This window comes from Centropristis striata, chromosome 18 (assembly GCF_030273125.1).
Source record: "Centropristis striata isolate RG_2023a ecotype Rhode Island chromosome 18, C.striata_1.0, whole genome shotgun sequence".
Taxonomy (NCBI): domain Eukaryota; kingdom Metazoa; phylum Chordata; class Actinopteri; order Perciformes; family Serranidae; genus Centropristis; species Centropristis striata.
The window spans coordinates 29,403,739-29,692,096 of NC_081534.1; the positions used below are offsets into that span (position 1 = coordinate 29,403,739).

Below are 288,358 nucleotides of genomic sequence, written 5' to 3' on the forward strand. Positions count from 1 at the left end.
TGGCACATCATCTGTGGATATATTTAGATGATTTATACTGATATATTATTTTATTGGTGCACGACTCCCGCCACTGAGAAATGTAAAAAAATAAATAAAAATAGATCAAATAAAGTGAAAATATATGCTAAAGCAACTGTTACGATTTTATTTGTCTTGATTAAAGCATGTCTTATTAAAATCTTATTATTTTTCAGATAAATAAAAAAAATGTTTTGTTATTGGCCTGGAAATAAAATAAAATAAAATAAAAAAAATAAAAAAAGAAAGAAAGAATAAAATAACATTAAGAAATGTTAAAAACCCAGATGAATATTACTTTTAGTAAATTAAGAAAATAACTATAAAAAATAAATTCAAAAATAAATTAAGGAAAAATAACCAAATATTTCAAGGGAAATGGAAAAATGTAGTAATTTTAAATCATTTAAATATAATTTTTAATAATTATTTAATCATGAAAACATTTTTATAAATGCCAATTGTGATTATTATTATTATTATTATTATTATTATTATTATTATTATTATTATTATTATATAAACTGAAGTACAACATGCTCCTCTTTGGTGTAAGAAAGTATTTTGCATCCTTGGGATTTAAAACGCTGTCTAGAATTTAAACAACAATATGAATGTAAATCTCCAAATGACTCTATTTGTCTTCATGCATGAAACATTGTAATTTTACAGGTTTTCCTGCAACAGCAGACTAACCATTAAATATTCTTTGCTTCAGGTTTGATCTTTTGAAGTCAAACGCTCTGCAGAGTTCTGCAGATTATCAGAGTTCAGAGTGATGATGACACACACGTTTGTTGTTGCTTTGCATCTACAAACTGATACGTAATGGCATTTGTAAAGCGCATAGAGGCAGATGAAACAACACGTGCACACACACACACACAGACACACACATGCACACGCACACACGGCAGAAGAATCACCAACACACCCACAGTTTGGTCTGAGTCAGAGGAACAAGAAGCCCGTTTTGACTTCTGTCTTCTCTCTTTCTATCTGTTCAACAACTTGGAAATTAAAGGGCTACTTTGATATTTCTCAACCCACTTTTTCCTTTTTTTTTGGTGTTTAAGTGACTCATGGGAACAACATTTTACATGATATTGGTCCAATAATGAGCAAGAACTGCAGCCATGAAACACACTGCAGTGTAATCCTTTAGTTTGATTGTGCAGCATCAATATAACTCCACTAAAAGTGCTTGTTTTTACACTGACAGGCTACGATTGTTAAAATTGTCTAGTTCTGTCTGCTTTGTCACCACAACTCTGCCCAAACTTGAAAACCTGCTTGATCGACCGATGAGAACCTGGTCTCACAGGAATCCGTGAAATAGCCACAGATTTGCTTAACTCAAAATCCGTGGAATAGCCACGGAATCAGTCAAATTTCCGTGAAACTGACACGGATTTCGCTACAATGCAAGTTAATGACAGTCATATCCCGTGGCTATTCCATGGATATTTTTTCCTATTGGTTTGTTCCAAGTCACGTGACTTTCAAGGTCCCGGCGGTCAGAACAAAAAACATGGTGGACAGTTCTCTCATTTTTAGTGAAAGAATCAATATTTTGACTTAGTTTCTGCATAAAAATGGATTTTGATCACATTTCTAGTGAGAAATATATGTTTTATTTTCTAAATCTTCACTCAGTGAATGTACATAATCACTTTGTATGTTGGAATAGCCACGGGATATGACTGTCATTAACTTGCATTGTAGCGAAATCCGTGTCAGTTTCACGGAAATTTGAGTGATTCCGTGGCTATTCCACGGATTTTGAGTTAAGCAAATCCGTGGCTATTCCACGGATTTTGAGTTAAGCGAATCCTTGGCTATTCCACGGATTCCTGTGAGACCATGTTGACCGATGAAGGATGCAAAGGAAAACTCGATTCCTCTTATTCTTTGATTTTTATTTTCTTGAAGATGGTTTTGGGTTTGAGGGTTTAAACAGAACTATGGAATTGAATGGGATGGAAAAGGTTGATAACCTTCAAGATGAACAGAAAAGACAGACATTAGTCTTGAAAAATCCCAATAAACATTTAACCAAACAGTTTTCCTAAAGAATAAATGTTACCGTTACTTTCAAACAAACAAAGTAATTCAAATTAACCTACACTGCAAAAAAAGGAAAAGTTGGGTGAACTCAAAATTTCAAGGCAACAAACTTCGATAAAATTTCAAGTTGGACAATTAAACTAAATATTTTAAGATTTGTTTTTGAGTTTGCTCAACTCTGAATTCAGATATTTGAACTTATAATTTAACATTGTAATAACTTTTAATCCTTACTTCTGCTAACTTCTGCAATGTGCTGAATTGGCACGATTGTAACACCGCTATGAAATGTCAGCTAATGTTGTGACCACAATTTTGAGTTAGCGTTGATACGCTAATGGCTACTCTTGTAGCTGTAACGAGCAGCGCCGCTAGCATCAGTTAGCCGATAGCATCAGTTAGCCGCTAGCATCAGTTAGCCGCTAGCTTTCGCTAATGACCGAATTTCACCGTTTTCCCGCATTTCACAACAAAGAAATAAGAGTTATCAGAACTATTGTCCCTTGTTGTGAACCCCAACTTAAAGATATAAGTAACAACAAGTCACAAACTTGTTTTTGAGCAGACAACTGGCTTCCTTTGTTGTCCAAGTTTTACCAACTTAAGTCACTGTTTTAGGCCAAAAAAATACAAGTCGGCTTTTTTTGCAGTGCAGGTGCCAGGTGAATATGGTCCCTCTAGGAGCACTTCCTGAGAGTTTGGGTTCCACCCAGCTCTTTTGTGTGGTTGCCCTCTGCAGGTCTGGAGTGCATCTTGTGAATGTGTTCTTGTGAATTAATTGGGATTTGACACAACAATAATAGTCTGACAACATCATGGAAATAACCCCACAGAGAATTACAATGTATTTCTTTATTTTTCACTTGATACAGTCTGTCTGTTTGTTTGTCTCATGAAGTCTCGATCAGTAAGAAGTCTTGTTCTGAGGAGCGCCAAGAAGAGATTCAGACAGACTTTCGACGTCAGATGGAACATCTAGCCGATTTCAATGATATAAAAGAATGAGACTTCTTCTTGAGCGAGACTTCACACTGTTAACCCTCTGGAGTCCATGAAACCACCTGCACATTACTTCTTCATGACGTGAAGACATAAAAATGAAGCAACATTGAGTCTTGCCATCAGCTTCTCTCTAAAGTTCTGGCTTGAAACTCCATGCCAGATTTTATTTGATGATATTCGGCCAAGTAAAACCGGAGATAATGTCAAATATATTTAGTATAAAATATAGAACTAGATATTATCCTCATTTTACCTGTTATATGTTAGATATATTTGCAACCTCTATTCATATTTGCAATATTTAAAATTCTGTGTTTTGAAACATAAATTTCAAGATCAGATTTTATGTTTTCCTTTGTTTCTTTTGGGTTCAAAATTTTGATCAAGTAAGTCAAAGTTAAAAATGTATTATCAGGACTTATAGGTGAGGTAACGCTGAAAAAACTGATACCAACATGGCATGGTATAGATTTTTAACAGATTTTTTAACTGACATAAGAGCCGAAGATTTCAGAGGGTTAACAAACGGCCCGGATCAAGCAGAAAAGGAAAGAAAAACTTTATTTCTCTGTAGGATCCTTCAGACACTTATATTAACAATCGTAGCCTGTCAGTGCTAAAATAACTCTAGTGAGCTGCAGCCCCCAGTAGCCATTTAGACACAAATACATGGGAAAATAGGTTTGATTTTCTTGAAATTAACTCATAATTTGCTAAACATTTGGAAGGAAACCTGCCTTCTGTCTGCACACTATCTAATAAATTAAGAAAATTAAAAAAAAATTGTGAAAGAACATATGAAAAGGGTTCATCTCCTTTGGACACACATGCAAAAACATGAATTCTTTGAGGAGCTTTAATCTGTGCAGTCAATGTTAAATTATTTTGATACATTGGGAATATTTTTGCCTGATGGTGGCACAAAAGAAGATGCAAAAAATATCAAGCTTCAAGTCAGGTTTTATGAAAATAAATAAAAAAATGTAATTCATTTTTGAGATATTTTGTCATGAACCAAAGCGTGAATCAAGAAGAAATTTCCGTTCAATGTTTGAACTGGTCCTTCATTATTACAACTTATCCTCTGGAAGATATGGATATCCAAAATTAAATAATAAACCTGCAAATTGGACAAAAAAATCTGTGAATTTTCTAGTATTTTCATTTTCAGTTTTGTCTCATTACTCATGTAAAAACATTGGATGACACTTAAATCAGTCACAGAAAGTTGTATTTTATAACCCAGAACACACATTTATAATCAGCACAATAACAGAACCAATAGATTTTTTTTTTTTACTTCAAACTTTTTTATTACAAAATATAAATGGCAAAAAAAGCTTTTTCTTCTTTTTTCTAAAACAATGTGATCAGAGTCAGACATGAGAGTTTATGGTAAAATAAAGCTTTTTTTCCTTCTTTTTTTTTTTTTTTTAGGTTAGCATGCTACAGGTGATACAGTACAGGTGATAGTGCTCCCGCTCAAAGTAAAAGGACAGAAAAGAGGATGAAAGGAAGGCGAGAGCTGAAAACTGATCAACATAAGAGTGTGATTTGCCTTTTCTTCTCTCAGATACAAATAAATCACAAAGTTTGATCGATCAGAGTGGATTTAAAACAACAAGGAGACAGAGGAGAGTTTGGTATTTATGGAAAGGGGGTTGAATTTTTCCACCAGAATAACTACTCAAAGGTTAATTATTGGCTTGAGATTTCACTTTAACTGGTTGGATGCCACCTTAATTTAGCCAGAACTTGTATATTAATACTGGAAAATAGCTTTAAACCATTTTTGGTGCCATCAAAAAACCCATTATGACACTTTTATCCAGCACAATACCTTGGTGCATGAATTACCCATTTAATATTTTGGTTTACATTAACAAATCAAAGAAAATAAATGGTAAAAAAAACAAAGAAATAATAGCCTACTGTCTTTGTAGTCTACCTGTATAATCATTAGATTATTTAATTTTCATTTAATGATTGTCCTAAAGTAAGAAGAAAAAGAAAAAACTTTTATTTTGGTGTTTTGTCACCATATTGTAATCAGAAACCAAAGATTAGGGGTTTTATTTTCCACAAAATCAGGTGGGAAAATGTGGAGAAATGTCACACAAACAGTATCGGCTGAAGATTTACTTATTATAGGAGAGTTTAAAACATGTTTCTATATTTAAAAGTCTTTTCAACACAGCACCAATTCAGTTGTGTAAAGCCAAACAGCCACAATACAATTTATATTGGACTTATTTATCTGCAGGGACTAACAAGTATCCTTTAAATTAAGATGATCTATACATTAACACTGAGTATTTGTAGATATTTAGGTCAACTCTATACTGCAGAAATATCTTCATTTCAAGCATCAAAACCTTTGATCATAAACACAAATGACAAAGAACACATCTCTGGCTCAAATGTGTCCAAATGTTAAATTATAGCAGACAGGTTCCCTTTATAAAGTCCAGTGTGGAGAGGAGTGTGTGTGTATGTGTGTGTCTGTGTGTGTGTGTGTGTGTGAGGAGGGTGGGGGTGCACCCATGAGGAGGTGGGGGGGGGGGGGGGGGGGGGGGGGGGGGGGGGGGTCTGAGAGGTCCGTTTCCACCTTTTCCAACAGAGTCTTTAAATAAACGCTTGAGAATTTACATGTTACTCGCGGATGCTGCGATGCGTAAAATGGCACCATCTGTGCGTAAAATGACGCGGAGAGGAAGGCAGGCGCACAAACAACAACTAATGTCAGAGGTCTTGAATACTTGGGACAGCTCTCTGGCTGTTTTAATGAGGCATTTAAAAAAAATAGAGCTTTACTTCCCGACCTCGTCGAGGACTTTGCGGTTGAGCTGAGCCTGCTCCCTCTGGCTCTCCATCTTGGCCATCTGGATCATATTCCTCAGCAGGTGGAAGGTGAGGTCGATGGACAGCGGCGGCTCTTCGCTGCGTTTCAACAGCTGCACCGCCGTCCTCACCGCCTGCTCCTCCTCCTCCTCCGCGTGCCGCTGCTCCTCGCTCTCCCCTGCAGGTGAGAGCAGGTGCAGAGGGTCCGGGTTCCTCTTCTGCAGGAACCTCAGGAGGTGGTCGCCCAGCAGGTCCGAGGCGCTGCTGTCCCCGGCGGCCGCCGCTCTGAGGAGCACTTCGTCCAGTTGCTGCGTCTGGAGGCGGCCGCTGCCATCCAGCCAGCCGGGGAGGATGCGCGGTCTGCCGGCGGCGGGGCGGAGGTGCGACGAGAGGAGGACCGAGGAGAGGAGCAGGAGTAGGGGGACCGGCTTCATGTCCTGCAGGCAGAGGAGGTTATACATGATATACAACATCAGGAAAGTGGAGCAGATGATCAAACTCACTGGTTTTGTTGCGCACTTTTGCAGCTTTTTAAACATTTTTTTGCAAATGCAGTTTTTTATTATGCTTAAATAGCCAGATTCATGCTAAAAAACAAGATGCATTGCAAAATAATTGCAATTATTTAGAACTTTAATCACTCTGAGGTTGATTTTTATCACTTAAGTCCGTGCAAAATCTGGTTAATTTATAACAAAGGCCCTGGAAAACAATAACCTATCAATTAATTAAACTACATGAATGTTATTTTAACATTTAATGTCAATCAGAAAGGCACTTTCTGCAAGAAAAAAGAAGCAAATAAGATCTTTTCTAGTATTTGGAAGAGAAAACTTGACCGAATAGCACAAAAACACACAAAAAAGTAAAATTTTCACAATATTAAAAACAGTTAATATACATAAGTACGAGATAATAAAACAGGATATCTAAAAAGGTCCCAAGATGATGGTTATCTAGCTGCATTGATTTTTTTGTCCTCACTTGCACAAATACGTCCATTTCAGCAAAAGTTGAAATAAAGAGCGTCTGAAAGCTGCCGTACTCACTTTATTGTCTCCAGATGCTGCAGCTGAACTTTGTGGTGGGCCGGTGGGGTCTCTGCAGGTCTGGGGAGTCCCTGTGTGAGCGGCGACTGGAGAGGACGCAGGGTTTTATACATCCAGCCTGACGTCAATGCAAGCACACAGACCGCTTTGGAAACTGGACAACTATCGAGACGACAAGGCAATATAGTCCCGAGGGACAGCTGGGAGGCTGTGATCGACAGGAAATGAAGGAGACATTGTTTTTTTTTACAGGTTTATTTCCTTTTTATCTGTGAGGAGCTCCCAGGGGGGCAGGAGGAGGAGGCAGGGGTCCTTGGAGGGGCTCCAGGGGGCCTGGAGGAGGGGCTGGGGCTCATTGAGAAACTTTTAAAGGTTCTTTAGGTTGGATGGCTGTCAATAAAATGCTTTTACTTTAAGTGGCTTCTTATATTTTCCTCATATTTTTAATATTAGATTGTTTATATAAATGTTTGTTTGATTTTTGTTTGCAAATTTACATCAAATTGCTCCTCTAATGACTAATTAGTAGTATTTTAATTAAAGTATTTTAAGTAAGAATTGAACCTCCTTTTGCACAATTATGAATTTTTTAGCTTTTCCAAGTGAAACAGGTAAAGTGAGATATGTTTGTTTGCTGTAATTTATGTACTAAAGTGTATGTTTTTGAGATATATAGCTTGAATTTGGGTCAAGGTATGTGATTCATTTGCTTTTTTTTTAAACTAAGGCTAAAGTTTGTACTCTCTCTCTCTAAGAGTCAGCAAAAGTCTTTTTTATAAACTGCAATTAGTCGTGATTTAAGTAGGAAATTAAGGATTAAAGGATACATCTTTTAAGGTATCTTAAAGCCAAAGAGATGAAACAAGAGGAAAAACACAAAGATTCAGCATTCACACTTTATTTTCCTACACTGCAAGTAATTTTGCAACTTTATCACCTAATTTTCACTTTAACCTTTCTTTATTGTGCGTTTTGTCCCTTTTTTGGCTAATTAATTACACTCAAATTAGTAGGGAGGTGGAGAGAGTCTGTAACCATAACAAAGTACAAGAGTAAAAGAACAGTAGATGGATCATGAAAAGGCAACCAAACATATTTAAGAACATTATCTTGTAAAACTTGTGCGTCACTGTAAAAAAAGATTAGTTGACTCAACTTAACTAAGTCAAGTCATCTTGTTGCTTTGACTGAGTTAATTTGAGTCAATTTATAGTGTCAAGTTTATTACACTACAAAATATGAGTTGATGCAACGTGTAGTCTGTTGACTGAACTTCCTGTATCAAGTTAGTTGGACTACAAAATATGATTTGAGCTAACTTTAAGAGATGTTGGTTGAATGTATTTTATCAAGTTCCTACAAATGTGAATCAAGTTGGCTCAACATGAAATACATAATTGATACAACAAGCAGTTTGTTGACTCTACTTTCTTTATCAAGTTATGTGGACTTGAAAACATTACTTAAGATAACTTAAAAAAGATGTTGGTTGAACTTATGTAACGACGAATGTTCTATTTAATGACACAAAGATGAACTTTGTTAAAACTCACAGTTTGCGAGATTAAAAATGTGGTTATCATGAGTGCATTATTAACAAGAAATCAATATTTTAGTTATCAGAAAAATACATTTATATAGTGATACTGCAGAGCTAGAGGTTATTATTTCTGAAACAACCAGATAACTTTAAAACCCTCCTGAGAACATGAAGAGGAAGAATCCCTTAAACTCAGAGTGAAGGAGTGTTGGAGCTCTCCGTGGTGCTGAACTCACCGTCTCAACTCTGAAACTTCACTTGTTAGACATGTAACACACATGATGGTAAGGTTTATATTATATGTTGATCACAGCAGAGTTTCTTTAAGTGTTCACATACATTTTGGACCCCAAATAATAAAAAAAAATAGAAGACTAACCTGCCAGGAAACACATGCATAGACTGTAGTTGTAGATTTAGAGAACGAGATAATAGTAATATGATGCCTTAGTCTGCCCCAGGGACAGAATATCCTCAAGTACTCAGAAAATACACAGATACACTAATATATGAACTAGCTAATAATTAAATGCTGAGTAAACCTGTTTTCTAAAGCAGCTTCTCATTATGAACCATGAAGTCCGACACGGTTGCAACTTTTTCTGCCAAATTTGGAGCCTTTTTGGTCATTTCACGTGTTTAGTTTCTAGTTTTGAAGTTGTTTATTTTCCAGGACAATGTCTTCACTCAATCAAATCACACCCACTGATACTTGTTCTTGTTCTTCACACCCATATCTACATTTTTTTGTGGTGGCGCCCTCCAGTGGCCGTAGTTAATATGACAGCTATAAAGGAGGAAGTAAGGTGACGTAGTATAAAGAGTGACAAAGTGCACTAAGACAACCCACTTAGCACACTTTTGTTTGCCGATTTTTTGGCATGTGATGAGTTTAATTAAGTGATAATAGATATTAATAATGTTTTCTTTTTACCCCCAAAATTAAACTGTTGCATATCTATTTAGAAACGTTAACTTTTAAAGAAAAATACTTAATATTCAAATTCTTTGAAGAAGAAACATATTGTCCTTTACATTCAAATAATGAAGACCAGATGCAGTCAGTGATAATTATTATTATCTAAAATTAAAATACACAATAAAATACACAATATTGTGTCCATTAAAGGCCTCAATACTGTTTTCTTTGACATTTTTATCCTGAAAATTTCAAGATTTCCTTTTTTTTGTACGTTTCTGCAGATTTTTGACGTGCAAATAAAAAGACTGTCACAAAACATACTATTTCTACATCTATTTCAACATTTTGTTTTTGTTTTTGCCTCTTTTTAATGTCATTTTATTTCATATTCCTTTGTCATAATTCGTCTTTAAACCATTTTTTTGTAATTATTTGGCCCCATATGTCTTCCTATACTTGTCCTGTAATCGATTCCTACATCATAACAAATATCTGTCTGATGGTATTTTCTTAGTAAACATATTCATGTCATTACTTGTGAACCCTCAGTCTCCTGCTGTCAGCCGTACATCTAATTAGCTTGGTTAAATTTTGTTATTATGCTTAAATGACCAGATGTATGCTAAAAAATAAGATGCATGTAAAAAGAAGCAATTATTTAGAATTTTATTTATACTAAGGCTGATTTTTTACCACCGAAGTCCATGCAAAATTTGGTTAATATAAGGCTGTGCGTAATAATAACCTGTAAACTTCTTAAACTGACATATGTATAAAATAACATCATGTAATCAAAAAGGCACTTTCTGCAAGAAAAAAGGAAAGAAATAGGATATTTACTTAAGTTTTTGGATGAGAAAACTTGACTGAACAGCACAAAAAAATACAAGAAAAAGTAAAACTTGCACAAAAATTGCACAAATTGTCTCCATATGTCTTCTTATTCTTGTCCTGTAATCAGTTCCTCCATCATAACAGATATCTGTCTGATGGTGTTTTCTTAGTGAACATATTCTTGAACACTGAGTCTCCTGCTGTCAGCCGTACAGGTGAGAGTGCCAACAACACTATCTGCTGCATCTTCATTTAATTAGCTCGGTTTAAATTTAAAAACACAGCGAGCCTTTGGTGCCGAATCAAAAACGGATTCCAGCTTTCTGGGGAGAGGGCTCGTTGTGTCCCTCGGGGGGAGAGAGAGAGAGAGATGAGGCTATTTGGCAGATTTTCAATGGATTCGTCAGACGTTTTCCGCTCCCTGATTTAGCCCAAGTGTGTTTGTGTGTGTGGCGAAAAAAATGTGTGCAGTTAATTTGGTTGACAGCCAGCTAGCTCAGCAGCCTCCAAACAAACCCCACCCAGCCAGAAGTTAGAGAGGTCAAACACGCCATTGTGTAAAAACTTTATTAGCCTGTATCAAACTATCATTATACATGAGCACATTATGACTATAAAGCATCCATGAACATTGAATAATGAGGGAAAAATGTACAATTCAACAGTGATTGTCAATGCACAAAGTGGATTCTTGGATGATTTTCTAGCAACTACTGTACAACAGTTTGACTGAAAATGGTTCAATGACATTTTTTTTACATCGTTAGAACATTTTTTTGGACGGTTAGGACATCTTAGATTGATGCCACTCTTAAGTCTGTTCTCATTAATGCTTCCTATGAAGAGTAATGCGTTGGATTTTGTAGGTATGCCAGAAAATGTAGTTAGTTTATGATGCACACAGACAGCGGTGCATTAAAATCTGGATGGTAGGAAAAGTTAGATGGCATAAAAATAAAAAGTTCTTTGGCCAGGAGACTAGAATTTATGATCCTTTAGAACTTTTTTAATGTTTAATGTTTCGTGTTTTACGTAAGAGATGAAAGAGTGTGAAGAAGTTCAGTGATTTTAAGACTAATCACTGTATTTTTTTCACTTCATTGATCAGATTTAAGTCGTTCTGTATCAGCAACCACTGCAAAACATCCATTCATTCACCCTGAAACGCTTCAGGTAAGTATTTCTTCAGGTTTCTTAAAGGGTTTAAATTGTGTGCATGTGAACAGAAAACACAGAAAAAGCAGATATTTGACTAAAACAGTGGTGGTAGAAGTACCCAGATCGACAAAAGTAGCAACATTAGTGTTTTGTTTTGGAGTCTAAAGTACAAAAAGTAAAAGAAGTCATAATGCACAATATACAGTCATGGAAAAAATATAGACTTTTTCCATGGTTTTCTTGATAACGATTTTGGTTATGATCAAGAAAACCATGGAAATGTCTAGATATCAGCTCTTAAATTAAACTCTTATGAGTTATTTTTGTTGTTATCATTATATTTGTCCAAACAAATGTAGATTTAGTTGTACCAGACATTAAAATGAACAAGAAACTGAAGAAAAAGGGTCTAATAATTTTTTCCCTGACTGTATATGTCTTATTCAGAGTGGCAGGTAAGATCCTTTTCTTTTATTTGCATATCCAGATTATATCCATATTGTTTTTTAGATTATTGCAATTCGTCTCTTAACCATATTTAGAGTTTTTTTTTTTCTTTTTACATAAAACTCACTAATTAAACTGATTACATTTAAACTAAACTGTTTGTTTAATCCATGCATTAAGAGGGGTGTAGTTCTTGTGGCTTGTCAAGAAGTTAGTCCAGCACATAACAGGCTTTAAAACAGATAAAACAAACTATTATAAACTATTATTTAATGAGCTTAAAAAGGTCCACCTGTTTCCAGTCTTTGTGCAAAGCTAATAGCCTGCAGCTTTATATTTATTCTACAGAGATGAGAGCGGCGTCATACAAATAAACTGAAGCACATTACAAAAAAGTCTAATTATTCCATAAACAGCAGGTATGTTGTCACTCCTTCAGCAACAATTGACCAGAATGCATTGCTACTTTTGCAGATATAACCCACTTTCTGCATTTATAACAAATCTAAGAACAGCTTGCTTGCCCTTACCTGAGGGTTGATAGATAAACAGTCACTAAAGTATGAATACAGCATGGAAATGACATTATTACAAACTGAAAATCAACAAAAAAAGACTAAGTTTCACATTAAGAAGAGCATCTGAGTGGAAGATTTCCTCCATAATGAGACAAAACATAATGTTATTATCCTGCAACAATTCTTTCAAGTAATTAAGAATATTATTAACAATGCTTTATAGTAATAACAATAGTCATTATTATTATTATTATTATAATAAATCAAAGGAATTAGAAAAGTTTCCTTTGCAACCAGTGTTAATGTCTGAGTGTGTGTGTGTGTGTGTGCGTACGTGTTGCTGCACCGCTGCCAAATCCAATTTCCATAAATAACAAACTTTCACAGACATTTATGCAAATGCAAGTTTGACTTTCAAGTGTGAATTTGTCATTCAGAGTAGACGAGCTCTTCCTCCGACCTTTACCAGTGAGTCAGTCACAGTTTTACACATTGGAAATACCACAAGAAGTAACTTAGACCAGAACGGCCCATGTCACTCACACACACACACACACACACACACACTATAAATGAGTGTAAATCATCATCATCATCATCATCGACAACAACAACAAGACAGGAAGGACCTGTGATCGTTGTTCACATCTTATTGGCCTTCCAGGTCAGATAGGAGTTCCAGACAACAGCAACAATCTGGACCACAGCCAGCCTGCAAGGAAGGAGACATTAAAGGCTTTCAGAGACTATTATAATGCTACTTTTATCATTTCTACAATTAACACAAGAAGAAAGACAGTGTTGAGCTACTTTCAGATATGCACCAAGAAAACACAACATTTTAAGTCCTCTTGAACAGAAATTTAGTTGTATCTTTTTTTTTCAGTCATATTTAAAGCCCCCTTAAGATTTGGGCCAGTAGTTATGACGTTGCAACAATTTTTTCTGCACATCTATAGGATTTGCATGAGAAAAGCTTGATGGAAACACCAACATTCAGTAAAACTTGCCCATATTATTTAAAAAGTATTTATTTTTATATTATCATATTGTTACTATTGTTAGTATTACATATTATATATTATATACTGTACTATTATTATTATTATATACTGTCTAGTCACTATAGCATTGTTGCCATCATATCACCAGTATAATTACCATCATCTTGCCACTGTACCTTCATTGCATGCAACAAAATATCTTATTGCATAAAGATAACAAAGTATTTTTGTTGCATAAAGATAACCAAGTAATGCGGAAGACAACCGGCTCCATTCTCCACTTGTAAAAATATGTCGTCTTTTTATAGAATGAAGACATTTTTTAACAGTTTGGTCAGCTAAAATGTGTGTCACAGTCAGGCCCTTTGCATTTATTTTTTTAAAATTTCCTGATTATATGTTAATAAAGCTATAAAGTCTTACCTGTGGTGAAGTGGAACGAAGTAGAAATTGGCGATCTGGACTGGAGGCCACAGCTGAAACACCAGATAACAGAAAACATTAAACAGACAATTTGACGCAAAATATGAATGAATCAATAAAATGTGGAAACATACAGGAAATACCTACGTAGTAATTGGAGATCAGGGCGTCTGGGTAGTCCTGTGAACAAAGATATTTACAAAACAGTTATTATATCAGCATCATAATGAGTCACTTTTAACCACATAATACCACATACAAATGTTTACTATACTCATGTTTGGAATCCATTTTCCCAGCACAACTTCACCATTATCTGACTTTTTTTCACTTTAAACCACTTTATTAACATATTGAGCCCAAAAATACACAAAAAATCATGAAATCTGAAATAAAATTATACTATTTATTACAATAAAAACAAACACAAATATGCTCAATGAACTGTTTCGGACCTGTAAATGTAAACGTAGGTTGCAAATATGAACATATAAAGATGAAATTCAAATATAATACAACTATATGCAATAAGTTCCCATAAAAACATGTTTATTTATAGGAACAGTGTTAGCTGATTCAACCACTTTTTCCATTTTGTAAACTTTTTCCTACTTTTACGCTTGAATAAATATTTTTGCACTATCAGATTTAAACTATCATATCTTTGGTTTTACATGACCGAGGAGCATCAAACAAAAAATTGATGAAAGTTCCAAGTCTGTAATTTGGAGTGAAGTTGACAACAGCGCTCCACGTGACCTCGTTTTTTTTTTGTTTTTTTTTTACAGTGCTTTGAAAACGTCGCATGATCTGATCACGCCGGTGCGATCACAGATCCCAGAGGGTTAAATCAGGGGCCTTATTCTTAAGAAAATCCCAAGACATAACATCTGAAAAATATACATTTAACCGATTTAAGGCGGGAAAGCATTATCACATTTCTACCATTAAAACATGGGGCGCTGTTGCGTTATTCTACCATTAAAGCCGGGAAAGCGGATACGTCGTTTTGTAGTATTTGTAGTTTTTTCCACCTATTTTCAGTCTCTTGGCCAATGAAATGCACCAGAATACATGTGGGAGTGTCGCAATGCAACATGGGACTTTATCAGAACTTTGAAATCATGGCCATCTGGAGATAATAACAATAATAATACTAATTGATTGTGATGATGATATAAGAAACCATGACTGTTTACGTCTTTTATTACTTTATGCGTCGTTGAGTACCCTGAAAAGTGCAATATAGATAAAATGTATTATTATTATTATTATTATTATTATTATTATTATTATGATTATGTTTTATTACAGTAGGGTAATGAGCATGTATTAGTATTATGCATAGGATTTTTATTCAGTCAAATGTAACATTTGCTGAGTTTGTTGATTTAAAAAAAAACTTTATTGAAGGTTTGGACAAATAGACTCAACTTCTCATGAAAGCCACGGGTATAAGCTCTCAAATACTTTTTGAATTTCATTTCTATCTGCTACAGAGGCTGAAAAATCTTCTGTTGAGTTTCCAGAAAAACTTCAGGTTTTAGGGGGTTCTTTCAAAATCTCCCAGAGGTTTTACAGGCATTTTTTCCAGGCATTTCAGGCCTAAATGGGTTAAGTTGAAAGAAATCCCTCTTTGTTGCACATTTCTGGTCGGAAGTTGCTGATAGTTTTAGTTCTGTCTTCATAATAAACATCTGTAACTGAGTATCTGTAAAACTTGGGGCCTCCTACTCAGGTAGCAGACTCTGCAACACTTCCTGTCCCTGATGGGTTGGAGCTGGCAGTGAGGGGCGAAGTGAGAAATGGTGATGTGTTGGAGCTCCAGTTGGTGGGGGAGTTTCATTCCAAAACAATGCAGGAAGGAACGTTTTAAAGCCAAAAAAGATCAGCAGACGGCCAAGTTATTGTTGAGTAACTGGTGATGATGGAGATGTCGATCAGCCCCCTGCAGACTCTGTCGAGTCCAGTCACTCTCTAGTGCTGCTAGTTGTTTTTTGTGCCAAGAATGGATTGGATTTAAAATAAGAATAAAAAGAAACACAGCTTCAGAACAGTGCATCTTATATGATGGAGGAAAGAAACATCGTAATAACCAGAACAAACATTTGAAGAAGTTTTTCTGCTTAAAAAATCGTGGAGCACGTGTTTTAAATAGTAGATTTTTGGAGTCTCCAAAAGCTCCAAATAATCCAGACTTGTTTTCTGACTAGAAAACAAAGCAGCGTGGAGCCCTACTGTAAATTTACCTCTAAAGTTCTGGCTGTAAACTCCATGACGCCAGTTTCAGTTTGATGATGATATACCAAGTAAAACTGGAGACAAGCTCAAATATATTTAGTATAAAATGATAGAACTGGATGGAACCCTCTTATATGTTAGATTTGACATCTTTGTTCACATTTGCAACATTTAAAATTCTTTATTGAGCATGATAGTGTTTTTAAAGTTAAAAAAAAGATTCAAAATCACATTTTATGTTGGAGTAAAGGACTAAAAAAGACACAAAATGACCGAAAAAAGACACAAAATGACTAAAAAGACAAAATGACTAAAGACACAAAATGACTAAAAAAGACACAAAATGACCAGAAAAAAAGACACAAAATGAACAAAAGAGACACAAAATGACTAAAAAAAGACACAAAATGAGAAGACAAAACGACCAAAAAAAACACAGAACACACAAAATGACTAAAAGACACAAAAAGACACAAAATTACTAAAAAAAAGACACAAAATTACTAAAAAAGACACAAAATGAATCAAAACTATACATAAATATAGTAGTAGTAGTACATAAATAAACATTTAAATAAACAAAAATGTCCTGAAAGAAAGTAAAAATGTGTGTAACCTACTTAAAGTTCCAATAATTTAGAAATGTTATTTTCAGATGAAACAAAGGCTGTAGAAGCAGACTGTGTGTGTGTGTGTGTGTGTGTGTGTGTGTGTGTGTGTGTGTGTGTCTCACGGTGGTCCCTAATCCTGATGTTATGGACTTAAAGGTCAGCTCAACATGTCTCGACATATAAAAACAACGAGCCAATGTTCCAGCTACAATATTTTTCCTGCTTGGTGTTTTTTCTGTGGAAGTGAAACTGATTTCTAATTAATGTTAAACGAGCCGCTCCGCCACCTGAGGTGACATTACCTCCGCTGATCGCCGAGACAGGAAACGTCAAAGTCTTTCCCCTGGAAACACTCTGGAGGAGACGGGACCTTTCTCAACTCTGATGCTGGTTTGATGGCTTCATTAAAACCAGTAAAAAAGGGAAATGTGAACGTTTTAAGTTAAAATTAAGTGTTTCTCTGACGCTGTTGGTGGACAGAGGACGTCCTGGACTTTAGTGCAATTTTGTGATTAATTCCATTTTATGTTACTTTATACTTTTATTACTCTACAATCCAGAGGTAAATATTCTATATAGAATCATTAGATTAATCTGTAGTTATGAGTTTAAGATTTTAAGATGATGAAAAATATTATGCATTCTAATAAATTACACATAACAGCAAATTAAGTAGCTGACAAAAAAAAATTGCTGATATAAATGAAAAAAAAAAATATAAAAAAAAATAAATATATACATAAAAATATATACATAAATGAAAAAATGAATGCATAACTAAACAATAAAAATTAATCTATAGGTAAAAAAATAGAAGATAATTGTATTAAAAAAATAACTAAATGTATAAATAAAAATACAAAATAAAAAAGTATATATAAAAATATACAAAAATAAATGTAAATATATAAAAATAAAATATTATTTATAAATAAAGAAAATACAAAATAATTGTATTAAGAAAAAATAACAATGTATAAATAAACAATAAAAATAAATGTACAGACAAAAATGATAAAAAAATAAATGTATAAATAAATAAATATAATAAATAAAAATAAATGTAAAAAAAAAAATACAAAATAAAAATGTATACATACAAATAGACAAAAATAAATGTATAAATACCCATCATTTTTTCGGTCGCTAAATAAAAATAAGTGTGCAAATAAAAATAAATGTAAAAATAAAAATAATGAAAATGAATGTATAAATAAAAATAATACAAAATAAATGTATAAATAAAAAAATATTTAAAATAGATTGACTATATGGATACAGTAAATTTTGATGCCAACAATATGATTTTGAATGGAATTTTACTTGCAATAGAGAAATATTACACTGTTATATTTCAACTTTTATTTGAATAAAATATCCCAGTTCTTCTTCCACTACTGCTATACTAGTTAAACTACTAAAACTATACTAGAATTATTATAAAGCATATTTAAAAGTACAAGTATCACCTAGTGCAGGTTAAAAACAGAAGGTAAATGATGTTAAAGAAGAAAGTTTTGATTAAAGTTGGACTTTGACATCAGAGCGGCTCCATTAATTTTCTCCTCACATTTCCTGTGTGCCGGGCGGCCTCGTTGTAATGAGCAACATTTGTCATTTATTTTCTGTCCTTTCTGACATTTACCAGCTCGGCCTTTCAGCTCCAACGCGCCTCCTTTAGTAAATAATTGATGGTGACCAGCAGCACGTTGGGTAAGCACGGCAACGAACCCACGTTTGAGCAGCTGGCACCAAAGTGACAGTCAGATCTGACCTGGCATACAAATACACACACACACACACACACACACACACACACACACACATTCATGTACTTCTATAGTTGTGAGGACCCTCATTGGAACAGTGAATTCCCTTGCAAGGTTATAATAGTTTTGGATTTTTTATTAGTTTTAGTTTTAATTTTGTTGTGAATTTTTGTTTTCAAATCCAGTTAGTTTTAATGAGTTTTTAGAGTGAGTTTGCTAGTTTTAGTTTAGTATTTATTTTCTTGAAATGCTTTAGTTTTAGTTTAGTTTTTATTAGTTGTAGTTTTTTGTAATGGGGTATTTGTTGGGTGGGAGATTAAAAGAGGTCACAGTAAATTTAGCCTTTATTTCCTTTGTCTTATCCATCTTCGAAAACGAAAACAAAGACATTTTCACTATAATTTTAGTTAGTTTTGTAACCACACAATACAGTTTCAGTTAATTATCATTATCATGTAACCTTTAACCCTTAAAACAAAGTCAGAAATCTCAAAAAAGCCTTTAAAGAAGTGAGGACCGGCCGAAATGTCCTCACTTTGCAAAAATGTCCTCACTCTGCTGGTTAAAAACATGTTCTGGTCCCCACTATGTACGAAGGACAAGAACATACACACACACGTATATATAAAGGTATGAGTCACTGCAGCTATTTCCCCTCCTCTCTCTCTCTCTCTCGTCTCTCTCTCCACCACAGGAAATAGTTTCTAATAATAATAATGAGAGGTGAGTGTTGGAGGTCAGAGACTGAACCCACAGTGGAACCAAACCTCCTCTCTGTGTACCTTCATTTACCTGGGACCTGTTCATACAGCGGGGACGCTGATCTGAGGCCAGTTTGTGTCAAGTCTGACGTATAAATACACAGAATACAAAGAGAGTGACATCAGAACTAAAGGAAGCTGCACATAGTCACAACTCTCAACACCCACACAGGATAAATTAATAAAAAGGTGTGTAGAACCTGATAATGTAATAACCCCGATAATGTTATAAAAATCTGCAATTGAGTCCATTGAAAATGTAATAAAACCTGATAATGTAATAACTTCCTGATAATGTAATAAAGTGCATTTCCCAATAATGTAATACACTTTTTTTTACCAATAATGTAATAAAGTATAACACCAAGCACCTTTAGATTTAGACTTTAAATTACTACAATATTGGGGAATTATTACATTATCAGGACTTGTGAAATGAAGGCTAACCTGATAATGTAATAACCTCCAATTAATGTTATACTTTATTACATTATTGGTAAAAAAAAAAAGAAAGAAAAGAGTATTACATTATTCGGAAATGCGCTTATTACATTATCAGGAAGTTATTACATTATCAGGAAGTTATTAAATTATCAGGTTTTATTACATTTTCAATGGACTCAAGTGCAGATTTTTATTACATTATCGGGTATATTACATTATCGGGAATTTATTACATTATCAGGTTCTACAGGGCCAATAAAACAGATATGTGCAATATAATTGATATGTGCAAAACATTCAATCTACCTCATCATAAATTATAGCATTTTCAGTAGCCATTTATTTATTTTTAGACTTATTTATTACATCACATGTCCTTGTTTTTGTCCTTGTTTAGCTCGGTATTTTTAAATGTTTTTACTCATGTTGTTTTGTATTATGATTGTCATAACTATGCACCTTATGCAGTGGCACTTTCAATTCAATTGTATAGTGAACTATATAATGACAATAAAGACTATTTGATTTGATTTACAAAGTTCGTACACTTTTTGAGTGGTCAAATTCAAGCATTTTTTAAGGACTTTCAAGGTCCATTTTAAAGCTTTTCCAGTATCTTTCAACGGTTGTAAGTTGCATGTTTTAGATGAGTACTTACATGCTAAAAGTGGGAATTTCACTCAACCATACCGGCAGCGATGGTTTTACACATCGACAGGTCATAAAACCAGTTTATCATCTTGTTTCTGTGGATCTGACATGACACTTCTCTCTCTCTTGTGTCTGCTCTCCAAAACTTTGCTCCACAATAGTAGTGTTCGTTATGGATATGATTTGAAATGTGTTATTAAATTCAAGTTGACACATTTTGAGGACTACAGGTGCATCTCAATGAATTAGAATATCATAAAAAAGTTTATTTATGTCAGTAATTCAATCCAAAAAGTGGAAATAACACATTATATAGATCCATTACACACAGAATGAAACATGTCGTGTCTTAATTTATTTAATTTCTTCTAATTATAATGATTATGGCTTACATTTAATGAAGACCTAAAATTCAGTGTCTCAAAAAATGTAATATTACAAAAATACCAATTTTTTAAAGTATGTTTAATATGTAAATGTTGCCTCTGAAAAGTATGTCCATCTATATGACTCAATACTTGGTTGGGGCTATTTGACTTGAACTACTGGAAATGGACTTTTACATCATATTCTAATGTATTGAGATGCACCTGTAGTTAATAAATAAAGTAATATATAATATATATTAATAAAGTGAGCTCACCCTCTTCAGCTTGGTGACGTTCTGCTCCACCGTCAGACCGTTCAGAGTCCCGGAGATCCCGAGGAACGCCGCCAGGAAACACGGAGCGAAACACAGCTGCAGCACAGAAACAAGACAAGAAATATCACTTCAGAGAGTAAAGTGAAGAACTAAGTTGCTGATTGAAACCAGTAAAGCAGTTTCATGTTAACCCTCTGGAGTCCATCTATTTATTGAAAATACACGTTTTATTTACAGTAATAACTTTATTTATATATGATATGTAGACAAGCTGAGAAAGCCAGTTAAAGTTCAATCATAGGAGCTTTACAGTGTGACATTTATGTTTCTAGACCATTTTTAAAATGTGAATTTTCTTTCTACAATGAAAACTATTACTATTTTTAATTTGCATGCAAATAGACTGTTTTGTAGTTTTAGTTTTTTTTCCTGCTGTTTTTGTGTGTATAAATGGTTAAAAAATGGTACATTTCCATAGACACCTGTGTCTTTTGTTTGTATTTTTGGTTCCTGGCAGCTTTATACTTTGTTAATTAAAATAAAATGAAAAATCAGACTGATAGCCAAGTTTGTGTTGAGAAAAAGGATCCATGCATGTGATGTAAGGACAGACTGAAAGATGCTGAACAGAGACAGAAAAAATGCATAAGAAGTTGACAAATTTGAACCAAAATCTCCTGGACTTCAGAGGTTTAAGAACCAGTGATGCTGTTCAACATGTGGGCAGAGAAGCTGCAGGTCAAACTGCTGCTGACGTTTGTTTGGTTGTTAATTTAAGATCTGAACGATCAGAAGGTTTTTATTCGGAGCAGAATTATCTGCAGAGGACTCTTCTTCTCCAAACTAATGGACATAATGATTAAAATTGGCAAAAACATTTAATACAGTTTTGAATTCAAGTTTTATGTTAAAAATCAGTTTTTCTCGAATGTCATTTGGTGGACACATGACTTCTCAGAGGGGCTGCTGGTTTAAAAATGATATTTTTAATTTCATTTATATGATTTATAGCTTACTTGATTAATATTACAGATTTCCCTGGGTTTGAAAATAGAAAACTGAATATTGTTGAAAATTATTACATACGTCCCTTTTTTGGAGTTTGTTTTTATTGCATTTACTTATCAAACAACAATTAACAGTTTTACAAATAAGAAAAAAAAAGTATCAATCATCAGAAAATAATCATCACTGTTGGGGTTTATACATAATGAGCTATTAATAGTCTTGTTTACATTTGCAGTATTACCTCTAATTTTTTGTCATTTTTATGTGGAAAAGTTACAAATTATACCTTTAAGAAAAACATAACTCAGTTTTTAATAAGTGAGGTACACTTTTGTACATAAAGTAAGTGCAGGTTAAGTTAATTTAGTTTTGAAAAATGCTTGGGAAGAGAAATTTACCTGATCCGATTTGTTTTAACCCCTCCTAAACTGAGAAATAAATCTGTGATTTTATGAATTAAAATGCAACAAAAAATGTCTTTTGTGAGTCACGTTAGATCTTTGGCTGCACCCTCAGTATCTGAAGGCTCTAGTAGAGGATAAAGAAACTTCTCAATGCATGAACTGAAGCAGAATCAATATTTACTGATGAGTGAATTACTCTATTTTACTTATTTAGATCAGAATCACTTGTAGAGACTCTGCTCTGTGCTCAGTTGTTCTCATTGGAGCTGCAGTGACGCGAAGCTGCTCCTTCATATAAAAACATCGGTTATTATTCAGTCTGACGCAGAAACACGCAGCAGCTGCATCACCGGAAATCTTTCAGCTGCACTTCAGCGTACGGCGAGAACACGGGAGCACTGAGGCGGAGGAGTGGACACTCTGCTCCGGTTAATATTTCAGGAGAGGAGAGATGTTGGAACGCTCTGAAGTCTGTTCTGAGCTGGTTCTACTTTGAATCTAACAGCAGAGGGCAGAGTGAGGAAGGAGGGGAACTCTGCAGATCTGACAGCTGGATAAAGAGCCTGATGGGAGGAAAACTGTATCTCTGTGGTTCCAAATTTCAACCCTAGAGAATATTGGAGGATATTACATACAGCCAGAATGTGTAAAAAAAACATACGGACCCGGGGGAGGGGGGTCATATTTTGAGAAAAAAGTTTACAAGATTAAAACGGGAAATCTACGAGAAAAAAATGTGCAGATTTATGAGATTTAAAGTGGTGAATCCGGAAGAAAAAAGTTACTTTTTTCTCGTAAATCTGCGACTTTTTTCGCACTGATTTGCCATTTAAATCTCTTAAATGTGCAACTTTTTTTCTTGTAGATTTTCCACTTGATTCTAGTAAATTTGCAACTTTTTTCTCGAAATAATTTATTTCTTCTTAAAAGTGCCTTATATATATTTATATATTTGAATTTTTTTTTTATTCTGGATTTTAATTAAGGATTTTAACAAGAGAATTTAACTTTTTGCGTGTTTGTTGTATTACGCTTATGGGATTATTGCATTAAAAGCCGCAGATTTTAATTAGTTTACTAGTTTATTTGTGTTTAGCCAACAGCAGCAGCAGCAGGTAGAAGCAGAGAGGAGCATTTTCTCACCTGGTCAACCAGCATTTTCTTCATGGCGGCACTTTTAGTTCCTCCGACCACCAGACGGTCCAGAACTTTGTACCAGCTGCCGATAACAGGTCCCTGTGATACAAAACAAACGCACACAAATATGGTTTATGAGGCTTCTTCTCCTCAAATATTATTTACTTTCAACTCTATGGAGTCTTAGAGGGCTATTTTGTCCATTTCTGAATCCTTTTCATGTCCTCTTGTGTCTTTTTTTGTCATTTTGTGTCTTCTGTAGGTATTTTTTGTCATTCTGTCTTCTCGTTTTAATATATAATAAAATAACTAAAAAAGACACAACAACAGACACAAAATGACCAAAAAAGAAACAAAATAACTAAAAAAAGACACAAATGACAGAAAAAAAACTAAAATACTTTAAAAAGTCACAAAATGACCACAAAAAGATACAAAATTACAAAAAAAGACACAAAAATTACAAAAAAAAGTAATTAAAGGGACCTTCCACACACAACACGGTAAAGTGCCATTCATATAAAACTCACATTAAACTTTCATATCAAGGTGGGGGCCACAAAATATCATCACGAGGGCCACAATTGGCCCGCAGGCCGCGAGTTTGAGACCCATGATGTAAACGGTTTATTTTTTGGTGAATTTTTTAAATGAGATGAGTTGATTAAAGTGATTTTTTTCTCCTGACAGACGCATGATTTGTCCTTGATTGTCAGAAATCTGAAACACCAAAAATAATTTCTGTTTTTACAGTTTTAACTATGATAATTGTTGTAATTTCAGAGAAAATAAAGCCTTCAAATCTGCAGGTAGGTTGTGGGGTTCAGAGGTTTAAATGCATTGTTGTCACTAAACAAACTCTGCAACACATTTGATCTGCATGCAGACCTGCAGACTAATTGAATCCACTCCATAATGTATTAATAATGTGAGGAGGAATGGTGCATGATGCATGAGACAGTTGTAATTTCCAGATGAGCGAGCCGACATGTCGGAGTGGAACGTGACTCCTGACTGAGATTGAAGACTCGTTTAGAGACAAACGTCCGTCCCTCGTCTCTCTAGAATCTAAATCAACGAGGCAGCCGAGAGTAAGACGATTATGGAAATATAAATAAACTTTGCCTACGTGGTGGTGATGTCAAAATGAATTGTGCAGCTGTCAAAAGGACGTGAGACGAGTCGATTCAGACACACAAAAGGCGTGAAGAACACTATGGAACATGGATCAGCAGGGAACCACGTCATGCAGACACTCACATCATTAATGGGGTTTAATTCATGCTGTTGAATGCAACTTTTACCATTTTATATATATTTTTTATATATTATTTATATGTTGACTTTTTCTATTCTTCACATTTTCTATTTATGCTGCTGTTTTTTGATCTGAAGTACTTGTTTCCTTAAGATATATTTATATTTAGTATTTTTGCACCAATACACCACAGTAAAATCTTTGTATTCTGAATAACTTCATGGTGCTAGACATTTCTTATTCCATACAAACAATCTTAGACACACCATAAAAGCATATTTTATGTATATAAAAATCCAGATTATATTTTATCTGTTGCATCCTGTCATTTCAGTTCAGTCAGACAATTAAAATCAACAAATTAAGACTGGGAGCTTAATTTGGATGACCAATAAATCAGTCAATGATTAAAGTAAAGTACATTTTTTGATACGACCCAAACCCACAAATAACAATATTTGCCTCAGGTTTATATACAATTCCTGATCTACAGTATTCCTCAACAATAGACCATATTTCATCGTGTTAAACTGATGCAAAAATTAAAAAACTGTAATCCCTGTTGTCTCTCAACAGAGCTCCAACTTCTAAATCTTTTTCAAAAACGGTAAAACATTTTTCGCCTCTTAAACTCCTAACATTATTCTAAAACTTGAGCAAAAAGGGGCTGCATGTTTATGTCTAAGTCATTTACTGTTACTTGGTGATTCAATTTGGTGTAAGTTCAGATCATATATCACAGATTTTTTTGTCATATGACCGTTGATCTCAGCAGAATCAATCATAGCTCCACAGTTGCTCTAAGAAGAGCAGAATTAAATGTTTTTAACAGGATCTGATTCTTGTTAGCGATTTATTTTTGGCAGATTTTTAAACAAGATTGTTGATTAAAGTGATTTTTTTATTTTTCCTTTATTGTTTCTTTAATATGTATGTATGTTGGATATAAAAAAAAATTGCTTTGTTTTTTTGCACCTTTGAGACCATATGTAGCCCATAATCAGCTCCTCATCCGGTGCTTCCTGAGACTACTTCGTGACGTGTAGGAGTTTTTAAATATGCATTCATCTAACCCGTTATGGGAGCCAATCCACAACAGTTTGTGTTAATAAACCACCAAACTGAGCTGCAAACTGACACTTTTATGCATTATAGTAGAGCACGATTATCAAAATTGATGTTGGGCTCAATGGTCAGTGACTGTCATCCTGAGATTTAATGTCATTTTCAGTGGTTCTGCAACTATTTTGAATCCAGTTTAAAGATTTGAAATGTTTAATTTCTTGTTGAGTGAATATTTGGACAGCTGTGTTCCATTTATGTCCATAATGACAGAAAACCGTCTCTTCTAACAACAGGACGCTCACCACGAAGAAGAACCCGATGCTCATCATCTTGGCGGTCCGCTGCACGTTGTGATGAGCCAATCCTCGTCTCTCGATCAGCTGCTGGGAGACGACGTCACCCACGCCCACCAGAGACCCTGCAGGACACACAGCAGCACAGAGGGAGACTCTTATTGTCTCTTACAGAGAAGCTTTTGTTCTGTATTTAGGTCAAATCGTGTTCCAACCAACTGTGCAGAGGTTTGGGGTAATACTTATAAATGTACAATACAATCTATCAATACTGCAGAAACCAGCCATGAGAATAATTCATAATACGGGTTATAGAGACCACACAAATTCACTATTCTTAAAATCAAAAACTTTAAAATTCACTGACCTGGTTCATTTCCAAACAGCACAAATCATGTACAAAGCAATAAACAATCTACTTCCTGGGAATATTCAAAAATAGTTGGTTTTTTTTACAGGGTTGGGGGTTATAATCTGAGGGGTTAGGGAAACTGACACGGATTTCGCTACAATTCAAGTTAATATTTTTTTTTCTATTGGTTTTCTATTGGCGGTAAGAACAAAAAACATGGCGGACAGTTGTCTCATTTTTAGTGAAAAAAAATCTATATTTTGACTTAGTTTCTGCATAAAAATGGATTTTGATCACATTTCTAGCGAGAAATATATGTTTTATTTTCTAAATATTCACTCAGTGAATGTACATAATCACTTTGTATGTTGGAATAGCCACGGGATATGACTGTCATTAACTTGCATTGTAGCGAAATCCGTGTCAGTTTCACGGAAATTTGAGTTATTCCGTGGTTATTCCACAGATTTTGAGCTAAGTGAATCCGTGGCTATTTCACAGGTTCCTGTGAGACCATGTTGGTTACTCACACATGTCAGTGAATGTAACATCTCCTTCCAGGCTGATGTTCACGTCCAGTTTCTGACTGGTGCACCACCTGTTGAGCAGGTGGAAGAAGCTGCTCTAAACTCCACTAACTGCAGCCCTCAGTGTAATAACAGCTGAACCAGAGCTAACCTTTCCTTAAAATGTCACGGGAGAACTAATAAAGGTAGTTAGGGCCGCACGGTGGACTCACTCAGCGGGAAATGTCAATTGTGTCTCTTGAGAGCAATAAATAGTTTGTCAGTGCGACGGACAGTAAAGCTCTCAGGAGCTTCAGTCTGTCACTCAGCACCATCAGAAGTTCACTTTTTAATGACAGAGAAGAAATATTTCTATTAAAACCTCTCAAGCACAGACACACATCAGCAGGTTATGTCTTCTTAAAGGTTCATTGTAATGATTTTCATATTTTCTTACACTGATTTACAGCACTGAGATTTGTTCTTGTGGTTATGGGAAGTGATGGAGGAAAGACTCGGGGGTTGAAACTCAAAACTGAAGTCTGGAAAATAATAATTATAGCATAGAGTTTAATGGTTTTAAATGAAATTTAGAGCAACATACTGGTTGAATATTTAGTTATTGTAAGTGCATCTATTGTACCCTCGCTTGTGATTAATAAAAAAGATAAAAGATATATTTTCACTAATTTTAAAGTTGTTGGTTCATTATTATGTATGCATAATGTATATGTTTATATTAATATTATATCCGATATTTGTAAGTATGCATATAGATTTTTTTCTTCGAAAAAATTAAATCAATGTTGTTGACAATGGCCTGATGCTACTTAAGTGCATTAGTATTGAATTTCAGCAAAATGTACAATATTTGAAAGTAAAAATACTTATGTCCAAGCCCGATTCCAAAAAAGTCGGGACACTGTAAAATAAAAAAGCAAACCAAAACAGGACGCAATGATTTGCAAATCAACTTATATCTTTATTATATAATATTATACTTTATCACTTAAAAATGCACACAGGAGCATTAAAATGTTGTAGTTTGAAAATGTGAAGCCAAATTTAAATGCTCTGAATATTACTGGACAGATCAGTTTAAAAAAATGTAAATAGTATCTTGGAGTCAAATAAATGTAGTTAAAAGTACAATATTTCCCTCTGATGTGTAGTGGAGAATAAGTATAAAGTAGCAGAAAATTAAAATACTCAAGAATTGTACAGGTATGTCAAAATTACTTTCAAGCGGCACTTGAATAAATGTACTTAGTTACTTTCTTCCACTGCTGATAACAGAACTGATGTGCATCAGACAACTCGGAGCGTTGCCTCCATCTAGTGGTGGTTAAAGTGAACTACACTGCAAAACTAGTGCAGTTACACAAACATTGAACAGCAGATATTTGGACATAAATAATGATGTTATTCTGCAGTAAAAGCTTGTTCACATGTAGTCAGACTCATTTCTGCACTGCTGAGGAATTTCAACAGGAAGTAACTTCAGGAATTTCTGTGCATTTTGGGGGAAAATAAAGGTCAGATGTCAAAGGATCCTGTTTCAAGTGTTCCTCACAGGCTGTTTGGGACGTTTCAGGGTTTTCGCTTCCATTATAAAGGCGTTAAATCAATGTGAAGAGCATCAAAACTAAATAAGTGACTTTTTCCATGTTTAATGGTTGTAGTTTGTCACTAGTGAGCTTCTTAAGCAAGTTTTGTCTGCAAGCTTTTTGGGTGTTTGTTTATTATCTACTCTAGCTATTTCTAAATTATTTAGTTATTTTGGAAGACCATAAACTCTCCACCAAATGTGTGCACCCAAGTCTTCCATAAACCAAAAACATTAGAAAACTGACTGAACCATAGGGTTTCTTTGTCAAGTTTTTACAAGCTATTATTGCAGTTTCTACTCTTAGTATGAATAAATCTATTTATAATTCATTATATTCATTAACTGATTAATAATTTACTCTTAAAGTGTAATAAGGTACAGTTAGAGGACTTTTTCACAGCACATTTTCCAGTCATTCTGGTTGCATAAATATGCCAACTAGGCATCTTATTAGTGCTTATTTTGTCTAACGACCAGTCTAAATATCCAAATATATTTTCTTCAATAGGATAAATTGAATAAACTGCAATCAGCATTTTGAACAACTCTCATTTTGTAAAAGCCACTTTACATTCATATGGATTATGTTTGTCTGTTAAACACTAAGTGCTTAGTCTACATCAGTATAAAATCTGACATAGTGGGAACAGAAACAACAAAAAAGTCTTTGGGTTCAAAGGTTTTTCTTCTTTGTTGATTTTGAGGTGCAAAGTAAACCAGAGGAAAGGTCGATGAACCCAAAAAGTCAGCCAGTTTAACCCTGAAAAAGAATATTTCTGCATTTCTTAATTGCCTGATCATCTAATAACTTGAAAACGAAATGTGTCTGCCTGATTTGAGGATGAAAGTTGCATCCTCAGTGGAGGCTGCAGTTGTTTTTTATGCATGCATGTGTGTGTGTGTGTGTGTGAGAGGCAGTTTTTCCTACCAGCAGTCACTATCTGAACTGTCCAGGGGTATCTGGTCATCAACACTTGGTAAGATCTCCACAGGGCAGCCATCCTCTCTCCTAGGAAGAAGAAAAAGAAAAATCACACAAAAGGAAACTGCAAAAACGTGATTTTTCCACCAACTAACCCCGCCCCCCGACAGGCAGTCAGGCAATGTGATTCAAATCAAGCGAGCCTGCTAATAAGCGACGTTATATTGACAATTAGTCGGTAAGTTAGTTTGCTTAATTAAGGACGCTATTATACCTATGTTTACATTTTACACATAGTTTATGTTCGGCAATAAATATCTGATCATTAAGCAACACTTAAGGTAAATAATGTAACATTTAACCACTGTTAGCTACAATCCCCAATACTTGAAATAGCGAAACTATAATATAAAGTACATTTTTAACTACACTGCGTCCTTTTTTGCAAATTATATTAACGCCGAATTGAAGAATGGGTTCAAATAATTTAGTTAAATATATAAATATGGTTCTGACGCACAAGTTGATGTACAAACAATCAAGGAAACTTTAAATTATGACATTTCTTAATGCGGTTCGGCGTGACGTTCAGTGTCTTTCCGGCTTAGCGAGCGTTACAAGTAAATCTTGGCAGCAAATGTATTAATGCGTCTTAATCAGCATTAACAGCGTTAAAATAAGACGTTTATAGCCAACTAGCTGGTCTGTAACAACCACTGAAAGTCTATAATAACAAGTTGCGATGCAATAAAACTTTTAATGCTATAATTTAGAGTGTTTCTTTAAATGTCCCAAGAGTATGACCAACTCTGCAGCTACATAATCACAAACAAAACATTATCGCACGTAAGTTAACTTGAATATCTGTTATTATTTAGTTTTACTAAAGTAAATAAATGTGTACATGCCTGTCTGTGAGCCCGGCTCCACTGAGTGAGATGCTGCTGATGCCTTCACGTCTCTGTGTCAGCTAGGAATTTTGAGCTCTACGATTAAAAGGGCTCAGGGTTCATCCATGCACTTTCTTGTAAATTACAACAAGGAAGCTATACAAAATATAATAGAGATACTATTTTATGAAATATAGCAGGAATTATTCAGGTAAAAAAACAGAACATTTGGGCATCTAAAATGTTTTGTTTAAGACAAAAGTATAAATCACTTAAATGCAATCTTGCATCAAAAAGTTTATCCAAGTAAGTTTTATCCAATAATTCAACAATCCATACATGTTGCATTAATTGTAAACATCTTGTGTCACGTAATGAACTGAACATATTGAATTTAGTTTTAAAAAAAGTTATTGAGTAGTGCAAGGTTAACAAGGTAAATCTGTAGATATTTTAGCAGTCTTTTATGTGTCTAATTTCTGTTATGTTAAGAGACTTTGAGTACCTTTAAAAGCGCTATAAAACTTGAATGTATTATTTTTATACATATTTGTAAAAACAGAGATTTTTTTTTTAGATGGGGGGATCAATAATGTACAGACATTTTTACTTATAAATAAATGAATGAATAAATAAATATTAATAATAATAAAATATGTATCCCAAATTGGGTCAAATGCAGACATCTTTACATATAAATAAATAATATTAATAAAAAAACAGACATCTATATAAATAAATAATATTCATTAAAAATAAAAGAATATCGCAAATTGGTATCAAAGAACAGACATCTATATGAATAAATAAATATTAATAAAAAAAGAATATTTCAAATTGGAATCAACAAAGTAGACTTCTATACATGCAAATAAACAATATTCATTAAAAGATTAAAAAAAGAATAGAAAAACAATGATTTTAGGGATAGGCTGCATTTAATGAGAATTAAGTGACAATAAAACTACTGTTATTTAAGAATTAAATTACTTAGTTTACATGCAAGAAGCTACACTACATGCAGTCCTTTTTCTTGTATGTAATTAAACATGTGCTCTTACCTTGTCCTTTAAAAATTCCTACAGTCCTGGAAGGCAGCATGAGGACTGCAGTGTACGTCACTTCCGCTGTAAACAAACTATTCTGCCCTCGTGCGGGAAACTCCAGAACAAAACAAAACTACAACTTATTTTAAGTTAATGTTTTTTATTATTCTGTACAATTGAAGTGGATGAAAACAAAAAACAGCAAATTATTCTCACAAACTTCATCAGAAGCATCAACATTGCATTTTTATTAAGCAAAGCAGTTTCATGTAAATCTCTTAATGTGAGGTGACCAACTTCCACATTAAAAACAACAACACAATAATACATTGTTGTCTCATACAGTACAGATAAAAAGTTATTGTAGTTGTAATGTGCTGTCAGTGACAGCTGGACGTAAACAGAATTAATGCACAAATATCACTGTAGAATTTTCTCATGTCACTTAATGAAAGAGATGTAACTTATAATATTTATAACAGTATTTATTTTAATACTGAGCTTCAGTAGAATTTGGAGGTATTTCTTCTTTATTTGAATATCTTCATTCAAAGCAAATATTGTAGTTTTTTTCTTCATTATATTAATCTGACCACTTTATCTGCTATGGCAGGTTCTGATTTATAATACAAAATAGAAATCAATGAATAAATTGTGATGCAATATTATTGACATAACTACCATGCAGTTTATAAGATAATTAGCTCAAACTTTACGAGCTGCAACATTAAAGTGATGGACACACGAATGCATCACAAACTATAATCTATTACAAGAGTTTCTACACATTTTACTTGACAAAATTTCAAAACTTTTCAAAGACTTTTCAAGGCCCCATAATACAATTTAAAAGTGGTCGCAAGTCTGGAAAACAATGCGGCAAAATCAGTTTGTCGACTTAAACAAGAAAATACAAAAATTCTGTCAGTATCAGAGAAATTGTAAACTCAAAAATGGGGGAGACAGAACACCAGAACAAAGATTAATAAATGTATGTGATAGTTAATGTAAAACTTAAACACAATGCAAGTTACATCAACAGCAACCAAAAATTAATTTGCCCTTATTTTATATTAATTGGGAGGTTATCTGTGGGAGATTTCTGCAAAAATTATTTCATTACACACAAAAAAAATGTCATGACTTTTCCAAAATGTTCAAGTTTAGATAATTCCATGACTTTTCCAGGTCTGGACAATGAGGTTCAGAAACTGGATAATTTTTTTTTTTTGAGGTTTTCCATGACTGTGGGAACCCTGTGATAATATAATTAGAGCTGCTATGATTACTCCACTAAACGTTTTGAGATTTTAAAAGATAATTTTAGAAAAACAATCAAAACCTTAATTATCATTCGATTGTTTCAAGCAATTTTGCTAATTTTGCTTTGCATGCAAAACTTGCAGGTTATGCGTGTAATTAGTCTCAAATTTGCAGATTTCTGCTTTCCTCCTTTTTATATCACATTAAAATTTATATTTTTGGGCTTTGGACTGAAAAATTAAGTCATTTAAAGGCATCATCTTGGATTCTATGAATTCAGGATGGACATTTTTCAAAATTTGCTGACATTGTATTATTATTATTAATGTTATTTAATCAAAGTAAGTGCCAGATTAATTGATAGTAAAAAAAAAATTAGTTTGCAGTTGCACATTTGTCATTCTGCATACTGAGAGTTTAGATGCAGGACATTCACTTGTAACAGAGTATTTGTTACACTGCGATATTGCTACTTTTACTTAAGTACTTAATGCTTCGGAGCACCTGGAATGGATGCAGATATTATTATTAATGCAAGTTAAATGAGTCAAAATAAACCTGTTACACTGATATAATCTGCACAGTGAACATTTCTGCAGAACATCAGCGTAATAAACACTAAAACAATAACATACTGCTTATGTAACTTGAATAAATGGATCTGATGCAATGCAAAACAAATGTGTGAAGCTGTAGAATCCCTGCAAAACACATAATAAATAAATTAAAACATAAAAAAGCAGCTGCTTAAACAAGGTCACCACAACGAGGAGGGTCCGTTTCTGCATATTATATCCAGTAAAATATGTCAGTCTCCAAATATGACACAAGTGCTGTAGTTTTGTAGTTTTAAATGAGACATTAATAAAGTTTGGTGTCATTCAGTCTCCTGGAATATAAAAAGTGATCATTGTAACGTTAAGTGTATCAAGCAATGCAGTACAGCGCTATAACTTGACTTAATTAGCAGCTAAAGCTAAGCTAAATATGGTTTTGTAATGTAGTGATGACGCTCAATGTTTTTAACCCTTGTGCCTCATTTTGGCTTTAATGCATTTAGCAAGAATTACTTTATCTCATGTTTTCATACTTAATATTGCAGATTCTGTTATAACTCTGTAATAAACCATGCAGCCAAAATACAGTCAGTCAGAGCCGTAAACTGACACTGAACCAACAATTAAAATGCATCCAAATCTATGTTTTTGCAATTATTGACACATCACAGACTAGAATAAAAAATCCTCTAGCATTTAATATGCAGAAGATAATTCAAATTATGTCATTACACTTAGAAATATTGTGAACAAACTGGTATTTAAAGGTTTAAAATTCTGAAAATTTAAGGAATATTTTATGTAGTTATGGTCAAGACTGGTGTTGGTTAAAAATCAGTGAGTACAAAATAATATGAATATGAATATATAGTATTTTTATAGAAGTTTTAAGAAGAGGACAAGTGGGATTTTTTAGTTTGTTTTAAATCTTGTGATGCACAAAAATTTTAATGGATTAAAATCACTTTTGTTGCTAAAAATGGACAAATCCCATACTGTAAAAAAATCCCCCTATTATTTAGTGCACTGAAAATATTTATATTTTTTCAGGTTTTTTGGAAGCAACTGTGGCAATATCCCCCCAAAAATAATTATTTGGCAGTATTTGACATCAGGACTTAAGTTAATTTAAAGATTTTACTCAGTGAAAGTAGAAAATAATAATAATATAGATTTTTTTCTTCTTGGAGCAACTTTGAGGCACAAGAGTTAAAAAAACTACAACTATTTCTTCTGAGCGTGCTGGAAACATGTAAGTTTAACAAATAAAATGGATAAAACGACTGTAATTGTGTTGGAAACAACTGAGATAAAAACAAAATTAAACAAATTAAACAGATAAAACAAAATAAAAAACAACATTTGATTGCTTCCCCTTAATCATCAGTCAGTCTTATATGTTCAAGTATGAATCCTTGTTGTTCCTTTCAGTGAAAGTTGCCTGAGATACCATGAAACAGTACAGACAGCTGGATCAAAGCTGTAATACACTAAGAATTATTAACTAGAATCACAGTACGCTGCTGGATATGATATATAACTTTGGAAATCCTCCTGAAACCTCCAATACTTGAGACAGAGACTCGTCTGTAAAGATGAGGCGTTATTTTCTGTTTGTGTGCAAAATAAATGATAATCACTGATTCTACGTGTATTGACCGAACACTATAAAGTACATATTTTTATCTTATCTCGCCTGATCTCCCCAGCTTAATTTTAATTATTTAATTATCTGCAATATCTGAAGGCAAAGAGACTCACTGTGCAAAATCCTGAAAGAAACTCCAAGATTTTTAAGGCTCTTCCTGTAAAAACTGACTGAATTCAAACTTCACAGCCTGCAGCTTCAGGCACAATAAACACACATTACTGGCAACATTATTTACATTAAATTCAAGCATTTTTCTCAATATGTAGCTCAAGTTGCAGCTTTTTTTTTTTTTTTTTAAACTGCAGTGGAATAATTACGAGTGGATGAGTCGAAGGCGACAGACGTCCTGCAGGACGTGGAACACTTTGAGACTTTCTGTAAACTCTGAAACGGGAATGGCACCAATGAGAAATCTCCACTTAGCTCTCAGAGCCGACAGGAAGCAGTTTGATTAGAGCGTCACCAGGTCGGAGCGCTGAGGGATGAAGGAGTCTCCACTGTCTTCATCTCACTAAGTGCTTCTTTAAGAACGCTCCTCATCCTCACAGCTCCTCTCTCTCTCTCTCTCTCTCTCTCTCTCTCTCTTTCAGAAGTCCATCCCTTCATCACTCTCACACCAGTCGGACGGAGCGTCGGTGCCGAAGTAACGGTCTCCAAAATTACCTTCGGAAACAGACAGAAAAAAGGAGGGAAAAGAAACAGATAAAGTGAGAAAACAGCAGTTTTTTTATGTGTTCTTTCCTTTAGGCTGCTTCAGATAATTGAACAAGATCCAGGCCTCGACTGAATCGGGAAAAAACTAAAACAAACCTTGGTTGAGAGGTTTCGGGACATAATGGAGTTTGCTCCATACCTGAACCCTTAAAATGGAGATTAAAACTATGCTTTTTTAAAAATCTAAAACATTGCTGTTTTAGTTTGAAGACTTCAATAGTGTGTTTTAGGGTTTAAAAACTATTCCATGGACACTATGTTGCTTTCTGATTGAGTACAGGGAGGCTAAAAAGAGGAAAAGTCAAGGAGAACAATGTGGCAACCTCTGGGCCTGCACCGTGAAGCCAAAGTGCCCAGTGTGTTTTTCTGTCAAAGTTATCTGTAACATATTGGTTGCTTAAAAGTTTCTTGCTCAGCGATTGGCTGGACTAAAAGACACCCCAAGAAGTTGACTGTTCTGTCAGACGAACAATAATAACCTCTTTGTTAGCAAGGTAGCTAGCTTGGTTAGATGTAATTCAATTTAATTTCAAGCAATTTTTGACAACTCCAGCTGCATTATTGCCCCGGCATCATATTGAAACTGGCACACGTGTACGCCCAGTGTGAGAGTGAGAAAAGTTATTTAACAGTCAATGTTTTAATACGAACATAGAACTGAATTTTCCATTAAGGAAAACTTGTGTATGAGAAAATAAGAATCAGCCAAAAACAAAAGCAAATTTTTGGCAAGTTAGACTTTTAAAGATTGGAATTGACCAAGAAAATTACAGCCGTTGCATCTCTACATGCTTCAGATGCAGAAGAAGGAACAGTTTTTTTCTTTTTTTTAGTAATTTAGTTTTTTTCTGTCATTTTGAGTTTTTTTCTGTCATTTTGTGTCTTTTTTTAGTCATTTTGTGTCTGCTCACCGATGCCCGGTATGATGTGGAACTGGTCGTTGACCTCCTTGTCTACGGCCGTGGTGATGATGCGGACTTTAGGGAAGGCGTAGGCCACCGAGTGGACGCCCATCTCCGCCATGAGCAGAGACAGCAGGAAGATCTTATCCTCCGCCACATCGTGGTCCTTCAGGGACACACAACACAGGGTTTGTACAGGTTTGATGAGCATGTAGAAATACATTGGTAGGTGTTTTTAAACAGCTGTAGACTCACCAGCAGCACTCTGACCGCCATGAGGGCAGCAGCTCCAGTAGACACGGTGCTGTCCATCAGGATCACGTAGTCCTCGCTGATGTCTTTGGGCAGACGGAGATAGTGGAGCTGAAGGAAGAGACAAGACAGCCTTAAAAAGACATAACATTAAAAAGGTCCAGTTATTCTGATATTCACTACCTCTATCCAGCTGTTACAAAATCATTAAATCCTTGTAATAAAAATCCAAAGTTAAAATAAGATTCAAATCATTATTATCCATATTCGACAAATGAATCTCAATAGTATTTAAACAGTTAGATTTTATCAGTTATTGTCGAGGTATTTTATGCTAAAGGTGAAAAAACAAAACGACAAAATGCCAGGGTTTAATTCGTATTGGAAGTCTCAACACCAAAATCTAGAAAAAACACAATAAAGGATCATGTACGATTTAAAGCAAGAAAATCCTGCTCCAGAAGTGTGTGTACAATGAATTGAAGTATTACATGAACTTTAGACTGCTCTATGACATGTTCTTGAGAAACAACAAATATAAGCAGATAACTGAAAGAAAACCACAGATGTCATGGACAGAGTGGAGTGACAGACCTCTGGTTCTCCAGTGTCGTGGTTGGTCTGGATCAGGATCTTTCCCAGTCTGATGTCTTTACACACGGCCATCAGAGCCTGCTCCATGGTCTCTCCGGCCCTCAGGATAGAAACACCTGTGATCTATCATTACAAAAACACACAAGGAATTTATGACTGTTTATTGTTATTTTCAATTTAAAATTGTTTTAAATCTTGTTATGCACAATATGTTGTTTTTCTCATTTCTATTTATAAAAAAAGAAAAATTTACTTTTACTAGCTGTGTACAAACATGTAATGTTGCTACTTTCCATCTAAAACTTATTTTATTTGTATTCACACTTTAGTTTTCTTAATAGTTCTTGATCTGCCTCTGTCAAATTGAACATAGAGTTGAGCTTGGTGATTAAAAAGAAAAGTTCTTGTTACTTTAATAACAACCAGGTGAACAGAAACACAGAAGCAGACTCACTCGTTGCCCGCTCAGCCTCTTGCCGTTGTAGACGCCACCCTGAGGCGTCTCCACAGACACCGGCTGGACAGAGGAGAAAAAGACAAAGGGGAAAGAAAAAGGGGAATTAAAACCACCATAAGTCACTAAATCCTCCTGTCACTTTAACAAATATAGCAGTGGACCTGTAGGTTACAAAAACACACAAGAGAAGCAACTCAAAGCCGTTTTTAGGGTTGTCACGATACTAAAATGTTCAACTCGATACCGATACTCAGGAAAATATTCAATACTCGATACCATTTTCGATGGAACAAGGAAAAAAACAAAGACCCCAAAATCTAACAGAAATATTTTTATTAACAAGAAAAATGAAACATGTAAAAATGAACAGAACTATTTACGTTGTTTATAATCATTAATGTGACGTCAGCCTTTAATTGCTAGCTAACACGATACTTTTGAAAATGAGTATCGTATCCGGATACAATGTTTTAGTATCGATACTTTTGACAACCCTAGCCGTTTTAACACTAGAGAATAGATACGGCACTTTATTTATATTCCAACAAGATTCAACCTTAAAAAGGAAGCAGCGGGTCGGTTAATAATCTGCAAACACAAACACAAAAAAACTCACCTTGAGAGGCAGGAAGGAGAGGGCGTGCTCTATCAGGAGCCTCATTAATCTCTTGGAGTAGAAGATAAACTCATCTCTGTTCGTCTCCTTGTTCCTACACACACACAGAGGTCAGGAGCAAAGAGGATGAAAAACACGGGAAAGAAGATGATAAGAGTCCTCTCCTCTGTGTTAGAGGGAGAGTCAGGACTCCTCCACCTCTGCTGCTTCCTCCCAACAGGACAAATGTTCACGTATCCTCTATGTAGACGTTAGTTGTGAGGTGTGAGTGTGTGTTCTCTGACCTGATGATGGTGTGCATGCCGCGGACCTGTGGCGTGCTCTCCATCACGCTGAGGGTTTTGGGTAGCGGCTGGCCCTGGTGAGCCGAGGCCAGAGCAGATCTGTCAACACCAGACAGGAACAGTGTGACTGACGGACAGGGACCATGAGGAATTATAGGAACATACTGTAGCAGCAGACTGGACTCATCTCCAGCTTAACATCTTCTCAATCACATATCATCCAGTGGAAAGGTTTTTAATTTAGAAATAAACTAATAAGAGTTATTGAAGGCCAGTATTGATGTTACATTTTTTTTTTCGATCTGAAGCTGAAAGTTGGCATTGTGGCCAGTTGATATTAAGTATCTTCAAGTCATTGTTTTTTTGCTGTCAAAAAAACTGAAATTAGAAATATATTTGCCAGAATGGAACAGATGCTAAAAAAGCATTTAGACAATCACAAGACACTGAAACCACTAATAAGAAAAATGTGTTGGGTTTTAAGGTGTCACCCTCTGACCCTTGACAAGACATTTTCTCCAAATTTGCACAATATATAATAGAGGGAAACTATAAAAAAGACAAATTGTCATAAGATTTTAAAATATCCGACAGTCCTAAAAAAAAATATGCGAGAAATGAAAAAAAAGAAAAGAAAAAAGTGGCATTTGATTTAAAAAAAAAAAAAGTATTCTACATGACTTATTTTAAAAATCCCCTAAAAATAAAATCGCATGCACAAACCAGATCCCGTCAAAAACATTAAATTCTGGGCTCCTCAGAGCAACTGTGAAGCCATGAATGACTTGTCTGAGACCAACAGTCACATAACAAAAATTCAGCAAAACTTCAACTGAACTGCAGGCTGCTGACACAGAACTGTCTAATACTGCACAAAAGACATATTTGACATATTTGGTCTAGTTCTAGTTGTGATTGTGCTGTTTCCACAGGACTGCAGTGAAAAGCCACAATAAGTCAATTGTGACAAAACAACTGCTTGGGGTTCAGAGGGTTCAATATACAGAAGAGGATGTTTGTGACTTGTCCCACTTTTGGGGACCTGCACTGGAAAACATCCAGTATCTATGAGACAGTAAATATTGCTACTCCAAAAAACAAAACAAAAAAGAGATACAAAATTGTAGATTGAGAAGAAAACAGCTGATTTGTTAACTAGCCAACAGGCTAATTTGTCAAATTAACAGCAAATGTTTGAATTACTCCAACCCACTACATACAGTATGTTGTTTCTAATACACATGCTGACGACTGCTTTCCATAAAAGCAGATGTTTACAATATGATGCTGAACTGCGCAGAGGCCGGTTTCACAAAGATAAAAGTTTTGACTCTGGCCAAAGTTATTCACCATCTTAAGCAGGACTAAAACTACAACTTGTTCCTTAAATAATTGTTATGAAACTATGAATTGAGTTGTGTTTTCTTGTGTTTGGTGTCACTGTTAAAATCAAGCCGAAGATGTTATTTTTAAGACAACAATTAAATCAGTTTTTATTTCTGAGTAGGATCAGATCAAAAGTAAGACGGTTGGTATGGATCGTATCTTTGTGCAACTGGCCCCAGATCATAGTTTGTCATAAAACAAACAATCAGGTAATCCAGTCAAGAACCTCCAACACAAGCAACCCAATGTGTTGGTACTTCACCTGCAAGGTTTCTAAATTAAACAATTTCATTTAACCCTTTGATGCACAACATGGGTCTAAAGTGACCCGACAGAGTTTTTATGTTCTATATCTTTGCAATAAATTATTTTCATCATTCAGTATTCCAGGTTTTCCTCAATTAGTTTGTTTTTGATCAGCATACATCCTAATCTTGTGTTTTCCTTTATTCATTTTTGAATAAAATCCCTTTTTGTGTCACTACTCACAACATGGGTCAAAAATGACCCATATCCATTTTTTAGCTAAGTAGCTTGCTAAACTAACTATTTAGCTAACTTCTTGGCTAAGTATTTAGCTATGTAGCTTGCTTAGCTAACCATTAGCTAACTTCTTGGCTGAGTAGCTTGCTAAGCTAACTACTTAGCTAACTTCTTGTCTAAGTATTTAGCTAAGTAGCTTGCTAAGCTAAATATTTAGCTAACTTCTTGGCTAAGTAGTTAGCTTAGCAAGCTACTTAGCGAAGTAGTTAGCTATGTAATAACACAAAAACTTATTTTCTTCATTAAGTATGAGAGGAAATAGTTATCTGCTGTTATCAAAAACAAGATATTTAAAGAATACTTGGAATATTCAATCATAAAATAAGTTGATATCAGAAGATAGAGCACAGAAACACACAACAAGCATTAAATAACATGAAGGAAATGAATGCTGGTATTTTTTGACCCATGTTGTGCATTAGAGGGGGTGTTTATATGTTGTGCATCAAAGGGTTAAGTAATGTTATCTCTGAGATAATCTATTATTTCTTCATGAAAAGCAGAAAATGTGTGCCATCACCATAAGCCGACAAGATGCAAAACAAGAAATTCTATTCCGAAAATTAGCAAATGTGGCAAATACAATTTAAAAACACATGCTTACAATGTTTAGGAGCGTTAGGAGCTGGAAATAGGATTTCTGCAGCCGTTTCACACCTGAAATGTGTTTGCTTCATGCTCTGTTCCTACACTATCATACATAGAGCATGCTTCTGCTTTAATGTTTAATCCTTTCCTGCCAAAACGACTTTAGCATGTCATGAAATGCATCAGTACAAACAAGCATGTTGGCTTTTCTGTGGTAAATGCATTCCTTCTGGTTCAATATGCACAGCTTATTTTAACAAGCTGAAATTTAAGAGTGCACCAAAACTGCAAAACTCTATGACAGTAATAGAGGATGCACAAGGTGAGCCTCACATATCCCAGCGCAGCTTCCTCTGAAGAAGGTGACAGATATTCATTTGGTGACATTTACAGATGAAACGTGGAAGAAAGAAAGAAACAGAAAAATATACAAAAAGGACAGGAAGAGACAAAGATATAAAGGAGAAAAGAAGAGAAGAACAGCATTAGAGCAGTGAAACAGCTCCGCTACATCTCTGCTCTGCAACACTGAGCAAATAGTTTTTAGTTCAGGGCTGAGGAGCAGCAATTCAATCTGTATTATAAGTGGGTTCATTTCAGGTGACTCCATTCATTCACACTCTGAGCAGCATACTGGAGAAGGTGAAAATATAGATCAGTCGCCCTTTGCTGCCCGGGTAGGACGACTAACAGAGCACAGAGAGCAGCAGACTGATCTCTCTGTGAGGCTTTCTTCTTTTAAATGTTACTTTGTGCACTTGGCATCTTTTTCAGAGCACAAGTGGCTTTTTCAACTGGTCCCATATTGCACATTTCACCCAGAAATGTCAGCACCTGTGAGCATTCTATTCAGCTGTTTAAATGCTTTTCTGCCCAGTAGACTGCAGTAAAGCACTGTTTGATATGTGAGCTGCAGTGGTGTGTTCATGTGAACTTGGTCTGCAGAACATTAAAGTAGATTGATCCAAGGTTGAAGAAGTATTAGCTGATTGTTTTGGTCACTTGGGGGCAGCAAAAGAAGAAGCTGTAAACAAATTGAGAGTTTTTGTTTTCCCTTTCGAGTCACCACCAGACAAAGGTTTAGTTTAGACTTATTCCTAAGCTAAATTGACCTGACTTTAGCGCTTAAATGGAGGATTAAACTGCAGTCTTGCAGACTACATGATACGCCTGTTTTATTACACAACTTGCACCCTGAAATAACTTTCAGTTTAATGTACTTATTTCAATCCAAACCACCATTTGTTTCTGAAATCTAACCACATATTCTTTGTGCAGAAACTGAACGTAATAGTCTTTTTTGACTCAACCTAACTAGGTAGTTTTGTTGCTTATACCTAACCAAACTACGACTGTTTAGAGGGTGTGTCCTGGAATACTGTGCACCTGCAGTTAGATCCAACTTGGCTAAATATATTCACTGATTTTTGTCAAATTCAGAAATGAGAGTGCACATTTAAAAAACTAAAGTTAATCAGTTTGACCGACAACCTTTTAAAGCACACCTGCCTGAGCAAATTTAGGGATAAGGGTTAGGAATAACAAAATCATCTTCTAGTTTTGTAGTGGTGCTTTTTTAGCATGTAGCTAAAACACCAAAGATGCTACACAAAGGTAAACCCTCCTGTTATGTTGCAGGTCAAATTGACCTATTTCAAAGTTTAAAAATCTAAAAAAAAAATCGTTAAAAGTATTTAAAAAAATAAATAAAAAAAATAAAAAAAATTAAAATTAAAAAGAAATCAATGTCATGTAAAACCATTGTGTTTTATATGTAGGTCTTTCCAATGTACATAAAAAAAGTTTTAACATGCATTTTTTTTTAAATAAAAAAAACGAGTGAATTATCCTCATTGAACTATAATATGTGAGAGGTAAATAACATCATTGCACTAAATATTGATTGAAATAATTATTAATGGAGTAATTAATAAATATAAACAATGATTATTGGGATTTTTTAGTTTCTGACACTTTTGGATAATTATAATGCCCCAGGTCAAACTGATCCACGGACATTATTGCTGTTACTGAGAAATAAACAACAGAAGAGTTAAATACATGTGTCTTTGTATAGGCTCCAACTAAATATGTCACGCAGGATTAGCAAAATCATTGTTGTAGATTTATATGTTGTTTGATGATACATATTTTTCTCAAGGAATGAATGGCCTGAGGTTTGTTTTCACAGTGAGATTCAGTCTTTCCACTGTAATGCACCAATCACAGAGAGAGAAATCCATTGTGTTAGAGACAGAGCTGATCAATATCTGCAGAATGAAAGACTTTCTCTGCACAAACAAACAACATTCTTGCAGAAGTAAACCAGACTGGCTGGTTTGCTCATTTATAAAAAAGAAAGAACACACAAATCAACAACAAAAAACAAGACAAATATTCATTTAGTCTTTGTTTTGAAATGGTTGAAAGTAGAGTGACAGCAGGAAAGGGAAAAGGAATAAGGGGAGGGGGAATATGTAAAAAATATAGCAACAGTCATACCTCACAGTGATCTCACGCTGGAATGGTTACACAGCATTCAGCCAGGCAAGAGGAGTCGTGCACGCACAAGGTGTGTGTGTGCAAACAGCGAGACACAAGAAGAAAAAAAAATAAAATCATGAGATAAGCTTATCTGTAACATAAAACCCCCCAAACATTTGAGGCAAAATCAATGTTTGTTTGTTAAAAATCAGTAGGAATGACACTCCCTCCAAAGGGCTGAAATATTACAAACATACAGTCATGGAAAAATGATAAGACCACCTTGTTTTCTTCAATTTCTTGTACATTTTAATGCCTGGTACAACTAAAGGTGCATTTGTTTGGACAAATATAATAACAACAACAAAAATAGATGATAAGAGTTTAATTTAAGAGCTGATATCTAGACATTTTCCATGGTTTTATTGATAATAACCAAAATCATTATCAAGAAAACCATGGAAAATGGTTAGATATCTGCTGTTTTACCAGGCATTAAAATGAACAAGAAATTGAAGAAAACAAGGGTGGTCTAATATTTTTTTCCATGACTGTATACAGGTGCATCTCAATAAATTAGAACATCATAGAAAAGTTTATTTATGTCAGTAATTCAATTCAAAAAGTGGAAATAACACATTATACAGATCCATTACACACAGAATGAAACATTTCATGTCTTCATTTATTTAATTTCTTCTCATTATAATGATTATGGCTTACATCTAATGAAGACCTAAAATTCAGTGTTTCAAAAATGTTTTAATATTACAAAAGACCAATTTTAAAAAGTATGTTTAATATGTAAATGTTGAACTACTGGAAATTGACTTTTCCATTATATTCTAATGTAGTGAGATGCACTTGTACATATATGGATCTTTAGTGGGACTATATGCAATAACCATGTCTTGTTTATGGTTTTTGCAAAGTTTTGTTAATTATTTATTGATTGCTAATCAGCCCATTAACAATAACAACAGCTGAAGCTGGTGGGAATGTCATTAGTTCTGCTGTTAATAAACTAAACTTCTCCTGAGAGGAACATGAATGTCTGAAAAATATCATACCAATCCATGAAGCAGATGTTGAGATATTTCACAGAGTATTTGAAAAGAAATCATCCCTTTGTGTGTCGTGGTGATACATCAAAAACAAAGACAGCATCATGTGAACATACTGGCGGTGTGGTGAGTGTGAAGGATGTTTTATGTGCTCTTCTAGTGGCCGTGAATGAATATGTGGAAGGTAAAACAGATCATAGTTTGGTACAGATCATAAAGCTGGCTGACGGTACGGTGAGGTGAGGAAAGATGGAGGACGTGTCATTAATCTCAGCTACCTGCAGCTGGATCTGTCTCACAGGTTCACTCAGGCACAGAGGGGGGAAATAAGGACAACAAGACCAGGAAGTCTTGATGTGGATCTGATTGAGTTAGTTAGTTTGGTGTAATCTTATCATTCTGAAGGATGACCACTGCTCACTGTGCTTGGTTTTCTCCTGAACTGAGAGTCCAATAAGACAGGGAGTTCAGCAGATAGTGGAAGCTAAAGATTTTAATCTGGATTTTCACCTGCAGAGAAATAGAGGAAAGCCTGACCATCATTTAGACCATGGGTCTCAAACTCGTGGCCCACGGGCCAATTGCGGCCCTCGTGACGATATTTTGTGGCCCCCACCTTGATATGAAAGTTTAATGCGAGTATGAATTGCACTTTACCATGTTGTGTGTTGAAGGTCCCTTTAATCACTTTTTTCTATCATTTTGTGTCTTTTTAAAATAAATTTGTGTCTTTTTTGGTAACTTTGTGTACTTTTAGTTTTTGTGTATTTTTTTTTATGAATTTTGTGTCTTTTTGGTCATTTTTCTGTCTGTTTTGGTCATTTTGTGTCGGCCCCCAGGTAATTTGAGTTTGAGACCCCTGATTTAGCCGGTTCAACCAGCAGGGGGGGCAGAACACTGAGAGCTGAGCAGAGGCTGCATTCATGCTGCTCATAGGGGAATATTAGCTATCTGAAAATGAAAAAGTATCATCTTGAGCTACTCTATATGCAAACTTATGTCATGATTTGGTGCTATATGAATAAATCTAAGGTAGATTTAATTTGTATCTTGTGTATACTATGAGAAATATCTGTCAATTAAGCTTTAAAAAGGCAAAACAACCTTTTTTTATACTCTTTGGCTGAACCTTCTCTTTCCACCAGCTCTACAGGTCAGGCAGGGGTGATAGGATTATTGTTAATAAGCACCAGGTAGATATTTAGACTTGTGAATAAGTCTGGCATCGCTATATTAGTCTGGAACCTTTCAGTGTGTTTTTGATTGATCTTTTCCAAGGGGCATTATCCTAAGGTGTTAGGGCTGGGCGATATGGCCAAAATATTCTATCCCAATATAAGTAATTTTACATATCAATAACGATATATATCATGATAAAGCATGTTTTCTTGTTAGTCGGTTAATAAATAGTCTACATGAAATCACTAAAGCCTACTTTTGTCTTTTTTCTAAATGACAAACCTTTGCTCCTACAGCCATCAGGCTGTCTAATTCTTCAGTCATTTACAGAAGAGCTAACAGACTGAACTGACTTTCCACTCGGGGATGAATAAAGTAATTTTGATTTAATTGATTTGATTCACTTCTTATTGGAACTATATAATAATAGATACCAATGAGCTGCTTGCTATTTAGTTGATTTACTGTCACATTTAGAGATTTGTCGCACTTCTAGCGGTATGTAATGTATTTGTCCTATAATTATGAAACACTGAAAGCTTTTTTAAAGGATGCTGCAGCCAGGTCTTGTGTGTTAATGTTTAATATTTCTGTCTGGTTTGCATGCACTATAGAGGCAACACATGCAAACCAGACAGACTGACCTTGAATGCACCACAGGCCATGTTCACACTATCTCACACACACAGTGCTCTCAGGCAGGACAGAGGGCTTTCTAAACTCTAGAAAACATTTTAGAAGCACCTGATCAATGAACTCCAAGAAGCTCCAGGTTGTCGTGGTGCAGTCAAATGAATAGCAGCGATTATGACTATTTATAAGCCCACTAGCTGTGTTATTGAGGTTACGGTTGCGTTTAAATACTCTTCCCCCACAGCAGCCGCAAGTGCAGATTATAGAGAATAAACAGTGTTATCCTTATCAGTGCAACATGCAGTCGAGGCAGCACTTTTTCTACAAAAAAGAAGCCCTCATGGACCGAACAAAGACTTACAATCTATAAGGGTAGAAAGATAAACCGAGCTGAATCAGTAAAATCAAACAAAACAGAAAAGTTTAGGGCTCTTTACCTTCTCCAGCTGACTGTGAACGTGCTGAACAATCAAATCCAGTGCTACAAAGTTTTCTCCACCTGTGAGGAAGTTTAGGATACAAAAGGAGAAGAATTTACTGCAGCTTTTCAAACGGAGCCTGCAGAATAAAGTTATTTAACCCGTTTAAGCCGGGAAAGCAGATATGTCGTTTTGTAGTATTTGTAGTTTTTTCCACCTTTTTTCGGTCTCTTGGCCAATGAAATGCATCAGAATACATGTGGGAGTGTCACAATGCAACATGGGACTTTTCCAGTTTTTTCCACTTTGAAATTATCACCAAAAAAAGACACAAAATGACCAAAAAGGACACAGAATTACCCAAAAAAGTCAGAAATTATTAAAAAAAGAAAGAATTACCAAAAAAAAACACAAAAATTATTTAAAAAAGACACAGAATTACCCAAAAAAGACACAAAATTATTAAAAAAGACACAAAATTACCAAAAAAGACACAAAATTATCAAAAAAGACACAGAATTACCAAAAATGACATAAAATTACTAAAAAAACCCACAAAATTACCAAAAAAACCCACAAAATTACCAAAAAAACCCACAAAATTACCAAAAAAACCCCCACAAAATAACCAAAAAACCCCCCACAAAATTACCAAAAAAAGACACAGAATTACCAAAAAAGACACAAAATTACCAAAAAAAGACACAAAATTACCAAAAAAAACCCCACAAAATTACCAAAAAAGACACAGAATTACCAAAAAAGACATGAAATTACTAAAAGAACCCTTCAGGTTTTAAGGGGTTAAAGAACACTGACCTCTGGGCACCACGATGTCAGCCGACTGCACCGTGGGCTCGATGTACTGCTCGAACGCCGGCTTCACAAACTTATTGTACTGTTTGATGATGCCGCTGATGTCCCGACCGCGGTGGGAAATGTCCCTCTTCAGCCTCCGTATGAGGCGGATGTCAGAGTCTGTGTCCACAAACACCTTCATGTCCAGCAGCTGGCAGAGGAGAAGGACAGAGAGAAACCAGACTGGTTAATCTGTGATTTATGCCTTTACTGCAGTTTTATGCCTTGAAAAATAAACTGCATGAATGTGTCGGCACGAACACCTTCAGCTTTATAGTTACTCAGCAATAAATGCTACATTTTTATGTTTTTAGTGCAGTTATTCATGCTCAGTCAGTTCTCGGTAAGCTAACTGAAAAAAAACAAAAAAAAACAAGGTAACGTGTATTAGTTTATACTATTTTCTGGCTTTCAAACTACAGAAAAAAATCCAATGAGATCTGGATATTTAACTTTAAAAAAATACATTATTTTCTAAAAAAAAAAAAATACTAGCTTCAACTTAGAGCAGTTGCATGAAATTATTTAATTATAATTTATTTGAATTATTTTCTTGATTGTTTAGCCAATAAAATGTCCTTATTTACTTACTAATAATAATAAATGCACACAAAACAGTGATAAAAAAATTACTTGTTTTGTCCAACCAGCCATCTGCATGAAATTATTTCATTATTATTATTTTTTATTATAAATTAATCTAATTATTTTCTTGATGAATTGTTTAGTCAATACAATGTCCATATTTACTCATATTTGCTCTATTTATTAAAATATAATAATAATAATACTTTTTTATTGTAATGTCTCCAAAAAATGCCACATCAAAATGACTTGTTTTGTACAAACCGAACCATCCAGATAATTAAAGATATTCAGTTTGTGATCACAGAAAACAAAGAAAACACATTTTCAGGTGTAAGAAGCGGAATCAGATAATTTATTAATTTTAACAATTTGAAAGTGATTAATTCATTGAGCTCTGAACCCTAGTATATCAGGTAGTTATACGAATAGATGGAGGGAATCATAACAGACAAACAACAACAAAAGAAAAAAAACTGCAGCGACTTCATCTTTTATTTGTCAGAATGTGACTGTGACGGTGCTGCTTTGCTGCCCACTGAAAGCCAAAAGTGAAAATACTATTTTCCGTCGCTCCCCTTATGTGACATTTTTACAGCTAGAATGTGACGTTGGGGTCAGAACGTGTCGACGCAGTCAGAAGCTTAAAAACAGAGCAGACATCAGTTATCGTCGTCACTTTTAAGAGAAAGTCGGCTCCATTAAACCGAACCTCGACTCAGCAAAAACTGGAAAAAAATCAATGAGCCAGCATCACAACAGACGAGGTGACATCGTCAAAAGAACTATTGATGAAAATAAAAGAGAACTTTTTGAGTGATTTAGATGAGGAAGACAGTGGGAGGGGGGAGGAATAACTCAGTTGCACAACAAGCCAGTGGACGGTGTCTGCTGTAAATCTGACGAAGCGACCAACCAGAAGACGGCGTGCTGCTGGATAAGCACGGCTGTCAGCCTATAGGAGGAGGTGAGTGAGGAGCAGATTGTTCCCAGAGGTCAGGGAGCGAGGCCGCGGCTGTAGATCATTTTCTAACCTGCTGCAATAGGAAGGCACTTCGTTTTAACTCAAACAGGGAAAAAATAGACTTCATCGACCCACAAAGCCCAACATCAGGATTTAAAAACACACTGCTGATTCTTAAAGTGCTTTAAAAGTAACAATTAGACTTATTTTTAATGGAGCACTGACTGACTTTTGACTGACTTTTACTGACTTTTGAGAACGTACTATTTTTCCAGGCCGAATGACTAAAAACTAATGAGATAACAGACATCTTTTTCGTCCCGGTGGCCCACCTGGTAGAGCGCATACACTGCAAAAAAAGCCAACTTGTGATTTAAGTTGGTAAAACTTGGAAATATAAATTATTGACATTTAGGGCAATAATGTAAATTAGCACAACAAAGGAAGCCAGTTATCTGCTCGAAAACAAGTTGGTGAGTTGTTGTTACTTGTATCTTTAAGTTGGGGTTCAAAACAAGGGACAATAGTTCTGATAACTCTTATTTCTTTGTTGTGAAATGCGGGAAAGCGTTGAAATTCGGTCATTAGCGAAAGCTAGCGGCTAACTGAAGCTAGCGGCTAACTGATGCTAGCGGCTAACTGATGCTAGCGGCGCTGCTTGTTACAGCTCCAAGAGTAGCCATTAGCGTATCGATGCTAACTCTTTGTTTAGCATCGTTAATTGTGGTCGCAACATTAGCTGACATTTCATAGCGGCGTTACAGTTACAAGTTCAAAAATCTGAATTCAGAGTTGAGCAAACTCAAAAACAAAACTTAAAATATTTAGTTTAATTGTCCAACTTAAAATTTTATCCAAGTTTGTTGCCTTGAAATTTTGAGTTCACCCAACTTTTCTTTTTTTGCAGTGTACCATAAGCTGTGTTTCGACTTCGCGGCTGGTTAAGAAGAGTAAGGAGTCGCTGTATTTGTCTCCAGTCACTTTCTTGGAAAAATAGTTGCTAAGGGGGTCTGAAAAGTTGCTAAATTTAGCAACAAAGTTGCTAAGTTGGGAACACTACTTTGCCGGCTTTTACAAATGGCGTGTGTTGTTGTCGGGTAGAGTACTACGTCACATCCCACTTAGCGATTTATCCAATCAGTAACCAGGCTTTTTCTGGGGAGAAAAACGGCCCTGCTCTTCTACAGGGACGAAAAAAGTCCCGACAAAAGCCGGAGGGGCGTTTCGGCGAGTGAGACACGCCTCATTCCGGGTATTGTCCGGGTATGGCCCAGTAGTGGAAACAGCCCTATAGAGGTCTTGTCCTCATACGCGGGCGGCCCGGGTTTGAATCCGACTCGGAGCCCTTCCCCGCATGTCTTCCCCTCTGTCTCCCCCCTTCACTCTGCCTCTCTCACTCTCAATAAAGCCTTGAAAATGGCCAAAGAATATCTTTAAAAAGAGAGACTTAAGTTTATGCATTTGTTTAAAATAAAAGTAACGTTAATACATTTTTAAGACCTTTCAAAATCGTATTTAAGACATTTTATGGGATTTTTACAGATCATTTTAGACAATTTAAGGCCTTAGATTCAAATGATTGGATTTTAGACATTTAAGAATTTTTAAGACCCCACGGATACCCTGAGTAAGAGGCTCACAGGTTCTCTCTGGGTCTTCCGGCTTCCTCCCACAGGCCCGCAGGAGTGAATGAGAGCATGAATGGTTGTCTGTCTCTAAGTGTAAGCCCTGTGGCCTGTCCATGGTGAACCCCGCCTCTCGGCCAATGTCAGCTGGGATCGGCTCCAGCCCCCTGTGACCTGAGACCTGATTCCAGGCTCTGTCCCAAGCTTTTTGATCCATATATTTCCACTGCATATATATATATATATATATATATGGTCATATCACACAGTCCGAGCAGTGTGCGAGTCTGCCCGTTTCTCACACCACACCTCTCCATTACCATATCAGATCTGCAGCTATAATTGACTTCAATTACAAGAATGGACACAAAAGGCGATTAATCACAGCGAACAGCGGCTGTTGTTAACTGAATCAGAAGGTAATCAACTACAGCCGGGTCCCAGGGGACGCTGGTGCCTTATCACCACGCTCCAGCTCACACACCTACACACACACAATTCATTTTCTCCTCATATACCAGGTCCCCTCTTCACATGCACACACACACATACACACAAATACCACCTGAATATTTGGTGGTGGGAATTTTTTAACCATTTTAACCATTAACCATACACCATGTACAGTTTTAACACTTTTTATGTCCAATAATGTAAAAGAGAGAAAGAAAATATATATAATTATCAAGTGGTTCCCCCCAAAATGTAATTACACTTAAACCTATAAAATGTAATCACCCATTTAATACTAGAGGGCACTCCAGGCAATAAATAGGAACTTCTTTTTACAACAACATTAAATCATAATTAATAGAGAAAAGATAATCAAATACAACCCCAAGTCAACTTATTTACATCTCCAAAATGATGATCAGAGAGGAGGACTGACTAGCTGATATTTGATATTTAATATTTTAATATTATAATTTAAAAAAAGCCCATCATCAGCCTCCCTGCCTCCCACTTGTGTACATATGAAATATTTCATCACACAGATAAATGAGTTGATTTAACGTCCCCAGTCAGAATCAGATGATTTGGTTCACTATTAATCAGCCTGCTGGTCGTTTCTGAGCGACACATCCATTAATCAGGTCTGGCACCGAGAACAGGATGAAGAAAGCTAAAAGAGAAATCTAATTCTAAGATGTTTTGGCTGCATCTGAATAATCAAACGCCTGATTTGAGAAGTCTACTTGTGTCGTGCAGTAAAGGATTGACCAGCTGATAGTCAGTTGTTATAAATGGGACACGGAGTTAAAAACAAGACGACAGGACAAACAGAGAGGAAACTTGACTCGTATTAAGAGAGAAGTCGTTCTTACCTTCAGCAGCTCCTTGTTGGCGAACGCCAGGATGCCTTCAAAGATGACAACGTTGGCTCCGTACACCGTTTTCTGTCAAGAAGAACAAATGAAGAGACGGGTCACATTTATTAAAGTCTGCCTCAAAAACAATACTCATGTAGCAGTGAGATGTTGTTACACTAGATTATACACTTTTATTTTGAAGGAGCAAACTGGGCAAGTTGGTTGTTGCATTTGTGAGCATCCTCATTCTTGGAAAATTTCATATACACAAATCCAAGTATATGAAAGTGAAACCTTCTTTTAATATACATTTCACCATTCATTTATTTTTTGTCAAAGCCCTTAAAGTGATGAAAAAAAGTAATTCAGTGAAATTTTTCTAAATTATTGAAGAATATGAATTACAAAAACAAAGCCCTAGCTCTATTTTCATTCGAGTTTTGATGTGTGTATGTTTTTGTTTTGTTATGTTATTATAATTTTGCACCTTTGTAAGCACCTGACCTTTCATATTATTGTGAAAAATGTTTAAGCTACTGTTTGTATATGGATTTTGTTAATAATAAAAAAAATGTTTGCATTTGTGAAGGTTAACTTCCTGTTTTTTTATTTATTCAATTTTAACGTGGGACATTATTTGCTGCAAAATTATTTTCTGTATTTTTTTGATGAAGTAGTGGTTATAAAATAATTAAAACATTTTTGCATTTGTAAAACTTGAAGGGAAGTTGGGAAAGATTCTTCGATGCCTAGATTCTCTCTTTTAAAGAGTACGGTCTCGATGCAGAAATGTCACTAACTGGACATTAAAAACCCAATTTTTCGCCATTAAAACGTAACCTCCTTGGCAGAGGTAATAAAAACTGGGAAAAGACCCTAAATCATAAATTTCCTTGATGAAGAAAGTACATTTATACCTAACTAAATTAGACTATAATTGCTTTAATACGAATAAGGCTTGAGTAGGCATTTCACGATAATTACAATATGGACGTAACCAGGATAATTCTGCCTGACCTCGAGATCTCCTGATGTGCTTCCATGCAGGTTTGTTTACTTAATAATGTCAGAAACACTTTAGCCAACATGATGTTTGACAAACAGCAGATTTTATGGACTATTATAAGACCTGGGAGCTTTTTACAGCGCATAAGCCCACTAATTTAGGATATTTTAATGTTTTTTTTACATTCACGTGTGAAGAAAAGTTAATTGCTCTTTGAAAGAGTGTATTGGCATTATAATCCAATTATATTATCATTATATCAGTGGCATAAACAGGTTTTAAGATTACGATAATGTCATTTATTGCAATAATTTCTGGGACAATTTATCGTCCAACAACAGGCCGAAGCTTGAGTCGAGCTTTTATAAAGCAGCAAACAGATAAATCAGTTTAACATCAGAGCTTCAGCTGCTGAGACACACAAACACAAGCTCAACACATGTTCACCGCCTTCACTGTTATCTGATAAACCTCATCATGAACCTGCTTTACTACCCAGGAGAACAAGTCTGTGTGTGTGTGTGTGTGTGTGTGTGTGTGTGTGTGTGTGTGTGTGTGTGTGTGTGTGTGAGAGATTAATCACTGTCTCAATCAAAGACAAAATGGTGCTGAGTATGTCACAATCCTATTACCTTCCCCTGACCAGCTTCATGCTAAAGTCAATGGACTGGACACTTCGCTATTGATTTCTTCAGAAAGAGAGAGAGAGAGTGTGAAGAAACAAACAGAGATAGAGAGAGAGAGAGAGAGAGAGAGAGAGAGAGAGAGAGAGAGAGAGAGAGAGAGAGGCAGAGAGCATCGTGTGTGAAAAGCAGAAAGTGAATTCTAAAGAAACAGATGAGTGTTTATCGATTTGTTCATTTCCCTGTTCTTTGCTAAGAGATGATTTAGTGGGTCTTTAACATGTTAAAGTGTGGGTTCCTAGAAAAGAGAGAGAGAGAGAGAGAGAGACAGAACGAGAGAGACAGTGTGAGAGAGAGAAAGAGAGAGAGAGACAGTGTGAGAGAAAGAGAGAGAGAGAGAGAGAGAGAGACAGAACGAGAGAGACAGTGTGAGAGAGAGAAAGAGAGAGAGAGACAGTGTGAGAGAAAGAGAGAGAGAGAGAGAGAGACAGAACGAGAGAGACAGTGTGAGAGAGAGAAAGAGAGAGAGAGACAGTGTGAGAGAAAGAGAGAGAAACCGAACGAGAGACAGTGTGAGAGAAAGAGAGAGAGATAGTGTTAGAGAGAGAGAGAGAGAGAGAGACAGAGACAGAGAGGGAAAAAGAGAAAGAGAGAGACAGAAGGAGAGAGACATAGAGACAAAGACAGAGAGAGAGAGAGAGAGACAGAACGAGAGAGACAGTGTGAGAGAGAGAAAGAGAGAGACAGAGAGAGAGAAAAAGAGAGAGAGAAACCGAGCGAGAGACAGTGTGAGAGAGAGAGAGAAACCGAGCGAGAGACAGTGTGAGAGAAAGAGAGAGACCGAGAGAGAGATAGTGTTAGAGAGAGAGAGAGAGACAGAGAGAGACAGAGAGAGAGAGGAGAGAGAGAGAGAGAGAGAGAGAGAGAGAGAGAGAGAGAGAGAGAGAGAGAGAGAGAGACAGTAGGAGAGAGAGAGGTGACCTCCAGTTTTACCAGAGAAGAAGAAGTATATAAACGCCTCTGTGTCCTCTCCTTTCTCCATAAAAGTGATGAAAAACACACCATGTATTTATATAGAGAGAGCCTGAAGGCAGCGGGCCCCTGCAGGCGTCAGCCCCCTCGGGGCCCTCAGGCTTAATTACATTCACCCCAGTGCAAAAGGTACATAAAATGATTTCAGGCGATTTCCCGTGTGGTGTTGTGTCTTTCAGCCATGAAATTACATTGCAAAGAAATAGAGAGGAGATGTCAGAGTGCTACACTGCCAGATTGATTTTCCACAATGCTTTGGGGAGGGGATTTGTGCTCTTTGCTTGGGTTAATGTGCTGTACACTAAATCCTTAATAATTAGCTAATTAGCAGGGAACTCAATTGGCATCAGCTCAAACGACTCATACATCCCCCGGGGTGTTCAGGGATTTGTTGCTGTGATGGGGATTTTATCCTGGGAATTACCCCCAAAAAGAAAGAAAAAATAAGAGTATAATGCTTTTATTTTGGCGGGGGACAGATTACACGCTACAAACTGAAGTAATGTGGAGGGTTCCAGAAATATTTTAGATTTGATTATCAATTTTGATCCAAATTAATAAAGAATCTATGACAATATTATGACTTTTTACATTATAATACCTTCAAGACACGTTTTAAGACCAGAAAAAGTATGTTTTGCAACTAGTTTCATTTCATCCACTCATTCTCTTGTTATTTGAACATGAAAATAATTGTTTAATTCTAAGCTTTTTGCCTAAGTTGCAAATTGGAGCATGATTGGCTTAAAAAGGTTGTAGTAATGTCACAAATCATGCTACTAAGTGATTTAGTCCAGTCTTAACGGCTATTGTAGTGTCAAATTTTACACATCCAAGAATACATTTTTGAGTGGAGGGAGGACTTTCATTTGTCCTTCTAATGATGTTAAATTTAAATTTTAAAATTTAGATATATTAGAACTAGCACTATAGTTTGTTTTAGCGTTAAACATGTAAAAACAAAGTAAAAAGAAAAAAATCAGACCACACTACAAGCAGAGTTTGGCATCCTACAAAAATGATCATGTGTGACCAAATCAGAACAGAAAAATCCATCAATAACCGAGTTGCTCATGCTGCAGTTTTTAGAGGAAACAAAAAAGGGAAACACACATAATATCGACTTTGGAAAGAGTTGGAGGTCAATGAAGAATATCCGCCTGCCACTGTTGGTCATATTGTCATAATTTCAGTCCTAAAAATCCAAATGTTTACAATTGTCTTCGTAAAAAATGACTAAAAGCGACTTATCAGGATTGCAAACAAGACATTAACCCATTTAAGCTGGGAAAGCATTACCGCATTTCTACCATTAAAACCGGGGGCGCTGTTGCGTTATTCTACCATTAATTCCAGGAAATTGGATACGTCGTTTTGTAGTATTTGTAGTTTTTTCCACCTATTTTCGGTCTCTTGGCCAATGAAATGCATCAGAATACATGTGGGAGTGTTGCAATGCAACATGGGACTTTTCCAGAACTTTGAAATCATCACCAAAAAAAAGACACAAAATGACCAAAAAAAGACACAAAATGACCAAAAATAGACACAAAATGACCAAAAATAGACACAAAAAAACACAAAATGAGAATACATGTGGGAGTGTTGCAATGCATCATGGGACTTTTCCAGAACTGAAATCATGGCGGAAGACGACTATAGCGGAGGGAGCTCAGATATAACAGCTATAAGCTTTCAAATACTTTTTGAATTTCATTTCCATCTGCTACAGAGGCTGAAAAATCGATTATTTAGTAGCTGTTGACTCTTCTGTTGAATTTCCAGAAAAACTTCAGGTTTTAGGGGCTTATTTTAAAATTGCCCAGAGGTTTTACAGGCATTTTTTCCTTAACTTAACTCAATCCATTTTCTAAATGGGTTAAGTTATACTTGTGTGCTATTCATCTCCCAAATGTCATTTAGTCAGCTATATCCATAGATTGATGGTCTAAAACGTGGGAATATTGCTGTTAAGTTACAGAGACCAACAGTTTCTTACCCATTCTTTGCGTCTGCAGTGAGAAGTGAAGTCGTACACGGGGACTTTGATGCTCTTCCCTTTCTTCAGCTTCCTGAGGACGGTGACCAGCAGCTCGAAGTCAAAGGCATCAGGGTGGTCAAAGTTATACTCGTTTTTGGCTGCAAGCTCCTGCTCTTCTTTATTCAACACCTCAAATAAACACACACACAGAAAAAACAAGGTTCAACAACCATAACAAGCACATATGATGTTAATCTTTTCATTTAATCCAATCAGGAATGGACATAATCCAATGCTGTGAAGCATCAGAGTGGAGTTTTCTTTTAAGAATCAACCCTCCCCACTAATATTACTCACTAGTGTTCAACAGACTACAACAGCCCGGTCCGATCTATAGAGACATGTGGACATAATGGGCTCTGAAGGAATCTGTGAGTAAGCAAAGTGAAAACCCAATCGACCTTTCAGAGGAGCGAGGGGGAATAATTGATATGAACTATTGTGTTCGATTGGATCCGAAGCTTTTACTTAATGTGCTGGAATCAGCACTAATGACCGACACGGGAAGAGAGAGGCTGTTTGATTTGACATGAGTTTATTATTCAATATACACTGACGGGGTATTGTTTTAAAATCAAAGCTAATCATTGCATTAACAAACATGCTGAGCCGTTAATCTGAAATATTACTGAACTGATCTAATAAACTACTGTTAAATCCTTTTTATTTATTTTTAAATGACACGTTACATTGAGTGCAGTGAACTGGATGTTGTACCTTGTAGAAAGAGTCCATGGAGAGCAGAACCACCCAGGGGACGTCCAGCGCTTCAATGATCTTATTGGCCACCGTGGTTTTACCAGAAGCACTTCCTCCACACAGACCTTCAGCAGCAACACACAAAGATTTAGATTTGTAGATTTAAGAGGCAAACATTACTGACAGGTACATATTTTTTAATATTATCTCTACATATCTGTCTAACCCTGTAGAGCAGAGATAGAGTAGAGATCTCCACCCTCCAAAAATATTGAGTTTTATTAAAAAATAATGTAAGCAAAACTGCGAAAATTGAGCATGTTTTAGCTTCTCAGCTGTGCCAGCAACCTGCTGCACCAGGGCTGGCTTCACATGTAAAGTCGCTTTTTCAGTACATTTACTCTCTACAGCATGGGTCTCAAACTCGCGGCCCACGGGCCAATTTTTTTCTGTCATTTTGTGTCTTTTTTGGTTATTTTGTGTCTTTTTTTAAGTAATTTTGTGTCTTTTTTAAGTAAATTTGTGTCTTTTTTAGGTCATTTTGTGTCTTTTAAGTAATTATGTTTTTTTCTGTCATTTTGTGTCTTTTTTTGGTCATTTTGATACTGCCTCCAGCAGCCCCAGGTAATTTGAGTTTGAGACCCCTGCTCTACAGCGATAATTAAATATATCTAATACAATATGTACAAAATTCTGCATTGAAATTGATCAAACACATCCTACTATGTGTGTGTGTGTGTGTGTGTGTCTGTGTTGGTGAATTATTCCCCACGCTGCCAGCATTCACACACATTTGGTTGGCCAGTCCAGATTAGAAAGCTGCAGGCTGATAGTGTCACACAGTCAGTGTAGTACTCAGATACCTCCAGTCCCCACTGACTGCTCTCATAGCAGGGACCATATACCTGCAGCTGTCAGTCTCCTCATTTCTGCTGCAGCGCTGCAGAAATGAAGTCACCTCAGTCCTGCCACCGTAAAGGACACACACACTCACACAAATCCTTGTATTTCTACCTTTGTGAGGCCTTTTCAGTGAAGGAATGCATAACCTACCCTTAACTGAACTGTAAAGTTAACCTTAAAACCAATCTTAACTCTAAAAAGAAACAGGCCTTTGAAGAAGTGAAAAATGTCCTCACTCTGTAAAAAAAGTGTTCCATTCCTCACTTTGTAGTAAAACAAACACACACAGCTGTGGACTGTGTACAGGCTGAATGATTCTTAATTCCTCTCTTCTTAATTTCCACATCATCTCACCAATGGTCGACTAACTGCTGCAGCTCTACGGTATATAGCAGCTTTCAGAAACAAGCCAATTAAAAGTGCTTCATATAAGACAGAAAGGCATTTAGAAAAGCAATACAAAAAGAAAAACACACAGCGGTATAGAAAGACACACAGCTGGGATTTGATTAAATAAACAGCAAGGGAAAAAACGTTATTTGTATGTGTTGTGGCTGAATAGCAAGGAAAAACTGGTAGTGTAAATCTTTCTTGGTGCTTAAACACTGACATCAGTTCCAGAAAATGTGCAAAAAAAAAAAAGTTAGCTTTTCCTTTTTCCTCACTCGACCTCCTGGGTTAAACACCACAACAGCCATCCTTCAGGACAACTATCCTGGGAACTGGGCCAAAACTACATGCTGGCTGGCAAAGAGGTGAAAAACGGTGTTTGTTGGTGCGTGTATGTGTGTGTGTGTGTGTGTGTGTGTGCAGGAACAGAAATAGCCTACGGAGCTACTTCTGAGGTATAAACAACTCTCAGTGAAGTATTGGAAAAGGTTTTTTTTTGTTCAGATAAGACCCATCAAGGTCAAAACTGCTGACTGGGACACTGGAGGAAAAATCCCTGCAGTGGCTCCTAATTTCTTAATAGAAATACTGGTTCTGACTTGCAAAATGATGTATTAAAAAAGGGGGGAAAAATCCTATTTGCTATATTCCTATAGATTCGGCATAAGTGACACATTTTGTCAGCCAGCAGCGGAGCCCTGGCCTGTTATAGCAGATAAAACTGCATTTTCTATTAGCAATAAAACCAGAGTGAGGAGATAGAAAACAACCTCTGGTATCTATCAGTGTTTTTCTTTCCTCGCCTCCCGATTCTGTCCCTCCTCTTTCTGTTCATTCATCCTCTCAGCATCTTATACCCCCCCTCGGGCTTCTCTTTTACATTCCTCTGTGTTTTCCCTCCTCTACTTTCCTTTTTCTCTCTTTCAATGACCTTTAAAACGCTCTGTCAAGTTCCCCGCAGTTACACAGTCCGCTCCTTTTAACCGGAGCCACATCGACTCCAGTACAGCAGAGTGTGAAATTGTAACAAGGAACTGTGGCCCATTGACAACAACAGATTGCATACTAAAGACAACGTCCACCTCTCCCTCCACGTATTCCCACTCATGCCGATCTGATGTGTTTAATCACGGCGCATGGACTCAGTTAATGCCAAACACACACATGCATCAGCACACGTACACACACACAGTCCTCATCACGGTTCATTTTACTGCTGCTGGGATTCATCCTGAGGCAGATATTCTACTGTGCTGATCAGCAAGATGGTGGCCTGAAACGCCCACAGTGAAGCCAGAGCATCATGGACACACAACTGTTACTCAAGCTGTCCTGGTGCCGTTTTATCAAGGGTGACTGAGGAAATAAATCAACAATTTTGCTTATAAATTTAATCAATTAAGTTATTTTGAATGAAGTTATTATTACTATTATTATTATTATTATTATTATATATATGTCATAACACTTATACTATACTGTGTATATATCTGCATATATTTAAATATATTTATTCACTGATGTTCATACTACTACATGCAACAACCTATTTATCCAATTTAACATGGTAAAATATTTTTCTCTCAAATTTGCAATATCTGTAAAATGCAAAGTAATTTCAGGAAAACAACATAAAATAATATATTAATAATAAATGCCAAATAGCAGAAATGTATATAATGTGTATAGAATGTATGTATATGTTTTATTGTTTATATTCATCATCCCAACTGTTTTGGAATCAGGAGTTATATATCAACAAAAATGCAAAAACATTGAACGTTTCAGATTTATTTTTAGGTCACTATAAACTGAATATCTTTGGCTTTGGATTGCAATTAAAAGACACTACAGCTGGCTATAGAAGAATGTAATAGACATGATGATAATTGTCACAAGCTGTCAGTTTGAATCTTTAAATAGAGTAGGAAAAAACTTGATTGAACATTAAAAAAAAATAAAGAAAATAATTGTCGTTTGCAACGGTGTATATAAACACCAGCTGACTATAAAACATTAGATCTTGAATTATTTATGCACGCCTTGCAAAGACCAAAGAAAAGCATGAATCATGTACATGCATGCATCCACACATACATGCATCCACACACATGCATGCATCCACGCACACATGCATCTACATATTCATGCATCCTCACAATCATTTGTACACTGCTTGCAAACACCTAAGACTGTAACAAGCATGAATCATCTACATGCATGCATCCACACGTTCATGCAACCACAGGTACATGTAACCACACATTCATGCAACCACACATACATGCAACCACGTATTTATGCAACCACACACACATGCAACCACACATTCATGCATCCACACATTCATGCAACCACACATACATGCAACCACGTATTTATGCAACCACACATTCATGCAACCACACATTCATGCATCCACACATTCATGCAACCACACATTCATGCAACCACACATTCATGCATCCACACATTCATGCATCCACATATTCATGCATCCACATATTCATGCAACCACACATTCATGCATCCACACATTCATGCATCCACATATTCATGCAACCACACATTCATGCAACCACACATACATACATCCACACATTCATCCATCCACACATTCATGCAACCACACATTCACACTTTCATACATCCACACATTCATGCAACCACACATTCATGCAACCACACATTTACACATTCATACATCCACACATTCATGCAACCACACATTCATGCAACCACACATTCATGCAACCACACATTCATGCATCTACACATACATGTAACCACACATTCATGCAACCACACATTCATGCATCCACATATTCATGCAACCACACATACATGCAACCACACATTCATGCAACCACACATTCATGCAACCACACATTCGTGCAACCACACATTCATGCAACCACACATTCATGCATCCACACATTCATGCAACCACACATTCATGCAACCACACATACATGCAACCACACATTCATGCAACCACACATTCATGCAACCACACATTCGTGCAACCACACATTCATCCATCCACATATTCATGCATCAATACATTCATGCATCCACACATACATGAATCCACACATTCATCCATCCACACACATCCATCATGCATTCACATTCATACAAACGCAATCTCAAAAAACACCAGACGTCCATGCCCAATTTCAGCCTCTAATGGCGAAAACTCTGGCCGATACATAGAGGGGAAATGATTGTTGACCAACTGACTGACCAACACATTGAGCTACAGAGCTGCTGGTTGCAGCTAGAAACACTGATGACACCAACAGGACACACAGCAGAAGATAAGTACAGGACTAGACGGCAGTTGCTTGCTCTCACTCACCAATTACAAAGGCCTCTTTGAAGGTGGTCCCTGTGACGTTGTACCATGGTGGTCTGCCGGCGGTGTAGATGGTCCGCTTGTTCGTCCTCAGCAGTGGAGGTTCTGTCTTGGACTGACTCGTGGTCCGTTTTCGTGGTGATAAAGACGGGGTCAAAGGGCACCTGGGGACACGGTTAGGGAGGCCATCCAGGGAGTCATCTCCACTGCCACTGGAGTGAAATGGGGAGACATCAGAACAAAAGATCAGAGAGCTGAAGGCAGATTCTTTTCTACAATACTTTCTGCTTATTAAGTCTCTGAACTGGCACTGAAAACCCAAAGAATGAGCATCACACCTGATCAAGATTCATTTAAGAAGCCAAAATAGTGAATGAGATATATCAAACAAACCATTTCCCAGCTCTTATTAAAATAAAGATTGATGAAATTCTATGATTACCAAGCCACCATGAAATATCTTAGCTCACTGAATACATTAGTGTAAATAACAGGAATTTATGTGCAGACTTTGGTGCAAAAAGCAGCTCTGATTAAGTCCATGTGACTTGTTTTTCTGCACATTTACTATTTAATCTTTCTGTATATGCTTGTTGCCATCAGAAATGCCTTTTAAGCTCATAGTTGGCCCCATGCTGCTGCTCCAATACAGGCATTTAAGTTGTTCTGTAGTATCTGCAGGCTCCACAGAGCTAAAAGTAAGACAGGTCTTAGAGCCAAAAGTAGCTTTTTTTTCTGATCAAACATAGCAAATCAAAGTAATGAGGCTATAAATGAACAGAAAGTGATTTTAACAAGACCTCCAATGTTTTAAAAATGGGCCCAAATGTAATCATTTAAAGCCCTTGCTCTTTCGTGGAGCTGCAGATACTCCACTGTCCTGCAGAGAGAGAAAAGAGGGACTCTGTGTGCTCTCGTGTCCCTCTGTGAACTCTGCTCTCTACAGTGAGGTCTCTGCTGTCGGTGTGGTTGAGGGGGAGGGAGGGAGAACTTGCCAACTCTCCCCAGGAAATCACACCGCTGCCCTGGACTCAGACCAGCATGGGGTGGGGCCAGCGTTCACATGAGTAAGGCTGTCATCACTTGGCCGGGACATTTCGTGACCAGAATCCAGCTCAATCTGTCCTCACGGTGTCTCGTACATTTTGTGCACTATATGCTCTGTGAGCAATACGTCATTTAGATAAGATTAAAACTTCTACAAACAGTCTGAACCGCCTCTTTCTGCTCTTCAGGTCCTAGTTTTGTGGTACGGCTACTCATGATTTTTCTGGTCTATATCAGGTCTATCACGATTATCTATCACTATAACTCACTGACTTTGGAACATCATGCATTCATTCAACTTTAATCAAAATCAATTAGTATAATTCAGATATAAAATACAAATTAAAAGAAATGTAAAGATACATTAAAATAATATATAAATCTATAAATAATACTATGTATTTTGAAATAAATAATGTAAAAATTATTAATTAAATTAATTACACTAAAATAAATGAAATAAAAAATAAAAAATGTAAAGATAAATCAAAATAATATATAACTCAAAATAAATACTATATATATTTTGAAATAAATAATGTAAAAACAAATTAAATTGATTAGACTAAAATAAATGAAATACAAATTTAAAGAAATATAAAGATAAATTAAAATAACATATGAATAAAAATAAATAATACTATGTATTTCAAAATAAATCATGTAAAATTAATAAATTGAATGATAAAGTAAATAAATTATACAGTATATTCAGTGGTTAATATATTTCTGATTTACCTTATGTTGATTATTAATCAACTGCTGCATTGAATTTCAGAACACTAACCTGTGCCTTTGTTAGTATTAGATGATATAAATAGTATAAAATAGTATAATAGTTTATACAAATAGTCTATGGACAAAACCCGTGTGCAAAATAAGCAGCAAATGAATAGCTTTTCATAAGCTTGAGTGGCAGATTAAAGCTTCAATAGTCAACATTTTTAATTAGTCAAGCAATTAATAACCTATTTTAGATCGGTTAGTGCATGTGAGAAAATGACACGTAGAGTAAGTCACACTTGAATAACTCCAGCTCCACTTTTTTCCTCCCTAGTAACTCAGCATACTGTGTGGGAAATGTAACAGTGTAATAGTAATCAGAGATAAGCTGAATGGACAGATGTTGGCACACCCAGCTGCAGGATATCCTGATACACACAGCCAGGTTAGCATGGCTGCCAGACAGACACCTGATCCCCCTACGGCCCTGCACATCTTTACTGCTACGTGTTATGAATATCCGAGCGGTAGCCACAAAGTAGCATTAGCTTTTGCTGCAATGCAAATATACCATATACATTATCAAAACCATAACTTCACTGTACAATCACAAATAATAACCTGGTTCATTACATACTGTCTATGCACTTCATGTGTTTTTATGCACACTGTTCATTGCACCTTATTTGTTTCATCGCACCAACATTTTTATACTGTGTATTCATATTTATTCTGCACTGGAATTATATTCTACTCCTTCTTTAGACACTTTATATTTTATTGTATTTTTATTGTATTTTTATATTTTATTGTTTGAAGTATGCCTAGGTTGTTCTCTTTATTTAATTGTGTTGTCATTGTCTCTGTGTGTAATGCTGCTGCTACACTGTAATTTCCCAGCTTGGGATAAATAAAGTATATCTATCTATCTATCTATCTATCTATCTATCTATCTAAAGAGGTTTCGCTTGTTATTATTCAATATATTATTGTGATAAGCAGATTGGAAGTAACGTTAGTTCGCGACAAGTCGTGCCAAACACATCAGGCCATACTGAAATGTCGTGAAAATAATGTTACATGTCGTGAATGTAATGTAATGTTATAAACGCTCCCTAGGAACATTATGTGCAGAATTTGTGATATTTACAGCAAAGTCTGGCGTGGCCACAACAAGAACAGCCCGTTATAAGCCTCTGTGAAGCCAGCTAGCGTTAACACAGCTGCAGCTTGATACAACACTACAAACAACGTCTAAAATGCATGATTAAGACACATTTTCCCACTGTTGTTTCATTGTTATTCTAATTTCCCTCCACTGTTTGTCTTTTGTTCGCTGCAGCCTCGCGAACACAACGCGTGGGACCGACTCGGCAGCTAGCGGCGGTTAGCTAGCAGCTAGCTAACGTCAGCCGTTATCGCTCCGTTGCTCTGCTACAGTGTCCCAAAACGCTCCGCAGACGTTGACGCTTTATTTGACGTGTACCTGTCTGACCTCGACATGGACCGGTCCGCCTCCAGGCCTTCATCTGTCGGCTGTTCCTCCGGTTTAACGGCACCGTGGCTGCTTGTTGTTTCCATGTCGGTTCAGCGCGGCGCGGAAACCAAACACTGAGTGCGTCATGACGTCAGGGGGCGTAAACGGATGCTGTATTTACGGTAATCGGGAAAATGTGCACTGAGCCTTAAACCGTCACTCGTCCTTAGTCTACTGTATGTCTATAAATAAACAAAAATGGAATAAAATACATTTCTACAATTTAAGGGAAAACTTTATTACACACTGAGGAAAATTATTTGTTAAAAGCAAAGGGAAAATTTGAAGTGAATAATATATTATATATATATATAATATAGGACAAAAAAACCAACAACAAATACAATAAAAGAGGTACAATAATGATGGGCGATTGTGACCAAGACAAAAAATAGTGTTACATAATATTATATAATATAATATTATACACATATACATACATATAATATGTCTAATGTCTTCAAGAGCTAACATACTAACTGAATTTCCCCTCAGGGATAAATAAAGTAATTTTGATTTGATTATTATACATTCAATTCACTACTTTTAGCCACAACAAGTATGGGATATTTGGGAACCACTAATTTATTTTGTCAAGTTTGATAACACTGACACTGAATAGAATAGAGGCCATTCGACAGAAACTTATTTCAGCTAATATATTATACTTTATTGGATCTGTTTATAACATAATAGCTATGTAGATGCTACATCACAAATAGATATGTAGTTAATAGACTCAAATTATAGGGTAATTTAGCAAAGAGCCTAAAAATGTCTATCCCAACACAAGTAAGCACATGGAAATCAAGTTTGTAATTCCATTAATAAGCATAAGTGAGCAATGCTTTTATACATGAGGTTGTAAAATCGTTGCTGACAAATAAATATCTTTACTTATCAAAGAACAACACAATAAACCATGAAAGCTGATTGAGGGCCAAATTTACGCTTGTCCCATGGGACCCTGAACGCACCACTGGCGCGACAATCATGAATGATGACAGAAATCCAGACTAACCTCTCATGTTATAAATTTCATTCAACCATCAACTGGGGACTTGTTTACATCCTGATCTTTGTCCAGTAAAAGCCATAATTCAAAATACAGTGAGGGGCCTATTGAAGGAATAAAAGGTTTCTTATGATTTTATATTCATATAAAAAAGCTGTATTTTGAGTCATTCTTACTGACACAAATACATAAATCTGTAACATCACTTATATTTATGTGCATTATATTTTAAGACGTTATGGGCTTATTTTATATTAAACATGGATCGTTTTGGCTGAGTCGTGTTTTATATTTGCCTGCTGCAAAAGTGTGATTATTTTTTATATTGTCGTAAATCTGTTTCGGCCCATTTATATCTTCTGTTTTTTAACGTAGCTACATAAACAATAACACTGAAAAGCTTTAATTCAGTTCGTGATTGTTGTAGTTTAAGAGTCATTTTTTAGACTGCAAATGTGTTTAAAAATACCTTTAGGTGCATAGATGTTCAATGAATATCATGCATTTTATTATTATTATAATTTTGCTCTTTTCAGCATGGCAAAAATGTGCTTTCACGCCACTGTATATTAAGCAGAATTGACAATAAAGTACAGTTGCATGAAGGCTAAGAAAGCTCCATATAAAAATCAATATCCACAACACATATTTAAAAATCTGACTGGAGTTGCATTTAAATTTGTGCGTAAAATGTGCGCAGAAAAAGTGTCCAAATCTCCCAAAAAATAAAAAAAATGTTTATTTACAGTAGTGGTATTTTACCACATTATTTAAATTCTTGCTTGCTGTATTCATGTGAGTAAAACACAAATTGTTCTTTCTGTGAATGAATTGATTTTCGTTCACACTGATGCTCGTCCCATTATGCTTCACCAACCGGAGGTCCTGCATGTGAAGCTTGAGTGTAGCAGTGAGTCCTGAACACATCCAGCAGCTGCAGTGTTCAGAGCGCTGTGTGCTGCTGCTGCAGATCCATGTTCGAGGCTCCAACTCCACAGCCTAATTAAAAACCTCCCTCAGAAAACTCCGCATGTGGTTTCCTCCTCCTGTCCTCTCAGCAGCCGCAATGAAGGAATTTATCCGATTGTTCTGAAGTCTCACAGAAAAAATGTGGTCCCCTCGGCTGCCCACTTTCCCCCGCGTCGAGTGAAGATCAGGGAGCCGGACCTGTCGATTCTTACCGGCAACTCCTGCAGCATCCTCCAAAAAAAAAAATCTCCTGTACTACTTCTTTTTTTGGGACACCGACTGACTGACTGACTGCAGGCTGCAGGCTGCATAAATGGATAATAACGCTGCAAATTCGGAGAAATCTCAACTGATACACGAGAAGAGTGCGAAAATGTATTCTTTAAAACTACAAAGGTGGGTTTTATTTGATTTTAGCTGCATGGAAAATAATGCTGCATGTGCAAATATACCCAGATAAGTTACATATGGCATGCAATTTAAAAAACACACAAGTAGAAACTATTTAATCATGTCAATTAAAGTGATTTTTGCGCGTAAAATGAAAAGTGTATATTCTGCAGTGAGGCTGTCAGCCCGGTGTAACGTGTTTTGTGTGTAACGTACTGTACGGTGGGAGCAGTTGTTACCGTGGTGCATGATAAGCAGGCTGCCGCTCTTGCGGGCTGTTTTATGTGAATGAACAAATTCATTTCCATGCTTGGCTTGTTTCTGGACAGCCTGTGACAAATGGCCCCGGGGCCAGTTCACTGAGCAATGCTAAAAACTCATCATCTGTCATTAGGGAGGCAAGAAGCCCAGCGCCCTGCACGTCCAGTCTGCATGGGCACGGAGACACACAGGGGAGCGCAGAGACTAGATTAATTACGCAAAAATACATGTAGGTGTGTTTTTTTTAACCTGTACGTGAAGGCACCATAAATAAATTCTGAGCGGTTTATTATCTGTAATGTATTTGTATTAACACATTAGGAAATAAGGAATTGATTTTAAAATAAATAAATAATAATCAAATAAAATACATTTATTCGCTATAATACCATAACATTTATATATTTTAAATGATTATAACTTTGTTTATGTAAGCCCAGCAACTGTCACATTTTTAACTTGTAAAAAACGTTAAAAAAGGTTTGATTTATGTGATAGATATAAATCTTAACGGTTAATAATAGTAATAATAATAATAATAATAATAATAATAATAATACTATAAGCCTATATAGCTTACTAAATGATGCGTGTGAATTTTTGAGAATTATTTATAACATATATTTAAAAAACACAATTCTGTTTTATAATAAAATAATATGAAATTGGGGGGAAAAAATCAAATAAATACAGTTAGGAATGTTTGCAGGTTTTCCGCCACAAAATATTGCAAAAAAAAAAGCAATTAATTTTTTTTCTTTTCTGCATAAAGATATTGCAAACATTCTGCAACAGATCCTCATCAGTTTTATCTGTTGAGCTGCTGCAGGAACAACTTGCTGAACGCTGAATTTACGGCTGCAAATATCGGCCTGAATGAAAGAGAAAAATAAAATCTAACTGAGGGAAATAATTGCTAATTGCTTCATATTTTATCGCGTCATCAGTAGGCCTCCTGATGCGTCCGCGATCATCCATCTGATCAAAAACTGATAGATCCATCTGAAGAACTCTCTTTATATCAGCTGTTTCTCACTTTTTAGAGTCAAAAACGTGACAAAATGATGCTCTGACGGAAATGTTTCGCTTCAAAAGATAAAAATGTGATGAAAACGTTATTATCAGGTTGTTGCTGCTGCAGACATTAAGGCCTCTGGGGGAAAAATCCCGATCATCAGGATAAAAATTAAAGAATTAAGGAATTAAAGAAATGATTATGAGGTTCAGAGAGAAACGAGGTGGAAACAGTGTGTGTTTATTACTGCGTGCGTGTTTCTGCGTGTGCGCGAGACAGAGGGAGAGAGAGAGAAGTGCATATGGCATCACATTTGGGATTTCATGCACCATTTGCAGCGTGTGTGTGTGTGTGTGTGTGTGTGTTTACTGTGTCATCTTCAGCATTTTTTTCTCCCAGCTGGCAGCAAAGTGGTTTATAAGGAAGTGACATCACACCTTGTTCACATTTAGGCCCCAAAATATAGAAGAGAATAAACTGTATGATATATATACAGTTTTATGGATAAGGCATTCTTTATAAAGGGTGATATGTAGCTTTTATAATGGCCATTACGTCATTAATTAATGCTTTATTGATTAGTAATGAGCCATTTATAAGAACAACTTAGATTGAGGCAAAGTATTTTAGGTTTTATCATTCTGAGTGAACGGTTAAAAAAAAATTAGTTGATTAATCAAATTGTCAACTCATAGACAATTCATTTGCAACAACAAAATATTTTATATCAAATATGAATTGTTTCAGTCATTTTACTAGCAAAAATTTAGCTTCATAACTGTGAGGATTTGTTCCTCTGGTAAAATTTGAATAGCTATTACTCAATTTTTACAGAAAAATATGAATTAATTGATTAATTGCAGATTAACTGACAATAATAATTAGCTGCAGCCATAGTTACATAATAAATAACGTAATTTGGAAAGAAGTTTCAAGAGTTTTTTTAATGTCAAGTCTTTAGCAAATGTTTGTACATCATAGGTATAAATGTAAATACATATTGTTAATCCAAACGTGAATAAATCACTCCAGATGTTCTGCAGTGGTCTTCTTAATGATCTAAAGGGGTAAAAAGACCAGAAAAAAGTGCCAGTTATTCTTCATAACTGCTTTATATGCTGATTATTGTCTTGATTAAGCTATTTATCATAAAAGAAATAAAAAGGTTGCCATCACAAGAGCTGAGACCAAAGTGACTTCTTCAAATGTCTTGTTTTGTCCAACCAACAATCAACAAAACCTAAAGATATTCAGTGTTTATTCAGACAGTTTTTGGCCTCGTCTGATAATAATAACCCCCTTACTTAAATCAGTAAAAGTTTGTAGATTGATTAATTGATTGGTTAATCGACTAATGGATTCACAACTAACAAAGACAAATCCGAGAGCCACGGTGCAGAAGAATAAACTTCTTATGAATGGCTTATTACTGATGTATAATGACTTTGTGAGTGTTTTATTAACCATCAATAAATCCATTAGTTACAGCTCATAAGCCCTTTGTAAAGGGGGGCAACAAACAGCTAGAAGGACTCAGAGAGGGAAGATTTTAGTGTCTTGATGTGGGTTTTTTTGTGGTTTTTATTTTATTCTATTTGACATATTTTATGAGGATTTCATGAATAGACAAAAATAAATGTTTTGGTCTCACACAAACAAAAGCGTCCCGGTAACACTTTACAATAACCATGTAAATAATGTTTATAGATGGTTTATAAACCAATTATTAACCATTTACAAAGTGCTATACATATTTAATCGTTAAATGTTTTCAACCAATTTCTTAAAGGTATATGAATAATTTCAAAATCATTAACATACTTAATATGGTGTTAAAATGTTATAATGAGTGCAAATAAAACTATTGATAAACTATTAATTATAATTTAATTGTTTGTTAATGGTAAAGTAACTATAAACTTACATTAATATACCATCAATTTGCCATTTATAAATTATGTAGTTTGTTAAACATAGAAAAAAAATGATGTCTACCATTGTAAATGGCCTATATACGGTTTATAAATGATGATTAAACATTAATAAACTATCTGTTTACCATTTATAAATGATGGTTATTGTAAAGTGTTTCCAGCGTCCCTTACCTCTCCAATTCTAGGCTTGAATATTAGATGTTTTAGCATTTTTTAGGACTACAAAAGCTACAAATTGCAAATAATGTTGAGTAAAACAAAGCTGCCACTTTCATGATAGATTACTGATTTATTAAACAGAAAACCACAATTACAAAAAAAGCGATGACTAAACTAAAACTAAAGGGCTGCCATTATTATGCACAGAAAATCAACAAATTCCCATTCATAACCTTCCTTATTAAATCATTAGAGTGTCTTCATGATGCTCCCCAGCTGTATTTATCAAAGCTCATTTGTTGGGTCATTTGCTCTCTGGTTATTCCGACATTTCTGGCAGCACTTGAAGGCAGCATAATTGGCTGAGGGTTAATGTGAGTCTGGCAGGAGATGCTGGATGTGTCACTGCTGCTGCAGCTTCCAGAAAAAGTCCCTGATGATGAACCAGTGAGACCAGTCAGGCCTTGGATGGACTCTGGTCACAGCCTGGTGTCCTATAGCTCATAACTTGTACCGTAATACACTTAATATAGGCATATTTTCAATGTGTAATGTGCAGGATTTTTCAAAAAACATGTATAAACTTAAAAAAAAACATTTCCTCTCAATCAATTATAGCCACTAGAAGTTTGTGTTGGTGTCATTTTCTCTTTTCCACTTACAATTTAGTGTTTGGGGCATTTTTGGGTGTCAGCAAAGAGCCTTTTGACCCCACACAGTTAGTGTAACCTCCCCAGCCAACAACAGTGTGCAGCCCATTCATCAAATACCGTCACTTCTTCATTCTGATACTGGCGATCAGAAAATAACGTTTAATTCCTCTGATTTACAGCTTTCACTGAAGCTGTTCCCTCTCTTCATTCACTGTCTAGCTCGCTCGGCCACTGCTGCTCTTTAGCGCCTTTATAGTCCAATGAAAATCACTTTTTGTTTATGCAGCTCACTGAATATGTGTAGTTGCATTTCTCCTTGTCTTTTTATTCTTGTCTTCTTATTTCCACAGCATGTTGTTCATTTATGAGCACATTTAGAGTAAAATAGACAATACAGCAGGCTATGCTTAAGGCCGTGGCTGCCTTATGATTGACTAGTTGCTACAAAGGCGACCTGTCAATAAGAATAGAGGTGCAACAATGCATATCAATGGCAATGTGTTGATTAAAATAGTAAACTTGTTTAGTTTTTACCTTGAACTATGGAAGCTAACTTTGCTAGCCAGGACACAGGTGAGCAGTCAAGTTACTGGGATAGTTGGGCGTTCATTGTGTCCTCTGGTTCTCAGACAGACCCACCCTCTTGTCCAAATATGGTCACTTCCTGCTCGAACAAAATCCAAGATAATGACAGCCAAAATGCAGAACTTGAGGCTATAAACCAGTGGATTGCTGCCATGCCAAGAGATAACTGCTCATGACAACCTGGAAAACATAAATTGATATTTTTTAGACTTTGTTTTCACTGAAACAAATCATATTAAATATGGTATTATACAAGCCTCAAAGAAGCTGGTAAGTGGGTTTTGTTACTACTGAACAGAGCCAGGCTAACATTTAACCTATGTTTGCTGTGTTCATGCTAAGCTAAGCTAATCAGCTACTGGCTGTACTCTCATGTTAACCATTTGAATATGAGAGTGGTAATAATCTGCTCATCTAACTATTGCTTTAAGATAAGTTCATGACAAGAACATTGACATTGACAGGATATCCGTCAAATCAGAGCTAAAATAACAGCAGTAATAATAATAAGATGATTATTGTTGTCATCATCACTTGGACCAACATTTATCCCATCAGAAGACAAAACATTATTAATTCCTGCTCTTCAGCGTTCCTCCTCCTCCCTGCAGCGTTGTTATGTCACATAAAACTCTGCACGTTGCTCTGATGCAGCAGGCTGCAGCTGTAATTAAATGCACGATGATTATTGTTTCAGTAGACAACTCTTTGTGTCGTATCATTTCACAGATGAGTGAATATCCCCTCAGGTTGCTGCTCTGCTGACACTGAGTGTCAACACAGTACACCTGCCCTGCAGCGTGTTACTAACACATCAACATGTTCTCTGTGTTGTTCTTCTGTAACGCAGCTTTTAATACAAACTTGATGGAACGGGATGATCGCTGCAGAAATGTTTAAACCACTTATCACTTTGTTGAGACATCTGAGATTAAATATGAGTCATGAGACAATAACAATAACCATAAAGCTCTTTATTGCCTCATCGAAGTGGTTTGTTCAGCAGTTGGTTGTATTTAAACAAGAGATAATGAACTCGAAGCAGAAATCCTGATTACTAGATATTAGAGAGATAGGTATGACATTCATACCAGACGCCTTTATCGAACGTGAATTACAAGCCTTCCCAACACATACTTTTTGCAGAAAATTTGTGGTCCAGTCACAAAAAACTCATTTGGACATGAATTTGTGGTTCTTCAAAGCTTTGAATTTGGCATCTTGGCTGTCACCAACTTGGATTTTTGGAGCCAGAAGTGACAAAATTCATGTAATCTATCTCCTTCCTCTTGGCAATATCCTCCGCAAATTTCAGAATCAGAATCAGAAATACCTTTGTTGTCATTGTTCAGAGTAACAAGTACCATTACAACGAAATTAGCCATCATCCCGTCCAAACGTGTACAACACACACAAACAATAAGACAGAGGTGAACAGGATAGGAAGACAGGGAGAGAAGAGAGATAAATACAGCACATGTGAGGAGAGGAAAGGAGGAAAAAACAATGAAAAAAACCTCAGCAACATAAGCATAATACACTTTCACAACATGAACAGACGTGATGTATGCATATCTGTATATGTGGAAGTTCGAGTGTGTAAACCTGAGACCCGATATGCAGATATGACACCCAGCTCTACCTCTCCACTAAACCCTCATCCTCTCTCCCGCCCACCTCCCTCACTGATTGCATCTCCAAAATAAAAACCTGGTTCACCTTAAACTTCCTTAAATTAAACAGTAACAAAACAGAGTTTCTCCTCATTGGCACCAAATCCACTTTATCCAAAACCGACAGCTTTTCCCTCAATATTGACAACTCCTCCGTTCCACCCTCCCCCCAGGTTAAGAGTCTGGGTGTCTTCCTTGACAGTAATCTATCCTTCCAATCCCATATCAATAACATTACCCGGTCTGCCTACTTCCATCTACGAAACATCAATCGCCTTCGCCCCTCCCTTACGTCCACAGCCTCGTCACTTCCCGTCTGGATTACTGCAACTCTCTCCTCTTTGGCCTCCCTCACAAATCACTCCATAAACTTCAACTGGTCCAGAATTCAGCATCATAACAAGAACTGCCTCTATCCACCACATCACCCTGTCCTCCAACAGCTCCACTGGCTCCCGGTTCAGTTACGTATTCAATACAAAGTCCTCCTTTCAAGGCAATTTTATCCCGTTTGTAGCCTGATTAGTATTGACCAATCACATGTGAGCAGGCTTTGTTTGATTGCAGGTAAATACAACATCTGGAGAGCAAAAGAGGTGGAATGCATTTGCCAATATGCAATCTCGCTTGATCGTTTCTAGCTTTCAATAAGCTTAGCTGACTAAAACAGCTAGAGTGACTACTTGTGAATCAATCCAGTCGTAGACGACGTCCCTGAACTCTTCATTCTTGTGTCCCAAGTTTATAATCAGACTGCAGACAATGACTGACACACAGAAAAGGAACTCTTGGCCCAGATATCCATTATCCTGATATCTGCTGGCTACACCAGAGCCCAGAGTTATTGTCTGTTGCCCCAGAGGCTAAATCATTGTCAAACTAATAGTTGATGGGTTCTGAAATTGTCCAGAATCCTGCTGACAAACAAACAAACAGAAATGAAAACATAAGAACATGTTTAACGTTGCTTTAAGGCTTCAGATCACTTGAGTGTTTCAAGTGTAATTGTGTTGTATGAATGCAGTGTGTGTGTGTGTGTATGCTCTTATGTCCCAGTGGCATAATTGAACAGAATCTGTTTTCCACTCGGCTGATTCTTTTCATTCTGGACATCTCCTTTGACGTGTGTGTGTGTGTGTGTGTGTGTGTGTGATAAAGACTAATCATGAAACACTGGCTGGCAATCTCCCATGTGAGGTGTGTGAATTAAACTCTGTGTGTGTGTGTGTGTGTGTGTGTGTGTGTGTGTGTGTGTGTGTGTGGTTATCTCAAGTGAGCCCAAATTAGTTTTTTTCCGGCTCATTAGACAGATCACCGCAGCTCCCCCCTCACTGCACACGGCAACAACAGCAACCTGGGTGTGTGTATATTCATCTGGGTGTGTGTGTGTGTGTGTGTTTATCTGTGTCTGTGTGTGAGGAAAAATGGACAAGTCAGTGTTTTGTTTTGTTGTCATGTTTTGAATCCAGCTCGATGTACAGTACATGTTGTCAGAGGTGAAGTATATATATATATATATATATATATATATACTTCACCTCTGACAACATGTACTGTACATATATACATATATATCGATATATATATATATATACATATATATATATATATATATACACATATATATATATATATATATACACACAGATCTCACTGTAATGAAAACATCCTGTAATAATGTGATGTGAAGCTTGACAGAAAAATCAACCAATAAGACAATAACTGTAGACTTCAACATGAATATAATCAGTAGTAATAGTACCAGTTTTAGTATTATCAGCAGCAGTGGTGGAAGACATCTCTTACTGCAGTAAAAGTACTAATACCACACTGTGAAATTACTCCACTACAAATAAAAGTCCTGCATTTAAAACTTACTGAAGTAAAAGTACAAAAGTATCAGCATCAAAATGTACTTAAAGTATTAAAAGCAAAAGTACTAATTATGCAGAATGGAGCCACTCAGATTGTTAAATATATTCCAAATACACGTCGCCCATAAAGTTGGAATAATTTTGTTTTCAGTCACAATCGTCTGTTGACTGTGGTTTCATTTTCTTATGTTTGGATGAGATTGATTAATAACGTTTTAAGATATACACTTTATCTGTCAAGAATAAATCACATTGTCACAATCAATTCATGGAAAGAGGTAAAAAATATTTGATTCCAACTTTATTGGCGACCGTGTATATTATTAGATTACTATTATAAGTGATGCATTTATGTAAGCAGCATATTAGAAGTAATTTTAACTACCTATAATGCTGTTTTAATTGATAAAAAAGTGTTTTAATTAATCATATTTTTCATGTTAAATCTTGACCTGAAAAGTAACTTAAACTGTCAGCTAAATGTAGTAGAGTGAAAAGTAAAATATAAATAATATCCACTCCAATCCACTTTATTTATATAGCACAATTTTAGCAAACACAAGGTTTCCAAAGTGCTGCACAAAAAGATAAACACAATTAATAGATAACACAATAAAAGCACAAAAAAATAAGTAAAAAAATGCAAAATATTTCCCTTAGTAGAAAAGTACCTAAAATTTGTACTTAAGTAGAATACTGGAGTAAATGTGTGTAGTTACATTTAACAACTGGTCATTTTAGATGAATAACTGACACTGAGAAATGCTTTTTTATTAGAATCAAATGTGAAATTCTCATGTGATCTCATAATACAATAAATCGTAAATTCAAGCGCCCCTCAAAATGAATCGCAACATCTTTGGTGTGCCTCTGAATGTGTCCATTACTTTGATTTATAACCAAAAACCCAACTTTTATTTGTGTTTACCACTAAATGGAAAATGCTGACATTCCTAACTAGAGATGCATAACAACAATAAAAACCATAAAATACACTAGAACAAAGGAGGGCTGACAGTAACTTTCAGGTTTGTGTTGTTGAAACTTGAACTGGAGGAAGAAGAGTTTGTTTTCATGCTCACCTCTCTGTCAGCGTTAATCGATCCCAGCGGTTTCTTCTTGACTTGATGAGCCGTCCCGCCATCCGTCTGCTTTAGTGAACATTGATTGTAACCCACTTTGTCAGGAGGAGATCTGTTTCCACTAAGTGTAGCTCCTCCAAACAAAACTGAGCTCAGCAGCAACATTTACTCCAGGAAATCAATCCACTCGATGCCTTAAATATACTGTAGAGACTGAAGCTGCAGCAGGGAACAAACAGACCAATGTCAATGTGCTGTTGAGTTATTTCACCATGTGTTTACAGACATGTTGGACAAAACATGTTGAAAAGTTAATTTACTACACTGCAAAACAAAATCACATCAAGTAAAAGTCTGGCACTTGCAGTAACATTTTCCCCTTTTAGTGTTTTTTATTGCTATTATTGATATTACTAGTGCATTAACGCCTATGTTGCATTTTCCTGCTGTAGATGTGTCAGTTTAGGCTCATTTTAACCTTTTGATGCACAACATGGGTCTAAAGTGACCCGCCAGTTTTTATGTTTTATATCTTTGCAACAAATTATTTGCATCATTCAGTATTCCGGGTTTTCCTCAATTTGATCGTTTTTGATCATCATACATCCTAATTGTATTGTTGGCCAATTGTGGCCCTCGTGATGATATTTTGTGGCCCCCACCTTGATATGAAAGTTTAATGTGAGTTTTATATGAATGGCACTTTACCGTGTTGTGTGTGGAAGGTCCCTGTAATTGAATTTTTTGGTAATTTTGTGTCTTTTTTTAAATAATTGTCTTTTTTGGTAATTTTGTGTCTTTTTTTAAGTAATTTAGTGTTTTTTCAGTCATTTTGTGTCTTTTTTGGTAATTTTGTGTCTTTTTTGGTTATTTTGTGTCTTTTTTTGTCATTTTGCGTCTTTTTTATAGTAATTTGTGTCTTTTTCTAGTCATTTTGCGTCTTTTTTTTTTAGTAATTTGCGTCTTTTTTGGTAATTTTGTGTCTTTTTTTGGTAATTTTGTGTCTTTTTGGTAATTTTGTGTCTTTTTCTAGTCATTTTGTGTCTTTTTTGGTAATTTTGTGTCTTTTTTGGTAATTTTGTGTCATTTTTGGTCATTTTGCATCTTTTTTTCTATTAATTTGCATCTTTTTTGGTAATTTTGTGTCTTTTTTGGTAATTTTGTGTCTTTTTCTAGTCATTTTGTGTCTTTTTTTGTCATTTTGCGTCTTTTTTTTTGTAGTTTGCGTCTTTTTTGTTCATTTTGTGTCTTTTTTTTGTCATTTTGTGTCTTTTTTGGTCATTTTGATACTGCCTCCAGCGGCCCCCAGGTCTCAAGTCCCAAGGACTCCTTTGACAAAACAGTAATTTTACCTTACAGAACACAGGAGCTGCTGCTCTACCGCTGCCTCAGCTGGTTTATCAGTTTTGTGTGATTGTGTGACCTTTAAAGAGTCAGTTTGGATTCAACAAAGTCACACAATAACAAGCTTTTTGTTTCATAGTAGCACTATCAGTCACCATAAACCAGGAGCTTTAAAAACTAGAAGGGATGATAAAGCCAAAGCTCTCTGTGTCCCTGCAGCTCGTTTCCAGACTCCAAAGAGCAATATCCCGACTTCCCCTTCAAGAACGGCGGCGTGGCCGGAGCCATCGAGCTGAAGCGGCCCGTCGGCGCCCATTGCCACGGCGCCAAGGCCACGGCGTGTGAGGAGAGCGGGGACCGGCTGCTGGCCAGGAAGAAACTCTACATCGCCTCAGCCGTCTGCCTCGTCTTCATGATCGGAGAGGTCATAGGTCAGAGTTTACAAGATCAGACCTCAGGAGTAAAATAACACACAGAATACAGATCGGCCTTCACGATAATCACTAGATCGACTTATCGTTTGATATATAAAATGCACACAATAGTTTTTTCTGGACTCAATTATTGTTGTGTATATGCATGTTTGTTTTGCACACAGACTGCCCTGCCTCTTAAAGCAGCCACGCCTCTCTTATAGTGCGTTATAACCAGTTATAACGCTGACTTTTTAGGCTTTTTTAGTAATACTGCAAATGTTTGATAGACAGTAGGAATTGCCCAATTTTTTTTTTTTCTGTTTTCAGACCCCGAGAGTCTATTTGATTAGTTTTGATTGTAGTTTATTTATTTATGTTTTATTTATCTAGGATATTTTAAAATCTATTTTCCACATTTCAATTCAAATATTTAATATTCTTGAAATTTAAAAATAAATTGCAGTGGAAAAGGATGAACTCAACTATATTATCGTTTATCGTGATCGTTTCTGGGGAAATCTTAGTGATGCAATTTTTTAATTAAAAGAGGCTCAAAACCAGAACCAAAGCCACTCATTTATTTAATCAGAACACTTTTTATGATAAAATCTGTCCTCACATAACGTATATCTATTACTATCTACTATTATAAGATGTGTGCATGGGTGGGCTATTTAAATTTGTACAAGGCTAATATATTGTGTTGGTAGATGTTGGTGTGATTATATAGAGGATTAATCCCTCTTGGTGTTTTCAAAATGTACCATAAAACACTGAAAAGTTCATAAGAAGCTATCTGAATGGACAAAATGATTAAAAAACTCCTTTTATGCAGACACTGATATAATGAATGGAGTACTTCAATGCTGAAGCACATTTCCCTCCAACAAAAAGAAACTACAAAGAAAAGAAAAACTTTTTAAATTGCTAAAAGTATAAAAAGTGTCTCCCATTCTCTGGGTGATTGCCTAGATGTTTATGATGATATAAAAGAATATTACAACCCTTTTTACCCGAGGCATTAAAGAGGATCTAACTATTAATACATAGCACGGTTTGTAGCTGCACTAAATTACAGGTTTTATAAACCTTTAAATGGCTCCGGTAGATGTAATTAAAGGGTGTAGTCACAGCTGGGGACACTCTCCTTATCAGCAGGTTTAGAGCCAGTGTTTCTGTCAGAAAGGCTCCCAGTAATGATGTTGTGTGGTGGTTTCCTGCAGGAGGCTACCTGGCCCACAGCCTGGCCATCATGACTGATGCTGCCCACCTGCTGACAGACTTTGGCAGCATGATGGTGAGCCTGTTCTCCCTGTGGATCTCCTCCAGACCGCCCACCAAAACCATGAACTTTGGTTGGCACAGATCAGGTCAGGACCAGAGATGGATGGAGAGAGGAGAGAGGGAGATGGATGACTGGATGGATGGTTGAACAATATAGTACATTTCTTTTGTTGCTATATAAGTTTAAGAGTCACTGAACAACAGTCTGTGGTTCAGTCTATTCCACTTTCAAGCTTTTCTGTTTTGAATGTTATCAGCTCATTTAATGGCATTCATCAGCTGTTCAGCCTCTTGCATATGGGTTAGAACATAGGTCTTAAACTCGTGGCCCGCGGGCCAATTGTGGCCCTCGTGATGATATTTTTGGCCCCCACCTTGATATGAAAGTTTAATGTGAGTTTTATATGAATGGCACTTTACCGTGTTGTGTGTGGAAGGTAATAATTTTGTGTCTTTTTTGGTCATTCTGTGTCTTTTTTTGGTCATTTTGTTTCTTTTTTAAGTAATTTAGTTTTTTTTTACTGTCATTTTGTGTCTTTTTTTGGTCATTTTGTGTCTTTTTTTTGTAATTTTGTGTCTTTTTTGTCATTTTCTGTCTTTTTTTAGTAATTTTGTGTGGGTTTTTTTTGTAATTTTGTGTCTTTTTAAAATAATTTTGTGTCTTTTTTATAATTGTGTGTCTTTCTTTTAATAATTTTGTCTTTTTGGGTAATTTTGTGTCTTTTTTAAAATAATTTTGTGTCTTTTTTTGGTCATTTTGTTTCTTTTTTAAGTAATTTAGTTTTTTTCCTGTCATTTTGTGTCTTTTTTTAAGTAATTTTGTGTCTTTTTAGTAATTTTGTATCTTATTTTGTCATTTTCTGTCTTTTTTTAGTTATTTTGTGTGGGGTTTTTTGGTAATTTTGTGTCTTTTTAAAATAATGTTGTGTCTTTTTTATAATTGTGTGTCTTTCTTTTAATAATTTTGTCTTTTTTGGTAATTTTGTGTCTTTTTTTAATAATTTTGTGTCTTTTTTAGTAATTTTGTGTCTATTTTTGGTAATTCTGTGTCTTTTCTTGGTAATTTTGGTTCTTTTTTAAGTAATTTAGTTTTTTTCTGTCATTTTGTGTCTTTTTGGTCATTTTGTGTCTTTTTTGTCATTTCGTGTCTTTTTTTTTTTTTTTAGTAATTTTGTGTCTTTTTTTTTGGCAAAATCAAAAGTATTCAAAAACGGCCAAAATAGGCTCAGACCCCAGAGGGTTAAAGTTGGGTAAAAAGAAGAGTGTTCTGACATTAATTCCAGACAAAACAAAGTGATGCTGAGCTGGTTGCTGTATAACAGCAGCTCCATCTGTATCCTTGTGTTTCTGACAGCAGCTAGTTGAAGCTCTGAATCCTCTGAGGGATGATTTCTCTTATTTAACTTCACGTCCTGCTGCGCTGCTCAGATAGAAGAGCTGAACTGTCTTACTATATAAAGTGATTAAGATTCCTCTCTCCTCTCTCCACAGAGATCCTCGGGGCGTTCATCTCAGTCATCTCCATCTGGGTCGTTACGGGAGCGCTGGTCTATTTAGCCATCGAGAGGATCGTACGCAACGACTATGAGATTGATGGCCACGTAATGTTAGTCACCTCCGGCTGCGCCGTCATCGTCAATATAGTGTGAGTGATTCTCTGTGGGGAAACTTCTGGCTCTTTATTATGCAATCAAACATAGCAACACTCACCACACTGCCATGAAAAAGGGTTTTACTGCAAGTACAATAACTGATAATAAAACTGTATTATTGTGGATGAAAAACTTTTGATTGCAAATCCGAAAGTTTTGCTTTTGAGTCCAAAAGTTTTACTTGCTGTTGAGTTGAATCTCGTGCACAGGACGTGCACTGAAAGATGTTTTCACACAAGGCAAAGGAGAAATTTGCGTGAAGCTGTGTCGCAAAATCCAATCAGTGTTGAGAATCTGATGATCCAGACTCCATTAAAGAAAACAGGAATTTTAAAAGTTGTTTGCTTTGCGTTCTGCAGACAGAGCTGATAAAGTGTTACTTAAGACTTTTAACACATCTTTATCATTTTGTAGTCTTTTCGGCACATTTTTTATTAATTTATTGCATTTCCATCTCAGTATTTCCGCAAAACAAGCATTGGTTTGATTGTCTGTCTTGTGGATGGACTTTTTATGAATCTGCATCATGTTGTAGTTGTTTCTGTGTCATTTTTTATCTGTTTATTGCAATTAAATTGCAGCTTAATCTGTTGATTTTGGGGTGCATATTGCTGTAGAAGTGGTGAAATTCACTGAGCTGTGTGCACCTCCAGATGGTTTTGGTAATCTAGACATGACAGCGTTTGGTTTTCAGTGTATATGGGACATGCACAAAGCAGCAATGGTGATTATTTCAGCAAAAATTGATGATGTAAACGTCATTTAGACTGATGCCTCTAGCACAAGCTCCGTCTTCTTCATGGACTTCAAAACTTTCTCTCCTTTTACTAACAGTGGGAGTTGCCAAGCTGTCACTCCAATCAAAACGGTCAAAAGTCAAAACATACGTAAAACATGTTTTAATTTAAGTCCCGTGCTCTAGATTCAGCAAACAGCAAAAAGAACTTTTGCATTCAAAAGCAAAACTTTTGGATTTGCAAACACAAGACTTAGATCTGCAGTAATATATATTTTTTTAAATCACAAATTATTTTAGTTGCAATAAAAAACTGATTCTCAAAACTTTTAAAGGTCATGAACACACCCAGACCTTCTACTAATATTTCTAATTAAAAAAGCAATTGCAATATGCCATAAAATAGAGATGAAATGTCTTTGAAATAGAGAATAATATTATTTTGGAGATGTAGTGAGATTCAAAGTCAAACTAACTTCTGACTCTGGTTTTATTTCTCTTTCTTAGTGGAGACATTTCTGTATAAAGCTCAAACCTGCATCTTTAGAGGAAATAATTAAAGTACCTCCTCTATTTCCTCCTCTCTGCAGCATGGCCTACATCCTCCATCACTCCACCACCTTCCACGCCCACGGCAGCGGCTACCACCAGATAGACGAGGGCGGCCAGAGTCCCGTCGCTCACGGCCACTCCCACACGCTCCTCGGCGGCCACAGCAACACCAGCGTCCGCGCCGCCTTCATCCACGTGGTCGGAGACCTGCTGCAGAGCGTCGGCGTCATGGTGGCGGCCACCATCATCTACTTTCGGGTCAGATATAGATCACATTCATGTTAGGGTGAGACTGAAATGTCAGTTTGGTGAATATGATCCTTTAAGATGCAGTTTGACTTTAATAATTCTGGTTTTCACAGAAGTTTGGCCCGTTAATGTCATCTTAAAATAGCTAATACCAGAAACAGTCACTTTGAAAGCATCATGGTAATCCCAAATGTCTTGTTTATCATGTCAGGGTTAAATATTTCTGTCATGATGCAAGATGTTCTCTTTTCTTTTTGCCCCGGGGCTCATAACGGCTGCTGACTGTTGAACACACCATCTGATGTCTCTGTAAAGTCTCCATAACCTTTTTTTTTCTTTCACTGTCTTTCAGCCCGAGTACAAAGTTGCAGATCCCATCTGTACGTTCCTGTTCTCCGTCTTTGTCCTCTGCACCACCGTCACCATCCTCAGAGACGTTTTCAGGATACTGATGGAAGGTACTTTACCTGGAGGGCAATAATATGGGGAAAGAAGAATGCTGGAAATTTTATCTGATATCAATATATCGAGATACTATGTCATTTTATAAATATATATATTCGCAAATCACGGTACAACATACGTAACACAAACAAACCAATCGAGGCAGCAAAGCTACCAGATTCTATTGATAAAAACAGTAATTTGACCTCACAGAATACGAGAGTTGTCGGTCTAATGCTGCCTCGATTGGTTAGTTTCTGTGTGTTCTTGTTTATTCAGATTCACCAAAGTTACACAATAACACAAACAAACCAATCGAGGCAGCGAAGCCACCAGACTCCATTGATAGAAACAGTAATTTAACCTTGCAGAAAACAGGAGTTGTTGGTCTACAGCTACCTCGATTGGTTTGTTTGTGTATGTTATTGTTAGTTCAGATTCACCGAAGTCATACAATAATGCAAACAAACCAATCGAGGCAGCAAAGCCACCAGACTCTATTGATAGAAATAGTAATTTTAACTCGCTGAATACTGGAGATGCTGGTCCACCACTGCCTCAATCTACTTATTAGTTTATATTATTGTTTATATTGTGCATTGACTTTGGTGAATCTTAACAACTCTTTAAAACACCAAAGTCACATAATAACACAAACAAACCAATCGAGGCAGCAAAGACAAGACTCCTTTGACAAAAACAGTAATTTTACCTCTAAAAACATGGGAGTTGCTGGTCTACGGTTGCTTCGATTAGTTAGTTTGTGTGTTATTGTTCATACAGATTCCTCAAAATCACACAATAACACAAACAAACCAATTGAGGCAGCAAAGCTACCAGACTCCATTGATTAAAAAAACAAACAGTAATTTAACCTTGCACAATACAGGAGTGGCTGGTCTAGTGCTGCCTCAATCAGTTTGTTTGTTTGTGTTATTGTTTATATTGTGTGTTGACTTTGGTGTTTTTAACAGTTAGTTTGGATTCTTCAAAGTCACACAATAACACACAGAAACTAACCAATCGAGGCAGCAGTAGACCAACAACTGCCATGTGCTGTGAGGTAAAATTACTGATTTTTTTCTACCTTTGTCAAGATAAAGGAGGGAGATTATTCTTAATATAGTGTACACTTCAACTGATTTGGATGGATTAAACAAATTATAATGTTTTGATTACTGAGCTTTTTCAGGTGCTGGTAGGTGGTCATTTTTAATACTCAAGAAGAAAGCAAATATACACATTGAGTAAAATATTGAACTTTTCCTTTACGATGGCTCCTGAGCTGAAGGTTTATTTATGAGCAGCACACTGAGATGTTTTTCCCGCCTGCAGCCGTGAACAAGCTGTTCAAACTCTGACCTGATCTGACAAGGTCAACATCACATGCTGTCGTGTTCTGTGCCGTCAGGAGTGGATTTAAAACATACCTGGTTCACTAAATCTCTATAGATGTCTGCAGATAGCAGGGCTCATATCAGATTACACACACAGGCTGCACAGTGAGTACAGGGACTGAAACCAGCAACAGAGTAAAGCTAAATACAGACACAGGGACCTCAAAATAAAGACTTCCTAAGTCTGAACTCTTATCTCGGGACGTTATTTAGGATTGTTGGTATTACAGAAAATGCTTCTAACTGCATTTACGGAAAGAAATCCTATTATCATAAGGGAAGAATTTAGAGGTTACAGAACCGTCCTAACTTTTGGATTTTTGAAGTTGGGAATCTTAAATTAGAATGAGAGAAACCCTGTCTTAAATTAAAAAATACTGCAAAAACTGCAAAAAAAAAAAAGGCCAAAAACTGTTGTGAAGTCGGTACAATTACAACAAATATGTGGACCATCCAAAATATTGATTGAAAGGCAACTCAAGCCTTGCAATGATGCTTTAAATTTTAATTTATGTATTCTAAATTATGAAACTTGGACACAGTCTTGAGTTTAGAGATTGCTTTTGTTAAAGGAAGACAGGATTTTTCCTCTATTTGAAACTTAAGTGTAAATGTTAAGTATGGACACACAGCTTACTGTAACGAGGCCTCACAGACTGTTTTAAGTTTATGCAGAACAAAGAACAAGGAGGACACAGATGGTCACATCCTGCAGGACACAATAACATTTCTGGGACATTTTAAAATTCTCTTTTCACGTCAATGAACTTCCTCAAGATGACCCTCCAAAGAAAAGTTGCCCTCCGAGGAATCTTTTACAGCATTTAGTAACAACAGAAAAAGGCCTCTGGTCTCAATGAGCAACTTGATGCAATAGAAAAGAATCATCAAAGTGATGGTTTGAATTGTTGCGGGATTGTATGAGGTACTTATCCACAGTCAGTGTATTACCTAGAATAGAAGGAAAGAGTACAGGCACAGAAACTAAAAAATGCACCGCTGTTGCCCAGGGCAGCAGCTACAGTTGTTTGAGCCAGCTAAAATAATATTGGTTAAACCTCCTAGCGTTCAGATAGTCGCTGCTGACTTCTTTTTTCTTAGAGGCTGTAGCAAACTCAGTCTAAATGCTGAAAACACGACCATGGTTTTCTTGATAATGATTTTGGTTATGAAGAAAACCATGTTAAATGTCTAGATATCAGTTCTAAAATCAAACTCTTATCAGCTATTTTTGTTGTTATTATTATAGTTGCCCAAACAAATCTAAATTTAGTTGTTACCAGGCTTTAAAATGAACAATAAATTGAAGAAAAAGGGTGGTCTAATATATTTTTTCCATGACTGTATGTTGTACATGTTGAATGTAAGTCAGAAATCCACAGACGTACATCCTGTTTATATTTGATGTCAACTCCCTCCCCACCTTTTTTTTTTTGTCATTTTTATACTGTTTTACTGGCTTTATTGCTTCTACCTATTTATTTGCATTTCGGCGTAGATTTTTTCCTGATAGGTCTAAAAAATGTTGCATTTGTCACCGTTTTGTGTCTTTGTGTGCTTGTATTATTTTTGCCTTCTGTTTTTGCTTGGCTTTGTCCATCTGTAAACACTGTTTTTGAAGCGGCAACATGAATTAAATTATTATTATGGGATATGTTGTGTATTTATTTGTGTCCTGTTGTTTTCCAGGCGCTCCTAAAGGAATTGAGTTTAACTCAGTGAAGGAGGTTCTTCTGTCTGTGAAGGCTGTGAAGTCGATGCACAGCCTTCACCTCTGGGCTCTGACTCTGGGACAGGCGCTGGTCTCTGTCCACCTGGCCATAGGTAACAATACACACCTAAACTCACTTCACTCACATGCACAATAACATTTGCTGTTGCTCCAAATATGACATGTCCAAATGAGGCCTTATTTTTAATGCAGTATTTCTTATTAAGCCATTTGGAAAATGGTGGTATTATTTGGTCAGGACTATTACTTGGAATATACTATTTTTTAACCCTCTGAACTCCACCATTTGAACTCTTTTCTTGAACAGATTACCAAAAATATATCATTTATCATAGAAAGATACAATGAAAACATGCATTATCATCAAAATTTGATCTTTCTGACAGTCCTTGAACGGATCATTGACTACAAAAGATTTCATTAGAAAAGTAACCAAAACGAAGCTTAAAACTGTGATATTTCTGTCAAAATCGAATAACCAGATCCTGTTAAAAATGTTAAATTCTGCTCCTCAGCGACACTGTGAGGAGCAGGAACTTTTAGGAGTACTAAACTATTAATAAAAAAAGATACAAAATGACCAAAAAAAAGACAAAAAACGACCAAAAAAGACACAAAATTACTAAAATAAAGACACAAAATGACCCAAAAAAGAAACAAAATTATTTAAAAAAAGACACAAAATGACCAATACTTAAAGGGGGAGATTTCACTTAACCATACCAACAGCGATGGTATTGCACTTTTAGGAGGAACGGTCTTCATTTCAGATAGGCTACTGCTTATTTTTACATTGAACATGTGATTATCTATAATCTATAGATGGATATAGTCAGATTGCAAGAGAAATAGTAAGAATTTCAAGCATTTACAAGCACTTTATCCAAAATCCAAGCACTTTTTAAACCTTGAAAATACAACATTTAAATTCAAGCATTTTCAAGCACCCGTATGAACCCTGTATATGACACCAGACTGACTCTGTTTCCAGAGGAGGGGGCTGACGCTCAGTCGGTGCTGCAGGAGGCCACCGATCTGCTCCACACCAAGTTTGGTTTCCACAGCATCACCATCCAGGTGGAGCTCTACTCTGAAGACATGAGCCACTGCTCCCACTGCCAGGACCCCACTGACTGATACTGGAGCTGCTTCTGGTACCGGACTGACAGGACTGGACCCAACAGGAACGCAGAACGGCTCAGGCATTATTTTTCATTCTGTGTGTGAGCTGCAGCAGTGACAGCTGCGTTCACTATGCAGCTTCCTGTTAAAGGAGTAGGAAGAGTTTTTGGTAGATTTGTTGCCATTAAATCACAGTGAAATCATCCATGTGTTGGTGGTAGAGTGGTGACGATGGAGCTCCGTGCTAAAGTGGAAATAAGCCTTGCAGTCCTATAAAGTCCCTCTTAAAGAAGGAGGTCAAGGTAGCATGGAGCTTTAACCAAATACTGAGAAAATGACATGAGAAGAATTAGGGTGAGGCTACTTACTGGGTTAATAAGGTGCTGGCTTTTAAAGAAATCTATCAAAAATTAAACAAAGAAAAGTCCTGAAGAAAACAGTTTTGCTGACCTCGATTGGTTAGTTTGTGCGTTATTGTTAGTTCAGATTCACCAAATTCACCCCAAAACACAAACAAACCAATCGAGGCAGAAAAGCTACCAGATTCTATTGATAAAAACAGTAATTTTAATTTGCAGAAAACTGGAGTTGCTGGTCCACTGCTGCCTCAATTGGCTTTTTGTTGTTGTTATTGTTTATATTGTGTATTGACTTTGGTGAATCTGAACTGAACTGAAACTCTTTAAAGCAGCAAAGTGACACAATAACACAAACAAACCAATCAGGGCAGCAAAGCTACCAGACTCCATTGACAAAAACAGTAATTTTAATTTGCAGAACACTGGAGTTGCTGGTCTACTGCTACCTCGATTGGTTAGTTTGTGTGTGTTACTGTTTATTCAGATTCACCAAATTCCCCATCATAACACAAACAAACCAATCGAGGCAGCAAAGCCACCAGACTCCATTGACAAAAACGGTAATTTTACCTCACAGTACATGGCAGTTGCTGGTCTAATGCTGCCTCAATTGGTTTGTTTGTTTGTGTTATTGTTTATATTATGTGTTGACTTTGGTGTTTTTAACAGTTAATTCAGATTCACCAAAGTCACACAATAACACACAGAAACTAACCAATCGAGGCAGCAGTAGACCAACAACTGCCATGTGAGTTAAAAATACTGTTTTTGTCAATGGAGTCTGGTGGCTTTAAAGAAAGTTTCCCGCTGAAAAAGGTGTCTGGTGTCAAGGTAAATTTTTATATTAAAGAAGGTAGCATGGAGCTTTAATCAAATGACATGAGAAGAATTAGGGTGAGGCTACTTACCAGGTTAATAAGGTGCTGGCTTTTAAAGAAATCTATCAAAAATTAATGAAAGAAAGTCCTGAAGAAAACATTTTGGCCAAAATGTCGGTCCTGTCCTGGAAATATGCAACAGTGCCATGAAACCTCCTACATCTGACTCCTTATTGACATTTGAATCTCTGACCATAAATATGAGACAACAGCATATTAGGGCAACTGCAAGAAGATGAAAAAAATGAAAGGGAAAAAACTCAGAATTTATGAGATCAAGATTGGAAATTAACAAACAGAAAACTGACACATTTCAGGGAAAAACTTGATTATTCTCTGAGATAAGAAGCATAAGAACAAATAAAGTACTACAATATAGATATAGATTGAGGCAAGTACTGCAGTCAAAGACAGCAGCTGAAATAGAAGCCATGAATAATAGAAAAAGTCAACATAATCAACATTTAAAAATATATAAAACAACTGGTTGCTTTTTTCTTTTCCTACAATGGTCTTCATATGCCATCATACATTACGGCACTATTTAGGATAAATGAAAAACTTTCTATAAATGGACCTATTTGTTGACCAGATTTGCTCGTGAGCTTACAGCTAGTTTATATAAAGTTGATTGAGAAAATAATTTTACGTGTTCTTCATGTTTGTCCATGCACAAAGTTCTTCTGACAAAAGGTTTGCATTAATATAAACATGACATTTAGGAGCAGCAGGGGTCTGTCCTGGGCACCTTTTTTAAAGCACAAAAGTAATAACAGGACAAGGATAGTATGAGGACTGTTAACATCTAGATTATTAAACAAATATAATATATATGCAACTATTTCAGTCTGTCCAAGTGGGATAAAAGTAGCTGCTGCTGGTTGAAAACACTGCCTGATTTTTAGTATTTCGTGTAAATTAAGAAAACTGCCAATAGGACAACACTTATTTTCTACTGCAACTTCCCTAATAATGCCACTCGTTCACTATAATAATGCAAATTCCTAAAATACGAGCATGCAGCTAAACTGTTAGCATGGAGCGCCTGATGTCATGATCTACCAGAGACACATGGATGACTTTAACGTCCAACTTTACCAAAATGCCGTCTAGCGGACACTCACTCTACAGCTCACTGCCATCTGTCCATTAACTGCTTCCCTCTAACAGTCACACATGAACCTACTACTCTAACTGACTACAAGTTACATTTACAAGAGTTTTATTTGGCAAAAACTTTACTTCTTGACTTGAACTTATAGCAGACATCATGGTAATTCTTACCACACTGATAGTATTGATTTTTTTTTTTTTTTAATTGGGGTTGTATGAGGTACTTATCCATAGTCAGTGTATTACTTACAGTAGGAGCACCAGCACCAAAGATGAAAACCAGTTTAAAGTGAAGACTATATTTTGAATATTTTCACTGCTTTACCTCATTGTTAGACATCACTTTCCACTGGAGAAAAGAAGATCTGAAGCTGTTATCTAAGCTTTCTTCAAAGCCACCAGACTCCATTGACAAAAACAGTAATTTTACCTTGCAGGACATTGGAGCTATTGGTCTAATGCTGTTTTGGCCAGTTAGTTAGTTTCTCTTGTTGTGTGACTTTTGTGTTTTAAAGGGTAGTTCAGATTAACTAAAGTCACACAATAACACAAAGTAACGAACGAATCGAGGCAGCAATAGACCAGCAACTCCATCGTTCTGCAGGCTAAAATTAGTGTTTTTTTAGCCTTTTTAGAGTTTGGTGGCTTTGAAGCGAGTATAGATGCATAACACACGGCTTCAGCTCCCCATCATATAGGGCTGTCTGACAGCAAGTTAAAGTGGTAAAGTGGTAAGTGATATTCTTATGTGGGCTTCTTATCTCGGTGGCTAAAAAACAACTTGCTGCTGCTTTAATTAAAACCAACAGAATGTACAAAATATAAATTTTGACCATACTGTTGGAAGATCGAAAGCAGAGGGTGTAAACCTGCTAACCGGTCATGATAAAGAAATGATGGTGAGGTGTTAGTATGGGAGGATTAACCATTTGAAGACACATTTTAATCTACATTTTCCTGCAATATTTGTCTCTGAGCAGAACTGAAACAGCCGCTATTAAAATCATTAGAAGACTGATGCATACATGCATCTTATGGACCTGCAAATTATTCAGATTTAGAGGGAAAATGTTAAGCATTTTGTCCATTTATGTCCTAGAGCAGTTTATTTCCCATTTGACCAAGAGACCAGGCGTTAAACCAATGGTATCCTGACCTAAACTGTTGTATTACTCCCTTTAAGCATTGTCCCGTACCTCCTCATACCACGCTGGCTACAAGTGTCTGTTTAGATAATAATTCAGCTAAATGTTGACTTGACCAATCTCTCTACTGTACTGTAATCTGTTCCGTGTTATCAAATCATGCCAAAGATGACGAGTCTCCATTTCAGAGGGCAAAGAAAAGTAGATTTGGTCAAATTTGATAGAAATATGAAAAGTTTTTCTTTAAGATACAAACAGCCTCAAAACTGAACTCATTAAGGGCTATTTTTTTTTTGGTGGTAGTTCCTTTGACATTTTGTTGCGTTGCGGGCATTCACAACTTTCAAGTCTGTCTTTAGTGTGCATCCTGGCAGGAAGTGGGCTCTGTATGGATAAGTGTCAGACTGGGGAAGAAGTCTGAGGGCAGAAATGATTTAGTCCTTCAGTCAGACGATTAGTTTCACCTTCACACCGTCATCCATCCATCCATCCATCCATCTAATCTATCTCTCCTTCCTGCTGGAGCTTCAGTGTTACAATCCATCTACTGCAACGTGTCGCTCTGTTCCACCAGCTTTCAACTGTCTAACTGTCTAACTGGCCATCCATCCATCCATCCATCCATCCATCCATCCGTCCATCCATCCATCCATCCATCCGTCCAGCTTGCACGATTTGGAAAAAACTACCTAATTCGGATTACTTTGACCGACATTTCAATTTAAATATGATTCAAGATATTAATATATTAATGTCATTCTTATTTTCCTTGAAAAATATATTAAAATGATCCAAGTTTTGGCCTATTTCCAAGGATTTCTACCAAAATCGACCAAAGATTTTCTCTTATGTCTTTAGAATATGATTTGTAGGCCAGGATGTCTGTGTAAAATACCAAATATAGATATAAATATAAATGTATCATAACGATGCAAATTCTGTAGAATAATGCACTACTCCATATTGTAATTTAGCTAAAATATTGAATAATTGTTCATCCATGTTTTGCAAGTCTGTGGGCCTCGTTTTTTGCTGGATTTTGAACATAAAAGCCCAAAAAAGTAAGGGGCGCTTACAGCACTTTCAAAATAAAATAAATCTTGATTTTAACCCAATTTAGCCCCTGGGGGCGGCTGCAAATATTTCTGGGGTTCTGGTGTAGTCAGTGAATATTTAAATAACAGATATCCAGGATAAGACTTCCTTTTTTGTGTAGCATTTGTTGTTTAAGGTCCGACTAGAAACTTTTTCAATCATTTCTGTAAAAAGCCCAATGGATTCCCAGAATTTCATGGATACATTCCACTTCTTTTGCTCTTCACATAGACTGTTTAGCTCTATGCAACCAAAGCCTGCTCAGACATGATTGGCCTATAATACTTAGACTACAAACAGAAACCAGAAGGCTGCTGATACCACAATCCTGTCCTGTTAACAATAATAATAATGCATTACATTCATAAAGCGCTTACTGCAACAATTGCCTGCAGATTCAGCATTCATATCACCTCCTTCTCCCTATACTTAATTTATGTCCTGACACCTCAACCCTCATATCAACACATTTCATTGCTTACACATTATATTTTCTCGCCTTTATCCCTTTCCTATTATTCCAGCTTTCACCCAGTGCAGCTCCCAGTCATTTATCATGCGGTGCTTCGGCTCCCAGCGACACACGAAGCAACAGAGTCCAGCTCACAGCCTTTCAGGCAACGCAGCTTAGCTGAATGCATCGCTGAGACACTAAAGACTCTAAAATCATAGTCTACAAACCAATGGGTGACATCACAGAGGCTACATCCACTTATTTATACAGTCTGTGACTCAAACTTTGTTTTTGATAAAAATCAATTATCCTGAAGCCACGTAGGTTTGATTTATATCAGTAATCTGGTTCCAACCGGTCATTAGAGACTTTATTCATCAGCAAAACAATCCTGAAGGTTCAGTAAATTTTAATGTTTGCAGGTACTTTAAAAAGAAGTTCTACAATTCCATCATTTGAAAGTCTAATATTTCATGACAAATGGTAAAAACTCCACCTGCTATTTAAGCTATGCAATATTATAAAAATTGGTAACGCTTTATATTAAGGTCCTTGTAATAACCATTAATTAACAAGTAATAAGGCCCTAGTAAGTCCTTACAAGATACTTATTAACATTATTGTGTGTTTATAAGCTTATATAAGTGTTAATAATGGCATTACAAACACCCATGACCCACCCATTATGTCTCTGCCATGCCTTTATTAATCTTATTTTGTTTGCTTATTGATATTAAAATATACTTTATTGCTCATCTATTATAAGTTAACTATGCTTTTTGCAACTACCGGATCTAAACAATGCCTTATTACTTGTTAATTAATGGTTATTAAGGACCTTATTATAAAGCGTTACCTAAAAATCTATTAAAAAGTGTTGATTTACTATATTGTTTCCAAGTTCAACTTTGACTCGACATTAATATTTTTTTTTTATTACAAAAACATTTATTATTATGTAACATTTGAAAACAACAAAAGAGCAAGTGCTGTACATGTTGATGCTTTCATAACAGTTATTATGATTTACACATTAATGAAAATATATAAAAAATGATCCATGTTTCATCGCTGCAGCTCACCATCAACTTTCCAGCAACCTCAATTTTTTCAGAATATTGCATTCTCTAGTTATTTAGTTCGTCATTAAATTGAGCAAATGGCCAGAAGGCGTTACTGGAGGATGAACAAAATGAGTTTAGTCTCTGGGGAGGAGAAGTAAATAGTGACAAAGTGACATTTTGGGCTGATTTGATGGCGGCACTAGTTGGGGACGATCATGGCGTCATTGACATCATCAGACTTTCTAGGGACCACGACAACCAGCCAGTTCTGGTGGGTATTAGTTAATAAATATGGACTTAAAGAGAATAATTCTGATAAGAAAAGCCAACGAGCCAGTTGGTTGACATGCCTGTAATGTTCCGCAGCTACTATAAAAGTGTTGATGTTCTTAGTCGCTCTCAGAGAACGGACAGTTGTACATTGTAAACGCCTCGTCGACGCCCATTCTGATCCAGATACTTGCATGGTTGTTAGCTGTTATTCAATATCATGTACAGTAAGAAGTTTCTCGTTCAACTGCCAATCAGAATACGTTGATATACCGTGCGGAGGATTAATCAAAGAAAAGATATCTTCTTTAAAATTCTATATTTTCACCAGTTTTTAAGGAGATCCTGTATATTTAAATACAATGTCTTTTCTTTTGGAATTATGCAAAATGAGAATAAATATGGACCCAACAAAGCTAAAACAAAGTGAATGTAAGACAGACCAATGCATTTTACTGTACTAGTTTTGATAAATCCTGAAGTTTTTTCTCTCCTGGCTGCAGCGTGGAGCAGAAGTCTTTCTTTACGGTTATTTTCATTCCAGAAAAACACATTTCCTGTTTGTTCCCTACGGAAGTCTAATGTTTGAGAATGCTCTGTATTGTGCTGTTGCTGTCCGTGACAATTATACTCCGTGTGACTGTTGTAAATATGTCAAATATTGTGTATTTTCTGTGTATGATTTTGTGTATACATGTGTAAATACACTTCTCTCCCTTGTACAATCGGTCCGATTTGTCTATGTGTTCTGGTGATGTTGCATAAAGCCACATGTCACATCTGTGATGTTTGATATTTCATTTTTATGTGTGGAAAGAGTTTTTTTTGTAAAGTGAAATAAAAGATTGCAGATGATGGAAAGAGGCTGGATTATTTTAGACATGTCCATTGACTCAATGAGGCAACGAGGTCACTTTCATTTTAAAGTTGTTCCAAACAAACATAGACTGTATATAGGTCAGAAGTAGTGTTTCCATCAACAAATTTTAATGCATATTTTGAAGATTACATGAGAAAAGCTTGATGGAAACCCCAAAATCTGTTAAAATTTTCAAAAATGAGCATTAAAGTTTTTACGATTGAGGTAGTTTAAGGTAGATACGTTTTTGAAAAAATAGTTAATACTCCAAACAGGAGATGGAAACGCTTTTTGGGAATAAATTCTGACGTAGCGAACATTTAACTCACATGACTGATCAGCTGTTTCCTCTGACATGAAAGAACATTATAAGTTACCAAGGTAATTTCAATTCCTCCATTTTCTCTCTGATCAGCAACGTCTTTTTTTCCCTCTCTACTTCTCCTGTTTACTGACCGGTTAGCCTGCAGCAACACATTACACTGCCATCTGCTGACCAAAGTACATTACTGCAGCTTTGTTTATTAGCTCTACACCAGTTGATGGAAACGTCCCAAATTTACATTTTTTTTAATGCAACATTTTCAAATTTCGCTTTAAAATTCTCTTCGACTTTTATGGACTTAAACCTGCATTCTCGCTAATGGCCAACAGGAGGCGACTCCACTGGATGCAAAAATAACTCACAATGTATCAAAGTATTATATATATTATATAGTATATATATATATATATATTGTGGATTATCAAATGACCCTATTTCTCACTTGATTTATTATATCAGTAAACATTCTTATAATGAGTTTATGGTCTTAATTGTTAGTGTCAAGACTACTTTAATACAGCATGATGTTCATTTTGTAAATTATGGTCCTGTTTAGAGTAAAATAGACGATAAAGCAGAATATGTTTTAGGGTAGTGATTGACAAGTTGCTACCATGGCACACTTCATAGAAATTTTACCTTTTCAATTGACATTTTGGTTGCCTAAAAATGTCTTGTTTAGCATTTAGTTTTTCCAAAAGACACTCTAAAATTGTTGTCTACGAACCAATGGGTGACATCACAGTGGCTACATCCACTTATTTCATACAGTCTGTGACTCAAACTTGGTTTTTGATAAAAATCAATTATCCTGAAGCCATGTAGTTTTGATTTATATCAGTAATCTGGTTCCAACCGGTCATTAGAGACTTTATTCATCAGCAAATGAATCCTGAAGGTTCAGCAGCACCTGTTCTGGGGCTTTCAGTTGTAAAACATGGTCTTCATCAGCTGATGTGCTAGTGCACGTTTAAATTTGAATGTTCGCAGGTATTTTAATAAGAAGTTCTACAATTCCATCATTTGAAAGTCTAATATTTCATTACAAATGGCAAAAATAAGCTATGCAATATTATTAAAATCGATTAAAAACAGTGTTGATCTTGTTTCCAAGTTCAAGAGTAAACTGTGACTCTAGACATCAATATTTTTTATTTTTTTATTACAAAAACATTTATTATTATGTACCATTTCAAAACAACAAAAGAGCAAGTGCTGTACATGTTGATGCTTTCATAACAGTTATTATGATTTACACATTAATGACAATATATCAGAAATGAACCATGTTTCATGACTGACAACATCATCATTCATTCTGAAACTGTCGCTGTAAATAATTGGAAAAAACTAAACAAAAGGAAAATTTTCAAAGACCCCTAATTGAACTTAGAGTTTTAAACAACCTCTAAAAAAGAGACAGCTGCGTCTGTAAACAATAATATGTTCCAACGTGTTTTGGAGACGCTAAAAAAATAAATTAGGTCATGTCACAATACAGCAGCTGTCCTGGTTAAATAATGAATGAAAACCTTTGAATCAGCAGAATAACAAGAAGTAGAAGTTTAACAAGGAAAGAAACAACAACAAAAAATACCTAAAATTTGTTGTTTATAAACATTACATCCAGCAGAGTTACAATAAAAAAATATTTCAAGTATTTCCCCTCAGTTATAGCCTGAGTTTTTATTATTAAGATAAAAGACAAAAACGGAAAAAATTAAAAAACACAGCAGCGGAATTTAGATTAAAGGAACAGCTCACCTAAAAGCAATTAAATTACATTAAATTAAATTAGTATAAATACAGAACTCACCTCACTACGCTGTCTGTGGTCCCAGGAAAATGTTCCGTAACCTTTTCAAACTCCTTCACAGGAAGATAATTCAGAAATGCAGCTATTTGTGCAAGAGTCAAGCAAAAAATTGCTGGGTTTGGGTTCCCAAGAACACATTTTTTGCATGTTTTATAACCTTTTTGCTGTCATTTGTTCAGTTTCCATCAAAGTCTGTTTTCTTGCACACTCTGCTCTCCTAAATGTAATTTCAAGAAGACATATTCTCGGACTAGAGAGCCTAAGGAGGTGAGAACTGTTTAAACTGTTTCAATTATTTTTGGGTGAACTATTCCTTGAAATATAGGAATAGGAACAAATGTGATGTTTTGAAACTCAGCACAGTTTTAAAACGTGGAACGAGATTTTAGAGAAAAATTCGGGAAGTGTATCTTTAAGGCACTATAAAAAAACAAACTAATAAAAATAGTTTCAATCATTGTAATGATTGTTGTGCTGTAGACAATAATCGTTACAATGAGTTGAAGTACGATGCTGCTGTTATTGTTGGTGGAAATACACAAATCAACAAAAACTGCAGTGGAATGTTTTGCTGCTTAACAAAATCAAAACTTTGCTAAAATAACAAGTTTTTAGTTTACCCAGTTTCTCACATTTTGCAACTCAAGAAACAATTGTTGACACACAGGAAAATAAAGAGTTATCAAACTGACATAAGCGGAAAAAATAGGAAAAATTGTGTCCATATTTTGAATGTTTTCACTTGTTTAGAAACCAAACAAAAGGTTCATGTTTGTTGCAGCTGTAACCGACCTCACAGTGATGTCACAGTGCATTTATGCATCACTGAGGACACATATAACCACCAGAAGACAGAAAAAAAACAAGAATTTTTGTTGTTGTTGTCAATTAAAAAGCTGCAGGTATTGATCACAAAGTTAAAGTTATAGCAGTGGATGCAGCTGATGACTTTAATTTTATTTTTAATGTTACCTTGGCCTGTTGTCAACAAATAGATTCACTGCCATTTACAGTTTATCTGCCAACTAAGAGAAACTGGAGCAACCTAAAAACTCGACTCAGAATCAATAATCATTAGGTGGAAACTGCTCATGAGGTGTGTTTAAAGCGAGGCACTAAACCGCCAGCTGCTCAAACTTCTTGGAAGCAAATAAACTGCCAGGTTTGATAACAATGAGATGTCCGTGTGGGAAGCAAAAAGGTGTTTAGCTGAGTGGAAACGTGACTTTTAGAGCGTGGAGGTTTCAAGAACATGTTCAGAGTTCATGAAAGAGTGTTATTGAACAGAAAACTGCCCCGACACAACCATCCCTGGCTGATCAAACCCAGTAGAAAAACAGCAGTATACTGAATGTGCTGATGAAATATTGTTTTTTTATCATAAAAATACTTTGTTTCGGTCTCTCGTGTTTTAGTGTTCCACCTTGTGATTCTGCTATAGCTGGTCGGTGACCGTCCGGACGGCCTCCTGCTGCTCTTTGGGGGAGTAGAGTTCGTTAAACTGCTCCTGGTGCTCGCTGATGATCTTCTGGGCGTGAGAGCTGATCATCGTCCTCAGACAGATGAGTCTGACCAGCCCCGTCTGGCCTCCGCACACCAGCCAGGTGTGGCAGCGCATGTTGGGGTTGAAGCGGATCTGAGGAGAGGAGGAAGATTATTAACCCTTAATAGGGCACTCAAATTTCACTTAGGGCACTCAAAAATTCAAAATTTCAACCCTAGAGAATAATGGATGATATTACATACAGCCAGAATGTGTAAAAAAAAACCCATACAGAACAGAGGAAGGGGGGTAATATTTTGAGAAAAAAGTTTACGAGATTAAAGTGGCAAATCTACGAGAAAAAAATGTGCAGAGTTATGAGATTTACAGTGGTGAATCTGCGAGAAAAAAGTTGCTTTTCCCCCCACTTTTTTCTTGTAAATCTGTGACTTTTTTTCGCGCAGATTTGCCACTTTAAATCTCTTAAATCTGAGACTTTTTTTCTTGTATATTTGCCACTTTAATCTAGTAAATTTGCAACTTTTTTCTCGAGATATCCACTGAAGTTACCAAATAGAGTTCTTCGCCTGATAAAGGGTTAGCAGTAAAGATTATCGTCTGTTCTCACAATATCTGCAGGAGGTCAGTTCCATTTAAATACCTTTAATTTATCGCTCTGATGGCGCAGATGATTTTGTACCTGGTTGTATTTGGCTCAACACTATAGAGAAGATATTGGTATATATTGTTATGAAACTAGAAAACTAAAGGAGTCAGTCGGTACCATTAGTCATGATGTCTTGTTGGTAACGGTGCAGAATAAAGCTCCGGTTAGTGTGATGATGTTAATCCTAATAGTAGCATTTTATTGTAGTGAGACTTGGCCTCACTGTATAAAACAGAATGCAATCATTTTCAAACCCCACATTGAATCGAATACAGTACAAAGACAAGAAATGTAATGATCAAACTGATAAACCTCCTTTTTCTGTTTTTTTTAAGTGTTACACAGCGACCAAACTTTTTTTTTAATCAGAGTCTAAGTTGTTGCATGACTTTTTGTGTTGATATAATTTATTACACAGATTTAGTCTTAAATCTTGACATTTTTAACCACTTGAGATTGATAAAGATGGCGAAAGACACAAAGATCATAAGGAATGGATGGAGAACACTTTTGTTCTCAAAACTGCTCAGAAACCGCTTTTTTCCCTCGCTTGAATTTATCCTAATTTTGGAGCGATATTTCACCCCCTTCCAGACAAAATATCACAACTTGGATCATAAAGTTTTACATGATACCTGTATCTAGGCTATAGCTTTAAAACTTAAACAACTACAGCCTCTGAAAGAAAAGAGGTGGCAGTTGGGATTAAAATATTTGAGATTAAAATGGCGCTTTTAGCCAAAAGTTTGTATGCCTGCTAAATGCAGTTTTAATGACTTATCCACCCAGACAAACATGCAAAAAAAAAAGAAAACACCACATATCTGGAATTTATGGCTCAAAATAGTGAGCTTTAGTCTGAAGGATAAGGACAGGTATAATGTGTCATCAGCGTAATGTGGAAACTGAAGAGCAGTGGACCAAGTATTGATCCCTGAGGGACGCCATATATCAGTTTGCTAGACTCTTTTTTTTTTGCCTTGATGACTGCTATTCCTTCTGCTTGAGTTATTGTTATTCTAAACTAATAATACTTTTATTTGAGTATTTCCTGTCTCTCTTGGCGAGTCGATATCCCCGCCACCTTTCTTTACTGACGCTCATCTATCCCTCTCTTCATCACTATAAATCCTCCCGGTGTGCCTCTTCTTTTTTCCGTTTTTTTCCTCCCTTCCTTTTCCTGAGTCAGTCTCTTCCTCTCTCTAATCCATTTATCCCCTTCAGACAAAAAGCCAGTCAAAGACCCAGCGGCGCTTTGTTTTTCAGATTGTCCCGTGAAGTGCCCGTCCATCATCTCATCCCAGAGGGCACGGCGACACCCTCCACTCTGCCCCTCTTAAAATTAAACACATCAAATCCTCAAATGGCTGCTCTCCATCTCCCCCTCCCTCCGTACACCGAGGGTGACATTTTTCTCATTTTACACATCATTACATTCAGCCCGTCTTTATAGCTGCCCATCAGAGGAGGAGAGAGAGGAGGAAGAGGCTCTTCCTCCTCTCTCTCCTCCTTTCTCTTCCGTTAGAGAGTTTATCTTTTGCTTCCCTCCTTTTTCAGGTGGTGTTGCAGCAGGAGTCTGATGATACCTGATGATACCACAACTGTGTGTGTGTGTGTGTGTGTGTGTGTGTGTTCTTGTACATCCTTAATAGTGAGGACCGGAACACGTTTTTTAACCAACAGAGTGAGGACATTTTTGCAAAGTGAGGACATATCAGCCGGTCCTCACTTCTTTAAAGAGATTTCAGACTTTGTTTTAAGGATTAAAGGTTACATGATAATGATAATTAACTGAAACTGTATTGTGTGGTTACAAAACTAACTAAAATTATAGTGAAAATGTCCTTCGTTTTCGTCTTTGTCAACTTTTTTCATACATAATGAAGATGGATAAGACAAAGGAAATAAAGGAAAAATTTACTGTGACCTCTTTTAATCTCCCACCCAACAAATACCCCATTACAAAAAAACTACAACTAATAAAAACTGAAGTAAAACTAAAGCATTTCAAAAAAAATAAATACTAAATTAAAACTAGCAAACTCGCTCTAAAAACTCATTGAAACTAATTGAATTTGAAAACAAAAATTCACAACAAAATTAAAACTAAAACTAATGAAAAATCCAAAACTATTACAACATTGCAAGGGAATTAACTACTACAATGAGGGTCCTCACAAAGATAGAAGTACAAGAGTGTGTGTGTGTGTGTGTGTGTTTGTGTATGTGATGATACCTTGTGTAGTGCAGCTAGTGGCAGATCATCCAAGTTCAACTTTGTCTTCATCTCAGTGGCTCTCATGCGTTTCCACAGAGCTCGCTTCTCACTTCCTGCAAACGTCCGCTGGAGTCGGAGGAGATCATTATTATATTGTTACAAGTGCTGCATGTATAATTTTTAACATACTATAACTATGGAGATGATAATTAGATAAAAGTTATTACAAATATTCTTGTTCCCTGCATTGTTCACCAAATACAATAAATCACATTACATGTATTGCCTATTTAGAAGTCATTTGCTTTAGTTTGATACTCATTTAACAGTTTTATGAAACCAATAATTTGTTTTTTATGTCAACAATTGTGACACAATTGATTTAATCATCATAACTGATGAATGAATCCAATTGATGCTCTCACATTTACACTATTCTGTCTTTATTATATTCTGTCACTTGATATTCATTGTTTTATGTGAGTTTGCCCAGTGGCTTTTGGCAGTTTACAAAAAGATTAGACAAAGTTTTGGTGTTTTTCTGCAGATTGGATCGCCCAGAACAGTCTAAATGCAATTCAAACTGCTTTTTCATCAGGATAAATACATAAAAAGGAAGCACGCTGTAAATATCAAGAACCAATGCGGCCCCACAAATCTGCATACAAATAATACGACTTTACACTTTCAAATTATGTGCAATGCATCCACCAAAATCCAATGTTGCGTGCATAAGATACACACAGGAACATTACTAAAAACATAGCCCCCCTACTGGCAGCAGGACATTATAAGGTTCACTGTTGAAAAAAAAAAGACTGCAGTTTCATTTCATTTATGCTACAAACCACTTAGGGCAAAAAACGTCCTGGTTGGGTGTTTTAAAAGACAGTTCAAACCAGGGTTCTCAAACTCCCGGCCCGTGGGCCAATTGCGGCCCTCGTGATGATATTTTGTGGCCCCCACCTTGATATGAAAGTTTAATGTGAGTTTTATATGAATGCCACTTTACCGTGTTGTGTGTGGAAGGTCCCCCTCATTACTTTTTTTTGTTTTTTTTGTGTCTTTTTTTTGGTCATTTATTTTATCTTTTAAGTAATTTAGTTTTTTTCTGTCATTTTGTGTCTTTTAAAAAAATAATTTTGTGTCTTTTTAAAAAATAATTTTGCGTCTTTTTTGGTAATCCTGTGTATTTTTGGGTCATTTTGTGTATTTTTTTTAGTAATTTTGTATCTTTTTTGGTCATTTTGATACTGCCTTCCACGGCCCCCAGGTAATTTGAGTTTGAGACCCCTGGTTAAAACAGTAAATAAATGCATGTTAATGCCAGTAGTGAAGTAGTTACAACGACAACGTTACTATCATGTGAGACATCAACCCCGTTCTACTGGGTGACAGTCTAGGGTTTGTTTGACCCGTCTCTCACCCTTAATGCAACTTTTGTGCTTCATAACAGACAGACTGGCCGATCATATGCATGCAAAATCTGATTTTGTCGTATGTATTGCACAGAATTTGAAGGTGTAATCACGTTATTTGCACACGGATTGGGCCGCAAGAGCCCAGATTCTTAATTTAATGTCCTTGATTATAGCATATTTCTTATATATTGTCTTGTGTCTACCCACCAGGTCGCTGTCTGTGTGGTGGATGGTGTATTTCTTCACAGCCTCTCTGTACGTCTGGAACCTCACAGGGGGACTTTTATCCTTCGTAGCTCTTCCTCTATCTCCTCCGCTCTCATTATCGATCTCGGTCCCTCCTTCAGATCCACCATCCGGCCCCTCCGTCTCTCCTTCCTGCTGCTCCTCAGCACCATCTCCGTTCTCCTCCCCTCCTCCTCCCACCTCCTGATTTACATCCTCAGCTGTATCATTAGGCACCAGAGATGTGAGGTAGATGGGCTGAGGACACAGGGTTAGGGGGAGATATTTATGACTGTCTTTACACTCTAATAGCAAATAAAGTAGAGCAACTTTTTAGAAAATGCTGCCCTCGAGCCACTGTTGAAATGCATGTTTTGGCAGCAACGTAACATAAAATCACAACAAAGGAAGAGTGAACTTACGAAACGTCTCTCTAAAGTGCGTTTGACGTATTGAGGAGCGTATCCGATCTGAGGTAAGAGGGAGAAGATCACCTCGCCAAAACAGTCTGCTGTCACCACACAGTTCATCCAGTCAGTGTAAGAAATGGACTGCGGTGAAACAGAGAAAAAGACAAATCAGCATAAAATGGTGGCTCCATATTTTTTTGTGGTATTTCATTTTTTTCTGTAGCTTCAGAATAATGTTCCTTCAAATCCAAACATTGAAATTTTGGTCAGTTTTAGCACCAAAATGCTATTTAATGATACAGTACAAAGACAAGAAATTGAATATTCAGACACTCATTCTGAACTTTGTTTTTTTTTAATGTGTTACACAGTGTCCTATCTTTTTTGGAATTGGGGTGTGAGTTGTTGTAGATCTTATTTATGACACAGATTTGGTGCTACATCTTAGAATTTCTGACTACTTGAAAATTAATAAAGATGGCCAAATTTCCTCCAAAACACCACATGAAGACACAGATATCTTGAACATCATTGAAGAATCAATGCATTGGATTGGTTTTACAATAACTTTTGACATTTTGGACATTCTGCAAGAATAAATCATTTTTCTGCAACCTGCTGGTGTGCCATTATGTTCTGTAAATCGTTTTTTTCCCCCTTGCTAAAATTGACCCTAATTTTGAAGTAATATTTCACCTCTTTCTGGACAAGACATCACAATTTGTTTCACATGATACTGATTTCACATGATCTTAAAACCTACTGCCTCTGAAAAAAAAGGTGTTAGTCTGGATTAAATTAATTCATTTCTAAAAAACTTTTTCCGACTAACTTGACGTACATTTCTGGATGATGATGTCCCTAGATATATATCATTAACATCATGTTGTAAGGAAGACTTGAAACAAGCGACAGAGACCATAAACTAATGATGAAAATGTTTACTGAGGTAATAAATCAAGTGAGAAGTAGGGTCAGTTTCTCATCGACTTCAATTCAATAGAACTTCTTTTTGCAACCAGTGGAGTCGCCCCCTGCTGGCCATTGGAAAGAATGCAGGTTTACGGGACTTCCCTATTTTGGCTTTTCAACTTTAGACCTAGAGGTTAAGTTCACTTCTTTCATACAGTAGTAGTAGAGATAATACAGTGTTGGTTTGGTAGTTTAATGGGATTTAGACTATAAAAATATATCTTAATGCGAGCATTATCATGTTATGGTCTGGGTCAAAGTAGCCAAGGTGGACTGATACCATGGATATTAATAAACAAAGTTTTTTTTCCATCTTGTGCTCCATGGTGGATTTACAGAACGCCAATGGAAAATTACAACACACTCACCCACAGAGTTCCTGTCCTAGGAATTGCAAAGATGGCGCGCATGTAATGGTCAAAGTAATGCAGTCCTTGTGAACCGTACCTAAAAAAAACAACAGAATTAAACAAGGAAACAAAGAAGAGACATGATGGAACATGTTGAAATCTCACAATGAGCCTCATGTTGACTCTTTCAGTGTCAAAGTCAAAGTTAATTTACTAACAAGGGGAATCTGCCTTACGCTGAGTAGGCATTCTCCTGGGCCAGCATGAGGCCAGGTGCATTCAGTGGCCAGTAGATCTCGTTGGTCAGGTAGCGTTTCTGAACAGTGATGGGATCATAGGGCCTCCTCAGGTCCCAGGTCTTCACGTAGCGGTCCTCTCCTGCCGTCACCAACAGGTGTCTGAGAGAAAGACACAAAGAGGTTGTTTGATTGTTGAGGATCATGTTTTTGGCTCGGTTTTGTTGTTGGTTTATCAACAGGATTATGGAAAAACTACCAGCCTGATTTTCATGAAACTTGGTGGAATTAAAGGGGCAGACACGTGATTTAATTTGGACTTTTTGTAACATTTCAAAATGCATTGGTTCTGCATTACTGTAGTGTAAGAATAATCGGAAAAATAAGTTACCAGTCAAGTTACCAGTCATATCCCGTGGCTATTCGTGTTCCAAGTCACGTGACTTTCAAGGTCCCGGCGGTCAGTTCTCTCATTTTTAGTGAAAAAAAATCAATATTTTGACTTAGTTTCTGCATAATAATGGATTTTGATCACATTTCTAACGAGAAATATATGTTTTATTTTCTAAATATTCACTCAGTGAATGTACATATTCACTTTGTATGTTGGAATAGCCACGGGATAAGATGTCATTAACTTGCATTGTAGCGAAATCCGTGTCAGTTTCACGGAAATTCGAGTGATTCCGTGGTTATTCCACGGATTTTGAGTTAAGCAAATCCGTGGCTATTTCACGGATTCCTGTGAGACCAGGTTGCTCTTTGTTACGCACATACTGGAAACTGCCATTTGTGTGTTGTTCAAACTTTCAGAGCAATAAAATACAACTATGTAATGGAGTAAAAAGTACAGTATTTGCCCTTTAAATGTAGTAAAGGAGAAGTATAAGTCTACATAAAATGGAAATACTCAAGTAAAGTACCTCAAAATTGTACTTAAATACAGTACTTGAGTAAATGTACTTAGTTACATTCCACCACTGGTTGTAGTGCTGTACACCCAGAGATAAACCTGCTGAAATAAACTTGTTTTGTGGACAAACTATAGAATGGTGAGGCTGTTTTTATGTCCTATATTCGCCTCCGATAACAATATATCTGCAACAAGCTAATATCTAGTGCAGTGAATCCGTGGATTTACTTGTAATGCAAAGCTTGAACACAGAATGCATCATTCCCGTTCCATTGATCAAAGCTGACAGAGTGTCTGCCATAAAACAGATGAAGACAGAGCAATCAATACAGCCACAGTTCATTGTGACAAAACAAAAGACAGCCGTGTGAGAATGTGGAGACAAAAGATGACAAACTGTTCAGGTGAGGAAAAAAGAAAATAAAAGTGGAGCAGAAAGAGAGGTGGTTTCATCTCTTTAAACATGGCTGTGTAATTAAAGAGCAGTGATCCACACCAGATAAGTGTCCCTCTGCAGGATTCATCTTCTTATTCACGTACGTGGTTCAGCTTTAGGTTAATGCATTTAACATCCGCCTTCACAGAAAATCAGCTAGTAAATAATAAATAAATAAATAAAGGACAGAAGAACATGACTGTTCATCATACTGGATCTGCCAAAACATGAACATTAGTTACATAGAGAGTTTATAAGCTTCAGGCATGAACGGTGAATATAAAACTGTGCATATCTGCAAGTGTTTGAGCCAGGTTTGGGGTCTAATGTGCCAATTAGTGTTTCTTAGAGGGTCACTGCTCAATCTAACAAGTATAATTAATGACACTGTGCATGCAGGGAGTGCTACAAAATAATATTTTTAATGATAATCAGTCAACTGTATGAATAAAATGAGATTTACACCAAAATTTAAAATCATCCAGATGAAAAATAGGATTTTTTAAATCAGAATTTTACATGAAACCAACATCAAAGTCTATTAATATTTAGGAAACAGGCCAAATTTAGTGTAATTAAAATAGCAATACATCGTAGTTCCGGTATTTTTCAGGAGTTTTGCAACTTTTAAGAGTTAAGTTCAAGCCAATTTCAAGAACTTTCAAGGTACCTAAGGACTCTCAAAGCCTTTATTATCACATCTAAATTGTTATTATAAGTACTATAAGTAAAGTTGAAATAAATCATAAATAAACTTATATAGTAAGGAATGCCCTGCTTAGCCTGCTGCCCCCGCGACCCGGCCGGAGGAAAATGGATGGTTGGATGGATATTCTTTCATTCAAATCAGTAAAGATTGTCTCCAAGTAGACATTTTCCACATTATATGTAGTTTAGAAGAACTGGAAGTTATTATTATGACCTTTTGGCAATTAGCCATTATAATAGCATTTATAATCATCAGTTTATTGAAATGTATTTTGAGTTAACAAGGTGCTTTGACGGACAACGCAAAGTAAAAGCAGAAAGAAAAAGTCAATATCAACAGAAAGTACAGCCGAACAAAAGAATCAGGGAAAATAATTCAGGAAGACAAAGACGCAAAACACAGCAGACAGAAGGCGGAAAGATTCATCAGAAAATATACATAAATGTGGAAAAATGTAAGTAAATAGTTTGCAGCAATACAGACGTTAAAAATAAAGGGAAACCAGGATCGGGATGATGTGATGTTGTCTGTTAAAACCAGTAAAGAGCTGAAAATTAGGTGCACAAAAGGAAGCTAACAGCATTTATGCTCTTGACTTTATTGGGGACAGAGAAGCTGTAATGACAGGACGTTTTATGTTGTTAACCCTTTGATGCCCAACATGGTCTAAAGTGACCCGATTAAGTTTTTATATTCTATATCTTTGCAATAAATTAATTTCATCATTCAGTATTGCAGGTTTTCCTCAAATGACTTGTTTTTGATCATCAAACATCCTAATTTTTTGTTTTCATTTCTTACTTTTTGAATAAAACCCCTTTTTTTATCACTACACTTCTAAAGCACAAGGTCATTTTTGACCCATGTTGTGCATTAGAAGGTGTTTATATGTTGTCATCAATTTAAAACCTGAAAAAAAGACACAAATATTAACTATCCTATTTTGTTAAATTGGTGTTTTTCCAATGGAAATTATTATTTGGTGGCTCTAATAAGTCTCAAATGTTAAAATATGTGATTTTCCAATGTAATCTGGTGGTTCTAACAACTCTTTTAAAGTTAAATCTTAAAAATAAGACAAACATAGTTAAACATATACTCAAATTGTTAATTCAGTGCATCACTTTTTGAATCACTTCTAATGCACAAGGTTATTTTTGACCCATGTGTTTAAACTTGATGTAATAATACAAAAAATATTTTTCTTCATAAAGTATGAAAGGAAAAATGGTTATAATGATCTGTTGTAATAAAAAAAAAAAAAGATATTCAAACACACAGCCAGCATGAAATAACATTAAGGAAATGAATGCAGGTCATTTTTGTGCATCAAAGGGTTAAAGGGTCATTTCTGCAGTATGGTGTTCAAACTTCAAAATAAGATTAAAGTGATGCTGAAAAGCCTCGGCAGACTTTTAAAGCTGATGATATTTCATATTTTGAGCCGATTGTCAATACATGTTTAAAAAAGTGTCCTCAAAAAAGTTTCTCAGCATTTCTCAGAGAGTTGTAATCTCAGCATTTCTCCAAAACTGTAATCATGTCCAGTCTGAAAGCATTTACATCATATTAGTTTTTTATCTTATTTTTTCGGTGGGTCGTCAGCACCTTTAAAGATGATACTGCAGATTTTTTCTATCTGTAGATGTTACAGATAACCATTTCAGGAGCAGTTTAGGTAAAAGAAATCCTTAATATCAGAGTTAGATGACACTCTAACTGCCTATTATCAGGTTTTTAATAAAAAGCCAATTTTGTGCTGACTCACGCAGCGTGTCAGTGGATCCTTGTGGCAGATATAGGTGATGTAAATGACCCCTCAATCTACACATACATCAGCTGAGCAATGGAGCAGAGAAACATTTAAGAGGGATGAAACCGCAGCTATCAGGGTTTCTGTGACTTTTATCACATATCAAATAAAGTTAAATCATAAAGAATTTAGGACGCACTCACACTCAGAAAGTTGCACTTAATCTGACGTTTATCTGAGTCAAAGTGGAATGTTTCTCCCTGGAGTTTGGTCGGCATTTGGTTAGCAAGAAGAATCATTTAGGGTCAAATAAATGCATAAGGGTGATTCTCATGAAGCCAGTCTAAGTTCTGTCTGTGAAGATTTTAAGGACATACTTTATTAAACTAAATATATTTCACTTTTAAATGAATGAACAATATAGCCGTAATTAGGCATAATTCATTGTTTTGTGTTAAAATAACATTTTCTATATTTTTAAACATATTTTTGATTCACAAATTCATTTCTGTAATGCGTCCAGATAAAAATCTCACGGTTTCCCCACACTTTAATAAACTTTCTAAAAAATAAATATATTTGTTTAAAAATGTATAATTTAACAGAATATAATCAACCATAATGGTTTTTAACCATTGAATAAAAATTGATGAGAAAAATTGGGTTAAATGTTACGGTAATGATAGAATCGTTTGCATTAAAATATGTGTATATTTTTATTTATTTATTATTATTATTATTTATTTTATTAATAAAACACATTTTGGTGATACCAGCTATCCTCAAGCATATCTAAGTGCTTGCCAAAGAAAAAAAAACTGTTGTTTTTTTTAAAAAATGTGTTACGGTAATGAATTTTGCTCACAGTGTCTCTAAAAATGTCAGAAAACACCTTAAAAATTTTTCAAATAGATAATAAATCCATATTGAATAGTGACTTTAGATTGTATAGGTTATAAAAGGGTCAAATAAAATATGTATTCAATGCTCTTGGATTTTTGCTATGAGCTGCACCATGTTGATGAGAATCACCCTTTGGAGTGATTTAGAGAAGATCTAACTCAGTGTCATGTGGCTCAGAAAGGCCTGAAGGTGAGAGGATGTTGATGAGTGAGGTTACCGTGTGTGAAAGGTGCCAGCTCAGAGAGGACATGGCAGCCTGCCCGGCCTTGTACCATACTTTTTAAATTAGTGCCTGAATACACTGGAACAAGGTCTTTTCTGCCAAACTTAAGCACCGTTTTCTGCTCTCCAGATTTATTGTGCTGCCTTTGGCTGTAAGAACCACAGCTGCCTAAAACCACCCACATTTTAATTGGCTGTTAATAAAAGTGCCAACCAAAGTAGGTGAAGAAAAAAACTAAAAAAAACGATAAAGCAGAAAATCCTGCATTTCAGTTCGTTCAGTGGTTCTTCCTAAAGTTTCCCATCCTAAAGTTTTCTTTGCCTGCATGAAGGAGTTTCATTCCTTTCCCTTTGAAACAGTTTTTATGATTATGGGTTACAGAAATTAACTTCATTTCCCCCATAACATGGCATGTGTGAACAACCACCTCAACACTTTGTGCTTGTGAATTAAAATCCATCTAAAGAAGCTGCAGTGGAAGTTAACCAACTTTTTCACTTCCTCTGTATTGAACTGACTGACATGTTCAGTCATACAAGTCATTACTGTCATTAGATCATCAATCCCAAATCCTATATTAAGCAGTGACATGTGGAGTATTTGCAAGATGAATGATTCAGATTCTGAAGTTGTAATATTTTATCTGCAGACTGACTGAAGCTTGCAGGGATTTCATTAATCTTTGTTGCTACTGCTTGGCAAATTAATGCATGAGTAAAAAGTCAAAGAAAAGTTAAAGAATGAACAAAGCTTTCTTGTACCAGACAGATAATAACACATGTAGTAGTCTACATAATCATATGTTGAAATAAGACATAGGGCCTTATTTCCCACGTGGTGCAAAGCTGCGCACAGTGCAGCGTTGATGCTACTTTTAGACCAACACAGTTGTAATTTTTTGGCCCAGTGCCCACATTGTGGGTGCAGCAAATATACTTGCACCCACGGGAGTGTTGGTGTTAAAACGAGGTGTGGTGAGGTGCATTGCTGTCTTGAGGCATCAGAAACTGATTGAGTCATTGACCAACAAAAACCTGGTCTAAAGTCAATGGTGCAGTCTTTTCCTGCTATTTTCACATAGTAAGATGCACCAACCTAGATGGGTTCCCAACACACCAACACTCCACTTGTCCCAAATTTTCACACACAACACCCCTCCTCCCTCCCTCCACTGGCTACCAGTGGCTGCTCGGATACGCTTCAAGACTCTAGCTCTGGCGTACTCTGCTGCTAACGGTTCAGGTCCTACTTACATCCAGGACCTTGTCAAACTCTACACCCCTGCTTGTCCTCTCCGCTCTGCATCAGCCAAACAGCTTGCGACTCCCACCCTGCGTGGGTCAACTCGCCTCAAAACCACTTCCAGACTTTTCTCTGTCTTGGCTCCCAAATGGTGGAACGAGCTCCCCACCGACATCAGGACCTCAGACAGCCTGTACATCTTCCGCCGCAGGCTGAAGACCTATCTCTTCCAACAATACCTCAGTTAAGTCATGGTCACCTAACAGATATATTTAAAAAAAAGAAAAAAGAAAAAAAAAAGCTCTTATTCTTTTCTCTTCTTTTCTTCTTTAACATATAGCACTCCTTTAGCAATGACAGTTAGCTCTTAAAGTTATGTACTTACTTGATTCCTATGGTCTATGTCTAGTACCATCAGGTTGAATGCACTTATTGTTAGTCGCTTTGGACAAAAGCATCTGCTAAATGACATGTAATGTAATGTAATGTCACACCCACAGGGACATGCAGCAGCACTCCTTCTCTTCAGTTAAATAGGTTATTGGTGAATTTGCTCAAATGCAGTCAAATGGAGTCATTGATGGGAGAGTTAGAAACCTGCTCGCTTCTCCAATTTGCAGAATCACCCATGTAAGCAGGTGCACCTGGCTTTTAAAGGGAATAGATGATAGAGAAAATAATGCTCCATGTGCCTTTATTTGCACCAAGATTATGTGGCTGATAACTAGCAGAAGTGTAGTTGGACAAGGTGAGAGCATACAGGTGAGATCAGGCTCTAAGGGCCTACCTGGAGGCGGGACAGAAGGACAGGGCCCGGACGCCGTGGTCGTGAGCCAGGAGGCATCGATATGGCAGCAGGCTGAGAGACCCGTCCGGCTCTCGTACTCGCAGCAGTGCAGACTTGGTGGACAGATCCCACAGACCCACGTTACCTGGAGAGAGAATAGAACACAGAATTATATTGTTTTCACTTGCAAAAGACACCAGAACACACATAAAGAGGAAATATCTGGAAAATTATTTTTGTAAAGCAACAGATAATGAGGAAACGGGTCAAACAAAGATGGAGGTAGCTGAAATTTGCAGTAAAAAATAAAATTTTCCCATCAGCTATTAAAAACAGAAAAGCATCCAGATGAGCCTGAGGGGATTTAGACTCTGCATTTGTTTGTTCCTTCAAACGCTGAACCAATTAATCAAGAACATCTCCCAAAAAAATCAATTCATACCATCATAAAATCCAATAGCCATTATATTGTGTGGTTTTTCAGGCAGCCAATCCATAGACAGCACTTGTCCACTGCGTTCATGGCGAGGGGCTTTGAAGGAGCCCAGCTTCAGTGTTAACACTCCGTTTGCCTGCACAAAGCAAACACACGTCACTGCAGCAACACTTTAAACAGCAGGGCTGCATAATAGATGTCAAATATTGTACATAAATATTCAGTTTTTATTAACCTTTAGAAGAAGGTAAACAGAAAAAGACACAAACAGTAACCTACCTTATATATGGGCAACTGTTGGCTGTCTTTTCCTGCGGAGAGAAACATAAATCACACTTGGTAAGTGTTTGTTTGGTAATGATAATGAAAACTCAGCAGAGGATGCAATAAGCATAACAATGAGCATTTCCTGAGAACAAAAAGTGGAAAATCTGCAGCAATCAAAGTAAACTAACTCTTCAAATGGCAGCTGCACAAACAACATAAAGTCAGTTTTATGTAATGACATCTCAAGAGTAGTATGAAAGCAGTGAGGTTGACAGGTAGTTTGTCAGCCTCTGGTGTATTTCTGCTCAGAATATGCTTCATCTTTCGTTCATAAGACGTGCTGTTGAGAAAACTAAACTGTTTACAGTTGTTATGAACAGCTGGAGAGGTGCACTCAGCTGTTCTCGTGGAAAAATGCTTAAATAATAGTGTAAAAAATGGAAAACAAAGGAGGTAGAAAGAGAAGTTCAAACCCTGGCACGTCTCGCCTCCACACAGCCAATCATGGTGTGAATTCTGTGCAATATTTGGCTTTTTTTGGTACATTTTGACCAAGATGTAAGAGCCAAGAGATGTCATATAAATCAAGAATACTCGGATTACTATTTTTAGAATATCTCTTGAATACTGCGGTCCAGATTCTAACTTTAAATGACTTCTTCTTTATCACTATTCTAGCTTTCAAACAAGTGCTCCGGTGTGATTGCTTCCCTTTCAGCAGCATTTATAAAGACTTTATATACCCAATAAATCCAATAATTAATGCCTTTTAATCAGTTTGGACCTGTTTATTGAGTTTGAGGTGTTTATACGGAGCATTTCTAATCTGTATTTGCTTTTAAGTCGATAATCGATTATTAGGCTCCATGTAAACATGAGCAGAAGTGTTGGACCAATGATCTCCGTCTCCAGCTCCTCCCCCGATGGGTTTAAAAATGCCTGGACGTTAAGAACCACTTTAGAAGTAATTCTGAAGTGCCTGCCTTGACAATCACTGTTGTGTTTAATAGATGTAAAATCCAATAACAAAAAAAGGTGTTGGACTGTTCCCCATCATTAGTTTCCTCTCCTCCTCCAGTTTATATTAGTGAGAGTTCAGATCAATAGTGTCCTCCTCACTCTTCAGCACCTTCCATCACCTCGCCTCCGCCTCACAAAAACACACACTCATACTTTTATACAAGGATCTTGAGTCCTAAATCAAGTCCTAATCTTTTACCTTTCACAGACTGACGTTAAGACCCGGGCTGAACCCAGATCTGCTGTCAGTGACGATACGTCAACTCATGTTATACAGCAAAACCTGGAGCTGAGTCTAGGCTGGGCTGGAACTGAGTCAACACTGGTTACTAAATGTTCTTTTCTTCTCAGCTAAAAACAAAGCTGCGTTTACTGCTTTTCATCATCATCACAATCCGTAGCCAAGTGGCTGTACTGCACTATGAGGTCTTTCCATTCTGCTCGATCTTCTGCAGTTCTTGTTACATTATATGGTGTCATATTTCAATTCCAACTTGCCATGCAATAGAGCAGTAGTTCTCAACCTTTTTGAGTCGCGACCCCGGATTTAACCTGCATGTTGTCCCCGTTGTCCCCCATTCACTGAACACAATCTCACAGTTCAGATCATACAAACTCAGTTGATACGACGAATTTTGGACAAATAATGAAGCAGAGAACAACTAAAACATCTCTCTGTCTGTGCATTTATATATTTTATTGTTACTTTTAATCTAAGTCCTTTACTATAAGTTTAAAGGTCCATTCTGACCTCCTGAGCTTCAAGCCAGAGACTCCTTGTAAAGTAATAACTTGCTACTTTGGGATTTGTCAGAAAGGACACAAAATTACCCAAAAAAGAATCAAATTGACCAAAAATTACATAAAATTTAGCAAAAAAGGACTCAAATTGACCACAATATTACACAAAATGACCAAAAAAGAAACAAAATGACCAAAAAAAAGACACAAAATGACTAAAAAAAGACACAAAATGACCAAAAAAAGACACAAAATGACAAAAAAAATACACAAAATTACCAAAAAAAGACACAGAATGACCAAAAAAAACACATGACACATTAACACATGAACACTTTAACACAGTGGAGACAGAGCTGACTTCCAAAATGATTTGGCGACCCCCAGAAATCATCTCGTGACCCCAAGATTGAGAATAGCTGCAATAGAGGACGTAGTCGTTGTTAACCAGGGCCACAACCAATCCGGTATGTGGTTGTCTGGTGTAATTATCAAGTATTTCAATAGACGAGATAATGTAGTGGTGTCCATATCCTCTCTAGATGTGGATGGGCGTTGACTCTTGATGAGCTCATCCGCCCTTTGACAGGTCTTACTTTACATCCTGCTGGGTGTCCATCCACCCTCCTCATCAAGTTAAACCTGATGGGGTTGACAGTTTAGTCACAGACAACTCGAAAAGCTAAGCAAGGCAAGGACGCCTAGTTCCTCCTTAGTTTTTATATACTTTTCTCCACTCCAGTCTCAGAACTGGACTTCAGTACTGTACTTGAGTAAATGTACCTCGTAACATCCCCTCATTGCAAACAAATAATCTAAATCTGTGGTTTAGCAGCGATATGTACATTCCTCTGGCTGCAGGACTGGGCCCTGTATGAGCTGTAATGAGGCGTATTTGCTCAGTCTGGTATAACTGATGATGGTAATTAGTCTGAATCATACACATAATTTTGTGTTAAAGAGGCAATAAATGAACATTAACACTTCTAATGGTTCGCTAATATAAAACAAGTGCTGTGTTTAACCGTGAACCCAACTTAACCAACCAAATATTAGATTTTTTAACCCTTATAGGAACATAATCTCAGCATTAAAAGCATAAACAAACTGGTTCCTGTGGTGAATAACACGCTGAGGCACTTTATCCTGGCCTCCCTGTGACCCCCCTCCACCTCCACCTCCACCTCCTGCCCCGCTGCAACCCGGAGTGAGTCCTCGATGATTGACAGAGTGGGGATACAAGAGGTGTCAGCTACTAGCCCTAAAATTCATAGCTTCCAACACTAACAACTGGCTCGGTGATGCATCTTCTTTGTCATTTCAATTATAGATCCTTGTCTGATGGGGAACGGGCGTTGTAAATTATGTGCGTCCACTACGCCGTCTCACATTCTCCCTTTTGTCTGTTTTCCCTCCTCCTCCTCCTCCTCCTTCTCCTCCTCCTCCTCCTCCAACAGCAGCTTTAACAGCCTCCTCTTCTCATTCACTTCCTCATTCATTCTGCGCACCGGACAGACAAAAGACATTTATAATTATCTGTCTCAAACAGAAAGAGAGCCGGGATACACACACACACACACACACACATATATATACACACACACATATATACACACACACATACACAAACACACACACACACACACATATATATACACACACACACACGACACACACACACACACACACACACACACACACACACACACACACACACACACGACACAGACATATATGACACACACAGACACACACACACATATACGACACACAGACACATAAACACAGACATATGACACACACAGACACACACAGACACACACACACGACAGAGACACACACACACACACACACATGACAGAGACACAGACACACACACAGACACACACAGACACACAACACACACACACACACACACACACACACACACACACACACACACACCCTTTAACCCTGTCCAAGCCAATTTCACCTCTAACCTCTGTCAGCTGATAGTGAATCTGATGGAAATCGTCTCCAGTGGTGCTCATGTTAGAGAGCTAATCTGCATTCAATTAGTGCTCATCATGGCAGGTGAGGAGAAGCTGTAGAGCAGTTCTCTGGTCATTTTTCACTTGGTTCAATGTACCTTTACCGTCTCCTCCCCCCGTCCTCTCTAGGGCCAGTTCAAAATTAATTTTCTCTCCTGCCCTGGAGGAGCGGTGGAGCTGATGAAGGGCAAAATAAACTCCAGGTCAGCAGCTCAAAATGACACACGACAGCAGAGTTATTGGTCAAAAGCCCACAGAAATACACATGAAACACCTGAAATCATCAAATGATTTGTAATTATTGTTAAACAAAATGTACATTCTACTCTTTTATAATTCCGCTTTTGGTTTTAATAGCGAATATTTTCTGTTTTTGTATTATCTATCATGAAATTCTGCAATAAATATTTGCTACCATGTGATTATTTGCACTAAAGACAAAGTACAGTTCAGGTTGATGCCATTATTTATAAAGGTTTTGTCCTTAAATTACTGGGAAAAATTGAAATTTTGACCTGATAGTGACACAAGAAGAAAAGTAAGTGAATCATTGAAATCTCTCAGTTTTAGGGAACATTTGTTGCCAGGTTTCCAACCAAATGTATTGCAAATTTTACCCAAATTTTGAAAAATAAAAAATCGCCAAAAGAAAACGCAAATCAATATTTATTTTCATTCATAGTTGTTTTTGGATAGTTTGTTTTTGATATTTTTATATACTTTTCAATATTTTGTATGGTGTGTAGGGCTGGGCGATGTGGACCAAAAGTCATATCCTGATATATTTAGGCAGAATATCGATATACGATGTATATCCCGACATTTTTAATCGCAAAGTGAGAGCAAATGTTCCATAAAGTGCACATTAAAATAAAAAATATCTTAAATAAAAACAGCTAAGAAATCAAATAGGCCAATCTTTTTCCGAAATAAATATATTCATGTGAGAAAAGAATAACAAACATTACAAAAGAACCAAATATGATAAACCCTGGTAATTGAACCAATGAAATATAAAAAATGTAAATAAACAAAAACATTTTAAAGGCTTTTTTTGGTCTCAAGACCTCAGTATTTCTAAAATCGTGGCTATGATCGTGTTCCAAAGCTAAATATTAGCCCAAGACTCTTTTATACACTGTGTGTGTGTGTGTGTGTGTGTGTGTGTGTGTGTGTGTGTGTGTGTGGCATCTTCAGATATGAGTGCTCTGCAACCTTTCCATCCAATAACTATAACCTATGGTGGAAGCAGGGGGCTGATGGAGCAGCTCTTTGGAAGCCGACCCAATGACCCGTGTCTGCAGAATCAAATGGGAAGCAGGCTCCATGAAGCAGCGGGGTAAGGCAGGGAAAAGAATGGAAATGTCAGCTTTTATATGGCCTTTTTATGTTCCACACTGCACTGGAAATGTTTCTTCATTGTAAAACCAAGTCAAGTGTAATACAGTGGAGTATACTGTGTTTAATTTCAATATTAACACTTGGATGACTCTGCATGAGCTCCTGTATAATGACGCCTTAAATCAAAGTAAGAGCAGTTTTGTTTGCACATTCAAACTCTTGGTAGAGTCATACAGTGAGTTATAGGGGGATGTTGGAGCTGAGGTTTGTGTTTGATCTAAATACATTTACATTTAGGCAAGTTAATGTAGAAAAAAATAATTTAAATTTAGGGGACATGTGTGGTGCTTTAACCCATTGATGCCTAAAACTTCCTGTAAAACCTCTGGGCGATTTTAAAATAACCCCCTAAAACCTGAAGTTTTTCTGGAAATTCAACAGAAGTGTCAACGCTACTAAATAATAGATTTTTCAGCCTCTGTAGCAGATAGAAATGAAATTCAAAAAGTATTTGAGCGCTTATACAAATACTACAAAATGACGTATCCGCTTTCCAGGCTTCAATGGGTTAAGATTGTTAGAAGAATACAATTCAGCAGGAAAAGTCTAGGAACTTGCAGTTATATTAACTTTCTGTTACTTGTTTTATATTAATTTGTTCGGGAAATATGGTCAAAACAGGTTAAATGCGTGATTTGTTTTGTGACAGTTAGCGAGAAGAATAATTCTGCTGAACTGGAAAAAAAAAATCCTCCAGTCTATTAAGCTTTAATGAATGATGTAATGAAACATTTGCAGTTAGAAAAAATAAAATTCACCCTGAGAGGTAAGATAAATACCTTTTACACAATATGGCAGCCATTTATGGACTATTATACTAAATATAACCCCATGAAAAATTAACAAATGTAAATTTTGGAAAACTTGACATCCTCCGAGTTGTATTATTAATATTTAAATCTCTTTTATTTGTAAACCTTATTTTTGTTTTGATATTTGATTTGACTCCACCTAGGTTTTTTTTGGTTTTTTTATTGCTTTTATTTTTCTACTATCATTCTGTTCTTTCGTGTTGATTTTAAGCATAAATAAACATGTATATTCTTTATTTTTGTATGTGAACGAAAGAAAAAAAAAACAATAAAGAGAAGTTTGAAAAAAAAAACTGGTTAAATGCAATACAGGACATTGTTAAATGCGTTTAAGGTTAGCCTAGTAACAAAAAAAATAAGCTTTTTGAAAATAGCTACTTTTTCACATTTCTGTTTCCAGTCACACCCACATTTTGAAGAAGTCACTTCTTGTCACAGTCAAACAGTCTTGCTAAGGGACTTCATGAGTTAAGGTGAAGCATAAAGTATAAAGCGGTATATGGGAGATTCTAGAACAAGTGTTTGTTACACACGTGTCACCATGGGTTCTTATGGGTTAAGGTATATTTTCAGAAATATTAGCATTCTCCACCTAAAGAAATGCCAGTCTCACCCTATAAACACAAATATCAGTCAACCTTCATGTTCCACTTTGCTCCACAGCAGATATGCCACATTTTACAATGACAAGACTTAATGGGATGTAAGAAGGTTGAGATATAATGGAACGTGCGGGAGCCAATTGCTATGATCTCAGACTGGTGCAGTGTTTAATCAGATTAGCCAGTACCGCTGGGCAGACAGATAAACACACACACACACACACACACACACACACGCAGACATAACCAGGTTTCTGTGTATGATGGATGTGGCAGATAAACTCTCCATTAATCTCATTCATACCGTCTTCTATCAGCGGCTCCAGAGGCGGCTGACGCACTGATCTGAGTGGACTCGGCCACAGGCTCCAGCATCTAGAATGTCAGCGTGGACTCACACTCCTGTGGAGCTTTATGTGTGTGTGTGTGTGTGTGTGTGTGTGTGTGTGTGTGTGTGTGTGTTCTTGTACTTCCTACATAGTGAGGACCAGCACACGTTTTTAACCAACAGAGTGAGGACATTTTTGCAAAGTGAGGACATTCTCTTCTTTAAAGGCTTTTTTGAGATTTCAGACTTTGTTTAAGGGTTAAAGGTTACATGATAATGATAATTAACTGAAACTGTATTGTGTGGTTAGAAAACTAACTAACTAACTATTATAGTGAAAATGTCCTTTGTTTTCGTCTTTGTCAACTTTTTTCATACATAATGAAGATGGATCAGACAAAGGAAATAAAGGCAAAATTTACTGTGACCTCTTTTAATCTCCCACCCAACAAATACCCCATTACAAAAAACTAAACTAAACTAAATCTAAAGCATTTCAAAAACATAAATACTGAACTAAAACTAGCAAACTCACTCTAAAAACTCATTGAAACTAACTGAATTTGAAATAAAAAAATCACAACAAAATTAAATCTAAAACTAATGAAAAATCCAAAACTATTATAACCTTGCAAGGGAATTCACTATTACAATGAGGGTCCTCACAAAGATAGAAGTACAAGAATGGGTGTGTGTGTGTGTGTGTGTGTGTGTGTGTGTGTGTGTGTGTGTGTGTGTGTGTGTGTTGTGTTTTCAAGTCTTTCAGAGGAGCTGTTAACAGTTTGATAGACCCCCGAGCACTAAATATGACTGAGGGTCTTCATGGATACTGTCCTGTCTCTGAATACGTCCAGTTAATGATGTCGGTGTCTGATATGATGGATGTGCTGCTGTGTGACTGATTACATACTGTTGAGTTCATTACGCCTGTAGCCCCAAATCATTCTAATGAGACTGGACCTAAGATCAACGGGAAATAAATCAGCAACTTTTTCAATAACCAGTGAGCCGTTTAAGTAATTTTTTTCTATTAATAATTCCAAATATTCAGGTATAAGTTGCTTAAAAACCAGCCATTTAGAGAAATCTTCCTATTAAATACCAAACACTGAATCAATTAATTCAGAAATCAGTCTGCTAGTACATGTATTACAAGAAAGTACCCTAAACCCTTAATGAGAAGATAGCCAGGTTTCCATCCAGATATATTACAAAATTTAGCCAAATTTCCAAAGAAAAATTGAGAAAAAGAAAATGTGAATGAATGCTTGTTTCACTGGACGACAGTCATGTGATTATAAGGAGCTGGTTCCTCGAGATAAGCAGGAAGTGATGCTTATTTTCAGTTGGAAAATCATAATACTTCTGCAAAGAAGAGGATTCAACAAAATGACGTAATTAAAAGAACTCTAAGTGGTGAAAAGCTGTTTAGAAAACTCCAAGCATAAATATCTTTCTGCAATATTCACTCTATATATTCAATATATAAACTTTTAATGCACAACTTCAAAAATATGCATAAAAGCAGGTGGATGGAAACACAGAAATTGCCTCTCTCTACAGTCGTTTGTTTGCTTATTCTACCTTCACAATCACTGACCTGGAATTGTATTTTCTTCCTGTATTTTGTTTCTGACATTGAGCTCTCACTGGTTGAATCTGAGGCCTCTGGTATGGCAACTCTGAATGTCTGAGTCAACAAATGGATCCACATTACAGCGAAACACTCGCAGGGATGGCATGATGCTTCATAGTTACTATGACGCCTGCTGAAAGCACCTTCTCTCAGCCTCTATTCTCACCTTCTAGTGGTCACAATACCAACAGGAGCTCTGGGTAAACTCAGACGATGATAGAATGGTACAGAGACAAATTAAGGCTACGTTTACATGATGACGGTCTGAACAGAAGACGCAAAAGTGGCGTTGCGTCTTCACTTTTTATTCCTCGTTTAAATGAGCATTTTCGGGAGGAAATCTGCTGCATACGGTGACACAAAAGTGTGTGAAATTGGATTGTATGCAGCCAGGCGGCATCACTTAAAGCCATAAGAGCATCTTTGGGCATGCAGAAGTTTTCACGCCACACATTTTCATCAGCTACTCCTTCCACAAAGTTATCCACCATCACTAGATCTCCCAGGTCTCGTTCACAGCCGTCTGGCTCGCCTCCAACGAATTGCTGCATCCAAATGTGATGGAGGTAATTCCAGATCCTTCTCTGTTCACTAATACTATCTCTACATATCCTGTACATTTGGTGGAAAGACTCCTGTAAGTTTATTAGAGCTGCCAGAGCAGCTTGAAGGTCCGACACATGGAAATAATCCCACATGTTTGTTTATTTCCTGTACTGGAGCATGTATGTGACGTAAACACATACGTGACGTGAGCAGATCTGAGCAGAGTTTAGCGTCTTGTCAGTGTAGACGACACGCTACGGCGGAACGGATTTAACTTTTCCACTTTGGAAGGTGGTTTCAGATTTTTGCGTCTTTAAGCCCCCAAAACGCCGTCACCGTCTAAACGAAAGGCACTTCCGATAAAATATTTTGTCGTTTTTACCTCGCGTATCCTCGTGTAAACGGGGCCAGAGTCAACAAATGGATCCACATTACAGCGAAACACTCGCAGGGATGGCATGATGCTTCAAAGTCACTATGGCGCCTGCTGAAAGCACCTTCTCTCAGACTCTATTCTCACCTTCTAGTGGTCACAATACCAACAGGAGCTCTGGGTAAACTCAGATGATGATAGAATGATACAGAGAGACATGAAGGGTGGATTTTTTGCGCCACGTTAAACGAAAATGTGTTGTGTGAGGGAGGTGTGCAACACTTTGCAGCAAAGCTAATGTAAAAAAACGGTGTTGGGTGGGGTTCAGCGAGACATGGACAAATCCATAGTCCAGCTGTTTATTCAAGCTGCCCTGATAAAAAAAAGAAACACCACTCAGGCAGAGCTGTACTGCAGTCCTGTTGCTCACAGGCTCCAGCAGGAAACAGGTCTCCAACATGCTGAGTGCAGGCTTTAGAAAGGCAACACTGCCCTCTGCTGGACACGGGACACACTTCACTTTCTGAGCATCTCAATCTGGTCGAGTCACGGTTGTGCATCGATCCAGAACTTGTGCATCAATTCAACAGTTTGGGAAAACCCTGATACCCTTATGTCACAGTTATAATACTTGTTAAAAAGGCATATTCAGAGTCTTACCAGAGTTAGTTTGCTTCTTGTTGGAGTGCAGTTGCAGAGCGTCTGGGTGAGGCAGGCTGTAGATGGTGACCACACCGGTGGAGGTGGCCACCGCCAGGAGACCCAGTCTGGGCAGGAAGGGAGCCTTAGAGGGTAGAGGGTTCAAAATGTTTTAATACGTTTATATACAAAGTGCGAGCTGCAGACAACCAAATATGATAGTACTGGCTGACAGAAGCCCCTTTCACATATGCACTGTAACCTGAATTTAGCTAGAAATCACTCAGAGAAACTGTGTGACAAACGCAATGGCCTAAATCAGTCGCACCGAACCTTAGACAGACATTATACAGCTGGTGTGAAACCAAATAAAACAAATATTCAAAGGTGAAGAAGAAGTGTAATTTACAAAAAGGCACCAACAAAATTGTCTAACTGGAGAGCTGAGGAGATTTGAGAACTTTTGTTGGTAAGAGCAAACAATAAATCATTAGAAAATTCAAGGAACAGCAACAGACTTGTTGGTTTATGAGTAAATTACAAATTAGCTCAGTGTTTATGTTGTAATGCATGTCATGTCATGCCTCCTGTACACTCTGCCTCAACCAAGAGGAGTGTTTCCAATAATAATAATAACAGTAATCATAATATATTACATTTTTATAGCGCTTTTAAAAAAGGTACTCAAAGTCATAACACAGACACAAACACAAAATGCAGAAGAAAACAGAACTAAACAGAGATGAGAGATAAGAGTTCAGGTCTTGTAAGCTTTTTTTAAAAGGTGGGTTTTGAGTTGATGTTTGAAGGCGTGGAGTGAGTCTGAATAGCGGATGTGAGTAGGGAGGGAGTTCCAGAAGTAGGTAAGTCAGCATCTGAAACCTCTCTTGTTGTGTGCTACATGTGTGAACGGACAACTCTAGACAACGACTCTCTGGACACTGTCCTGGATTCATGTGAGAAAATGTTTAAAAAGTGATGTTGGTGGAGCAGCTCACCTTCCTGCCAGAGGTGGGCAGCTCCCAGCCTCCTGCAGGACACCACTTCAGCTGCCAGATGAAGCCTTTGTCCTGGGCCAGGCCGTAGGCTAGAGCTGGCTGGGAGTCAGGTCTGCAGACAGAGAAATATAAGACAGGGAAAGAATAGCACATATGATTAAGAAAGATAGTTATGTATATAAAACTCTTGCAATGCATTCTAATGGTGGTGATATTTTAAAGCAGGGATGGGCAACTGGAGGCCCGGGGGCCGAATACGGCCGCACCCTCACTTGAAATGGCCCTCAGTACAACTGCATACATTTGAGCATGAAATCTTAAAAGTGCAGTGTAAAAATGCACAAAATGACTTCTTGCAATTAATGATGGTCTGCTGTTCTTGCACTGAAAAAAAAGAAATCACAGTAAGTGGTTATTTTTTATTTGCTTCAAACCTTTTGTATTCCTATTTATACTGTTATACATGCATTTGAGCATGAAATATGTTAAGTTACTGCACTGTAAACATGTTTAAAATTGCAGTTTCGTCATATCTGGTTAAGTGCACGCTCCTATATGTGGCCCTGTGGTAGTGTCGGTGAAAAACTGTGGCCCCCTGCAGCATTTAAGTTGCCCATCCCAGGTCTAAAGAATATCACCATCAGCCCTTAATAACCCTGCTGGTTCCCTTCAGTACCTGCTGTTGTACTCCAGCGTGCTCAGGTCCCACAGCTGCACCAGTCCAGCTCCGCTGTAGGTCTTGTTGGCGTAGTGCTGGTCGTCCATCCCTCGATGGCAGGCCAGAGCCACGTACTGAGAGGCCGGAGCACCGTCGGGGGTGGGACACCACTCCATGGACCAGATCGGTCCTCCTGTATACAGCAGCATGTCCCAGCGGTCCGGGTGGGCAGGCACTGCTGTGAACCTGCACGGTTACAGAAAGATTGTCTGATTTCTCAGTTTGAGGGTTGGTGGATTTATTTCAGATATTCCCCAAAGCGAACCAATGGAAACAATTATCAGCGGTTCCCAAACTTTTTTAGCTGCACACCCCCTTCTATGTCCCAACTGGGTTGACGCACCCCCAATCCCCCACACCTTCAAAAAAAAAATAAAAAAATGCAATAAGCTTTTTTTATAGCCATATTACAGGCGGTATGTTTAATCATGCTCAAATGACCAGAACACACATATAATAAAATAATCACCATCACAACAATGAGTCTCGCATTTGAATTCATCTGAAACACAGGTTCAATATAATGCAAGAAAGTTATGTGCAAGCTTCCACTTCTAAGAGCAAAGGGATGATGACAGGCTCAGGATCAGAGGCAGAAAGCACATAAGTTGGGAAAATGTTATCATATTTTGAGCCGGGTTGAACAAAAATTGCAGCAAGTTTAAATGAGCGTGGAGCTAAAAAACAAAACCCCGTCATCATAACACAGGCTGGAAAAATGGAAGAAGATAACTTCTTCTACGCTTCATTTTATGATGAATTGCATTCAGAAAAGCCTGCATTTATTCATTAATTAATATCACATTTTTTGATTTTACATTTTACAAAGGAAATGTTTATTTACACGTCTTTATTGTGTGGGGGAAAAAAATGTAATTGTGTAATTATCAGACCGCCAATACATTTTTCACCCCCTAGCGGCAGCCCGTGCACCCCTGGGGGTCCACGCACCACACTTTGGGAATCCCTGATGTAGATCATAGTTTTAATCAATGCTTTTAACAGCAACAGAGAAATAATGTACCTAAAAAAAAAACTTTTAGGGGAAAAAACCTGCACTTAAACCCAAATAGAACTGAATCAGGGCTGTAAATATATTTATTCTTTGGTGTGGTCACATGTAAAGTGTGAATAATGCTCCTTCTAACCTGCTGAGTCTCTGCAGAGGCGTCTCCTCCTTACTGAGGCCTTCTCTGGACACTCTGAAAGCTGCTGACTGAAGCTCCTGAGGCAGGTACTTCTCCAGATCGCTGCATAACACACAAGACACAGATAGAAACCTTTGATGATTCACTTATATGTATGAGAAGCTCAATGCTGGATCAGAACTCCCACATTCTCAGACAGGATAGACATTCATTACAATACACTGAAACATTGGTTTCAATATTTAAAGCAGGAAGGAAGGCACGTTATAAAGCTCTAATTTAAACTTCTTACATGTTTAAATATTCAGCAATATTAGTGGCTAATGAGAGTGTGACACAAGATATAAAAAACAGAATAAAGATTATAAAAATAAGACATACACATACAGTATAAACACATTAATCCTCTGGGGTCTATGATTTGTTTGATGTTCCGAGGTCGTGAAAAAAACAAAGAAATTGAGTTTAATTTGATAGTACAAAATTATTTATTATATAGGTATAAAAGTAGGATGGGACGAGGCAGGCGTGGCATTTTGCAAAAATGGAAAAAAAAGGGGTTTAATCATCTAACACTGTTCCTATAAATAAACATGTTTTTATGGTATTTTTTTGTGTATAGTTTCATATGTTCATATTTGCAACCTATGTTTACATTTTTTTGGTCTGAAACAGTTCATTGAGCATATTTTGGGTTTTTATTGTCTTAAATAGTTCAATTTTATTTCAGATTTCCTGATTTTTGTGTATTTCTGGGCTCAATATGTTAATAAAGTGAGTTAAAGTGAAAAAATACTTGTCTGATCATCTGGAAATTGTGCTGAAAAAATACCAAATACCAAATACGGGTATAGTAAATATTATGTGGTATATGAAGAGCAAATAGGCTCAGACCCCAGAGGGTTAAATACAAACATTGCTTAAAGGGCTGCCAGTTGTCATTTAATATAAATATATATTTTTTGTGTGTTTGTTTTCCTGAGAGTACTTTGCCTTTTACGGATATATGGATATATCTGTATGTATATGGAAATGTCCTAATTTTTGGTATAAGTTAGATCTTTAGAACGGGAGATTTTACCAACTGAAATTACAGTTAAACCAAAGTTTGTGTTCTTGGTGGAATATAAAACACAGAAAACTGATGTTTTTTCTATGTAGACATGTTTCTTCTACACGCCAACAAATCTATAGCAATCATAGTAAGGAAATGCTTATTAAAAATAAACCATTTAACCCTTTTCCTGAAGGAAAATGGATTATCTCATTATTTAAATGAACAAAGGGTTAAAGTTTAACTACCTCTGTGGGACGAGGGTCCAGGCGCTGGTGGAGGGGACCCACTCAGGGAACACCCAGCTGCTGTAGTGCTCCTCTCGGCTGGAAAACACACACACACACACACACAATACGTCACACACATACCAGTGCTAAAAATAACTAGCAGGTTAGTGAGCCAGTGCTTGTTTGTCAATGGTATGTTTTTCCAGTGTGGTAATGCATGTTGAAATAAGGTCATGGCAGAGAAAAAATATTTTTTAAGAGAGCAGATTTATGTGTGCTGCAGGGTTTTGTTTTTTTTAAGATAAGAATATATATTTATATTTGTCCCACAGTTGGGACATTTCCAGTGTTACAGCAGCCAAGTGTGCAGCAAAAATATAAAGAAGCATCAACAAAATAACAAGAAATAGAAACAATATTCACAAGAAATATACAAGGTTCGTACACTTTTTTAGTGGTCAAATTCAAGCACTTTTCAAGCACTTTCAATGTCCATTTTCAAGCTTTCCCAGGACCTTACAACAGTTGTAAGTTGCATGTTTTAGATGAGTACTTACATGCTAAAAGGGGTAATTTCACTCAACCATAACGACAGCGATGGTTTTACACTTTTAACAACCAAGATACAGTTTGCTAATCTCAATATTCAATTTATTATTTTTTTCATTGAACATATGATTATTTATAGTCAGATTGCAAGAGAAATGCAGTAAGATTTTCAAGCATTTTCAAGCACTTTATCCAAAATCTAAGCACTTTTTAAACCTTGAAAATACAACATTTAAATTCAAGCATTTTCAAGGATTTCAAGCACCCGTACGAACCCTGAATATAAAAGTATTAACAATTTAAGCAAGAAGAAATATATACAATATAGACCAGGGATGGGCAACTGGAGGCCCGGGGGCCGCATACGCCCGCACCCTCACTTGAAGTGGCCCTCAGTACAACTACATGCATTTGAGCATGAAATCTTAAAAGTGCAGTGTAAAAATGCAAAAAATGACTTTTTCAATTAATGTTGGTCTGCTGTTCTTGCACTGAAAAAAGAAATCACAGTAAGTGGTTATTTTTTATTTGCTTCAAACCTTTTGTATTCCTATTTATACTGTTATACATGCATTTGAGCATGAAATATGTTAAGTTACTGCACTGTAAACATATTTAAAATTGCAGTTTCATCATATCTGGTTAAGTGCACGGTCCTATATGTGGCCCTGTGGTAGTGTCCATGAAAAATTGTGGCCCCCTGCAGCATTTAAGTTGCCCATCCCTGGTGTAGACAGACTCAACATTTACAGCATATATCTAATGTAATGACTCTTTTGTCTGCACACATTTCCCAAAATTAAATCAACTTTGCACCATCTGTAGCATCAATCCTAAAGCAATAATATTCTCTGTTTAAACCACCACAACCACAGGATGGTAAACTTACAATTTCTTGGTGGTGTCAGTGGCTTCCCAAACCACTTTCATGACGCTGACGTTGAGCCCGTTGGGGGTCCTGACATGTGAGCCGGCCTGCTGCAGGACAAAAGAGGTTTAGTCAGTTTAGACGGATATGATCTCAGGGATTCAGATGATGAGGGAAAAGAATGTTTCTTTAAGATACTTACATATGTCCTGTTAACGTGAAAACTTGCTGGACCTCTTCCGCTCGTCTTAAGGTCGAAGTCCTCCTCCTCCCCCTCTTCTTCATCTTCCATCTCCTCCAGCTCCTCCTCCTCCTCAGCGTCTGGAACAAAGTCCTCGTCCTCTGCAGCATCACTGTCAGACTGGCAGCGTTTCCTTTTTCGCCCTTTATGTCCTACAGTAATGCAGAGGAGAAGATAAAAAGTATGTCTGGATTTTCACTGCTATTAGTGTAGAGTTACATAGGCTAATAATGTTTATAATTATGTTTTTTAACACTATATATAGAATTACGTATATACAGTGTACGTTAACTTTAACCCTCTGAACTGCAGCATTAAAACGTATGTTTTGTTGAAAAGGTCTCCAAAAATGTAGTTGCATTATTGTTGCAATTTCAACTTTCCAACCGTCCTTGAACTGATCAGAGGTTACAAAAGTATCGGTCAGAAAAAGTGACCACAAAAAAATAAAAAAATGTTGATGTTGCCATAATTAAACCGTTTTGAAGCGTTTTTTGATTTTTGAATTCACTGAAAATCTGTTTACACAGAGCTGAGAGGAGAGGACAGGAAAGGCTGGAAGTAGAGGTTGAAACATTGTAAATAGTTCAGTATGTATAGCATGTGGAGACCCATTTTTTTTGCCCCAATACTCATGACAAGTGAGCACTTGGAAAACCGTTGTATATATAAACAATAATTATATTACAATTTTACAAATATATATTTATCAGAGAAATTTTCCTTGCGTTGCTTTTTTAAATGACTTCTGTCATTCTAGCTAGCGAGTTATTCTGCACAAAAGACAATTTGAGTTGTTCCCACTTCTAGCCATGATTGTGTTTGTGATAGAGCTGCAGGACTTATAGATTTTATATGTATTTTATATTTTGCAGTGAAATAATAGGTCACAGTGAATCCCTTTTGTGTGGAATTTCCAAGTTTCCCCCGAATTAACCCGGTTTAGTTTTCTCTGAGTCCTCCAGTTTCCTCTCACAGTCCAAAGACATGCAGGTGTTAGGCTAATTGACTGTAAATTGATAGTTTATAAGTGACACATATATTAAAATGCAGGCTCTAGGCAGCCAATTGCAGCCTCCAGTTGAAGGAGTATTTTTAGTTTGTTAGTTAAGTTAAGTTAGTTAAGAAAGAGTCAGTGCTCAGCATCAGTCAGCTGTTGCGTGTTAAATAGCAGTTAAAGGTAAAAGGCTTCCAGCAGGGTTTCCACCGTACCTTTGCCTCCTTTGAGACTTTTCCGCTTTGTGACCGAGTCTCCGTCTGTGCGGCTGATCTCACTGTTGTCCTCTGCCTGGGAGCCCGACTCATCCCCGGCATGACTGAACACTTCTTTGGCCAAAATGTGGAGGTACTTCAACGCCCTGGAAACATTTGAACAGCATGTTTTAATACAGAATGACCACATTAACATGTGATAAATGCATGAACATCTGAAGATATCTAAATCTGCTGGCCGTGTTCTAAAATCAACTAAATACTCACACTTCGGACATGATTTTTGATTTTTGTCTCTGTTTATCTTTTCTCTCAGTGCATAACTTAGTCCTGGAAGACTGTTTTTTTATATAAATTATTTAAAAAATGGAAATTAAATGCTATTACATGTCTTTACATCGGACTGCCTTAGGCCTATATTACCTTCTGTATTTTTTCTATATTATTTATGTCATTTACCATTTATACTATACTGTGTATATCTCTGCATATATTTAAATATATTTATTCACTGATGTTCTACACTGTAAACAAAACAAACAATAGCTAGTCAATAAAATTGAGGCAACAGCTATTTATCAAATCTAACTACGTATCAAGTTGAGTTAATAAAAACTTAACAGGAAGTGTTAAGTGTCAATAAAAACGGCCTAATTCTATTGTGTTGGATTCATTCAAAATTCTCTTGATTTAGAATTACATAGACATAAAGATTATATTTAATGTGATTCTATCTCAAACATTTTATATTAAAGTTACTTAAACAACTGCGTCAAAATCAAGGACGCATTTATATTTAATACATTTAATAAAATATATTAAGTAAAATGAAACGACTACAGAATAATTTATTACAGTGTAATACTTTCAGGTAAACAAACAAACACAAATATATATATATTAATAATAAATGCCAAATAGCAGAAATGTATGTATATAATATGTATAGAATGTATGTATACGTCTTATTTTTTTATATTCTTTATTCTGATTTCCATATCTATGTGTCTGTATCTTGAGCTGCTGTGAGAACTAAATGTCCCCACTTTGGGATAAATAAAGTCTTATCTTATCTTATCTTATCATTAAGGAATAAACATAATGGTAAAAGATTTTGACGAAATTACACAGAAAAGTCTATGCATAGATCCTCTGCTTATCCGGGGCCGGGTCGCGGGGGCAGCAGGATAAGCCGGGCATTCCAGATGCTTTATTAACAGAATCTCAGACTTAATGTAACTTACGCTTTAGCAGCTCCTCTCCTGCGGCGCCCCCCCGGTGTCGTCTCCTCCTCGGGCTCAGCCGGAGCCTCCTCAGGTGGTTCTGGAACCGGTTCCTCTACCTTTAAAGGCCGCCTCCTCACATACTGTCTCTTCGGCTTTGGCGTCCCGTTTTCCTGCGTCACAGCAACTACAACGCCGTCCTCACCAGCTGGGAGCTCCCCGTCAGGTGTTGGAGTTTTCTTAGCGGGAGTCTTTTTGGCAGGAGTCTTTTTGGCAGGAGTCTTTTTGGCGGGAGTTTTTTTGGCGGGAGTCTTTCTGGCTGGAGTCCTTTTTGTCGGGGTCTTCTTGGCCCTCCCGGCCTTTTTAGGAGTTTCCTGTGCATCTTCGTCAGGTTCTTCTTCAGTCTTTTTAGAAGCGGCTCCTCTTCGACCGCTCCTTCTGCCTGGTTTTGGCTCCGAATTTTGCTCATCGAACATGCCGTCAGTTTCATAATTGAGATATTTTGGATTTTTCCTCCGCTGACGTCCTTTGGAGCGAGGTGATAAGTCACAACACTGATCTGACGGCTTCTCTTGCCCTGCAGAGACAGTGATGTTATTACTCCACAGGTGTACAGAACATAGTATGGATAGAAATCAGTTAAATTAATTGATTTTGACAATTTAACTTCACAAAAATGACCATATGCAAGCATTTTTCCATCATTGCAGCAGTTAAAAACTCACCAAATGTAAAGTCTGCATCCATACACATAAACACCATAATATATACAGGTTTATTACACCTTTTTTATAGGCAAAATTAAACTTTCAAGGTGCATTATCAAGCTTTTCAGGACTTAAAAGCTGTGATAAATGACATATTTATGTATGATACATGATGTATATACAGTATACTGATTATTTCACATCTCTATTACATTAAATCAGATATTAGGCAAAAAAAATTAGGCTCTCTCTGACTCATTTTAGTTCTTTATCAACATAAATCAAAAATATTCAGTCAGTTTAGGGTTATTATACTATACTATATTGAAAAATTCTAGCACTTTTCAAACCTTTTTCAACCTCAACAGTATTTTTAACATTTAAACAAATGTTTAAGCATCTTCCCAGATTGTTATTATTTATGGGCTGTCTATTTGCTGTTCATTTTGCACTGCTTTAGGACACACAGATATATGTGTTCACTAACTTAACTCAAAATACTTGAAAATAATTACACTAAAATTCATTTTTAACTTGGCAATTCCTCAAACTAACTCTAAAACTACTTATGTAATCTTAAAGTAATCAAAAGTAATCTGAAATCATAAAACAGCACAAGAGACTAAATAAAAGCAAATGTCATAAATGTAATAACTCTGGCTCAGAGTAGTCAACAGCCTGTAACTCCAGTTCCTATTGCACATAATTCAAAAGTATAAAATGATTGGTTTCCCCATGACACCTTTATAAGAGATAGTAACCTGAGTTATTTAAATGATAAAGTGTGTATAACCTTGTCCAGAGTCAATAGGATCCATAAGACCTGGGTTTCTTGTGCTGCGGTGGTCTTGTCAGAAGTTCCTCATGTATGGAGAGAGATCCCTCTCACTCTCTACTGGCTTTACTGCTGTCGACACAAGAAATCAAAATTAACACAAAATAACATCCATTATATATGTACTTCCACTCATTTCTTTTAAATCACTTCTTATAACCCACTTTTATAGACTTGCATTTATGTAATGCTATCTTACTACTCCTTTTACCTTTTATTTTCTGTGTATCTGAGAATGTCTGGCGATTGTTCTTATTGTTTTTCTTTTATGGTAAGAATACTTTTAAGCCTCATGGCATCATTCTCTGTGTACGTTAATTAACTGCTCTCTGTCAAAGAACTTTGTAAACTGCTGTTTTAAAAGATGCTGTATAAATAAAGTTATTATTATTATTATTATTATTATTATTAATAATAATAATAAAAAACATGGTACAAACAACTGAAAATTTATTTTTAGTAATACCTCAGTGTTTGCCCCTTTGGTGTGGAGTAATTGACACTAACTGACAGTATCTGACAGTAACAGATATTAACTGACAGTAACTGAAATTAACTGACAGTAACCGACAGTAACCGACAGTAACCGACAGTAACCGACAGTATCTGACAGTATCTGACAGTAACCGACATTAACCGACAGTAACTGACATTAACTGACAGTAACAGACATTAACTGATATTAACCAACAGTAATAGACATTAACTGACAGTATCTGACAGTAACTGACATTAACTGACAGTAACCAACAGTAACAGACATTAACTGACAGTATCTGACAGTAACTGACATTAACTGACAGTAACCAACAGTAACAGACATTAACTGACAGTAACTGACATTAACTGACAGTAACCGACATTAACTGACAGTAAGTGACTGTAAGTGAGATTGACAGTAACTGACATTAACTGACATTAACCAACAGTAACAGACATTAACTGACAGTATCTGACATTAACTGACAGTATCTGACAGTGACTGACATTAACTGACAGTAACCAACATTAACTGACATTAACTGACAGTAACTGACAGTAACTGACAGTAACTGACAGTAACCGACAGTAACAGACAGTAACAGACAGTAACTGACATTAACTGACAGTATCTGACAGTAAGTGACAGTAAGTGAGATTGACAGTAACTGACATTAACTGACAGTAACTGGCAGTACTGACAGTAACTACTTTTTTTGGCGTATTTACTGTATTTTACATAGCTTGACAACATGTTAAGCAGATAAAGTTGAACATATTTAAGTCAGTGGGGAGAAGTGTAGTAATTGAGGCAGAAACAATACCGATATCGCCTCGATATCTCCTGGTCTGAGACAGTTGAACCAAAGCTCATTAGCTATTATCATCATTTTATGCTATCTCTCGTACTCCCGAGCCCACATTGGTGACAGACATACAAATACATACCACTTCTTATTATTTTGAATCCCTCTTTAATTCGGCATATGTGTTAAGTATCATAAATACCAAGTAATAAGTTATTTAAGTGGAATACTTTTGTTACTCCATTCTTCCAGGCTTCTAGGCATGCTATTGAGCTAACACCAGCCGGCTAATGCTAACTGGCTTAAGTGGCTGTGTAGTGTTAGCACTTTTTACCTTACCGTTAAGTAAATGGAACACTCTTAAAATCGGCCGGTAACGGCCAAACATGACGAGTGACTCCACTACTACCGTTAAAAACTCACCCAGCGTTCAATCGGGGCTCCCTCCGCGGTGGCGAAGGCTGAAAAGCCTCGTACCGAATCCGGGAGGCTAGAATCTGGCCACTCGGGATCGAATCCCAAACTCTGCTACCGGGAACGACACCGAGAAATATCACCGGACCTATGGAGACATACCGGACGTATGGACCCGGTCGTTATTCTTTCTTCAGCGGGAAAATATATAATCATCACCCGCGTTGTTTCCACCGATTCCGGTTACTGAAACTCACATTCTGCTTACATCAGACCGCCATGTTACTGTACCAGCATGGTGAGCCACACCGCCCCCTACCACCACAGCGGGGAACTGCACCTATTTACTACTGTAGCGGTCGTGAGTTCAATCCTCCCTCTCACCGAATATCAGCTGCAGGTCATTAAGTACATTTAACCAGAGGTGGATGAAGGATTCAGACCTTTTACTTTACTTTACTTTTTACTTTTACTTCACCCTTGTATGATATCAGGGTCAATCTGACCCGTTTCAAAGTTTTACAAGAAGAAAAATGGTACAATTATCATATTTTTCTACCTAAAAATAAATGGCCTTAGCTTATTTTCTGTTATAAATATGTACAAACCAAAGGAAATAATTGAGCAGACGTGCTACTATACCCCACACATTTACATCCATCATATGGTCTTCATATGCTCACACACATATACACAGATACAAACAGAGATAGAGATAATGTTGCATTATTATAATCTAAGCACAAATAAACTGTTTGTTCTCACTTTCCCTGCAAAAAAACAACAACAAATCAAACTTCCAATACTAAATTGTTTGAAATTGAGTTAGAACAATATATGTTAAAGTGAAAGTCCTGCAAATAAAATGTTAAGTAAAAGTATGTAACTATAACCATTCAAGCATTAAAAGTAAAGCTAATCAATGCAGAACATTATTCCCTGTGATTGTTGTATTATTATATATTCATTTATAGAAGTTTAAGTTACTTGGATGGTGCCAATTAATAAACATTTCTGTAAAATGTGCCAGTTTAGATACAAAAAACCCCACATGAAATATGTTAAAACAGCAATGCAATACATATAGCAAATCACATTTCATGAAAACACAGATACTTTATGGCAAAGGCATCACTATTAAAACAAAGCAGATAATCTGAATAAATTGTACATTTTAAATGAACAGTATGTTGGCAGACTGTTCCACGTAAGCTTCTCTTACTAAAAAATGAGTCTGACACCAGCCCTTCTCATACTATATAATAATTATATATCCTTAGATTATATTACTAATGCATTAATGTAAAAGCTTAATTTTACTGTTATAGTTGGTTGAGGTGGAGCTCATCTGTACTAATAACGGATCCATTCATAGTGGATGCATCTGCTGATATTATTTTCTCTAAATGACACCTTGACAATGTTTGTTTTGTCCAACTCATTAGAAAAACAAAAAAATACCAAAAAAGAGAGAAATGGCAAATTTTAAACTTTAGTTGCCAATTATTTTTCTGCCAATTGACTCACCAGTAATTTATCTTATTTATCCAGCCGTACAAACTGTTTAGTTCATTTTTATAACAAAGCATAGTACAAATATTTTTAATATTTTTATGCTAAGATATAAACTAGAAAAGTTACTTCAGCTGTCAGATAATAATTGTAGTAAAGAGGACAATATTTGTAAGCAGAATATAAAACCTCCTATTTGACTATTATAAAATTTTAGAATATTATAAATCATTAAATATATATATTATGGTAACAATGATTTAAAAAAAATCTATAATCTATATTATTAAAAAATAAAACAAATACAGAAATATTTGTTTTTATTAGTTTAACTTATTTTAATATTCTGTTTTTAAATGATTAAATTCATAATAATTTATTAAATATATAAGTAAAGCCTATTTATGTGTCTAAAACATTACCCATAATGCCGTTCTTCTCTTACCTGAAGCTCTTTTTTCTCATCACTGTTACTGAAGACACAGAGCCCAAAAAATGACCATGAATTAAACTTTTAATCATCTGTGGTTATAACACTGCTGGTACTATGAAATAGCAGCACGTAACTTCTAAAAAACAAGTAATAACATATTAAATGTACAGATTTGTAACACAGGGTTGGCTGAGTAACCGTAACTAGTTTCACTTGAATATAAATTATGTCCCACAAAATGGAAAAAAAAAAAATTAAGTGCTTTCTTTGTGTGTTTACAAATGATACAAACTGAACCTTTATTGGCCTAGATTATATATACTGTATATTTTCTGTATGGATGGTGATGGTGATGGTGGGAAACAAGATATCTGAACAATTTCTCATTAATTTCAATCTTAATTAATTCTCAGAGCTCCTTTACTGCACAAAACTCAGCCCTCTATAGTGTGAAAATTAGTCACCTTTAGTAAAATTCAATTACATATAATGTAGCCGTTTTGGTTCTACTGCCTCTAGTAGGTGACAATTCCTCAGTTGGCACTAAAATATAAAAATTATAACAATATAGGCTTTCTATTTGGACTAAAAGAGAACTGTGCTCCAGCATTAAGAGGAAGAGATGCAAATAAAGTAACAGCAGGAAGACAGAAGGTGCAAATGACTGTGAAAACATGAAATATGAAGTTTCATTTTTTTGAGTTACTGGTGTGATTTTTGAGCCTCACTCAAATATTGGACATTTTTAAACTACTTGTTTAAGTCTCTTAATGCTGAGTAATGCTTTCCTTTGTGCCATCAAACTGTTCAAAGTGCATGCATGGTGATAAAGATTTGGTCACAAGCATAAGTGGACATGGGAAGTATTCCAACAACAAGCAAGCTTCAAGCCAACAAGATGTGGACAAATAAACAAATATTTCTGATTTCCATACACTTACAGGACGCATTAATTATACATTTTTTAGGGCTCTGGCTGACTTTGTTATGGCCCATATGCAACCACTCACATTGTGCTGCTAGTACATATTGCTTCACCTCAAGGGACTTCAAGACATAAAGATTGGAAACCACCGACCGAGGTGGAGAATAGTAATTAGAAGAACTATCTTATTATAATTATTATTTAGAAGGATTTGAAATTGGGCATGAGAAGCTACACAGACTTAGCCTGGCTAGTCAGACTATATCACAAATGGGATATAGTCTGGAAACCACCTATTGATTTTTCCTTTGAGGAGGCGGGGTTTATGATTGCCCAGAGCTGTTTATTGGGCGCTACGAATGTCTATCATAAGCGTCTGTACGTAGCTCTTAGCCAATCGTATCAGTTATACCAGATGATGTCTCGCTAAACCCCATTAGCTTAGCCACTAACGGGGCTAGTTGGTAGATTAGGCTTTTGCCAAATCCTGGAGTTTAAAGCCAAACGTTGTTCTTCTTTTAAAATAAACTTTGGCTCTAAACCATCTAGAACACTGTCTACAGCTAGTGAGTGTGTTCATTGATGATCAAAGATGGCGGCGCGTGTCAGTGCATCGGCTTCTCGAGCTCCCGGTGACAAGCCAGTTCTTACTTTTTGTGCGAACAATCGCTTCTTTTTACTTGTATGTTTGGCTTGACCGGGCCTCAGTACTTAATTTCGTGCCTCATCATGTGCATGCATGTGTTGTTGGTATGACAATAAAGAATTCTTAATCTTAATCTTCTTAATCTTAATGGAAGGAGAGCTTCGCGTTTGCTGCAGCCATGTTGGATCTGTAAGAAAACTACAAAACTACAAGCTTCCGTCTGTCCGGTAGTACGCGTCATCGTCTTGCCGTCGCTCCCCGCTCTGTGATTGGATACCAACAGCAGGGCTAAGAATCGGCCCTGGACACCAGGCCGCCTTGCAGTCCGAAACGAAATTGAGCATGCAAGGCAGCAGGCTAACACAGAATGTGGCTGAACAACGAAAAAAAAAACAGCAACTTATTCAAACTTCAGTGAAATAATGGAACGACTGGTTAGCACCAAAGATAGAGAGCAATGTAACCTGGTTTAATTAAAGGTTAAAGTAAAAATAAAACAAAAAGTAGAAGGGCACTTCAGAGTGTAGACCTCTGCCAAAGGCCAAATGCCCAAATATCTCGCAATGTGAGATTCAGTTCCGCTCAAAAAAATGTAATGGGTATTCTCTAGAACCAAGTTCAACCAAGTTTCATGAAAATCTGGCCAGTAGTTTTTCCACAATCCTGCTGAAAAACAGACAAACCAACAAACCAACTGAACCGAAAACAAAACTTCCTTGGCAAAGACAATTAGAGTTCTTAATGCACATCTGTCCATCAACTGAATTACAACAAAAAATTGGTTTTTCAACCATTGACAGTTCAGTCCTCACGTTATGTTGTTAAAATGCCAAATGCCCCATTTTGCAGTCTTGAAAGTGACAAATAATTAATGTATCTGCCCCACGATTTGGAAAGAATCCCAATTGTAATAGATTCTTCCTTGAACCATGCTACACCCTTTAACCAGGTTTAATGAAATTCAAACCAGTGGTTTTTATAAAATCCTGCTGAAAAACGGACAACCAAGCCATCAAACCGGACCCAAAACAAAACCTCCTTGACAAAGATAATTAGGTCAAAATTATCAACTGAATTACCATGAAAATTATACTTCTCAGTCGTTGACTGTTTAGGCCTTACAACTAGTTTAGTCTGAAACCAAAAAAGATGTTGGCCAAAGCCAAATGCCCCAATTTGCAGTCTTGAAAGTGAAAAATAATTCATGTTTCCACCAATCAATTTGAATCCACTCCAACATGTAATGGATTATTCCTTGGCCCGTGCTTCACCCTTACACCAAGTTTCATTAAAATCAGGTCAGTGGTTTTTCCATAATCCTGCTGAAAAACAGACCAAACCAAAACCTCTTTGGCGTAGACAGTAAAAGCTACAACAGATAGTTAGTGAGACAGATGGTTCTAACCCAGTTGGTGCTTGCAACCCTTATAAAAAAAGTCTTCCCATTACTTAACAAAGAGTAAAATGACTGAAACAATACAAACTTTTTGGAATACTTCCCATGTACTTGGAGGTTTTCTATTTCAAACTCTTCTAAAAGGCATCTGATGGAGGGCAATGACAGGTAAAGCACTTTAAACAGAATCAGATACAGTAAATATTTTTGACAGAATAATCATACATAGTTTTCTAAAGACAGATTAAAGGGACCTCCTCTTTGAAAGTTGCAAATCAATGCAAATGATAAATTATCCTTTTTCTTTAGGAAAAAACTCAACATAAGTGCACAACAGAGGGGAAACCAATAACCAAATACATTCATAAATGTTAAAAGATTGTAAAAAAAACATATAAAATAGTGTTAAAACGCCACAAACAGATGACTGACAACCATCCATAACCATACGTCACCATAGTAGATACAAAATGCAGAGTACATAAACATTAGGCTACATGCTATCGGTTAAATATTCTGTGAGACAAACAAAAACAAGTCTGTCTTTGAAGAATGAACAGAAAATAAAAGCAGCCACCCTCCGTGTTAAATGCTTGGTATGTTAGCTTTCCTTCATCACAGTTAACTCGTGTCAACGTGTCCAAGTCACCAGCAGTCTGTTAACTTCTTGAACAATACGTTGACTGTCACATGGTGGTTGTTTTACGAAGAGTATCTATGTTTCTAGGGTCTTAAGTACCCAACATCTTATGTTGCTACAGTTCTGAGTTTCTGGGGTTCTAATTTCCCAAGGTCCTACGTTCCCAGGGTCTTCAGTAGCCAAGGTCCTATGCTAAGTCCTCAAGGTTATAAGTACCCAAGATCTTATGGAACTACAGCTCTGAGTTACCAGGGTCCTTGTTTCCCAAGGCCCTAATTTGCCAGGATCCTAAGTCCCCAGGGTCTTAAGAACCCAAGGTCTTATTTTGCTACAGTTCTGATTTTCTAGGGTCCTATGTTCCCAAGGTCCTAAGTCCCAAAGTTTCTATATGCTCAGGGTTTTAAGTTCCCAAGGTCCTAAGTACCCACGGTCTCATGTTCCTAGGGTTCTAAGTTCCCAAGGTCCCATGTTCCTAGGATCCTAAGTACCCAAGGTCCCATGTCCCTAGGGCCCTAAGTTCCCAAGGTCCCATGTCCCTAGGGTCCTAAGTTCCCAAGGCCCCATGTTCCTAGGGTCCTAAGTTCCAAAGGTCCTAAGTACCCAACGTCCCATGTTCCTAGGGTCCTAAGTTCCCAAAGTCCCACGTTCCTGGGGCCCTAAGTCCCCAAAGTTCTATATTCTCAGGGTTCTAAGTTCCCAAGGTCCCATGCTCCTAGGGTCCTAAGTTCCCAAGGTCCTAAGTCCCCAAAGTTCTATATTCTCAGGGTTCTAAGTTCCCAAGGTCCCATGCTCCTAGGGTCCTAAGTTCCCAAGGTCCTAAGTCCCCAAAGTTCTATATTCTCAGGGTTCTAAGTTCCCAAGGTCCCATGTTCCCAGGGTCCTGAGTTCCCAAGGTCCCAAGTTCCTAGGGTCCTAAGTTCCCAAAGTTCTATATTCTCAGTGTTCTAAGTTCCCAAGGTCCTATGTTCCCAGGGTCTCAAGTTCCCTAGTTAAATTATCTGTAAACACACACCCTCATATAGAGTTTGGGTCACGAGATTTCATAACCCCTGTCATATTAAGTGAATTCTGCTGTGGAACATATTTTTAGGTTCCCATTATGTGCTATATAGAGATGGGGAACAAAGGACCCTGGGAAAGCACATCTTTAGAACTGGGAAACATAGGACCCTGGTCATATATCTATTATGTGCCATATATAGTTGAGGAACAAAGAACCCTGAGAACACAAGAATTACCCCTTTTTTTTGTGATCAGCCATTAACAACCAATCATATTTATGTGCTTTCTAATACTTTGTTTCCCTGCTGATAAAACTCCTGCATGGAATGTTAAAAACCGAATAAAAATGTTAAACTTAAATCTTAACATAGTGACAGAAATTTAATATGAAAACAACAACTAAAGGTCCACTGACTAGCTTTTCCTAGAGCCTTTAAACAGAACTTGATGTTACTTGATGACAACTTTCTGGACGCCAGTAAGTAGATGCTCAGTTTTCTTTTTTGTTAAGTTAAACTAAAAATAAAAAAAAGATTACTGATAATCAAAACTCCCCACATCTTGACAACAGGAACAGTTTGGCTTCAAACACTGCTGGAGTCAATCCTAAACTGTTTTCTGTTTCTTGGAAAGTGGATATTGACAGCATTAAGAGTACAATATCGTGAGGTAGGCTGACAGCAGCTGCTGATGCTGCTTCTAAAAGGAACAGTCCATCATTTTGAGACACAAACTGATTTGCTTCGTTTCACAGATTTAGAAGATCAATATCACTCTCATACCACTTAAAGTACAGAGCTGCACTGTGCTGCACCAGCTGTGTTTAAGTCCCAGTAACTAATAGTTTCTTACTTAATCATCTACTAAAATTGGTCACCCTTGGAGCATAACCTAACTAGATTGAACACATTAGCTTTCTGGCTGACATGGGGACACTGAAGTAAGCTGGATCAATACTAAAATACTAGATCAACAAATCTGTGTTGCAAAATGGCAGAAAAACTCCTGTTTTATGCATCTATATATCTTTTATGATTGACTTTTCTGATACTCTTTGTTATTGTTTTCCTCAGAGAAACCAAATCCAAATGAGTGAATGATCCCTGACAGCTCTATAATACACTAAAATAAAAGACATATTACTGAGTGTAAATACGTGACATTATATGACTTGCACCTACTCTAGGGGTATGTGCAACTATTTAGTTATTGCTTAAAATCTCTGTGGTGAAACTTAGTAGTCATATAAGTTAAAATTAGGATTTGTTTGCACTTACACAGCTGGTGAAGCTATCTTAGCATAAATACTAAAATCAGGAGGAAACAGCTTCCAAAAATACATCTTTTATCACATCTGAAGCCCCCAAATAACAGAATTTATCTTGTTTGTTTAATCCTACACTAATAGGAATGTAACTACAATTCATTGTTTTAGGGGGAGCTACATGCTTTACTAATAACTTCTGTTATTATATGTTGTGCTGTACTTAACAAGAGTGGTATTGATCTTCTCAAAGTTTTAGCAAGTTTGTGTGTTCAAATATGTTGAACTTAGGGCTGCACGGTTATGGCCAAAAATGATAATCACGATTATTTTGATCAATATTGTAATCACGATTATTAATCACGATTATTCATCATGTTAGAGAAAACATTTGTATTTTTATTGCACTACTTTTAAACAAACAATAGGAACAGGTTTTAGTGTCCGGTGCTTGTTGTAAACAAACAGAGATCGCTAAGTGAACACCTCCTGCAGCAGCAGCACATACACACTGTCCTGCTACAGAGCTAACTGTTAGCCTGTTAGCAATTTGCAGACTGGACGCTAAGGGATTAACATCCCCTCTGGCTCTGCAGCTGGGAAAGACTGCTGCAGGAGGACTGTGCCGATTCGACTCATTCTTACTCTTCTTAAAGAGCCGCTGGCCGCCGCGGCTTGTTAAAAAGAGCCACCGGCCCCCGCGGCTCGTTAAGAAGAGTAAGGAGTCTCCAACAACACCAGTAAAAGTTGCTGGATTTGTCGCCAGTCGCTTTTTTGAAAAATAGTCGCTAAGGGGGTCTGAAAAGTCGCTAAATATAGCAACAAAGTTGCTTTAGTTGGCAACACTGCTTCACCGGCTTTTATAAATGGTGTGAGTTGTTGTGGCGTCCAGTACTACGTCACATCCTGCTTAGCATTCTAACCAATCAGCAACCAGGCTTTTTTCAGGGGAGAAAAACGGCCCCGCCCCCTGGTGGTTGGTGGACTACTGGTGTGGAAAGTGCTTGATTAGATATGCAGGAGAGCCGCATTTTAAAATGGAAATATTGCCGATGATCAATTTAATTTAATTGTGGTGGCCAAAATCGTGATCACGATTAAAATTCGTTTAATTGTGCAGCCCTAATTGAACTGATACTTTTATGTGATAAAAAGACTTTAACCTTGTTGTTTTTTTGCCAGGGATTTCTCAAGGGTGGCAACTTGATGCCAGCCATGAACCAAGTTACACTGTCATAACGTAAATTTTAGTCAAAATGTCACAAATTAAATATGTTACAGGAAGAGACAGGGGGGAGGGGAATCCTTTTTCTACTGGATGTTACCAAAAAAAAAAAAGTGACACCTCCAACCTTATTTAGCCCAGCAAAGTGATGATGAGTCGTATGAAGTGATACAGATCATCCTGAAGAGGCACGAAATCTTTTAGGAGAAAGAGAGCGACTAGACGAGTCTAATAAAATACTATACTGCAGCAGCCTCTCTTAAACAAACTATTTCCCTTTAAGGTAAACATGAAAGACAGGAAGGGTTTATCAAACTTTTTTTTAAAAGAATAAGACACATTGAAAAGAATCTGTTACAGGTAAACACAGATAAACTACATGTCTCCAGGCTATACAATGACAACCACTCTGAAACAGAAGCCATGGCGAATCGTCTCACATCCGCGCCGACTCTGTTGGCTTCTTTTAAACGTTTCCGCCATCTTTTCACAACTCTTAGAACCGTTGCTCTGTCGTCAGCTGCCTTCTCGCCTCGTTTTCTTCTACGTCAAAGCTAATAAAGTAGGGACAGACACTCAGCGGTGTCTTCTTCTACTGTGTTAAACTCAGCTCTGATGCACCATGAGTGTAAGTGTAACTTTTAGGTGTGTTTTTAAGTGTTCCTCTGTGGCTTTCCAGCCTCGGGGTGGGGCTCCATGATGCCCGGCCGCTTCAGATTCCACTGGTCCATCTGTCTCTGCCGCTCCTGCTGCTCCACCTCCGACTCGCTGGATGAGCTGCCAGTATTACTGCTGCTACTGCTGCTGCTGCTGACGCCTCCACTGCCGCCACCACCTCCACCTCCACCTCCACCACCGCTACCTCCAAAAGCAAAACAATCCTTCCGCCTCCCATCCACCTTCCCCTTCTCCCCTGCTCTCTCCACCTTCTCTCTCCTCTTCTCCTCCACCATTTCTCCGTTGTCCTCTGCCGGTTTGTCAACTTCCGCCATCTCCATCTCGATGGGCGCCTGCTCCGCCCCCGGCACGGCCCCGCCCCGGTCCAGATCCACCCACATGGGAGCGGGAGGAGGCTCTAAAGGGGTGTAGTGCAGGATGGGCTGCTGAAGCTGGGCCTCCACCTGCGGAGGGAGGCTCTGGTGGTCCTGATGCAGGAGCTGGGTTTGGTGCTGCAGGTGGTGCAGCGGCTGCAGAGGGTGCTGCATGGGTTGGAGCTGGAGAAGCTGCTGCTGCTGCTGCTGCTGATGGGGGTGGTGGTGGTGGTGGTGGTGGTGCTGATGCTGCTGATGATGGTGCTGGAGGTGGTGGTGATGGTGGTGGTGGTAGTGATCCACGATCTGCTTGTCCACGTTCGTGACAAAATCCTTGGGCTGGCTTTTGAGGAACTTCTCAAACTTCTTGGAGGCCTTTTTGTTTGTCACGAACCAGTCCTGTGGAGAGAGGAGGAGGGAACATAGATTAGATTTGACTTTATTAATCCCACAGCGGGGAAATTTCTTTGTTACAGCCGACCACAAAATTTTCACACAAAATTATTTCCCTTTAACCCATTGACGCCTAAAACTTCCTGTAAAACCTCTGGGCGATTTTAAAATAAGCCCCTAAAACCTGAAGTTTTTCTGGAAATTCAACAGAAGTTTCAACGCTTCTACTAAATAATAGATTTTTCAGCCTCTGTAGCAGATAGAAATTACATTCAAAAAGTATTTGAGAGCTTATACAAATACAACAAAACGACGTATCCACTTTCCAGGCTTCAATGGGTTAAGATCAAGACAAAAAATAAACAATCTAAGAAAAAGACATTTAACAATATACTATATACAACTTAGTGCAAACATACAAGCCAGGAGGGGAAATCTTCTAATAACTCAACGTCTATTTATTGATATTAAAAGTCATATAAAATAAGATACAACCTCATTTCCAAAAGATTGGAAAGCTGTGTCAATGTGGAATGAGCTACCTACCTTTGCACATCAGACAAGCCTCATCACTGTCCATTTTAAAATTCATCTTAAAACCTATTTTTATTCCTCGGCTTTCAACCGTGCATGAGATTCTGCTCTTGTTTTAGTGTTTTATGGCTTGCTTTTATTTATTGTTTTTAATAGTTTTTAAAAAGCAATGCAACTATTTATTTTAGTGTGTATTCCTGTTTTATTTATTTTATTGTTTCTTGTTTGCTTGTTTATGTACAGCACTTTTTTGCTGCTGTGGTTGTTTTTAAAGTGCTCTACAAATAAAGTTGAGTTGAGTTAATAAAAACTGAATGAAAATAATAATAATAATAATAAAAACTGAATTCAGAGTGTCTTTGAACAGTTTTAAATTGAATAAATGTCACAAAAGATTAGCAAATTATGGCAGTCTGTTTTATTTACATTTTAAACAGCGTCTATTGGTATGTTTCTGCACCAACAGAGCCCCATCCCCATTATAGTATTACTGTAATAATCAATTTAATAATCAAACAGAATTAAATCTGTAAACACTGACATGTACATATGTGATAAAATGTGACATGTGACAAAAAAAGTGAGACTCAAAAAAATACAATAACAAATACAATTAGGAAAAAAAAACAAAAAAGCAACAAAAATAAACAATAAATTAGTTTAAAAAAATTAAATTAAATTGTAAACGTACAAATAAATAAATAAATAAGTAAACTATAAATAATATGGGGTCAGTTATAAAATCTACAATACAATATTAGTGGCTTCCAATTTTTCTGAATAAGAAAAAAATGGTTGCCATATTGCACAAAATTGTAGAAAAGCATATTTTTTCCATATTTGTCTTTAATCTGCTGCGTAAATTTTGAAAGAATAGGACGCAGGGTGAAAGATATTGGTTGTGAACCATGTTTACCTGTGAATGGACAGAGTTGATGTGGTATTTCACTCCGCTCTCAGAGTTAAACTCTTTGTTACAGATCAGACATCGGTACTTTCCAGCCTCAAAGTCGCCCTGAAATTAGATCAAGAGAATCAAAAGAGAAATGATTATGAAGCTGGAATACTCTGTGCTATTTATATACTTATTATATTATATCACTGCATCTGTTTTTTGTAGTAAGGAAAAGACAATGATATTAAAGATAATTTTGGAATTATCTGCGGTAAGATTTTCATGTGAAAACCAGTGAGAAAGACTTTTTTCCGATTAAATTTAAAGGCATTTTAGCAATATTTACATTTCTATGCTTGGTATCTTTACTTAGATAAGGAAAAAAGCTGACGTACCCTCGTGCAGAGTCCCAGATGAGCTTTCAGCCCAGACACACTGGTGTATGTGGAGCCACAACCCTGAGGAAGACACAAAATAATAATAAAATTAGCTACAAATACAGAGTAAGAAGGCCCAAACCTGACTTAAATACTGTCTGAAATAATTGACAATTGATAACAGAATGAACAATAAGTAAATAGAGCATAACTCGCCTCTTTTCAGAGTTTTTTTTAAAGCCGCAAAAACTTGAAGTAGAAGCATTGTGTCAAAGAGTCCTTGTACTGAACCCCTGAATCTGCTCGCTTATTGCTAGTAGTTAACTAAATAATTAGACATTTTGGGGAAAATACTTGATCGCTTTCTTGGAGAGTTAGATGAGATGATTGTTACCACTTAACCCATTGACGCCGGGAAAGCATTACCGCATTTCTACCATTAAAACTGGGAGAGATGTTGCGTCACTCTACCATTAAGGCCGGGACAGCGGATATGTCATTTTGTAGTATTTGTATTTTTTTCCACCTATTTTCGGTCTCTTGGCCAATGAAATGCATCAGAATACATGTGGGAGTGTCGCAATGCAACATTTGACTTTTCCAGAACTTATAAATCATGGAGGAAGACGACTATAGCGGAGGAGCTCAGCAGTAAGTGACGGAAGAGATCTGATGAAAACAGTGCCGATCATTTAATTGCTGATCCGACTTTGAACCCTCGGAACCAATCGACCGGCATTTATGGATGAGGAATATGTATTTAGACGACATATTTTCACCGAGGAACAGACAGATTTGTGGCCATATGGAGACAATAATATATTATTAATAATAATAATAATAATAATAATAATAGGCTAATTGATTGTGATGATGATATAAGAAATCATGACTGTTTGTCTTATATTACGTTATGCGTCGTTGAGTACCCTGAAAAGTGCAATATATAAAATGTATTATTATTATTTATTATTATTATTATTATGATAATTTTTTTTTTTTTATTACAGTAGGCTAATGAGAACTATGTCTATTTCTTCCAGTGGTCATATCATGTTTGCATCTTGCTAATGGGCATGTATTAGTATTATCCATAGGATTTTTTATTCAGTCAAATGTAACATTTGCTGAGTTTGTTGATTTTTTAAAAAACTTTATTGATGGTTTGGACAAATAAACTCAACTTCGTATGAAAGCCACGGGTATAAGCTCTCAAATACTTTTTGAATTTCATTTCTATCTGCTACAGAGGCTGAAAAATCTATTATTTAGTAGGTGTTGAATTTCCAGAAAAACTTCAGGTTTTAGGGGGTCATTTGAAAATCGCCCATAGGTTTTCCAGGCATTTTTTTCCAGGCATTTTTTCCAGGCACTTTAGGCCTTAATGGGTTAAATGCTAAATATTTACTGTACAGAGTGAGAGTTTTATCATCTAATTTTGGAAGAATATGTCACTGTGTTCCTTTAAGAGCCTCAGCTTGAACGCCTAAACGTACTGTCAATAAACAGTGGCTTCAGTAGAAATCACTGAGAAGTGGTAAAAGTTTTAAATAAAAAAAATAAAAAATTAGAAATAACTCAATAAATTGGCAAATTCATAATTTCTATTTAAGATTAAGATTTCCTTTATTAGTCCCACAACGGGGAAATTTCAAGTGTTACAGCAGCAAAATGGAGAGCAAATAACAATAAATAGTAAACAGCAGTATAAACAAGAAATATAAGCAAATAAACAAGTAAAATATGTAAAACATATATATGTAAACTATAATAAAGTGTTAACAATTCACTGTACTAATATAATTATATAAGTAGAAATATAAAAAGTATTAACAATTAAAATAAAATAACATTAGGAACATTATATACAATGTAGACTTTAGTACTTTACAGAATTATTTTTCCCCAGCAGGATATGTTATACCCTGTTATACACAGTCTTGTCACCCTGATCCACTAACCAGACAATATATAAATACATGAACTTCTATATAAAACTGTAAACTCAAATCACCAAAGCTGACAGGTTCATGTTGTTTCCTACCTGGTTGGGACAGTGGACTTTCCTCTGCAGCTTCACCTCGTTCTTCCACTTCCTCAGCACCTCCTGGCTGAAGGCGGGCAGGCCTGGTCGGGCATATTTTAACTGGAGAGGCCACATGAAGAGGAGGAGTTCAATTAAAATGTGAGAGACAAAAGAAAAGCTAGTTTAGTTCCTAAATCAAATAAATTCCTACTAGTTTTTGGATATACAGTAGTGTTCAAAATAATAGCAGTCCAATGTGACTAACCAGATTAATCCAGGTTTTTAGTATATTTTTTATTGCTACATGCCAAACAAGGTACCAGTAGGTGCAGTAGATTCTCAGAAAACCAACAAGACCCAGCACTCATGATATGCAGCTCTTAAGGCTGTGCAATTGGGCAATTAGTTGAAAGGGGTGTGTTAAAAAAAACAGCAGTGTGGCATTCAATCAGTGAGGTCATCAATTTAGTGAAAAAAAACAGGTGTGATTCAGGTGGCCGTTATTTAAGGATGAAGCCAGCACTTGTTGAACATGCATTTCTCTTTGAAAGCCTGAGGAGAATGGGTCATTCAAGACATTGTTCAGAAGAACAGCGTACTTTGATTAAAAAGGACATGCCATTGAAATGGGTGTTTCAACAAGACAATGAGCCCAAACACACTAGTAAACCAGCAAAATCTTGGTTCCAAACCAACAACATTGATGTTATGGAGTGGACCTTAATCCAATTGAGAACTTGTTGGGTGACGTCAAAAATGCTGTTTCTGAAGCAAAACCAAGAAATGTAAATGAATTGTGGAATGTTGTTAGAGAATCTTGGAGTGGAATAATAACAGCTGAAAGGTGCCACAAGTTGGTTGACTCCATGTCACACAGATTTTAGAAAAAAGAGTTATAAAAAAACTGTGGTCATACAACTAAATATTAGTTGATTCGTGATTCACAGGATTGCTAAATCCTAGAAACAAAAATGTTTGTACAAAATAGTTTTGAGTTTGTAAAGTGAACAGCAGACACTGCTATATTCTTGAACACACCCCTTTCAACTAATTGCCCAATTGCACAGCCTTAAGAGCTGCATATCACCAATGCTGGGTCTTGTTGGTTTTCTGAGAATCTACTGCACCTACTGGTGCCTTGTTTGCCATGTAGCAATAAAATATACTAAAAACCTGGATTAATCTGGTTAGTCACATTGGACTGCTATTATATTGAACACTACTGTACTACACAACACAGAAACCCTTATACAGAAAATTCTACATTTATACAAGTTTCTCTTGCCTTTTTGTCATCTGGCACCAGGTCAGACTGAAACTTCCTCTTGGGCCAGTCTTTGGGCAGCTCGTTGTTTGCGATCTCAGCCAGATGGAAGTTTGCCACCTGGGCGGAGGCTCGCTGCACCCTGCCGCTGGCCGTCCTCTCCGGGTTGGCCTCCCTGTGGGCCTTCAGGGCCTCGTCTTCCTCAGTCTTCTGGGGCGTCTGGGGAACAGGAGAGGAGAGAGATTTTAATTATAGTTGACTTTATTTGTGCACTAAATGTCCAAACTGATCTGTTTCCTTGGCCTGAATCATCTGATAGAACTATTAAGACTCACAGGAGCATGCTCTGATTTCAGGTGGTACTCCAGGCCGGCCTTGGACTTGTAGGTTTTCCCACAGTGAGAGCAGTTCAGCAGCATCTTCTCCAGCTCAGACTCCTCCTTCCCACATTTCTTCATGTGGTACACGTAGCCCATGATGCTGGTGAAGGCAGCGTTACAGCCCTGACAAGAAAAATAAATCATCATGCTTTTTTCTCTCTTATTTTAATAAATCTTTCATCTTAAATGAGTGTCATTTGTCACTTTACCTCTTTGGAGCATTTTAACTTGCCCAGCCTCTTCAGGATTTTACGCAGTTTCTCTTTGATGGCACGATCATCCAGGTCCTTGGCATCTTCTGCTGAAGGCTGAAAACAGAAAAAGAATCTGTCAATCTCACCATGATCTAACCCTGAAACCTCAAACTCCACTTAGTAAGAGGAAACTGAGGAAACTGGAAGAATCTGTTCAATTTCATACAATTACACGCTGAAAGATGATCAGGAATAGTTAAAGAAAAATGAGAAATAGCTGCTTACTGTGTGTCTGAGGAAATAACTAAATGTGGACAGTGTAAAAATGGCAGAAAGTAAAGACAGGAGGAGTAAAATAAAGGTACCAGATGGCTGTGGTCGGCCATGATGTGATACTTCATCCCTGTAGAAGACTTGAGCTGTTTGCCACAGTGCTGACAGGTGAAGGGTTGCTGCACACAACAGAATAAAGTTACATCATATTTGCAAATATAAAGAGTGTACAATTTATTCTGAAAAATTACAATTTTAAATTAGGGCAGGGACTTTAACGCGCTAATTAAGATTAATTAATTACACAAAAATTAACGCGTTAAAAAAATTGACGCATTTTAATCGCATTTATTTTTGCACTGCGGAATGTTTCTCACATTTTTTTAGTGCAACTGGCACTTCATTTTGAATTCTTTATTGTTTTGGCCAAGGTTATTGAGAGAGTTGGACTGAAATTAATTCGATTTTTTTAAACCAGCTGTTGGTAAATCAACAGTCTGTTATGGCCTCTGAAGCAACAGAAAGATGTTTTCAGGGTTTCCAATGTTCTGAATGTACTTGAAAGTATTGTGTTTTACTTAAAAAACCAAAGTATTATAGTTTACAGAAGGTCTACCTACCTATAGGCTACCTGAATTTATGAAATGTACTATATTTATAAATATGCTATTGCTACGCTTAATGGCAAAAATTGCACTGGTCTGTTGGACTTGAACAAAAATAAACAATATTTTTGTTGCTTAAGCTTATGTATTCAGTCATTATTCAATGGTATACTAAAAATCCATGTGAAAAAAAATACTTCTCACTGTTCTCAGGTCAAATATTTATATGCGATTAATTTAGATTAATTAATTACAAAGCCTCTAATTAATTAGATTTATTTTTTTAATCGAGTCCCGGCCCCATTATTATAATATTGCTTTTAATCCAGACTTAATGTTCAAACCGTGAGTTCTCACCAGTCTGCAGTTCTCCATGTGCTTCTTCAGCCCCTCCACAGTCTTCCTGCTCACACTTTTACATTTGGGACAGGTGACTCTGCCTTTGGCCACAATCTGAAGCTGCCAGCGCTCCTCTTGACTTCCTGGTGGGTGTCGACAAATAAAGATTTTATTCTACACAGCTGAAATGCTTCAAACGTTAACCGTCTAACATTAAGTCTTTATATTGCTGCAGAATCATAAATGCCAATTGAGATAATGCCAAGTGTAATTGGATATTTCTTTTAATTATTAGAATTTCAATGAAGAATTAAAAACTCAACCTTATGCTATAATACAATTAAATAATATCTCTTTTTTTCACCTGGGAAACACTTTTTTTTGGTAATTAGAGACAAAACTACTCTTCCACATTAACATGCTGGAGATTGATGTTTTAAATTAGTAAAAGGCTGAACTAAAGCCAGCTTTGTTACAATTTCTTTTGATACTATATTTTATATTTTCATTTGCCATTTTCATTTCTGCAGCGCAACTGCTTACAAAGATTTAAAGGACTGGTAACAACAACAACAAAAAAATAGAAAATTAAATAAATAATAAAAATGAATTAAGCATATTTAAAGAAACAACCAAATAAAAAAACAATAATAATAACAATAATAATTATAATAATGATAAATAATAATACTAATAAACAAACAAAATTAAAACAGGTTGGATATAGACAGGTAGTTCTTACAAACAGGTTGAATCCTGCACATAGTTACCAACATTATAGCCATGGCTTTGATCTTTTTTGGTAACACTTTACAATAACCAACTAAGTAGTGTTTATAGATGGTTTATAAACCAGTTATTAACCATTTTACAAAGTGCTATACAAATGTAATCTTTAAATATTTTCAACCAATTTCTCAAAGGTATATGAATCATTTCAAAATCATTAACATACTTAATATGGTGTTTGAAATGTTAAAATGAGTGCAACCAAAACTATTGATAAACTATTAATTATAATTTAATAGTTTGTTAATGGTAAAGTAACTATAAACTTACATTAATAAACCATTAAACAAATTATTTGTCATTTATAAATTATGAAGTTAGGTAAACATTAATAAATGATATATTTACCATTCTAAATGGCCTATATACGGTTTATAAATGATGCTTAAACATTAATAAACTATCTGTTTACCATTTATAAATGATGGTTATTGTAAAATGTTACCTCTTTTTTTATACTTTTGAGGAGTAATTTTAGTCAGGACAGTAGGGAAAGATAACAGAAACTGTATAATGTAAATATATTTCTTAGTGCTGTGGTGAGTGTGTCTCACCTGGAGGGTAGGTAGGAGGCTCCTTCTTGGTGGGGAGGACGACAGGTTTCTGTTCCTCGCTGGGTTGGGCCGTCGAAGACTCACCAACACTTGCTGCATCTGAACCTGAAATATTTACATCAGACAGTCAGATTTGATCTAAACCCAGGATAGATTTTGACAGTCATTTACTGCTTTTTATGTTCTTTATGCTATCATTTGTCTGAGCAAAGTGTTTGAACTGGACAAGAAAAAAGTACAACCGTTGTGTCTCTGGTCCACATTAAACCCTGTATTAATCAGGCTCATTATGCTCTATATCAGTGGTTCCCAAACTTTTTTAGCCGTGCACCTTCTATGTCCCAACCGGGTTGACGCACCCCCAATCCCCCACACCTTCAAAAAAACAAAATGCAATAAGCTTATTTATAGCCATATTAAAGGCAGCATGTTTAATCATGCTCAAATGACCAGAACACACATATAATAAAATAATCACCATCACACAGTTTCAATATAATGCAAGTAATGCGCAAGCTTCCACTTTTAAGAGCAAAGAGGATGATGACAGGCTCAGGATCAGAGGCAGGAAGCAGATAAGTTGGGAAAATGTTATAATATTTTGAGCCGTGTTGAACAAAAATTGCAGCAAGTTTAAATGACCGTGGAGCTAAAAAACAACCCCGTCATCATAACACAGGTTGGAAAAATAGAAGATGATAACTTCTACGCTTTATTTTAAGATGAAGTGCATTTTGAATAGCCTGCATTTATTTATTAATTAATATTACAGTTTTTGATTTTACATTTTACAAAGGAAATGTTTATTTACATGTCTTTATTGAGTGGGGGAAAAAATGTAATTGTGTAATTATCAGACATTACATTTTTCATCTCGCGCACCCCCTGGTGGTCCACGCACCACACTTTGGGAATCCCTGCTCTATACAGTCATGGCCAAAAATATTGGCACCCCTGCACTTCTGTCAGATAATGCACCATTTCTCCCAGAAAATTGTTGCAATTGCAAATGCTTTGTTATTCACATGTTTATTTCTTTTGTTTGCATTGGAACAACACAAGAAAAGCAGAGAAAAAAAAGCCAAATCTGATCATTCCATACAGAACTTCAAAAATGGACTGGACAAAATTATTGGCACCCTCATCTTAATATTTGGTAGCACATCCTTTGGAAAAAATAACTGAAATCAATCATTTCCTGTAACCATCAATGAGTTTCTTACACCTTTCTACTGGAATTTTGGACCACTCTTCTTTTGCCAACTGCTCCAGGTCTCAGATTTGAAGGGTGCCTTCTCCCTCTTCTGCTGTTTTAAGATCTCTCCACAGGTCTTCTATGAGATTTAGATCTGGACTCATTGCTGGACACTTCAGAACCCTCCAGTGCTTATCTTCAACCATTTCTGGGTGCTTTTGAAGTGTGCTTTGTGTCATTGTCCTGCTGGAAGAGCCATGACCTCTGATGGAGACCCAGCTTTCTGACACTGGGCCCTACATTGCACCCCAAAATTCTCTGGTAGTCTTCAGATTTCATGATGCCATGCACACAGTCAAGGCATCCAGTGCCAGAAGCAGCAAAGCAACCCCAAAACATCTGTGAACCTCCACCATGTTTGACCGTAGGGACCGTGTTCTTTTCTTTGAAGGCCTCATCTTTTCATTTTCTGTAAACAGTACAATGATGTGCTTTACCAAAAAGCTCTACTTTGGTCTTATCTGTCCACAGGACGTTCTCCCAGAATGACAAACAAAAGCAATAAACATGTGAACACCAAAGCATTTGTAATTGCAACAATTGTCTGGGAGAAGCGGTGCATTATCTGGCAGAAGTGCAGGGGTGCCAATATTTTTGGCCATGACTGTATGTTAATAGATGACTGAACTCTTTTCCAGGAAACAATCAGACAAGTAATATGTGAGTCACTCTCAAGCCAGTAAATATGAACTTACAGGAGTCTCTGCCCTCTGGTGGCTGTGTGAAGTTATGAATCAGTGGGCTTCGCTCCATCTCCACTCTCAGGACCTTCTTCATGTTCAACTCTTCAAATGTAACACATGCAACACAAAGTCAATCTCAGAAATAACCCCAAAACATCACCTCACCCTACATGCAGAAACAGATTTTTATCATATGCATACAAGAATTAAAAATGTTTCAATAATATTATATACTGTTTCTATACATGCACATACAATATCAGAACAGACCACTTAGCAGCATTTTAACAGTTGGAACCCCAGAAACCTGATAGCAGGTTTTAAAGGCATGTTTTCTTTAAAGAAATAAATAAAATACACCATTCCTTAGAGCCAGACATTGTGAAAAAAATAAATCAGATTTTAAAATACTTCTCATGATACGACTGAGACCAACAGTCATGTGACAAAAAAAAAAATCAGTGAAACTATGCGCAGAGCCGAGAGGAGAGGTCAAGAAAAAGTGTAAGTACAGGTTGTTAAATGTAAATGGTTCAATATGTATGTTATGTGACCCAATTTCCCCCTAATATCTGCAACACTTAAAAAAATATTGAAAACATTGATTCCATTGTGTTTCCATTTTTTTTTTTTTTTTTTTTTTTTTTTTTTTTTTGGGCATTTTTCATGCTTTATTGAAAGTGACAGATAGAAAGGGGAAGACATGCGGCAAAGGGACCTCAGGCCGGATCGAACCCAGGTCCGCCTTAATGGTACGTGCTCTACCAGCGTGAGCCACCGGGACACCCCTTGTTTCCATTTTTGTAAAAATAAATTGCAAAGAAATTTAAATGGAATTTTAAAAAATGAAAAGAAATAGTAAGAGAAGAAAAAAAGACAAGGAAGAAAGATTTCCTTTTCTGTAACAATTTATTTCATTATAACTGTATTATTCTGCACAAGACTTTTTTGCATTCTTCCCACTTCTAGCCATGATTGTGCCGTTTCACTAGAGGTGCAGGACTTATAGATTTTAGATATTGTAGTGAAAATCAAGGCCGCAGTGAGTAACAGGAGACAGGAGAAACGACAAAAACAAGATTCCCTGAAACTGCTCGGGGATCAGAGGGTTAAAGCAAAGGAGCTGTTGCAGTCAGCCAATCAGAGTCCATCTTTTAATCTTCAGATTCATTCAACCAAGTGTTAACTCTGTATTACTAATATCCTGACTTGCTATCAAGTTAAATGGGATCTTTAAGATGCAAACTCCTTACCAGGTCTCCAGACGTGTCCTCTGTCCCTGCTCGTGCTGCTCCAGCCCTGGTCCTGGTTTCGTCCAGGTCCCCACACCTGTTCTGGCCCTGAAGAGGCCCGGTCTCTCCCCGGATCTCTGCCTGCGTTCCAGGCCTGATCCTGGCCCCGGTCTCTGTCGGCCGCCCAGCCCTGCTCAGGACCCCGGTCCCGGCCCGTCATCCAAGCCTGGTCCGGTCCGGTATGGGCCCTGTCCCTGCCTGGAATCCATGTCTGGTCTTGACTGGAGTGTCCCGCCCGGTCTCTGCCAGAGCTCCAGACCTGCTCCTGGGGCCGGTCTCGGCCCGGGGCCCAGGCGTCGGGGCCCCGGTCCCTGTTCCAGCCGTGGTCCTGAGGCTGGGGCGGCTCCCTGCCGGCCTCGGGGCCTTGGGGCCAAACGTCCTTCGCCACCAGTCTGGGAGGCAGCCTGGCAGTGGGCGGGGCCATGGACCCTGGGTCCGCCCCATTGGCCAGGCCACCTGATGACATCACAGAGCAGCTGGTGGTTGGATAATCCACTGTTCCTATGGCAACGCTCTGGAGGTCCTCATACCTGATGAAATATATCTGCACTTAAAACTTCAGATAAAAACAGATGAAACACAATTTAACAGATTATTTAACAGTGAGTTTATTATTTATCTTTCTAAGTAACTTAACTCTTTTTTTTTTTACAGTATAACTAAACTATATTAAAAAAAAATTATTGAATAGGAAGTTCTTGAAGAGTTAAGGATGTTTAGGCTGGTGCAGAAAATAATAATATCTAAATATAAATAATAATAATGTCTAAATATTTTAAGGCTATGCTGTGATAAAAAAAATCATATTTTCTACTAAAATCTAAATTTTCATTTTCTCTAAAATAACATAATTGTTTGATTTAACCCTTAAATCATAACAGTGTGACCATTCTAGTAAATTTATCTGAATTTAGAGATTGTATATGACATTTGCAAGGGCTTTTATTTTGAAATTCCACATCAGAACGTCCTGATATTGTCCGAATGACACTGTGGTGTCTTCTTTCATTTTGAAGTGGAATTAATCTTTGGAAACAGGAAGTTTCTCAGTGACACTCTGACATGTTGTACTGTCATTCTGAAGTCAAATTGGTCTTTGGAAATATACTCTTTATTATTAAATTTGAGTAATAATTCACACAATTGCAATTAAAATTTTCTCTGAAATTGCCGTTTGCAGGCCGTCACTATTTTGTTAAAATGAGTTATTATCAAATATTTATCCATTTATTTATTATTGTGAAGGAAAATAGTTGCAGAGTTCTTACAAGCTCTTACCGTAATGTTTAGTATACACGTGCACTGCAAAAATAACAAGTTTGGCGGATATTTTCAAGGAACTTGGCTGCAGTATTTTGGCGTTTTAAGTGATGGAACAGATTTTTTTTTAACCTTTCACAGCAATCATTTTGTGGCATATTTTGCAGAGGATAGTAGTCTTTTTTACATCTGCTCTCCTTAAACCAAACCAAAACCAAACCACATACAGACAAATAAATTCTTCTTTACTTGGCTTCTTTCTGGGATCTTCCTTCAATCTGAATTAACATAAACTCCAGACAACAATTGACAATAATATTCATTATTATGTTAGTAAATTCCCTGCACATAAACACTGTCGTCTTTTAATGCATAAATAAATTACATATACAGAAATATTCAATAAATAATCAGCCCCTAAACTGCTTTTTTGAAAAAAGAAGAACGCGTACTTCAAGGCCATTATTTACCAGAAATTGTGTATTATTAACAGGGTTGTCACGATACTAAGATTTTCAACTCGATAGCGATACTCAGGAAAATATTTGATACTCGATACCATTTTCGATACCACAAGGATAAAAACAAAGACCCCAAAATATTTTTAACAACAAGGAAAATACAACAGAACCACAGGTTAAATATTTATAATAAAAACAGTTGTGCAAAAAGAAACTGCAACTATGATAACAAGCTTCAGGTCTGAGGTAGTGTAAAAATAAATAAATACAATAAACAATAACAATTAGAACAATATTTTGTATGCTGTGCACAATATTAGGCAAACTTGATAAGTCGACTTTTCTCTGCTTCGTTCTGGGACTTCAAGAGAGAAAAAAACTCTTTTCTTCGATACTTTTGAAAATGAGTATCGTTACTTTTGACAAGCCTAATTATTAACTGCATGTATTGGTTTAGTAGTGATGTTTGTAATGTAAAGAGATCCATTCAGTATAATGCTGAGTTCGCAGTATCTTTCATGTAAATCTACAATCTACAAAGCAACAGGTTGATGAGTCTCTTACCTTTTTCTACCGTAAGTTCTCTTCATCTTCAGAGCATCTTGGGCTTCACACTCGTCATTCTGAAACATTCAGGTAGAGAACTGTGAAGTACAGATCCATCAGATGACACATAGCAGAAACAGTAACAGTTCATTCTCACCTTGGGATATCCAGCTGAATTTAATTCACAGGTTCTTTCTGGTAATCGCTGAACAACTGTCAGAGACGGGAAATCACAAAAACACAGACAATGAAAGGTGAAATTACCTCATTTTCAGTGCCAAAAAGGAACACAGTGTTATCATAATGATTTTAATTTACGGGTTTTCTTTTACCGGGACATGGCACTCCACTTTTAGGTTGTGACTGGACACACTTTCTCTTTCTTGGCACGTACAAAGGTGACATATCCCCTCCAACGTGTGCAGGGTCCATTCTAGGAGCGCCAACACCCCCGAAGAAATCACCACTGAAAACACAGAAGACAGAACATCTTATTTTACTACGATGCTTCCAACTTGGTTACTTAACTCATTAAAGCCGGGAAAGCGGATACGTCGTTTTGTAGTATTTGTATTTTTTTCGGTCTCTTGGCCAATGAAATGCATCAGAATACATGTGGGAGTGTCGCAATCCAACATGGGACTTTTCCTGGACTTTGAAATCATGACCAAAAAAAAGACACAAAATGACCAAAAAGGACACAGAATTACCAAAAAAAGGACACAAAATTATTTAAAAAAGACACAGAATTACCAAAAAAAGACACAAAATTCTCAAAAAACACACAGAATTACCAAAAAAAGACAAAGAATTACCAAAAAAGACACAGAATTACCAAAAAAAGACACATAATTACCGAAAAAGACACAAAATTACCAAAAAACGACACAGAATTACCAAAAAAAGACACAGAATTACCAAAAAAAGACAAAGAATTACCAAAAAAACACACAGAATTACCAAAAAAAGACAAAGAATTACCAAAAAAAGACACAGAATTACCAAAAAAAGACACAGAATTACCAAAAAAAGACACAGAATTACCAAAAAAAGACACAGAATTACCAAAAAAAGACACAAAATTACCAAAAAACATCACAGAATTACCAAAGACACAAAATTACCAAAAAAAGACACAGAATTACCGAAAAAGACACAAAATTACCAAAAAACGACACAGAATTACCAAAAAAACGACACAAAATTATTAAAAAAAGGCACAGAATTACCAAAAAAAGACACAAAATTCTCAAAAAAAGACACAGAATTACCAAAAAAAGACAAAGAATTACCAAAAAAAGACACAGAATTACCAAAAAAAGACACAGAATTACCAAAAAAAGACACAAAATTACCGAAAAAGACACAAAATTACCAAAAAACGACACAAAATTACCAAAAAAAGACACAGAATTACCGAAAAAACGACACAAAATTATTAAAAAAAAGGCACAGAATTACCAAAAAAAGACACAAAATTCTCAAAAAAACACACAGAATTACCAAAAAAAGACAAAGAATTACCAAAAAAAGACACAGAATTACAAAAAGACACAAAATTACCAAAAAACAACACAGAATTACCAAAAAAAGACATACAATTTACTAAAAAAACCTTCAGGTTTTAGGGGCTTATTTTAAAATCGCCCAAAGGTTTACAGGCATTTTTTCCATGCGTTTTAGGCTTAAATGGGTTCATTCATAATGAGCTGCATTTCTGTGTGTGTGTGCATACACGATAAAACACTGATATACAGACAGATACAGGTACGGTGGAAGCAGAGCAGAGTCTTATTTTAATGGTCCTGAAAAACCAACCGGAGATTAATATTTTATGTATGAAGTCGATTGATACAAACTGTCAAGTACTGATGTACTGCTAAATTTCTCCAACACAGTGATAACATTTTTCTAATATTATATAATATTCCTCAGTAGAAAATTAAGGACAACTCGTAGTTATTAGTTTCCCCATTAATTTCCCTGAATATATTCAAGCTTTCTTGGGAATTTCTCCATATTTGAGTAACACTTTATAATCGTCATCATTAATAAATGGTGTGCTAAAAGTAATTTTACAGTTAACAAACAATGAAATACTAATTTATAATGTTTACTCATTAGAAGTAATCCTATGATGTTCTTTATTGTTGCCAACATTGACATTTTACATACAATTTTAATATTTTTTAAATATTTATTGAATTTTATTGCTTAAATATGCCTAGGTCGTTCTTTTTATCTGTGTTGTTATTGTCTCTGTGTGTAAGGCTGCTGCTACACTGTAATTTCACAGCTTGGTATAAATAAAGTATATCTATCTATCTATCTATCTATAATGACAATAACTAAATAATAAAAATAATAATTATTGAAAAATAAATAACACTTTATTAATCATTTATTAATAATTGTTTTTACTGAAAATATATTTGAAAAAAAAACCTGCATTAAAAGCTGCTTTCTCCAGTTTTTTTTTGTTTGACATTCAGAGGTCAAGTAAAACCAAAGATATGATTGTTTTAATTTGATAGTACATAAATATTTATTCAAGTGTAAAAGTAGGATGGGACGAGGCAGGCATGGCATTTTGTAAAAATGGTAAAAAAAAATAAAAATTTAAAAGGGGGGTCTGTTCATCTAACACTGTTCCTATAAATAAACATGTTTTTATGGTATTTTTGTTCATATTTGCAACCTATGTTTACATTTTCAGGTCTTAAACAGTTCATTGAGCATGTTTGTGGTTTTTATTGTCATAAATAGTATAATTTTATTTCAGATTTCATGATTTTTTATGTATTTTTGGGCTCAATGTGTTAATAAAGTGGGTTAAAGTGAAAAAAATAATTGTCAGATCATGTTGAAGTTGTGCTGAGAAAATACCAAATACCAAACATGAGTATAGTAAATATTATGTGGTATGTAAAGGGCAAATAGGCTCAGAGCCCAGAGGGTCAAAGTCTCAGTAATGGTGCTGTTGCTGCTGCTGCAGCCCCTGTTGTGTTTACAGTATTCATGCTTTTATATGGACACCTCCGCACGTTGAGGGCTGATTTAACGGTTTAAACACTGAACCAAGCTACAAAACAAGGGCAGAAAATCTGCAACCAACTGTTAGTTGAAGTGAATGATGATTTTTTTCCTTTCTCGGTCCAGTAAACCCATTAAAAACAGCCACCCTCCGGTACCGAGGCACAGATAATGACTTTTTTCTTCTTCTTTTTTTACGACGACGCCGGGGAGGAAAACGGCTAACGGGCCGTTTGGTCTCCTAGGAGACACCTTCACCTGTCCTGTCCGCCTCTCATTGTGTCTTTACGGGGTAAATAACGGGAGCCTACCGTCCTACAGCTCACTCCCCGCTAGCCTCCATGTCTTCCAGCCCGGCCTCCTCCTCTGTCGGCAGCGGCACCGCCAGGAGGGCGAACATCCAGGGAGGCCCGGTGCGGGAGGGAAACCAACTCTTCAGATGAAATTAAACTCAGAGTTGACAGCATCTAATGATGTAGCACGTACAGCGGCATAATTCACCGCTGTGTGTTTGTGTGTTCTTCAGCGGAACGCCCTCCTGCCTCTGCTTCTTCTTCTTCTTCTTTTGGGCTTTTAACGGCGGTTGGCACCGCAGCGCATCAGGCGCTTTACCGCCACCTGGTGTCACAGATCAGCCGCTGCACTCTATAGGAGGACCACTGACTGTAGTACAATAGTACTTGCTCTCTGCTGCACTTTTTAATCATGATTTCATGACATTTTTCACTTTTTTGATCGTATCCTAACCATTTTATGTATTTGTTTTACACGTTTAAGATAATATAAGACTTTATCCATCCCGCATGACATTTTTTTTCCACTTTTTAATACTGATGTCATGGCATTTTTCACTTTTTAATACTGATTTCATTACATGAATCATACTGATTTGTGTGACATTTTTCACTTTAGTACTGATTTTATGACATTTCTCATATCTCATCTCGTATTTCTCATATTTCTCATATTTATTTGTTTTACATTTTTAAGATAAGACTTTTTAATACTGAGTTCATTACATTTTTCATGTTTTAATAATCTCTGCTGCACTTTTTAATAATGATTTCATGACATTTTTCACTTTTTTGATCGTATCCTAACCATTTTATGTATTTGTTTTACACGTTTAAGATAATATAAGACTTTATTTATCCCGCATGACATTTTTTTTCCACTTTTTAATACTGATGTCATGACATTTTTCACTTTTTAATACTGATTTCATTACATATTTTACTTTAAGTACTGATTTGTGTGACATTTTTCACTTTTAGTACTGATTTCATGACATTTCTCATATCTCATCTCGTATTTCTCATATTTATTTGTTTTACATTTTTAAGATAAGACTTTTTAATACTGAGTTCATTACATTTTTCATGTTTTAATAATCTCTGCTGCACTTTTTAATATTGATTTTATGACTTTTTCCCTTTTAATATTGATTTTCTGACATTTTTCACTTTTTAAAACTGATTAGATGACATTTTTCACTTTTAGTGCTGATTTTTCTGACGTTTTTCACTTTTAGTACTGATTATATGACATTTCTCATCTCATATTTCTCATATTCATTTGTTTTACAATTTTAAGATAAGACTTTTTAATACTGAGTTCATTAAATTTTTCATGTTTTAATAACCTCTGCTGCACTTTTTAATATTGATTTTATGACTTTTTCCCTTTTAATACTGATTTTATGACATTTTTCACTTTTAAATACTGATTAGATGACATTTTTCACTTTTAGTGCCGATTTTTCTGACTTTTTTCACTTTTAGTACTGATTTTTCTGAGATGTTTCACTTTTAGTACTGATTTTCTGACATTTTTCACTTTTAGTACTGGTTTTATGACATTTCTCATATCTCACCTCATATTTCTCATATTTATTTGTTTTACATTTTTAAGATAAGACTTTTTAATACTGAGTTCATTACATTTTTCATGTTTTAATAATCTCTGCTGCACTTTTTAATAATGATTTCATGACATTTTTTCACTTTTTAATACTGATTTCATGACATTTTTCCCATTTTAATAATGATTTCATGACATTTTTTCACTTTTTAATACTGATTTCATGACATTTTTCACTTTTAGTACTGATTTTATGACATTTTTCACTTTTAGTACTGATTTTATGACATTTCTCATATCTCATCTCATATTTCTCATATTTATTTGTTTTACAATTTTAAGATAAGACTTTTTAATACTGAGTTCATTACATTTTTCATGTTTTAATAATCTCTGCTGCACTTTTTAATATTGATTTTATCACATTTTTCACCTTAAGTTCTGATTATCTTTTAGTACAGATTTTTATGACATTTTTCACTTTTAATACTGATTTCATGATATTTTTCCCTTTTAGTACTGATTTCATGACATTTTTCACTTTTTAGTAGAGTTTGCAATTTTTTTCACTTTTTTATATTCTCTGCTGCACTTTTAGTATTAAAAAGTGCAGAGATTTCATGACATTTTTCACTTTTAGTGCTGATTATATGACATATTCCCTTGTAGTACTAAATTTTATGATTTTTTTCACTTTTAGTACTGATTTCATGTCTTTTTCCCTTTTAATACTGATTTTATGACATTTTTCACTTTTTTATATTCACTGCTACACTTTTTAATTCTGATTTCATGACATTTTCACTTTTACTTCTGATTTTATCACATTTTTCACTTTTACTTCTGATTTTATCACATTTTTCTCTTTTTAATAGTGAGCTCATGAAAATTTTCACTTTTTCAATATCCTCTGCTGCACTTTTTAACGCTGATTTCATGACATTTTTTTTACTTTTAGTACTGATTTAATGTTTCACTCTTCAATACTGAGTTCATGACATTTTTCACTTTTTAATTCTGTCCATACTAATTCATACTAAATATTAAACAAAAAAGGCGCTCATATGTTATATATGTAATCTCTTGCTGCCCACTGACACAGCGACATGTCTTATCTCTGCACTGGCCCTTTAATGGTCAGCTTGAGAACACGTTGCATGTCAAAAACAAAAGTGAAAGTGTTGCAGTCACAAGGAGGGATCGCGTATTTTTCTGCAAGACGGACATGTCTGAGGCTTTGTCTCCAAATAATCCATCGAATTCGTAAGTAACCGTTAACTGTGTCCGTCTCAAAGCTTGTACACAGCGGCTGTGACACGAGATTCTGTGACGTATAAACTTGGATCTTGTTTAGCTCCATTTTCATTTCTTGACTTTTTTTTTCTCATTTCCTCCACAGCGACATGGAACAAGAAGCGAAGACAAGTGAGACAAGTAAGGTTTTTTCATGAATAAGATTTCTAAGAAAAAATGTGTTGCTCAGTGTATATTTGTAGTAAATATCCAAGTAAGTTGTATTTGTCGTCGATTAAGAACAAAAAATCACTGAGTCACTGATGCTCAAAGTGTCACAATTATCCTTTGTTTTTATGCAACTTCATACTTCAACCTTACTGCACCTCAGAGGGAAACATTGTACTGTTCGACTACATTTGTCTGACAGCTTTAGTTAATATGCAAATTATATATTTTTTCCATGGTGCCAGTAAAACTATGTAACCACTCTGCATTTAACTGCTGAACACAAGTGTAACAGTTATATTAATACAGAAATACATATATGATATTAATACACTGGCAGAGGCAGTCTTACTGCTCACTGAATACTTTCACTTTACTTTAAGTGTATTAAATTTACACGCTTTCACTTTCATATAAGGTTTGTCAGGAAAAAACTTCTTCGTCCACCTGGCGGAAGAGAATGTATTTTGTATTTCATATCCACATGCGTATATTTGTAGTAGATACCCAAGTTAGCTGAGTCACTGATGTTCAAAGTGTCACAATTATCCTTTGTTTTTACGCAACTTCATACTTCAACCTTACTGCAATTTGCAAATGAAATATATTTTTCCATTGTGCCAGTAAAACTATGTAACCACTCTGCATTTAACTGCTGAATACAAGTGTAACAGTTATATTAATACAGAAATACATATATGATATTAAAACTTTAATTGCGTAACTGATGCATGTGTGATGTAAGTGTGATCTAACTTATATAATGTTGTATCTTAATTGTAAATTCTGAGACAGATTCACCCACAGACACAGCCATGGACCTGGAGTCTGATGAGGGGACATCTACCTCTGCAGACAAATCAGGTGTGTGTGTGTGTGTCTGTGTGTGTGTGTGTGTGTGTGTGTGTGTGTGTGTGTGGGTGGGGTGGGGTGGGATGGGGTGGGGGGTATGTATGTGTGTGTTTTTGCATCTTTTTTTACTTTTGTTAACGCTATAAATGCTGCGAATAACATGTATAACTGGTATATAAACTTTTCTCTGTTCTTGTTACCTTTTTGTATTTAAGATTACATATAATAAAACAATACAGATAATATAATATATTGCTGTGTCGGTGGCAGGGTTTGAATATAAAACATATACATATAAAACTATGTAACCACTCTGCATTTAACTGCTGAACACAAGTGTTACAGTTATATTAATACAGAAATACATATATGATATTAAAACTTTAATTGGGTAACTGATGCATGTGTGATGTAAGTGTGATCTAACTTACATAATGTTGTATCTTAGTTGTAAATTCAGATGCACCCACTGGCCAGAATGAGGAGTCAGATTCACCCACAGACATGGACCTGGAGTCTGATGAGGGGACATCTACCTCTGCAGACACATCAGGTGTGTGTGTGTGTGTGGGGGGGGGGGTATGTGTGTGTTTTTGCATATTTTTTTACTTTTGTTAACGATATAAATGCTGCGGATAACATGTATAACTGGTATATAAACTTTTCTCTGTTCTTGTGACCTTTTTGTATTTAAGATTACATATAATAAAACAATACAGATAATATAATATATTGCTGTGCCGGTGGCAGGGTTTGAATATAAAACATATACATATAAAACTATGTAGCCACTATGCATTTAACTGCTGAACACAAGTGTAACAGTTATATTAATACAGAAATACATATATGATATTAAAACTTTAATTGGGTAACTGATGCATGTGTGATGTAAGTGTGATCTAACTTATATAATGTTGTATCTTAATTGTAAATTCAGGAGCACCCACTGGCCAGAATGAGGAGTCAAATTCTTCAACAGCACCCAAAGACACAGTGGGTGCCTTGCAGGACTCCTCAGGTGTGTGTGTGTGTGTGCGTGCGTGTGCATGAGTGTGTATGGGGTAGTGTATGTGTGTGTTTTTGCATATTTTTTTTACTTTAGTTAACGCTATAAATGCTGTGAATAACATGTATAACTGGTATATAAACTGGTGTGTTGTCATAACAGGAACTGTTCAGATGGAGGGAAAGAATAATGATGAAAACCAGGAAGAGAGCGACTGGGAGATACTTCCCTCTCCCAACGATTCACGAGTTGGAACGGACCACAGAAAGGCCTTGGACAACCTTCCAGAGAGTAAACACCCAAGATTTCTAAGATAAAATGTGTCGTCATTGGTGGATAATTATTCAGTGAATTTACTCAAGTACACCTACTACTCTTTGTATTTCATATCCACATGCGTATATTTGTAGTAGACACCCAAGTTAGTTTTATTTGTCATGGATAAAGAACTAGAACAAAAAAAAAAACAAACACTGACACTGATGCTCAAAGTGTCTCAATCATCCTTTGTTTTTATGCAGCTTCATACTTCTCCCTTACTGCATCTCAGAGGGAAACATTATTCTGTTTGCTTGACTATATTTTGTCGAACAGCTTTAGTTACTTTGCAATAAATATATTTTTCCATTGTGCCAGTAAAACTATGTAACCACTCTGCATTTAACTGCTGAATGCAAGTGCAACAGTTATATTAATACAGAAATACATATATAATATTAAAACACTGGCAGACACAGTCTTACTGCTCACTGAGTACTTTCACTTCACTTTAAGTGCATTAAACTTACACACTTTCACTTTCATATAATGTTTGTCAGGAAAAAACTTCTACGTCCACCTGGCGGGAAAGACTAATGATGCACATCAAGACATTGTCAGAATGTTTACCAACATCAGACAAAACCAGGTGTCCTCTCCTGGAGCGAGCGACTACCTGCTGGTTTTCTGTCCCATCGCTTCAAAAGTTGGAACGGACATCAGCGAGGCCTTGGACAACCTTCCAGATAGTAAACACCTTTATCCATCCTTTGGCTAGTTCCATCACTAATGACCAATGAGTTCCATATTATGCAATTAAAACCTCTGTGTTATCTCGACTCTTACAGGGAATAAACAGGTGATGCTGGTGGTGATGCATCACACCTTCCAACCAGAGCATGTTGTAATTCCAAGCAGTCAACAGGTGGACAACCCCAACGTCTTCCTGACTGTGGACGTTCTGTTCTACAACCATGAACTCCTGAAGTGTCCTCGCAATGACAATGCATGGTCTGAGATCCAGAAGGCTCTGGCATATTCCCCTCCAGAGGTAATCAGGATTAAACACAATGACCCTCATTTATGTCAGAAAAGTGGCCACATACGGGCATTTCTACGCAGGGCTCAGCATTTATCAATTTGGACGTGATCGGAGGTTACGATCAATTCTGACGTCTCGTCTCAGCTCGAGTACGCAAGTTTGAGTCAGCATGGACCACTGGTGTTTTAATCAATGGCACACAGTACAATAACAAACAACAACTGTACAAGAGTTTTTTTGCCCTCTCATCTGCATGCCAAATGAGCTCTCAGATAAGGATGGCAGCATTCTTGTATAGTGCTCATATTTCTGTTTGCTTCCCTTTATTCTCCCTTTTTGACATTTGCTGCTATTGCCACATTTTTTAGATGAGGGAATGTTAAATTGTTAATGTTTAAAGTGGTTGTAAAGTAGGCAAAAAAAAGTACAATTATTTTTTAAGTTCATTCCTGATAGACAAGATTGCTGGAAGGTTGGTAGGGTTAATAATTTAAACTCTGATATGATGTTTTTTAAAAGTACCAGATGGACTTATTACCTGGTACTTTCTTGGTCAAAATGCAGCTTCAGGGTCAAAGCCCTCTAGACCCCTGTGAAGCTTTGGAGACCCCTAGTGGAGGTTTGGACCCCCAGGTTGGGAACCAGTGGCCTGTATGGGTGGAATAAACAAGCTAAATAAAACAACAGATCCATTGGAGATTTAAATTTTGATGTAGTGTCATAATTAAACTTAATGTTAACCTGTAGAGTGGTGAGGTTGCTGACCCCTAGTAATTATTATTACAGATCTTTCTTTCTTTCTTTCCTTCTTTCTTTCTTTCTTTCTTTCTTTCTTTCTTTCTTTCAGGTCCCCGGTGGCTCCGGCAGCTCTCGTAAGTGTGACTGTAATCATGAACTACAGTTTCCTTTAAATCATTCTTTAAACACATGCACATTAAAGGAGTTTTGCTCTGTGTAATCTGCTGGCCAAAGTAGTTGATCAAAGTAGTAGATTGGATACAAAATCCACAGTTATCAAAGCAGAAGCTAATACGAGACTTTAGCTGTCTCATTTAGCCAAATCAGGAGTGTTTTTTTCTTTTTAATACCTTATTGTGTCATAGTATCCAAAACATATTTACTTGATGAGCTGCAGTTAAGGGGAGAGTAACATGACAGTGTGAAGCGTACTGCTGACTTTTATATTTATAGAGAAAGATTTTCTAAGATTTCTAAAATAAAATGTGTCGGCATTGGTGGATTATTATTCAGTGAATTTTCTCAAGTAGGTCTACTACTCTTTGTATTTCATATCCACATGTGTATATTTGTAGTAGATATCAAAGTTCAGGGCCGGTTTTTGCTCTGGGCATTTTGGGCGACCACCCAGGGCCAGATTAACACTTTGCTGTACCCTGGGCAACAATATTCAAGGGCCCCAGAATCACCATAATCTGGCAAAATACAGAATAAATTACAGTAATATACAGTTAATACACTCAATACAAAATGCACCACTATGTCCTCTCGTCAAGCCACTCACTCACATATGATGTTATGAAAACAAAACACATCAGCACCAGTATAATCTTGCAACATTGACCCACTACATACATAATAATAATATTAATATTAATCATAATAATACATTTTATTTGGAAGGCGCCTTTCTTGGCACTCAAGGACACCGTGCAAAAGATTTGAATGAAGTGTCGTCAATTTTCACAAAAAAATAAGCAACCACTTTCAAAGCGTCCAATATTTATTTAACAACAACTATTCCCAGCACAAATGTATTGAATTGATAGAGGCATCACTGAGGAAGACAAGACACAAACAAAAATCAAGAATCTACAATCAAGTAGCATTTTGGTCCTCAGCACATTTTAAACAGAAATCACCCTGTCACCTCAAAATTCATTTCTGAGCAACGACTCCGATGGACAGTTTAAAATATAAGCGAGACATAAGCAGATATTTGGCTTGTGCCCACACTGCCCTGGGCCCTTTAGAGGGCATGGGCCTCTGGGCAATTGCCCAGTTGCCCATATGGTTAACCCGGCCTTGCGCAGGGCGCAATCTATGTGAGGGCGCATGAGCACCCTCAAAAAAAATTAAAATAAAAATAAAAACTCAAAACAAAACTCGCCAGTTTTCTAGACAACTGCTCATTTCCATGTCAAGTCGTGGAGTGGGCGAACCCCCTCACTTTCAGTTGGTAGGGAGGATTGCCCACCGATCGGAGGGTTGGTGGTTCGATCCCTGACTGTCGCAGCCTACATGTCGAAGTATCCTTGAGCAAGATACTGAACCCCAAATTGCTCCCGATGCTGCGTTCATCGGTGAATGAATGAATTCCCAAATGGTGGCAATGGGTAGCCTCTGCCACCAGTATGAATGTGTGTGAATGAGCGCAGTCTGGAGTGTAAAGCGCTTTGAATAGTCGCAAAGTGACTAGAAAAGCGCTATGTAAGTGCAGGTCCATTTACCATCCATTTACCATTTACTGTCAGTACTGTTAGTTTTCACGTCAAGTTGCTGCTGCCAAGTTGCAGGTTGTGTGTGTCCGAAGAGGCGGGGGGACAGACTGATCATCCCATGTGCAGTCATCTACGTGAATTTGTTGTTGTTTACGTCACGTGACTCCAGTTGATTGATGGGCAAACGGTGTTGCAAAAGGTAATGATGTTGACTCTTCATCTTCATCACAGATCAAAGTAAAAAACCAAATAAGCCATCAGGTGCCAAGTCAGAAAAAGGAAGTAAAGAAGAAAAGGAGAAACGGGCCAAATATAAAGGTATGCAGATTTCTATGAGTGACGTGAGTGACGGTAGGTTGCTAATATGTTGCTATTAGCCACAGAAGACGACTGTCTTTGGTTTTTAATTTTTCATGAACTAGAATAAGAATTGAGGCATCATGTCATGCAACTAATCTCCTCCATAGGAAAACATGTCGAGTTTGTGTTTGCAACACAACAAGTGCACATTCACACAGACGTCCTGACTGTGGAATTTTTTTTATTGCTATAAGCTATATGCTATCTTAAATAACTTCTTATATACATTGACATGGCATTTTGTAAGTTACATGTGATATAGCTTTTTAAATAAATTGTAGTGTGTTATGCTTAGTGGATAGGATGTTAACAAATGTTAATACAATGTGCATTATGGTCATTTTAATTGGGTAACTGATGCATGTGTGATGTAAGTGTGATCTAACTTACATAATGTTGTATATTAATTGTAAATTCAGGAGCACCCTCCCAGATAGATATCCAAGTTACTTTTATTTGTCATGGATAAAGATCTAGAACAAAAAAAAACACTGAGTCACTGATGCTCAAAGTGTCACAATTATCGCTTGTTTTTATGCAACTTTAACGCAACTTCATACTTCAACCTTACTGCACCTCAGAGGGAAACATTGTACTGTTTGCTCGATGACATTTGTCTGACAGCTTTAGGTACTTTGTAAATTATATATTTTTTCCATTCTGCCAGTAAAACTATGTAACCACTCTGCATTTAACTGCTGAATGCAAGTGTAACAGTTATATTAATACAGAAATACATATATATTATTAAAACACTGGCAGACACAGTCTTACTGCTCACTGAGTACTTTCACTTCACTTTAAGTGCATTAAACTTACACACTTTCACTTTCATATAATGTTTGTCAGGTAAGAAATTCTACGTCCACCTGGCGGGAAAGACTAATGATGCGCATCAAGACATTGTCGGAATGTTTACCAACATCGGACATAACCAGGTGTCCTCTCCTGGAGCGAGTGACTACCTGCTGGTTTTCTGTCCCATCGCTTCACTAGTTGGAACGGACATCAGCGAGGCCTTGGACAACCTTCCAGATAGTAAACACCTTTATCCAGGGGCGTTCCCGGTGGCGCACCTGGTAGAGCGCGTACCACAGAGGCCCAGTCCTCGTGAGCGGGCGGCCCGGGTTCGAATCCGGCTCGGCGCCCTTTCCCGCATGTCTTCCCCTCTGTCTCCCCCTTTCACTCTCTGTACTCTCAATAAAAGCTACAAATGCCCAAAAAATATCTAACAACTCAAACATTTTTCCCTGTCTTTAGTTTCAGGTAAGAACTTCTTCGTCCACCTGGCGGGAAACACTAATGATGCGCATCGAGACATTGTCAGAATGCTTGTGGACATCGGACAAAACCAGGTGTCCTCTCCTGGAGCGAGCGACTACCTGCTGGTTTTCTGTCCCATCGCTTCACGAGTTGGAACGGACATCAGCGAGGCCTTGGACAACCTTCCATATAGTAAACACCTTTATCCATCCTTTGGCTAGTTCCACCACTAATGACCAATGAGTTCCATATTATGCAATTAAAACCTCTGTGTTATCTCGACTCTTACAGAGAATAAACGGGTGATGCTGGTGGTGATGCATCACACCTTCCAACCAGAGCATGTTGTAATTCCAAGCAGTCGACAGGTGGACAACCCCAACGTCTTCCTGACTGTGGACGTTCTGTTCTACAACCGTGACCTCCTGAAAAGCACTCGCAATGAGATCGCATGGTCTGAGATCCAGAAGGCTCTGGGATATTCCCCTCCAGAGGTAATCAGGATTAAACACAATGACCCTCATTTATGTCAGAAAAGTGGCCACATACGGTCATTTCTACGCAGGGCTCAGCATTTATCAATTTGGACGTGATCGGAGGTTACGATCAATTCTGACGTCTCGTCTCAGCTCGAGTACGCAAGTTTGAGTCAGCGTGGACCACTGGTGTTTTAATCAATGGCACACAGTACAATAACAAACAATAACTGTACAAGAGTTTTTTGCCCTCTCATCTGCATGCCAAATGAGCTCTCAGATAAGGATGGCAGCATTCTTGTATAATGCTCATATTTCTGTTTGCTTCCCTTTATTCTCCCTTTTTGACATTTGCTGCTATTGCCACATTTTGTAAATGAGGGAATGTTATTTAAAGTGGTTGTAAAGTAGGTAAAAAAAGGTACAATAAGTTTAAACTTGATGAACAAGATTGCTGGAAGGTTGGTAGGGTTAATACCAGATGGACTTATTACCTGGTACTTTCTTGGTGAAAATGCAGCTTCAAGCCTGATTTCCACCGGGCGCGTTACAGCCGCGGAACATAGCCGTTGCAAATAGCTGCCACTCTAATCAATGAGAGCATTTCCACCGGGCGCGCTGCGGAACGTCTCAGCAGCGTCTCTCCGCGAGCATTAGGTAGGACTTCTATTTTCTCCGCGAGCCGCTGCTAAACCGTGTATATCTCAACAGAGCAGATCGCACCAGACAGGAAGTCCAACTCAGAATCAACGTAAAACACTTCCGCCCCCTTTCAAAATGAAACACAATAGGCAGTTCATGCAGCCTAAAACTACTTCACATCAACATTATGTTATGACCGGGGCACCAGATCAGCAATCAATCAATCAAAGGGTCTCAGAGGATCGGCGACATGGACGACAAGAGACTGATTGTTGAAGTGGAACATCATACAATCATTTATGACATAACATATTGTTTTTACAAGGATAGATGGTCAGATCAACAGATCTTCCACGTCAGAGAAGCAAAGTAAGCTGTTGGTTGTTGTTGTTGTTTACTTTATACACACACTTTATCACAGGATCTAGACCACACATAGGGTATAAGGTGCTTCTCTTTATATTATTCTGGGGCTTCTGAAAATACGTTTTTAAAGTGTATGAGAGTGCGTTCACATTTTTTATTTGACGTCAACTCTAAAGTTTCGATATAACATTTTAATTCTCTTGTGAAAACGTTAAAGTTAGGGAGGGATTTGGAAAACTTCACCTTGTGGATGTGAAACTTTCCCATCAGAAGCATAAGATTTGTTATAAAGGATACTGTTTTGTCATTAGATTCAAATTTTGAGATAATATCTTTAGGTTCAAAAATGATGGTCGGTCCAGTCTTATCAAGTATGAAGTTTTCCATATCCCTCCAAAATATAGATGACAATGGGCAAGTATAAAATAAATGTAAAGTTGTCTCTAGCTGATCTCCACAGAAAGTGCACATTTCACTTATATCAGCAAACCTGGAAATTGATCTATTACATGGGTAAATATTATGCAAAATTTTAAAATGAACCTCTCTGATTTTATTTGAGAGACAGAATGTGAAGGGACACAACCATGCTCTACGCCAGTTTATTCCATTCAATTGTGAATCCCAAGAGAACTTTCCTCTGGGGGAAATCTTATTTTGCCTCTGTAAAATTGCATTTTTTTATCCATTACATCAATCCCACCAATTTTTAGAGAAGGTATTTGAACAGTAACATTTTGATAATTTAAGTGACATTTTATTAACTCAATCATACCAGTTGGGATGGCCTTTACAATAGAAACAAACTATCTGTATTTGACTGGAAAGGCTTTAGCTTCTAGGAAGTTTCCGTAGCTATAAAGACTTCCCTTATCGTCAAATAAGTCTGTCACAAAGATTATGTCCCTCTCAATCCAGCCCTCTTTATATAGACTTTTGTTTTTAATAGTAATTTGTCCATTGTTCCAAAGTAATTCCTTGTGTGGAGAAAAGTTGTGAACATAATTTCCAAGAGAGTAAAGCTTTCTGATAATACTTTGAGAGTTTCAGTGGCAATTTAGAAACTGTGAAGTTGCAGCTCATTAGAAATCTTAAGCCTCCTATTTTTTAAAATACATTGTGTGGAATAAAATTCCATAGTGACTCTGGTAGTTCCAAACATTTTTAAGCCATTTAACCTTAAAGGTAGAAAAAATCAAAACCTCCAAACCCCCTCCTGCTCTCTCTGAACCAAGAATTTCTTTCTTAAGATGGTGGTGTCTGTTTTTCCAGACAAAATTGATAAACGATCTATTGATTTCCTTACAGAGTGCATCATTAACAAAAAGTGACATAGCCGGATAAACAAACCTTGACACACCTTCAGCTTTTGATAGTAACACTCTTGCCTCACTGGGAGTTTGATTGTTCACTGCTACTTCCTGTGATGTCACTTTTTAGGCTTCCAAACAAAACCCAGGACGTCCCGGAGAAACACAACTTTTGATGACAGAAACTCTCGGGGTGAGGCCTCTAAACCGAGCACATATTCAGGCGTGATTTTTATTAATTTGATTTGATAAATAAAGTCCAATAAGTGCAGAATTAACTGATATTATGACTTTACGGGATAAAGGATCATTAATATGGTCCATCTCTGATGTTATGCAGTGTCATTATTAGTAATTATTATCACTGATATTTCTTTTTTTCTTTCTTTCTTTCAGGTCCCGGGTGGCGGCAGTCATTGTAAGTGTGACTGTAATCATGAACTACAGTATCTTTTAAATCATTCTTTAAACAAATGCAAACACATAAACATCCAAAGTTAGGGTGATCATGTGACTCCTAGAGAGATGTCCACCATGCTTAAATAGAAAATATTAAAAATAACGCTGACAGAATGGAGTGAGGGATGGCAAAGCTATAAAAATAAAACCCAATAGTGGTCTTTTGTTTCCTTTGCATTCAGGAATAATGGTGTTCACATTATTATTCTAATATGTTAATTACAAAATGTAATATTGTTCATGATACCAGATGACTCACTGCTCTGTTTTTCTTTCTTTTAGTGTGGAATAGCTTGAAGACATCAGTCTCGTCGTTTATTACAAGGTAAAAGTGATAAGATCCTTGAGGGCTGTCAGTGTCAGCATTACTGCATTTTACAGTATTATCACTAAATGATTCTTGAAGGGATGAGTAAATGTGCTCTGTATTGCATGTTCAACAATATAACTGAAGGATGGGTTTATTGTTATTTCTGTTGTATTTTTGTGAATGATTTTGGGCTGAAGCTTTTGATCTTTACTTTTTAGTACTTTATTGTGTCATAGTATCCTAAAAGTCCATATTTCCTTGATGAGCTGCAGTTAAAGGGAGAGTAACATGACAGTCTGAAGCTTACTGCTGACTTCTATATTCATAGGAAACTTTGCCTCATTTCATAGTTGTAGCCACTAGAAAAATGATCATGTGACTCCTCGAGAGATGTTCACCACGCCTAAATAAAAAAAATATTAAAAATAACGCTGACAGAATGAAGTGAAGGATGGCAAAAACTATGAAAATAAAACCCAGTAATTGTCTTTTGTTTCCTTTGCATTCAGGAATAATGGCGTTCACATTATTATTCTAATATGTTAATTACAACGTTTTAAGATTATACACTATACCAGATGTCTTACAGCACTGTTTTCCTTTTTTTTTTTTATTCTTCAATGCTTACCCGAATTTTAGGTCTGGGGCCTGGGTCGAGGACAGGTTGGGAACATCCAACCACCAGACAGAAGAGATGCAGGCCAGAGTCGAACCGGCAACCCTCCCGTGCGGCCAGAGTGCTAACCATTACACCACCATGTAGCCCTCAAGAGGTGCATGAAGGTGATTATTATAGTTTTTATTGGTGGGAATGTTCATCATCATCAGTGTGGTCATGATATTGGTGTTCAATCGAAAAAGTGAGAAGATCCTTGAGGGCTGTCTCTGTCAGTGTTATTGCATTTTACAGTATCATCACATTAAATGCTTCTTGAAGAGACCAGTTAATGTGCTATATATTGCATGTTCAACAATATAATGATAACAGAAGGATGGGTTTATTGTCATTTCTGTTGTATTGTTGTGAATGTTTTTGGACTGAAGCTCTTCATCATAATATTTTATTTAAAGCATAACAGGTTTAACTATAATATAAAAAGTATAACTATTTTGCTCATCTTATATTATCCTATATTGTGATTGTTTTTGTGATTGTTTTGAAACTTTGGACTAATCTGGAACCAGAATTTCCTTTAGGGATTAATAAAGATAAATTCTATCTTATCTTAAGTGATCAGATATGGAAAAAAGATGGTGAAAAAGATTTACAGCTTGAAAATGACATAAAAGTGTTTGAATGTGTGTGTAGAGTGGTTTGTGGTCAAATGTAATGTTATGCAAATAAATAAAAAAAAGTAAAATAATGATTGTTGCTGCTTTGTGCTCATTAAGATATCATCATATTAATTAAGAATAAAACAATGTATCAAAGTGTCCTCATTCATCCATTAATCATCAGTCTCTCATTGCTCATAAACAAATGTCAAAATGGGGCGAAAGTTTCATAAAAAATATGATTTAGTTGCTATTTTGCTCATCTATCTTTTGATTTGAATATGCAAAAGTTTAACTTCAGGGTCGAGCTTTTATCTGGAAAACAGACACAGTGTCAATGCTCTTTGCAGGCAGTTTTAGATTGTTGTTGTTTTCCTAAATGTATTTTGTATGTCAGAGAATTTGCACATTACAGAAAACTAGATTGTAGCATGTTAAATAGGTTGTTGTAAGATGTAATTTATGGCAAATTGCTTGCATTATGATTTTAAAATACAGTTTACTTTGCAGTTGGTGGGGTTAGGGTAAATAAATAAATTGAGTGTTTAACACTTCATTTCCTGCATTCTGGTGATTTTTTTTTTCTTTTTTTACTTCCTTCTTTCAACGTGCACAGTTCTTTCTTCTTTCTGTTTTATGACAGTTTGCATCCACTAACTTTACGGCTGAACACTGTCACCACCTAATGGTGTGTTTCCCACACAGTTACATTTAATTTGTTCAACATGTTTGCATATAAATTACACAAAGTAAAATAAATGCGCTGCTGCGTCTCTGAGCGATGCAGCTGTCTCTCGCTCTCTCTTTCCGTCAGTCAACACTCGATGTCCCACCCACAGCGCGATCTGATTGGTTAAACGTCACGAGCAACAGCCAATCAACACCACTGAAGGCTACAGCGCATCTGACAGCCACATTTCTGACTTACTAAAGTTACAATAAACATCACAATCATTCACTCTGAAGTTGCAAAACACCCAATATTTGCCTGCCAAAAATATTGATAAGAATAAATAAATACAAGGAAAATAGTAACGACAGTATCCTACTGGATGTTACACTTCTGTCCATACTAATTCATACTAAATATTAAACAAAAAAGGCGCTCATATGTTATATTTGTTATCTCTTGCTGCCCACTGACACAGCGACATGTCTTATCTCTGCACTGCCCCTTTAATGGTCAGCTTGAGAACACGTTGCATGTCAAAAACAAAAGTGAAAGTGTTGCAGTCACAAGGAGGGGTCGCGTATTTTTCTGCAAGACGGACATGTCTGAGGCTTTGTCTCCAAATTATCAATCGATTTCGTAAGTAAGCCTGTAGAAAACCGATTTCAAATAATCCGTGCGAGGCTGTGAACTGCTGAATCTCTACCATGTCTCGGAGTTATGATTATAGATATTTAAGGTAACGTTAACTGTGTCCGTCTCGAAGCTCGTGCACAGCGGCTGCGACTCGACATTCTGTGACAGATATAAACTTGGATCTTGTTAAGCGCCATTTTAATTTCTTGACTAAAAGTTTTTTGCATCTCCTCCTCAGAGACATGGACCCAGCACCAAGGCCATGTAAGAAAATACATTTTGTTGTTGTTGTTTTTATAAATGTGTTGCTCAGTGGTGGATTATTATTAAGTAAATTTACTCAAGTACGCTTACTACTCTCTGTATTTCATATCCATATGAAATGGTCACGTGGGTATCTGTTAAAAATATACACAATATTTGTAGTAGATATCCACGTAACTTGTATTTGTCGTCGATAAAGATCTAGAACAAAAAAACACTGAGTCACTGATGCTCAGTGTCTCAATCATCCTTTGTATTTATGCAATTTCTACGCAGCTTGTATGCAACTTCTCTCTGTTTGCTCGACTGTGTTTGTCTGACAGCTCTGGTGACTTTGCAAATTATATATTTTTTCCCATTCTGATAGTAAAACTATTTAACCACTATGCATTTAACTGCTGAACACACATTTTAAGTGTTAGTGTAACAGCTATATATATATAATAGTTAAACACCGACAGAGACAGTTTTACTGCTCTCTGAATACTTTCACTTCATTTTAATCACATTAAACTTACATACTTTCATATACTTTCATATAAGGTTTAGAATGCTGGACCTTCACTTCAAAGCCCATTTGAGCTCAGTTCACAGTGTGGAAGAACTCGCTCCTTGACATTGAAGCATGTAATTACAAAAATAAGTAGTAAAAGATACAAAAAAAAGTTCTAATAATGGCTATTAAGTCACTATTTTTCACCTAATATAATGAGGTAACTCAGTAGTGATTGAAACATATGGCCCACTGATGAAACCTCTTGCATTTGCAGTAAATACAGGATGTTTGTGGCAACAATTGCAGGAAAAATCACAAGCAAAGGACATTTAGTAAGTGTTTTCCTTCAACCAGAGCTCCACAGTAGACTCATTCTTTACTCACTCTGTAAGTAAGAAGTTACTATAGCTGAACAAACAAACAAAAAAGACTAAACCCATTGATGATGACTCTTCAGAAAGCAGTGAAAGTAAAAGTGAGATCCAAAAACACACCTGCAATACCACACATCACCACATGTGTCGCCAATGAGAACAAAACTGAGGTTGTACATTTAAGAATGAGAATACTTCTTCCACCACTGTTGTTTCTCCATCAGAACTGTAATATTTCAATATTATGGAGAATAAACTACATGTAGTAATTGCATTAGGTGACATTTAAGGCTGAATTTATCAATATTTTCATAGTATAAATGGATCAACTGACAATATGTCATGTGAGAGGCATTGTTCTTAATAATAAACTGCAGAGACAACAACAGCCAGAGGCAACTGGACCTAATGTGTCATTAATAAGGAATGAGGGGTAGAAACATGACAGCAATTAGGCATTATGGACAATAATATTATGGTACAGAAGCACAACACACACAGACACTTCCACTTCCACAGGCTAGAGAACCACGTCACGTATATGTCTCCGCCCTCTCGGCAAGTATAATAACAACAACGGCAGACTACATTATCTCTTTACAAATGTTGCTCCTGGCTTTGCGAGCCTACATTGGCACCCAAACATGACATGTACACATCTGTGCTGCTCATCTTGAATACTAAACATAAGATGTAAATGTTGGACTTTGTTGTATGCTAGCCCGCTAGCAACAGTCAGCTAGCATGCTAGCTAGCCCATATCAATCCAGGGTTCGTACACTTTAGCAGTGGTCAAATTCAAGCATTTTTCAAGGACTTTCTAGGTAAATTTCCAAGCTTTTCCAGTATCTTACACCTGTTGTAAATTGAATGTTTTAGATGAGTACTTGCATACTAAAAGGTGGAGATTTCACTGAACCATACCAACAGTGATGGTATTACACTTTTAGGAGGAACGGCCTTCATTTCAGATAGGTTATCATTATTTTTACATTGAACATGTGATTATCTATTGTCTATAGATGGATATAGTCAGATTGCAAGCGAATTGCAGTAAGAATTTCAAGCATTTACAAGCACTTTATCCAAAATCCAAGCACTTTTTAAACCTTGAAAATACAACATTTAAATTCAAGCATTTTCAAGCACCCGTACGAACCATGCCAATCACATTGCAGTTAAACAAATAAAATAAATGAATGATACATATTTTAGTTGGTCTCTCTCAACGGCACCCAGTTGGTCTTGTTGGTCAGATAACCCCGCCCCCAGCCGATGACGTAAGCATTTTGCGGTTCAAGACCAGCAAAGAGTTGGTGCCACTGTGGAACCAGTTTTCCTGGCTGAGAGCCGGTTCTCTGGCTGTTGAAAACCAAAGAACCAGTTCGCGATTGGGCACCGGCCGGGAACCGGCTTGGTCAAAAGGAGTATATCTGGGTCTCTCATCTCAATAACAACTCAAACATTTTTCCCTGTCTTTAGTTTCAGGTAAGAACTTCTTCGTCCACCTGGCGGGAAACACTAATGATGCGCATCGAGACATTGTCAGAATGCTTGTGGACATCGGACAAAACCAGGTGTCCTCTCCTGGAGCGAGCGACTACCTGCTGGTTTTCTGTCCCATCGCTTCACGAGTTGGAACGGACATCAGCGAGGCCTTGGACAACCTTCCAGATAGTAAACACCTTTATCCATCCTTTGGCTAGTTCCACCACTAATGACCAATGAGTTCCATATTATGCAATTAAAACCTCTGTGTTATCTCGACTCTTACAGAGAATAAACCGGTGATGCTGGTGGTGATGCATCACACCTTCCAACCAGAGCATGTTGTAATTCCAAGCAGTCGACAGGTGGACAACCCCAACGTCTTCCTGACTGTGGACGTTCTGTTCTACAACCGTGACCTCCTGAAAAGCACTCGCAATGAGATCGCATGGTCTGAGATCCAGAAGGCTCTGGGATATTCCCCTTCACAGGTAATCAGGATTAAACACAATGACCCTCATTTATGTCAGAAAAGTGGCCACATACGGTCATTTCTACGCAGGGCTCAGCATTTATCAATTTGGACGTGATCGGAGGTTACGATCAATTCTGACGCCTCAGCTCAGCTCAGCTCGAGTACGCAACTTTGAGTCAGCGTGGACCACTGGTGTTTTAATCAATGGCACACATTACAATAACAAACAATAACTGTACAAGAGTTTTTTTTGCCCTCTCATCTGCATGCCAAATGAGCTCTCAGATAAGGATGGCAGCATTCTTGTATAGTGTTCATATTTCTGTTTGCTTCCCTTTATTCTCCCTTTTTGACATTTGCTGCTATTGCCACATTTTGCAGATGAGGGAAAGTCATTTTAAGTGGTTGTAAAGTCGGTTAAAAAAAGTCAAATTATTTGTTAAGTTTATTCCTGATGAACAAGATTACTGGAAGGTTGGTAGGGTTAATTATTTCAACTCTTATATGATGTTTTTCATAAGTACCAGATGTATTACCTGGTACTTTCTTGGTCAAAATGCAGCTTCAGGGTCAAAGCCCTCTTGACCCCTGTGAAGCTTTGACGACCCCTAGTGGAGGTTTGGACCCCCAGGTTGGGAACCAGTGGCAGTTGGCGGGTACCAGATCCGTTGGAGATTTAAATTTTGATGTAGTGTCATAATTAAACTTAAAGTTAACCTGTAGAATGGTGAGGTTGCTGACCCCTGGGCTGTACATATCATATGAAATATTCCAGCCTCACTGGGAGTTTGATGGTCCACTGCTACTTCCTGTGATGTCACTTTTTAGGCTTCCAAACAAAACCCAGGACGTCCCGGAGAAACACATCTTTTGATGTCAGAAACTCTCGGGGTGAGGCCTCTAAACCGAGCACATATTCAGGCGTGATTTTTATTAATTTGATCTGATAAATGAAGTCCAATAAGTACAGAATGAACTGATATTATGACTTTACAGGATAAAGGATCATTAATGAGGTCCATCTCTGACGTTATGCAGTGTCATTATTAATAATTCTTATTACTGATATTTCTTTTTTCTTTCTTTCTTTCAGGTCCCCGGTGGCTTCGACAGCTCTTGTAAGTGTGACTGTAATCATGAACTACAGTTTCCTTTAAAACATTCTTTAAACACATGCACATTAAAGGAGTTTTGCTCTGTGTAATCTGCTGGCCAAAGTAGTTGATCAAAGTAGTAGATTGGATACAAAATCCACAGTTATCAAAGCAGAAGCTAATACGAGACTCTAGCTGTCTCATTTAGCCAAATCAGGAGTGTATTTTCTTTTTAATACCTTATTGTATCATAGTATCCTAAAATTCCATATTTGCCTGATGAGCTGCAGTTAAAGAGAGAGTAACAGGACAGTCTGAAGCTTACTGCTGACTTTTATATTAATGGGGAAATTTTGCCTCATCTCATAGTTGTAGCCACTAGAAAAATTATAATTTGACTCCTAGAGAGATGTCCACCACACTTAAATAAAAAAGTATTAAAAATAACGCTGACAGAATGGAGTGAGGGATGGCAAAAATTATGAAAATAAAACCCAATAGTGGTCTTTTGGCATTAGCATTATTATTCTAATATGTGAGTTACAACATTTTAAGATTTTAGATATTACCAGATGACTAAGTGCTCTGTTTTTCTTTCTTTTAGGGTTCAAGAGGAACATGAAGGTTACTATCATAGTCGGTGGTGGTTTAATTCTCGTGGGGGTCATCATCATTGTGAGCGTGATAGCGGGTGTTCAATCGCAAAAGTAAGATCTGTGAGGGCTGTCACTGTCACGCATTACAAAACAAAAGAAATGTAATTGCAATTTACAGTATTATCACTAAATGATTCTTGAAGAGACGAGTAAATGTGCTCTGTATTGCATGTTTAACAATATAATGATAACTGAAGGATGGGTTTCTTGTTATTTCTGTTGTATTGTTGTGAATGTTTTGGGCCTAAGCTTTTGATTATTAATATTGTATTTAAAGCATTATGGGGCGAAATGATTGGAGCTGCAGATATAGGCAGTAAGTAAGTGATTAGATGTGGGGAAAAAGATGTTAAAGAAAGAGTTACAGTATGAAAAATTCAATAAAAGTGTTTCAATGTGTGTGTAAAGCGGTGTGTGTCTCATGTTAGGCAAAAAAAAAAGTAAAATAATGATTGTTGCTGCTTTGTGCTCATTTAAAGATCAACATCATATTAATTATGAATAAACCAAAATGAATCAAAGTGTCCTCATTCATCCATTAATCATCAGTCTCTCATTGCTAATAAACAAATGTGAGTGATTCTTATCAAAAATGAGGTAAAAGTCTCATAAAGTATATGATTTAGTTGCTATTTTGCTCATCTATCTTTTTATTTGAATGTGCAAAAGTTTAACTTCAGGGTCGAGCTTTTATCTGGACAACACCACCTGAATGGTGAAGAACCATGGTGGCAGGATCACGTTCTGTGAATGCTTTCAGCATGGCGGTTTTAGGTTGAATTTGAGCGGTTTAGATTTAAAATTGTAACTGATTTGATTCAGTTTGCAACACAACATGTAGGAAAGGTGAATGAGTGTTACACACCTGCAACTTTAAATGATATGAATGGAATTTGTTACAAGAATAAACCTTCTCAGCTCAGTATTTTATCAGATGTAAGTCTGCAAACATCCACTTGAGAATGTAACCAACCCCGTCAGGTATGTGCCAGATTAATATCTGCAAATGTTTGGATACATTCACTAGCAGCCTCAATTTACTGATGCTAACCAGTCTGGCATTGCAAGAAAATATTAACACTAGGCTTTGTAGACACAGTGGGGAACAAAGCATGGGTCAGCAACTGTACTCTGCATTCGCTTCAGGTTAAAGTTTTGGTTCATAACATAAATTGTACAAAAGAAGTGAACGGTGAATGACATTTTCGCTCGTCATCTTGGTGTTTTGGAGCCAGAAGTGACCATATTTGGACAAGAGGGTGGAGCTGGGGAGGAGGACATTGAGTTATGAAGCGCTTGCTAGCTTGGTTAGCAAGGTTCATTCATAATTAAAATGCTTCATGCTTTTGTTACAGTTGCTACTGAAATAGAAATAAGTATGTTAATAAAATGAAGATAAAAAAGTGTGCTATATTAAATATACAACATCAATATAAGATATAAATGCAACAAGCCTTAAAGAAAAGTAGAGATATATACAAATATAAATAAATAGAGATATGTACATACAAATATGAATATATGTAACAACAGGGTAAGTGACGAATTGAATTGCACGATTTCTATGGAAAACCCTTATTGCACAGATTAATTATTATTAAAGTGTCTGTTAGTGCAACTGAAAGTTGAAAGTTGGCATTACAATTATTAGCATATTATTCATGAACTGAAAACACCCTGTAAAGAGTGAAAATAAAAAAACAAACAAAGGTTGCTAAAGCATACTCAGCTTAATCGTCTATTTTACTTTAAATTGGACCATAATTTACAAAATAAACATCATGTTGTGTTGAAGAAAACTTGGAACTTGCGAATGAGACCATAAACTCAATATGAGAATGTTAAGGTACTGAATCAAGTAAGAAGCTTGGTCGATTTCTCATAGACTTCTATACAATCTGTCTTCCTTTTGCAGCCTTGCTCGGCATTAGAAAGAATGAATGTTTAAGACACATTTCAAAAGCCCAAAAAGTCCCAAAGTGACAATTATCAAAAGACCAATTGATCCTCCCCCTAATGCTCCTAGTCCAATCATATCTTAGCAACTGTTAATAAGAAAAGAAGGTCCCTCAAACAACTTTGCGCTCTGAGTAACATGGTGAAACTTGTGCATACAGGATTTTGTAAATCTGAAGCCAAGTACCCTCAGAGTTTAGCAGTAGGAGTCGTTTTTTCCCCTTTTCCAAAATTCAGAAAGTAAGAGGAGATGCTGGCTGACGATTTAAACAGTGTGGGAGACCCCACTCCCAACTTAGTATCTTGAAGATCAACAGACACACATATGTCTGCTCCTATTTTATACAGCATAGTATGACGTCATATTTGAGCCATAAGTCGCGCGTGCAGCAAGGTTATAATAGTTTTGGATTTTTCATTAGTTTTAGTTTTAATTTCGTTGTGAATTTTTGTTTTCAAATTCAGTTAGTTTTAGTTAGTTTTTAGAGTGAGTTTTCTAGTTTTAGTTTAGTTTTGTTTTTTTTGAAAATGCTTAGTTTTAGTTTAGTTTTTATTAGTTTTAGTGTTAGTTTTAGTTTTTTTGTAATGGGCTATATGTTGGTGCCAGATTCAAAGAGGTCATAATAAATGTTTCATTTATTTCCTTTGGTTTATCATCTCAGCCCCAATAAGGTTATTAACTCTTACAGTTCTGGGTGTTTTTAATTTTGGTTCTAGTGTAAACATCCCAGTCTCAGTAAACATATTCACCATGTGTTGCATGTTCAAATAAATACACTGAATTATGAATGAAAAAAGTTGACAAAAACGAAAACTGAGGACATTTTCACTATAATTTTAGTTAGTTTTGTAACCACACAATACAGTTTCAGTTAGTTATCGTTTTTGTAAAAACTCCAGTTTTTATTTTTATTTCAGTTAACGAAAATGTTTTTTCAATTCTAGTTTTCGTTATTTCGTTAGTTTTCGTTAACTATAATAACCTTGGCGTGCAGATGTGTTTCCCGCTTTGCTCAGATGTGTTATCGCTCGCGCGACTTATGACTCAAATACGACGTCATAGTATGGTCTGCTCCAAGTTCAGCTGCTAGCTAGCAAACATGAGCTAACTAACGATTAATTAAATATTCCCGGTCCGGTTCCGTATATATTCAGTCCTTCACAATAAGTCACAGTACAGTAAAAATGCTATGGCACCAGTGACATCTTATTTTACATGTTTTCTAGAATGTAGCCTACAAATGAGGTGTTCGTAACTATAGTTACATATAGCTACTATAGCTACATAACTAGCAACCTCTGTGACACCAGTGCTATAAGCAGAAACAGTTACTGTGCAGCCCTGCAATGTAAATATCAATGTTGAACATAACGTCCCAACAGGCCATTATGAACCTAATTTATTTTATTCTTTATAACATTTTGTGAATGGGCAGCCTACCTTGCCGAGGTATTACTCCAACAGCGCCGGTCCGCTCCATGGCTGCCGACCGTTCTAGAAGCTTGTTGGACATAGCAACAGTAACTAAGGGGGCGGAGCTTTTGCAAACAGTCAATTTCAGAATAAAGGTCTTCAGACGCTCCAAAGAAGAGCCGGTGTTGTGCCGTATTAAGCACCCCTGCCGTGAAAAGCACCCCCTCGTCGCGGGAACGCGCATGTGGAGAGGACGCTATAAACTACTACCAAACGGACATATATTACCCACAGATCTCTTATTCACGAGTAAATGTCAAAAAGGACTAAATGCTCATGTTTAATTTACTACAAATGACAACGTACACACAATGACAAAAATTATATTCTCATTCCATGTCACGTTCTGTTTAGCGTCCAGTTTTGTGTTAATGATTCATGTTTAAATGCGCTCATGGATTCCACAATAGTCATACTTTCCCACAATCACAGTCACAGATAACAAAAATCGGGTAAATGGTTATTGATGTCATTAATTAATAGCCTGCTTACTGTGTTGTCTTCCATAATATTTGTAAATATATATAATATAAACTCCTAAGTATGTGTTTGTGTGAGTGTATATATATATATTCAATATATATATATATATATATATATATGTGTATATTGAAGTGTCAGTTTGTCATATATATATATATATATATATATATATATATATATCCAGGATACTTACTCACTCCACTTATCAACACCTGTCCTATGACTATACTCTCAAAAGTATTTGATGCTGGGACCACCAGAAAGGGCTTTTTTGGGGGGGTGCATTTCCTGGCAGACTGACCTGCCAGGAAATGCACCACCTGCTATCTCCCACCAGGAAAGTGTCACATCCATGAAACACATCACTTTCATGAGAGTATTATCAACATTAGTTAATGCATTTTGTTTTACACTGAATTGCATCAGCATCTCTGTATAAGAAGTAAATTATTTGTGTCGATATTAATCTATATAGCTCCGTTACAGACCGTTACGTCAGAAGTGCCTGGCTCTTGGCAAATGGCGCTACTGTACTAGCTTAGGTGGCATAGTATGTGGAAATTGTATGAATTTGAATGTTAATAAACCTGTGAACTACATTAAGAAATTGTCGGAGCCTGAGTGAGACACTGTTCACCAGTTAAAACACCCCTTACGGTGGGAGTTATTAAATTATGGGGTAGATAGTTTAATAAAACCGTACAATAGTGTTACTGAATGTCCTTGCATGATTTAAGGCAATTGTATTGCAATGTATTTTAACAGTCATTGTTGAAATATTAGCAATTAGGGATTGGAAAGGAGTGATTTCATACAATAATGAGAAAATTATACCTCATTCTCCAGCTCTTTGTTGGGACCAGTGTTCTCAATATCCCAATAGAACATTTTGTATGGCCCCACTTTGGATAGAAGAACATGTATGTCCTTCCCTGCCCATGCCTCCTGTACATCTGAAAAAAATGTAATACTATGTTATATGACATTATTACCATCTTATACTACACAATTTACTGCATTTTGTAAAAATGACTATTCAAACAAAAAAGGTATACAATAAACTACCTACATTTTTCAAGTGAAGTGTGTGTGTACATTGGAGCTGGTGAGGTAACTGCTGGGGCTGCTGTAGAGGCTGCGGCGGCTGGTGCTGCTGGTGCTGATGGAGAGGCTGAGGTTGCTGGTGCTGAAGGTGAGGCTAGGGCAGCTGGTGAAGCTAGTGAGGATGGGATTGATGATGCTGATGGTGAGACGGGGGCTGCTGCTGAGGCTACGTCAGCAGGCACTGCTGGTGAAGCTGGCGCTGAAGGTGAGGCTGGGGCTGATGGGGCTGATGGTGCTGATGGTGCGGCTGGGGCTGATGGAGAGGCTGGGGCTGCTGGTGAAGCTGGTGAGGATGGGGCTGATGGAGAGGCTGGGGCTGCTGGTGAAGCTGGTGAGGATGGGGCTGCTGGTGAAGCTGGTGAGGCTGGGGCTGATGGTGCTGAAGGTGAAGCTGGTACTGTGGCTGATTTTTTAATTTTGTGAGGGATGCGAGGCACCCCCTTTTTCGCAATTTTTAAATGATCTATGTTTACTTTTTTAAACACTGTACCGTCTTCTGCCAGAAGATCCACACTTTTCCCCTGTAATGCCATTACAGTAAAAGGGCCAAGGAAGTTTGCCTCGAGTTTGCCACCTTTCCTCTGCTGGTTCCTTACATTTTGTCTCCGCACCTTATCCCCTATTTTGAAGCCCGGTTTAGCAGCACCCTGCTTCTTCATAGTCTTCTCCTGCTGTTTGGTGACATTGTTATGCACAATATCCATAATCTCATCCAAGCGCTTTACCTCGTCTGAGACAGCCTCTTCAGCCACAACATCCTCAACACTGCTGTCTACCTGTGAACAAATGTTTTTACATTCTTTCAGTCTATGTTTTCAACACTGCATCTATCAACCTTAAAATTTATTGTGACATGTGTTTACCAACCATGAAGTCTTCTGGCACCTCTGTTGGATACCGAGCCTCGCGGCCAAACATCAAGAAAAATGGGGAGAACTTGGTGGTTATCTGTGTTTTTGTCCTCAACCCAAACATTACCGCATCCAAATACTCGTCCCAGTTTTCTAGTTTTTTGGCCACCAGCTTGCTGAGAGCTCTAAAATAATAACAGAACTTTAACTGACAATAGGCATCTCCCAAAACAATATATTTATGGTCCAACTGGCATTGCTGCTGTAAGTTGAAGACTCTATGGTACACATGATGATAATGTACATAAAGTATATAATGATTTTTTGTAAATTAACCAATTGCCTCACCTTTGTATGGTGCCATTCATCCTCTCTACCAGCCCGTTTGTTTGAGGGTGGTAAGGAGAACAAAGACTCCTTTTTATCCCCAACTTTGCAAATACGTTCTTGTTTATCTGTTAAAATAAAGAACTTATTGTTTATAGATCAAAACACAATAAAAATATTTCAGCAACATTTTTTAAATGTATTTTCAAAATTACCTCATTCACAAACTCTCTTCCTTGATCATTAAGTATCCTTTTTGGAGCCTCAAACTGATGGAAGAACTTTACTATGCATTCAGTCACCTCAGCTGCGGTTTTATTATGGAGAGGATAGGCCTGTGGCCACTTTGTCAGGTAGTCCACAATGACACAGATGTACTGATGGCCTGTTTTGGTGGTTTTTAGTTTTCCAATCAGGTCCATACCGATAAGTTCGAATGGATGTTTTACCTGAAAAAGCAGCACAAAATAAATATATACATTTCATTCTGGATAAAATGTTTGTGAGCATGGTGACATTTAAGGAAAATAGTTCAGCTTCAGTCAGTCAGAGCTTAATTCCTTTCCACATGCTCTGCTGAAGATATGTTCAAATTATGTAAAAATTTATATCAGTAAGGTAAATATGCTTTGTGAAAAAAAAAACAGACACTGATTATGAGAATGTGTCAACAGTTACCTTTATGGGGGTATACTCCACCTCCTGTTTTATTATATGAGCAGCTGACTGGCACACTGCACATTCTGACACCTGTTTAAAACACATATACATGAGGAAGTTAACTATCTGCTGGCATTTGTCTGTCACTTCATATTAAATTCAACCATGTACAAACACATTTTAAAGTTTCTATAATTAAATGAAAATATACATATTCCTCCATGCAAGTAATTATGTAATCTGCTGAAACTCACTAAAAAGCAAAGTGCTCAATTGTTCCTCAATTGCAGTGCTTACTTACCCATTTATCTATGTCAGCAGACATACCAGGCCAGAAAAACCTTTTAGAAATGGCATCTCTGGTCTTCTTTTGACCGGTGTGAGCACCTGTGGGGCTGTCGTGGAAGTCCCTAAAAATGGCGTTGGCCTCCTCCGTGCCTCTTACCACTTTAGTTTTGGTGACCTTACCAGGACCTTTCGAATAATACAGTGCTCCATCTAGGAGATAAATTGAAACGTCCATTAACATCAAATATATTATACAGCAAATACATTAAACATTACAGTGTCGGCATGTACACGAGTAAAAAAACATAAACGCGTGAAGTCTATATATAAAACAGAAATTCTTAACTCACCTTCGACGACAAACTTTGAGGCCTTTCGTCGAACTTCATTTTTCTCTGCTTTGGAAATATTTGCAGGATACTGGCCTTTAGTTTTATAAACCAGAATAGTGTGATATAAGACTGTATCCATGTTGCTGTCAATACACCTGTCGCTCTCGATTTCTGGGTCCTTAAAGGGGCCCCCACAAATTTGGGGTGGCGCAGTGGTGTAACGTCATTTGCATGATTGATTATTATTATTATATGATTATTGCAAAATTGGAAAATAGAGCTACACTAAACGCATTTAGCATCACATGCTGTTTGTATGTATATAATTTATAATAAAATGGCTTGATCTAATATTTAAACATGTAGTCTTGATCATATTCAGTTACACTAAAAGTTGGGACAAATGCAGTTAATATACATCTCCATTTACTTCTTATACAGAGATGCTGATGCAATTCAGTGTAAAACAAAATGCATTAACTAATGTTGATAATACTCTCATGAAAGTGATGTGTTTCATGGATGTGACACTTTCCTGGTGGGAGATAGCAGGTGGTGCATTTCCTGGCAGGTCAGTCTGCCAGGAAATGCACCCCCCCCCCAAAAAAGCCCTTTCTGGTGGTCCCAGCATCAAATACTTTTGAGAGTATAGTCATAGGACAGGTGTTGATAAGTGGAGTGAGTAAGTATCCTGGATATATATATATATATATATATATATATATATATATATACACACTCACACAAACACATACTTAGGAGTTTATATTATATATATTTACAAATATTATGGAAGACAACACAGTAAGCAGGCTATTAATTAATGACATCAATAACCATTTACCCGATTTTTGTTATCTGTGACTGTGATTGTGGGAAAGTATGACTATTGTGGAATCCATGAGCGCATTTAAACATGAATCATTAACACAAAACTGGACGCTAAACAGAACGTGACATGGAATGAGAATATAATTTTTGTCATTGTGTGTACGTTGTCATTTGTAGTAAATTAAACATGAGCATTTAGTCCTTTTTGACATTTACTCGTGAATAAGAGATCTGTGGGTAATATATGTCCGTTTGGTAGTAGTTTATAGCGTCCTCTCCACATGCGCGTTCCCGCGACGAGGGGGTGCTTTTCACGGCAGGGGTGCTTAATACGGCACAACACCGGCATTCTGGTGATTTTTTTTACTTCCTTCTTTCAACGTGCACAGTTCTTTCTTCTTTCTGTTTTATGACAGTTTGCATCCACTAACTTTACGGCTGAACACTGTCACCACCTAATGCTGTGTTTCCCACACAGTTACATTTAATTTGTTCCACATGTTTGCATATAAAATAAACAAAGTAAAATAAATGCGCTGCTGCGTCTCTGAGCGATGCAGCTGTCTCTCGCTATCTCTTTCTGTCAGTCAACACTCGATGTCCCGCCCACAGCGCGATCTGATTGGTTAAACGTCACGTGCAACAGCCAATCAACACCACTGAAGGCTACCGTGCATCTGACAGCCACATTTCTGACTTACTAAAGTTGCAATAAACATCACAATCCTTTACTCTGAAGTTGCAAAACGCCTCATATTTGCCTGGCAAAAATATTGATAAGAACAAATAAATACAAGGAAAATAGTAACGACAGTATCCTACTGGATGTTACACTTCTGTCCATACTAATTCATACTAAATATTAAACAAAAAAGGCGCTCATATGTTATATTTGTTATCTCTTGCTGCCCACTGACACAGCGACATGTCTTATCTCTGCACTGCCCCTTTAATGGTCAGCTTGAGAACACGTTGCATGTCAAAAACAAAAGTGAAAGTGTTGCAGTCACAAGGAGGGGTCGCGTATTTTTCTGCAAGACGAACATGTCTGAGGCTTTGTCTCCAAATTATCAATCGATTTCGTAAGTAAGCCTGTAGAAAACCGATTTCAAATAATCCGTGCGAGGCTGTGAACTGCTGAATCTCTACCATGTCTCGGAGTTATGATTATAGATATTTAAGGTAACGTTAACTGTGTCCGTCTCGAAGCTCGTGCACAGCGGCTGCGACTCGACATTCTGTGACAGATATAAACTTGGATCTTGTTAAGCATTTTAATTTCTTGACTAAAAGTTTTTTTTGCATCTCCTCCTCAGAGACATGGACCCTGAACCGAGGACATGTAAGAAAATACATTTTGTTGTTGTTGTTGTTTTTATAAATGTGTTGCTCAGTGGTGGATTATTATTATTAAGTAAATTTACTCAAGTACGCTTACTACTCTCTGTATTTCATATCCATATGAAATGGTCACGTGGGTATCTATTAAAAATATACGCAATATTTGTAGTAGATATCCACGTAACTTGTATTTGTCGTCGATAAAGATCTAGAACAAAAAAACACTGAGTCACTGATGCTCAGTGTCTCAATCATCCTTTGTTTTTATGCAATTTTTACGCAGCTTGTATGCAACTTCTCTCTGTTTGCTCGCCTGTATTTGTCTGACAGCTCTGGTGACTTTGCAAATTATATATTTCTTCCCATTCTGATAGTAAAACTATGTAACCACTATGCATTTAACTGCTGAACACACGTTTTAAGTGTTAGTGTAACAGCTATATTCATACAGAAATACATATATAATAGTTAAACACCGGCAGAGACAGTTTTACTGCTCTCTGAATACTTTCACTTCATTTCAATCACATTAAACTTACATACTTTCATATACTTTCATATAAGGTTTAGAATGCTGGACCTTCACTTCAAAGCCCATTTGAGCTCTGTTCACAGTGTGGAAGAACTCGCTCCTTGATATTGAAGCATGTAATTACAAAAATAACAGTAAAAGATACAAAAAAAGTTCTAATAATTGCTATTAAGTCACTATTTTTCACCTAATATAATGAGGTAACTCAGTAGTGATTGAAACATATGGCCCACTGATGAAACCTTTTGCATTTGCAGTAAATACAGGATGTTTGTGGCAACAATTGCAGGAAAAATCACAAGCAGAGGACATTTAGTAAGTGTTTTCCTTCAACCAGAGCTCCACAGTAGACTCATTCTTTACTCACTCTGTAGGTAAGAAGTTACTATAGCTGAACAAACAAACAAACAAAAAAGACGAAACCCATTGATGATGACTCTTCAGAAAGCAGTGAAAGTAAAAGTGAGATCCAAAAACACACCTGCAATAACACACATCACCACATGTGTCGCCAACGAGAACAAAACTGAGGTTGTACATTTAAGAATGAGAATACTTCTTCCACCACTGTTGTTTCTCCATCAGAACTGTAATATTTCAATATTATGGAGAATAAACTACATGCATTAGGTGACATTTAAGGCTGAATTTATCAATATTTTCATAGTATAAATGGATCAACTGACAACATGTCATGTGAGAGGCATTGTTCTTAATAATAAACTGCAGAGACAACAACAGCCAGAGGCAACTGGACCTAATGTGTCATTAATAAGGAATGAGGGGTAGAAACATGACAGCAATTAGGCATTATGGACAATAATATTATGGTACAGAAGCACAACACACACAGACACTTCCACTTCCACAGGCTAGAGAACCACGTCACGTATATGTCTCCGCCCTCTCGGCAAGTATAATAACAACAACGGCAGACTACATTATCTCTTTACAAATGTTGCTCCTGGCTTTGCGAGCCTACATTGGCATCCAAACATGACATATACACATCTGTGCTGCTCATCTTGAATACTAAACATAAGATGTAAATGTTGGACTTTGTTGTATGCTAGCCCGCTAGCAACAGTCAGCTAGCATGCTAGCTAGCCCATATCAATCCAGGGTTCGTACACTTTAGCAGTGGTCAAATTCAAGCATTTTTCAAGGACTTTCTAGGTAAATTTCCAAGCTTTTCCAGTATCTTACACCTGTTGTAAATTGAATGTTTTAGATGAGTACTTGCATACTAAAAGGTGAAGATTTCACTTAACCATACCAACAGTGATGGTATTACACTTTTAGGAGGAACGGCCTTCATTTCAGATAGGTTATCATTATTTTTACATTGAACATTTGATTATCTATTGTCTATAGATGGATATAGTCAGATTGCAAGCGAATTACAGTAAGAATTTCAAGCATTTAGCTTGAAATTCTTGGCTGAGAGCTGGTTCTCTGGCTGTTGAAAACCAAAGAACCAGTTTGCGATTGGGCACCGGCCGGGAACCAGCTTGGTCAAAAGGGGTATATCTGGGTCTCTCATCTCAATAACAACTAATTTTTCCCTGTCTTTAGTTTCAGGTAAGAACTTCTTCGTCCACCTGGCGGGAAACACTAATGATGCGCATCGAGACATTGTCAGAATGCTTGACAACAAAGGAGAAAACCAGGTGTCCTCTCCTGGAGCGAGCGACTACCTGCTGGTTTTCTGTCCCATCGCTTCACGAGTTGGAACGGACATCAGCGAGGCCTTGGACAACCTTCCAGATAGTAAACACCTTTATCCATCCTTTGGCTAGTTCCACCACTAATGACCAGTGAGTTCCATATTATGCAATTAAAACCTCTGTGTTATCTCGACTCTTACAGGGAATAAACAGGTGATGCTGGTGGTGATGCATCACACCTTCCAACCAGAGCATGTTGTAATTCCAAGCAGTCGACAGGTGGACAACCCCAACGTCTTCCTGACTGTGGACGTTCTGTTCTACAACCGTGACCTCCTGAACAGCACTCGCAATGAGATCGCATGGTCTGAGATCCAGAAGGCTCTGGGATATTCCCCTCCAGAGGTAATCAGGATTAAACACAATGACCCTCATTTATGTCAGAAAAGTGGCCACATACGGTCATTTCTATGCAGGGCTCAGCATTTATCAATTTGGACGTGATCGGAGGTTACGATCAATTCTGACGTCTCGTCTCAGCTCGAGTACGCAAGTTTGATTCAGCGTGGACCACTGGTGTTTTAATCATTGGCACACAGTACAATAACATTTTTTTGCCCTCTCATCTGCATGCCAAATGAGCTCTCAGATAAGGATGGCATCATTCTTGTATAATGCTCATATTTCTGTTTGCTTCCCTTTATTCTCCCTTTTTGACATTTGCTGCTATTGCCACATTTTGTAAAGTGGTTGTAAAGTACGTAAATTATTTGTTAAGTTTATTCCCGATGAACAAGATTACTGGAAGGTTGGTAGGGTTAATAATTTAAACTCTGATATGATGTTTTTCATAAGTACCAGATGGACTTATTACCTGGTACTTTCTTGGTCAAAATGCAGCTTCAGGGTCAAAGCCCTCTTGACCCCTGTGAAGCTTTGGCGACCCCTAGTGGATGCTTGGACCCCCAGGTTGGGAACCAGTGGCAGTTGGCGGGTACCAGATCCGTTGGAGATTTAGATTTTGATGTAGTGTCAAAATTAAACTTAAAGTTAACCTGTAGAGTGGTGAGGTTGCTGACCCCTGGGCTGTACATATCATATGAAATATTCCAGCCTCACTGGGAGTTTGATGGTCCACTGCTACTTCCTTTGATGTCACTTTTTAGGCTTCCAAACAAAACCCAGGACGTCCCGGAGAAACACATCCCAGGGTGAGGCCTCTAAACCGAGCACATATTCAGGCGTGATTTTTATTAATTTGATTTGATAAATGAAGTCCAATAAGTACAGAATGAACTGATATTATGACTTTACAGGATAAAGGATCATTAATGAGGTCCATCTCTGACGTTATGCAGTGTCATTATTAGTAATTATTATTACTGATATTTCTTTATTCTTTCTTTCTTTCTTTCAGGTCCCCGGTGGCTTCGACAGCTCTTGTAAGTGTGACTGTAATCATGAACTACAGTTTCCTTTAAAACATTCTTTAAACACATGCACATTAAAGGAGTTTTGCTCTGTGTAATCTGCTGGCCAAAGTAGTTGATCAAAGTAGTAGATTGGATACAAAATCCACAGTTATCAAAGCAGAAGCTAATACGAGACTTTAGCTGTCTCATTTAGCCAAATTAGGAGTGTATTTTCTTTAATACCTTATTGTATCATAGTATCCTAAAATTCCATATTTACCTGATGAGCTGCAGTTAAAGAGAGAGTAACAGGACAGTTTGAAGCTTACTGCTGACTTTTATATTAATAGGAAAATTTTGCCTCATCTCATAGTTGTAGCCACTAGAAAAATGATCATGTGACTCCTAGAGAGATGTCCACCATGCTTAAATACAAAAGTATTAAAAATAACGCTGACAGAATGGAGTGAGGGATGGCAAAAACTATGAAAATAAAACCCAATAGTGGTCTTTTGTTTACTTTGCATTCAGTAATAATGGCATTAGCATTATTATTCTAATATGTTAATAACACCATTTTAAGATTGTACATGATACCAGACGACTCACTGCTCTGTTTTTCTTTCTTTTAGGTAGTGTCTCAGCAGGTGACTCTGAAGAACAATAGAAACAGGTTTTTTCATGTGGCAGCTTCAGAAAGTGTTGAACACCGCCCGCTGCATCCACCCGATGTCCGACTGCACCACACTGTGACACTCGATTCACCCACCGGTGTCAGTGGAGCACCACACATTGCTACCTGGTCTGTGGGAAACACTGTAGTCTATAGATGGATATAGTCAGATTGCAAGCGAAATACAGTAAGAATTTCAAGCATTTACAAGCACTTTATCCAAAATCCAAGCACTTTTTAAACCTTGAAAATACAACATTTAAATTCAAGCATTTTCAAGCACCCGTACGAACCATGCCAATCACATTGCAGTTAAATAAATAAAATAAATGAATGATACATATTTTAGTTGGTCTCTCTCAACGGCACCCAGTTGGTCTTGTTGGTCAGATAACCCCGCCCCCAGCCGATGACGTAAGCATTTTGCGGTTCAAGACCAGTGCTGTGTTCCAATACCCATACTTCCATGAGTACACTTAAATGCAGTACACTATCCGCACTCACAAAGTACACAGAGCAGGTGAGTGTTGTTCCAAATCTAATACTCCGTGATGCACTTACCGGAAATGACGCTCGCGACGGCCGCCGCGGCTCATCACCCGCGAAAAACTTCCGGCTTTAAACGGCGAAAAAATTATCCTTTGTGTTTTTTAACCTTTACTTCTACAATCCGGCAATATGGCTCCATTAACGCAGCAAATGTGGAGAATGCGCCGGCGTCGTCGGCCGCCATTACAAACATTTTTTTCCGAGCTGAGCGGCTCTGCCTGGCTCCGCCTCTTCCGCTACGTAGACAAGATGGCGGCCGCTGAGTGCGTATAGTGTACATCGTTCAACACTCAGCGTTTTGACCGTTATGAGTGCAACATCCTTTAGGTACACTTCTTTTCACCGCGATCGGAATCCGAACACCCTGCGTACTCAAACTAAGTACAGTGAGTACGGGAAGTATGGGTATTGGAACACAGCACAGCAAAGAGTTGGTGCCGCTGTGGAACTAGTTTTCCTGGCTGAGAGCTGGTTCTCTGGCTGTTGAAAACCAAAGAACCAGTTTGCGATTGGGCACCGGCCGGGAACCGGCTTGGTCAAAAGGGGTATATCTGGGTCTCCCATCTCAATAACAACTCAAACGTTTTTCCCTGTCTTTAGTTTCAGGTAAGAACTTCTTCGTCCACCTGGCGGGAAACACTAATGATGCGCATCGAGACATTGTCGGAATGTTTACCAAAATCGGACATAACCAGGTGTCCTCTCCTGGAGCGAGCGACTACCTGCTGGTTTTCTGTCCCATCGCTTCACGAGTTGGAACGGACATCAGCGAGGCCTTGGACAACCTTCCAGATAGTAAACACCTTTATCCATCCTTTGGCTAGTTCCACCACTAATGACCAATGAGTTCCATATTATGCAATTAAAACCTCTGTGTTATCTCGACTCCTACAGAGAATAAACAGGTGATGCTGGTGGTGATGCATCACACCTTCAACAATGAGCATGTTGTAATTCCAAGCAGTCGACAGGTGGACAACCCCAACGTCTTCCTGACTGTGGACGTTCTGTTCTACAACCGTGACCTCCTGAAAAGCACTCGCAATGAGATCGCATGGTCTGAGATCCAGAAGGCTCTGGGATATTCCCCTTCACCGGTAATTAGGATTAAACACAATGACCCTCATTTATGTCAGAAAAGTGGCCACATACGGTCATTTCTATGCAGGGCTCAGCATTTATCAATTTGGACGTGATCAGAGGTTACGATCAATTCTGACGTCTCGTCTCAGCTCGAGTACGCAAGTTTGATTCAGCGTGGACCACTGGTGTTTTAATCATTGGCACACAGTACAATAACATTTTTTTGCCCTCTCATCTGCATGCCAATGAGCTCTCAGATAATGATGGCATCATTCTTGTATAATGCTCATATTTCTGTTTGCTTCCCTTTATTCTCCCTTTTTGACATTTGCTGCTATTGCCACATTTTGTAAAGTGGTTGTAAAGTACGTAAATTATTTGTTAAGTTTATTCCCAATGAACAAGATTACTGGAAGGTTGGTAGGGTTCATGATATAAACTCTGACATGATGTTTTTCATAAGTACCAGATGGACTTATTACCTGGTACTTTCTTGGTCAAAATGCAGCTTCAGGGTCAAAGCCCTCTTGACCCCTGTGAAGCTTTGGCGACCCCTAGTGGATGCTTGGACCCCCAGGTTGGGAACCAGTGGCAGTTGGCGGGTACCAGATCCGTTGGAGATTTAGATTTTGATGTAGTGTCAAAATTAAACTTAAAGTTAACCTGTAGAGTGGTGAGGTTGCTGACCCCTGGGCTGTACATATCATATGAAATATTCCAGCCTCACTGGGAGTTTGATTGTCCACTGCTACTTCCTTTGATGTCACTTTTTAGGCTTCCAAACAAAACCCAGGACGTCCCGGAGAAACACATCCCAGGGTTAGGCCTCTAAACCGAGCACATATTCAGGCGTGATTTTTATTAATTTGATTTGATAAATGAAGTCCAATAAGTACAGAATGAACTGATATTATGACTTTACAGGTTAAAGGATCATTAATGTGGTCCATCTCTGACGTTATGCAGTGTCATTATTAGTAATTATTATTACTGATATTTCTTTTTTCTTTCTTTCTTTCAGGTCCCCGGTGGCTTCGACAGCTCTTGTAAGTGTGACTGTAATCATGAACTACAGTTTCCTTTAAAACATTCTTTAAACACATGCACATTAAAGGAATTTTGCTCTGTGTAATCTGCTGGCCAAAGTAGTTGATCAAAGTAGTAGATTGGATACAAAATCCACAGTTATCAAAGCAGAAGCTAATACGAGACTTTAGCTGTCTCATTTAGCCAAATTAGGAGTGTATTTTCTTTAATACCTTATTGTATCATAGTATCCTAAAATTCCATATTTACCTGATGAGCTGCAGTTAAAGAGAGAGTAACAGGACAGTTTGAAGCTTACTGCTGACTTTTATATTAATAGGAAAATTTTGCCTCATCTCATAGTTGTAGCCACCAGAAAAATGATCATGTGACTCCTAGAGAGATGTCCACCATGCTTAAATACAAAAGTATTAAAAATAACGCTGACAGAATGGAGTGAGGGATGGCAAAAACTATGAAAATAAAACCCAATAGTGGTCTTTTGTTTACTTTGCATTCAGTAATAATGGCATTAGCATTATTATTCTAATATGTTAATAACACCATTTTAAGATTGTACATGATACCAGACGACTCACTGCTCTGTTTTTCTTTCTTTTAGGGTTGAAGAGGAACAGGAATACTATTATTATAGTTGTTTCGGTAATTTCGGTGTGCATCATTGTGGCCGTGATAGTGGCTAAGCAATTGCAAAAGTAAGATCTGTGAGGGCTGTCACTGTCACGCATTACAAAACAAAAGAAATGTAATTGCAATTTACAGTATTATCACTAAATGATTCTTGAAGAGACGAGTAAATGTGCTCTGTATTGCATGTTTAACAATATAATGATAACTGAAGGATGGGTTTCTTGTTATTTCTGTTGTATTGTTGTGAATGTTTTGGGCCTAAGCTTTTGATTATTAATATTGTATTTAAAGCATTATGGGGCGAAATGATTGGAGCTGCAGATATAGGCAGTAAGTAAGTGATTAGATGTGGGGAAAAAGATGTTAAAGAAAGAGTTACAGTATGAAAAATTCAATAAAAGTGTTTCAATGTGTGTGTAAAGCGGTGTGTGTCTCATGTTAGGCAAAAAAAAAAGTAAAATAATGATTGTTGCTGCTTTGTGCTCATTAAAAGATCAACATCATATTAATTATGAATAAACCAAAATGAATCAAAGTGTCCTCATTCATCCATTAATCATCAGTCTCTCATTGCTAATAAACAAATGTGAGTGATTCTTATCAAAAATGAGGTAAAAGTCTCATAAAATATATGATTTAGTTGCTATTTTGCTCATCTATCTTTTTATTTGAATGTGCAAAAGTTTAACTTCAGGGTCGAGCTTTTATCTGGACAACACCACCTGAATGGTGAAGAACCGTGGTTGCAGGATCACGTTCTGTGAATGCTTTCAGCATGGCGGTTTTAGGTTGAATTTGAGCGGATTTAGATTTAAAATTGTAACTGATTTGATTCAGTTTGCAACACAACATGTAGGAAAGGTGAATGAGTGTTACACACCTGCAACTTTAAATGATATGAATGGAATTTGTTACAAGAATAAACCTTCTCAGCTCAGTATTTTATCAGATGTAAGTCTGCAAACATCCACTTGAGAATGTAACCAACCCCGTCAGGTATGTGCCAGATTAATATCTGCAAATGTTTTGGATACATTCACTTGCAGCTTCAACTTACTGATGCTAACCAGTCTGGCATTGCAAGAAAATATTAACACTGGGCTTTGTAGACACAGTGGGGAACAAAGCATGGGTCAGCAACTGTACTCCTCATTCGCTTCAGATTAAAGTTTTGGTTCATAACATAAATTGTACAAAAGAAGTGAACGGTGAATGACATTTTCGCTCATCATCTTGGTGTTTTGGAGCCAGAAGTGACCATATTTGGACAAGAGGGTGGAGCTGGGGAGGAGGACATTGAGTTATGAAGCGCTTGCTAGCTTGGTTAGCAAGGTTCATTCATAATTAAAATGCTTCATGCTTTTGTTACAGTTGCTACTGAAATAGAAATGAGTATGTTAATAAAATGAAGATAAAAAAGTGTGCTATATTAAATATACAACATCAATATAAGATATAAATGCAACAAACCTTAAAGAAAAGTAGAGATATATACAAATATAAATAAATAGAGATATGTACGTACAAATATGAATATATGTAACAACAGGGTAAGTGACGAATTGAATTGCACGATTTCTATGGAAAACCCTTATTGCACAGATTAATTATTATTAAAGTGTCTGTTAGTGCAACTGAAAGTTGAAAGTTGACATTACAATTATTAGCATATTATTCATGAACTGAAAACACCCTGTAAAGAGTGAAAATAAAAAAACAAAGGTTGCTAAAGCATACTCAGCTTAATCGTCTATTTTACTTTAAATTGGACCATAATTTACAAAATAAACATCATGCTGTGTTGAAGAAAACTTGGAACTTGCGAATGAGACCATAAACTCAATATGAGAATGTTAAGGTACTGAATCAAGTAAGAAGCTTGGTCGATTTCTCATTGACTTCTATACAATCTGTCTTCCTTTTGCAGCCTTGCTCGGCATGAGAAAGAATGAATGTTTAAGACACATTTCAAAAGCCCAAAAAGTCCCAAAGTGACAATTATCAAAAGGCTGATTACCAATTGATCCTCCCCCTAATGCTCCTAGTCCAATCATATCTTAGCAACTGTTAATAAGAAAAGAAGGTCCGTCAAACAACTTTGCGCTCTGAGTAACATGGTGAAACTTGTGCATACAGGATTTTGTAAATCTGAAGCCAAGTACCCTCAGAGTTTAGCAGGAGGAGTCGTTTTTTCCCCTTTTCCAAAATTCAAAAAGTAAGAGGAGCGATGCTGGCTGACGATTTAAACAGTGTGGGAGACCCCACTCCCAACTTAGTATCTTGAAGATCAAGAGACACACATATGTCTGCTCCTATTTTATACAGCATAGTATGACGTTCAATCTGAGCCATAAGTCGCGCGTGCAGCAAGGTTATAATAGTTTTGGATTTTTCATTAGTTTTAGTTTTAATTCCGTTGTGAATTTTTGTTTTCAAATTCAGTTATTTTTAGTTAGTTTTTAGAGTGAGTTTTCTAGTTTTAGTTTAGTTTTTTTTTTTTTGAAAATGCTTAGTTTTAGTTTAGTTTTTATTAGTTTTAGTGTTAGTTTTAGTTTTTTTGTAATGGGCTATATGTTGGTGCCAGATTCAAAGAGGTCATGATAAATGTTTCATTTATTTCCTTTGGTTTATCATCTCAGCCCCAATAAGGTTATTAACTCTTACAGTTCTGGGTGTTTTTAATTTTGGTTCTAGTGTAAACATCCCAGTCTCAGTCAACATATTTACCATGTGTTGCATGTTCAAATAAATACACTTATGAATTATGAATGAAAAAAGTTGACAAAAACGAAAACTGAGGACATTTTCACTATAATTTTAGTTAGTTTTGTAACCACACAATACAGTTTCAGTTAGTTATTGTTTTTGTAAAAACTCCAGTTTTTATTTTTATTTCAGTTAACGAAAATGTTTTTTCAATTCTTATTATTATTATTATTTCGTTAGTTTTCGTTAACTATAATAACCTTGGCGTGCAGATGTGTTTCCCGCTTTGCTCAGATGTGTTATCGCTCGCGCGACTTATGACTCAAATACGACGTCATAGTATGGTCTGCTCCAAGTTCAGCTGCTAGCTAGCAAACATGAGCTAACTAACGATTAATTAAATATTCCCGGTCCGGTTCCGTATATATTCAGTCCTTCACAATAAGTCACAGTACAGTAAAAATGCTATGGCACCAGTGACATCTTATTTGACATGTTTTCTAGAATGTAGCCTACAAATGAGGTGTTCGTAACTATAGTTCCGAGCAAATGACAGAGATTTTGAGGATTGTGCTACATAACTAGCAACCTCTGTGACACCAGTGCTATAAGCAGAAACAGTTACTGTGCAGCCCTGCAATGTAAATATCACTGTTGAACATAACGTCCCAACAGGCCATTATGAACCTAATTTATTTTATTCTTTATAACATTTTGTGAATGGGCAGCCTACCTTGCCGAGGTATTACTCCAACAGCGCCGGTCCGCTCCATGGCTGCCGACCGTTCTAGAAGCTTGTTGGACATAGCAACAGTAACTAAGGGGGCGGAGCTTTTGCAAACGGTCAATTTCAGAATAAAGGTCTTCAGACGCTCCAAAGAAGAGCCGGCTTATTCGGCTCCCAAATGGCTCTTTATTTGACCACTTATACCTTTTATAATTCAGCCAAATTTTGTGCTGTTTTGACTTGTGATTTGTATTTGACCACATATATCACTTACATTTCAATTTTGTTATTTAAATTGCTGTAGCCAATTGCATTTACAGTTGTAAAATCCCTTGTAACTCTCTAACTTGCTTGAAGAACACAAAGCAGATAGAAATGCCTATAAAAACCTAAGTATAGAAAATAAAAGTACAGCTATTGACATTTACATTTTTTTTTAAATTTAAACACACCTAACAAAACAAGTAAAGTACTGAAAAAATAAAAATAAAATTCAGCAATCAAGTAAATGTGCTTTGTTAATGCCAACTACTGACATCTGGACAAAAATGTTAAAATGTTTTGGTATAGAGTAAAAATAATTAAAGAAAATAAGCAACATTATAAAATGAAATATAATACAATGTGCAAAACAGCAGCATCCAACAGTTTTAGGTGTCTCTATGAACTAACCACCATCATCTATCTAACAGTAACTTTTTATTATTTTTTTTCAGGGCAGATTGGCATTGAGGAAGACCAATTATATATATTATATTATATTATATTATTTCTGTTATTGTCACCATCTCAGCGCTGCCAATTTTATTATTATATTATATTATTTCTGTTATTGTCACCATCTCAGCGCTGTCAATTATATTATATTATATTACATTATATTATAATATTTCTGTTATTGTCACCATTTCAGCGCTGCCACCCCCGCCCCTCCCTGTTGGTATGATCCTTGTCAATCATTCACTTAAAACTTTGAACCGGCTCATTCGCGCCTGACACATCACTACTCCAAACAATGTTGGATTGAAGCAGACACTCCAAACAATTTTTTCAAACTTTTTCCAAATATCTGGACGATACACAATAACAGTAAGATATAAGAATCAATAAAACAAAATGGATACATTTCATAAAATATATGTGTGAGACAAATCAATAACAAATATACAATTCATGAAGTAAAATAGCAGGTAAAGACAACAACAATATATAAATGTGTCAGATGCAATACTGTGTAATAGAGGAGTGAATGTGTGCTGGTTTTCTCTCACGCTGTGGCAGGCGCACACATATCTTCTTCTGTGGTGCTGAAACTATGTTCACCAAGTACATGCTGTATTTTAGTCTGCTCAGAGAGGGAAGCAAAGACTGGGACTTTACAGCTCATTTTAGTAAATATTGCTGATTGAGTGTAAAAATCATTAGTGGACAGCTTTTGGAGCTTTAGCAGATGTCAACAAATGATTATTAAGCATTTATTTGTGTTGTTTTTTTATTTGATTCATATGACCTAGTTTGTTTGAAACGATTAACTTTGTGTTTACTTTAACTGATTAAAGTCTGATGTTTACTTGTATTACAATGACAACACTGCAAATTTGACTTGACAGAGAGAGTATTCGCCTGCACTTCTCTCTCTCTCTCTCTCTCTCTCTCTCTCTCTCTGTCTTGCTCTCTCCCCAATCTCTTTCTCCCCCCTCTCTCACTCTCTCCATCTCTCTCACTTTCTCTCCCTCTCTCTCTCTCTCCCCAATGTCTTTCTCCCCCCCTCTCTCGCTGTCTTGCTCTCTCTCTCTCTCATTTCCTCCCGCCTCTCTCTCTCCCACCAATCTCTCTCTCTTCCCCACTCTCTCACCCTCTCTTTCTCCCCAATCTCTCTCTCTCTCTCTCACGCTCTCTCTCCCGCTCTCCCCCCTCTCCCCACTCTCTCTCTCTCATGCTCGCTCAGTCTCTCTTTCCCCCAAATCTCTCTCTTTCTAATACTCGCTCGCTCTCTCCCTCCCCCTCTTGCTCTCTTTCTCTCTCTCCCTCTCTCCCCCAATCTCTTTCTCCCCCTCTCTCTGTCTTGCTCTCTCTCTGTCTTGTTCTCTCTCCCACCAATCTCTCTCTCTTCCCCAATCTGTTTGCCTCTCTTTCTCCCCAATCTCTCTCTCTCTCTCTCATGCTCGCTCACTCTCTCTCTCTCTCCCCCAATCTCTCTCTTTCTAATACTCGCTCTCTCTCCCCAATCTCTTTCTCCCCCCTCCTCTCTCTCTGTCTTGCTCTCACTCTCTCATTCTCTTGTCGTAGAAAACCTTTAAAGAAAAACACTTGACGACCAGGTAGATTTGAATAACAGCCCTTGTGCGTGATTTATTTCATGTATCTAAAACAGATACAGATGTAAATGGTGACAGACAAATCCAAAAGTCAGAACAACACTGAGCGAGACAACACCCTGTGTCTCTTTTGATTTTGCAGGCTCGTGTGTCATTATTTCTGTGTAACTAAAGTTTAATGTCCTGTAATTTCCTGTTATTTTCCACTTTTGATATCAGAGCACACTTGGGATTTCCTAAATCAGAGCTGCTCTGATCTTAATCAAGCAGAAGTTTCCTGTAAAGAGACTGTGACTGTTGGTCACATTTCTGTGTTTATCAAAACATGATGCATATTTGATGCATATTTAAACTGCTATATGTCAGATATTTTAATACATCTTCAAATTAATCCACAACACTCTCCCCCCCTCTCTCTCCCCAATCTCTCTCTCTCTCTCATGCTCGCTCACTCTCTCTTTTTCCCCCAAATCTCTCTCTTTCTCATCCTTGCTCGCTCTCTCCCTCCCCCCCCTCTTGCTCTCTTTCTCTCTCCCCCTTTTTCTCTTCCTTCTCTCTCTCCCTCACTCCCCCAATCTCCCCCCCTCTGTCTTGCTCTCTCTCTCTCTCTCTCTCTCTCTCTCTCTCTCTCTCTCTCGTTCTCTCTTCCCCAATCTCTCTCTGTCTCTCACACTCTACCCCCCCCTCTTTCTCTCATGCTCGCTCACTCTCTTTCTCTTTCCCCCAAATCTCTCTCTTTCTCATGCTTGCTTGCTCTCTCTCTCTCAATCTCTTTCTCCCCCCTCTCTTTCTGTCTTGCTCTCTCTCTCTCGTTCTCTCTCCCTCCAATCTCTCTGTCTTCCCCACTCTCTCACCCTCTCTCTCCCCCAATCTCTCTCTACCTCTTTCTCTCATGCTCTCCCCCTCCCCCTAACCCCCTCTCTGTCTCTACCCAATCTCTCTCTCATGCTCGCTCACTCTCTCTCTTTTTCCCCCACATCTCTCTCTTTCTCATGCTTGCTCGCTCTCTCCCTCCCCCTCTTGCTCTCTTTCTCTCTCCCCCTTTTTCTCTTCCTTCTCACGCTCTACCCCCCCTCTCTCTCATGCTCGCTCACTCTCTCTCTCTTTGCCCCAAATCTCTCTCTTTCTCATGCTTGCTTGCTCTCTCCCTCCCCCTCTTGCTCTCTCTCTCTCTCTCTCTCTCCCTCCCTCTCTCTCTCAATCTTTTTCTCCCCCTCTCTCTCTCTGTGTTGCTCTCTCTCTCTCGTTCTCTCTCCCGCCTCTCTCTCTCTCCCTCCAATCTCTCTGTCTTCCCCACTCTCTCACCCTCTCTCTCCCCAAATCTCTCTCTACCTCTCTCTCTCACGCTCTCCCCCTGACCCCCCTCTCTGTCTCTACCCAATCTCTCTCTCATGCTCGCTCACTCTCTCTCTTTCCCCCAAATCTCTCTCTTTCTCATGCTTGCTCGCTCTCTCCCTCCCCCTCTTGCTCTCTTTCTCTCTCCCCCTTTTTCTCTTCCTTCCTTCTCTCTCTCTCTCTCTCTCTCCCTCTCTCTCTCTCTCTGTCCACTTGATGACAGCCCTGCACTGAGTGGAGGAGGTCTGCTGGAGGGGGATTAGTTGACATGGGGGGGCTGGGGGGGGTGGGGTGGCGTTAAGGTCACGCCTCTGGCCTAAAAAGGCGAAGCAGAATACCAGCGGCAGCGAGCAGCTCTAAGAATAACTCAGGGCCTGAGGCTCAGGAACATGGCATGAATGTAACAGTGCCTAATTACATTCACACTTTTATTCTGACAAATAAAAATAAAATGCAATAAGACTGATTGCTAATAATCTGTTCAATCTAAATCTACGAGTGTGAAACAAATGTCTTGTCACGTGACTGCAGCAGCAACATTTGCTGGCGGGATAAAGTTACCTTTAAGCTCTCTTTCCCTTCCATCGTCCGTCACTCCCCGTGGTCGATCTAATTCTGTCAGAGCGTGTAGAGGGGGGGGGGGGCAGGTCGCTCTATCTCCAACCATAGCCCCAACCAGGCAAAGGGCAAAGACAGCAACCACCTTAACTTGGTCTCTGTCTGTCTCCCCAGCCTCATCCACTGGGACGGAAGTTCAGCTGTCTGGACCACCTCGCAATCACTCGGACCCAAGAAAAAGTTTCCGACTTCTGGAACAAGAAAGGAAAATGCGGATTTAAAAGGAATGGGACTGGAAAAGGAGGTGTAGCGTTACCAGTAAGAGTTCAGTTTGTTTTTTTATCCTCAGCAGCAGCCGTTCAGATTGGAATTAAAACACTGGGATTAAACCGCGCAGAGGAGTTGAGGATCTACCAGAAATATTTGATTTCATGGCAACTTAATCTGCACAGAGGATTAACTGTTGGAATTTTTATGTTGAAACTATGACCGAGACAGTCGAAGGTAAAGTATCACGTCAAGTGTTCGATCCATTATGAATGGAAGCTTTCCATTATGCGGCCTGTATACTGTATATGAAGCTCTTCCAGGACTCTTGTCTGTTTTGATTTGCACTCTGGTGTTGTGCTGTCTGGTGTGCAGAGAAAAACATGATTGGAAGTATCTAAAAATATGGCACTATCATGTATCGGCTATTTGTAAATGCAGCTTTAAGACCCCTGTGACATCTACAGTGCCGTATAGATCAGTCAGCATCAACACTGTGCTTCTGTTGCACGTAGCCATATCAACTCATACTGTTGATGAACTCTTTTTAACTGTTTTTTGTGCATTAATAATGAAATGAGACAAATGAGCAGCTGTTAAAACTCTAACAGAGTGCAGATCCTACTTGATTGGCAGACCAATGACTTCTCTCAAGTACTTTCAATGCAGATCTTGGAGTTGTTCCATTTAAAGTAAATGGAGTTTGGTCCTCCCACCTTCAATCTGACTGAGAGCCAATCAAAAAGTGTCACTGAAAACACCTGTGTTGGAACAGGTTCCCATTAATTAAGATAATGAGCTGGTGATTATCCTCGTGCTAAGACTTCAGTTCTATTTTAATCTCTATAAACAGAAATACGCACATGGATGAAGAGTCTGTGGGCAGCGGGACAAGATTTTGGTACCGTTTGTAGTCAGTTTGTAGTCCAAAGGGCTGTTTCCACTATCGCCCAATAGAATGAGGCGGGTCTAGCTCGCCGAAACGCCCCTAATTTGAATACGAGCCGTCCTGAGCGGACTTTTGTTGGGAATTTTTTCGTCCCTGTGGAAGAGCAGGGCCTTTTTTCTCCTGTGAAAAAAGCCTGGTTACTGATTGGTTGGATTGCTAAACAGGATTTGACGTACTAAGCAGGATGTGACGTGATACTCGACGCGACAACAACACGCACCATTTGTAAAAGCCGGCGAAGCAGAGTTGCCAACTTAGCGATTTTGTTGCTATATTTAGCAACTTTTCAGACCCCCTTAGCGACTAATGTAAACATGGATTGTATTTTTTTCTCATTTAAGTTCACATTTATTTTCCCGTATATAATCAGGTTTTTTTGAAAAAAAAAAGACTGGATAAACCAACTGATGAACTGCGTTCATCACGTCATTGACCCCTATACAGTGTGTTACCTCCACCTTTTGAATTGAATTACTGACATAAATAAACTTTTCCATGACATTCTTATTTATTGAGATGCACCTGTAAACACAAACATTTTGTTTGTCATAAGCACACATCCATGCAAAAATAACACCATTAAAAAAGATAACATTTCAGCAGATTTATTTGTAAGAAGACTTTCACAGCCAGAGGGTCGCCGGTTCGACTCCGGCCTACGGCTCTTCTGTGTGGAGTTTGCATGTTCTCCCCGTGTCAGTATGGGTTCTCTCCTGGTCCTCCGTCTTCCTCCCACAGTCCAAAAACATGCACTTAGGTTTAATTGGTGACTCTCAATTTCCCATAGGAGTGAATGAGAGCGTGATATTTCAGCTCTATGATAGTTTGGAGTCCTGTCCAGGGTGTAACCCCCATGACCTGAGTGTGGATAATTGGTTAAGGGTATTGAATGAATGAATATATTTGGAATATATAAAACAATCCGAGAGGGGCCATTCTGCATAACGAGTACTTTTACTTTTGATACATTAACACATTTGGTACATTTTGATGCTGATACTTTTGTACTTTTACTTCAGCAAGTTTTGGATGCAGGACTTTTACTTGTAGTGGAGTCATTTCACTGTGTGTATCAGTATTTTCACTTCAGTAAGGGATCTGAATACTTTTTCCACCACTGTGGCAAAATGAAGGAAGCTCATTATCCTGTAAGACAGGGATGGGCAACTGGAGGCCCGGGGGCCGCATACGGCCCGCACCCTCACTTGAAGTGGCCCTCAGTACAACTACATGCATTTGAGCATGAAATCTTAAAAGTGCAGTGTAAAAATGCACAAAATTACTTCTTGCAATTAATGTTGGTCTGCTGTTCTTGCACTGAAAAAAAAAGAAATCACAGTAAGTGGTTATTTTTTATTTGCTTCAAACCTTTTGTATTCCTATTTATACTGTTATACATGCATTTGAGCATGAAATATGTTAAGTTACTGCACTGTAAACATATTTAAAATTGCAGTTTCATCATATCTGGTGAAGTCCACGGTCCTATATGTGGCCCTGTGGTAGTGGCCATGAAACATTGTGGCTTAAAAACACACAGACATGTGAACCACTTGGTGTCTAGAGGTTGTAAAGCCAAATCAGTTCAGTCTAGATAACAAAAAAAGATGTTTTGAGATCTTAAGATGATTCATCTTTAACTGATGATGATAGGTGTTAAGATTTTACTGGCAAATTATGAAAGTGTTTCGTAGCACTCGTAACTTTTAGCTTGATTTTGCTGTGGAAATATCGCTAAAACTGATGCTACATTGCTTCTGGCTTGTCCATTTAAAGGAGTATTCACATCAAAGGCTATTGAATATTAAGTTTCTTATGCAGTTTTTGCCAGCAAGTGTGTTTAAGAGCAATCATGCGAGTTATGACAGCTCCGTCAGGAGTGTTTACAAAGCATTTCATATGGAAATTATCCAAAACTTTGGGATGTAAGTTGATATCTGTGAGGTAGAAAGCAGATCAAATATAAATCTGTGACTGTAAAAAGGAGTAAAACTCACATTTTACCACTTACACCAGTTTGTAAATTGGAAAAAATGTTGTTTTCCAAATATATAACACAGATTACCTGTAAACTATGTGATTTCCTGTATTGCAGCATTTTTGATGGGATGTCTGCACTTATCCATTCCCTCATACTCATTATTCCACCGGAAACAGTCTAAATGTGCAGTGAGCAGTATCAACAACCACTTTACAGCAGATGCACAACACGCATTAGTTGGACACCTGATTATTAGTAAGCCTGTGCTCGCCCATCCGCATGGTAAAGGTCGCCGCTGAGCGCTCTGTGCACTCATTAAGGAAATGTTATGACAACACTTCCCTGTATTCTGACTGAACAGGCGACCAGTAGCTCCTAATGAACGCTCCGAGCAGAGCTGTCATGGATACCCAGCGAGAGCAACAACAGAAAGTCCTCGGCAGTGTGGAGACAGGTCAGCCATAAAAGGAGGAATCGTGCATGGATGGCTGGTCAAACCATTTAGAGTCGGCTGCAGAGAGTGAAGGAGAGATTTATGTGATGATGTCCATAAGCTGCTCAGAAGATATCTTCCCCAAACTACTGTGAAAATGAGTCAATTTCATGATAATCTGGACATTCAGATGTTGATATATGAAGTGGATTTTTTAAGCCTGATTGTAGCACTTGAGAAAAGGTTGAAAGGTCAGCAGAAAAAAATATGGTTTCAAGGTTTTAGTGGTTTATTGTTGTATCATTAGAATTTAAAGTGGAGAGTGGGTTTTTACCTTTGTGCAGCCTAATATGACAAAATTGGGAACGTGGGGCGGCTGTGGCTCAGTTGGTAGAGCGGTCGTCCAGTAACCGGAGGGTTGGTGGTTCGATCCCCGATCGTGGCAGCCTACATGTTGAAGTATCCTTGAGCAAGATACTGAACTCCAAATGGCTCCCGATGCTGCGTTCATCGGTGTGTGAATGAACTCCCAATGGTGGCAGGTGGCACCAGTGTGCCCTTGTAGCCACCAGTACGAATGGGTGAATGAGCATAGTGTGTAGTGTAAATTGCTTTGGATAAAAGTGCTATATAAGTGCACCCCGTTTACCATAAAAGCCGTTTAACAAGACGGCCAGGAATAATTTGACCTGTTGTTAATTTGACCCATGAAAGGTCATGAGGGTGCTTTATTTTTTTTTATCCTCCAAATTTTGGTAAATGGTAAATGGGGAGCACTTATATAGCGCTTTTATCCAAAGCGCTTTACACTACGCTCATTCACCCATTCATACTGGTGTTAGGGGCTACCAGGGCACAATGGTCCCACCTGCCACCATTGGGATTCATTCACACATCGATGAACGTTCAGTATCTTGCTCAATGATACTTCGACATGTAGGCTGCCACGGTCAGGGATCGAACCGCCAACCTTCCGATCACTGGACGAACGCTCTACCAACTGAGACGCCCCATTCTTTTCATTTCATGGAAATCTGATCCTGATGTGTTGGGATGGACCAAAGTCTTTGGATGGACAGGCCTGTCGGCATTCTGAAGCAAAAATGTTTTGGTTTTGGTCTAACTAGTGCAGTGCCCGCAGGAAGTATGTATTCATATAGTGCAGCTGTTCCCAAACGCTTTTAGCCGTGCACCCCCTTCTATGTCCCAACCGGGTTGACGCACCCCCAATCCCCCACACCTTCAAAAAAAACAAAATGCAATAAGCTTTTTTATAGCCATATTAATGGCAGCATGTTTAATCATGCTCAAATGAGAACACACATATAATTAAATAATCACCATCACAACAATGAGTCTCGCATTTGAATTAACCTGAACACAGTTTCAATATAATGCAACAAAGTTATGCGCAATCTTCCACTTTTAGAGCAAAGAGGATGATGACAGGCTCAGGATCAGAGGCAGAAAGCAGATATCTTGGGAAAATGTCATAATATTTTGAGCTGCGTTGAACAAAAATTGCAGCAAGTTTAAATGAGTGTGGAGCTAAACAACCCGTCATCATAACACAGGCTGGAAAAATGGAAGAAAATAACTTCTACGCTTCATTTTAAGATGAAGTGCATTTTGAATAGCCTGTATTTATTTATTAATTAATATTACAGTTTTTGATTTTACATTTTACAAAGGAAATGTTTATTTACACATCTTTATTGTGTGTGGGAAAAAATGTAATTGTGTAATTATCAGACCGCCATTACATTTTTCATCTCGCGCACCCCCTAGCGGCAGCTCGCGCACCCTAAATCTCCGCTTAGCATGCTAATTGTAAATAACAGAATTTGCACATTACATGCAGACCATTACAATGTCTGCCACTCCATAAAACACTTACTTTTCATAAAGTACCACACCATCCAGCACATACACATTGAACATTGATATTCGCTGGAAACTATTTGAATATTATTGGAAAATCAAACCTTGTAGCGCGTTTTAAAACTCAGAGAGATAGGTAAGCTAAATAGATTTACAGATGAGATGAGTCAGGGTGGAAACACATACACACACATACACATACACACACACGCTTCTTGCTTTTATAGATAGATGGTTGATACTGGTTTCAAGAACTCAAGTGCAGAAACCTGAATTTATCAGGTTTAATGAAAAGAAAGAGCAGCAGTCTGGGGAAGTGAGTACCATACAAGACGGCAGGTCAAATCCATCCCAAGAGTTCACAAAAACTGTCTTTCTACTTGACAGATCCAACTAAATATGTCCAATACAAGCTACTATTTCATCCAGCGAATCTACAGATAGACAATAGAGGACTGTGGTCGTACTGGGCTCAGTGTAGAAGGTGTAAAAACCACAGTATGATCTTGGTGAATGCAATGAAAGCCTCCAATCAGTTTGATTCACAGACTTGTATCTTCTCTTAGTAGATTAAAAGTCTGACTCCATCTGCATTCTCTTTTTTTTCAATTGGAAATTCCCACTCAGTCTGAGCAGAAAGCATGACGATGGTTACCACAGAATATTTAGCATTAACTCTATGGAGTTTTGGGCTATTTTGTCCATTTTTGAATCATTTTCATCCTGCCTGTATACACCACTTAAAAATGTTTAAAAGCATGTTGGTATATTTTTTTTTGCAGCACAACCTCACCTATATGACCTAATAATAATTAATTTTTCATTCTGACTTACTGGGTAAAACAGCTTCCATTAAATTGCTGTATGTTTTTGATTTTTACAGCAAATAACTGTACATTTAATTACAACATGTTGCTGTTTTTGTCGGATACAGTAGAGCTACTGTACGTTTTACAGTAACTTGCTGGCGAAACTGCTGGCAGTAATTTACTGTAATTTTACAGTAAAAAGTTTTACAGTGTAGTATAAAATGATATAACTGGATGTAACCCTCTTATATGTTATATTTGCAACCTTTGTTCACATTTGCAACATTTAAAATTATTTATTGAGCATGACAGTGTTTTGAAAGTAGAAAAAAGATTCAAAATCACATTTTGTGAGACACAAAATGACTAAAAATGACAAAAAGACACAAAATTACTAAAAAAAAGACACAAAATGACCAATAAAAGACACAAAATGATTCAAAATGACTAAAAAAAGACACAAAATGACTAAAAAGAACACAAAATGATTAAAATGACTAAAAAAAGGACACAAAACACAAAAAAATGACCAAAAAAGACACAAAATGACTTACAAAGACACGAAAAGGATTTAAAAAATGGACAAAATAGCCCAAGACTTCATAGAGTTAATGGATGTTGGAGTTGATTGAAGCAGTGCCTGAAATTGTGGATGAACTATTTGCAACATGATGCAGGATCAATAAATGCACACTGCTAATGGAGTTTGCTCACTTTAATGTCTTGTTAGCACTCAGTAGGAAGCCTGAAAATTGTTTTTCCATGCTGCTACTAGAACTACTGAAGACTTAGGTCCAAGACTTCATGGAAAAAATTATTAGACCTTTGTTTTCTTCAATGTATTGTTCATTTTAATGCCTGGTACAACTGAAGGAACATTTGTTTAGACAAATATAATGATAACAACAAAAATAGCTCCTAAGAGTTTAATTTAAGTTTTTCCATGGTTTTCTTGATAATTATTTTGATTATTATCAATAAAACCATGGAAAATGTCTAGATATCAGCTCTTAAATTAAACTCTTATGAGCTATTTTTGTTCTTATCATTACATTTGTCCAAACAAATGTACTTTTGGTTGTACCAGGCATAAATAAATGAACAAGAAAATGAAGAAAAAAGGTGGTATAATAATTTTTTCCATGACTGTATGTCTGTATATAAGGTGTATAGAATGTATGTATATGTCTTATTTTTTATACTCTGTGTATGTCTGCAGTGACAACTAAATTTCCCCACTGCAGGGTAAATAAAGTTATATCTTATCTTATTTATTATCATTTTTAAATGTATTTTAAAGCTCAGTGCCAACAGTGTCGGTCAGGTTGAAAATCTAACAGTTATGGTAATGGAAATCAGCATCTATTTATACATAATTTCATTGCAGTGTGGTCAGTAGATGTCAAAATATCTCATTGAATATGAGAAGTCAAGATGGCGCTGCATGAATGGCAGCTAGTTACAGCAGCTCTGTAGCTTCTCCACCTTTTTAATGTTTTTATTGTTAATTGTCTTTTTATTAGATTGTTTATTTTATCTTTATCTAAAAGGGAACTACTTTTGTGTGCAATTTTTGTGGTCGTCTGTAACAAAGAAATTTCCCTGCTGTGGGATTAATAAAGTCGAATCTAAATCTATCTAAATCTAATTACAGACAAGCGGATTGAAGGTCACAGTGCACACTGCAAAAAAAAGAAAAAAGTTGGGTGAATTCAAAATTTCAAGGCAACAAACCTCGATAAAATTTTAAGTTGGACAGTTAAACTAAATATTTGAAATTTAGATTTTTGAGTTTGCTCAACTCTGAATTCAGATTTTTGTCAACTCAACTGTAAATTGTACTAATTTATAATTTTACATTGTAATAACTTTTAATCCTTACTTCTGCTAACTTCTGCAATGTGCTGAATTGGCACGATTGTAACGGCGCTATGAAATGTCAGCTAATATTGCGACCACAATTTAGAGTTAGCATTGATACGCTAATGGCTACTCTTGCAGCTGTAACAAGCAGCGCGGCTAGCATCAGTTAGCCGCTAGCTTTCGCTAATGACTGAAAACCTGTTTGTGTTTAAATGTTGAAAATATGTAGGTTGCCTTCTCCAACAAACAACATACAACACTGCACAACACAGCTCAGAATAACATTTCCGTATCATTTCAATTAATTTAATTAAGGGTTGCTTACCTGTGTGGACTCAAGCTCAGGCAAGCAGCCACAATGAGACTTCAAGTGCATTGCCAACTCGAAAGTTGGCTTTCCCGCATTTCACAACAAAGAAATAAGAGTTAGCAGAACTATTGTCCCTTGTTTTGAACCCTGACGTAAAGATATAAGTAACAACAACTCACAAACTTGTTTTTGAGCCGACAACTGGCTTCCTTTGTGGTTCTAACTTACATTATTGCCAAAATGCCAATAATTTTAATAAGTTTTACCAACTTAAATCACTGTTTTAGGCCAAAAAATACAAGTTGGCTTTTGTGCAGTGCAGGTGGTTAAAATAAGACATTCAAGAGGCCATTCAGGGATTTTTGTCTGTGTTTTTGACACTTTGTTACTCTTTCTAACCATCTTTCTTAAAAAAAAAAAAAAAAGAAGCACATTTACTCACTTACTGAAACCAGCAGCAGCCATGACAATCCAGTCGTCCCACAGCAGCCAGCGGGAGGTTTTCTATGGCGTCACTCATATTTTGAACGTCCCTGCTGAGAGTCAGTGTGATGAGGTTAGACGGAGGTGTGTGTGTGTGTGTGTGTGTGTTAAGCTGTTTGAGTCAGCAGTAATGGAGTAAAGCTCAGAAGCTGCCAGCAGAGAGCTGAGGAGAGTCAACAGGTGGCTGAGCGTCCCAACAAACCCACACTGACTCTTTCACATTCAGCTGCACTGTAAACTGATTTAACCCACACAGAGAAAACATTAGAATGCATCAGAAACTGTACCTGATGTTCTTCAACTGTTATCATAAACATTATGAGCCTCATTTTAGTGCAAGAGAATAAAAATAGATTGCACTGGTTAAAGTTTTTCTACTAGAGCATGATGGGAGAAAAATTGCATGGTAGGTAAAAAATGCTAAAAGAATCTAGTTGTAGACTTGTAAATAGTGACCCTGAAAGATTGACAGTCTTTGTAGAATCTCAGTGTGAGACTAGGCTGGGACTAAAAACTCTAAACACTTGTCTTTAGATGTGAGCAGGTTTGAGCTGATAGTTTTCTGGGAGTCTTTCCAAAAAAGTCTTCTGATGTATAGGTAGCATAAGGAATACTTGTGTTTAATAGCAGCAGGTATTTCATGCCCCGTGTCTGACAGTGTGTCTGCTCCTCAGCGCGGTCGTCGACCACCACCACCACCATGGTCATCGACAAGAATGTAGACGCCGGTTCGCCTCCCGGCCGACCCAAGAAAACTTTTACCGAAGACGTGTACTCCACCTTCAGCTCCCCGCTGGCCTGGATCCTGGTCCTGGCTCTAGTCATTACATGGACTTGTGTGTTTGTCATCATGTTTGACTTGACGGACTACAAGACGGTCGCAGGTAAGAACCTCCGTCTCTTCTCAGCTCCTCGGTCTCAGAAACAGGTAACAGGTGTGTGTTCTTAAAAAATGCAAATGTATAAATACTACCACTTTTACCCAGACAGGCAAGTCAGGCAAATAGTAGCTAAGAGTTGGCACACTTGGCTCTGTTCTGGCTCACACGTGGCAGTAAATTCAAGACGAGACTCAGCAGCAGTTAGTGGGATTTGAACCAGTTTTTGGGCCGTATTACTGCAAAAAAAACGCTAAATACTTAACTTACTTAAAGAACAAGACAGAAAGAAAGACAAAAAGAACAGAAGAATGACAGAAAGAAGGATAAAAGGATCAAAATACAGAAAGAAGGATAGAAAGGACAGAAAAAATGATAGAAAGAAGGACAGAACGAAAGCAAGAATGAAAGAAAGAAAGGACAGAATGAAAGAAAGACTAAAGGAAAAGAAAGAGACGATGGATGGGATTGAAAGAAAGAACAAAAAAAAGAAAGATAGAAGACAAAATACAAACAGATATAAAATATAGAAAAGTATTTAAAAATATAGAAAAACAAACTATCCAGAAACAAACAAGTGTACATAATAAATAAATACTTAACTGTTAAAGCTTTCAAATTTAGCATCCAAACCACCAATATGCTGCACAGTGTGTAATGTATTATTGTAAAAAAATCTACATTTGGTTATAGATTATGCTTTTCGTAATGCTAGGAAAAGACTTGCACATTATTTCCATTATTTCGCAAAATTTGGTTATTGTTTTGTATGTAGACTACCATTTTTCATACTCCACCATTTCTTTGAATGCTAAATTATTTTGCAAAGAATAAAACAGTGACAACAGCAACACAAAGGTGGATGTCTAGTGAAAATATAGTGAATTATTAATATTTGTTAAGTTTCCAGTATAGCTATAAGTGGATTATTTGTGATAGATAGATAGATAGATAGATAGATAGATAGATAGATAGATAGATAAAGAAAGAAATAAGGACAGAAAGACAGAAAGAAGGATAAAAGGACAGAAAAAATGATAGAAAGGAGGACAGAACGAAAGAAAGAAAGAAAGAAAGAAAGAAAGAAAGGAAGAAAGAAAGACTAAGGGAAGAGAAAGAGATGATGGATGGGATTAAAAGAAAAACAAAGAAGAGAAAGAAAGAAGACAAGACAGACTATATAGAAAAGTATTTAAAAATATAGAAAAGCAAACTATCCAGAATGTACAACAAACAAGTGTACATACTTAAAATCAAACAAGTATAAATGATGTATTATGCATTTTTTGTCTGATCATAAATGTTGTTTTTTGTATCTTTCTCCTTCCTCATTTTAGTGTGATTCTTCATCTTTTAATTTGTTTTTTTTGTGGTATAAAACACTGTATGTTTTATTGGTGACATCACTAAGCTGCAAGCATTGGTTCCACGTCTCCTCACAACATTAAAACACACAATGCTTCAAAAACGTCCATTAATTTCCGTCGTGTTCACTTCTACTCAATTTTCTAACTCTAACATCAACATCTTTTATTCCTCCTTCATTTCCTGTAATATTGCACGTAATTCTCACTGAATTGATCAACAGAAAGTCATGCAAGAAAACCGTAAAAATGTAGAAAAACCAAAACATAGCAGTGCATACTGTATATTACTGTATATTTCCCCTAGACTATAATATTAAATCATAATAAATCATTCATATTCACAATTTCACCTTGACATAAACGACAAATCAGTTGATATAAATAGAAATATCAACTTCTCTTGTGTTCTTTCGGACAACTTTCATTAAAATACTTCATCATCATCATCATCATCATCATCATCATCATCATCACAGTCAACATGTTCTCCAACCTGACCGTCAGAAGAGGTCGTGTGTCAGTCCAACAAATTACGACACATATGTACGTATCGCAGCGGCGCGTTCTAAAAATAACACCACGTATGGTCCGCGGTTGTAAAAAAAAAGGCCGCAGTGTCTGTGGATTTATGTTGTGAAACCACTGACCTCGGTTTAGGGAAAAAAATGTCCTGGTAAGACGTAATAAAAGACTTTTACTAGGGATGCTCTGATCAATCGGCCACCGTTCGTTATCGGCCGATATGGACCCTAAACAGATTGATCGGTGGGCTCTCAAAGTGTCGATCAGAAAAGCCGATCGCATATTAATGTATATATATATTTATTTATTTTTCACAAGACTGTTTTTCTCCGCGTTACGTGAATGATATGAGACTGATTCCTGTGATCGGTGATCGGATCGCCCCCAAAAATGCTGATCGGAGCATCCCTAACTTTTACTTATGAGTTTAAAGTTCAAAGTACATAAATGTACATTAATGCCGGAAGTGAAGTAGTTACAAGGGTCAAGTGACTGCCGCAAGTTACGTAAAAAATGTAAATTACGTTCAAAAACATAACTTACGTAAACAATGTTACTTAAGTAAACAATGTAACTTATAAGTAAAAAGATAATTGACTTTTGTTTTCACACGGGACGCAAACCCTGCTCTCCTGGGTTAAAGTCTGCTGTTTGTTCAACCCATCCACCACCCGAACGTCCTGCCCAATGTGGGAATCCGCCCTTTTAAACTTTGCATTGTTCTGCTTCTCTCCTGGTGACAGCTCACCTTGTCAGTGACCTGTCAATCAAAGGTAGCCACGCCCCAAATCATCCGATTTTTTATCTTCTATTTTCTTCTAAATGGGGCCATTATTAGAACTATTGACATCAAATTGTCTTGAAGAAGTTTTTTTACGAGCGATTGAGACCATAGTGTTGTACTAAAAAAAATTCTGAGGTAATAAATCAAGTGAGAAGTTTTCTCATTTTGTATTGAAATGAATGGACCAAAATGCTTCTGCAGCCAAACTTAGCGCCCCCTGCTGGAATTTCCGGTAGAATGCAGCTTAAAGGCACTTCCTGGTTTGCCTCCCTGCTCAGACCAGGAGGTTGCCGCCTAGATCAAATACGTAAATATAGCTTGTTTTTCGCAGACACACGACCTTTTCTGACGTTTTTCAGGGGAGAACGATCACGATAACATGAAAACACTTTATTTATTTAACGCCCATCCCCTCTCTCTCTCTCTGCTCCCCCTCAGTGCTACATGTCTTTGCTTATTGCCGCTTTGTTTCTCATCCAACCAGGTCGTCCACCTCCTGTCGTCAGGAAGGTTTTAAAGGATTCAGGCCGTAGAGGCAAGGCACCTTATCTGCTACTAACCCTCAGAGCTCCAGCTTTCTCTCAAGGCGCTGATAAAAACTACTAAACCCTCACATTGACTGCTGATACGAGCTATCAATGTCAGAAAGTCCTTCACAGAGAACCAGCTGCTTTATTTCTGCATCAGTACCATGTTTCTAGTTTAGTTTCTGATGGGTAGAACTTCTTTTTGCATGTTTATTTCCTATTATTTATGTCACCTGTATTGTGTGTAAAGCAAATATCTGAAATAGCTACACAATTTTTTATTCAAAGGGGAAAAAACAATATTTTCATTATTTTCTTCAGGTGAGGTTGATTTATGTGGCGGTCCTGGAAGATATCTTGTCAAAAAAATAAAATAAATCAATCTCATCTGAAATCTTTGCCTTTAAATGCATTTTACTGCTATATTTTATTATATTTTTTCATTTTTTTGTGCTTTTTGTGTAGATCTGGTTGCTTTCAGGGCTTTTCAGGGAAAACTGGGAATGATAGAAAACTATTTTAAGGGTTGCAATGGTATGACATTTTCATAGTTTTTCAGAAAATATCAAATTTTTGGTATCACTGTGTCCGATATTACACAATTATTATAATTATGAGCTACAATGATCCATAAAGGAATAAAAACTGAAGCTTTTTTTGGTTAAACAAAGACATTATAACTATTTAAAACTTTAAAAAAAAAATGAATTTAAAGTTTGTGTAAAAAGTCTTCTGTTTGAAAAAAATTAAAAGTTAATAATAAAGGAAACTGATTTATTTTTTTAAAAACACCATAAATAAGCAAATGTACATATAATAACCATAAAATCAAATCAAATCAAATCAAATAGCCTTCATTTAGGGCTATTTTCATTATCATTTAATCTGTTGATTATTTGAACGACTAATCGATGAGTTGTGTGGTCAATAAAATGTCGAAAAATATCAATCAGTGTTTCCCAAACCACAAGATGACGTCCTCAAATCTCTTGTTTTGTCCACAAACCAAAGAGATATTCAGTTTATTGTCATAAAGGAACAAAGAAACCAGAAATATTTAGATTGAAGAAGCTGAAATCAGAGATTTTGGACTTAATGTCTTTAAAAAACTGCTCAAACCAATTATTCCATTATCAAAACAGTTGACGATTAATTTAATAATCAATTATTGTTCGAATAATTGAATAATTCTTGCAGCTCTATTGTCATTATATATCAACTATACAATGAAATTGGGAGTGGTACTGCAGAGTGCAGAGTTAAAGAAATCATAACAAAACAACATGAGTAAAATATTTTAAAATATGGTAGAAAACTGAGCTAAAACAAGGACAAAAACAAGGATTTATGATGTCATAAATAAATATACAAATAAATAACCACTGAAAATACTACAATGGTATAGATGATATAGTCTGTCTTGCACATATTAATTGTATTACACATATCAGTTTTATTTAATGCAATTTTCATACTGCTGCAACCCGACCTAATTAAGGACCGTTAATGAACAATGCATTGAATAAATGTCTATATAAGGAGAACAATATTAAGTTTTCTTGCTTTTATTCCAACTTCTGTCTTCAGTGATTCACATCTGCTTTACTGCCCTGATTCTAAATAAGCACCAGTCCTCCTTCATCAACATTGGGAGAGTTTCTGTCTGTTTAATTTGAGGCAAAATTCCAATTAAAATTGAAATGTGATGAGAAAAAACAATATTCTGATACGTTTGAAAGCAGAGTGAGTATATAATATGTGATAACTTGATGAAAGAGGGTCAAAGTATTTCTTTTTTAAATGCTTTTTGCACAGCAACATGTTATGAAGGCCTTTCGCAGCGGTTAAACTGGAAGGTGGGTCAAATAAAATAAAAGAGTATTTATGTGCAGCCCCACCACAGTTTAACCCCGCTCTGTTTCCTCACATTTCCTCGATGCAGAGAGACGTCTGCATCGACAAAATGTACGAGTAAGAGTTCAGGAACTTTTACTGAAAGAGGAAATGTTTGGCTTGGCCAAGAACAAAAAAAGGGAAATCCTCAATCAAACCACATAAGAGAGAGGGACTGACTGTGTGTGTGTGTGTGTGTGTGCGTGTTCCACCAGGAGGCCTCAGCAAGATCGGCGCCGACCCCATGAAGGCGGTGAACGACGCCGTGGAGGAGTCGGGGAACATCATCAGCGTAACGCTAAACTTTGTTGCCAGCCTGTTTGCTCCTGACGAAGACGAAGGTACGGTCACACAAAGGGCTGGAAAAGGTCCGGTAAATATCTAGAAACTTTCCATGGGAAGTTAAGCTGGGGAGTTCTGGAAATATAATAAAAATCCAAAAAACATGACAGATTTATTTGTAAGTAGGAGTTACAAATATCAGGTTTGAATTCTTAAATTGAACAACAAAAACATTATTATGATAATTATTAGGGGTGCACCGATCGATCGGCGCCGATTTCCTTAATTTTGCGGGATCGGCGATTGGCCGATTCCTTTACGTACGCCGGCTCGTTAAGAAGAGCCGCTGTTAGCGGCAGTTAGCTCTGTAGCAGTACAGTGTGTATGTGCTGCTGAGGTGTTCACTTAGCGATCTCTGTTTGTTTACAACAAGCACCGACACTCTGTTTCTTCTTCTACAGTTTGGCATTTAGCCGCCACACTGTATCATCAAATGTTACGCTGCCCCCGTGTGGAAGGCACCAGTAATGCAACTTTTTTTTCTTCCAGATATGATGAACTATTCGATTTTATATGATTTCATGACTATTTGAATATTCGAAAACCGATGCCCTCCCTAGTTGTCTGTATGTTGTACAGAACAAAAACCACTTTATTTATGGTTGCAGTTAGTTTGTTAGTTTGTCCTGTAAATTGTTGCTATTTATTTTAAGTTCAATATTTTATTAACTACCTCAGGCATTGTGATTTCCTTTATTTGTTAAAGAAAAATACTGCTGTGTTATTGTTTTTCAATATAATATGATTCAAACATTGAAGGTGTATGCTGTGAGTAATAAAAAAATCGCTATCGGCCAAAATCGGAATCCGCAGGTCAGGCTTTTTAAAAATTGGTGATAGGTGATCGGCCAGGAAATTGCAATCGGTGCACCCCTAATAATTATTATAATTATTATTATGATAAAATATATTTTCCCAACTACTAATGTTTTTATTCCCGTTTTTTCCCATTAATTACCATGGAAAGTTTCCAACTTTGAAAATTCCAGGAAATTTGCAGCCCTAACGGTCTCTCTCTCTCTCTCTCTCACACACACACACACACACACACACACACACAAACAATGTAGCTTAATAAAGGCTGAGCTACGTTAAATAATAATTTGCTAATAAATAATGTAAGTGCCTTGTGTTTATAGTTAATGGTGAAATTAAATCTTAACTAGGAGAATAAATAAATGCTTTTAATTCATCTTCAGACATGGTGGTTCACTTCAGCCTCTTGTGGCTAAAAATGGGTATTACAACAACAAACAACCTTTTTTCTTTTCTTTCTTCTTTCCACCTTTTAATTACAAACTCACCAGATTATCACCAGATTTTTTCTCTCAGGGCTTCACGACATTACAGATCTTTTTCTAATTTCCCTTTTTCTCTTTTCTAGGGAATCTATACGCAGTGAGAAAAAAAGGTTTGTATCAATGCATTTAAAATAAATTGTATATTGCAATCCGCATTCTGCTGCAGAGGAAAAAATGAAGAAACCTTGCTCGCTGCTCTGAATGTCTTCTTCATTCTGCATTGCATTACATGTGCCGTTCTTCAAACAATATAACCCATAAAAATAAGTCATAAAGTCATAATTCATTACACTGAACTGCACATGTACTGCAACCTGTCTCTCTTTCTATCTCTGTCTCTGAACTAAATGGATCGTTAATTATCAACATGGTCTCACAGGAATCCGTGAAATAGCCACGGATTCGCTTAACTCAAAATCCGTGGAATAGCCACGGAATCACTCAAATTTCTGTGAAACTGACACGGATTTCGCTACAATGCAAATTAATGGATATTTTTTCCTATTGGTTTGTGTCCAAGTCACATGACTTTCAAGGTTCTGGCGGTCAGAACAAAAAACAGTGAAAAAAAATCAATATTTTGACTTAGTTTCTGCATAAAAATGGATTTTAATTACATTTCTAGCGAGAAATATATGTTTTATTTTCTAAATATTCACTCAGTGAATGTACATAATCACTTTGTCGCGAAGATCTCGCCAGAAAAACACTCAGCTCAACTTAACTTTTATTTGTAAAGCACTTTAAAACAACCACAGCCGCAACAAAGTGCTGTACAAAAACAAACAGAACAAGAGACAATAAAATAAATAAAACAGGAAATAAACACTAAAATAAATAGATTCATTGCTTTTTAAAAGACAATTTAAAAAACAATGAATAAAAGCAAACCATAAAACACTAAAAAACAATAGCAGAGTCTCATGTGTGGTTAAAAGCCAAGGAATAAAAATAGGTTTTAAGATGACTTTTAAAAATGGACAGTGAGGAGGTGTGTTTTATTTTGAAATCTCCCTGATACTCTGTGTATTTAACGGACTTTTATTGTTTTCAAATCTTGGACATGTGCCATAAGAGGCTAACGCTCAGACAGGACTTTGAGTGCTCTGAGTGCGAGATGTGAAAAAATAAAAACTTTGTCATAGAGCTAAACCAAATACATCACCGGAAAGGTCTTGGCCTGGAGAGTAACATATATCAATTTGAAGGTTCTATAATATTCTATTGACCTTTGAACCTTAACCTTGGGGCATATTTGAAGGCTTATAACTAAGGGACAAAAAGGGAACATTTGAGTGATTCCGTGGCTATTTCACGGGTTCCTGTGAGACCAGGTTGTTAAATGGATAAGGATGCTTTAAATGTGTGTGTGAGGGTCTGAGGGGATTGTTATTGTGGAGTTTCAAGCTGATTTGATGTATGAACGATCTCAAAGATTCAAGATGGGTGGAAGAGGAGGAGGAGGAGGAGGACCAGGTGGAGGTGAAGAATAAGAAAGCAAAAGGTATTTTATGATCATCGTTTTTCAGGAAACCTGTAGATTAACTCCAGGTGGATATAATCAATCCCGTCCCTCACCCTTATAATAAAAGTAATCACTACCAGTAATAATTAAAGGTGTTTTGTTTCTCTTCCTCACTAATTTCACATAATAACTGCTTCCACTGAGCTATTAAACACTTACTAAAACTGACAATGTTCTGAATGTGATTTATCTAAACAGTAACAAGCTAAATCTGTTAAATCTGGAGTTTTGCTTTCTTATTTTGCTGACTTTTATTTCTCTTTCTGTGCTCCAGGAGAGTTTCTACCCTCGCGAAGTAAAGGTATGAACCTCTTTGTTGTTTTCAGACTACAAGAACAGAGGAACGTCTTAATTCTTAATCATGATGGTCGATCTCATGTTAATTTCCTTTACATTCAAGAGATAACTTATCCTAATAATAGTCTAAAATCCTCCATTACAAGTCAAAATCCTGAATCAAAATATGTTATTTAACTAAAAATACAGAAGCTTTATCAGCAAAATGTTCTTAACGTATCAAAAACAAAAGTATAGAATGGCTCCTTATTTTAGATTAATCTATTTTTATTGGAAATGAATATTAAAGAATATTAAAATGTTGTCCTTTTTCAACGTGGAGCCACGTTTATATAGGTTTGTAGGAAAGTCTACTGGTTTCTGGTAATATTGTTATGATTGTGTGTTTTTCTGAGTATTGTCGTGTATTACTGGGTATATTAATGCAATATATTCTCATGAAGAGGTTCCTATAAAAAATTATTTGCAGCATGACTCTTATAATATTCTACAATATGTGAAGACTGATGAACATCACAGCCAGGGCGTATTTTACTCACTGTGGCCTTGTATTTCACTGTAATATATAAAATATATAAAAAAGATAAAAGTCCTGCAGCTCTATGGAATCATGGCTGGAAGTGGGCACAACTTAAACATGTATTTTACGCTGAATAACACAGTTACAATGACATAAATCATAAAAAAAGAAGAAATAAAGTTGAATTTCTTTGATAAATTATTTATAGAAAATTGGAATAAAATGGAATTTATATATAAACACTTTCCCAAGTGCCCACAAGTCTCCACATTATACATATTGAAGTATTGTCCTGTTTCCAGCCTCTCCTGTCCTCTCCTCTCAGCTCTGTGTAAACAGATTTTCAGTGAATATTTGTCACGTGACCGTTGGTCTCAGCAGAATCAATCATGTCTTCACAGTGTCTCTGAGAAGCAGAATTTAATTTTTTAACAGGATCTAGTTATTTCAAAACATTGTTTTTTTGGCAACCTTTTTTAATGAGACATGTAGAATAAAGTGATTCTTTTTAGAAATATCACAATTTTAAGTTTCATTTGGGTACGGAAACTTTCATAACCTATGATCTGTTCAAGGTCTGTCAGAATGTTCTGTTTTATTTTCTTGTTTGATTTATGTTTACATTACAAAAATCAAGTTATTATAGTTATTCGGTGATTAAAATAACATTGACATGTTTCTTACAGTTATAGGGATGCAAGCAAAGGCCAAACAACCAGTGATTGAAGTTGTGGAGGAGGAGGAAGAGGAGGTGGGAGAGGAGGAAGGAGAAGAGGGAGACGAAGTGGAAGCTGCTGGGGAGGTAGAGGAGCCTGCAGAAGAGGAGGAGGCTGAAGAGGAGGAGGAAGAGGAGGAGGACGAGGGGTACGATGAGGACGATGAGGAGTATGAAGAGCTCGAGGAGGAGGAGTATGATGAGGAGTATCAAAAATATTATGAGGAGGAGGAGGAGGAGGTTGAAGGAGAGGAGGAGGAAGGAGTAGAGGAGGAAGAGGAGGAGGAGGAGGAAGGAGAGGAGGAGGAAGAGGAGGAGGCTGAAGAAGAGGAGGAGGAGGAGGAGGAAGAAGAAGAGGAGGGAGCAGAAGCTGTGGACGAGGAGGAGGAAGAGGAGGAGGAGGAAGGAGAGGAGGAGGAGGGAGTGGAAGGCGAGGAGGAAGAGGAAGAGGAAGAGGAGGAGGGAGCAGAAGCTGCAGACAAGGAGGAGGAAGAGGAGGAGGAGGAGGGAGAGGAGGAGGAAGCTGCTGAGGGAGCAGAAGAGGAGGAAGAGGAGGGAGAGGAGGAGGAAGAGGAAGAAGGGCCCAGAGAGGAAGAGGAGAAGGGAGTCGAAGCAGCTGCTGATGAAGAGGAGGATAAGGTGAAGGCCGAGGAGGAGGAGGAGGAGGAGGAAGAGGAGGTGAAGGCAGCTGCTGAGGCGGAGGAGGAGGAGGATGAAGACGAGGAAGACGAGAAGGAACCTGAAGCAGCTGATGAAGATGATGATGAAGATGATGAAGTGAAAGAGGAAGCAGCAGCAGCAGAAGATGATGACGATGATGATGAAGAAGAAGAGAAGGCAGAAGCTGCTGATGAAGACGATGATGATGAGGAGTCCGAACCTGCAGCCGCTGATGCTGAAGACGAAGACGATGATGAAGACGAGGATGAAGTTTCTCCTGAACCGATCTCCACCTCTGAGGACGAAGAGTCGGCCGCGTCTCCCGACTCTGACGAAGACGAACCGCTGGACGTCAAGGACAGCGACGAAGACAAAGACGACGAAGATGACGATGATGATGATGATGACGATGCATTCACTGCTCTTCTCTCCAGCGACGAGCAGGAGGACGACGATGACGATGAGGACGACGAAGATGACAAACTAGCCGAGGGCGTCCTGACAACTGACAGCGATGACATCATTGCTGAAGACAGCGATGAAGACGTGGAGCTCGATCTTCCTCCTCTTCCTCCTCTACCTGCCGCCAGCGAGGACGATGAAGACGATCATAAACTCGCCAAAGAGGAAGAAGATGATGATGATGATGATGTCAAAGTTGCTGCAGACACTGATGATGATGATGATGATGAAGATGTCAAAGTTGCTGCAGACACCGATGATGATGACGATGATGAAGATGTCTCCGTCGCCTCCTCTGAGCACTTTGCAGATGATGAAGATGACGGTGAAGACCTCAAAGACCTGGACAAAGACGTCCTCGTGGACCTTGACGATGATGAAGACAAACCTGATGATGTCATCGAAGCAGACATCCATGATGAAGATGATGATGATGATGATAAAGAGAAAAAGGAGGAAGAGGAGGAGCTTCCTCCCTTTGAGAGCACAGACAGCGGCGTCCTAGGTGACGAAGACGACGAAGAGGACGACGTCGCTCTTAAAACAGACGAAGAGACGCTCTTCAGTGATGACATCACCTATGACACAACCGACGATGATGATGATGACGATGATGACGATGATGAAGATCTGGACAGCAGCTCGTTCGAGTTCACCTTCGAACAGGAACTCGAGAAAGAAACGATTGTTGACGCTGTAAAAGATGATGATGATGATGATGAAGTCACGCCAGAGTCGTTAGCTGCTGAGGATGAAGACGATGATGATGATGATGAAGATGAAGACAAGGAAGATGATGATGATGATGTTGAAGACATCTTGCTTGCAGGTAAAGTCTAAAAGTATTATTAATGACTTTTATTTTGACAGGATGCTTGTTTCTGATTGGCTTACAGGTGTCCATTCAGATTGACTTCATAGAGAAATTAAATTGAATCAAAATATATTCAGTCAATATTTTATCATCAACATTAGTATTTTATGAAAAATAATATATCAATAATGATATCAATAATTTTTTTATAATACTATAAGGGAGAAATGTGCATTTATTCCTCTATTTTTAAGGTGCCTTTTTAAGGTCCGGTTAGATTAAAAAAATGTATGGATACCAAAAATGTATTTACAACAAGTATAATAATGATAATAGTAACTGTTTACTTGCATTATTTTTTACTTTATTTTATCAATTATAAGATCTGCTTAGAATAAAATAATTGAATATCAAAAACCAAAAATGTACAAGTATAATGACAATAGTAACTGTTTATTTGCTTTTAAATGTTTGCTTGCATTTTTTTTCAAATTTTACTTTACAACATCTTTGTAATAATGTTTTACTTTATGGTATTTTTAAGCTTACTTGCTTTTTACTGTTGATTATATCCTGCCCTATTTTAACTGATGCTTTTTGTTACTGCACTTTCCCCCTAAGAATAGTAATTATGACTTAAAATAACTATATTTAATCATGAATATACCTGCATTTTAATATATTTAATTTTTGTGTTGCAGTTTACTGTTTATATTTACTTTCCTCTTTCTTGTTACATCATTTTGGTCCTGAACTTTTACAAAATATTACCAGCATACCACAATACAGGGTAGATAGTAGTAAGTAATAACACGGTTGTAGTAATTAAATGAGTGTGTGTGTGTGTGTGTGTGTGTGTGTGTGTGTGTGTGTGTGTGTGTGTGTGTGTGTGTGTGTAGCTGCGGCTGCAGCAGCGGTCTCCGTCCAGCAGGAGGCAGTGAAGACTGAAGCAGACAGCGACCAGGACGATGATGAAGACCTCAAACAGGCAGCAGACGAAGAAAAGACACAAGAGGCTGAAGAGGAAACAGTCGGTGAGACTCACAGCTCTGGGATTTACACCGTTAAACTATACCAGCTCATCTGAACTTTAAAATAATTAAAATGATTAAAAACTGCTTTTTTTCTTTTTCTGAAACTGTAAAATTATATAGGCTGACGCAAAGTGTGTACATTTAATATTTAGTGCTTTAAAAGGAAAATATGAAGCCACTAATAATATTACAGTTCACAACTTTTGTATTCTAACAGCAGCAAAACATTGTTACAATACCGAATAATAATTAAACATTGTTAAATTTTAAAATAATTACAAAATATAAGTTTCAATACTTGTATTTCTCTGAATTTTGTATCATTTTTTATAACTCATTTAATTTATGTTTTTTTAATATCGTGCATTGTTTAAAAAGCATTTTAAACATTTTTTTATGTATGAAAGGTGCTTATTTTATTTTGATGAATTAATTAAAGTTAATTTAAAAAAAAAAATGGAATCTACAATTTAATTAAATCCAGTATATCTAGAATAAATAAATAAAAAATAAGTATTTAAATTGGGCCAAAAATAAAAAATAAAAATCCCAAATACATTTTTAAATAAAAAATATTTTCCCTTGGGCACTTTTTCATCACATGTACATATATTATGTTTATGTAAATTTATATAAGACAAAAATATTAAAATATTCAAACACTATCTCTATAATATATTCCTAACATTTGCTCACAAAGATGCTCAGATATTTAGATTTTTCCTCTTTTCTTAACCGAGCCATCAGCTGCTTGTCCTGTACCAGGAGAAAGATGACTGTTGGTCATTAATAACTCTATAACTATGATACATGAGTGTGATCAGATATCTAAGCTGCTGTTTCCCTCCTCAGTCTCCGGTCAGGACGACGACGACGACGACGATGATGAGGGGGAAGACGAAGAGCCGACAGCCGAACTAAAGAAAACGGTGGACGAGCCTGAAGATAAAAAAGAGGAGTTTGACGACGAAGACGACGATGAAGAGAAGGCGACGGTGGACGTGATCAAACCTGTTCCTGAACCCGAGGAGGAGGCCGAACCCTCAGGTCAGAGAGAGAGAGAACTACAGCTGTAATAGCAGAGAGAGAAAGGAACCTGTTCTCACAGGAATCCGTGAAATAGCCACGGAATCACTCAAATTTCCGTGAAACTGACACGGATTTCGCTAAATTGTTAATGATTAATGATATGATAATGATGATGTCATATCCCGTGGCTATTCCATGGATATTTTTTCCTATTGGTTTGTTGCAAGTCACGTGACTTTCAAGGTCCCAGCGGTCAGAACAAAAAACATGGCGGACAGTTCTCTAATTTTTAGTGAAAAAATCAATATTTTGACTTAGTTTCTGCATAAAAATGGATTTTGATCACATTTGTAGCGAGAAATATATGTTTTATTTTCTAAATATTCACTCAGTGAATGTACATAATCACTTTGTATGTTGGAATAGCCACGGGATATGACTGTCATTAACTTGCATTGTAGCGAAATCTGTGTCAGTTTCACGGAAATTTGAGTGATTCCGTGGCTATTCCAGTGATTTTGAGTTAAGCAAATCCGTGGCTATTCCACGGATTCCTGTGAGACCATGGCAGCTGTAACAGCAGAGAGAGAAAGATAACTTCAGTTCTAACTTCACTTTGATCTTCAGTGTAACTTGACGTGTTGCTCTGATTCCAGCGTGTCCCTGTGTTCACTCAGCCAAGGCCAAAGAGTCGGTCACCAAGACAGCAGAGAAAAAAGGTGAGAGGTTTAAATCTTTAACACACGGTCTTAGTCAGTGGAAGGACTTTTAGATTTACACGGTGTTTAATTTTATGTATACACAACAATAATAAACAAATATGAACATCCAACCAGAATGAAATATTGTGTTGATTCAACTAGAAAATATTATAGACACTATACTGTTTTTTGCAAACTTAAATATTTAATTATGATTGCCTTAATATGAACATTATTTTTTATTAAATAATTAGTTCATTTATTATTCGTTTATAAGTTTATTTTGAAACCCAAATGGAAAGAAATTCAGCTTTTATAATAAAATAATGAATTTGTGCATTGTTTGTTTATTATATATTTATTTATATATACATTTTTGATTTAAAAAAAGCTCTTTCTATTACATTATCCATTTGTTAATTTTTATTGACTTTTTTTAATACATTTTTGTAAATCCCTATTTATTAATAGATTAATATTTAATTTGTAAATTATTTGTATAAATCCTCTTTTATTGCCGATTGACATATTAAAAATAATGTGTAATTTATTCTATTTATTCATTAATACATGTACAATTTGTAAACAAATTTCCGTATTATTGTACAGTGAGTTTATAATTAATTAAATGTTTTATTACAATTTTTGTAAAACTTGTGGTCTTCCATACAAAAGAAGAGTTTTTTTATGTCTAAAAGTTGTTCCCACAGTTTTGTATTTTTAAGTCTCATGTTTGTGTTTTCAGAAGCTCCAAGAAGAGTTTCAGCTGTGAGGAGGAAAAAAGGTAAAAACAACGACTGAAGTTATTCCCGTTACAGCCGCAAAACAAAACTCCAAATACAAATAAAGTATATCCAAGTAATTTTTCTTTAATTATCTAACTGCCCATTTCTTTTAATTTCTGTTTTTAAGAGCGTGAAGCTGTGAAGACCGACGACAAACCCAAAAGGAAAGGTAGTGAACCATCTGTTGGCCACCTTTGTTTTAAAAAATAAAGTGAAATAACTAATCCATGTTCTTATTGTGATGTGATGAATTTAATTATGTGCATGTTTTGCATCCAGCTATGCCAAGAATTGCAGGTCTGGAGCCAAAAATCAGGCGGATCAGGAAACTTCCTCTTCTTCTCAGAGGTACCAACACTAACTACAGACATACAGATATCTCAGTTTGAAAGAGTTTAAAGGAACAGCTCAACATTTATTCACTTATTTGACCTAAAATACAAGTCTACATCCAGCAGAACGATCAAAGGAATGCGATATTTCTTCACCTATTTAATTATCTATTTACTTATTTAGTTGCTCATCACATAATTTGTATTTTCTTTCCCATTGTATTTTATTTTCTATCCTGTCCTGCTGTCTTTTAGTCTTTTAGTTTTTATCCTGTCCAGTTGTCTTTTAGTCTTTTAGTTTTCATCCTGTCCAGTTGTCTTTTAGTCTTTTAGTTTTTATCCTGTCCAGTTGTCTTTTAGTCTTTTAGTTTTTATCCTGTCCAGTTGTCTTTTAGTCTTTTAGTTTTCATCCTGTCCAGTTGTCTTTTAGTCTTTTAGTTTTTATCCTGTCCAGTTGTCTTTTAGTCTTTTAGTTTTTATCCTGTCCAGTTGTCTTTTAGTCTTTTAGTTTTCATCCTGTCCAGTTGTCTTTTAGTCTTTTAGTTTTTATCCTGTCCTGTTGTCTTTTAGTCTTTTAGTTTTTATCCTGTCCTGTTGTCTTTTAGTTTTCATCCTGTCCAGTTGTCTTTTAGTCTTTTAGTTTTTATCCTGTCCTGTTGTCTTTTAGTCTTTTAGTTTTTATCCTGTCCTGTTGTCTTTTAGTCTTTTAGTTTTTATCCTGTCCTGTTGTCTTTTAGTTTTCATCCTGTCCAGTTGTCTTTTAGTCTTTTAGTTTTTATCCTGTCCTGTTGTCTTTTAGTCTTTTAGTTTTTATCCTGTCCTGTTGTCTTTTAGTCTTTTAGTTTTTATCCTGTCCTGTTGTCTTTTAGTCTTTTAGTTTTCATCCTGTCCTGTTGTCTTTTAGTCTTTTAGTTTTTATCCTGTCCTGTTGTCTTTTAGTTTTCATCCTGTCCAGTTGTCTTTTAGTCTTTTAGTTTTTATCCTGTCCTGTTGTCTTTTAGTCTTTTAGTTTTTATCCTGTCCTGTTGTCTTTTAGTTTTTATCCTGTCCAGTTGTCTTTTAGTCTTTTAGTTTTTATCCTGTCCTGTTGTCTTTTAGTCTTTTAGTTTTTATCCTGTCCTGTTGTCTTTTAGTCTTTTAGTTTTTATCCTGTCCTGTTGTCTTTTAGTCTTTTAGTTTTTATCCTGTCCTGTTGTCTTTTAGTTTTCATCCTGTCCAGTTGTCTTTTAGTCTTTTAGTTTTTATCCTGTCCTGTTGTCTTTTAGTCTTTTAGTTTTCATCCTGTCCTGTTGTCTTTTAGTCTTTTAGTTTTTATCGTGTCCTGTTGTCTTTTAGTTTTCATCCTGTCCTGTTGTCTTTTAGTCTTTTAGTTTTTATCCTGTCCTGTTGTCTTTTAGTCTTTTAGTTTTTATCCTGTCCAGTTGTCTTTTAGTCTTTTAGTTTTTATCCTGTCCAGTTGTCTTTTAGTCTTTTAGTTTTTATCCTGTCCTGTTGTCTTTTAGTCTTTTAGTTTTTATCCTGTCCTGTTGTCTTTTAGTTTTCATCCTGTCCAGTTGTCTTTTAGTCTTTTAGTTTTTATCCTGTCCTGTTGTCTTTTAGTCTTTTAGTTTTTATCCTGTCCTGTTGTCTTTTAGTTTTTATCCTGTCCAGTTGTCTTTTAGTCTTTTAGTTTTTATCCTGTCCAGTTGTCTTTTAGTCTTTTAGTTTTTATCCTGTCCAGTTGTCTTTTAGTCTTTTAGTTTTGGTGCCTTGCCATGTCCCTACACTGTCAATCAATATGTGCTGTGTGTGAGTCTGAGTGTGTGTTTGTTTGCGTGCGTGTCCATGTGCGTATGTAAATGTGTACGTACAGATGTGTATGTGGGGATGGGAGGGGTGGGTTTTGTCATTTTTTTGTCTGTTTTTATTCTTATTTTTTGTAAAGCACTTTGTGTTGCATTTATATGTATGAAAAGCGCTATATGAATAAGGTTTGATTGATAAAGTGTGAAGATATTTCATGCTAGTAGGTGGATTATGTAGCCTCTGGACAGTGCCAGGCTAGCCGTTTCCCACCATTTGCAGTGATTATGCTAAGCTAACTGGCGGCTGCTGTAGCGTAATATTAATTGTACATACATAAAAGTGACATCAATGTTTTCACCTAATGCTCCACCAGAAAGGTCATTTCTTTAAAATGTTGAACTGTTCCTTTAAGATTAAACTGTTAAATGCACAAAAAAGCTGCAAAAGATTATATGACTAGTTACAAACTTACATATACATTTCCAACAACACAACAACAATTTCTGTCATAACTTTAATTAACGGGATGTTTTCTCTTTTAAATTCTAAGAAAAAGTCAAGAGAATGGGAAAGACGGTCACCAAGACTCCCAAAAAAGGTACGTGAACATATCAGCTGCTAATAAATCACATTCACACTGATTCTGTCATAACCAAAAGTATCGTTCTGTGGATCAACACTGTTGTTGCCAAGTCAAGTCTTATTTATATCACAAATTTGCCTCAAAGCCAAAACACATTCTCCCCACTAACTCGTGCCTGTGCAGTCACTTTTTATTGCACTGGGCTCCTGTTGAGCATCTTTTTCATCATGCAGGATATTCCAACAGTGTATTTAAACAAAACTCAGGTTAAAACTAAAAAAGTAAAAGTATGTTTTTTTCCGTAACTTAAGTTATGCAAGTCAGTTGGGTATGTTGGGGCAACATGGGACATGAACAGTGGTCTCCTGAGTGAAACCTGATCCGTTCAGGTCCTATCTGCTGACCAAAGTACTATCCTAAACCTGAATATTCAAGGTTCACCTGAACTTTAAAATAATGAAAATGATTGACAACTTTTGTATTCTAACAGCAACAAAACATTGTTACAATACCAAATAATAATTAAACATTATTCAATTTTAAAATAATTACAAAATATAAGTTTCAAGTTCAGTATTTCTCCGCATTTTGTTGTGTAACTCATTTATCTTATGTATTTTATATATTGTGCATTGTTCAAAAAGCATTTTAAACATTTTTTATGTATTGAGAGTTGCTTATTACATTTTGATTTATTTGATTTATTTTTAAAATTTTGACACCTACATTGTAGTTCAGTCCAGTATATCTAAAATAAAAAAAGCATGTTTTTTTTCCGTAACTTAAGTTATGCAAGTCAGTTGGGTATGTTGGGGCAACATGGGACATGAACAGTGGTCTCCTGAGTGTAACCTGATCCGTTCAGGTCCTATCTGATGACCAAAGTACTATCCTAAACCTGAACATTCAAGTTCAAAGCCTTTGTTTAAAATACCGCAGCATATGTGTAGAACAGATTGGGTTTCTGGTACAGATTGGCAGTGACAGACTCGTCCATCCACCCTGACCTGCTCATTAAGCGGACATTCTCGATGTTTATACTACATTGTACATTGTATAATTCCCTCCTTAGTGGCAAGCCTGCACGTCCAAAACTGATGCTAAAGGGGGACTTAAAGGTAAATTTATAAGTGATTCAAGCGGTCTTGACCAAGCAAACCAGACTCTTGATTCAGAAAAGACAAAACTCTCCAACAAGGATCCCTCTCTCTCCCTGAACAAACAGAAATAAAGTGTGTTGTGTGTTCAGATTATAGTCAAATTACATTACAGACAACCAGTATGAATTCCAACCCCACCATCAAATCTTACAATGTTAACGGAAGTAAAAATTAATTTGTAAAGTCATTGGTTAGGTTCAGGAGAAGATTATGAGTTATGTAATCTAGTACCATCCATCCTGACCTGCTCCTTATGCGGACATTGTCGCTCTTTATACTACAACAAATAACTTCCTCCTTAGTGGCAACCCTGCACGTCCAAAACTGAAGCTAAAGGGGACTTAAAGCGATTAAAGCGGTCCTGACCAAGCAAACCAGACCCCTTGATTCAGATAAATGTGTACAGAATATAGTGAAATACATTTCAGATGACCAGCATGACAAAATTCCAACTTCAACATCAAATCTTACAATTATAACGTAAGTAAAAAGTAAATTGTGTAGCCACTCTGTGATTCAGATCCACTCCATAATTTAATTTCCAAGCTGGACACCTGTTCCGATCACTTTTTTCAACATTTAGGAAGTCCAGGTTCAGGAGAAGATTATGAGTTATGTAAGCAAGTACTTTACATCCTGACCTGCTCCTTATGCGGACTTTGTCGCTCTTTATACAACATCATATAACTTCCTCCTTAGTGGCAACACTGCATGTCATAAATTGCTGCTAAAGGGGAACTTAAAAGTCAATTTAGAAGAGATTCAAGCAGTCCTGAGCAAGCAAACCAGACGCTTGATTCAGATAAAACCTGCAGCTTCAGCAGCCCAGAGGCAGAGCGAGGTCCCAGCACGGCCGACTGAGAAGCCTGAGTGATGTGTGTGTGCTTGTGGGACAACAAACAAACAAACACTGTTGTTGTTGTTTCATCTGGTCATTTTTCTTTGACAGAGCCAGAGCTCAAAAAACAAGAAGAGGTCTCAGAATCTGGACAGGAAGGTAAAACACACAATATTCTCATGAATCTAAAGTATCCAAATGTAATTAAATATAGTGTATAATAACTTTAATATATGCAAATAATTACAAACAAGCGTCATCTGTTTCAGTCGGCCCTTGCAAACCTGCACCAGTCTACTGCCCGTCCCCGCCCGGCTGGTACGGTAAGTCACACAGAATGAAGAAACAGTGTGAAAAGTTATGATACAGAGGTAATAAATGTCTGATAATCACTTAAAAACATATTTATCTTGCAGTTCATCACGTGGTCACAGACAACCCGTACCCTCCTCCCACCATGTCAGGTATCTACACTGCCATCTTATCCCCTTAATGTTTGGACTGGTATGATTTTTCCTGCTTAACCCTCTGAAATCTTCGGCTATTATGTCAGTTAAAAAATCTGATAATTCATTTTTAACTTTGACTTACTTCAATCAAAATTTTAAACCCAAAATAAACTAAGGAAACATAAAATCGGATCTTTTAAAACACAGAATTCTAATTTTTGCAAATATGAAGACAAGTTGCATATATAACATATAACAGGTAAAATGAGGATAATATCTAATTCAGTATTTTATACTGAATATATTTGACAATATCTCTGGTTTTACTTGGCCGAATATCATCAAAAAAAAATCTGGCATCTAGTTTCAAGCCAGAACTTTAAAGAGAAGCTGACGGCAAGACTCAATGTTGCTTCATTAAAAAAAACACTTTATTGCAGGTTATGAGATTACAAATATTAGCAGCTTCATCACATATTCAATTCATCCTGCCACATTTATGCAATTTTTACAAGATGCAATGCCAAAAGAATAAGTAAACAAATAAGTGAATATTCACGTTTAATTGTTTGCTTATTCAATTAATCATTTCATTGAGGAAAAGAAAGAGAAGAGAGAGAAAAAAAAAGATTAACCAGGGGGTTAATAATTTTCCACTCCATTTATTTCCATTACCCATTTACTCCAGTTTCTTTTAAATTCTTCTTCTCTGTTATTGACGATTCTTTCCATTTCCTTAATCTCATCTACTGTTATTTTCCATTTGTTGATGCTGTTGCTTCATTTTTATGTCTTCACGTTAGGGTTGTCATGATACTAAGATTTTCACCTCGATACCGATACTCAGGAAAATATTCGATACTCGATACCATTTTCGATACCACAAGGATAAAAACAAAGACCCAAAATTTAACAGAAATATTTTCATCAACAAGAAAAATGAAACAGTACCACAGGTTAAATATTTATAATAAAAAACAGTAGTTTTGTGCAGGTGTTTTCATGGTCTCTAGAGGGTTAAACTAATATTTTCCTCCAGCTCCCTCTGCTCCCGTGCTGACCGCCCACCCGGTCCACCCCGGAGCTCCGCCCCTGCAGCCTCTCTACCAGCAGCACATGCACCCGTTCTTCGCCCAGTACCAGCCCTACCAGGCCATGCCGCCAGTGATGCAGCCTCCAGCAGAGCCGCTGCAGCCGGTGCCACCAGTTGAACCAGTGGCACCAGTAGAAGCAGCCCAGCCAGAAGCTCCAGAGCCAGAAGCTCCAGCTCAGCCGGAGGTCCAGCCTGCAGCAGCCGAGGCTCCGCCGGCTGCAGCTCCAGTGGAGGGTGAGAGGAGGACTCACTCTTTATTCTGATTCTCTTATACAGTTTGTGTAGATTCAGTTTAGCAGAACTATTATCTCATATACAGGTATCTCATAAAAACCTTTATGGTTTTACATTTGGGATATGGTTTGACAAATGGTTTAAAAATGACACAAAATTAGCAAAAAAAAGACACAAAAAAGACACAAAATGAGCAAAAAAAGACAAAAAAATACACAAAATTACAAAAAATACACAAAATTACAAAAAAATACACAAAATTGCCAAAAAGACACAAAATTACTAAAAGAAGACACAAAATTATTTAAAAAAAGACACAAAATTACCAAAAGAGGACACAAAATTACATTACATAGCATATTCACCTCTGAGACCTAATGGAGTAGTTGGTAGAAGTAAGTATAAAGTAGCATACCGTGGAAATACTTAAGTAAAGTACAAGTACCTTGAATTTGCAAGTACAGTACTTGATATTAGTATTAAGAGTGACACAACTTTTTATCATTAAAAGAGAAGAATATCACCATGAAATGTAGATTTTAGGTCATCAAACATCTGCAGAATGTGCACAGCTTTGTTGCATTTTCTCTCCTTTCTGTATATCTCCTGTTTGTCTCTTTACTGTCTGCTATTGAATGAAAGTAAAGAGACCCCAAAAAATAGCCCAATTAACACAAAAAGTCCCTTCCATTTTGATAAACGTATGCATATGTTTTAACCCTGTGAAATCTTCGGCTATTATGTCAGTTAAAAAATCTGTTAAAAAATCTTTACCATGCATTGTTTGTATCAGTATCACAAAATTACCAAAAAAGACACAAAATTACATTCCATAACATTTCCACTTCTTGCGGTAACAACAGCACGGCAGATAATAAACGCTCCGGTAGCAGCTGCCTTTCTTTTTGTTAACGTCGTCATAGAAACAAGTGAAACAAAGCTCCAGCTGGAGCAATACAGGGACCTTCCACACACAACACGGTAAAGTGCCATTCATATAAAACTCACATTAAACTTTCATATCAAGGTGAGGGCCACAAAATATCGTCACGAGGGCCGCAATTGGCCCGCGGGCCGCGAGTTTGAGACCCATGTACTACATGGCCTGCAGCTCCAGTGGAGGGTGAGAGGAGGACTCACACTCTTTATTCTTATCATCTTATAAAGTTTGTGCAGGTTCAGAATAGCAGAACCATTATCTCATATACAGGTATCTCATAAAACCTTTATGGTTTTACATTTGGAATATGGTTTGACAAATGTTTTAAGTTGCAGACTGTAAACTTTTATCAGATTGGAGCCGGGAAACTGTAGAGCACGGAAGAGCTGCCCTTTTTTTGTTTCAGAGATAAGAAACATTTCAAGTGTTGAACATAATGTCAAGACAAATGTAAAAGAAAATGATGAAAAAAAATTTAATATATAATATTCTTGCTCTGCACCAAGGAGGCAGAAGAAAACTTCCAGAAAGTAAAGTTTTCACGGCTGAACCTCATTGTTTTTCCGCATAAATCTTGACCTGTTGTTTTCAGTTTATATATTCATGTTTTATTCTTTTGTTTTGATGCTTATATTTTAACTTGCTCTATTTTATGTCTCAATTCAGATTTAGCTTTTACTTGCATGCTTTTCTGTATTTAATAGATTGTTAGCGGGTACATGACGCCTAAGATTTTCTGATTTCTGATTTTCTGCTTCTCTGTAATTGTTGCAAACATAATAGAAATAAAGAACTTAAACTCTTCTCTCTTAAAGAAGCTGTTGAGGCTGTTGAGGAGGTGAAGGTTGCCCCCACAAAGAAAGGTACAAATTTAATTTGAAGTTAAACACATAATTGTTTTTCTCTTAACCAAAGCTATGAACAATAACTCAAATGTGATATTTTCCAGCTGCAAAGAAACCCAAGGCTGCTGTTCCAGAGAAAGGTACCGTATGTTTCTGTTTTAATTTGTCCTTAACAAAATGACACAAAAGACACACAAAATTACAAAAAGACACAAAATTATTAGAAAAAGACACAAAATTACAAAAAAAAGACACAAAATTACAAAAAGAAGACACAAAATTACCAAAAAAGACACACAATTATTAGAAAAAGACACAAAATTACCAAAAAAAAACACCCAAAATTATTAGAAAAAGACACAAACTCCCCTCCTTTATTGTAATGTATTCGTAAATGTTCTGATTTGTTTATATTGTATGATGTGTATGATGTTGTGCATTGTTTTTTTCCATGTGGTAAGGCAACCTTGAGTGCCTTGAAAGGCGCCCTATTAAATAAAATGAATTATTATTATTATTATTATTACAAAATTACCAAAAAAAGACACAAAATTACTAAAAAAAGACACAAAATTACCAAAAAGACACAAAATTACCAAAAAAAAGACACAAAATTACCAAAATTACTATTGAGGCTGTTGAGGAGGTGAAGGTTGCCCCCACAAAGAAAGGAACAATCACTTTAATTTGTAGTTAAACACATAATTGTTTTTCTCTTAACAAAAGCTATGATATCCAGAGAAAGGTACCGTATGTTTCTGTTTTAATTTGTCCTTAACAAAATGACCCAAAAAATACACAAAATTACAAAAAGACACAAAATTATTTGAAAAAGACACACAATTACCAAAAAAGACACAAAATTACTAAAAAAAGACACAAAATTATTTTTTTAAAAAGACACAAAATGACCCAAAAAGACACAAAATGACAGAAAAAAACTAAATTACTTAAAAAAGAAAAAAAAATCCAAAAAAAGACAGAATTACCAAAAAAGACAAATTATTAAAGACACAAAATGACTGAAAAAACACTAAATTACTTTTAAAAATACACCAAATGACCCAAAAAAGATACCAAATGACACAAAAAAGACAAAACTGACACAAAAAAGACACAAATTACCAAAATTACTATTGAGGCTGTTGAGGAGGTGAAGGTTGCCCCCACAAAGAAAGGAACAATCACTTTAATTTGTAGTTTAACACATAATTGTTTTTCTCTTAACAAAAGCTATGAACAATAATTCAAATATATTTTCCAGCTGCAAAGAAACCCAAGGCTGCCGTTCCAGAGAAAGGTACCGTATGTTTCTGTTTTAATTTGTCCTTAAACTGGAGGGTTTCCAGTAAATAACTGCAGCTGCAGCTTTAAAACAGCGACACACTGCGCTGTGAGACTGAATTCATTATGGAAAAATTAACTCTGCACGGTCATTTCCCTCCAATTATCCCCTCAGAGCCAGCAGCAGCCAAGGAGAAAACAAAGAAAGGTAATTTATGTTTACAGCTCGCCGTTCTCTGGTAACACTTCAGCCTTGTCACATATGATAAAGACGGCAATTTGAGCTGCACTTTGCTGTAAATTAACACACAGAATTAAACACTTGGACGACATAATTCAACAGTAATTTTCCAAATCTAGATGCTGCAGCTTCAAAAGAGAAAACCAAAGCTGCTGCTGCTGCAAAGAAAGGTGAATAAACACTGAAACTGACTGGTTATCATGAGGAATATTAATTTTAATCTGCATTTATTCATTGTTTTATGCTACAGAGCCAGCAGCAAAAAAAGAGAAAGCTAAACCTGCAGCAGCGGCTAAGAAAGGTAATGAACGTTTAAGTGGAGGATAAAGTTTCTATACTTCACTTTGTGGATTTAAGATCCTGCTCATTTATATTTTTATCTCTTTGTTTTTTACAGAGCCAGCAGTGAAAGAGAAAGCTAAACCTGCAGCAGCAGCAGCTAAGAAAGGTAATAAACATTTTAATTGGAGTGTAAAGTTTCTACTTGACATCTATAATAATGTGAAAGTGGATTTAAGATTGTGCTAATTAATATATTTCTTTTATATCTTTGTTTTTACAGAGCCAGCTGTAAAAGAGAAAGCTAAACCTGCTGCAGCAGCAAAGAAAGGTAATGAACATTCTGGTAGAATATATATAGTTTCTACTGAACTTAAACAAAATAAAACAAGAGAAGACAATCTTATTTCCAAGGTTCAATATTATGGTATGATAAGAGAAGTTATAACAGTAATGTAAAGATGGATTTAAATGATCAGTTTGCAGGATTTAGGGGGTCTTTGACTGTATTTATTCCACCCATATACTCTTATTTTTTATTTTTATACTCACCCATAGTAGTCATAGTGCATCTAGTGTACTTTGTCCACACTGTGTATAACTTACTGTAGTGTATTCAAACTGTTTAACAGCACTTATCCTATTTATTTATTGATATTTATTCCACTATTATTCTGCACTTTAGCTTTTTTTGCACTTCTGGTTAGATATTAAATGCATTTTGTTGTCTGTGCAATGACAAAAAAGGTTAATTTAATGTTATGGCAGAAAAGGAATATAATAACCTAATAATTTGGCTCAAAAAAGAATTTTTTTTTTTACATATTTTTTTTACATGTCCTGAGGACCACTGTAGGTTTTACTACATGCAGCCAAAACGGTATTTTTTACAGTTTTTTTTAAACACAATGGCACCATGTGTGTAACAAAAATATACTGTAATATATATATATATATATATATATATATACATATATATATATGTATATATTTATGGTGTTTCATTGTTACTGAAACTGAATTAACCCATTTATCATTTTACGGTCTTTTACTGTCGTGGTTTAGCAGTTTTTCACCGTAAAATCTCCAGATTTTTTTTACAGTGTATACTATTGAGTCAGTTGCATTTGTTTTTACAGAGCCAGCTGTAAAAGAGAAAACCAAACCTGCTGCAGCTGCTAAAAAAGGTAAAACATCACCAGGCCAGACGTGTCACACACAGAGTAATCATGGTGTGATGAAGCAGCAAATATTTCAGAGAGGAAACAAACGATTCAGACCACTAACCTCCACTGTTTCCTCATTATATCAGAGCCTGAAGCCGCCAGGCTGAAGAGGAAAGCAGCGGCTGAAAAGACAGGTGACTGCTCACACACTGACACATCCATCAGCTCTCAGCTCAATCAGCAGTCATGTTGGAGACGAGAACCATGACTGGAGACTAATTGTGTTTGCTCCTCTCAGAAGCGTCGCCTGTCAGGAGCAAAGTCAAGACTTCAGCCACTAAAGGTGAAATCTGAACCAGCAGCAGCTCACCCAAGTGACATTTTTATTTCAGATGTGGTTTCCGTCATCTGATTTGACTCATTTGATCTCACTTGCTTTATCAGAATTTGCTTTAATACAGAATTTGGGTGATTCTCATGAACATGGTGCAGCTCATTAGCCTGGGTATACCCAGACTGCCTTGCGCGCTCGAATTTAATTTCGAACCTCCATCCAGTCTGGAAACCAGGAAGGTTTCTTAGCCCTGTTTTAGGGATCCAATCACAGAGCGGGGAGGGACGGCAAGACGATGACGCGTACTACTCGGCACTTGGAAGCTTGTAGTTTTCCGGATCCAACATGGCTGCTGCAGACGCGAAACTCTCTTTAGCTGTAGATGGTGTTTTAAATAGTTTAGAGTGAAAGTTGAAAGGCGAAAGGTCTCTCGGCGGCTCCGCTGAGATCACCGGCGTTATGGTAGCGGGGCTATTAGCGCCGCTAGCGGCTAATAGCTAATAGCCGCTAGCGGCTAATAGCCCCGCTACCGTGGACAGCGGAGCCGCCGAGAGGCCCGCAGCAGATTGTTTGTTGCCCATAAAATCAGTGGATGTGTGTGGCTGAATGACATGAGGGGGAATAAAGCGTGAAAATAAATAATCTTGCAGAAAGCGAGAACTGGAGGAGCAAAGCAGCAAACAACACTCTCTCACAGACACACACACAACAAACATCCATCTCTGTTGCTCTACTACGTCATCTGGTATAACTGATCTGATTGGCTAAGAGCTACCTACAGACTCTTTGATAGACATTCTAAGCGTCCAATAAACGGCTCTGGAGGATCGTAAACCACACCTCCTCTACAGAGAAATCCATTGCTCGTTGCCCGACTCATTTGAGAATAGTCTGGTGTTAGCCAGGCTAGCAGCTCAGAGCAATAATCCAAGAGCATTGAATACATATTTTCTTTGACCCTTTATAACATATACAATCTAAAGTAACTGCTTAATAAGAATTTAGAATCTATTTTTTTTTTTTTAAATAAAGGTATTTTCTGACATTTTTAGAGACACTGTGAGCTAAATTCATTACCGTAACACATTTTTAAATTAAAAAAAAAAAACACTGAAAGATTTTTTTTTTCTTTTCTTTGGCAATCTTAAATATGCTCAAGGGTAGCTGGTATCACAAAAATGTATTTTATTAAAATATACACATATTTTTAATGCAAACAATTCTATCATTACCGGAATATTTAACCATTTTTTCTCATCAATTTTCATTCAGATTTTGTTCTTTATACATTGTTAAAAAACATTATGTTTGATTATATTCTGTTAAATTATACATTTTTAAGCAAATGCATATTTATTTTTCTAAAGTTTATTAAATATTTATTATATTGTATATATAAGTGTGGGGAAACCATGGCATCACATCTGGACGCATTACGGTGATGAATTTGTGAATCAAAAATATGTTTAAAAATATAGAAAATATTATTTTAGCACAAAACAATGAATTGTGCCTCATTATGGTTATATTGTTCATTCATATAAAAGTGAAATATAGTTAGTTTAATAAAGAATGTCCTTATAATCTTCACAGACAGAACTTAGACTGGCTTCATGAGAATCACCCATTTGTTTTGTTGCTATTTAAGTCTAAATCAGATTTTTCTTGAGCAGAACCAGAACCAGAACCACGCGTCCAGCCGATCCGACTGAGAACGAGACTAGAACCCACGAGGAGAGCTAATGTGACGTCTCAGGAGAAACCTGCCAGATCTGAAACAGGTAACACTGGTTACCCTGGTTACAAACCAGTCAAGAGGACAAATGTTGGAATTTGACATTTCTGCAAAATACAGATTCATTATATCTCAACATTCTTGAACCACAAATACGTTAATATATAACCTTTAATGTAAAGTTTAAGAAATGCTGCATCCCGTTCTCATTGTGACATGTTACGATCACCATTTTTAAAGCATTTTGGGTAAGTTTAGGCACAATAAACACTTGTTTTAGGTCAAACATTCTTGAACCACAAATACACTGTAATAAAAGTCTGTTTAATTTACGGTAAAATACCGGCAGCTGTAGTTGCCAGAACTTCACCGTAAAAAATACAGTGAGCGTATGTAAATGTAAATATCAGCAAAAATTGTAATTTTTTACTGAAAAATCCCATTACTTTTAGGGTAATTGTGTCATCATGGCATTTCTCCATAAATTGTACATGAAAATTTTATATTTACTGCAAAACTATGTGTTTTCTACAGTTTATGACAGTAGAATTCAAAATGTTATGCTATTCTTTGATTTACGGTAATTAAAAGGGTCTACTACGGTGATATACAATGTTTAATTTTACAACCTGATGCAATTTGACAGTGTTTTACTGTAATTTCTACTAACATTTTTTACAGTGTACGTTAAGATACAGGGTTCGTACACTTTTTCAGTGGTCAAATTCAAGCACTTTTCAAAGACTTTTAAGGTCCATTTTCAAGCTTTTCCAGGACCTTTCAATGGTTGTAAATGGCATGTTTTAGATGAGTACTTTGATACTAAAAGGGGTAATTTCACTTAACCATACCACCAGCAATGGTATTACACTTTTAACAACCAAAAGTACAGTTTGCTAATCTCACTATTCAATTTATTATTTTTTTCATTGAAAATGTGATTATCTATAGTCAGATTGCAAGAGTACAGTAAGAATTTCAAGCATTTTTAAGCACTTTATCCAAAATCCAAGAACTCTTCAAACCTTGAAAATACAACATTAAAATTGCATTTTCAAAAAAGCATTTTCAAGGATTTCAAGCATCCGTACGAACCCTGATTAATTGTCACGTCTTTGTACTTTCAGTTAAAACAAGATCAAAGATATTGGCAGACAAGAAAAGTAAGTGTACATTTTAATATATGCATCTATGCTTTTATTTGTTGGTTGTCGTCTTCGCCCCAAGACCACCCTGAGAGAAGTTTCCTTTTTTTTGTAAACATGCAAAGCAAATATAACTTAAAAACTAAAACTTATATATATTTTTTTGGTTGTTTGTTTTTTTTGCTTGGTTTTCTTCCTTAGTAGATGAGATGTCTGTTGTTTCAGCCTGTTGCTTCTTGAACTCTCCTAACACATTTCTTATTTGTAATTTTTGCTGTTTTATGAGTGTGGACACAAAAATAAAAAGTATATTAATTTTATAGAAGTTTAACACATTATGCACACATATAAGAACTCTCCCATATTAGAACATATAGCATTATAGGAGCATGTTTTTAATCAATTAAGACGATAAAGAAAATTATATTTATAATAATAGTAAAAACAAATTCCAAATAAATAAAAAATAATAAAAAATAATCAGGGGCAAAAGACACAATTAACAGTTTGACATAAAAAATAAAATAAAAATAAAGTCATATAATATTAGCTTCACAACAAATTCCAAAAATATCTCCCAAATATTATCAAGAGCTCAGAATCTTTTTTCCTTTTAATTTAAATTTTAAATGAAAAATTGAATATTTAAGCAGATCACTGAAATTAAGCAAACACAAAAGCCTTAATCTGAAAATTTAACATCTCATTCTACCTTTTTATCACGAATTACATGCACTGGAAATAGAAACTCATGATTTAAATTCAAAGGGAGTATAATTCTGCATATACTGAAATAATAATGAGAGTCAAACTGTCTGCACTCATTAGCTCCCATGTATATTTTTAATTAAGTCTGTGAATTTTGCTCATTTCTGAGACAATAAAATCTATTTTTACTGCTGGGCAGCGTGTCAAAGGGAATCATAAAAAGCTGAATTAACGTCATGTAAACATAAGTTGGATTTTAGAGTGTAATATGTGAGACGTGGTCATGTTAAATCTCTCAGGACAAATCACATTTCTTGGAAACATAGTGGCAGATTATCAGATTAAATGGGCTGTTTTATGCATGATAAAGCTCCTATTAGGGACATGTCAGGCTGTATTACACTGAGAGGAGAAAAATATTGCCAGAATATTAAATGTACACCACAATTACGTGGAGTAATTTGGCAGGCTGTAATAAGGCTGTCTCTATTCTCTAGCAGGCAAAACGGAGAAGGCTGAAAAACCTGTCAAAGAGGCTCAAGGTAGGTTTTTTTTTAATTAATATATATTTGTTTTTATCAGAAAGTTAAACCTCTGAAGTCCAGGAGATTTTGGTTCTAAGTTATCAACTTCCTATGCATTAATTTCTGTCTCTGTTTAGCATCTTTCAGTCTGTCCTTACATCACATGCATGGCTCCTTTTTCTCCATACTAACTTGGCTATCAGTCAGATTTTTCATTTTATTTTAATTAACAAAGTATAAAGCTGCCAGGAACCCAAAATACACAGGTTTCTATGGAAATGTAACATTTTTTTAACCATTTATACACACCAAAACAGCAAAAAAATAATAAATTCTGTGTCATTTTTTGGTAATTGTGTGTCTTTTTAAATTATTTTTTATTTTTTTTTATTTTTAGCAATTTGTGTCTTTTTTTGGTAATTTTGTGTCTTTTTTAAATAATTCTTTATTATCCATTTATATACACAAAAACAGCAGAAAAATAACAAATAATAAAACTACAAAACAGTCTATTTGCATGTAAATTAAAAATAGTAATAGTTTTCATTGTAGAAAGAAAATTCACATTGTAAAAATGGTCTAGAAACATAAATGGCACATTGTGAAAGCTCCTATGATTGAACTTTCAACTGGCTTTCTCAGCTTGTCTACATATCATATATAAATAAAGTTATTACTGTAAATAAAACGTGTATTTTCAATAAATAGATGGACTCCAGAGGGTTAACTAATATGTGTAATGTGGATGTTTGGCATTAATTAGTTTTTCTCTTTTCTCCCCTTTTCATATTTTAGATAAAGAGAAACAACAACCACAAACTAGTGAGTATCATTTATCTACATGTGCAAAAATAAAAAAATCACCTGATGATTAAATGTATGAGTGAGTCTGGGCCGGCTCCACCTGCTGGCAGGCCAGTAGGTCGTTATCAGCCCAATGAAAGTGCAGCAACATTAACGTTTGCTGTTTAACGTCCTCTACTGGTCGTAGTTAGCCTGGTATACCCAGACTGCCTTGCACGCTCGATTTCATTTCGAACTGCGAAAGGGTCTGGTGTCCATGGCCGTTTCTTAGCCCTGTTTTAGGATCCAATCACAGAACGGGGAGGGACGGCAAGACGATGACGCGTACTACTGGACAGATGGAAGCTTGTAGTTTTGTAGTTTTCTTACAGATCCAACATGGCTGCAGCAGACGCGAAGCTCTCTTTGGATCTAGCTGTAGACGGCGTTTTAAATAGTTTAGAGTGAAAGTTTATTTTAAAAGAAGAACAACGTTTGACTTTACACTCCTGTTTCACCACCAAAAAGGATGTTTTAGCCTTGCTTCCAACAGGATTTGGTTAAAGCCTAATCTACCAACTAGCCCCGCTACCGCTCGCTGCTGTAACCACGGTGATCTGGCTACGAGCCGAGATCACCAAAAAACAGTTGTGCAAAAAGAAACTGCAACTATGATAACAAGCTTCAGGTCTGAGGTAGTGCAGAACATAAATAAATACAATAAACAATAACAATTAGAACAATATTTTGTATGCTGTGCACAATATTAGGCAAGCTTGATAACTCGACTTTTCTCTGCTTCATTCTGGGACTTCAAGAGAGAAAATAACACTTTTCATCGATACTTTTGAAAATGAGTATCGTATCGGGATACGTTTTAGTATCGATACTTTTTTGAGTATCGATACTTTTGACAACCCTAGTTAATACTGATTTCAATGACATCACAAACTTAAAAACCTGATCTCAGCTTCCAGAGATATAGTAGATTGCATTACATATACACACACAAAATACATATACACACACAAAATACATATATACACACAAAAGTATAACATGACAATATAGTGATCAAAGACAGCTTCTGAAAGGAAGATGTTTGTTGTTGGTTTGGTGAAGAACATGTGGGATTAAATGTGTTTAAAAGGTGGTTCTGGTCCATTTAAACCCACAAGGGCCAGACTGGGACCATCTGGTCTTTCAGAGGAGCCACATTAACTCTAAAGTGCTCATTTTAGCAGTAACAAGGTTTAAGATGCAAATCAGATTTCTGCAAACTTTCAGATGGCGCATCATACAATGCATATATCATAAACACATGACTTACATGTTTCTTATAACAGATCAGTAACCCACTGAATATTAAAAAATATTGAAAACAAAAAGCAGATTCAGTTTTAAAAGTTACATCAGCATCAAAAGTATCAATGCATGAATCAGATACTGATAGTGACTCATTAGAAACAGCAAAACTTCAATAAAGAGGTACAGAAGTCTGCAGAGTTTCCAGCAGACCTGAGGGGTATTCCAGAAAGCGGGTTATGTGAAAACTCTGAGCTTGTTAACCCTGAGATGAAGGAAACTCTGAGGTTATCCGTTCCAGAAAGAGAGGTAACTTAAACTCTGGGTCCGTTACTGCGGTGACGTACTCTGTGAACATAACCTGCTCGCTGCAGGTTTACTATAAAAACCCCAGAGTTTCTACCTGTCTCCTCCCACACGAAGAAAGCGGTTAGATATGGATTGCCCCTTTCTTAGAAATCCGATCGACATCGAGGCCGTTTTGATTAGAAATGTTTTACGTCGCGAAAGAATCTTCCGACCCAGGTTAGACGTTTTATCATTTCCAGAGGATTTTCTTTTCGAACGCTACCGCTTTTCATCAAACAGTATCATTTATCTCAATAACCTTCTCCGCCCATATATCACCAACCTCACACACCGCGGACGAGCACTCACATCGGAACAAACTCTATGCATAGCACTACGTTTTTTTGCAAACGGCAGTTTTCTTTACAACATCGGGGATGCGGAGCATTATGGCAAGGCAACAGTGTGTAGGGCTGTACAAAAGGTAACCCTCTTGTGTCCTGGGGGATGACCGGCTCAGATGAGCTTCCCCCGGGGATGCCCTCAGCCACAGGCCGACCCCTGTTTTGGCTGAGGGCCAGCTCCTCAGCCTCTGTCAGAGGTGGTGGAGGTGGCCCTCCACCCGTTTTTCGGGCCTCTGCCTTCTTTCTGTTGGCTGAGCAGAAAGTTTGTTTTTAATTAGTATTTTAATGAGCGTTGGTGTAGGCTACAGCGTCACATTTTAAATAACTTCAATAGATATAAAATATAAATGTGTTTCGATGTGTATAAAGTGTTAATCTACTAAGTGGAGTATTAAGTGAGAGGACGTTGAAAAACAACATTTTGTTAGGGGTTTAAATTACTATTTGAAGTAGCCACTGAATTAATATTTACTTTGTTTAATAGCCTAAGTCAATTTAAAAAAATAAAATAAAAATCTAAGTGAGGTGCAATCATAGCCTAGCAAAATATGTCTTACCTTTTTGAATAATGTTTTTATGTTTCATTTTTAACTGCCTCCAAGTCCTCCTTTCTCCTGTTGGATTGCACCTAAATGAAAATTAGATTTAATTCCTACTTATGATCATAACTATAGGCAATGCTACGATCTTACGGTTAAATGTTACGTCAGTGTTACATTCAAACTTACGCGTTGACTCGGGCAGCAGTTTTCTCCCATGCAGTCTCTCTCTCCTTCGCTGCTGCAGCCGTGTTACTTTTTCGGCGAAATATGTGCTCATACTCGCCGTAGGACTGCATGAGTATCTCCAACTCTACCGCGGTGAAATAGGTCGATCTTTGTTTTTTTTCCGTTGTCATGGTGACTCGTGGAATCGGGGCTCCATTGATGATGGCTTTTTATAGTGGTTGTGCACGCGCGTAACCCGAGGCTGACATACTCAGAGATGATTGAACTAACTCAGATCAGCTGTTCTGGAACCGGATACCCAGAGTTTCCCATCTCAGGGTAAGTCATCTCAGAGTTCAGGGATAGACTCAGAGGTTGTTGAACCTGCTTTCTGGAATACCCCCCTGCACAGGTAAACTCAAAGCTAACAGAAAAAAATGCAAAAGTCCTGCAGACATCAGCAACAACAACAACAACAACAACAACAACAACAACAACAACACAGCAGCTTCAGTGTTCATGCAAACCAAACACAGCAGATAACAACATGAACCACTGAAACAAGAGTTAATACTCACAGACACACACGGGTTAAGTAGTTCTACTATATTTACCAGAAGAATCAGCGGTCAGAACCATCATTAAACTTATTGCAACCTGATACACGATCTGAACGCGCTGTTTAACGCTAATAATGTAAAACAACAACAACAAGGTAATCACAAAACGTAAACTCACCTTATAAATGTTGTTCGTGAGTGTCCGCGGGTCAAAGCTGTAGCTTAGCAACACGCGTGTGGAGCGCGTCACATGATGACCTTTCACCTGCCGGTCATCACGTGACGTCATCACCAGGGCTGACGTCAGGCAGGTGATATAATTTATAGTGAAATTATTATTATTTAAAAAAAGTAAATGTTCTTCTATATAAGGGCCGCGGTACAAATAAATAAATAAAACAAAATAAAATATATACATTTTATAAAAATGTAATTAGATTATACAAAATAAAAAAATATAATTACATTGAAAAATATAATTACATTGAAAAATATACAATTAAATAAAAAACTATATAATTAAATTAAAACATATAATGAAATTAAAAATAATGAAATACAAAAATAAAATAATATAAAAATAAAATAAAATAAAATAAAATAAAAATTAGAATAATAAAAAAGATTTGCCTTGATGAAAGGTGCGGTTTGGACATCAAGGTGCAGGTGCTCCAGCAGCCTCAGCCGCCCCCCTTTGCACATGATTGATATTCATACATTTGAATGTAGACATGGTAGTCTAGTCTGTATTCCTATCAGCCAACAGAACTGGTAAAGTTTATTAGAACAATCTAATATTCAGCTGGGTGACTGACACAAAGCAGAGGGTTTATTTATTTATTTACATGTTTGCTTGTTGTCCGTAGAGAACGGAGAAAGAGCTTCCTGTAAAGCTTAAGGTATCCAGTTATTTTCCACCATCTTTCCACTGGTTGACTCAATACGAATTTGCTTGAACGACATTAAGAACCTAAGTGATTAGAATTTAATGAGACGAGCTGATTGAGACGAGATTAGCGGCCTTGTGAGCCGCCTTGAGTCATAGCAGGAGATTATGGCCCGTGATGAATATCGCAACAATAATACTTAGCTGGATTGATTAAATCCATGAAGAAAAACCCATTAAATTGGGGTATTAGTGTTCAGTTCTTATTGAGTCATCCAGCGGGGTCTCAACACTCCTCCACTGCCCCGAGTGACTCCACACGTCTTCATATTAACGTCTGACACTGTTTCCTCTCAGCTTGTGATCGGAAATGCTTTCATTTCTCTTGTCCAAAGTTTAATTTGACGCCATTTTTGAATTTCTGATGTTTCTGTATCTTGAAAGATGTGTTTGAATTTTTAAAATATCATTAATTTATAGACCCATCAAACCAGTAGTCAAATGTCTGTTTTATGTGTGATATTTCCTAATGAAACCAACATGTTTACATTTTTTTAATAGAAAAAATGACCATAAAGTTTGCAGAAAACATCGCTCCTTTGAAAAAAAATGAATCAAGATTTCCTGCATAAATCATAGTTAAAGTCAAACTGAAATTGAACATTTTGAGGAGTTGGCTGGCAACTGGAATGGATAAATGTTGATAAGACATTTATCTACCATTTGCAAAAAAAATTCTGTCGATTCCTTTATAACATTTGATATTTTGTAAATCAATTTTCTAGCCAGGGTTCTTAATGTTATGTTTGCACTGAATCCTCATATTAACTTTTTCAAAAATCTGTTGAGTATGATTGGTAAAATCCATCCATTTCAGAATATCAAAAAAGGATAACAAAAAAAGGCATAATCATAGAAAAAATACATTTCAATGTGTGGTTATTTTGTGCCAATAATACACGTCTGAGCAAATATCAAGCATGTATATGATGATTTCAAACAGAAATATATTTTAATTTCAGCTGGACTTTAACAGGAGAGTGAAGAGCAAAATGATTCAAACTATCATGAAAACCTTTTCTTCTCTTCTCAGTTTTTCCTTCTTCACTCACCTGCATGTGATCCTCTGTCCTCTTTCTCTCTCACACAGAATCATAATCACATATCAACTACATATAACAATATATTTCTTCCTCCATTTCTTGCAGAAGAGCCCCAGAGTGACGACAACACGACAGAAAAGAAGAAACCAAGTAAGAGTTGCTGAAGTTTCTTTGTGCAGTTGCATCTGAATATATACAAGCCATTTTCCCCGTGTGCCTTTCTTTACAATCATTATGCTCTGTGTACCAAAAGTCAAGTATAGTTGCACCATACACTTCAGACCATGCACAATAATTTAAAGAGGGCCCAAATAGTGGTTCTCTTAAAATGTATGCATACTTTTAACAAAATGGAAAGAACTAAGATGCATATGCTTTTTTGGCCTTTTTTATTTGAACAGCTGATTTTCTGACTTCTTAGAGTCCTGTGTTTCTCAAAGGACAGCAACACTGCAAACACATGATAATATTATAGAAAATGAAGCACTGCTGCAGATTAAACTACACAGGAATATAAAAAAAAGGAGTTAAATTACCATCAAATCATCCTATTTTCTGCAACCATCCACCTCTCGTTGTCTTCACAGGCCAGAGATACTTCCAGTGCATTTACGTTCCTGGTAAAAATGCACAGTACCCGCTGAGACCAGGCTTCACGCCAGCCATGTCCCCCGCCATGGTGTCCCCCTCCATGATGTCCCCCGCCATCAAGTCCATGCTGGAGCAGCAGCAGCAGCAGCAGCGAGCAGCGAGGACACCGGGACAATAGACAACCTGAACTCTCACCTCATTTCTGACAGCACTGCCTCTCCCGGTCCAGCAGGGGGAGACCTTTTAAATCTGTGGGACCCTTAAACTCTGAGGACAAACCCACAGACAGAAAGATAAGAGTGGACAGAAATATTTTGTCTTTAATTTATTTATGTACTTATTTTCTCTCTATGTGGTCGAGCTCCTGGGGTTCCTGTTCATATTTACCTCTTTCAGCTTCAATAGTCTCGCTGCCATGTCCTGCTTCTGCTTTAGCAATAATATAATATCAACCAAGTCCAAACTAGGAAGCATTTATGTGAATATTCTTAACTCGGTTTAATGTACATAATGCATATTTAAAATTTAGGCTCAAAATAACATGCACACCTTTTTTTTTGTTTCATTTTAATATAAAATCTATATTTAGGGCATTTGCACGAATTGAGAAACACATTTTTTTTAGTTTAATTTACATTAAAAATCTATATTTTAGGGCATTTGCATGAACAAAACAATCATGCACAACGAGAAATATAATTTTTTTTTAGTTTTTGAGCTGCACAATGTATGTGGAAAAGGAAAATAGTGTAATTTTAATGGAAAATAAATCAGGAAATTATGAAGAAATGAGAAAAATAATTATTTTCAGGGGTATTAAATAGTACTTGAATGAGTATTTTTGCAAGTTAACAGTTTATATCTACTTTAAAAAAAAAAATCCTGTGTACCGAAATAGGAACAGGTTTGTTTTGCCGTTTTGCTGCTTTGCTGCGTCTGCAACATGATTAGCATGCAAATGTTTGGAGGGTCAACTCCCAGGAGCTCCCACATCTGATCCCAGCAGCCTCCTCGTCTCTGATCCCGACTCATCAACATGTTAAATGTTGCTGAGTGATGAATAATGAGGAGACGTTTCTCCTTTAGATGACCTGATATCACACTGCAGGACATGTATATCATCTTAAAACTGTTTTTTGACGTTTTGTTTAAAGAGATACTTAATGCAGTCATGCAATCCAAGTCACTGGCACAAAAATGTGTGTTGTTGTTTTTTTTTACAATATATATATATATATATATATATATATATAACACAAAACACTATAAAAACAAGTCATAATAATTCTAATAACACCTTGCAGTTAATGTGACTTAAATTATTACATTTATTACCCAGTAAAATAAAAACATGATTGTTTATAATATTATGTGTGTAGGGGGAATAAATAAAATAAATAAAAATAATAAACTAAAATTAAAATAATTATAATAAACGAATTCAACAATAATAATAATAATAATAATAAGGCTTGAAATTTAACTTGAACTAAAAGGTTACTAATAAAAATATTAATTTAATACTTTTATATTCATATATATTCATATTTTATATGTTATTATAAATAAATAAACATTTTGACTACAGTTGGCCTTTTGTAATGTAAATCAGATTTTTGCTTGTGTATATTAATATTATGTGTGTAAGGGGAATAAATGAAAAATAGATTAAATAAATTAATTAAAAAAATGTATTATTTAAACTATTATTATTATTATTATTTTTATTATGAATACTAATAAGGCTTGAAATTAAAGTTTAATAAAATATGAATTGTATTACTTTTATATTAATGATATTATTTCCCTACGGTTAATATCATTATTATTATATTATTATTAATAAACATTAACTACAATTGGCCTTTTGTTAATTTCCCATTTAATCTGCATTTGATCTATATTTTAATAATAATATCATTATCAGGAATAAATCAAACCTCAAAACTCACCTTTGCTTTTTATAAATAAAGTGAAGTTCATGGAATAAATGGTGCCATATTTCTGCATATTTTATCACACAGGATCTTAAACCGCTAAAAGTAAAAGCTGTCTTCGTCAGACACAAATAGTCCATCCTTTCAAGTTATTTTAGGTTAGCATGTTCAGAGACGGGGAGTCTGCAGGACGGCTTTGATGTGACCAACTAATGAGACGCTGTGATGTCTGCTACAGTGGATCCATGTCATGTTAATCATCAGCTTATTTACAGAGCCTGATACATTGTCATATCTTCACTTACCTCACTCGCTCTGGTGTTGTGCCTTACCAGCGAGGCTGCGAGACTTGTCGCTGAGCATTAATCGGCAGTTTGCTGTTGTCTTACTGAATGAAAACCTTGACTACGAAGAACCAAAAGGGTGTTTCACAGCCGGCTTAATCCTGGGATAAGACCCACATTAGTCCGGGGCCTGCTGTGGTGGTCCGCCCTAACAGTTTATTCACACTTACAGTTCCTAAGCTGTAATATTGATTCCTCCATGTTTTGCAGTGGTTACCTACAGTTTAACACCATGTGGACGGACTCAGAGCAGTTATTAAACTGATGTTTCTCCTTTACTAATCCTCCCTGTATTGGGTTAACCCCCCAAAAGTCTTAAGGTGTGTTCAGACTGAACCCAAAGCTCATTTCAGAGCATAAAAAGTCAAAGAAGAGGATGAAAGTGGATTTAAACACATGCAGATTGAGTGTAGGCAGTGCGAGCATCTAAAAATGCTTCTATTCAAGCAAGAAATGTGCACTTATCCTGCAGCTGCATGACTCAGCTGCAGAGACAATAAACAACAAACGGGGGGAAAATATAACAGAAATATGGAGTTCCTGTTATAGTGATGTTCCTTACAGTAACAGCTCGTCTCTGTTGGAGTATTTTATTGGATATGTGCTGCAGGAATGAGTCCTGAAACAGGGAAATGCATCTAGCATTTAGCATCCCTGGGCTTGAAGTCAGTGTAAAAAAAATGGGTTTTAGATGCCTTTAATAAGGTCTAAAATAAGATTTTCCTGTTCTGTTCTACAACAGGAGTTAATACCAGACTTGTGAATTTTGAAAAATCAAACTGTTGCTAACATGTGGCTAAAAAAAGACTACAGGTGTTGACATTTAGCGCCATTGCAAACCTAGCGGTGGTGGAGTTAAAGACATGCAACTATGAGGTCCTTTGTTTTGCTACTTGTGATTCCATTTATGGTTCAAATCGGACAGAAAAGTGTTGATTTGTGCAGAATCTTTTACAGTTATTTTGCCACAGAACCTCTTTTCTGCAAAAATCTTAAATCCAATAGAAAACATCCCTGTTGGTTTTTTGGCGGGAGAACCAGGACAATGCTAACGTCTCGAAAATAGGTCCTCCCTGCAGCACGATTCATTGCACAAAAAGGCGGGAAAATTTGCTCTGTGTTCACTCTGCACGCACCTTTACAATCACTGGTGTAAATGTGGGTTAGAACCAAAGCAGCTAGTCGTTTTCTGTCCCCCTGTGGAGTTTTTTATTGGATATCTGTGCTGCAGGAACGAGTCCTGAAACAGTGTAATTAGTTAGCATTAAGCATTTTAACATCTCTGGTCTTGAAGTCAGTGTTATGCCTGAAATAAGTTCTAAAATAAGATTTTCCTGTTCTGTTCAACAGTGTCAGTAAATACCAGACTTGTGAATTTTGAAAAAAAACAACTGTTGCTAACATGTGGTTAAAAAAAGACTACAGATGTTGACATTTAGCGCCATTGTAAACCTAGCGGTGGTGGCATTAAAGACATGCAACTGTGAAGTGCTTTGTTTTGCTACTTGTGATTGCATTTATGCTTCAAAATCCATCATAAAAGTGTTAATTTGTGCAGAATTTTTCACTGTTAGTTTGCCACAGAACCTTTATTCTGCAAAAATCTTAAATCCAGTAGAAAACATCCCCATTTGCTCTTTGACAAGAGAACCAGGAAGTGCTAGCTTTCCAAAAATAGGTCGTCCCTGCAGCACAATTCATTGCACAAAAAAGCGGGAAAATTTGCTTTGTGTTCACTCTGCACGCACCTTTACAATCACTGGTGTAAATCTGGGTTAGAACCAAAGCAGCTAGTCGTTTTCTGTCAGCGTACTGATTGTTTAAGTGTGAGTATTTAACCTGAGGCTTGATGTGAACTCTGGGTTAATGAGTCCAAAGTGTAAAAAAAAAAAAACGAGGTTAAGCTCGCCCCGGGTCGCTCTGAGAACCCGCAGGGTTCAGAGGCCCGAGAGACGAACGTGTGAAGAGACCTGACAACCATTTACAGTAGCAACCTACTGAGTGTGTGAGGATTTTAAAAAGACACCTGGTGTTTACTTCAGGTGCTTTTGTTTATAGTGGAATTATTAAAAAAGAAGAATGGTATTCCAGCGTGTGGTGCAGCAGTGTGTCTGCTCGGCTGTCTGGAGGCCTGAAACATCAGCTGTTCTGCAGCTGCACGACATTAACAGACAGTAATTACACCAAACAGCTGCAGCTGTGAGCTGTAATTATGTTTTTAAATCTAATAAAATCCAATCGAATGTCACTAGACAAGTTTCATAGCATTCATAAACATTGATGTGAGTCCAATCTGGGATAAAATGTTCTTATTTATAGGAACATGTATGTTTGTGTAATGCTTTTAAGTCATTTTTGTTTGAGTCCTGCAGAAGATGTGAAACGGTACAAAGTGTGCACTTGAAGAAAAACGTCGGTTTTTCAGCAGTTTCGACCACGTTTAATATTTTGATCCGTACCTTCTCTGCAGAAACGTTTCTAGAAATAGTTCTTATTGGTCAGTATTTTCTCGTTACAATTTCTTTTTCAGAATTCAAAAGATTTTATTCTCGAAAAGGCAAAACTTTGATCAGATCTGACACTCTACTCCACTCAACCAACTCGTCGGCTACTTGCCATTAAAGGATTCCTGTGGAGTTTTTGACCACTAGTGGCGCTGTAGAGCAACTTTTAGAGGATCAAAACATGTGATGCAGATAAAATTTAAACCTTTTGTTAGCTTGAGTTGATATCAAAGCTAACACTGAGGCCTAGTTCACATGTAAACAGGTTTTTTTCCTCCTTTATTTCTAAAAAAAACAAAAACAAAACAAAAGCGCAGAAAACTAATATGTTGGCCAGTCAGAAGCTTGAAAAACCTTCATTCTCAACTGGATGGTCAACTTGTCTAGCAACATCTATTTGCAATTTTATCTGTCAATTTCTTTACAACAGTCAACATTTTGTAAACTTTAGACATTTAACATGGTTTTCTAGATAAAAACCAAAATCATTATCAAGAAAACCATGGAAAATGTCATTGCATTTGTCCAAACAAATGTACCTTTAGTTGTACCAGGCATTAAAATGAACAAGAAATTGAAGAAAACAAGGGTCTAATAATGTTTTCCATGACTGTATATGTTGATTACAGACAAAAATGTATTTTAATCAAGCGACATATGTGGCGAGTCTGTGCCTGTGTCCTGTTAGTAATTACAGAACATTTTGTCTCATTTTGGATGCCAAACTAAGATGATAACAGCGCACAGTTTCTCCAAAGTTTCTCCAAAGTCTTGAGCCTGGAAGGAGTTCTATAAAATGTCAGTTTTCAGTGACCTAAAAACCAGTTTGCGTGCGGATAAAAAGGCCAAATCTCACAGGAAAAATACCTGTATTACGTGTGTGGAGTGAGCGAGGTGTGAAAGAGCCTCGAGTGCTGGAAACCTGTCACACCATCAGCTCCTCTGAGAACACACAGGGAAATCACAGAGCGTTTCTCACCTCTCAGTCTCACATTATTCCCATTACTGACTGTATGTGAGGAAATCAGCAGCAGTGAAAGTGAAGAAAACTGCCTGCTGATGTAACAGTAAAACAAAAAAAACATTCATTTTGTATGTTGGAAGCTACAAACAATTAAGTTTTCTTCAACATTAGCACATTACTTTTTTTGGTTTTACTCTTCTGAGCATGAGGGTCAATTAAAACCCCTTTGATGCACAACATGGGTCTAAAGGGACCCAACAGAGTTTTTATGTTCTATATCTTTGCAATAATTTTATTTTCATCGTTCAGTATTCCAGGTTTAGTTTGTTTTTGATGAGCATACATCCTAATTTTATGGGTTTTTTAAATTAATTTTTGAATAAAATCCCTTTTTGTGTCACTAATCTTCTGATGCACAACATGGGTGAAAATTGCTGAGCTAACTACTTAGCTAACTTCTTGGCTAAGTATTTAGCTAAGTAGCTTGCTAAGCTAAATACTTAGCTAACTTCTTGGCTAAGTAGTTAGCTTAGCAAGCTACTTAGCCAAGTAGTTAGCTATGTAATAATACAAAAACTTTTTTTCTTCATAAAGTATGAGAGGAAAAATGGAAATAATGATCTGTTGTTATCAAAAACAGAAATTTAAAGAATACTTGGAATATTAAATCATAAAATAAGTTGATATCAAAAGATAGATCACAGAAACACAGCAAGCATTAAATATTAATTAAATATCATGTTAAATTAATATTGTGGGTTAGAAGGGGGGGTCAATATGTTGTGCATCAAAGGGTTAAGAAACATGATGTTCAGAGTGAGAAACTAACAATGAATATACTAGAAGTTAATGTGAGAGAATCAATCTTTATAGAAAACTCAAACCAACTCTCACTCTGTTTTCTTTTCAACAGTAACTTACTATAATGGTTTAGACTAACAAGCATTGTAAAAACTGTTTGCCATTTATGCTACAGTTTGACAGTGATTTGTTGGTTTTCTATCATAATTTAAGGAAGATCTGGAGGATTTAAAACCAGGTTTCTGGAGCCGAATAAGGAACTTTTGCAATTTCAGAGTAAAAGCTTTAAAAGAAATACCTTTGTAAGAATTCTGTAAGTGTTTAAAAAGACTTTCAAAGGTGTTCCTGTGACAATAAAGTTTGGTCTCAGAAATATATAAGTTAATGTGAGAGCATCATTCTTTATTATAAAGAACTCAAACCAACCCTCACTCTGTTTTCTTTTCATTAACTTACTATAAGACCAGCGATCAGTGTTAAATGAGGAAAACACAGTATGTGGCTTGTGTTTGTGCCACAGTTTGACAGTGATTTTCTGGTTTTCTACCGTATTTTAAGGATTCAGGGGATTTAAAACCAGGTTTCTGGAGCCGAATAAGGAACTTGCTGCAATTTCAGAATAAAAGCTTGAAAAGAAATACCTTTGTAAGAATTCTGTAAATGTTTAAAAAGACTTTCAGAGGTGTTTCTGAACATCAAGGGCTTGTTTTTGTGACTGAAACCGACAATATTGGATTTAAAGTCAGTGGGGAATATAATGATTGTGTTGGCAGAATTATTGCCAAAGATGTTTTTGAAGCAATTGTATCCACTGAACGAATATTGTTTGTTTGTTTTGTTTAGAAGGATCACTTATTGTTCATTTTTGTCATGCATGATTGTGTAATTTAAAGGAAGAAAGAAAGAAAAGCCGTATTTGAGTTGAGTTCCACACAGGCATCACTTTCAGTCAGATTCTGTATAAAGACTGTAGATAATATTTTATTTTATTTGTTGCACTCTGGAGACTGATCACCTCAGTAGGTCTGAGAGACAAAAACTAAATCATACACTGGTTTGCTCAGAAAAAAAGTCATTTGTTTTATTTTTTTGACTGTAATATGAGCAATAATTTTAACTAATGCATGTATGATGAAGCAGAAGTGTTCGATTTAATCACGAGACACAGTCACAGTTTAGGAGCCAATTAAATGTCACATGTGACATTAGAGGCTCTTGAGTCTCTCCTGAGGACGTCTGCTGTGGTGTAACGTAGAATACAATCACCAAAAAATGCATTTTGTGAGTCATAATTTCAATAAATATTTGCAGAAATTTGTGAGGCTGTTATTGTGTTTTTTTTCTTTATGTTTCTTCTAGAATAATCAGAGAAAGATTGTCTTCATGGCATCCAACATGCTCCATTTTTAGTTCACTGATTGTAGTTTCTCCTTCAGAATTTACTTTTTTTTCAGTTTAAAAAAAGTTTTAAAAAAGTTTTTAAAAGTCAGTTTAAAAAAAAAAATGTCTGCTAAAATGTTCTCACAAAGGTCTCATGCTGGCAGATGTTACAGGGATAAAAGTGTCCATTGGTTGTGTTGTAGATTTTGCTCTTGAGAGAGCAAAATCAAATTTTTGCTGAAACAATTCTGGTAGTTAAAATACCAGAAATGCATATTTAGAGCTATAAATAAAGCTGATACTACAATTGAGAGGGACTGTTGTATAAACACGGAAAACTTTCATTATATTATACTTTTGTATCACAAATATGACAGTTAATCATCACTGAGATACACATCAAATGTTAAAATTGCACAATTATCACATACAAAAGTCTGTAATAAACAAAGTTTTTAGGTTTTTTGGGGAGATTTTCAGACTCCAGTAAATAGTCAGTACCAGGTTGAACTTCCAGGAAATTCTAGCTTCAAATGAGATCTTCTTGATGTTAAATCAGTTTTTGTACAATAACGCTGCAACAATTCTGGTAGTTAAAATGTCAGAAGTAGTTTAAATGCATAGTGTGAGCTTTAAATAATGCTGATTCTATAATTTAGAGAGGCTGTTGTTTAAACACGTTAAACTTTCATTATATCATAATTTTGTATCACAAATATGAGTGTTAATCATCACTGAGATACACGTCAAATGAAAAATTGCATAATTATCACATACAAAGTGTCTGTAATAACACAAAAACCTGAAGGTGTTAAAAGTTTTTAGAGTTTTACGTTTTTTTGGCAGATTTTCAGACTCCAGTAAATAGTCAGGAACAGTTTGAACTTTCAGGATTTCAAGAAAATTCCAGCTTCAAATGAGATCATGGAGATGAAGTGCACCAAATTTAGAATAATATAACACCTTTGTAAGTGAGGAGAAATTGATAATTTTAGAAAATAAGGTGAGATTCAGCAGAAAGTAAGAGGAAAGATTTTTTTAAAAAGTGGTGCAACTCAGGTTAATTCTTGTTTGAGAATAAACTCTTTTACTTGCAACTCTGATGCCTCCAGTGAAGTTTTAAGTCCAGACAGCAACTAAATCCACTTTTCTTTTCATGCAAAGTGTCTTAAAGCTTCCAGCCTTGGTAAACAGACTTTAAACCTCTTTGTTCCTCATCATGTTGACTCCTGCTGCACTCAGGGAACAGGTGATATTGATTAGTGATTCCCTGCAGCTGCAGTTTGGATCTGAAGCTCAAACTCCTGCAGACAAATACTGCATTATTGATAAAAGAGACCAAAAAAAAAAAGAGAAATGTGAGAAAATCTACGTGTGTCCATATTTATTTTTGCTCGTTTTACATGATGCATTTCAGCAAAATTGTCTTTGAAGACATTTATACATTTAACACCTGCTAACTGAACAGCTTTTTGCTCCTATAATATACTGGCTTTCCATAATAACTTCACAATTCAGCTTTGAGTTTGGTCTCCCCTACAGCTCCTATACTGTAACTATACAATCAAAGAACAGTGATATGAAAATCAAATAAATATATCACCAACAGAAAGTTATGCATTCATTTATAAACAAATTAACAATCATTTTTAAAAAAAAGAAAAGAAAAGAAAAGAAAAGGAAGATCATTCAGTGTCCAAATCCCAAAAACACATATTTAAATATAAGAAGCAATACATTAGGTTTATAATGGAAGAGGTGGCTTTGAGAGAAATCGAACATTAATCAGTGAGAAATTAACCGTATTAGTTCAAGAAACGACATAATAATAAAGACAATACAAGCTTGATTTATGATGGTGCATTATTGTGAAGAAAAGACAGAATGAAGTCAGGAAATTGTCTTTTTTTTATCACTTTGGAACAAAAATCTTCATGTGAACATTTAAACACTAACTGATCTATACAGTGCATGAACTGTCAGTGAAGCCTGGGCTCTAAAAATTACGTTTCCACACGTTTTCTCCCAGATTATGTTGATTTTGAAGCATGACAATTGCATTTTAAATCAAAATCCACAGATGCAGATGGGAAAATTATGTCTTCTCAATATGTGGTAAGTGTTAGGCAACTGAAACTTGGTTAATGTTAGGAAAAAGTTTTGATTAAAAAACAACAAAAAACATCATCTTGTGTTGGTTAAAAAGTCACCTCTGACTTATTTAAACAACAATCGTACCAGTTTTAACCCTGGGAATGATCTTTTACAAAACATAACCAAGTAGCTTTGTTGCTAAACATAACCAAAAAAAGAAAATCCCTGTCCAAATAAAAGCGCAGAAACCGAACATGTCGGCAAGTCAGAAGCTTGAAAAATCTTCATTCTCAAGGTTGTCCCGCCGACTAGAGGGCTATATTGTCTTGTGTTAGGCAACTGAAACTTAGTTAATGTTAGGAAAAGATTAAAGTTTTGATAAAGAAACAACAAAAACATTATTTGTTGATGACAGAATCAGATGTCTGTATCTTGTGTTGAATCAAAAGTCACCTCTGACTTATTTAAACAACAACTGTATGAATTTTAACCCTAAAAAAAGATATTTTACTAAACATAACCAAGTAGCTTTGTTTATAAACATAACCAAAGAAACCCTGTCCAAATAAAATTGCAGAAAACTAATATACCGGTTAGACAAAAACCCTGAAAAACCTTCGTTCTCCAGGTTCTCCCATAGCAAAATCATCTCGTCCAAAACTGGCAAAGTTGGTGGTGGTTTCTATGTGGGATTTCTAAACATAACCAAGTAGTTTTGTTGCCTAAATCTAAGCAAACTACAACCGTTTCACCATATTAACCACATGTTTAAAACTGACTGTAATCCAAGAAATATATCCAACTGAAAATGTAGTTTTATTGTGTGGGAACGTCATTTTCAGGAGACAGTATCTATGTAGTTCAGGGTATGTGGATAAACCTTTTCCTTTTTATAGGCTTTTAGTGTGAAATACTGCATGAGCCGGATGGATGCAAACATGTTTCCCATTTCTTCTCCTCTACAGTCTACAGATATATTTCTCATATATTTCTCATCATCAAACAGTGATGATGAGAAATATATTCCAAATTTGGATAATTTAGTTGGGAATGCGGTCCCAATTTGTCTGCTGGCAGCATCATGGAGGTCTACAGGAGATTTACTGTTAAATTAATGTCTTAACGGAACAAAAATAAGTGTGATTATAATTAGAAATTACAGTTTTATTTTAGTCAGTGTGCCAAACACAAATCACAGATCTGGGAAGAAGTGGTTTTAGGGCCACTGTAGATAAATACAAAAAATTTAAAATATGTAGCCGCATGGAGGGTAATATTGGAGGAAAAAACTCAAGAATTTACAAGAAAACAGCTGTAAATCACAAGCAAAAACTTGAATATTCTCTGAGATTATGATGTCATATTTTTTTGCAAAATTGCATTTCCATCCACCTGTTTGAATTCATGCACATTTACATTTGTGCAGGAAATAAAACTTGTTGTGTCTCTGAATGCAAAATGCATGAAGCAGGTGACTGATTTTGTCCTTTGACAGCATTTTTTTCAATATTAATATTACATGATGACGCTGTGTTCACTGTGACCTTGTTTGACTGATAGAAAATATGGATTTTCTGGCTCCAAACAGCTGACCGAGCCGTGTTTCATCAAAGGGATCTGCGAGCTCCGCGTACGGTGAACTACAAACAGTGACGGCTTCATATTTCACAAGCGTTTGTCCCTTGCAACCTGCAGTTTAATTTGTCCTTCAGAGCTCTTTGCATGCTAATGCGCGGCTCAAAACTGTTCGATCAAATGAACAGAAGAAGAAATGACGTCATGCTGCAAAAAAATATCCGCTTCATGTTTCTCTGCAGCCACTGTGAGATCTTATTTTGCAGAATGTGGGCTCGACATTTGCTTTCATGTAAGCTGGTGTGAAAATGAATGTGTCTGCAATAAGTCTTTGTTGTTTAGCTGAATAAACACCATGTTATCTCTCTGTAAGCTGACATTATGCAAATCTGGTGTATTGTTGATGGGGATGCAGCGTTTCCAGTCAAAACCAGCACAGAAATGAGTCATTTGTGTTCACTTTTTTTGTTGTTGAGAAAACTGAATAAATTCAATAAAAAAAAAAATCACTGATGACTTCCAGGGTGGCTTTGATGAGGAAAAAAGACATAACAACAACACAGAAAGAACATTCAAAATGCTGAATTTCTTTAAAATAAAATCAGATTCTAACTTCATAATTCTGTTTTTTACAGTTCATACAACATATACCAATCTGTCACCTGTGTAGTAATAAACAAGGTAGATAGCAGGTTTAATAAAATACTGACAAAAAAAAAAAAAAAAAAAAAAAAAGATCTTAAATGTGCGGCAAAGCACAAAGCATCACCGACCGGATAAAATATATTTTTAATAAAATGTAAATCTTCACCTGTGTGTTACTGTGTTTAAGTTCCTCTACATACGATATACAACAGAACGAAGCAGCCTGAACCAACCTCTAATACTTTAACCTTAAACAGAAGCAGTGAACCTGCAGCACGTCCTGTGTGTTGCTATATTCAAGCAGTATACAGATGTTTATTTAATGTAAACTTTGTATCCTAACAACTGGAAGCATCTACAGTGGCTGTGTGTGTGTGTGTGTGTGTGTGTGTGTGTGTGTTTATGGTACTAATCTAACTGCACATTTCCTTGTAAAAGCTCAACTGAATCTTGATTTCGCGCTCCTCTTTTTCTGTGTTTGTGTGTGTTAACAACAGTGAAAAATAGACCTCAGATATCTACTGATGCACAGAAATCAATCTAAAAACACTCGATGAACATTTTCTGGTTTCATGTTCGACCCACAGTTTATAACAGTCTCTCTGATGTGCACAAAACTGGCAGTTCTCTATATTTCTCCCCCCCAAAAAATGTCTGATCGAAACTGGTACAATAAGCTTTATAGGAAGAATAAAATGTGTAAAATGGCTGAAAAATCCCAGCGTTTGTTCGGTTATTGTGAAATAAATAAGATTTGACAAAAATATCATCTTAATAATGTTTTAGGGAAGTAACACAGGCTTTCAGTTCAGGTATATTTGAGTTGTGATTAAGTTTTTGTAATGTTTTGCTGTTAATGTTTGGAAAGTTCGAGGCCCCAGGAGGAGCACCTGAGGTGCGCCAAACAGTGGAATTACATCTACCGGATCCGTCACATGATGCTATTGAGCACAAGAAAACGTTTTCTCATAGACCTACATTGGGAAAGAGACATCTGTATCAATTGAAAAAATATTTTTGAATGTCACAACCTCCATAAAATTAAATTTCACCATTAAAGTAGATTAATTCAGTCCAACAACGTTTGAAAAGTCGCATGATTAATGCATTTTATCCCCATTTAAGATAGCACAGTGGTAAACTTCCTGTACGAAACTGGTACAATAACCTCTTTAAAGCAAGAATAAAACGTGTAAAATGGCTGAAACATTCCAGCGTTTGTTCGGTTATTGTAAAAGATAAAAAAGATTTGCCAAAAATGATCTTAAAGATCATCTTTATGATGTTTTAGGGAAGCAACACAAGCTTTAAGTACAGGTTTATTTGAGTTGTGATTACATTTTTGTAATGTTTTGCTGTTAATGCTCGGAAAGTTTGAGGCCCCAGGAGGAGCACCTGAGGTGCACCAAACAGTGGAATTACAACTACCGGATCCGTCACATGACGCTATCGAGCACAAAAAAACGTTTTCATTTTAATAATAAGAATTTAAAATGAATGACACTCAACTTAAACATTAATTCAAATGAGCAATAAAAACAAACTGTTTCCTGCAGTTCTTAGTCTGATTTTGTGTTAAATAAAAGCATCTCCAGCTCAAGTGTCAGGTTGTTCTCCTGCTGTGATCGAAGCAGTGGAACCAGTCGGCTGCAGTCTGACTCCACTGTGGCGGCTCGGGCCTCTGAGCTGTTGTAAGTGAGGCTGACATGTCATGTACGCTGGTGTGATAGTTTAACATTCCAGCTGTCTGCTCTCGTTGCAGCCGGCCACCTCACACTTCCTGCCTGCCGGCCTTTCTGTGATCTGCTCGGCTGTCTGCTTGCCAGCCGACTGGCTTTTCTCCTGCTGCTCTGCTCTGCTCTGCTCGTCACTGTGGCAGTTTCCCCGTCCGCTGGCCTGCCTCACATTCAGTTGTTGCACCTTTTTTTTTTTTTTTTTTTGCTGATTTGGAAGTATTTTTAGGGAGTCAGTACAGCATAAAGAAACAGAAATAGAGCCTGTCATGTCACACAGCCTGCTGTATGTTCACCACAGCTGCGGCTTGTCTGCTGAATTTAAATAAGGATATGTCATTTCAATAAAATACTGTTATTTAAACATGTAAAATAATACTTTTCTGACACTTTTTACTGCAAAGCACACTAACTGTCCATCATGTTTACATTACTGCCAACTGGAACACTGCCTGAGAAAATCAGCTGAAACAAATTGCAACTTCAGGGCCTGAAAAGTGAAGAAAATGCACCTTAACCCTTTGGAGTTTTGGGCTATTTTCTCAGTTTTTTAAATACAAATTTAAATATTTTTTCCACTTAAAAACCCTTTACCATGCAGTCTTGGTATCAGTTTTTTCAGCGCAACCTCACCTATATGACCTGATAATTATTTATTCATTTTGACTTACTGGATTAACATTTTAGCCCCCCAAAAAACTAAAGTCTGATTTAGAAAATTATGTTTATTTTTACTTTCAAAACACAATCATGCTCTGTGAAGAATTTTAAAAGATGCAAATGTAAACAAAGGTTGAAAATATTACATAAAAGATGTAAAATGAGGATACCTGCTAGTTCTATATTTTCAGACTAAATGTATTAGACTTTATTCCTGGTTGTACTTGGTCTATCATCATCAATCCAGGGCTCCCTTGAAAAAGAGGTTCTTAATCTCAGTTGGATATTCCCTGGTTAAATAAAGGTTATATAAAATAAAAATCAAACAAAACTAGAGATACAAGCCAGAACTTTTGAGAGAAGTTGACAACAGGGCTCAACTTTGCTTTGTTTTTACGTCGTGACATCATGAAGAAGTAAATCACTGGCGCTTTCATGGACTCCAGAGGATTAAAGCTGCAATTTTCTGCAACGCAACTGAATGCAAAAATAACTCAATTTGCATTAAAGCCAATATAAAAATGACTCTAATTCTCACTTGAGTTATGACCTCAGTAAACATTTTCATGATGAGTTTATGGCCTCAAGCGCTAGTTTCAAGTCTTCTTTAATACATAAATATTTTGTAAATTATATCCCACTAAGAAAGCAGTTTGGGTTTGGGGCGGGGCTACCCTATGATTGACAAGTCGCTACCACGGTGCACGCTGTGTTATTACCCTGTCACAGTGTAATTCAGCTTATGAATTTTACTGGAATATATTGATTGCTTAGAATTGTCTTGTTTCGTGTTCGGTTGGACTAAAAGACACTCCAAGGAGCCGGTTTGGAAGAAAAATTGCTCCTTTATGATGAACTTAACTAAACTAATATTATGGCCACAAACCAAGAAGCCAAAATGGTGAACTGAAGGCTTCTGGATGGACATAATCTACACTAACAAACTGAAAAAGAAAGCCCACAGTATCCTCAGAGACACTACACAGCCAATGTCTCAACTGTTACCATCTGGCAGAAGGTTTAGGACAATAAAATCCAAAACCCAAAGAGTGAGAAACAGCTTTTATCCCAGAGCTGTGGCCTCGGTGGCCCCGCTTCCACTCTAACAGACCATCCTGAACATGCACACAGCAGCTTAACTGCACTGACTTGTATTTGTTTTAAATGTGTGTCTCTTTTTTCAAAACCGCACAAAAATGCACAAAAGTTAAGTTTTAATTTGTGTTTTTTTGTTTACCAAAACACATTATTTTGACTTTGGGGTTATGCACAAGCTTGTCGAGTGCTTTTCCATCCTAGTAAAACATTTGCAAAGCAGTTTTTTTTCACAGATTGTTTATGTTGTGCATTGGTTAGGACAAGGTTTGCTAGCAAGTAGTCTTCTACTTTGCTTTTGTTGGTGCATTAGAAGAAAAAACAATGCAGTTTTGTTGATTTTGAGTCGACAGGGTTGGCCAGGGAGTTTGGACATTTGAGACTAAAAAGTTCCCTATGAAGAGTTCTTTTAAATGCATAAGAGTTATGTTTCCGATTTGTGTTTTATTTTCTGAAAACACATTATTTTGACCTTGAGGTTATGCACAAGCATGTCGAGTGCTTTTCCGTCCTTGTAAAACATTTGCAAAGCAGTTTTTTTCACAGATTTTTTGCATTGTGCATCGGTTAAGTTTGCAAGCTAGTAGTCACCTTCTTCTTTGCTTCTGTTGGTGCATTACAAGAAAAAACAATGCAGTTTTGTTGCATAATTACGTAATTTTGAGTCGACAGGGTTGGCCAGGGAGTTGCACATTTGAGACTAAAAAGTTCCCTATGAAGAGTTCTTTTAAATGCATAAAAGTTGTGTTTCTGATTTGTGTTTCATTTTCTGAAAACACACTATTTTGACCTCGAGGTTATGCACAAGCTTGTCGAGTGCTTTTCCGTCCTTGTAAAACATTTGCAAAGCAGTTTTTTTACAGATTGTTCATGTTGTGCATTGGTTAGGACAGGGTTTGCTAGCAAGTACTCTTCTACTTTGCTTTTGTTGGTGCATTACAAGAAAAAACAATGCAGTTTTGATGCATAATTACGTAATTTTGAGTCGACAGGGTTGGCCAGGGAGTTTGGACATTTGAGACTAAAAAGTTCCCTATGAAGAGTTCTTTTAAATGCATAAAAGTTATGTTTCCGATTTGTGTTTTATTTTCTGAAAACACATTATTTTGACCTTAAGGTTATGCACAAGCATGTTGAGTGCTTTTCCGTCCTTGTAAAACATTTGCAAAGCAGTTTTTTTCACAGATTTTTTTGCATTGTGCATCGGTTAAGTTTGCAAGCTAGTAGTCACCTTCTTCTTTGCTTTTGTTGGTGCATTACAAGAAAAATCTATGCAGTTTTGTTAGTAAGAAAATCATTTTGAGAAGACAGAGTTGTTGAGGGAGTTTGGACATTTGAGTGTCCAAAGGTTTCCTATGAAGAGTTCTTGAAAATGCACAAAAGTAATGTTTACGATGTGGATTTTTATTTCACTGAAACACATTATTTTGACCTGGAGGTTATGCACAAGCATGTTGAGTGCTTTTCAGCCCTCGTAAAACATTTGCAAAGCAGTTTTTTTGTGTGTGCATTGGTTAAGTTTGCAAGCTAGAATTCACCTTCTTCTTAGCTTTTGTTGGTGCATTACGACGCGTAACTTTCCCCAACTTTCATAAGTGGAAAAAGACTTAAAAAACTAGGAATGTGGAACAAAACAGGGCCCTTTTATTAAAAGCATTGCTCCATAGTGGTAATAAACTCAACAGGGCACCTTTGAGAGTCTGTTGCTAAATGCTAAATACAAAAAAAACGCAAAATATGTGCATTTTTTTAGCACATGATAGCAAATCGATCTTCAACCAAACCTGTAAATGCATAAAGAGTGAGATATGGCTGAAAGCTCAGGAGAAAGTCAATACTGAAGATAATACTATAAGATTAAAATAGCTTTTTGCAGCTTTATGAAACACTTGTGATGTGCAGAAATAATACTGAAATAATGTGATTTTAATATAGTGAGATTTTTTTTAGTAAAACATGCAAAAATAACAAGTGCAATCCTTTAGTGCGTCTTTAAATCTCATAATAGTGACGTGTTTAAAGACATACTGTGGTAATGTTTGCAGAAGGAAGATTATTATTGCCAGAAATAAAACAAATGTGTCACAAAGTCACAGGAGAGGCTGCTGTGTTTGGCCTTCTCCTGCTTTTATAAAATTAAATCTAGGCTTATTTATCTGTCTGGCTAGACATCCGAACTATTAAATTCTCAAAATATATCTTTTGGTCATCTTCAGCCAGACGTGACGATGCGAGTCGCTGCTTAAAAAGGAAGAAAATACTCTATTCTGGGGCAGAGAGGGGGCAGAAAAAGAGGAAAAAACAGGATTCATAGAGCGTAAAGTCTTACCGTAAAGGGGGGTTTGCTTTTCTGGAGTGACACCGATGGTTCAGACATTATTTTTCATAGGAAAGAAGCCCGAAACCTCCCAGTAAACCCCCAGTAAACCCAGTCCCTGCCTGCCTGTCTGCCAGTTTTGTGTCCAGGAGGTTGAACAAGCTCGTTATTGTCACTAATCCTGAGCCGTGCTTCTCGTTTTTCCTCAAATTGCTGTACAAAGACGAAAAAAAACCTGCAGCTCGGGAGCCCCAAGCCCTCTTTGAAGTACGATTTCCAGTTCAAATCTCCCAAATATGATACAACTGTAGGAAACACTGTTTTCACACGTACGTATGTGGCTTTTTCACAGCTCTCTCTTTGTGTTCCTCCACGCTGAGGGGGCTGCATTGTTCAAAGACGATAATTTACAGGGTTTTTTTTGGAATTGGCACTTGACAAATAACTAAATAAATAAATAAATATATAGAACACCATCAGTAGCTCTTGGGATGCCCTTCTGTGAGAGAAAACGTCCCTCTCGGCTCCTCCGGCTCCTCTGTCTGCTTCTTAATCGGCTCGTTTTTAGATTTTTTCCCTCGAGTTCCAGAGAATCCAGCAGCAGCAGCAGCAGCAGCAGCAGCATGTTTCTGCAGGAAGGTGTTTCAGGGCGCGTGTCGCTTACAGTAGGTGCACGGGTAAATCAGTGTGTTTGTGTGTGTAGGTATTGATTATGCTTTAGAGCCGTTATTGGATGTGTGGGTTTAGTCCAGCGAGAGCAGCGGCTGCATGTTGTCCTCCTCGCTCTTCACTTTGTCTGGTCGCTTCAGGACGCCGGGCTCCACCACCGACTGAGACCTGCAGGGACACACAATCAGAATCAGAATCAGAATCAGAATCAGAATCGCTTAACTCAAAATCCGTGGAATAGCCATGGAATAACTCAAATTTCAGTGAAACTGACACGGATTTCGCTACAATGCAAGTTAATGACAGTCATATCCCGTGGCTATTGGTTTGTTCCAAGTCACGTGACTTTCAAGGTCCCGGCGGTCAGAACAAAAAACATGGCGGACAGTTCTCTCATTTTTAGTGAAAAATCAATATTTTGACTTAGTTTCTGCATAAAAATGGATTTTGATCACATTTCTAGCGAGAAATATATGTTTTATTTTCTAAATATTCACTCAGTGAATGTACATAATCACTTTGTGTGTTGGAATAGCCTCGGGATATGACTGTCATTAACTTGCATTGTAGGGAAATCCGTGTCAGTTTCACGGAAATTTGAGTGATTCCGTGGCTATTCCACGGATTTTGAGTTAAGCGAAATCCGTGGCTATTTCATGGATTTCTGTGAGACCATGTTGGAAAAACAAGTACTAGTACAACGAGATTTGCCATCAACCCGTCCAAACGTATACTTAAAACACACATACAATATGATAGAGGTGGACAGGACAGGGAGACAGAGATGAAAGGAAAGAAATACAGCACAACGTGAGGAGAGGAAAGAGGAAAGGAGGAAAAAACAATGAAAAAAACCTCAGCAACATAAGCACATACTCAGTACACTTCACAACATACAGTATGCATATCTGTATATGTGTAGCCAACATGATCTCACAGGAATCCGTGAAATAGCCACGGATTTGCTTAACTCAAAATCCGTGGAATAGCCACGGAATCACTCAAATTTCCGTGAAACTGACACGGATTTCGCTACAATGCAAATTAATGACAGTCATATCCCGTGGCTATTCCAACATACAAAGTGATTATGTACATTCACTGAGTGAATATTTAGAAAATAAAACATATATTTCTCGCTAGAAATGTGATCAAAATCCATTTTTATGCAGAAACTAAGTCAAAATATTGATTTTTTTCACTAAAAATGAGAGAACTGTCCGCCATGTTTTTTGTTCTGACTGCCGGGACCTTGAAAGTCACGTGACTTGGACACAAACCAATAGGAACAAATATCCATGGAATAGCCACGGGACATGACTCAACCTGAAAAGGAACTTAATCCGTCAGCTTAATGTAGTGGAGTAGAAGTATAATGTTACATATAATGGAAATACTCAAGTAAAGTACAAGTACAACATCATCAAAATTGTACTTAAGTAGAGTTTTGAGTAAATGCACTTAGTTATTTTCCACTACTGGTTCAAATTAAACACATTTTGGATCAGATGTACTTACGCTAAAGAAGTCATTTTTGGCAGGATTGCAGGAAAATACTGGTCTGATTTTCATGAAATTTGATGGAAGGACATAGCAAAGGCCACAGGAAAAAAACATGACATTTTTTGTGCTGCATTCATGTGGTGTCAGAATAATCATAAAAATTATGGAATATTCACATGCACTGCAAAAACTGAAATCTAATTAGGATCAAATATCTTAGATCAAGAGGATATATGCTTATTTTAGTCTGATAAGATAGTTCTTCTTAGTCAGCATCTTTTATGTTCGACTGTTTCACTTGTTTTAAGTGTTTTGCTCCTTAATTATCTAAATAATAATAATATTACAGCTTTTTACTGGGATTTTATGACCTAAACTGAGTAAATACAGGCTTGAAACTAGAATATCAACAGTTACAAAGCTTTTTCATCAACACTTACAAGTATAAAACTGCTATTTCAAAGTAATAATTTCTTATTTCAAGCATAACTAAGAAATCATAACTTTGACATAATTTGACCTCTTCACTTAAAACAAGCAGCAGATACATTTTTTTGTAGCTGTATCAAGAAAAGTTCACTAGTTTTCAGTCTGACTTTGCTGGTTTCAAGAAATATAATGCCTATGCATATCATTATGTCAAGCTGATGGCTCTAGCATTTACTTATTATTAATTCAAGAATATTTTTCAACATATTGAGGAAATACGTGTATTTCATTAGAATCAAGAAAAATGCACTTGTTGAATACATTAATTCCAAGGTATTTGTGGGTTTGTTAAGATTAAATATTTTTACTTGTTTTGGAAAGTCTCGACAAGCCAAATTTTCTTGTTCCATTGGCAGATAATTTTGCTATTTTTAAGCAAAATACACCTAATTTTTGTACTGTTTTTTCCTTGTTTTTGAGAGGTGGCTTTTTGCAGAGTGAAAGTCTCTTCAAGTCAGAACAACTCAGAAAGTTATTCTGGTACATTTCATGGCTCACCAGATCTGTTTCCTTTGCTCTCTGTTGTCACACAAACACCAAAAACAGCAAGTAAAAATAAAGAAAACCCAGAATGTTCAGAGTGATGAGCTGACCTCTTCATGGTTTTGGGGGACAGGTTTTTCTCCAGGTCCCTCTCCAGGTCTTGTACCGACAGGGTGTAGGACTCGGGGCAGTAGTCGGTCTCCTCGTCGTAGGCGTGGTCCAGCAGCGTCCGCGCCCACGTGCCCATGTCGTACGGCGGCATCATCCCGCCCAGCTCCGACGGCAAGATCTCAGGATGGATCAGCTGGTGGAGGCTGTTCAGGTTGTTGCCGTGCATGAAGATCTGCAGAGAGACACAGAGAAACAGTGAGACGTTTAGATCGGTGACTGAGTTTAAAGGTTTCATCTGATGTGATTCCATATTAAGTAAAGCTGCAGAAAGCTTTATTTAATATCCTCGTTCTTGATTTAACTTGGTGTTTCCTTTATTTTCATGTCATGCACAAAAAGTGCCCAAACCTCAGGGGTTTACAAAATTATAATTGCAATTATAATTAACTGCAATAATTGCAATTATTATAGTTAATTACAAAATTCATTACTACAGTAATTAATAACTACTGGTTGTTATACAACTATGGCCTTTTCCTCCAGTCAAAAGAAAAATGGCATAAATTAATAATAATAAAATAATAATAATACTAATAAATAATAATAACAATAATAATAATAATAATAATAATAATAATAATCTAATAATAATACATTTTAATTTTAATAAATAAATAAATAAATAAATAAATAAATAATAATATTTTTATTTTTAATGCACTTTACATTAAAGGAAATCTCAAAACAGTCTAATTATAAATTAAAATAAATAAATTATAAAGGATAAAAAGGGATATTAAAACAGCTAAAAACAGAAAGAAAATAATCTAGAAACCATCCAGAAGGGAAGAACCACATTTTTTGCCAACAATTAATGTTTTCAGTCCTTTGTTTAAAACTGTCTCTGGACTGTAGTGCCCTCAGGGCGTTCCACAGCATGGAGTGCAGGTAATTTAACTAAAAAAAGTAAATCCCTTACGGTTTCTATTCAAAAACATTTAGACTATTGCTTCTAAATATAAATACCACTACAGGAATGTATTTTTCTGACTCTCTTAACACTTAAAATCCTGATAAAACCTGAATTCACTGATTTTCTTTTGCTTATTTACCCATCCAGCTATCACCGACCAACATTATCATTCAATAGAAGATTTGTTGATGTATATAAGTCAAATATTCCCTCTTTTTTAGCTCTGTTTTTGGTCTCCACCGACCCCTGAGGGAAATGTTTGTCTCTTTAGCTGCTAAATGCTCCAACATGTTCACCAGCTGGTCCCTGACTGTGTCTGTCTGCTGTTTGGTAGTCGTTAATGTAGATATACTGATTATAGCTGCTTTAAGATAAGATGTTCCTTTATTAGTCCCACAACAGGGAAATTTCCTGTCTAACAGCAGCAAAAATAGAAAGAAGCATCAATAACAATAAACAGAAACAGGCAATCTTAACAAGAATATAAAAGTATTAACAGTTTAAGCAAGAAGAAATACAAAATTAGGAACATTATATACAATATAGACAGACCCAATCATTTAAAACTGGACCACTACACAGAGAAAAATATGTACTTATATAATATAATAATAGTATTATGATGTAACTTACCCTCTTCCTGGTCTTGTCCTTGAGGAAGGGTCTGATGACGGTGTAGAGAGCGTGGATGTACCACGGCTGGTTCACAAAGTGGATTCCTCCAAATCTGGCAGGAAAACTGTCCTGTAGGAGAAACAAACAAACAAACAGTCTGAGTAAACAAGGATAATCCCATCCAGGTGAGTCTGTTTGTAGAGATAAACAGGAGAAGAGGAGAAGGGATGTGTTCATTTATTTTATCAACTATAATGGTGGTTGTTTGCTTCATAATTATCTCCACTACAGGTATATTTCCCCCTCTACTACACAGTAAAGAGCGTTTTTACACAATATAGACTAACAAAATTTTATATTTTATATTTTTTTGATATTATTTTCCTATTCTTTTTTCGTTATTTCTTTTATATTTTTTTCTGATATTTTTCTTTTCTTTTGATTTTTTTCCTATTATTTTCTCCTTTTATTTAATTTGTCATTTTGATTTTTTACTGATATTTTGTCCTATTTTTTCTTTTGAATTATATTTCTTATACTTTATGTTTTATTTTATAATATTTTTTAACCTTATATTTTGACTTTCTGACACTATATTTCCTATTCTTTTTTTTTGTTTTTATTTAATTTTTTTCTCTCATATATTTCTTCCATTTTCTGATATTTTTGCCTATTTTTTCAGTTTTATTATTTATCTTATACTTTTAGATACTTTTATAATTTAGATTTTTCAGATTTTTTTTCTTCTGTTAATTTCTTTTAAATATTTTTGGTGATTGGATTTATCCTGTTTCCCAGTTTACAACAAGGCTCTTTCACCTTTTTTCTAACAGCCAAACATTGGTCACACAAAATATCTTACTTGCACTTGTAGTAATAAAGAACTTGTATTTGCAGAAAGCTGAAAGCCGTAAAAAGCAGATGTGTTGTGTACATGATGCATGATTCTAACCAGAGGATAAAGATCTCAATGACAGATTTCCTCATTAGTCTCGTGTTTTATCAGAAATGACAGAGACAGTCTCAGTCTCAGGATTTATTTTCTGTCCTCTTTGAGTTCCAGCAAATGAAGAATTACCTCTGTGAGTTTCCTGTCCCCTTTTCATTAGATTACTTCTGTAAATGGGCTCTAATCTCATAGCCAATAGGAAATGGTCCGGTCTATTTTGGAGTCAGCGCCGGAGGGAAATGACTCGTTGTTCGTGCAGGTTAGTGAGGAGTCTGGGCCTGACACAGACTTTCCTCGAACGCTGGACACAATTATCATAATTACACTCTGCTCAATGTGTGTGTGTGTGTGTGTTCTTGTACTTCCTACATAGTGAGGACCGGAACACGTTTTTAACCAACAGAGTGAGGACATTTTTGCAAAGTGAGGACATTTCGGCCGGTCCTCACTTCTCTAAAGGCTTTTTTGAGGTTTCAGACTTTGTTTTAAGGGTTAAAGGTTACATTAGGTTTATGTTAGGGTATTTAGTTGTGATGGTGAAGGTTAGGGTAAGGGGCTAGGGAACAAGGTTATTATAGTTAATGAAAACGAAACAAAATAACGAAAACTAGGATTGAAAAAACATTTTTGTTAACTGAAATAAAAATAGGAGTTAAAAAAAAAGATAATTAACTGAAACTGTATTGTGTGGTTACAAAACTAACTAAAATGATAGTGAAAATGTGCTTCGTTTTCGTCTTTGTCAACTTTTTTCATACATAATGAAGATGGATAAGACAAAGGAAATAAAGGCAAAATTTACTGTGACCTCTTTTAATCTCCCACCCAACAAATACCCCATTACAATAACTGACACTAATAAAAACTAAAACTAAAACCAATGAAACATTCAAAACTATTATAACCTTGCAAGGGAATTCATTATTCCAATGAGGGCCCTCACAATGATAGAAGTACAAGAGTATGTGTGTGTGTGTGTGTGTGTGTGTGTGTGTGTGTGTGTGTGTGTGTGTGTGTGTGTGTGTGTGTGAGCCATGCTTGGCTGTGCTCCAGCAGTATGGTGAATTTATATTGTGACATAACAAAGCCAGCTGATGAAAAAGGCTCGGGGCAGACGTTTATATAAAAACTGTTAGAGTGTGTGGGAGCCGCAGCGAGACTCTCTGAGCTCCGGCCAGGTTTGTAAATTAGGGAGCAACATGAGTCATCGGGGCCGAGTCGCCGCCAGAGGTTTTAGTGATGTCGGCTACCAGACTGACTGTCCAACGCTTTGGTCCACAGAGAGACGCTGGACCTGTTCATGCACGAACACACGACTTATAAAGAGACACATTCTGCTAACAGCCTTTCTGTCAGTATTTATAGAAAACTAAAATAAAAAACTGATTTTAAAACAGGATTTTACACACTAATGACCCCACAAACTGCGTCCTGGTGCAAGATCACAATGTTTATCACAGTTTGCATGAAAAAAGTTCAAGTTTATTTGCTGAAAAAGATATTTAGAATTGAATGTATTGAATTGAATCTATAATTAATGTTTTACTCCCTTTAAATAAATTAAGAAATTACTTTTTCGTTCAAATTATCACTCAAGTATTTGAAATATACATTTTTGAAATTGTATTTTTTATTTTTTTATTATAGTTATAAATGCTGAATATTGGTGCCAAATGTTTCTAGTATATAAAGATTTACAGACACGCCCACTTCAAGTACAAATGTGTTATTTTCACTTGCTGCATATTAATATTAATATTTCTGCACACTGGAGTCCCTAAACAGTCTGAGAGTTGCATAAATTGGGTATCACTGGAAAGCTGAGACTCTTTTGGATTCAATAAGTCAAGTTTTCTTCATATGTGATACTATTAGTCTTCATAGCAGCCTTTTCATAGCAGTGAGAGCATTTTAAAACTTGACCTCGCTGTTTAAAATGAGCTGCTGTGACCTCGAGGATAATCACAGCCTCATTAAACTTTACAACCACAAACTAGAGACATAGGGCATTCAGTGGATGTGCAGCTTTACTAGATTAAAAAAAAATGATAATATTGAAACTCTAAAGTACAGTTACAATGACAAAAACTCCACTATTTCAGATTTTTTCTTCATAAATTTGCAAAATCCTGATTTTCCACAACACAATGGCCCTAATAAGCAAGTTATAAATACTGAATATTGGTGCCAAATGTTTCTAGTATATAAAGATTTACAGACACGCCCACTTTATGCAAGTACAAATGTGTTATTTTCACCTATTGCATATGAATATTTCTGCACACTGGGGTCCCTAAACAGTCCAATTTTCTTCATGTGTGGTGAAAAAAACTAACAATACAGTTATCATGACAAAAACTCCACTATTTCAGATTTTTTTCCTCATAAATGTACAAAATCCTGATTTTCTACAACTGAATGGGCCTAATAAGTCAGTTATAAATACTGAATATTGGCCCCTAATATCTCTAAGTGTCAGTTTTGGTAATAAAGAGACGTATTCTGGCTGCAGCGAGGTCCTCCCAGCTGTCAGATCCCTCTGACTCTGAACTCTGCTCTGACAGACGTTTGCACTCTGATGAAGAGGACCTGCTGCATTAAACATGAAACACTGAACATGGAATATGAGCTGCAGGGCCTCTGAGCTGCACTGGAGGGACTGAAGGAGGAGGAAGAAACAGGAGATAAAGGATTGATCTGATCACACCCTAGTGAAGGAAGGGAAAGGTGAAAGTGTTCAGACAAAGGTGGAGGAAGTAAGAAGATCTAGCAGGAAATGAAAGAGGTGGAGAGGAATCAGATTTAACATTCTTTCCACAATATTGTGTAGTTGTTATTACAGGTCAGATTAAAAGGCCAGCTTTCCCTGAGAGACAGCCACCGGGGCAGAGGACTGGAGAAGAAATATGATTCATACTGAGTAGATGAAGCATTATTTCCCTCCTGCAGAAGTTTAGCTCTGAAGCTTGGAACGTGTTCAGTGAACAAAAAGCTTCAATATGTTCAGAATCTGAAGAGACTGGAGACAATATTTATCATAATATTTATCTTCTGCCCCAAATCTAAGGAGCAGATAAATCCTCCCGCCGTGTTTGCGATCACATTTCCCAGATTTGATCTTTTCTAATATGCCATGACTCGGCTCTGAGGCCACAACAAACAGGAGATGTTAACTCTTAGTGTCCTGGAGGCCTGCAGACGCTGTAAAGAGGCTAAAGAGAAGATATTGGTATCATAAGGCGCGTTTCCATTGGGTACTTTTCCCTCTAGTGAGCTGCTACGGGTGTGGCTTGGGAGAGAGGATCCGGCCAACTCCAACGGTTAGCGGCTCCAGTAGCATGCGTGATTCATTTGCAGACTGGACACTGAGGGGTTAACATCTCCTGCTCTGACTGCAGCTGGGAGAGACTGCTGCAGGAGGACTGGGCCGCTTGTGAGTGCTTTGTGACGGCGCCTGCTACTCATTAAGAAGAATAGGAACGAGTCTCCAAAAGTCTCCAATAACACCAGAAAAAGTCGCTAAATTTGTCGCAGGTTGCTTTTTTGAAAAAAAGTCTCTAGAGGGTCTGAATAGTCTATAAATATAGCCACAAAGTCGCTAAGTTGGCAACACTGCTTGCCGCGTCGGTCTCGTTTGCGATCATGTTACTCAAGCTCTTTTGAGGTTTTTTTTTTTACTCCTGACTAAGAAAATGCGAACTTTAGCACAAAGTTTAGACCTTCATTTGCTCATATCATAATATCCACATCCTTTAGGTGTAGTTATAGTTGTACCAGTCATTAAAATGAACAAGAAATTGAAGAAAACAATGGTCTAATATTTTCTTCCATGCCTGTATGTACCTATTTGGCCCTTATAATAATTATCCCAATCAGAAATAGGATTAATGTTCTCACAAGACTTAATATTGGCCCTTAACTAACTATGTGTACTTATTAAGGGTTAGAAAGCTACATACAGTATAATTTATCTAGCTGTTTAACCCTAAAAGCACAAATTCAGCTCATCATTTCTGACAGTGTACCTGTCGTTCTGATTAATTAGCAAGTAAAAGACTAAATTATTCAGTAAACATGAACCACTTCAGTATTTTCTTTGACACCAGTGAGCCGCTGACTGGATTTATTTTTTTGCGTCTCACTGCTGAGCGTCTTCAGTTACAGAGAAAGGTTGAAGAGAATCAAAGGTGACAGAGGAAGAAGTCCGTCAACAGCCACAGATTTGTCTGGTATGTTTTCCTTAAATCTCCCATAAAGCCCTGCTGTTCCTGAGCCCCTCCCTCCTCCTGAGAGCCCGTGGCTGCACTGAGGAGGATACACACGGTAGAAACGATTCCCTTTGAAACGCTGCGCCCACCTCCTGCGCTGTGACACCAAGAAATCCAGCAGATTTTCCTCTAAATCTGACCTGGAGCTCCGACACGTAGAACCCAGTGAAGACGCAGCCAATCTGCTCGGTGATGCTCCTTCTGTCTTTAAAGTGATTACACTAATGACTCACTATTCATCCTGGTGCTGCTTCACGAGAAGGAGACCACACTGAAGTCAATTTCGTTGTGCTAACCTATTTTTTTTATTATACTACCGTGCAATGACAATAAAGACTCTATTCTCTATTCTGTGAAGCAGGAGGAGATGGGTATCATTTCATTTAATGTTTGATTTTAACCCTTAATAGGACACTCATTAAAATACTGGCAAATTCCAAATTTCAACCCTAGAGAATATTGGAGGATATTACATACAGAATGTGTAAAAAAAAAATCATACGGACCCGGGGGAGGGGGGTAATATTTTGAGAAATAAGTTTACGAGATTAAAGTGGCAAATCTACAAGAAAAAAAGTTGCAGATTTATGAGATTTAAAGTGGTGAATCTGCGAGAAAAAATACTTTTTTTTCTTGTAGATTTGCCACTTTAATCTAGTAAATTTGCAACTTTTTTCTCGAAATATTATTTTTTTTACACTGAAGAGAAGAGGGAGGATACTGATATAATGTCACTTAATGTTTGATTTTATCAGAAACTGTGATTAAAGAATGCTCACAATAGCCCAGTTTGCTACCAAAAACAACAAACAACTAAGAAAAAACCCAACTTCTGACACAGAAAAGTTGGTCATTCACGTTGAAAATTCAAGATCCATCTAGCTCAAGTTTGCTATATACATCACATAAACGTGAAACATTTAGAAATTAAATTCAACGCTCTTAAAGACCTTTTTTAAAATCAACAGAGGAAATTTAATACTATTCTACAGCAAAGCAAGTGCACGTAAGTTCTACATCTACAGTCATGGAAAAAAATTATTAGATCATTGTTTTCTTATAGTTTTCTTGTTCATTTTAATGTCTGGTACAACTAAAGGTACATTTGTTTGAACAAATATAATAATAACAACAAAAATAGCTCATAAGAGTTTAATTTAAGAGCTGATATCCAGACATTTAACATGGTTTAACATTTATCATGATATCATTATCATGGATAATGATTGTGGTTATTATCAAGAAAACCATAGAAAATGTCTAGATATCAGCTTTTAAATGAAACTCTTATGAGCTATTTTTGTTGTTATCATTATACTTGTTCAAACAAATGTACCTTTAGTTGTACCAGGCATTAAAATTAACAATAAACTAAAGAAAACAAGGGTGGTCTAATCATTTTTTCCATGACTGTATGTTTCCGTTGCAAGATGCATTTAGACTTGAATCCAGGAAGACTCGAAATGATTGACTTCCCACCTGCACTGGTTTGCAGCATCGGCTTTATGCAGAGAGGTAGGCTACTTACAACACATTATTCTAAAAGTTTAAATATGACACTAAATAATGTATCACTGTCAGTAAACACAAAAAAAGGCTCCCTTTCATCAGCTATTGTTCATATTTTTGGTTTTATAGTAGAAAGAAAACACTGTCATTTAACCAGTTATGTGTTTTTTTCATTACAATAAAACCTAGCTTACTGTAAACTGCTGATTGGCATTATCTTGCAGCAAAAAGCAGCATTTTTTAAATACATTTTTGGCAAATATCTGGATAAAATGTATGTTAAACAATACAAAAAAAAGCTTTTTTCAGTCAAATCTGAAAAAATTAGGCTCATTTATTAATGATTCTAATCCAACACATTTCAGCTCAACTCACACAACCACAGCTCAATAATAACTGTCCATTTGTTGAGTAATTTAACTCGTCAGTAGTGACGCTGACAGCTGCTGTCTGGTGTGACAGCTTTTTAATCACGACGGCCGTCTGTCCCACGTGACATGAATGCAACATCAGTTTAGTTTCTCATGTGCAGCTCCAGAGGACACACACACACACACACACACACACACAAACACACACACACACACACACACACACACACAAACATACACTGCAGGTTAAACACTGCGAGTGTGTTCAGACACTCGGCGGTAACGACATGTGACACGTCGACATCCGGAGAGAACAGATGAAGTCAGCTGCTTCCAACTCAAAATGTTGGTTTAAGATGCAGCGAGTCCACCTTAAGGACACTCAATGTGTCCTTTAACTGATAACCACACACACACACACACACACACACACACACACACACACACACACACACACACACACACACACACACACACACTGCTCTGCTCTGAGCATTTTTCACATTTTGATTCCAGTCCTGACTGGTGGTCTGAATCAGGATCAAAGAGAACTGCAAGAAAATGTGTTTTACAGCTAAAACTGCCTGCTTTAATGTTAAAGTGATGGAATAGTTCGACCGTGTGTGAAATACAGTTGTAGAAATGAAACTAAGGACATAAAACGTGTTAATTATTGAGCCTTAGAGGTGAATTTTCGTTGCATCTTGGAAGTTTTTCCCTTTTGTCTCCAATCTTTGTGCTAAGCTATAAGCGTTATATTCAGCACACTGATGTAAGTCATTTTCAAATGTAACTCTCAGCAAGAAAGCTTTACACCACAACATCACATGTTGGGACATTTCATTGCAGCTGTGACTTATTTTGTAGTGAAATATTCAAATCTAAGACCTGCATGCACCATCATGTAGGGAATATTCAAATATTCTAGGTAAATTATTGTCAGAATTATGAGAAGAATTTACAATAAAGAAGAAGCAAATATTTTTAAAAGCAACAGCAACTATAGTTATTTTGAAATGTAAAATTTAACTAAATATATAGTATTTTAAAGAAACTATAAAAACAGGCATTATCGTCGGAATTCAAACCTTCAGGTTGTTCTTGACTGGATCATAGGTAACGAAAATTGCCGTTAGAAAAAGTCACCAAAACGAAGCTTTAGATTATGATATTTGTGTCAATCCCTTTTTTTCCTCCATGTGTCATTTGAAATAAAGCATCTGCACTAACCAGATCCTGTTTAAAACATTTAATTCTGCTCCTCAGAGACACTGAGAAGACATGATTGATTCTGCTGAGACCAACGGTCACGAGACAAATATTCACTGAGAATCTGTTTACACAGAGCAGAGAGGAGAGGACAGGAGAGGTTGTAAAAATGCAAATAGTTAAATATGTATCATGTGTTGAGAACAAACTTTTTTCCCAGTATTCGTGAGACTCCTGAGTCATTCTGTGTTATTCTGCAGACATGTTTGAGTTGTTTCCACTTCTAGCCATGATTGTGCTGATTCCACAGAGCTGCAGGACTTATAGATTTCAATAGATTTTATATATTGCAGTGAAATACAAGGACGCAGTGAGTAAAATGTAAAAACAGCAAAAAAACACCCTGAAACAGCTCGTCTGGGTTGAAGCATAAAGCTTCATAAAATGGAAATAATCAAGTAAAGTACGTCAAATTTATGTACAAGTACGTAGTTCATGTCACTGCTGCAAACATGCATATGAATTGACTGGAGCCATAGCAACTCATTATAGAGGCGATCAGCATCTGATCTACAGGCCAGAACAAGAAAAAAGCTCTGATTTACTCTCAACCCTCCTGATGATTCACACGACCGGATAAATAATTAACAGCATCAAAGCAAACACATTTTCTTGCAACACAAAGAACAAATCCATTAGAGGCTGAAATCTATCCGAGGTAAAGTGCAGCAGCAGGAGGAGGAGAAGGAGGACGTGGGTCAGGAGGACAGCGGGGACGTGTGACGTGGCGAGGACGCTCTGCAGAATGTAAAGTGTTGATAACGGCTCGACCTGCTGGAGCTGCAACATCAAGTCGTACACGGCTACAACGGCTGCTCATCTATTATTTAGCTGATGGGACGGGAGCTGTGACAGCAGCGAGGGGCCGGATGGAGCCGCAGGGAGCCGGGAGGATCCACATCGGTTAGCCTTTACCATTCACCGGGTCAGGAATATACCGAGAGAGGAGGGAGGGACGAGGAGGAGGTCTCTGGGTTTGACTCCTCCACTGGTGAAGGAAGTCAGAGGAGTATCGACCGAGCACGTCTGAGAGGGTTCTGGTTTAATGCTGTTTATCTAAAAACCCAAAAGCTGAAAAGAACTGGAAAGGAACTGTGAA

The 288,358-nt window shown here is 36.7% G+C and overlaps 11 protein-coding genes and 1 long non-coding RNA gene across 17 annotated transcripts in view; 6 read left to right on the forward strand and 6 right to left on the reverse strand.

Moving 5' to 3' along the window:
* Positions 1–5,671: 5,671 nt before the first annotated feature.
* Positions 5,672–6,365, reverse strand: uts1 (urotensin 1). The gene has a single exon (XM_059356771.1). It carries the CDS (start codon positions 6,363–6,365, stop codon positions 5,901–5,903), a length of 465 nt encoding a protein of 154 aa, XP_059212754.1. The 3' UTR covers positions 5,672–5,900.
* Positions 6,366–11,902: 5,537 nt separating this feature from the next.
* Positions 11,903–30,428, reverse strand: mpv17 (mitochondrial inner membrane protein MPV17). Its single transcript, XM_059357190.1, has 8 exons — positions 30,409–30,428; positions 29,507–29,587; positions 26,121–26,236; positions 23,502–23,594; positions 20,947–21,042; positions 13,974–14,006; positions 13,827–13,879; positions 11,903–13,111 (listed from the first exon to the last, which is right to left on the reverse strand). Exons 2-8 carry the CDS (start codon positions 29,577–29,579, stop codon positions 13,042–13,044), a joined length of 534 nt encoding a protein of 177 aa, XP_059213173.1. The 5' UTR covers positions 29,580–29,587; positions 30,409–30,428; the 3' UTR covers positions 11,903–13,041.
* Positions 30,429–32,248: 1,820 nt separating this feature from the next.
* Positions 32,249–65,790, reverse strand: si:ch211-243j20.2 (uridine-cytidine kinase-like 1). 2 transcript variants are annotated; one of them, XM_059355993.1, is made up of 15 exons: positions 65,673–65,790; positions 62,420–62,628; positions 57,784–57,890; positions 57,025–57,195; positions 52,380–52,451; positions 47,842–48,031; positions 47,041–47,102; positions 41,577–41,596; positions 38,727–38,825; positions 38,443–38,536; positions 37,824–37,886; positions 37,370–37,492; positions 36,779–36,886; positions 36,533–36,689; positions 32,249–35,570 (listed from the first exon to the last, which is right to left on the reverse strand). In XM_059355993.1, exons 1-15 carry the CDS (start codon positions 65,765–65,767, stop codon positions 35,494–35,496), a joined length of 1,647 nt encoding a protein of 548 aa, XP_059211976.1. In that variant the 5' UTR covers positions 65,768–65,790; the 3' UTR covers positions 32,249–35,493. The 2 variants fall into 2 exon arrangements, with proteins under 2 accessions (XP_059211976.1, XP_059211977.1); XM_059355994.1 differs by lacking the exon at positions 41,577–41,596 and adding an exon at positions 43,746–43,762.
* Positions 65,734–88,542, forward strand: slc30a2 (solute carrier family 30 member 2). Its single transcript, XM_059355995.1, has 8 exons — positions 65,734–65,845; positions 78,897–79,108; positions 80,317–80,463; positions 81,869–82,022; positions 83,356–83,575; positions 83,919–84,024; positions 87,097–87,231; positions 88,131–88,542. The coding sequence occupies exons 1-8, from the start codon at positions 65,832–65,834 to the stop codon at positions 88,274–88,276; spliced, it is 1,134 nt and encodes a 377-aa protein (XP_059211978.1). The 5' UTR covers positions 65,734–65,831; the 3' UTR covers positions 88,277–88,542.
* An 8,433-nt stretch (positions 88,543–96,975) lies between these two features.
* gtf3c2 (general transcription factor IIIC, polypeptide 2, beta) lies at positions 96,976–135,202 on the reverse strand. Of its 4 annotated transcripts, XM_059357020.1 has the most exons (21): positions 135,159–135,176; positions 134,911–135,049; positions 133,160–133,273; positions 131,681–132,236; positions 130,437–130,582; positions 129,186–129,376; positions 129,005–129,093; positions 127,585–127,662; positions 126,283–126,384; positions 125,093–125,320; positions 124,417–124,528; positions 123,440–123,563; positions 113,303–113,334; positions 113,030–113,159; positions 112,588–112,732; positions 105,622–105,783; positions 105,404–105,482; positions 104,076–104,204; positions 103,636–103,911; positions 102,026–102,133; positions 96,976–99,275 (listed from the first exon to the last, which is right to left on the reverse strand). In XM_059357020.1, the coding sequence occupies exons 3-21, from the start codon at positions 133,182–133,184 to the stop codon at positions 99,075–99,077; spliced, it is 2,913 nt and encodes a 970-aa protein (XP_059213003.1). In that variant the 5' UTR covers positions 133,185–133,273; positions 134,911–135,049; positions 135,159–135,176; the 3' UTR covers positions 96,976–99,074. The 4 variants fall into 4 exon arrangements, with proteins under 4 accessions (XP_059213003.1, XP_059213004.1, XP_059213002.1 ...); XM_059357021.1 differs by having other exon boundaries at positions 133,160–133,270; positions 134,911–135,202; XM_059357019.1 differs by having other exon boundaries at positions 134,911–135,202.
* Positions 135,203–136,909: 1,707 nt separating this feature from the next.
* Positions 136,910–162,742, reverse strand: znf512 (zinc finger protein 512). The gene is made up of 16 exons (XM_059356291.1): positions 162,440–162,742; positions 159,428–159,561; positions 159,253–159,308; positions 159,114–159,172; positions 156,790–157,358; positions 155,549–155,638; positions 153,599–153,703; positions 152,274–152,398; positions 151,404–151,490; positions 151,054–151,152; positions 150,800–150,967; positions 150,486–150,683; positions 149,219–149,320; positions 147,193–147,255; positions 146,819–146,917; positions 136,910–145,374 (listed from the first exon to the last, which is right to left on the reverse strand). Exons 2-16 carry the CDS (start codon positions 159,525–159,527, stop codon positions 144,598–144,600), a joined length of 2,697 nt encoding a protein of 898 aa, XP_059212274.1. The 5' UTR covers positions 159,528–159,561; positions 162,440–162,742; the 3' UTR covers positions 136,910–144,597.
* Positions 162,470–169,486, forward strand: si:ch211-245h14.1 (uncharacterized protein LOC563420 homolog). The gene is made up of 11 exons (XM_059355840.1): positions 162,470–162,541; positions 165,130–165,251; positions 165,388–165,422; positions 166,245–166,313; positions 166,750–166,854; positions 167,242–167,322; positions 167,473–167,601; positions 168,129–168,317; positions 168,417–168,619; positions 169,397–169,418; positions 169,458–169,486. The coding sequence occupies exons 1-11, from the start codon at positions 162,470–162,472 to the stop codon at positions 169,484–169,486; spliced, it is 1,056 nt and encodes a 351-aa protein (XP_059211823.1).
* Positions 169,487–178,727: 9,241 nt separating this feature from the next.
* Positions 178,728–184,204, forward strand: LOC131991215 (uncharacterized). 2 transcript variants are annotated; one of them, XM_059356546.1, is made up of 7 exons: positions 178,728–178,839; positions 179,075–179,100; positions 181,453–181,647; positions 181,747–181,949; positions 182,762–182,824; positions 183,027–183,051; positions 183,632–184,204. In XM_059356546.1, the coding sequence occupies exons 1-7, from the start codon at positions 178,802–178,804 to the stop codon at positions 183,736–183,738; spliced, it is 657 nt and encodes a 218-aa protein (XP_059212529.1). In that variant the 5' UTR covers positions 178,728–178,801; the 3' UTR covers positions 183,739–184,204. The 2 variants fall into 2 exon arrangements, with proteins under 2 accessions (XP_059212529.1, XP_059212530.1); XM_059356547.1 differs by having other exon boundaries at positions 178,750–178,939.
* A 24,764-nt stretch (positions 184,205–208,968) lies between these two features.
* LOC131990728 (uncharacterized) lies at positions 208,969–229,841 on the forward strand. Its single transcript, XM_059355842.1, has 7 exons — positions 208,969–209,071; positions 218,218–218,427; positions 223,730–223,855; positions 225,241–225,267; positions 226,957–226,983; positions 228,186–229,732; positions 229,827–229,841. The coding sequence occupies exons 1-7, from the start codon at positions 209,053–209,055 to the stop codon at positions 229,839–229,841; spliced, it is 1,971 nt and encodes a 656-aa protein (XP_059211825.1). The 5' UTR covers positions 208,969–209,052.
* A 2,257-nt stretch (positions 229,842–232,098) lies between these two features.
* LOC131990729 (transcriptional regulatory protein AlgP-like) lies at positions 232,099–245,282 on the forward strand. The gene is made up of 19 exons (XM_059355843.1): positions 232,099–232,231; positions 232,870–232,932; positions 233,660–233,698; positions 233,827–234,047; positions 236,367–236,414; positions 238,509–238,556; positions 238,667–238,720; positions 238,814–238,861; positions 239,886–240,173; positions 241,929–241,976; positions 242,063–242,098; positions 243,223–243,258; positions 243,418–243,450; positions 243,603–243,653; positions 243,734–243,784; positions 243,881–243,931; positions 244,046–244,093; positions 245,075–245,122; positions 245,227–245,282. The coding sequence occupies exons 4-19, from the start codon at positions 233,981–233,983 to the stop codon at positions 245,280–245,282; spliced, it is 1,011 nt and encodes a 336-aa protein (XP_059211826.1). The 5' UTR covers positions 232,099–232,231; positions 232,870–232,932; positions 233,660–233,698; positions 233,827–233,980.
* A 10,231-nt stretch (positions 245,283–255,513) lies between these two features.
* On the forward strand, positions 255,514–256,449 carry LOC131991663 (uncharacterized). Its single transcript, XR_009396155.1, has 2 exons — positions 255,514–255,560; positions 255,998–256,449. It is a non-coding gene; the product is annotated as an uncharacterized LOC131991663 (long non-coding RNA).
* Positions 256,450–273,609: 17,160 nt separating this feature from the next.
* The window catches only part of clvs2 (clavesin 2), a 54,583-nt gene continuing 39,834 nt past the window's right edge, over positions 273,610–288,358 (reverse strand). The window contains exons 3-5 of the mRNA XM_059356561.1: positions 278,912–279,022; positions 277,305–277,537; positions 273,610–274,887 (exon numbers count right to left, since the gene is read on the reverse strand). Of these exons, the coding sequence (XP_059212544.1) occupies positions 274,794–274,887; positions 277,305–277,537; positions 278,912–279,022 (438 nt within the window). The 3' untranslated portion in view covers positions 273,610–274,793. The remainder of the gene's footprint in view (positions 274,888–277,304; positions 277,538–278,911; positions 279,023–288,358) is intronic.

What these genes read in the sequence shown, in the direction of transcription:
- uts1 (XM_059356771.1), bottom strand. Translation starts at nt 6,365, where the DNA reads ATGAAGCCGGTCCCCCTACTCCTGCTCCTCTCCTCGGTCCTCCTCTCG.
- mpv17 (XM_059357190.1), bottom strand. Translation starts at nt 29,579, where the DNA reads ATGGCTGCCCTGTGGAGATCTTACCAAGTGTTGATGACCAGATACCCC. An exon ending in AGAAAATGCTGGTTGACCAG is followed by an intron (nt 21,043 to 23,501) that starts GTGAGAAAATGC and finishes TCTGTGCTGCAG; the next exon opens with CTGTGTTTCGCTCCGTGTTT. An exon ending in TTCGTTCCACTTCACCACAG is followed by an intron (nt 13,112 to 13,826) that starts GTAAGACTTTAT and finishes CCTTCCTTGCAG; the next exon opens with GCTGGCTGTGGTCCAGATTG.
- si:ch211-243j20.2 (XM_059355993.1), bottom strand. Translation starts at nt 65,767, where the DNA reads ATGGAAACAACAAGCAGCCACGGTGCCGTTAAACCGGAGGAACAGCCG. An exon ending in CAAAGAGGCCTTTGTAATTG is followed by an intron (nt 57,891 to 62,419) that starts GTGAGTGAGAGC and finishes TTGCTGCTGAAG; the next exon opens with GTCTGTGTGGAGGAAGTGCT. An exon ending in AGAGGCTGAGCGGGCAACGA is followed by an intron (nt 37,493 to 37,823) that starts GTGAGTCTGCTT and finishes TTGTAATGATAG; the next exon opens with ATCACAGGTGTTTCTATCCT.
- slc30a2 (XM_059355995.1), top strand. An exon ending in CTTTGGTTGGCACAGATCAG is followed by an intron (nt 80,464 to 81,868) that starts GTCAGGACCAGA and finishes CTCTCTCCACAG; the next exon opens with AGATCCTCGGGGCGTTCATC. An exon ending in CTCTGTCCACCTGGCCATAG is followed by an intron (nt 87,232 to 88,130) that starts GTAACAATACAC and finishes CTCTGTTTCCAG; the next exon opens with AGGAGGGGGCTGACGCTCAG.
- gtf3c2 (XM_059357021.1), bottom strand. Translation starts at nt 133,184, where the DNA reads ATGGATCCTATTGACTCTGGACAAG. An exon ending in AGGAGAGGAGCTGCTAAAGC is followed by an intron (nt 130,583 to 131,680) that starts GTAAGTTACATT and finishes AAATGTTTCCAG; the next exon opens with GGCGTTGAAGTACCTCCACA. An exon ending in AACAGTTGCCCATATATAAG is followed by an intron (nt 113,160 to 113,302) that starts GTAGGTTACTGT and finishes TGCTTTGTGCAG; the next exon opens with GCAAACGGAGTGTTAACACT.
- znf512 (XM_059356291.1), bottom strand. Translation starts at nt 159,527, where the DNA reads ATGGACCCTGCACACGTTGGAGGGGATATGTCACCTTTGTACGTGCCA. An exon ending in ACATGGAGAACTGCAGACTG is followed by an intron (nt 151,491 to 152,273) that starts GTGAGAACTCAC and finishes TGTTGTGTGCAG; the next exon opens with CAACCCTTCACCTGTCAGCA. An exon ending in TGGCCGACCACAGCCATCTG is followed by an intron (nt 151,153 to 151,403) that starts GTACCTTTATTT and finishes TTCTGTTTTCAG; the next exon opens with CCTTCAGCAGAAGATGCCAA.
- si:ch211-245h14.1 (XM_059355840.1), top strand. Translation starts at nt 162,470, where the DNA reads ATGTCTTCCAGCCCGGCCTCCTCCTCTGTCGGCAGCGGCACCGCCAGG. An exon ending in CGAACATCCAGGGAGGCCCG is followed by an intron (nt 162,542 to 165,129) that starts GTGCGGGAGGGA and finishes TTTAATGGTCAG; the next exon opens with CTTGAGAACACGTTGCATGT. An exon ending in TGGCATATTCCCCTCCAGAG is followed by an intron (nt 168,620 to 169,396) that starts GTAATCAGGATT and finishes TTATTATTACAG; the next exon opens with ATCTTTCTTTCTTTCTTTCC.
- LOC131991215 (XM_059356546.1), top strand. Translation starts at nt 178,802, where the DNA reads ATGTCTGAGGCTTTGTCTCCAAATTATCAATCGATTTC. An exon ending in GGACCCAGCACCAAGGCCAT is followed by an intron (nt 179,101 to 181,452) that starts GTAAGAAAATAC and finishes CCCTGTCTTTAG; the next exon opens with TTTCAGGTAAGAACTTCTTC. An exon ending in CGGTGGCTTCGACAGCTCTT is followed by an intron (nt 183,052 to 183,631) that starts GTAAGTGTGACT and finishes TCTTTCTTTTAG; the next exon opens with GGTTCAAGAGGAACATGAAG.
- LOC131990728 (XM_059355842.1), top strand. An exon ending in ATACGCAGTGAGAAAAAAAG is followed by an intron (nt 225,268 to 226,956) that starts GTTTGTATCAAT and finishes TCTGTGCTCCAG; the next exon opens with GAGAGTTTCTACCCTCGCGA. An exon ending in TCTACCCTCGCGAAGTAAAG is followed by an intron (nt 226,984 to 228,185) that starts GTATGAACCTCT and finishes TGTTTCTTACAG; the next exon opens with TTATAGGGATGCAAGCAAAG.
- LOC131990729 (XM_059355843.1), top strand. Translation starts at nt 233,981, where the DNA reads ATGCCAAGAATTGCAGGTCTGGAGCCAAAAATCAGGCGGATCAGGAAA. An exon ending in CACCAAGACTCCCAAAAAAG is followed by an intron (nt 236,415 to 238,508) that starts GTACGTGAACAT and finishes TTTCTTTGACAG; the next exon opens with AGCCAGAGCTCAAAAAACAA. An exon ending in CTCAGAATCTGGACAGGAAG is followed by an intron (nt 238,557 to 238,666) that starts GTAAAACACACA and finishes CATCTGTTTCAG; the next exon opens with TCGGCCCTTGCAAACCTGCA.